Below are 277,606 nucleotides of genomic sequence, written 5' to 3'. Positions count from 1 at the left end.
CACAGAGGGGGCTAATGTTACCCCTAATTAACTGCTCTTCTAAGCCTCACGTCTCAACCTTGACTGTGCAGTAGAATCGCCTGGAGTGTTTAAAAACCACCAATGCCTCAGTCTCATTCCTACCCCGCTCCACCACTGTGAGTTTCTGATTTAATTGGACTGCAGTATGTCTTGGGCACCAGAATATTTAAAAGCTCTCCAAGTTGATTCCAACGTCCGACAGCATTTGAGAATCACTGTTTTAAGCCAAGAAATTCATTAAGTCTTTTCCAGTTGTGGTTGACAAGATCAGAACTTGGCTTTAGGGTAAATAATTTGGCAGCCTTATATAGGGTACATTGAAGCCCAAAGAAGTTTCAGGGAAAGGACAGATAGGCTAATGGAGCAGAATAAAGTCGGATAATGAGGACCTAAGGAGGAGACAGTGCAGCTGACAATGCAGATGTGTTAGCACAGGTTTGGAACTGGTTTCAAAGGAGCAAGTCTGATCATTGAAAGACCTTTTTGATCCAACAATATCGAAATGACCCGTACATCTAAATAAGAAGATGCTTTTTCAACTGATACACTGATGTGTATCTTTAAAGCAAACGTCTTACTACTGTTAATACCTGAGCGATTTGACACGTTATAATGCAATTTGTAGAATCTGCTTCTTGTTTACTATACCAGGATGGCATTGCTGAGTTCTCAACTTAAAGCTACAAATATTTCCATTTTGAGTGATATGAGTTGTGATGTAATAACTATAAATAATAAATTAGAATTAAGTTGACATAAATTAAAAACTATAATTTAATGGTATGCTAATTATAGCCATTGGTTTTTGTTGCTATAGAAATTTCATAATCATAAAAGTCAATTAAAATTATTTAACATTATTTAAAATTGAAAAATCATTAGGAGGGGGAAGTGGGCAGGGGGTGTTTAATGGGTATGAAGTTTCAGTTTGACAAGATGAAAAAGTTCTAGAGACCTGTTGCATGGCGATGTAAATATACTTAACACTTCTGATCTGTATGTACCTTGAAAAATGGTTAAGGTAATAAAGTTCATATGTATTTTTTACCACAATCAGACATTTTCAACTGAAAAAATACAACAAAATCTAAACTAAAATACTATTTATATTAATTACCCTTCAAAGTTGGAAAGAAAAAAAAATTAAGTGTTTATATACACATGTTATTCCTTGTAGAGGATTAGAAAATGGAAAATAGAAAGCCACTGGAAAAGGAGATGGAAAAATATTTTTTTTTATTACTGAATGAAATTTTGGAAAAAACTGTACAATTCAGACTGAGAAAAAACTGTAAAATTCAGCAGTTAGCCTCCAAAGATGGCTTCCAACAAACAACACCTCTTAGGGCTCTCTCCATTATGTCGTCTCCCTCTCACATTGGATCGGAGCTGGTCCTGTGACCTGTTTTGACAGAATGTGGCAGAAGTGACGCTATGTAAGTGACCTGCAACTTCTGCTTTCTCCTCTTGAAATGCCTCTTCTTGAAAACTAGCCACATACTAGCCACCACGTTTCAAGGAAGCTTAAGGAGCAAGGTAGAGAGAGGGTTACAAAGGGGAGAATAACCCCAGCTGATAACTCCAGCTAAACTCCCAACCAATGGCCAGCCCCAGCGGCCAGCCGTGAGAATGAGATAATTTCGAAACTTTCTCTCATCCCAGCTCTTCAGCTGACACCACATGAAGCAGAATAACCACCTAGTTATCCCAGCATGGTGAGAAATGATACATTGTTTTTGTTCTAAGCCATTAAACTTTGGGATTGAGTATTATACAGCAATAAATAATTGAAATAATTTGCTGCTTAACACACTACTCTAAAACCTAGTGACTTAAAACAGAAAAGTATTACTTCTCACAATTCTCTGGGTTGACTGATTCTTTCTGGGGGTCTTACTCGGGTTCTCTCATGTGGTTAAACTACACTGGAAGCCCACAAAGTTTTATACAAGGTTGGGATGTAGGGAATAAAGGCAGTTCAAAATAAAAAGACACATTTGGGCTCCCAACTTCATACAAGTAAGAAGCAGGCAAAGAGTTACTCAGCTGCAAACACAAGCCATCTCTTAAGAAACGGAAGAATAAATCAAAGGGTAGCCTCAAGAGTCAAGGGGAACTACTCCCCAGGAGCAGCACTTGACCCAATTCAAGACTGCCCCTAATTCAATTCTGTCGCTAGAGTTGGAGGAAGTGGCAACATGTGCCTGTCTGAATTTCGGAATTGCTATGGACCAGTAATTGCTAGGTGCCTCCCATCCCTCCTCATTTCTTGAATGGGTATATATATTGTAATTATCCTATCCCTTCCTCACCATGTAGGTTGTGTATTTAGTTCACAGGGCTCTGACCCAGAATCCTCATCTGAAGAGCTATGTCTAAAGGTCAGCACCTAAGGAGATCCTTGATTTAGATGAAGAGATCTAGAATTTAGGCTGATACCATAATGGGAAGAAATTTTGGGAAGAGGGGGTGAGTCTATTTCTACATAAATGTTGTACCAGAAGGCAGGTGTTGGTAGACTGTCTTTAAAGAGACCACCATCAACTCCTTCTGTCTCTACAGATGCATTCCCCCTCTACCCCCCATCACCAGATAGAATGTTTTATTACATTCATTGAATCTGTGCAAGCCCTATGTCTATTTTGACCAATAGAAGGTGATACAACAGACATTCTTGGACTCTCACGCCCAAGCCTTAAGAGGATCAGCAAATTCTTCTTCTTTCTTCTTGGAACATTCATTTGAAATGTAGTCACTACGTAGAGAGGAAGCCCAGGCAACCACGTAGAAAGGCTCGCATGGAAAGCAGTGAAGATCTCTCACTGATAGCCCAGCTAAGTCCCCAGCAAGAGCTAGAACCAACTGCCAGACCTGTGAATGAGTGCTTTTAGGGATTTTGGCCTGAAGCTATCAAGCTGCAACCACATGAGAGAATCCCAAACAGGCTCCACACTGTCAGCACGCAGCCTAATGGAAAGCTCGAACTCACAAACTGTGAGGTCATGATCTGAGCCAAAATCAAGAGTCAGATGCTTAACTGACTGAGTGTCCTGGTGTCCTGGCCCAATATCATTTCTGACACAGCCTATTGATTAAAGTCAGTCCTAGAATCAGCCCAAATTCATTGCGGAATCCACACAGAAGGGGAGCCTTGGAGATGAGATTCACTGCAGCCATATTTTGAGACGAGCAAAAACTGGAAAGAATAAAACTGCTCGTTTCAACAGCATGGGGTGCGCTGTGTAACTGATGGGCCATAATGTAAAGTTACTTTTATTCTCCTGTCAACTAGAAATGATTTTCAAAATATTTAAGAAAGCAAAACCTGAAGAACCCACTAAACCTAATACACTTTCCCCTGATCCAGGCATATACCCTTATAATTTGAACATTAAGCAGTAGAACACTATTACCGAAAATTAGCCCTGTCAATTAAGGAAATTTATTTTTTCAAATTGCATATATGATGTTTTAGAAACTTATTACACAGGGGCGCCTGGGTGGCTCAGTTGGAGCATCTGACTCTTCATTTTGGCTCAGATCATGATCTCATGGTTTAGGGGTTCCAGCCCCACAACGGGCTCCACACTGACAGTGAGGAGCCTGTTTAGGATTCTCTCTCTCCCTCTCTCTCTCTGTCTCTCCCTCATTCGCACATGCATGCTCTCTCTCTCTCTCCCTCTCTCAAAATTAATAAACTTAAAAAAAAAAAAGAAAACTCTTACACCTGAATCTTTTAAGTATCCAAAAACCTGCTACTCCCTGGTTTCTTTATTTTTACCTCAAGAGGTTTGGTATTTTGCTAAATTGCAAATTCCCTGAGGATGGAAAAAAATTAACTGGAAAATGAGAATGTATGAAAGATAGTCACCATTTATCATAACAAATCTGCTAACGTTATAGCAGAACACTTATACAGAATATAAACATAAACATCAAATATTGCTACCTATGATTTAAAAGATGAAATGCAAAACCAAGTGACTAGAGTTATAATAGACGTGATGAATAAAATAATTTTTATTTAATTTTTAAATGTTTCTTTTCGAGAGAGAGAGAAAGAGAGAGAGTGGGGGAGGGGCAGAGAGAGAGGGAGACACAGAATCCGAAGCAGGCTCCAAGCTGCGAGCTGTCCGCACAGAGCCCGATGCGGGGCTCGAACTCACAGAGTGTGCGGTCATGACCTGAGCCGAAGCCAGATGCTTAACTGACCGAGACACCCAGGAGCCCCAGTAATTGTGAATAAGGTAATACATGCTAAACACTGCTTAACTGTTTCAGATAAAATGCCTGATGTATGAAGGGTTTCATCCAGATAATTCTGTTTGGATTTGCGGATTCCTAAAGGGTAAAAATTTCTATATTTGAACCCTTAGGGAATTGTGTCTGGTAAATAATGGGATTCATAATATGATGTTTTGATATTATGAATCCCATCATTTGATTCACTAGAAAGACTGACAAGACTCAATAGCAGGTTGTACTTGTGGCTGCGATTTATTACGGCAATGAATACAAAGCAAAAGCAGCAGAGAAGACACACAGGTGAAATACAGTTATGCCAGGAAATCTTCTGAGTCTTTCCTTATCCGAGCCCACATAGGATGTGCTCTCTCTCTGGCGGAGAGCTCAGGGACATGAGTGGGGTGTCTATGCCCAGGAAAGCCCATTCAAGTCCCAGGGTCTGAGGCTCTCATGGGGTGCCCAACACATAGGCATATCCTACTATTCAACCAGCCATGGTAACTGAAACTCAGACCCCCAACAATGAAAATAGGTAAACCTTGACAATCTTGCTGTTTGTACAAATCAACCTGACAAGCTTGTACAACAGGATTCACTGCTCTAGATTTTAAAAAACAAAATCATCAATCACTAATATAAAGAACATTCCAAGGGCCACTTTCCCAGAGTTTGGCCAAGAATGCATCATGATTCCATATATATATATAATATATATATATATTATATATATATATGGAATACATATATATATATGCTGGAAATGTGAATGGAAAAAATATTTCAATAAAAGATCTTAAAAAATTATTAATGTAGGCTACAATGAAATAATATAGTGTATGAAAACACTTCTAACAAATGTATATTTAAAAACTTTACTGGGGTGCCTGGGTGGCTCAGTCAGTTAAGCATCTGACTTCGGCTCAGGTCATGATCTCACTGCTCATGGGTTCAAGCCCCTCATTGGGCTCTGTGCTGACAGCTATGAGCCTGGAGCCTGCTTCAGATTCTGTCTCTCTCTCTCTCTCTCTCTCTCTCTCTCTCTCTGCCTTTTCTCCCCTCACACTCTGTCTCTCTCTTTCTCAAAAATAATAAAAGCACTTTACTGAAACCACAATTGGGAAGTCAACACAAAAACTAAAATACTAGCAATATGCAACAATTTTTTAGAAGTTATTGATGCATTAATAAGTTCTAGAATGCAAGCAAAAAGTATACTTTATAAAAATAAATGTTATTAAATTTATTTAATCTTTATTAATTTGACATGATATTTTAAGTGAAATTAGTGTTATAGCAAAAGAGGGCAAGAAATAGAATTCAGGGTAACAAAGACTTTGAAATGATCAAAGGCACTGAGAAAGTCTTTGAAGGAAAATAAATTGTGTTTATGAAAAATTTATAATTGGTATTAAATAGACAACAGAATACATTGATATTTATGCCAACTTTTCTACATAGACAACACTACAAATATTAAGATTTATCTCAACTCTAAATCACAAGGTTTGTCCTAGCTATGAGCCAAAACTAAATTTCAAAATCAATTCTTTTCCTATATTGGATGCAAAAGCACTAATGTTAAAAGAAACGGTCACTTGGAGAGCCTGAGTGGTTCAGTTGGCTAAGCGTCTGACTTTGGTTCAGGTCATGATCTCACAGTTTGTTGGTTTGAGTCCCACGTTGGGCTCTGTGCTGGCAGCTCAGAGCCTGGAATCTCCCTCTCTCTCTCTGCCCCTCCCCTGCTCATGCTCTGTCTCTGTCCCTGTCTCTCTTTCTCTCAAAAATAAATAAACATTTAAAAAAAAAAAAAAGAAAATGTTGGGGCGCCTGGGTGGCTCAGTCGGTTGAGCTTCCGACTTCGGCTCAGGTCATGATCTCACAGTCTGTGAGTTCCAGCCCACATCGGGCTCTGTGCCGACAGCTCGGAGCCTGGAGCCTGTTTCGGATTCTGTGTCTCCCTCTCTCTCTGGCGCTCCCCCGTTCCTGCTCTGTCTCTCTCTGTCTCAAAAGAATAAACATTAAAAAAAAAATTTAAAAAGAAAACAAGAAAAGGTCTCTCTATATCAAAAGAACATGATGGCATTTTCAGCGTCAGATTACCAAAGTGATTTGCAGAATTACTGTACTGGTTGTAAACATTTCCAACTTAGATAGAATACTGATCATAGTAAGGGAGGTGATCCTGAAGGGCAGCAACATACAAGTCTTTTCCCAAAATGCATTTTAAGTCCTACTGTAATTCAGCAAAAATGATTTAGTTGAGTTATCTTTGGCATAAAACATTATATAAGTTTAAGGCATACAACATATTGATTTGATACATTTATATTGCCTAATACAGCAGAACTTTGAGAGGAAATTTCCTGGATGCATTTCTGAAAACTTTCTTTTACTATTACAGAATATATGTAACTTTGCCAAAATCTGTCACCAGTGGAGAATGTGGCTCCTCAAAATGAAAATTTATCAAAAATGACATCATGTCTACAACATCCCATGAATGTCCATCCAATCTAGTAACTATTTCTGGAGGAAAAAAAAAAATATCAGAGCAAGTCAATGTTGAAACTATCAAAAAAAATCCTTTCTATGAAAGGAATAAGTATAATAGTTTTATAACACGTTATTATATTCTAGTGTCACTGAGTCCCTCATTAATGCAAATAAAACCGGAAGGTTATGGTAACTGACTTTATTTGCTCGAGATATACAGAATAACTTCATTTTTTTTGTTGTTAATTATTGCCATCCCTTCCTCCACCCTGACAACCCCACCCGCTACGCCCATGTCGATGACAGCTCCAACTTAATTCTTTGATAGACTTAATCTCCCAAACAAAACAAATAGGGTTTTCTTCAGCAAAATTCTTAAAAAAATAAAGAAGTTCAAGAGTAGTTGTGTTTGTTGCGAGCTGGGGGGGGCAGTGGAGCAGAGCATATCCTCTAGAAATCAGAGCCTTGACTTTCTTCCAAAAAGTAGCAATGGGGGTGGAGAAGTAGCGTTTTCTCTTTCTATTCTCATAGACACAGCATTATAGATCCTCCCGCACAAAAATACTTAGCTCATCTCCCTACCAAAATGCCATCAAAACAATAGACAAGATACAACAATGTGGGAAATATAGAAGGGTACCATGAATGGAACAGAAATTTTGAAGAATTCCTACAAGATAGAAATCAGATGGGCTTATATTGATGTGAAGAGAAGCCAGGAACCACGATAGATGTAAGTAAGCCCTGAAAGAGGCCATTCACGGAGATTTGTGCAATTAAATGAAGACCAACCATATGAGAACAACCGAACAGTGCCCTGGGGGAACCCTCAGCCTCTATAAACAGGTTTAGGAACAGCCAAGGTCGTGAAAGAACCCGGTGCTGGTTAGTCTCTGAAACTCGCTCACCCGCTGCCTGGACAGACGGAGTACACAAACAACGGCCAGGTCACATTTAACAAGAGAACTCTGATCCACAACCTGTAACAACCTGCCCAGGAAACCACCCTCCTTATTTACAGTAGCCAGCCCAGGAAGCCAGCCTGCTAGAAGTCAGACTTGGAGGAAGTTGGACCGCTACGTGTAGTAACAATCCAGGAAGTGAAATAAGAAATTCCGTACCAATTGGCTCAAAATGGCTAGGACTGGAATCATAACTGACCACTTCCCTAATTTTTGGCCCCTGTGTCCAATCTAGGACCAAGTGGAGAAAGCCAAGCACGCACCCCCAGTCAATCCCATGGGATGCCCCACTTCTAGGTAGCCTGCTTACAGTTTCCCTAGTCCAACCACCCCCCTATGGGGGCACATCTGAAGCTTTCTCTCTCTTTTTGTTATATAGCTTTCCCACACTTCTGACGGCCTTCAGCCTCTGCCATAACACATGTGTTGGTGGCTGACTCCCTTGCAGCTCTGAATAAATAACCTTTGCTTTTCTCATATGGGTCTTCATTTAATTGCACAACCCAAAAACAGCTTTAGAAGAAAAATAGGGGCCTGCTTCAGAGAGCTCCCACATGGGGACCCAGAGATGTGGATAAAAGCCCAAGGGAACTTAACAATTCTACCACCGGCCGAGTGGGAATAAAGGTAAGGACAGCCGCACACAATATTGGATGCAGGGCAGTCTCCACTTCAGAGAAGTCTCTCTCTGACAACTGAGGACTTCATCCCACCTGCTCGCTATGCATGAAGGCACCATGAAGGAGCTTCCGGCTCTTTGCCCGGCCTGCCCACGCACCTGCACCGCGTTGGACCTGGCCGTCCCTCTAAGACTCTTCCATCGTTTGTAATTTCCCCTTCAATACTTCCTCTTGGAAAGTGAGAAACACGAAGACAGTACAAGCACTTGCGAATCGGTTACTTGACATCTGGAGTTTATTTCCTCTACTCAAGAATACACACCCCAGAAGTACTTACTTAGTGTTTGAAACACCCTAATCAGGACGCCTCACTTCAGAGGGTCTGCCGAAGGGTTCAACTATTTCTGTCTGCCCTATAAGGATTGTTCATCAGCACGAGAGCTGTTAGGATTAATTCTGTACTGTGAAAATGAATGGTGTTCCAGTGATGTGATTTGCTGAGAAATATTGCACAGGAACGTTTGCCCCCGCATACACCAGGGTACGAGAATCAGTTCAGCACAACTCCCTGTACCCTTTAAAACTCTAACTCTAGGGTTCCAAATAAGACCGGGTCAAACCACTTCACAAAATCAGCTAAATCCTGTTGCCAGAATCTTATCACCTCCCATGAATCTAGCATGCAAGGTAGTCACTGAGCTTTTGAAAACAGATTGCCTGGCTGTTCCCGTGTCAGCTTGCTAAAAAGGCTGTTGGCATAGCATGATTCAACCTGAATCTTGCTTTCCTGGTAAGGTACACTGAGCGTAAGGTTGTGTAGTGATCCTCTGATCTCATCTACCTCGTCACCAGAGGCTCCTGACATGTCCCGAAAAGAACCTGTCTTGAACGGACAGATTAGCCTACACCAGTTTAAATCAAGAGATCCTCTGATCTCTTCTACCTCATCACCAGAGGCTCCTGACATGTCCCAAAAAGAACCTGTCTCGAATGGACAGATTAGCCTACACCAGTTTAAATCAAGGGAAAAGAGTTGTTTTAGAACCGTAGCTGCACAATGTCTGAGAAAATCTATTCCATTTTTCAATTGATCAACTTCCTCCATTTATGAAAATTGGTAAAAACAATAAGCAAGGTTATCAGGCAGTTGAAAAAAAAAACACTTAGGTTTCTTTTAGCATTACTATGAGGGTTAAATCAAACAACTTGCATTAAGTGCTTAGTGTATGTAGTATCGGTCTGTTGGTAAGGTCTCCGAGCAGTAATTATTACTTTCAATAGTTAAGTGTAATGTCTGGGAAATAGTCAGCGGGGACACCGAGGCTTCGTTTACTCAATGATTTTCACCCAAACTGAACGAATTTTTAAAAGTTCCTCCGAGGCAGTAGGCACTGAGGCTATAGCAGTGAACAAGAGGAAAAGACCCTGCCTTGCAGAAGTAGACCTCTAAGGACAGAGACGTACTACCGACAAATAACTATATGATGCCAGGGAGAGGTCTGTGCTCCAGATTAACACAGGGCTGGTTCAGGGATGGAGAGCAGGGGGACAGGGACAAGGAAAGGGTGGTTGCTTTAAGGGGGATGTCTGGGGAGACCTACCTGCGGAAGTCACGCGTGAGCAGGGGTCTGACTGATGGCAGGGAGCACATTGCTGCAACATCTGGGGAAGAGCATGCCGAGTGGCTGAGACAGCAAACGCAAAGGCTCTGAGGTGAGAGTGTGTTGGAATGTTCAGGGAGAGCTACAAGGCAGGTGGGGCCCAGGAACAGCAGAAGAGGGAGTCTGGAAGGAAATGAGTAAGGTCACTGCTGGCCAATTTCTAGAGGGCAGGAGGCCGTGGTGAGGAGTTCTGATGGTGCCCTAGGTATTACAGAAGGACACTGAAGAGTTAGAACAAAGACGAGGCATGATCTGGTTTACATTCTTAAAAGATCCGTTCAGGGGCGCCCGGGTGGCTCTGTCGGTTAAGCATCTGACTCTTGGTTTCAGCTCAGCTCACGATCTCACGGCTTCGTAGGTTCTAGCCCCGCGTTGGGTTCTGTGCTGGCAGCATGGAGCCTGCTTGGGATTCTCTCTCTCCCTCCCTCTCGGCTCCTTCCCGCTCGTGCTGTCTCTGTCTCGCTCAAAATAAATAAATAAACTTAAAAATATATATGTATATATATCCGTTCAAAGACATTTTAGTAGTCCAGGGAAAGAAGACTGTGGTTTGGCCCAGTGTCAGCAGTGGAGGAGATTTTTAAAAGTCAGATGCACTTTCAAGGTGGAGCTGATGAGTTGTCTGGGGACTAAATTTGGGATGTGAGAAAAAAGAGAAATTAAACATGTCTCTAAGATTTGGGGCCTGAGCAATGAGATGAAAGGTGGTGTCATGCATGAAGATGAGTGGTAACAAAGTAAATCTGCTGTGGGTCGGACGGGGGACGGGAGGTGGCCGGGGGTGGTAATCCAAATACCAGATCTGGATGGGTCGCCAGAGTTCTCGGCAACTAGTGTTCGAGTCTTGGTACAAAAAAGGTTGACCATTCAGATTTCACAAGAGTCCGAAAAGAAGACAATCTGGAAGTCAAATGACCGGCGCACTGGATCCTAACGGGACTAAAGTAGAAACATCTGGTAGCAGTTTGACCAGGCGTCTGATGAGGAGGGACACTGGTTACTATTTAAACTGCCCTGCGTGTTAATTGTGGTTTATAAAATATGGATATGCCTGGGTCACAGAAATTAGAACGGAACCATCCCTCGTGCTCTTTTCCGTGACCTTCTGAGGAGAACTCCGCAGGGGTCTGCTGTCCTCTTGGGCCTTTTTGATATCGATCGGGGTAATCGATGAGGAGAGGATTTGGCAGGAGCTGAGAAAAGAGAAGCAAATTTACATTGGAAAGGGCATGAGCCTGCAGAACAAGTCCTAAAGGGAAAAAAGGGGACAAGATATCTGATGGCAGAACAGAAGCAGTGTGAAAATGCCACAGTGGCCCTGGGTGAATTTCCGTGAATTTCTGGCCCCAGTGATGAGCAGCTTGCCTTCTGTAAGAATATTCGTATTCTACAAACTATTTTTAGTGACTACGTGCCACATGCCCAAAAGCATGCCTCATTTTTTATTTGTTCATAGGTATCTTTTCAGGCGTTGTCACCATAATCAATTGAGTTTATAGAAAAATGGGAAAATTCAAAATAAAACTACTGCTTCTAAAAAAGAGGTCATGACCTGAAATGACTCTCAATTAAGTATGTGCTAAGAGCTTGAATAATTTCAAGACATAGAAATAACAGCGTCAGTAGAATTGTAGACTCTCTATTATGTTCTGCTATTGAAACACAAACAAACGAGAAGTAGCTTGGAAATCAGTAATGTTCCTAGAAAATAATCAAGAGGCTTTCATTCGGGTTTGCCTTAAGAAGAAAACAGTGATAATAGCTAATGTTCACTGAGCACATAGTAAGTGCCCGCCACTATGTGAAGTATGTCCACTTTATGGATGAGAAAGAGCCCAGAGTTCACACAGGTGGGAAATAATGCATCCTTAGTCACAACACCAAATTGTGAAATTCTTTCAGAAAGAAAAAGATTCCTTCTGCTTCCATACCGACTTGAATAAAATTCAAAAAACAAACCAAAGCAAATGCAAAAACAAAGCCTTCACCATTTATCAGCCCAAATTACATTTTGTAAACTAGGGCAGTAACTTTACCGATAGATGGCAACAGTGGCGTGGAAAAGTCTCACCAGCCCACGACAAATGACCCTTACAGAAAATTCTGGAGCTGAAGCAACAAGCAGCTCTTTATGGCTTTTTCAAAGAGGACTTTTGCTCTTGTTTACTTAGTGACACTGTTGCTTTATTATTTTATGATTTAAACTCCAAACATTAAATTTAGACTTGGAGCAAAGGAAAATTCTAGAAACTTTAAATTTACAAGATTTCTGAAGTAACATTTTGGTTGGACTCACTTTATCAGAGAGAAACTGAAAATAAAAATTAAAAAAAAGAAAAAAAGAAGTTTGTTTATATATCATTTCAAAAACTTAAAATATTTCTTTTTATCTCATTCACTTAAAAATTTTTAATTTTTTTTTTTTTTTTTTTTTTTTTTTTGAGAGAGGAAGAGAGAGACAGAGCATGAGAGAGGGAGACACATGTTCTGAAATAGGATCCAGGCTCCAAGCTGTCTGAGCCCAACGTGGGGCTCGAACCCACAGGGCACAAGGTTGTGACCTGAGCCAGAGTTGAATGCTTAACCGACTGAGCCACCCAGGCACCCCTCTCTCATTTACTTTTAAAAGAGAAGTGAAGGGGCACCTGGGTGGCTCAGTCGGTTAAGTGTCCGACTTCGGCTCAGGTCATGATCTCACGGTCCGTGGGTTTGAGCCCCGCATCGGGCTCTGTGCTCACAGCTCAGAGCCTGAAGCCTGCTTCAGATTCTGTGTCTCCCTCTCTCTCTGACCCTCCCCCATTCATGCTCTGTCTCTGTCTCAAAAATAAATAAACATTAAAAAAAATTAAAAAATAAATAAAAGAGAAGTGAAATACATTTTTCCCCAGAATTGAACAACTATAAAATCATAGAATTTAAAGGCTAGAAGGTAATTAAATTTTAAATCCTTCATTGTATTGAAGATTTACTGAGGCAAAGCACAATAAAATAAGATTAATAAAATCATTTAATAAAAAATGCCTTAAATCATTGGTCTTATGTAAATATTGCTTGTTAAGAATCTACCTGCCTGATTGTCCTAACGTACTTGATTTTATTGCCAACCTTTATTTTCCATTAACTGTGTTTAAAAATACTTTGTAATGAACACACATCAACATTGCCATAAATGTGGAATATTTCAGAGTCCCTGCACCAAAATTAAAGAAAACTTCTCTAAGCAGCTTTATTTCAGGGCTCAAGTACTAATTTAAATGGAATTATCTGCTGTTAATACCTGTCACGATTTTGTAAATCATGAACAAGTTTAGGCAGAGAATATCTCCTTTGACTTAGGAGTAATTTCTTTTTAGCAGACTGTACCTATTTTGAGCTTACTCATCCTGCCGTTTTCATTACCTGCGTTGGTGCCACCAAATGATAAAGTTGTATAGCGGCTGGTCAGTTTCATACAGATAATAGTAACCAGTGATTAATCTTCCAAAGTAGATGGCAAGGAACTTAAGGCAGGGTGTGACTTAATTTCTTCACTCACCAGTTCATTTATTCACCCACTCACTCGTTCATTCGGTAAATGTATACCAAGCACCTCGATGCTAGGGCTTACAGGGTTGAATAAAACTGTTGAAGTCTTACCATCAAGAAACTTACATTCTGAGTGACTTATGATAAAAGCTAATATTTAAGTCAAGGGTAAGACATACTTGCTGTTATAGTGGGATTATACCGACAGCTTTAAGCAATATTCTAATCTTCACAATAAACTTACAAAGTTGGTCCTAATTGACATCAAGTGAATTGTGAATTGGCTTGATGATCTGAACGACTTGATCTTTTGACCTTGGAAAAAGGGTATGAAATTATTTCTCGGTTGCCCCAAAATGCCGACTGGATCATGAAGGACTGTCTGTGGTTTAGATCACACTGATTTTACCCATCAAAGAAAATGTATTGAACTATGGGCTGATACTATCCTATAAATTAGTTAAGAGGTGTAAATCAGTCTCTGCCCATGAGAAACATGTACTCTGGTCATATCACCTGTATTCATTTGTATTCCCTAATTCAAAATGACATTTACTAAAAAGCTTCCCACCCGTCTTCTTTCGGCTTATTGAAATTCTTATGAAAATAGAAATATATGGGGAAAAAAAAGAAATATATGAAAGCTTACAACACTAAATATTAAGATTAAGAGAAATTTAGCTTAATTCCACTGGATAATCTGGGTTGAAATGCCTTGCTCGTACTGTGACACAGAAAATGGAACAACCTAATACCTTCCAGACCATCAGCCCCTGGGCCAGAAATGCAAGGCCTGCCTAAAAAGAAAACCAGACATCTCTCCCTCTCTTTTGTGGCTGTTGATTTTGTAGACTCCCAAATTGCCATTCCCACCTCTATCCAACATTTCCATGCTCCTTTTAGTGCCTCGCTTTTTATATTTATTTAGGGACTATGACTTGAGGAAGACAATTGGACAAGGAGGGAATGCATCGAATCTAGGGATGTGTATTATTATTTTTCATAACATTTAGCATAATATCTTCACGTGGCATTCTCCCCTGTGTGCATGTCTGTGTCCAAACTCCCCCTTCCTGCAAGGACGCTGATCACATCGGATTAGGGCCTCACCCCGACTTCCCCATGATCCCATTCAACTTACTTCCATGTGCAACAACCCCCTCTCCCAACAAGATCACATTCTGAGGTGCTGGGAGCTGCAACGTCGGTATATGAAGGGGTGACACAATTCCATCCATAAGAGGTACCTTACTGAATCTTAACCTTGAAAGAGAGACTAGAACAGAGCTGAGGCCATACCTGGTAAAGAAGCAGCAGTCATGTTTACTGGTCTCGCTGGGAGGATGTTTGGTCATTTATGTGGTTTGGAGAATGTTCGGTTTTCTCGGTGCTCAGGCATGATTACAGAGGAAATTTGGTTTCCTCCTGATCCATCATGGTCCCAGATGGCCTTGCCTGGTGCTGATGTTCTGTAAAACTATTTTTGTTCGACAGCAAGGGATAAAACTTAGCTGAGAGTACCAGCCCTGAGTGCTAGCAAAACCCAGACCTAATGTGTAATACCAGGCCAGCTCCCGGATACAAGGCGGCTACTCTCTTCATCCCCACTCTACCATTTTGAACAAGAGTAGATGGCATGAGGTCACAGGACACTAACTTAACGATTTCCAGATCTTCGCTGTGGCCAAGATTTGCTGATGAGGGGGTTTTCCAGAGAACGTAGTGCCCGTTTCCCTATTTGAACTATTTGAACTTCAGACTTAGCTCTTATATAACTCTCCTTTGAAAAGTCTGGAGTTTTGTGTTTTTTTTCATTCCTTCCCCAAAAGCCAACTTTACCCTAGTTGAGAAATCGCCAGTGGAAAGACAAACTAGCAAACATACTTTCAGAATATATGAAATAGTCAATCCCTGTGTTTCATATATAAAGACAGATTCCGTTCCATGGAAAGTCGGGGGCAGAGGGCTGTGCTTACATCCTTGGATATGTGGAGCTTTCAAAACTCCATATATGTTTGCTTCATTGAAGAAGTTCTGAATTACTGTGACAGTGAGAATTTTTTCTTTCTAGAGTTTCAGCAAGGGTGAAGGGATAGATGCTAGGCTTGGTCATTGTTGAGAAACTTCTAAATCAAAGCTGTACAAAGCTCCAGATTTGTCAGTTGCCAAAGGCTATATAAATCTATTCCAGATGGAATTGGGAGAATGAGTTTTATTTTATTACTAAGTGCTGAACCAGCTGCCTCATCATGTTTCAGCTATAGATTGGACAAAAAAATATCATTTCTGACAAAAGTCTCTGGTTTGATCATGAGATTTATCAACATGGAACATTCTAGGAACAATGGCCAAGTGTAGGATTAAAGAGCATATAATCAAGGCAAGGTATCTGGAGTAAATTTCATTGTACGTTGAGTTGTGCTTAATACCCCTTTATGTGCAGGCATATACATGTATAGTGAATTTCATGAGGCACTAAAAATCAGTTCCCAGGCTTGTTCATTTATGTTGTATTCCTTTCCCATTATTGCTAATTAAGGAATTAAGGACCAGTACCAACTTTAGTAAGATGTAAAAATCTTACATCTGTGAGTTTAGAGAAGCCAAAATTGCTTATTTTAATCTTCTCAAATGTACTTCTGCGGCTAATGAATTTAAATTCCAGAAATTAAAGCAAGATTCTGCAAAGTCCTAACCCCCTTCCCTTCTGGGCTAAACTTTAACTTATTTTTTAATTAATTACTTTTAAACTGGAGATGTAACTGATGTATAACATTATGTGACTTTCGAGTCAGCTTGAAAAATTATTCCCTCCTTTTCCTCTTCCTGCTTTTTTCTTTCTCTCCCCTCTTACCATAAGGTAACTGCCTTGTGCTACATTTCTTGGAAGTCAGTCTAGACACAGGAATTAATTTAAAAAACAAATTTAGGGTGGAAAACAGCTAAGGGTGTTAGCACTCCTTTAAAGTTTTTTTTCTCTCTATCTACTTACTGGCTCAAATAATATGTTGCGTAGGTTGGTGTAATTCAAAATGTCCAAGGTGGGATAGGATTGGTTTGATTTGTAAGCTCAAAGTTGTTATGAAGAAGTCAGCCATCTCTCCTTTTATTATTCTCACCGCATAAACCTGGCTCTGTTTTGTGTTGGCAAGATCATGGCACAAGATATCTGGGTGACCTGTTTCTTCATCCATGTCCGGGGAGAAAACCTGTCCGCACTGTATTTATAGTTCTATTTTGATGCTTCCCTTCCCGAGAGTATATCTGTTTTGAACATCATATCGACTCAGGCTTTTCTTTCAGCAGACAGCTGCCTGTGCCACCAGAAGGCCCACTTGGAAGGGAACGTTCAGAATTGACTGTTTTGTAACTGGCCAGAGTCCCATCCTTCCACAAAAGGTTTCTTTCTGTCAATATACGATTCCTGGGCTCTGGAGCTAAATCTCCAGTGGCACGTGAAGGGAAGGAAGAGTTCAACTTTGCTATCTTCCATCTCCCTTATCAGTGCTGAATTTTAAACCAATGTACCAAAAAATGCCCATTATTTACGTAGCAAATGCAATTTTTCAAAGGTGAGAAGAATAAATTCTTAGAACACGTAGTTGCGTTTTGTTCTTTTTTTTAATTTTTTATTTATTTTATTTTATTTTATTTTATTTTATTTTATTTTATTTTTCAGAGGGAGAGTGTGTGGGCAGGGGAGAGCAAGAGAGAAAAAGAATCTTAAACAGGATCCATGGTCAGCATGGAGCCTGACACTGGGTTCGATCCTATGACCCTGGGATCATGACCTGGGCTGAAACCAAAAGTCTGATGCTCAACTAACTGAGCCACCCAGGTGCCTCAGCATTTTATTCTTAATCCACAGGAAAACTGAAGGATCAGATTATGTGCCCCCCTTTCTCATCCTAAGAAACTAGATTCTGACTACACGTTCCATGGCTTAGGGGATATTTTTATTGCAGAACAGAAGGTAGAAGGCTCTCAGAATTAGACCTTTCCTGGCCCACCAACCCTTTGGTTCTGAGCAAATGGCCCATTGAGGAAGGCCCATTGAAGGAGGACCATCGAGGGAGGGAGGAGAGCCAGGACCTGCCAGATGAGGATGCCGATTCTTTCCAGACCCTGAGGAGGAGCAAGTGGCTTGGGGTTCATGATGGGTGGGCACTGTGCCCCAAGGGGACATAAGACCTCCCTTACAAGGTGGTTCATAACTGCCAGAGGGACCGAATACTGGTGTCAAGGGGTGTGCTCTTATTCTTTTTCCTGATGTTTCCTTTGCGGAGAGAACTCAGCAGAAGTCGAACGCCTGCTCTCTCTCCCCCTTGCCTCCCAGTCCTCCCAGGGGAGAAGAAGCAAATGCTCTGATGAGTGAAATGGGAGGAAAATGGGCCTGCACATTCCAGCTCTTCCCCATGGCTTTCTGCTCTGCCCCCAATGGAGGGGGACGGCAGTGGCCGGGAGCAACCTTGGCTGGGTGAGTGAACCAGCATTCCTAGGTGGGTGAACCAGTTGAGCTCTGGAGTTCCAGACCATTCTCCCTGACGTAGCTTTATCTGTATCTAAAGTAGTATTTTGATCTCCTGCTGCACATTCCTGCATCTCCCAGTTGGTCCTGAACTCAAGTGGGGAGAGAGGGAGGTGCTATGTATCGACCCTTTCAGATATGAACAATTAAGAATCATGGCCGTGGGCACTGTGGTTACAGAGCCTCCTGGCCATTTGGAACAGGCATTCAACCAACCATTCATTCATTTATTTAGCAAACAACCATTCATTCATTTATTTAGCAAACTTTCACTGATATGCTAGGTACAGTTGTCAGCAGGGGAAATATGGCAGACGGGTATCTCAACCATGGCAATGATGTTGTGAAAACTAGAAACCTTTTCGGTGTTTGAGGACACCATGGCAGTCTTCAGATCTTTAATGTGACCCCCAAAACATGACTGATGTATTTAATTTAGAATACATAATGTAACGTTTCTCACATGTAAGGACTATAGATCACGTTCATAACTGCCACTAATAATTTAAATTTATTTTTGAAAGGATAGCCGTCATTGAGATATTTGGAGGGTAGGACGGGAAGGGAAAAGATAGGGCCTTCTCTCAAGCTATATGGCAGTTATACGGCCAGTGTAAAAGTTGATCGTTGTTTTCAACAAAGCTACTCTATTGCTTGGGGAAAAAATCCTAAACCTCAAGTAAATTAGTTTCAAACAGAAAAAGGTTGAACATTAAAAACAATAATAATAAAATAAAATAAAATAAAATAAAATAAAATAAAAGGCTAAACGTAGTTCTCTGTTATATCCATACCAAAAAAAAAAATGTTTAAGTTGTTGTACAGAGAAATATATCCAAATATGTTAATTCAATGGTTTCTGATTTAATGTAATCTGTAAATAACTGGGGGACCAAAACATCATATTTCTGAGGAGGGAATATTATTTAATGTGACACGATAACAATAGAAAAAAACTATCATCCTCAAGACCTTTGAAAAAATCATCATAGTCCTTGTAGCTTGCTCATTTCTGTCTCCAAGGAAAAAGATTTGAAGGCTGAAATGCTAACAATTATTATTATTCTCACTTCTAGTTCTTGTCTTTGACGAGGGCTAAATGCCTCAAGCTTTTAAAATTTTTCCATTTTCTCCTTGTTCATCGTGTTTGCCAAATCCAAAAGTGGTGTGTGAGAAATAGCTTTAGCTTTTTTAAGGTTGTTTTTTTTTTAATATGTGGGGAAAAAAAAGACATATCACTGTGCCAATTCCCACCATTCTCTAATCACAGAAAGTTGGGTTTAATTTTCATAATGGCTATCGCAAAACTTGTTCCTTGGCAAGGAGCTCTGGCTCTCAGCAAAGTCATGAAGTGGGAAAACACCCTTTTGGTGAATCCAACTCAACCCTTCCATTGTCTGGGCCCCACTCTACTACGTATTCCGTCGTGGCCTCCCTATTTCCCTGCTAGAAAATTCCAAATTTAGGATTAGTGGCTCTCCCCTGGTATACTTTTAATTTTAAGAATATGCAGGTAAGAAATGCAAATGAGCAGAATGAGATAGGAAGAGGCTTCCATATAATTATACGTCTACGTCTGTAGTATGATGTCCCACCGTGCCACGATTTGTCTGCATGTCTGGCTCTCCCACCAGATTAAGAAATGTGTGGGCTCGCTCTGACACATTTGTAACCCACATGCCCAGCTCAGGTCATGGCGCACAATTTATTTTTAATGAATTAATAATGAATGAAATGTTTTCACTTTTTGATGTTTTGACCGTGCACGAGCTGTTTCCTTTCACCTAAACTGCTACCTCTGATTCCAATTTCATTTTTCCTGAAAAGATACATTTGAAAGTTGGATCTGAGTGAGCAGAATGGAAATGTAATTTTCATGGGGTGCCAGCAGAAAAAACAAACTTTATTCTTTCTCTTGATTGCCCTTACCAACCTGTCCTATAAGACTATTTCTTCTCTGCCTGTTGGATAAAATCTAAGGCAAGTCACAAGAATCTTATTTGGATAAAATCTAAGGCAAGTCACAAGAATCTTATAATAACTCAAAAAAAAAAAAAAAAAAAAAACCTCCAGTGGGTGCCTGGGTGGCTCAGTCGGTTAAACACCTGACTTCAACTCAGGCTATGATTTCGTGGTTTGTGAGTTTGAGCCCCGCTTTCTCTCTCTCTCTCATTCTCTGTCTCTCCCCTCTTATGGGATTCTCTCTCTCTCTCCCTCTGTCTCTCTCTGCCCTCGCTCCCTCGTGCCCCCTCTCTCTAACAAAAAATAAATAATAAAATAAAAAAAAACCTCCAGTTACTTCTGGTCACAGTAACAGCTTTATTTCAATCATCAATATATCTAGTCCCATGTGTTGTAAAAACTCCAAACTTTATTGAGTAAAGGCTTCCTTCTCACCCAGCCCAGGCTGCCTTCCAGCTGGACACCTGCAATGAGAAGAGAGACCTGGTCAGTTTCCTTTCTATTTCCTTGAGCTACTTTCTCCCTTCTGCTGGCTGATCTGGGGCTCTAACTCAAGATGGGCTATGGACATTCCAAGTTGACATTTTTGTTTTAGTGCTCCAATGGGGTCTCCAGAGGCCTTTTATGAGACGCCACATTTCATAGCCCCTGACATGAGTGACGCACTCCCTAACTGATCTGTGGTGACAACCCCTACCCTTAGCACCAGAGCCAGTGTGTTCCCTTGAGCTGATACTGATGGGATTACCTCACTTGGCGGCTCTTCTGTGTAGGGCTCCTTCCGGATGCATCTAGGATCAGTTTCCACTCTCCACTTGGTCCATGGTATGCCCATGTATCCTTGAATGTACCACCTGCCCAGCACAGCCCGTTGTCTTTTCCTGTCTCCACAGGTGGCTTCAGCTTAGCCCTTTAGCTTTGGCGTCATAAGTATGGCTCAAATCAATTCCTAAACTCTGAAACACCCATCAAGCTTTCCAAGTATGCCTTTGAAACCCTTGTCACCAGCTTGAGTAAAGAAGAGGCAGTCCTTTCCCTTCTCCAAGGAGAAGAGAGCCTGCTTGGGAGAGGGAAGGAGCCTCAGCTTACCCACATCTTTTCAAAGAAACTCTCTCTTCAACCTCCATTTCGAATACCCTTTAATGAATGTTAGGATGGGAGGGTCATGGAAACAGCTTTTGATCTGCAACTTTGCTAGCCCTGCATCGGAGGTGCAGTATGTCACTTAGGAAGGTGGGAACATTTGCCACCTATTATTCGCTACTCAACTTTTTGAACCTATAGCCAAAATTGAGGGCAAAAGCGTCCTATTTTAACATCCTATGCAAACACAAAAGGCAGGCTTCATAGTAGCCTGTCAATTCATACCCAGATTCTTTAAAATAAAGCGTTTAGGTTTCTGGATGAATAGGGGCGCCTGGGTGGTTCAGCCGGTTAAACATCTGACTCTTGATTTTGGCCCGGGTCATGATCTCACAGTTCATGAATTTGAGCTCCACATCAGACTCTGTGTTGACAGTGGGGAGCCTGCTTTGGGATTCTCTGCCTCCCTCTCTCTCTCTCTCTCCCCCTCCCCTGCTCATGCTCTCTTCCTCTCTCTCTCTCTCTTTCTCTCTCAAAAATTAATAAACATTTAAAAAAAGTTTGTATGAATAAATGTGTTACACGTAAGAAACACAGGGAAAACAACCACAACAGGCAATGAGTGGACTGGTGATTCTGACTGATTTCTGGAAAATGGAAAGAAGATCGGGGGTACTTTCTAAGCATCCCTGGGAGAAGGCTTCAGTAGAGGTGACAGCTGTTCTTTGCAAGCTCCAAGGTGGTGCCAAGCTTAGCATCACCAGGTTCCAAGCAGGGGTAAAAGACCTGTGTTTATTGGAAGGCTTTCTCCAGAACAGTAGAGCTGGTGGCTGTCTTCCCATCTATCATCCTTCACCTCACACTTGACAAGCAACTGGCTGCTGTCTTTAGCCCGAGGGGAAAAAAGTCACAGAGATGTGGTAGCTAAAGAGAGTGATCTGTGACGCCGAGTTTAGGGCTCCAAGAGTGGACGCCGGCAAGTTGAAGTAAAGCCTTAGCTTTTTTGTTGACAGAATTAGCCCATGTATTCCGTGTAGGGCTTCCGCCCGGAAGTAAACCCCCTCATTCAGTGCGTGCACAGACGCCGCGCACTCCTCCCCCCATGACAGGATGCTGGTTTGAGAAAGATTCTCATTGGGAGAACAGAACTACGCAATAGCTTTGGAAACCATGCCAAGCTCCTCCATTAATCAGTCTAGCCCTTTATGCAAAAATAGGAAAGGACAACCAAGGATCACCAGACCATCCCCACAGAGATCTGGGCAAACACCAGAGGCTATTAATGGTGGACGCTGAGAGGACCCTGGCTTCTGGCACCCTACGAGAGGCATGCTTGACCTTGAAGCAGCTGAACACATGGCGGGGCTGGTCTCGACCACGAACACCGTGATTCCTGTCACTCTTGCTCTCATCCAAGAGCGTGACACTGATCTTGGAGGAGAAAAAGAAAGATTCTGGCCCAGCATACGAAAAAGTCTGAGCTTAGGTGCCAGTTATTTAGGAACCTTCTGCGAAATGCCACTTGGCCACATCTGGAGAACTTGAGGGTGCCCACTACTGTGAAATTTGGGTACCAGTCCTCCCAGGGAAGGCACTTGATTACAGAGGAAATTTCAGGCTCTGCCCCTGAGAGGCGTGAACCACCATTTTTACCAGCTTGTTGCCAGGCGACCAAGAGTGATTTCCCACATTAGTCATCAGGAGAAGGACCAAGAGGAATAAACAGAATGACTAATTCTGGAGAAATCAAAGTTTACCCAGGAAACCCAAAAGAAAAAAAAAAAAAGTCAGAAAAGATATTGTGCCCACCACACGCCCACAGGAGCATCTGCCTACCTACCTGCCTTCAGAGGAGAAGGGCTGAATTGTCAAAGCAAACTCACTTGAATAATAGATCTCACCCAGCACCAAACTTTGCTGATAATTGGAAGACGATGGGCAAGAACTAGAAATAGATGTGGCATGTCTTTCAGGAGGAGCCCCAATCTGTCAGACTCAGCTTTAAAAAAAAAAAGTCTCTTTCTCCATCATTAGAATGCATTCTGTTTTCAGATCAACAACTGGTTTCTGAACAATGTGGAAAAGGATATTGTCTGCGCCCCCAGACCATCAGGCTGCCTAAGTCCATAAGTTCCAGGCTTATTTACAATAAGCAGTATGGACCTGATGCTTGCTTGCTGTCTTGAATTCACTGTAAGTTTTGCTGAAGTATTGCGTCAATGTTCTTTTTTCAGAAGGGTGAATGGTAAAAAATCTGAGACACGCATGTGTGAAAATGCCTTCATGTTGAAGGAGTAGTGTGGGTTGCTACACAACCCTAGCTTGTCTTAATTGACTACTTTGACACCTGGCAGCTCTCTTTCTGTGTGTGTAGGTGCATGTGTGTGTCTCCATCTAACAGTAAACATCATTAACATATTTATAAGGAGGTCTGGTCAAGGTCAACCATCCAGTTGCCACGTCCCCTCAGGAGGAGGTCACATTTCTATTAACCTTTCCCTTGCCGGGGGGAGGGGGGGGGAATTCTTCCTTTTACAACAATAAACTGTCTACACTGCTCTCAAGGGCCAATCTGTCCACTTGTGCAAAGGATCCCGTTGTCCTTTATCTATTAAAAAGTATTGTTCTAGCTATTGTTCCCTTTCTCTCCTGTATCCCTTCCTCCGCCCCTCCCCGTTCTCCTAGATTATTGCCATCGGCATATAAACACGTAATAACTTCTTACATGTTAAATACTCTCTCTCAATCCTGCATCCTTATCCAACTCCTGCCCCATTTTCTCAGTTTCTCTTAACAGAGAAATTCCTCCAGTATATCAATTATTTTGCAATAGAGTTGGGGAGAAACTTTAAAAACGAAAAACCCCACAAAACTCCTCCAAAGAGCTGCCTAGTTTCTACTCTAGTTCTTTGCCTCCCATTTTCTTTTGAACCCACTCCAAATGGCTTCCACCCTCATCATTCCACCAAAACCGCCAAGTCACAATGATCCCATGTGGCCAAATCCAATAGGGAAGTTATCAGTCCTCATCTTTCCCGACTCATTAGCAAATAAAACGTAATTTTAACATTGTGGACCACTCCCTCCTCTTTGACTCATATCTTTCACTAGCCATCCAGAACGTGACACTATTGTGTTTTTTTCCCCCTATTTCATGGGCCTCTTATTCTCGGGAAGAAGAGGCAAACAAAGGAGAGTAAATCTTCCAGAGCATAGATTAAAAAATGAAAAGCATTGGAAAATAAACATGGCAGAGGGAGGAAAAGGCAGGTGAGGGGTGATTAAAAGACATGGGATGCAGTGGACAGATGCGAGGATGGCTTCTTCATGATCTCCACCTCTTGGTGTTCACACTCTGGAATAGTTCTCTCCCCTTGAGTGTGGGCTGGACCTATGAATTTCTTTTAGTGAACTGACTATAGGCAAAAGTAATGAAATGTCACTGCTGTGGCTACATTACGTTATACAAGCTCCTTTCTTGCCAACAGACTAATGCCAGGGATTCTCTCTCCCCAGCTGGCTTTGAAAAAGAGAATAGCCATGTTGGGGGCTATGTGGCAAGTATTTGAGGTGGCCTTGGGGAGCTGAGGGAAGCCTCTATCCCAAAGCCCCCAATAAGCTGGGGCCCTCAGTCCTATCACTGTAAGGAAATAAATTCTGCCAAGCTTGGAAGGAGATTCTTCCCCAGTCAAGCCTCCAGATGAGCCTACAACCTAGTTGATGTCTTGATTGAGGTCTTTTGAGACCCAGAGCAGAGGACTCAGCTGGACTGTACTTAGACTCCTGACCCATAGAAACCACGAGATAGTAAATGTGTTTTGTTTTAAGCTACTGAGTTTGTAGCATGAGAAATCAACCCAAAGTCTGGTCAATGGGAGTTCTAGAAATAAAAAAAAATAGACAAAATAAAAAGAAGATGTAATAAATTATGTAATATGAGAATTTCTAAAATATAAAATAAATAAAATATTTAAGAAATTAAAACTCTGGGGGCACCTGGGTGGCTCAGTAGGTTAAGTCTCCGACTTGGGTTCAGGTCATGATCTCACAGTTCATGAGTTTGAGGCCCGCATCGGACTCTGTGCTGACAGCTCAGAGCCTGGAGCCTACTTCAGGTTCTGTGTCTCCCTCTCTCTCTGCCCCTCCCCTGCTCGCACTCTGTCTCTCTCTCTCAAAAATAAATAAACATTAAAAAAATAAAAAAATAAAATTAAAACTCTTATTGAAAACTACTCAGAGGAATTAATAGATGTGGAGGAAAAAAAAAAGATTCATACCAAGATATGAAATTTCAGAAATCCAGCTTAGGAGGTTTTGAGAGAGGGAGAAGTATACCACAGTTTCTCTAAATGGAGTGAAAATTAGGTGAGCAACCTATATGCTGGATGCCTTCAAAGTTCTGAGGAAGCATTATTTTAACCTAGAGTTATATACCAACCCACACCATTACTCCGACATAAAGACAAAACAAAGGTTTTTCCAGACATACATAGCACAAATGGTTTTCTACTATTTACCCTTTGGGGAAAAAAACTGAGAATTTACTTTAGGAAAACGTAAAGTGAATGCAAGAAAAAAAAAAAAAAAGTATGAGGTCAAGGGAGAGGAGACCAACTCATGATGAAGATTATGCAGCAGCCCTGAAAAGCAATCTGTTCAAATTAAAACAGGAAGTCGAAGAAGGTCAGTGAATTCACCTTGACGAACATCTTTAAGAAGCTAGACGACCTCAGGGAAAAATATATATGTTTCTTTTTGGAAAATACAAAGGCAATTAGAAATTAAAAGAAGAACAAACATCCACAGGAAAATCAAGGTTCAAACATGAAGCAATAAAAAAATGTGGTGTAATTTTATTTATTTATTTATTTTTTAATGTTTTTATTTATTTTTGAGACAGGGAGAGACAGAGCATGAACGGGGGAGGGTCAGAGAGAGAGGGAGACACAGAATCTGAAGCAGGCTCCAGGCTCTGAGCTGCCAGCACAGAGCCCGACACGGGGCTCGAACTCACGGACCGTGAGATCATGACCTGAGCCGAAGTCGGATGCTTAACCGACTGAGCCACCCAGGTACCCCAATGTGGTGTAATTTTAAAGAATTGACAGAGTGTAAGAAAGTAAATTATTTGGTTTTAACATTTGGACATATTTTTTTTTTCCTTTTAGCATTACAGCTTTTAATGACACATTGGTACATTTCTGTATTTATCCCACCACATTACTTCAATTAGTTCCATGGTAAATAATGTATCCCTAAGTATCCTGTTATAAATGTGGTTATGAGGAATACCAGTTATTAAAAACAATCTACAAAGCATGAATAAATTAATTACAGTTGGAGACACTATAAACATAATACTATAAATATTGAGAATGTAGAAATAAGTATAGTTTTAGAAGTTGGAAGATGCTGTAGTGACAATTGGAGGCATATGGAAAAATCCAATCGAAGAATTAAAAATAGTTACAATGAATTGGGAAAAGAGACTGGGACTGACAGGTTTGTCTAAGTGAAGGACCCAGTGAGAAATGAAATCCATTCTGCACTCTGTTCATCATCCTGTGTGTATGAGGACAACTTGGGGCCATCTCTAATTTCCAAGAGCCCTTGGTAGGGAGGGGCGGAGCCATCTCTTGGCGAACCTCTGAACTTCTGACGGCCCTGTTCTAAAATTCTCAAGACAGTGTGGATGTATTAGGACGGGGCAATGTTGCTTCTCTAGGTGTGGAAATCACAAAAGCCCCCATTTCCTTTCCAGTTCTGGAAGGGAGCTCTGGAAAAATAGTCCTCGCCTGCAGTTGCTTGAGTCTTTTCAATCCTGACTACTCACTTCTCTTGATTTCCCTTTTAGGCAGCATAATTTGCTTCCAGCAGCCCAGACCTAGGCAAAACAAAAGCGGGGGGGGGGGGGGGGGGGGGAGTCTTCTGGGGGGGGGGAGTCTTCTGGGTGCCTGGCAACCGCGACTTCCTGGAGTGCCACACAAAAGCACTCAGGCTGGCTGGGAACACAAAGGCCTGGCATCTTCTGGGATGGGGGAGTTAACACACTCTAGCAGCAAGACCAAAACACAAACTGATATTTTCAAAAAATGATCTTATATCATTTCTCTGCCTCCCATCTCCCCACATAATCTTGGAGTCCCTGAAAAAAAACATTTCCCTACCCTGTGGTTCCCCCAAGAAGACCAGATCTAGGTTTCCCAGGCTGTTAGCTCCCTGACCTGAAGCAGCTTATCAGTTGGTGAGGGATCTTTCCCATATCCATCTGGGTTCCCGGCAAGTGGACCAAGAAGCAGTTCCTCAACCCATTGTGTGCCTGAGGTCTAGAATTTTCTTAGGTTCTGAAATCCCTAGTAAACCTCATGTTTGGGGGAGTAATGTTTGGCTTATTGGCAACGAGAGACGAAGAGAGTCAATTTTTGACAAAACCAGATCTGGTCTCCTAACTGGGGGTTGTGCCCTCTTCTTCCTCACTATTCTTTTCCCCATTTTTAGGACCCCTGTAGTGCGGAGTAAAAGGGAAAACTAAAGAAGCCAGCCGAGCCTAATTTCGTATTGTTTGCAATGTCTCCACTTCCTGTTCCCTCCCAGATTCCCCACAGTTGCCATAAACATACCTAGTTTCCTTTTATCAGCTGCCCATTCATGCCTGAGTATAGTCCACTGTAAGAAAAGCAAACAAAAGCCCATTGGGCTTCCCTAAATCCTCAATGACTCGCTTGGATCTTCCCACCCTAAGGCTAAGGAGGGCTTCTTGTCTCCCCTGGAGCCACTGGGGCCTAGTCCATGTTTTAGTCGCATTACTTGGGTTCCAAGCCACTGTCTCAAGGACCAAGTAAGAGCCATATCTCTTTGATGGCATACTAGACCAGAGGGTACTCTCTGTAGGATGCCTCAGCACCCAGCTCCCTAATAGGGTGCCCACACCATGTTTCCCAAAGCCTGCCCAGGGAAGTCAGGGCTTTTGTTGCTCTGGCGAACTTCCATCTATCACAACAGGCAAGATATGGGCCACTAACGTCAACCTATCCATGCCTTGTTCCTACACTTATATAAGTGGGCAACGGCTTCCTCACTCCTCACCTCTCCCCTTTCCTTCACCTATTTCAGTGCATAGGAGAGCAGTTGGGGTGAGAGAGGGGGTATACAGGGTCTAGGGAGGCTGAGGCTGTATGCAGCAAGGTGAGGCACTGTGCTTTGTACATGCCCTGTTTTAAATGAGCAGATTCCAAGCAACAGATGTCTAAGCCTTCTGTACCAGAAACTCTAATCTCAGTGCACATACAGACCCCAGCCTTTCCAACAGCCTTCACGAGGGTGTTTAGGAAACTGACTCAGGTTGTCCTCTGGTTTTTAGTGGACACTAAATCCTCTTCCAAAATTCTTAGACATTTTGGGGTTTTTTTCCCCCTTTAAGTTTATTTATTTCTTTTTAGAGAGAAAGAGAGAGAGAGCAAGAGCTTGCGCACAACTGTCATGGGGCTCAAAATCATGAACCACGAGATCATAATCTGAGCCTAAATCAAGAGCCCCACGCTTAACTGACCGAGCCACCCAGGTGCCCCGACTTCTTAGACATTTTAATGCAACATCTGAAGAAAGAGTTCTCGGAGCAGAGTTTCTGTTGTGCTCCCCCTACCACAATTAATATATTGAAATCCTAACCCCCCAGGACCTCAGAAAGTGACCTTATTGGAAATAGTCTTCACAGATGTAGTTGGTTAAGAAGAAGCCACATTGGAGTAGGGTGGGTTCCTAATCCAATATGACTTCCGTCTTCTTTCCACAAGGAGATGGACGCACACAGGGAGACCACCACGTGAGGACCAGAATCATGTTACCACGTGCCAAGAAATGACCCAAAGCTGGCAGAGAGGTCTGAACAGAGATTTTCCTAGTACTTCGAAGAGAGTGTGGTCCTACTGATGCCTTCTTCTTAGACTTCTAGCCTCTTGAACTATGAGACAACAAATTTTCATTACCCTTCAGGGTATGATACTTTGTTACAGCAACCCTAGGAATCTAATGCTCCTGGGATATTTCATCAAGTGATATCATTTCTGGCCTTGGACACCCGTTACTGTCAGCCCATCTAGTTAATATCCCCACTTCTCTTAGACTGGTAGCTACAGCAACTTATTTTCTGACTGAAAACAAGGGGCTTCCCCACCCCCCCACCCCACCCTGCCCTAAATCCCAACAGCTTAGCCTGTAACTCATGTGGCATGGCCAGATCGGAATACACTGAGGTGTTCTTAGAATTCATGCAATATTTGAAAGTTGATGGGGGAATAATTTGCTCTTGGATGAATCTTTAGATTTGTAGTTTTCTATCTCCAGATATACTTGGATCCCACGTATCTGGTGTCATCACCCACTCATGAGGGCTCAAACTCAGAAATAAGCACCCAAAAATGGCATCAGCTACTCAAAAGAGAGATCACAAGTCCATGCACATTACTCACCAAGAGAGAGGTGGAGTCACGCCTTCCTTCCTCAGGCACAGAGGCTATTAAAGCATATAAATGTTTTTTTGGGGACCCGTTTTCCTTTAGCCTGGAGTTCCTTCCTAGGTTCTAAGTGGGGAGTGGAGGTGTAGAGAGGTGAGATACGGGAAAAGAGGGGGTGAAGAGCCACAGCCTGTTAGGTCTTCCAGAAACTAAGCAGGCTGCCCAGCAAGCAGAATTTATAAGGGAGGAGAAAAGACTGCTCCCGTCTCTCTGCCTCTGTCCTAAGTATGTGCACAGACAATTGCCTCAACTTCTGACAAAGCAGCTAAGACTGGCCACCATCTTTTGCCAAATCTGTAGACCATGTAGGCACAAAGACTAACAGCTCAGGGGCTCAAGGATGGCCTGATGTCAATTTTGCCGCCATACATGTGCTGCCTCCGGGTTCGGGAGCCAACACTCTCCCTGCTGGGCCTTCAGCGGGGGTTCCCCAGGCACATCCTTGCCTCTCATCCTGGACCCTTCTTCCTGAAAGCCCCAAAGAAAGAACTTTACCCTCCCTCCCAGCCCAATCTCATCCCAGACCCAGAATTCTCATTTTTGGTTTCTAGAGCTGCTCCTTCTCAGGGTGACTGTGGAAATTTCCACTTGCTTCCTGGAATTGCATCCCCAGTTCAGAGGGGTTGGCCATCTTTGACCCTGGCAAGACCACGGTATCCATGCATAGCCAACCAGTGTTGACACAGTTCTCCAGGCCAGAGTGATTTAGTCTGGTGTCACAGCACCTGCCAGACACCCAAGGACCAGTTCAGGCTGAGCTTGGTCAAATCTAGTCCACTTGCCTTTTTAAAAAGACTTTATCTACAAAAATTTTTTTAATGTTTATTTATTTTTGAGAGAGAGACAGAGCTTGAGCAAGGGAGGGGTAGAGAGAGAGGGAGACACAGAATCCGAAGCAGGATCCAGGCTCTGAGCCATCAGCACAGAGCCCGATGCGGGGCTCGAACTCACGAACTGTGAGATCATGAACTGAGCCGAAGTCAGACACTTAACCAACTGGGCCACCCAGATGCCCCTGAAGACTTTATTTTTTAGAGTCAGTTTAGGTTCACAGCAAAATTGAACAGAGAAATAAAGATTTCCTATATTCCCCCTGGCCTTACTATCAACATCCCCCACTAGAATGGTACATTTGTTACAACTGATAAATCTACAGTGACTCATTATTATCCCCCACAGTCCATAATGTACATTAGGATTCATTCTTTGTGTTATACACTCTATAGATTTTGACAAATGTATAACAACACGTATCGATCATTAGATTATCATACAGAGCCGTTTCACTGTCTTAAAATTCCTCTTTGCTCCACCTGTTCATCCCCTCTCCCCTCGGCCCCTGGCAACCACTGATCATTTTGACTGTCTCCACCACATTCCCTCTTCTAGAGTGTCCTATGGTTGAAATCATACAGAATGAAGCCTTTTTATATGGCTTTTTCCACTTAGTGATTTTAGGGTTCCTCCATGTCTTGTCATGACTTGACAACCCTTGCTGCTTTTTAACAACGTCTTCATTGGGAGATGGGTATTGGGCCTTCCTCTTCCTCCTGAAAACTTCAGGTCTCAAGTCCCAACTCGTGGCAAAGGTCTTTCTTTCTTTCCATCTATCATCAATCTATTTTAGAATAAAAATTCAGAAATGAGAAGGCCATCATAGGAAGATGCACATCAGTGTGGCTATTTGAACTTAAAAATGAGTTTCAATATTTCCTGGTGGAAAATAAGTATTATTTGACTGTATGGTTTGACACTCAGGCCTATCGTGAAGTGTGACAGATGTTAGCCACAGTTTGAATCTTTATAGTTCTTTGCTTTTAATTAATACATCCAAAGAATATATATATATATATATATATATATATATATATATGATGCAGTACCCTGGAAAATACAGACTTTGCATTTGCAACTATTTAAATTTATGGTAAAACATTCAGATGTCAGCTTAAAAATGCATGAAGAGGTACAGAATTTCTCAAGAGTTTTTCAAATACTTTCATGGCGTACTTGAGCAAAAATGTTTGAGGGCCCACAAGCCAGAAGCAATTGAGTGAAGGAGTTACGTTGGCTTTTTATTTCTCACATTAGTTACTCTTCAGGACATCATTGCATGACAACTTAATATAGTCATTACCCAGAATAATCCAGAAAATTTTCCATCTGGTTCCTACCCTATGGTAACTCAGGTAGGGAAGTAAGTAATGCATATTAGAGCGGTGACTAAAGTAACATCTCTCTCAGACTATTCATCAAAAACTTCACTCACCGTCTAATTCCCTAACCACTGAAAATTTGGCCATTCTTTAGATATCCGATTGCCCTCCATGGTGTTGAAATGTTTTGGCATGTAGAGAAGGAAAGAGAAAAAAAGCACCCGAGAGAATAAGGACAGAGAAAGTTCTATTTGCTAGGGCTTGGTGTTAATCTCTGTCCTGTTCCTCACCTGTCCCTTGACCTTGGGCAAGACTCTTTCCTTGTCAGTCCTTTCCCAGAGGTGAGACAAGGGAAGAGTTGTATCTGCAGGGCGCACGGCATAGCATCCCCACATCAGTCTCAGCAGCCAAGGTGATTTGGAGGTAACTAATGTTTTTTGATAGTTTTCAAGATCAAAGACGGCATGAAGTTAAAAATTCTACCATATAATAATTAACAGCTTCCTTTATAAGCTAAAAGGAGTAGGTTGCAACATGGTTAATTACTTAATTATTTAAGGCCTCAATTTCTCTACTTGCCAAAAGGGAACACTGAACTTGACAACCTGAGGTCGCTTTTAGTCTCTACATGGTGGGTGATGTCATTATAAAGCTGAAGAGAAGAAATGGTCAGGTCTCAGCGTAATTACTCAGTAATGATTGTGCATCAGAACAGATCTCTCCTGAGCCCGAGAAAAGTTAGACTGTGGGTAGAATCTTCTAGAAAAGGTGCCAATCTCTTTGTCTTCTAGAAATAAATCAATAAAGGCCTCTGCTTCTGAAAGGTACTCACTCTTTGAACTAACATATTTGCTAATTCAATTTTATCATGTTTCTTAGACACGTAGATCTTCAAACCTGAGTTTCTTTTCTTTCATTCTCAAATGTCTGCTTAAGTGGTAGGGGACCATTTGGAGAAGAGAAAAGTACAGTTTCCATGAGATCCAATTATTATCCAATAAAGACTTTGAGTAGGTTAGGTAGACTGTGGGGGTTGTGGAAGGATTCAAGATGAGTTGTGATAGGGTGGAGTTTTGGAGAGAATCCGATCTCTGGTTGCTGGTGATTTTGGTGCTGGGGACAGGATCTGGCATGGGCAGTCCCACTGCTGTCCTCCCCTCAAAATAGACACATCCTAGGTCTTCCACTTTTTTCCAAGGACAGATAAAGATGCTGCTTGCACCTGTCTGGCAAAAGTTTCTAGAACAATAAGATACAACTGTTTTCTTTCAGGCAATGAATGACATAAATACCATACAGTAATGAGACTGAAATGACAAAGTGTCTCAGAAGGTCTGGGCTACTCTGTGAGGCTCTGCAGTGAGGCAAAACTGGAGTTTGCCAGGAAGCTCTTCACTGTCACTTAGAAGTTTCTATGAGGATAGAGGTAGCCAGGAAAGAGATGGAAGGGCTGGAAACCACCTCATCAATGTTCCTTTATTTTTTCTTTCTGGAGATATTTTTTAATGTTCCATTTGTTGTGAGCCATGCTGAAAATGATGACACTTTTATACCTTAAGGACTCGATTCAGATTTCTTTCCAAAGTTAATACCCTTCCACACCCAGGGTAGCTTCAGGTAGACTCTGTGACCCAGGTCCTGCCTCAAATCTCAGCACAAAACAGAATAAAGTAAGAGTTGTGGAGGCAGCAAAAATGATAGGAGCCTAAGGTGGGCATTTATGACTAAACATCAAAATGTCCCTACTAAATAGTATCCAGGATCTGGAAAACTGAAAAGATGGCTGTTGTATTTGATAAGAAGAAAGAAGTCTCGATCGGCAGTTTCAGTCTTTGAGATTCACAGAAAGCAAGGAAGGATGTTAGAGTCCAAAGGAAGGCCAGGTCCAGGTGCAATGAATATAATCACACAGTTGGGAAAAGTCTCTGGTTCATCCACAGGAGCGCGTCGTTCATGGTTCTATCCCCATCGCTTTGCACTGGTTTATCACTGCTGTTTTAGTAAGCACACAAACATTTGTACGGATGGAGAAATGAGTTTTTGAATGATTGCCCGTATTGCCTTCAGTCCAGGGCCCAAGGACACCTGGGAAGGCATAGATGCAGCAGGAACAAACAGCTAATTGGACCCACAGAAACCACAAGGTTGACAAAGCACAACTTCCTAATTGGTGGGGTGCTCTCTCAATCTCCTCAGCCCTTGCAGCAGAAACCCACTCTTGCCTCTATCTATCAGTAGGGGGCAGCAGAGAGAAGCAAATTCAGGTTCCAGGCTTCTGCGAGCAAAGCCACCCCACTCCCACCAATATCTCAACGCAGATTTTCCAAGCTGTGTCCTCCTACAAGGTAATGTTTGTTTTGTTTTGTTTTGTTTTGTTTTGTGGCAAAATTAAATATCTAAAATTAAGGACGTTGGGAGAAATCTACATTAAAATGGTTTGGTGTCTACACTGAAAATATTTCTTAGAGCTTTGGTGTCCTAAGAGTAGCATACCATGCAGACAATTTCTCAAACTTTCTGGAAAATGAAAGGGCCCCCTCGTTTTTTTAATTTCTCAGAACATCTATTCGCATCTGAAGATGCGACGCCAAAACTCTGTAGAGGACGAATTAGGAAGCGCTGTCCTAGCAAATTCGTACTGTCTTGAGCAGAGGTTGATTCTCTCGGCTTTAAAGATAAGAGAACATTTATTGGGCGACAGGGAGGAAAGGACGACAATGTTGCCATTTCATAGAGTAAATTATCTCAAGAGGGAGCTTGAAAAATGTGGATACACCTTCAAACCTTTCTACTTGGCACTTTCCTGTCTCACCTTCTCTCCTGGGAAGTTAGGCCAGACCCCAGATTTTCATCTGAAAGTTAAAGATCTAACCAGGGGCCTCCAGTTGGGTACATGGCTCTGGGAAATGTTGAGTCAGGTCATGCCGTTGTAAAGGCTGGAGATACGTGGACTTTTCTGGCTTATCACCACTGTATCCATTGCCAGTCTACTGTCATATGCTGTTTCTGTCCTTTTTAGAAAGGGAGTGCATGATTTGGACGGATAAACAAACAGATTCTCTTTTACACTTACTGTTGCTATTGCATCGGCGAATAAATTATATTTATATGGCACCCGAACAGTTTTAAAAGTGCTTTCAAATACTTTATCTGATTTTATCGTAACTGAAATCCCTTCAAAGAGTTTATGTTAGGAATTTTGGACTCTGGACAGCATTAGCTAAAAATGAGTCTGTTGCTTGGTTTTGGGGTGGTTTATAAGAACGAAGGGAGAGAATACTGAGAACAAAGCCTTGGGAAGGATCAGGAAAGTTCTAGAGAAATGGGTAGTAGGAACTAATGGATGGTCTTTTTGGAGTTCTGCCATTGAGAATGACTGACTGCTCCATTCAGGTATAGTCCCTTGTGTCACCTTGGAAGACTTCCATTCCAAAGACAGAACATCTAATTGTCATGGCGGGCAGGTCCAAGCTTACCCCTTGGCTAAAGGTGGTGTGAACTAGTTGGCAGGTCCCAAAAGAAAATTTCAAGAATATTGCCAAAAGAAGTGAGCTTAGCTGCTTGGTAGAAAAAATTACCAGCTTTAGGCAAAGCAAGTATATGTGTCCCTGTCTTCAAGATAAGGAAACCGAGCCTAGAGGGATGATTCGAACTGGCCAAAGTCGTGTGCATAATAAACAAAAAATCCAACATTAGAATCTATATTATCTTACTCTTGAACCGACATTTTTTTCTATTATTGCCCTATATTTCTATGGAGTCCCTTGGATGCAAATAACAGCTATGACTTACTGAGGATCACTGAGGTCAGATACTGTTCTAAATACTTTCTGTATGTTAATTCATTTCATCCTTGTAGGAATCCTATGAGATGGGTACTATTATTATCCCATTTTAGAGATGAGAAAACTCAGTGTCGGTTCCCAGACTCTTGCAACCAGCTCTGGATGTCAGTTCTGTGCATCTGTATGGGGATAGGTATGATGCGGGGGGGGGGGGGGGGGGGTGCTATTTTCTCTGGCTCTTTGGGGAGTGTCTGCTGCCCTGTGAGTTCAGACAGATGTGACATTTTCCAGAGACAGCATTCCTGCATCGATAGCTTCCTGGAGAATGCAGTTATGGGGGCAGTTTTCATCTGAATTTAGGCAATACATTCTTGAACTCACGGCTTTGTTCTCTGGCCTTAGATACAGGAGCTCAGCTGATAAGTCAGCTCTGTATCATTCTGGGAGTCATTTATGAGTGCTTGGAATCTGATCTTTCAGGCCTTCTAATGATTTTATAAGCATTCATTTCCCTGTGTTAAATTCCTTCCTGCTTAAACTTCCTGCCCTGAACTCTGACTGATATGACCAGTCTCTAACTTAACTCAGAGAGAGAAGATGTGAAAGAGGGGATCCTGGCCCATCCTGTCTGTTCCCTGGGCAAAAAAAGAATTCTATTCCTGGTTTAGTTAGTTGTGCTGGGGCAGGATTAGAGCAACCACGGTGAGGAGTGAGACGAGGCCTTCTGAGAGGGGATCCAGTCAAGGAGGCACTGATTGGCTGGCCCACTGTAGAGTCTGAGATGGGAGGAGACTGCAAAGTTCAAGTTGAGCAGAGTTCAAGGGCCAGGAGACAGGTCTGGAGATCCCAGCTTGAGCCACACTGTGCAGGGCGTCTCAAGTCTCATTAAGAAACTTAGACCAATCCTAAGAACAGAGGAAGCTGGCGAAAGGTTTAAAATACCTGGAATCCATTTAAGGGTCTTGATGTTAGGAAAAAAATCTTCCTGGCTGCAGTTTGGAAATGGCCTCCAGGAGCAAGAACACAGTCAGGGGGGCTCGTTAGAGGCTGCTACAGCTGCCCACAGGGCCAGCGGTCAGGTGGCCTGGATTCAGGGAGCAGCAGTGGAGAAGGGGAGAAGGGAAGGGATCTGAGAGATGTTTAGTAAGCATGCTCATCTGGAGAGAACTCTATTTACCAAACATATTCATGCTTCTTGATCTAAGTTTTGTGGGGCCTGAAGGTTTTAAAAAGTTGAGGGCTCCTACTTTTAAGAAATAAGAATACAAAATGGGGCACCTGGGTGCCTCAGTCATTTAAGCGTCCAACTCTTGATTTTGGCGCAGGTCATGACCTCACTGTCCATGGGATCAAGCCCCACATCGGGCTCTGCTCTCACAGCTCAGAGACTGCTCGGGATTCTGTCTCTCCCTCTCTGTATCTTCCCCCCACTTGTGTTCTCTCTCTTTCTCTCTCTCTCTCTCTCTCTCTCTCTCACTCTCAAAATAAATAAACCTTAAAATAAATACATAAATAAAAATAAAATAAGAACTCAAAATTACATATGAATGTGAATATTTATTTAGCTAAATTCCAAATATAGTAAAACTTTGGTGTGTACACATAATTCATTCTAGAAACATGCTTATAATCCAAAGCACTTGTATATCAAAGCGAATTTCAGGAACCTTTGGCTCAGTTGTGATCATGTGACATTCAACATCACGTACTACTCATATCGCAAGACGTTGTTCATTTAGCAAGTTAAAATTTATCAGAAACGTTTGCTCGTCTTGTGGAACACTACTCACAGAACAAGTTACTCACTATCCCAGGTTTTACTGTACTGAAAAGCTGCCACTGTTACAAACATCACACAATCCAAGAATCGCCTGATACATCTGACAGTATTTTTTTCTCCCTCTCTTCTCCATACACATGTTTTTGGTGACGTTATTTCCTACAGAGAGAATCAAAAGAATCCAGTGTGTCCCCTAGCATGGCCATCCTCCACAGTCCACACACGTCTTGTGCTGAGAGCCATAGGACAGGTTCATGTTGAGAGGCAGTCTCCAGCTCTGTCCCTTCCATCGCGGTGCCCCATGAGTGACAACGTGGAATATGTGTGACATGGGAGACTTCCCGGAAGTCCTTCTTTTACAAAGAGAGCTAACAAGAGCTTAACTATATACACCAAAGCTCCTGGGAGCCATCTAACTGAAACTCAAACCAAATATTTTTCCAAATTAACTGCCCCTAAGCTGGATCCCAAATATTCGAGGGCCACCATGTCACCTGACGCAAAGAAAATGTGACAGAGAGGATGTCAGAGTCATGGTGCAAAGAGTTCGTTAGTCTTAACTCGTTGCAGGTAAATATTTTACTTTTAACCTACCTCTGCACAAATGAAAAAGGATCCATTGCAAGACCGTGTAAGAGTACTGAGGAAGATTTAAAAGTTAGAAATGATTTATTAGGAACAATAGCTGACGGAATGAAGAAAGGCGCTCATTTGTATAGCCAAGCGGGAAAAAAGCAGATGAAGGCCAGACAAATCAAAAAGGAAATTTAAAGGAAGACTATAATTTGAACAGCCTTCTTAGTTGCTCAGATACATCTTTGTGCAAATTAGAAAAAGCTGCCCCTTCTTCATGATATTTTTTTAAAGCGTATTTATTTATTTTGAGAGAGCACGAGCACGTGCATGGGAACGGCAGAGAGAGAGAGAGAGGGAGAGGGAAAGAGAGAATCCCAAGCAGGCTCCATGCTCTTAAGGCAGAGCCTGATGCAGGGCTCGATCATGACCTGATGGTGACCTGAGCCGATATCAAGAGTAAGACGCTCAACCAACTGAGTCGCCCAGACGCACCCCACCCCCCCATGACATTTTCAAGTATCATTTTCTGGAAAATTTGTTTTACGATTAAATAAAACCAACCTGTGCTGTGAATGGGAATGGTCCTCCTATTGTGCAATGTCTAAATTGCACAATAATATATAGTAGCCCTAAATCTGAAGAACGGTTCTTTAGATGTATACTTTATTATATATTATATATTGTATATTGTATATTATATATTATATATTATATATTATATATTATATATTGTATATATATTGTATATGTATATACATGTATATATATTATACAATGTTATCACAACATTAAGAAAACATTTCTTCCGAAAATACTTTTTACACATGATTTACACATGATTAGGACTGGTCTAAATTTCTTAACGTGGCCTAAGATTACCATTCCAACATTGTCAGTTACTTTCAATTTTTACAAGTTCCTTTCTAATCTCTACCGCTATGCACATGCGTGTTTAAAAATTATTATAATGGTAATCAGCATGCAATTTTCTACTCTGATTTTCTCATTCACAATAATAAAATAACAGTTTTTATTGCTATACTGTCCTTAATGATTTTATTGCTAAACTGTCTTAATGGTTTATCATTTTCTACCCAGAAAATATATTATAATAAATTCAACCGTGCTTCCTTATAATGTGAGGAACTTGAATCCATAGGTAATGATTGGTAAGATTCTACATATAAGAAAAAAGTTATACTGAAAACTTTTAGAGAAAGAAGTTATTTAGGTAGTATAAACAGGTAATATAATAACTATCTTTCCAAAAAATCGTACCAAGCTGAGTAGTTGATTGGACCAGGGCTAAGGAAGAGCTGACTTTGTATCTGGGTAATTTTTTTCTAAAGATCATATTTCCCCATTTGTGCTTACACTGTAATGAACCATTTTAGGATTAAAAACTCCAGAGGTACATCGCACATAAACACAGTGCCGTAGGATACACTGGGGAGAAGCAACGGGGTGTAGTGGAAAACATGTGGGTTTTGGAATCAAATGGACTTGGACCGCTGTGCTTTGAAATTTTATGTTCCACAAAAAGACCTGTACAAGAATGTTCATAACAGCTTTACTTATAACAGCTCAAACTGGAAACAGTCCAGGTACACATCAGTAGGAAAATGGATAAATAAACCGTGTCATCGTCACCCATGGAATCCTATTCAGCAATAACAGAATGAACATAATACACATAAAATGAACAGAATGAACAGAATACACATAAAAACATGGGTGAATCTCAAAATTCCGCTCAGTGAAACAAGCCTTCTACGAGAGTACATACTTTATGATTCCATGGTATGAAGAGTCAGAACCAGCAAAGGTAACCCATGTGAGAAAAACCCACAGCACTGGTTGTTTCCAGAGGCTGAAATGGGAATTTACTCAGAAGAGACAACAAAGAACTTTCTGGGATGATGGGCATGTTCTGTAATTTAACAGAGCTTTGGACTGTGCACATGAAATCATGTCATGGTACCCTTAGGATTTGTCCACTTTGTTGTATGTAAAATGTCTCAAAGGGGAAAAAAAAAGAACTAAAACAAATAAATATTGAACTCTAGGGAATGATACACATCCCAAAGTATTTCAACTTACTTTGAAATTCATAAATACTGAGGCGCCTGGGTGGCTTAGTCGGTTAAGCATCCGACTTGGGCTCAGGTCATGATCTTGAGATTCGCAAGTTTGAGCCCTACATCAGTCTCTCTGCTGTCAGCTCTGAACCTGCTTTGGATCCTCTGTTTCCCTCTCTCTCTCTCTCTCTGCCCCTCTCCTGCTTGTGCGAGCATACACAGGCTCGCTCCGTCTCAAAAACACACATTTAAAAAAAAGAAATTCATGAAAACTAGGATGGATCAATGGATGGATAGAAGGGTGGACATATAAGTCAAAGAGTAAGCATGTTGTAAAATGTTGACTATAGAATCTAGGTTTTCCTGTGTTATTGCAAATTTTCATGATAAAACATTGCAAAGTACTTTTTGATCTTGGGCATGCTCATAAACTTCTCAAGTTCAATTTCTGCAAATGGGGGTCATAGTATTTACTTCACAAAGTTGTGATGTTAAAAAAAAAAAAACAACTCGCCACAAAAATAGGCCTGGAATACAGTAGACATTCATGTGCCTGGCAATGCTTCTGGCCTTGTCTCTGGTCCCCTCTTACCTATCTGCCAATTTATCAGCCATGATATGTCTTTTAGGATTCCACAGCATGATCTACAAGCAGGGGGTCTAAAACGTTGTGTGGCATAATTATTGGGGTTATAAGGAACAAACTGTGTGCTGTCTGCTAAGATCTATTTCTTGGGGGTGGGGAACAGCTTTTAAGGATAGCGGTGGCTCAAACTCCATGCAAGAGGGACAGAAAGCCGATGGTGATACTTGCTCCAAAGATATTAACGGAAATGAGAGAGGAAGGCCAGAGTGTTACAGGCAATCATCAAATGGGTTTTGATACATAAAAACTAAACAGGTCTTCAGCTCACTAAAAGCTTCATTTGTGAGCACTCGCTTATTTCAGATATACGATATTCAGATATGATCAAGGATTTATACAGCATGGCTGGTATTGTGCCAGGACCTGGGGGGACAGAGATGGACGAGGGCACACCCAGACGTAGGTACGTGTTCTCTCGGACTTTGCATTCGAACAGTGCTAGCATTGGTTGCATTTACAGGGATCAGCCGGCTAGCCAGCAAATATTTACTGAATATTCACTTGGAATACCATAATGAACGAAACATGCTCCATACTCTCGTAGAGCTTGCTATCTAGCAGAAAAGGCAAAGTTGATCAATCTACACCAAGAAATACATTATAAATTATAAATGTGCAAACTATGATGAAGAAATACAGGTTACTTCAGGAAACTTAGGCAGAAGAATATTCCCCTGTAGCCCAGGTGAAAGGAACCTCCTCCCTTTGCTCGGAGTTAAGAGAGTAAGGCGAGCACAGGACAGACCGGGATAGCCACGGCTCACATCAGGGCAACAACGGAATGAGGAACAGAATTAGTTCTACCAGGAGGCGAGGTAGTCACATTGTTTGCTCATTCCTTTTGGTTTCTTGTTGGATTATGCCTTAGGAATTCCAGTAGAGTTCGACCATAGAAAGTAAAGTGAGAATTGCTTTTAACCAGACTTAAAGAATTCTAGAATTAAGTTTGTCTTCTCTCTGATCAAAGACTACAGCAAACACCCTGACACTTTCATGATGCCCACAAGCCGCTGGAGGAGACGCAGGGCCCGGGATCATTAAACAAGGCGATTACGCGATTGACCAAGTGCAAGAATATGTCCTCCCCTCCACCACTCCCCGCCAATTGAGGTCACTGGTTCTGAGCAGAAAAGGGAGAAGCAAGGGCACGCGGGTGGCGGCTCAGTCGGTTAAGTATCTGACTTTGGCTCAGGTCATGATCTCACAGCTGGTGAGTTTGAGCCCCGCCTCGGGCTCTGTGCTGACAGCTTGGAGCCTGGAGCTTGCTTCGGACTCTGTGTCTCCCTCGCTCTCTGCGACTCTCCCATTCATGCTGCGTCTCTCTCTCTTTCTCAAAAATAAATAAACATTAAAAAAAATTTTTTAAAGGTAGAAGCAAAGAGAATATGGAGAGCTGATGAGAGATGTATGTGTGTCGCAGATAAAAAGTACAGCTCTTACCATCATAACACCTTCTGGGAACAAATTAAAACTAAAGCATCATCGCACTACGCATTCTTCGGTGGGGACAAGCTGATCCGGAGGTATATTCACCTCTGAACCAGGAGGGGGCTGGGCGATATCTGGAGAGCTTCAGCAGGGTCAGCACACATATGACAGGTGCACGGTAAATACTAGTCGAGTTCCTACAGGTTTGTTTCCATTCGCTATGTGATTCCTGGACAGATAAGACAAATATAAAGCGATCTGGTGATGAGCGAAGCAAAGATACACATGATAAGTTACTTCACAGTTGTGTTATGATCCAGCCGAGGCGTCAAAAGTGAGTCCAGAGTGGTTCAGCTTCTGCCAACAGCACAGATCGGCCTCTCCGTCCAGGGAAGTGACTAGGTCAAAAGGGCATGTTTCACGGCCTCTTCCTAAAATCAAGAAAGGCTGATGAGGGAAGGAAGCCAAGAAAGTCAGAGAAGGAAAGGCTCGGAAATTCGGATGTAGGAGTACATTAGGCTGCCTGGCTTTGCAGTCTCAGCCCCGCCACTAAAGTAGCTGTGACACTTGAGGCAACTTTCTCAGCATCCATTGCCTCTTCTGTAACACAGGTACCTGCCTCACAAGTTGTTGTTGTTGCTGTTGTCGTTTCTCAAAAGAATCATCTCCAAAGAAAAGAATCATCTGAGTTAATACCCTCGGCACAATTGCTGGCACATAATAAGTGCTCCATAAATTTTCGTTTTCACGCCTAATGATTTTCTAAAACGATCCCAATTTCCTAAGATTTTTCGCGAAACACGACTTGCTGAAACATACAGCCGAAGGTAAAATATCACAACTCTGTAAGACCTTTTTATCTAAATCATATTCACCAATCGGGGGGCAAAATCTTCTTCTCACTCCCTGATTTTGTTTCCGAGTCTATGGCCACCGCACTCACACAATGGGTCATCGGTGTGACGTCTCTGAATTGGAAACACCCTCCTCCCACAAGCAGGCAATCACACAACCTGACGAAGATTGGGGTTGGGGTGGGGGGGGGGGGTTGGTTCCTCTCATAAAGACAACTATGCATAAATAAACTGGATTACTTTGCGATCATCCCAGGGTATAAAAAGTCGAAAGAATCTATGCAGTATGAGTTCATGCACGCTTGGTCTCGGGCCTGGATCTGTCTGACGGGCCTTGTGGAGGAAGAGTGCATACCACACTCGCCTAGAGCAAAATCAGGCCGAAACAGCAAAGCTGTCTTATGCTTTGTTTAAATGGTGAGTATCACGACTCTTGGAGTAACAGCCTTGCTGAAAAACTGCCACACTTTTCCTTCTGGTATGTCTTTGCATAAATTGTCCCCCTCTCTGCAAGATTAAGTGATACCATCTGTGAACATTCTGGGCCGTCCCTCTCAGCTTCCCTTTAAATCTGCAGGTTTCTCTTCTCTGCCTCTTTTCAAAGGTGCGGGGCATACAAGAGCTCCCCCCACCCCCCACCCCAGCTTGCGGCCAAACCCTGAGCGCCCCGGCCTTTTAACCCCTTGCTTCCAACTCCGCATCTGAAGGCAAAAACAATCCTCGGAGACACGGCCCTCCCACTGCCTCTGATAGGCTGCTTGCAAATAGCAACAGCCTGTGTCACCGAAAAGGGCAAAGCCTTCGGAAATAGAAACAAAGTTGGTTACAAATCACATTGGCTTTGCCCGAAGTTTTTTTTTTTTTTTTTTCCCACCCTTCTTTAAGCATGCTACCATGGGGACAGTGACCGCCGCTGTCACGGGGGGCAGCCGGGGTGGTTCGGGGCCGCGGGAGCGGCTGTAACTTCTCCGCGACCATGGTACCTGTTGAAAACAGAGAGGGCCCCGCTCTGCTGAACCCGAAGGGGAGAGCGGCCGAGACGGACGGCAGCGGCGCGGCCAGCGGCAGCCGGCATCCTCCCGGGGCCAGAGGTAAAGTGAGGCGCCGACCGGCTGGAGGAGCAAGCTGTGCTCGGGTCTCGCTCGCGCGCGCGCGCGTGTGTGTGTGTGTGTGTGTGCGCGCGCGCGTGTGTGTGTGTGTGTACACGTGAGCGTGCACGGTGCGTGGAGAGAAGGGAACGGGATCCGGTGGGAGGAAGAGAGGCAAGGAGCTGTAACGTGGAGATTGAAGTCCCACTGCTGGCACGATGGGTCCGTGGACTGTGTTGACACAATGTGTAACTCTTTTTCATTTGGGGAAGAGTGACTGGCAAAGGAGTCACATGTGTAAACACACACACACACACACACACACCCGCGCGCGCACACACACTTTTTCATTGATTGCCACAAATGGGCAATCTGTAACGAGGGAACATGGAGAACCACCATGTTTTAAGTCAGTATTTTAAGTAGGCTCTGGAAAATTGTTAGTTACGTAATCAATGAACACCAACTTTCTTTTTTAACTTCCCAGCGTCTAGTTGGTAATGCATTTGAGCATTTGAGCCTTAGGGAAGCCTCAAACCTGTGCTCCGTTTGCTCCTGCCTAACTGTCAAACTGGCCTTTCAAACTGAGGGTCCTTGAATCCTTTTTCCTTCTGGAGGCGAAACTGGAAAAAGTTTTAATTCATTCCAGTTATCTTTGCTACAGCAAATGCTTTCCTTCACTTCCACATTTACAGTTCCCACAAACGCACTGCAAGCTCTTGGCTAGCCTTTCCTACTCTGTTAGTTGGTTCCCAAAGGAATGGAAACTAATCGTAATAGGAAATTAAATCGAACACAGATAATTGTCTCTCTGAAGCTTTCCTCAGCTCTGTGCCCCTTCACCATGCCTACCATAGATTCCCAGGCCATTTATTGGAATGGCCAATGTGAAAATGGCCAATTTTCATGAACAATCCAGAACACTAACTGATTCAAAAGGCATGTGCCTCTCACCTTGCAGTGGATCTATCAAATCACGTTTGCCTCGTGGGTCTGTCTGATCTTGGACTTGAATCCACGACCCCTCTGACAGAGGCATGGATTGGCTCTTCCACAATGAGAGGCTATCATTCTTCCTTGCCCTTTCCCCCTTCAGCTTCCTCCTACTTCCCCACTTCTGGTCAAGAATGAGTACCTGAGGTCATTCTTCAGGACGGCCTCTCCCTCGCTTAAGCAGAACTACCCCTTTCTCCAAGGGTGCTCTCTGGCTCCTACGTCTCCAAGCAGGCCAGGGAAGCTTGTATTTGAGGGTAAAGGAAAGAGTTGCAATGTTCTCTCCGAGTTCCTGAAAGACTGAACCGCCGAGCTTGCTCAGGTGGCCATGTCAACAAAAGGGTTCGCTAAATAGCCCGTGGGAACGTCACAAAGAGGATGAAAAGAAACTTTGTCCTGAAGGGGCCTCCACGGCAAGAATTAAAAATATGGACTATTTAATTCTGATATGGCTTTGAAAGCACCATGTACTCTTAATAGGTTAAATTGCGCAAGGTCACGGTCATCCTGAAGGAAGGTCACAGGTGTTAGTGTTTGGAAAGGCACAAGATTCAACTGACAATGCAACCGTGTTCCAAAGAAATGATAAAATGAATAAACACGGTAAATTATTTTTTAACTTAATTGTAAATGAACCTTTATTACGTGGAAAAGAAAGGAAGCCTAAACGTCTCCCCCAAATCCTAAATGAATAAAGCTTTGATTTGTGCTAGAGTTTATATTTAGATGGATACAAACATTTTAGGATTTTTAGTACAAATTTTCATAAGTTGTCTCAGACGTGTCGTGGTATCCAAGGCAATTATGTGTATGGACTTGTACCTACGGAAGGCATAGTGCAGGCTCGCTGTACGATTTGGGATTATACTGTAGTCTGTTTTATGAAAATGCTGAGGTTTTAATGAAATGATGTGTGTCGAATCGTTCTTTTGACCACTTTGTACATTCCCATAGTTTCATCCAGGAAATCCAGAGTATTTACGTATGCTCAATAATTACCATCCTAGTCCTGCATTTGAAGATACAAGTTTTTCTGTATTCCTAGATGGGGAAATTAAAGCACAAAGACGAATGAGTCATACAACCCAGGACAAAGTAATTAGATCATGTGAGATACTGAGAAACAAATCCACACAAAAATTTCCAGACTCCATGTTAGCGCCTCCTAACGCTCTTACGCCCAATAAAAGTGTTGGCAGATCTCACCCGGGGAAACTCCTCTGAAACTGGAAAGAATTCTTTGTTCCAGTGACTACAAGCTAAAGAACTTAAGTCCATTTTCAATCAGTTACGACATAAAGCGTGTATGTTTTTAGTAATTTTTTTTTTGTATTCACGGGCATGTTATAACCGACCTTATAGGCAGCGTTAAGCTCAATTCGTAATCCTGGTGCCTATACCCGACCGCTGTGTGGGTGATATTAGAAAAGCACAATGCTACAACATCTCACACAAGTGAGAGAACATGTGTGGTTGGCCCAGGTTCTCGCAGGGCTGGTGCAAAACTCACCCTGAGGTCTCTGGCCTGGGGGGCTGGATGCCTGTTCCTCTGTCTCAGCAGATGGGTCTTCCAGACTCTTCCAATTTCATGTTTCTTTTTTTTTTTTTTTTTAATGTTTATTTGTTTTTGAAGGGGAGAGAGAGAGAGAGACAGAGCATGAGTGGGGAAGCAGAGAGAGAGGGAGACACAGAATCTGAAGCAGGTGCCAGGCTCCGATCTGTCAGCACAGAGCCCGATGCGGGACTCGAGCTCACAAGCTGTGAGATCATGACCTGAGCCGAAGTCTGACACTTAACCGACTGAGCCAGCCAGGCGCCCCTCCAATTTCATGTTTCAGATAAGACTAAGAGGAGTTTCTTTGAGGCCCTTTTTACCCCACCAGCACCTGCCCAAAGGATCAGAGACCAAGAACAATATTCACTGTATGAGTGCAAGTTCTCAAGCCCTGGAGCCCCGGCTGCCCGATGCACTGGAACCCAGATCAGTATAACTGGCTGGACTCACTGGCCCAGTTGAAGGGGCTGGGCTTCGTTCTCCCTGAGACCCTTCTAAATCCAAGATGCCGCAGGCTGAGATTTAAGAAATGTACACTTGGGCTAATCAGATGAGTATCCAAAGGCAATTGTTTTCAAACTTCTTTAAAGCTGTGAAACTCCTTTCGACAAAGGAAAAGCTGAATAGGTGGTCAGTATGTAAGAGAGGTAATCATGGCAACTCTTTAGTGGAAAGGGGGGTGAAGAAAAGGAAGAGCCTGAGGCAGGCTGCTCCCTGATCCCTTCCCATCTCCTGTAGTCCTAAGCTGGGTCCTGGGTGGGACCACATTAGCAAACCACAGGTCTGTCACTACTCTGGTTATGCAGGCGATGTTTTTGAGGGTGGGGGATTTTTACTATGCTTCTACTGAGTCTTGGGTTCCCAGGGTTAGCCTGAACCAGGCCCCCTTGAACTCAGTCAGGCCCAGCTCTCTCAGGCTTCCTTGGGCAGCCCGATGGAGAGTCTACCTGTAAGAGAGTTGAGCAGACTTTAGAAGGAACCTTGTCCCCAGGGAAGAGCAAGTCAGACCAATGAACTCGACCTCTTAACAGAACCTTGGTTGTGAAAAGGGCAAGTCTAACAACAAACCAGTCATTTTGGGAAGACCCAGGCCTTAGCCATTAGCATTTTCCCAGGCTTTCCCTACATTAAAAAGTGGCAAAACCTGTGACACAGATTATTGTGCTTTAAAAACACGGGCATTTAACAAATTGATGACTGATCACAGTCATCTATACAGCTTGATATTGCCAAGGAAATGGCAGGATTGATAGACATGTGAATCTCTGAGAGGCTGTCGACTCTTTTGTCTGGAAATAAGAACAGATTTAAAGATGATTATCTCCCTTTTCACTTCGGTCAGCTTATCTCTATGACTGTACATTTAACCTCACTTGGAAATCACATCAAAAGCCTCAGTTTGAGGCTCCTTGTGACTGTGAGGGCCAGGCAAATGGCTTCTCTGAGATCTAGGGAGAGAGAAGGCTCTGAACCAACATGGCGGAAGCTGTTTCACCACAGACTCCGGGTAGCGTTGGGCTCACACAGCCAGGGCTCTTGTTTCCCTTTGAAATGGCTGTGCCCTAGAGAGGGCAGAGAGGTTGCTGCTTCCACAGGCTACCCCCTGGCTGCCACCACAGCTGCGGACATGCACTGGAGGGAGCCTGCAGGAGGCAGGGCCTGTCAGACATGGATGAAGCCTTCAAGCGGTGTGACTGACCCGGAGGACTGAAATCAGTCAGCAGACACATTGTGCCTGAGCTGATTTCACAGCTAATGCCTCTTCTGATGGGTCAGTGCCCCATCCCCGTTGTGAAATATTTGTAATATCACCCATAGTCTGGTCACATTGCTCGCAGGAGCTGAGGCCTCTGAGATCCCAGGAACAGGCCTAGTGGTAGTCCTTAACTTCTACTGTTTGTGAATTTTCAAGGGGGTACTTTTTGGTGGGCTAAATCTTATGTTCGCAGGTAAAAAAAAAACAAACAGACAGACAAACAAAAACAAAACCAAAAACACCTCAAAATAAACCCACCCGGTAGCTGCCCGAGGAAAACTCCAATTTAAATGTGTAAATCCAAGGGGAGTCAGCCAATTTGAAAATGCAATGTTTAATTGCCGTAGATAGGTGGGACTGTCTTCTCGTTCAATAATAGTTGTTGAATCTGGCTTTGTAGGTAGCATTTTCTCAGTAGTAGGAACCAAGTAATAATTAGCCTCAGGGTTTAAAAAGTTCTGAGAGCTCCCAGTTGCCCCCCGCCCCCTGTTAGTATGCAATTAGTTTCTGCTTCTCAGCAAAACACCTACTGACTCAGACTGTGAGGCAGAACTCGTTGTAGAAGATTCTTAGATTGAGCGGAGTTGGGTTCCCTAGTTCAATGGTTTCCTCGGGCACAGTCTTCCCCAAGAAGATGAGTTATTGAATAAAATAGAGAATAAAAGCCATGTAAAAAGATACCAAGATACGGTGAGAAAGGGGGGGAAGGTTAGAATGGGCTTCATTTCAAGGGGCTGTTTGACCAAATACCAAATAAAGATAATTTCTCATCCCGTCTTCCCTCAGAAGGCACCTAATCTCCGTTAAAGGCGAAGGACTTGAAATCACCCCAGAGAGTTCCCAGCTGAAACTTCGAGTCAGCTATATAACCTTTACAGTAAATCATAAAATCATACATGTTTTTTAAAATTTAATTTTCTTTTCTTTTGGCTCATTGGTACCGTTTTACTTCCTATAGGAAGTACTGCTAATCCCATAGGATCCTAAAAATTAATTAATTAAAAATTAAAAAAATGAAAACAAACAAACAAAAAAAACCCCCACACACAACACAGCACACTCATTTATACATTTGCTAAATGGCTGTACTTCAATGATATACTAATTTTTCTATACAATTGAGGTATAGGAGTAATAATAAAACTAAAATAATTTATTGCATCCTTTTAATTTCAGTAGGTTTCATTCTTTTCGAACAATCCCTTACTTTATATTGTTCTGCCAAAATATCAGGGAGAAAAATGCAGTCCTTTGTTTGACTTACAGGAGTATTTTTTTTCCTTGAGTAAATCAAGTGTAATTCACCTTTAAGCTGTTAAATTGTGCTCCCCTTGGAAGTAATTGTTTCTCCGGAACACTCATGACTCAGGTCTGCCTGGCACAGTTAGGCAGACTCTGGGGCTGTTGGTTATGTCCATATAATTTTCTCCAAAATTCGTTCTACATGCACCTGCTTCCATACTTTGTGGAAGTTGGTGCTGGGAGCAATGTGCAATGTTAATTTAGAAACCAGCCCGAAATGGCATCTCAGCCTCAGCGGTGCAAGACTTTTTTTTTTTTTAATGTTTATTTATTTTTGAGACAGGTGGGGGAGGAGAAGAGAGAGGGAAACAAGATCCGAAGTGGTCCCCGTGCTGAAAGCAGACAGCAGACAGCCTGATGCGGGGCTCGAACTCACGAACTGCGAGATCATGACCCGAGCTGAAGTTAGAGGCTTAACTGACTGAGCCACCCAGGTGCCCCAGCAAGACTTTTAAGAACAGAGAAATAAATTGTGATTAAGATCAGTTTGTGGTGAGAGAGCATTCCCAAGCTAATAAAATGTTTCAATTCCATTGGGAAACAAGATTGTTGAAACCCCAGGCAAACTCACGGGAAGAATTTTTCATGGTGTAAACCCAATTATGTAGGTACTACCAAAAACAAAGCAATTCAAGAATTTATGAAAAGGCATAATTGTTATGCTGGAAACAAGGTATCATTTTTCTTCCTTTGCTATCAGTAAGAGAGACTGTTTCAAAGGTTTATTTCCGTGTCATGGAGATTTTACCCCACTGGTCCAGACGACACAGATTTTTGTTGAATGATTATTGTGGGTCAAATGTTTCTATTACTATTATTCCTTCTTATCTTTACAATAACGCAATGAGGTAATACTACCCCCAGTTCACAGTTAAGGAAACTGAGGCCAAGAGAACCACAGCGAACGTTTACCAAATGCTTACTACCATGCCCAACACATTCTTCTGCCTCATTAATTCTCATAACAACTTTATGAAGTAGGTAATATTATTATCTCTATGTTAGGAATGAGGACACAGAGGAACAGAAAGGTTAAGGGACATGTAGCCGGTAACTAATCAGGCACTCTGATTCCTGACTGTACCTTCACCTTAAGCCCGGGTACCTCCTAGAGAGAACCAAAGGGACTCACTCCAGGTAGCATGGATAATATCAGAGTGTCGGTATCCTATGATCCAATCCACGGTTTTACCCACTTGACCCGTAATACCATCCAGCACCAATGTCTCTACTCCCTGCTCTGTTCTGTTATCTGATCTTTGATTTGGGGTACCTGTTAAACTCGTTTCAGAACTTTATTGCATTCGATTTTAGCTACCTCCCTGATTTTCCATGCAACACGTCTTTTGCTATAAGGTTATAAGCTCCTGGATAAAATACACATTCTTGTACATTTGTCAGAGCTCTGAGAGGACTGCAAGCACTGTGGGCTTGGAAAATACTGTTCGTAAGAGGTAGGAGCTATGCCTTTTCCATCAGGGATCACGTGCATGTGGGACAAGTACCACCATCTTGAGCTACCAAATCCAGATGTAACCTGGGAAATCTCTCAACACAGTGCTCATAAAGGCCATCCTGCTGACTGCACTGTTCATCCAGATGAGCCTGTTACCATCTGTGCCCAACATGGTGCTGGCGCATAGTACATGCTGAGCTGTTAAATGAGCAAATGAATTAAGCATTTGTTCAGCTAAACTAAAGGACATGGGAATTCAGCAGTACATATTGAGCACTTACTCCATGCTGGATACTTCAGAGTGAAAAGCAATATGTAGGACATTATCCATGTCTGTAGATTTTACCAGAATCAAAATAATTATAAGATGATCGTTTAGCAAACGTGCTACAGCCGGGTCCAGGGTGAATAAGAGACATCCATGCAATGCCGATACATATTACCAACTGGTGGAGAGAGACACGCGTTCAGGAAACCCAAGATGGAGGAGGTGGCCGGGGATATAATGCCATACTAATGCCCATGGGGCAGCTTAGCCAGGTTTTGATGGATTCTGGAAGATAGTAGAGTAAAGTTGAGTCAAGAAGGTATAACTGAGGGCAGTGCATTTACGGAGAGCATTATAAGCAGAGAAAATAGCTTGCGTACAAATTTTGAGAAGACAAAATGGCACATTCAGGGACCTCCAGCTATTTCTGTGTGACGAGAGCACAGAGTTCAAAGAAGGGTGGAGGGCAGAGGACGACAAAGAAATCTGAAGATGTAAGCAGGGACCATATCACAAGACCTTTGTGTGCTAAGTACCATGAGAGGAAGCATTCTTAGGAAGAGACCATATCAGTTTAGAGAAACCAAGCAAGTTTCTGAAAATGATGGTAGTGGGGACAGACTTAGAGAGTTCTAGAAAACCTTATCTGCATGTCAAAATCCTCCAGCTTCATGGGGCCACCATTATTTTAATATTTAAATAAACACAGTTCCAGCCCCCATGAGGCTAAGTCCACATGTTTTCTTACTCGCCACCCTCGCTGTGCACACACAGAATACCTGAGGAGCCTTGCTGTTCTTCTGATCAACTTCCTGTCTCCACTGGATTCTTAACCTTCACTTCCCACAATTAGTCTTTTTCTCTTATCTTTGCTTTGATCCATGTGCAGATCATGGCCCTTTTTCCTTCACATTCTCAAATCCCATTCATATAAGCTCTTTGTGGATCATTACTACGATTTGCAGACAGCTATCATCCAAATAAATGTTTGGTGAGCCCATTTTGTAAATTATCCTGTCAAATCTACCATAGGGAATTTCTTGTAAACCAACTTTCCTAAAATCTGTAGGCCTGTGGCCCTTTTGTTCCCTTATCCCCGTCCTCTCCCCTACAACTTGATAACCTGTCTGGACCTTTTCTTCCATTTCTCCATTTTTCTTCCATTTCTTCCATTTCTGGGCATTCTTCGCCAGTCTTTCTTGAACTCTCTCTGTCATACACACACACACACACATCCACACACAGGTCAAAATTCTTCCCTTATGTTATATAAAACATCTCGGCCTTTTTTTTTTTCCTCTCTCTCTCTCTCTTTCCCATAGTCCACTTGTATATTATCAACTTGCCCCATGCACTTCTCCCTTAACATCCAGGTGGCCATGCAGGTATTTATTTTTAGTAAATAAAGTGCATTTCCTAAGAGCTTTACATCCACAGCCTTTACAATATTATTTGTTCTCTTCCCATTGTATTTTCCCAATTTAAAATGTTTAAATGCACTACAGATGATTCCCAGTCATTTTCAAGTATGTAGACCCCTTTAACAACTCCTTAAACAACTTTAGATCCTCACATAATAGTTTCTGCCATCTTAAATTTATTGATTAGAAAACGTAGACTGACGGGGGGCGCCTGGGTGGCTCAGTCGGTTAAGCTTCTAACTTCAGCTCAGGTCCTGATCTCACAGTCTGTGAGTTCGAGCCCCCTGTTGGGCTCTATGCTGACAGCCCAGAGCCTGGAGCCTGCTTCTGATTCTGTGTCTGCCCCTCCCCTGCTCATGCTCTGTCTCTCTCTGTCTCAAAAATAAATAAAAACATTTTAAAATTAAAAAAAAAAAGAAAATATAGACTGAAGGAATGCTACTGTGCCATCACCGGAACTTGAACTTTTTTATAACTTTTTCATCACATCTGCATACGTTTGAAATCTTCGAGTACAGATACACGTGTTACTATGTTTTCCAACGTTCACTAATTAAAGATTTTGTGAATTCTCACATGTCCATAGCTCACTCGCGCTCGCACACACTGAGAATCTCCGTGGCGGAGTCCTCAGACGTCTCCAGGTGACGTGGCTGCTGGTTTGTTCTCCAGATCACACCCCCTTAACTGTCTGTTGAAAATATCCATAAAAACATGGAAAGAGATGTAAAGTCACAAAAGCATAAAAGCCAGATATATTCATCAATGGGTTAGCATTTAACCCAAAGTTAGGTACAAACATGGGCCTGATGTATAAGAGGCAGTAACATTTTAGCTTTGCACAAACTCCCACTGCACATCCCTAATGGAGAGGATTTTCGGGAGCCAGATATAGGGAAGACATCACCACAGACCCCTGGGGCCACTCTGGCAGAGGGTTGAAGCTTTGCTGCACGGTCCGATCTTCCCAGGCATCCCGTTGCCGTTACTTCTCTTTCTCTCTCAGGGGCTACAGTTTCCAAGATTTCAGCAACTCTGGGCAGATAGGAAAGACAGCGGCTCACCGAGTTCTGGAACATGAGATCAGTGTTAAGAAGGGACAAAGCCTGGATGAGCCACTGGAATGGTGCCTTCCAGAAGTTGTAGCTTTGCCCGTACTGGTTTTCCAGACTGCTTTAAATCATGCAGGAATGGTATCTCTTCTTCCTAGTCAGGGGACCAAAACATGGAAGCAATACAAGTCCTTCCTCCGTCCAATGGCATCCCACCAGAAAAATTACTTCCAGGCATCAGAAATTTGGCCAGTCGCTCTGCACACCAAGTGCTCCCCCCGGTCTCGCTAAGAGGAGTTCTCGACGGCAGCCGGGTGGCTAGAATAAGGTATGTAAGACACTGAAAACCCAACAGCTGTTCCAACTCCCTTCTCATGTTCTGCCTTTCCTATCTGGGGAGCTAAAATATTCAGAGACTCGCATCTCAGGCTCCCTTGCAGCCAAGTCTGACCAGGGAACCTTCCTCTGCTTCTGGCCAATGAGACATGACGGGAAGTCTTCAGCTAGGTCTGAAAATCAAACCGACAAAGATTAAGAGGGAAAAAATATCCACGTGAATTTAATGCGCGTTCTACATGACACGGGAGCCCTCGGGAACTAAAGAGTAAGAAATGGTTAAATCTGAGTGTTGTTATGCTCTGTTTGATGAAGCGTGGACAGCCGCGGAGCATATGACAGGTCAAGGTGTGTGAGGTAAGTGTTGTGAACTGGGGAGACTGGGCAAGGCCTGTTTGTTCGGATCCTTCGTGGTCTCTCTCTGTCTTCAGAGATAAGATTGTTCCCTTCCTGTGGGTGTGGGGAGGGCACCTCCCATGTAAGGGTGTCACCTGCTTTAGGGGGAAAGGGCAGGGAGAAGGCCAGAGGGACCCTCCTGTTTCTGCCATTTTCTCAAACTCCTTCAGCTTAAAGCATTCAATAAGCCAAGGCACCACATTTCGGGGCTAGCGTATTCTGAAACCCATCCTCTTCCAGGGTGCTTCTGGAAAGTTTCCTCCATGAAAAAAAGAAAGAGGCCTTACCGCAAGCCTTCTTCCACCGTCACTTGCCTTTGAATTTGGTGGCGAGAGAATCTTAAGCCTGGGGCTGTGGCGGCCTCTTTGCACCTATGGTGACAAACCAGGGGCAAAAGCCAACCCTCTGAGGAGGCAGGAACAGAAGAATGGATAGAGTATGAATCCTTGGAGACACCAAACTCAACTCGGTCTTCTCACCAATTAAACAGCGAATGCCACAATGTTTTAAAGCCTTGTTTTTTAGGTTTTGGTTTCCTACGGTCAAAAATATCATAACTGATCTGGGGGCTGGATACAGAGAAAGCAACAAATCTGGCCACTGGCAAGTATGTTCTAAATACAAAGGCGAAGGATGCATTTTAAGATTTCTTTTTATAGGAAACATACATACATTTTTGGAAAGCATCTGTTTTCTGTTCTCTATACATTTTGTAAGAGTAGACTCTGAAAAAAGAGATTAGGACAACGCCCGACGACGAGAACAAATCTAGGTGAAGACAGAGCTGAGGACAGGTGCAGACAGGGCAGGCCTGTGTGAACCTGTCATGAGCGTGAGGACACTAACGCTGCCAGAGCAGAACTATATTCTGAGATCTGCGACGTGGGAGAGGCTATTCTAGGTGCACATAAGCAGGACAAGAAGACAGAGAGTGGGGACGCCTGGGTGGCTCAGTCTGTTAAGCATCCGACTTCGGCTCAGGTCATGATCTCATGGTTTGTAAGTTCGATCCCCACGAAGGGGTCTCTGCTCTCAGTGCTTTGGTTTCCCTCTCTGCCCTTCGCCGTTCCGTGCTCTCTTTCTGTCAAAAACAAATGAACATTAGAAAAAAAAAAAAGATACAGGCGGGAAATGAGATGAATATGTATAAGTAACACATAAATAATTATTACTAAACAAATAGGGGGAAACCCAAAATACTAGAGGAAATCTTTCCTGAGTAGAAGAACCCAAGTAGAAGCAGAAAAGTGTGGAAGAAACAAGTAGCCAGACTTATCCCGGCGAAAGTCTCACAGTGAAGGAGGGAAGGAAGGACGGAAAGGCAAAAAAGCGAAAAGGAAAGAAAGAAAAGAATGGAAGTCCTGTGAATAATCAGGCAGAAAAAGAGAGTTAATAGGGCAAGATGAAGGGAAGGGCTAATAAGCCAGTGTAAGCAGCGTCCCCTCTGGGTACCTCCCTAGCCCAGGGAATTTGGAGAAGCCTGGTTTCCGGAAAGTGTGGCTGTATACGTACTACTAAATCAAACCTGAGATTTGAAAAATGAAAAAGAAAGCAAAGTTCCCATCGGTTTTTGTTTTCGAAAGGCCAAACAACAGCAGGTAGAGAGGGAGGCCAAATTTTCGGTTGGGCTGAGTTTCATTGTATGCTAAGGGGGATTGGGAGGCAGGGAGGGGGACTAGATGCAGGCTAGTGCCCAGTATTTACCACCACCAGGGGCCCCACACATGGTCTAGGGCCCAGAGGCAGCATCCGGGACCTTTGGCAGCTGGTGGAAACAGCACACCTCAATTCTTCAGGGGCCATACCCTCTGGGCCTGGGGGAGCTCTCTGGGCCAGCGCCCTTCCCCCACATGACGACCAGGAGTCTGTACTGAGCTCTCCTGGCAGGCCCTGTGTGGGTCCCTTGATGAGTTTTGTCCCTTGATGGCAACAGTCCTACTCTCAAGGCGCTCCCAATCTAAGGCAGGAGACGGGCGCAACTAAATATGATCCAGGGTGCTGTAAGGTCATGGACAGAAAGGCAAGAGAGAGGAGAGAGATTAATGCTAACCAGAGGGCGTCTGGAAAGGTTTTGTAGAGAAGGCAATATTCAAACTGTATCTTCAGAGATGACTCAGGTTTCCCCTAGACTCTGAAGTTAAGGGAGAGACATACCCTGAGGGGGAACAGCTGGAAGAGAAGCACGAGTCTGGGAAAGTGCATGGCATTTTCCAGAAACAGCAAGTAGTCCGGATGGGCTGGGAGGAACCGGTGTCTGGAGACTGTTGTGGGGGCTGAAAACCCGAGTCCCTGACGGGTGCTGCTAAACAGTGAGTCTGAACAGCCAGAGAACATGGGGCTCACGTTTCATAAAGAATAAATATATGAGTGATAACGAAACGGTTTAAGGTGTCTCCGGTGGTGCTATATTCACAGGCTAAAAATAGTGCTGAGGGGCGCCTGGGTGGCGCAGTCGGTTGAGCGTCCGACTTCAGCCGGGTCACGATCTCGCGGTCCGTGAGTTCGAGCCCCGCGTCGGGCTCTGGGCTGATGGCTCGGAGCCCGGAGCCTGTTTCCGATTCTGTGTCTCCCTCTCTCTCTGCCCCTCCCCCGTTCATGCTCTGTCTCTCTCTGTCCCAAAAATAAATAAAAAACGTTGAAAAAAAAATTAAAAAAAAAAATAGTGCTGAAAGCTTTATAGAAATGCTAATGCTAGGCTGTTCAAATGCTAAGCATTTATGTAAATATAAGGTTGTAAATGCTAACCATTCCATAATACTGTGCCTTAATCTTAGTCTGCCGACAAAACCTTGGGGAGGTGAGGACCGAGGATCAGTCAGTGTTCTGGAGGGCTCTTATCCTTCGTTCATTTACTCCATCACTCAGCAAACATTTACTGAGTATTTACTTTGCGCCAGAGACCACAGATGAGAATACAGACATAAGGAAAGTAGAGTTCTTAGACGTTCGGTTCAACAGGTGGAGACAAATGGGTAAATAAGTGAGCACCTTGAACGATGACAGGTGCACTAGAAACACATTCTTTGGGCGGCAGGAGCCCAGGGGGGTGAGGGGTGAAGCTCGCAAAATAAGGCCGAGCAGGGTGGCCTTCCTGGGGGAGGTGGCGCTTGGGATGACTCTTGAAAGATGAGTTGGGATGGAAGATATTCAGGGAGGAGGAGTGGAGAAAGGGGAGACCACATCTGCAAGGCCATTTGGGGGCCACTGCAAGTTTTTCTCCCGAGCAAAACGTGAAGTAGGGGGGGGTCTTTGAAACCTCAGAGGCATTCGCACTGGGGCACGTCGTCCAATTCCCTGGCTGCCTGCCAGAGGAACCTGTGTGTGCACGTTTTGCCGTCTGTTGTAGGATTTAGTGAGCCGACAAGTGTTCATGGTGCGCCCATTATGTACCCAGGCTGGAACAGACATATGGGGTAAGAGAGGAAAGCAGAGAGCAGGCAGAAACGCAAATATTATGGAAAATTGTGTCGTGTGCGAGCCAGTGACAGCGTGGTTTCATGTGAGTCACCACAAGCGGCGGACAATGCAGCTATTGTGGCCTCGCCTCGCCTGGGGAGGCTCCTGCCCTTTGTGCCCTCCGTGTGGGTCTCAGTGCACGTACGTGAGGCCCCGTGGCTGTGATGGCATCTTCCGCAAATGCTTTTGCTTCCTTACCTTGTAGCACAGGCGTCGTGGCTTCAACAGGGACGCTGCTGGACTTCTAGCAAAGCAGCAAGACAGAGAAGTAGGCATGACCCAGCGGCACTGCGGGTCCCAGGTGTGACTCTGCACGTAGTTGCCATTTCTGTGATGTCCCCGAAAGGCTGGGAGTTCCCTGTGGCCCCTTTGGGGCCATTTCCTTGAATGTTAAGGAAAGGCCCCCATTGAGCAAGGCCGTGAGCAAATGGGATGGAAATGCTAAATGTCACCATGAACGTGAAGTGCAGGGTGTTTGACTTCAGGGCTGGGTGTTCTTTGAAAAGGCATTCATCAGAATTCCTCATCCTGCCCTCTCCTTCAGGACCGGCTGCTGCTTCTGGGTCCAGCGAGCTGCCCAAACTCTCTTATCTGTGTTTAGGCAGACCCCACCTGCCTGCGACGCACTCTTTCCTCCTGTTCATGGCCAGATTTCTTGAAAAAGTTATTTCTACCTTCTGGCATCCGTAGAATAATGTCTTGCTTTTATCATCATCATCGTCAAAAAAAAAAGTCCACTTTTTATGTCTCTTCACTGTTTTTTTTAATGGTAAATTAGCACCAGGAAAATGTCCTGTCGTGGAAGTCCTGAGGTGTCACAGGGCTACAATCTAGGGTGATTAGGGACTAACCTTCCACGGGCTCATTGGAATTCAAAATCCCAAATGGGTAGCTGGAGACTGTAAGGGAACTTCAGCAGTAACAAGGAGCAGCACCAAGATGAGTGAAATTTGTTTTGATCAGGATCCCTTAAAGCATATCTCAGGGAGGACAGGCCCCTCAAATGAAATACACACAGTTAAGCCCTTAGCTTAATTCTGTGATATATCACCCCTGTTGGTATGCCCCCTGTGTGGGAATAAGGTCATAGAATGTCCTCTGCACCCTTTAAGATTTTAAAGGCCAACTCCCTAGATAGACAGACAGAAAGATAGATATAGATAGATAGATAGATAGATAGATAATGTTGTGATATATAAAAAAATTTTTAAACTCAGGGCGCCTGGGTGGCCCAGTTGGTTGAGCGTCCAACTCCAGCTCAGGTCATGATCTCGTGGTTCACTAGTTCCAGCCCCATGTTGGGCTCTGTGCTGACAGCTCAGAGCCTGGGGCTTCCTTCAGATTCTGTGTCTCCCTCTCGCTCTACCCCTCCACTGCTCATGCTCTGTCTCTCTCTCAAATTAATTAATTAATTAATTAATTAATTTAAAAAAACTTTTACATTTGTAATTTTGTAAAAAGACTTTTTAGTAATTCGTATGGAAATAATGTTATTGTAACTCTGAGGAATTATACTCAGTGCTAGCTGCTGGGTATCTAGAGGGACCTTGACAAACTGGGATGGTTTCCAGACCCTTTGCACACATCCCAATTTGTCCGTGTCCCGTGAACGCTGACTAAAAGAATCAGCATATGAAGCTAAGTCCAGAAAGTGGACAAAGAAGCTGGATCTCTCTTCCGTCAGGAGCATTTCCCCCACTGTATAAGGAGCAGGCTTTGTGACTTGCCCACCTCAGACTCTGTCTGAAGTAACATGACAGAGCATCAAAGGAAGGGAATCTGGTATGTCAAGAAGTCTTTCTTTTGGTAGGAAAACACTATCTCCCAGCTAACAAAGGGGGGAAACAAGAGGGGAAGGAGAGGGCGAAGTGGCAAGGGCAATCTTCTGCCACTCAAGCAGTTGCAGCATCTATTCTGCCATGTCCCTGACTCAGTATCCCCTCATTGCTGCCCTGTGTCACTCTAAATCCACTCCTGGGGTGCCTCCCTCAATCTGCCTTACAAGTGTTTCATTCTTCAATGTCGTTTATTTTTTTAATATGAATAGCAGAGGCCAATTGCCAAAACATATAAAAGCTAATCAATATGTCAAAAGTAGATAAAATTGGGGGGCCTGGGTGGCTCAGTCAGTCAAGCATCTGACTCTTGATTTTGGCTTAAGTTGTGATCTCACAGTTGGTGGGTTCAAGCCCTACACTGGGCTTCATGCTGACAGTGTGGAACTTGCTGGAGATTCTCTCTCTGTGTGTGTCCCTCCCCCACCTCAAAAATAAATAAAATAAGAAACTTAAAAAATAATAGATAAAATGAACAGTGGGAGATAGAGATACGAAGTAATACAATATTCTTATCAAAATGTGAGAATTTGACCCGATTCTCCTTGTCATAGAGAAATATGATGCTGAGGATTTCAAGATCACATGGGGGGGAAATATGTGGAAATTTAGCACATGAATGATCTTACAAGAGAGTACCTTTTTTGTTGTTGTTGTTGTTGTCGATTTATTTATTTTGAGAGAAAGTGAAAAAGTGGGGCAGGAGCAGAGACAGAGGAGGAGGAGGAGGAGAGCCTGATGTGGGGCTGGAACTCACGAACCATGAGATCATGAACTAAGCTGAAATTGAGAGTCAGATGCTTAACCAACTGAGTCACCCAGGAGCCACTATGAGAGACTACTTTAAAGCCATTTTGCACGTAAAAACTAAAACACTGCATAATAAATAATAGATAACAGAGATATCACCAGAATTTTGGGTTTCTTGGGGGCAACTATATAACTACATCTGGTTGTCCTTATTTCTCTCTCTCTCTCTCTCTCTCTCTCTCTCTCTGTGTGTGTGTGTGTGTGTGTATGTACTTCCCACAACCTACAGAAATATCTTCCATGTACTGGTGCTAAATATTTGTTTTTTACTTAGCTGGATAAATTGCTAATTTAATTTCACTCTAATGGTTTATGTTCACTATGCTCATGAATTACTTTTATTTTATTGTGGGTTCTTGCCCTTTTATTTTCTCCTCCATCTAAATGTTCAATCCTTTTTAGATTTATTTTTTGAAGTCACCTATGTCCCAGGATCCTGGAGATGTAAAATACCTTGGGTATTTCTGGTGGGAAGAGACGCAGACCAACTTTATTTGACCTGCTTCACTTCCTAGAGTGAACATCATTTTTAACCGCTCCCGCCCCCGCCACAATGACAGGCTTAAATAGCCCTTGCTCAGCCTGTGATAATTGTGTGCCTATGCACATTTCTAGTCTATTCTGTACACATCTCAGTTCTGTTCCTTCTCCAACTCCTTTGCTGTTGTCTGTCTTCTAGATGTTGGCATTCCCCAGGTCCCAGGACTACTCCTCCTTCTTCAGCTCTTCTCTTCACCTCCCTACCTGATTTCATTCATTCCCCTGCTTTTAAATCCCAAATAAATGCCGCTGAATCCCACGTACATATTTGTCCACAGGGTATTGAACATTATAAAATCACTCAACCAACAGGTCAAACCAGGAAGCCATCTTGGGCTCTGGCCCACCTCTTCTCCTTCTAACTCCCAATTCACAAGCAAGTGTAGTTGGAAGTAATAACTTCCAAATTCACTCTTTTTTTTTAATTTTTAATTTTAGAGAGAGAGAGAGCACTTGTCAGCTGGGGAAGGGGCCAGAGAGGAAGAAAGAGAGAGAGAGAGAGAGAGAGAGAGAGAGAGAGAGAGAATCTTAAGCAGGCTCCACACTCAGTGCAGAGCCCAATGCAGGTCTCGATCCCATGACCCTGGGATCATGACCTGAGCCAAAATTACGAATTGGATGCTCAACCAACTGAACCACCCAGGCACTCTACCTCCAAATTAACTCTTGAATCTGTCTACGTGTCTCCAGGTCTACTCTGAACATCCAAGCTACTATCATCTCTTGTCAACTCTAAGGCAACACACTTTTCTCTGTTACCAGTCTTGCTTCTGGAAGAACTAGTCTGCACCCAGAAGCAAGAAACTTGGTGTCAGTCCCCCCATGCTATTCGGTGTGCATTGGCCCCATTATTCTTGGAAAACAATAGAAGGTGTCACTGTGGGACACCTGGGTGGCTCAGTCGGTTGAGCGTCCAACTTCGATTCAGGTCATGATCTTGCAGTTTGTGAGTTCGAGCCCCACATCAGGCTCGTTGCTGTCAGCCTGTCAGCACAGAGTCCATTTCAGATCCTCTGTCCCCTCTATCTGCCCCTCCCCTGCTTACGTTCTCCCCCCAAATAAGTATTTAAAACATAAATAAAAGGTGTCACAGTGGCTTGCAGGGCTCTGTTTGAAGTGTGCCCTCTGTGTCTACCCCGATTTACTGGATCCTATTTACTTCTCCAAGCTGGGGTTGCACCCCACATATGATGTACTAGCTGCCCAGCAGTTCCAGAATTTGCTTTCCTGTGTTATGCCTTTCAGTTGCAAACTACTGTTTCCTGTGCCTGCAGTGCTCTTCCCTGCGCTGCCCTCGGTTACTTTTTGTTTCGTTTTGTTCCCGTTTTGACAAACTACAGATATACGCATATAATAAACACCCTCCTACCTACTTCTGAAAATTAATGCCTGTTAACATTTTGCTATTTTTCCTCAGTTGTTAACATTACAATAACAAAACAAGAAGAAGTCCCTTTTGTCCTTCTTCCCCCAAGTCCTATTCCCCTTCCTCCGTACTCACAGCAAGTAATGGATATTGTTGGTTCCCTCCCCTGCATCCATTTCCTTCTTCCTTCTTTCTGATACAACCTTAACTTTGTTAAGGCATACGCGCGCGTGGGCGCGCGCGCACACACACACACAGACACACACACACACACTACCCTCATATTTCAGCAAGAGCCAACTGTGGCCAGATGTGACCAAGGAGAAATGAGGGCAGGTTTCCTGGAGGTTGTGGTTCATTTTTCCCCAGGTTACACAAGGGGAAGCCTTTAGCGCTTCTGGAGGTTTCTACCCTTTCTACTCTGCCTTGGAGGTTTGCCTTTAGAGAAAAGCCTGCCATGGGGCCCGAGGAACTGGGCTGGCTGAATTTCTGATCCAACACCAAAGCAGGAACCCAATGGGGTTGCTCTTGTTTGTTCAGTCTTTATCATCTATCATCTGCTTATCTTGCGTAGCTGTCTGCTGGTCACTGAAAAACAACAGTGGCACCACAAATAGAAGGAAATGACTTCCTAAATGTCCTCACCCCTCTCCTCCAAAAATGAAAGAAAAAGGATATTTCCATTTATATCTAATCATTTTTGTTAATATATTACTTTACTATATTAATGTGTGTGTGTGTGTGTATACTCAGTGCTCCGAAAAGCTTACGCACACAAGCTTGAGTCTCCATTCAGACATAAAATGTTTAAACTAATGGTGCAGAACTGACCTCTCTGTCTCTCCTCTCTGCCTGTAGGTTGCGGCATGTTTACTCTCCTGTCGTCCGTCACTGCTGCTGTCAGTGGCCTCCTGGTGGGTTATGAACTTGGGCTCATCTCTGGAGCCCTTCTGCAGATAAGAGCCTTATTAGCCCTAACCTGCCACGAGCAGGAGATGGTTGTGAGCTCCCTCCTCATGGGGGCCTTGCTCGCCTCTCTCACTGGAGGGGTCCTGATTGACAGATATGGACGAAGGGCTGCCATCATCTTGTCATCCTGCCTACTTGGACTCGGAAGCCTGGTGTTGATACTCAGTTCATCTTACACGGTCCTCATAGCGGGACGCGTTGCTCTAGGGGTTTCCATTTCACTCTCTTCAATTGCCACATGTGTTTACATCGCAGAGATTGCTCCCCAACACAGAAGAGGCCTGCTTGTGTCACTGAACGAGCTGATGATTGTCATCGGCATACTTTTTGCCTACATCTCAAATTATGCGTTTGCCAATGTCTCCCATGGCTGGAAGTACATGTTTGGCCTTGTCATTCCCTTGGGAATTTTGCAGGCAATTGCAATGTATTTTCTGCCTCCAAGTCCCCGGTTTCTGGTGATGAAAGGACACGAGGAAGCTGCTAGCAAGGTTCTCAGAAGGTTGAGAGCCGTCTCGGATACAACTGAGGAACTCACTGGGATCAAATCTTCCCTGAAAGATGAATATCAGTATAGTCTCTGGGATCTGTTTCGATCAAAGGACAACATGAGGACCCGGATAATGATAGGCCTAACATTGGTATTTTTTGTGCAAGTCACTGGTCAGCCAAACATATTATTCTATGCGTCAACTGTTTTGAAGTCCGTTGGCTTCCAAAGCAATGAGGCAGCGAGCCTCGCCTCCACTGGGGTTGGGGTCGTCAAGGTCATCAGCACCATCCCCGCCACTCTTCTTGTAGACCACGTTGGGAGCAAAACCTTCCTTTGTATCGGCTCCTCTGTGATGGCAGCTTCATTGATGACCATGGGCATCGTGAATCTCAACATCCCCATGAACTTCACCAATATCTGCAGAAGCCATAGCCCTGTCAACCAATCGTTGGATGAGTCTGTGTTCTATGGGCCTGGAAACCTGTCAGCCGGTGATGACACTCTTAGAGAGCTCTATAAGGAGCTCACTGCCCGCAGCCAAAGCTCCCTAATGCCCATGAGAAATGACGTGGATAAGAAAGGAGTGACACACTTGCCAAATACTGGACTGAGCCAAGCTCAATACCAGATGGTCACAGATCCCGCGGACGTCCCAGCTTTCTTGAAATGGCTTTCCTTAGCCAGCTTGCTTGTTTATGTTGCTGCTTTTTCCATTGGTCTAGGACCAAGTAAGTATCCCATTTTTTATTCCTTCCCTCTTTGCCCTTATGAATGCTAACTTGTTGCCTTTGGCCATCAGAACGTCTTAGGGCTATGGTACCTTGCACATGAACCTACTAGACGTAAGATGGGGATAATACTGGCCACCTGACATTTCTACTCATGTGGAAAGTATGCTTGGCTCATACCTCTCTTGTGAGATGTGCAGGGCTGGTATTCAACAGAAGGATTAGTTTTCCATTATCTGTCGCAGGAGGATAATTTAGCAGCAATTGATTGGGGATAAACCAGACCTCAAAAGATGAGTTTTGTGCAAGAAATGTGTGTTTTATGAAAGCAGTTTACTGGAATAACATTTTCTCCCATATCATTCCTGAGTGTCTTCGTGAATGGAAGAAAAAAATCAAGCTTTTAGATTTTCTCAAAGACACACTGGTGGATGCATTCAGTAATAATGAAGAACAGGGAACGATGAGTTGGGAAGGAGGGTGGATTATTCCTGTAAGTACTGTATGTTTTATCACCAGAGTAACCTCCCTGAGCACTTTACTCATTAAGCAGGAGAATGGGAGTCAAGTTACTCCCATTCAATACAATATAAACAATTTACAGGGAGATAGCTACACGGTTGTTTAATTTTATATAGCTGGTCTAGTCCAATGACAAAGTTCAAACACCTCTCTTGAGCAAACTCTCTACGGTTTTCTAGAACAGGTTGTTGGTAGCAGTTCCTTGTCTTTTAGCCTCACACACAAAATCCAGACCTCTCTTTAGGGAAGTATAAGTCAACTCCTACAGCTCTCCGTCTCCCCCATTCTTTCCCTCTTTCCCTCTTCCTTTCTTCCTTCCTCTCTCCCACAAAGTTTTGCTGTTGTTGTTTACAAGGATCAGGGACCAAGCAGAGTTGCTCAGATAAAAGGAAATATTGGGGCTTAAGAACATGAGAAGACATTGGTTATGTTGAAGGAGAGGGAATCTCATGGACAAATTTAGGTTTCTGGTTCCAGGACCTGACAATGTTCCTAGAAAGAAAGTCACTTTAGGGCTTTTGCTCTGGTGATCTACTGTTAGGTCATTAACTATTCATTCAGGTGATGTGTATCAAGTGACTAATTTTTTAATAGCAAACAACTATGCTAGATGTTGAGGAAATCGTAATGAACAAGACAGACACTGTCCCTGTCTTCAAGGAGATGATACTTGAATTAACTGAACCATATTCCCTGTGTCTGCTTCTTTCTGGTCAGCAACCAGCAGATTTGGCCTCCTTAATCTCAGTTAATTAATATCTGGATTTGCACATGACTTATATGGCCTCTACAGCTGCTCCCATTCCTTGCTTTGAAGCCTACTCCCACATCTAACCGAGATCAGTCTCTAGATATTGATTCTTTCAAATTCCAGAGAAAGAGAAGGAATCTGATGGACTCTGTCCTTTGCGACGCAGTCATAAGGACACCTCTAGGCCACATGGTCCAAACCATGGACGACCAGAGCTGGCCCTTCATCTGGCACTGTGAGTGGATGGATTTCCTTCTAAGGGGCTGTGCATGGGCAGATACGAGTCAATTCTACAACACCATCAGCCTCTGACCTCTCTGACTTGTTTCTGAACCCTGGCCCTCCTTGTTAAGACTTAGCAATGGCAAATATTATTAATGAACAGTTTCCTGAAAACAGGTTTCGACTATTATTTCAGGAATCAGGCGTCTTGGGTGTGTATCTGTGGGACACTTATCTTAGTTAGTTTGGGTTGCTATAACAAAAGACCAAAGACCGGATGGCTTAGACAACAAAAATTTATTTCTCATCGTCTGGCGGCTGGCAAGTCCAAGATCAAGGTGCTGGCAGACTTGGTTGTTGGTGAGAGCCCCCCTCCTGATTTGTGATTGGCCATTACCTTCGTAGTGTGTCCTCACATGGCAGAGGGACAGAGAGAGAGACAGAAACAGAGACAGACAAGCGAGAGCTAGCTAGCTTTCTCATGGCTCCACCCTGATGACCCAGTTACCTCCTAAAGTCCCTACCTGCAAATGCTATCCCATTGGGAATTAGGATTTCAACATATGAATTTTATGGGGAACACAAACGTGCGTGCGGTGCAGACAATACTTACGTGGTTACTCTGACGCATAAAGCTAATGAAATTCGAGAGAGCACCTTACGCTTTTATTCTCAGAAGCTCCTTGAAGTCCACCAGAAGGGCAACATGTAAGTGTTGTCTCGTACCAAGGAACAACTCAAGCTCCTTTGTGAACTTTTCCATATGAAGGAGTACAATAAGTTTTGCTCATGTGATAAACTTCAGGTGGTATTGTCTCGTTGATTTCCTTTGCCAGCATCTTTTTCTCCTATACGTTCATCATATAACTAAAAATCTTCTTTACATCAATTTTCTTGATCCAGTCTTTTACAATATCAAGAATCAACTAAGAATCTAAGGAAAGGTGAGCAAAAAGAAAAGGATGCTTTTCTTGCTTTAAGTCAAGAGAAACTTTCAGGTGAACAGAGGTGATGATATGGTACATATTATATCAGACATTGATCATAAACCTCCAGAACCCACATACTCATGGTATGAGCTCCTACTCCCTTTCTGTCTTTAGTTTTGGGGTAACTTTGAAAACACGCAGCAAATTCTCCGTCACTAGCTTCCCATTTGATACATTATTGTATTAGAGCAAGAATTCCCCTTTTCAGCAAACTCCGTTTGATTTTGGAAGAAATTATTGGGAGCTGTTTGTTATTTACCCTGTAGGATTCTTGAAATCGTGTTCTCTACTCATTCTTTCAAAATATAATTTAGGCTGTAGATCCAACTCCTACGTTTTGACACCTATTAGGTCAAATACTGTGCTAGGAAGGTTTTACATACTTTGAAGTATTTCGTTTTACCTTCAGGACAAGCCTGTGAAGAAAGAATGGCCACCAAATTTTACAAATGACGGTACTGGGTCTCACAGAGGCCAACGAAGTGACTTGCTCAAATAATTGAAAAGACTCGTCTTCTGAAATTCAGTGTTAATCCTCGTCCCAGGCAAGAATAAGCAGGCCTCTGTTGGTCTCGAAAATAAATGTTAATTACTTTTAGTTCCGTCCTCCATGAGGACGCTGTAGAGGCAAGAATGAATGGAAATCGTGTGTCATTGCCCATCACATGAGGCTGTTAAGTGCACCACTCTGCATTTTATGCAAGATAGAGACAGTCCCTCTTTTTCGGAAGCTCTGCTGGGTAAGTGAGCATGTACATTTATAAGGCTGAGCTGCAGGATAAGAGAGAGGGAGGGTAATGATAAGAACACAGAAGTTTCTGATGTGTACTTACTTGAATGACTGAAGTTGATGAAGATAATGTTTACTGGTTGTTTGGTTAGATTTCAAGCCCGGCCCTAACAAAGACTGAAATAACAGTGAATTCAATAAGATAGGAGTTTCTTTCTCTCTCGCTTAGTGACTGGGCAGTTCTGGGTGCTGTGGAGGCCTCCACGGTCAGGTACCAGAAGCCCCTAGATGGTGTCCCCCAAACCTCCTTGTAGCTAGTACTTCCTTCTTGGTTCTCTGTCCATCATGTTGACTCTTTAAAAATACAAAGATGCGTTTTAAAATTTCATCACCCTTTTCTGATGGCTAATGGGCCCTTGGGAATCAGTGGAAGACACAAAGTACAGTCAATTAGAGGGAGGCGGGGCATAGGAAGGCCTGGGTAAGGAGGATTGTGAGCAGCTCTGTCGGGGAAGCAGGACCACTGTAAGTGATAGGGGACAAGGAACTTGTCACAAGGGTTGCCCCTCACACAGGGCCCCAGGGAAGAAAGGATGGCCTCAAAGCCACGACAAACTGGAATCCGCGAGAAGAAACTGGAGCCCACGTCTGTCTCCCACCACATCGACTCTGGTGATGCTGGCCACCCGCAGAAAAGCGGGTGTCCTTCTCCGTAGAGCCCTGACAGCAGCAGGAGAGGCCAGAGGAGGAGACTGGGTGCCATTGGCTAGTCCTCACGACCAGCAGGGAAAGGCAGCCGGTCACAGCCCTAGTGACGTCTAGGACCCAGCAGAGGCTGGGTGTCACTTTGGCCTTCCAAGCCTCGTGCAAATTTCTCTTCTGGCCAACCCTCACCAGAACTACCCAGGGGAGGGAACTCTGGGAAACATAGTTCCAGCTCAGCTCAATGGACGCAGTACGAAACCGCCACAGTAATGAACTCCGGACTAAGAAAGAATAGATGTGAATGTGGCCAAAAACATTCCAGAAGGTCAAGGGCCCTGAATGCTGTCTTCAAATGCCATGATAGATATTTATTTCTGTTAGATATTGTTTCTCTTATTCCTGTGATAGATATTTATTAAGTTGTTAACATGTATGACTAGCTTCCATTCCATCTACTTCTAAAAAAGAGGTGAGATCATTAAATTAATGTCTCTTGGCTTTCGTTTCTTTAGCTATAAAACAAACAAAAAAGACTCTTTTGCTAATGCATTATAAAAGCCTCCACATCTATTTTCTCAGGAATGTTCATTATCTCCCGGCAGCTGATGACTCTCACTTATCTCTAGTTCTATCGTGTCACAGGACTTCGAGCTCCTTTTTTTCCTAATGAGTACGGGATTTTTCCACTTTGATGCTTCACTGTAAGCCCAATGCAAGAAGCTCAGCGCTGAATTCTTTTCTCCCTGAGACCGGGGGGAACGGCCCTTTCTTTTCCATGCTGTCTGTCATTCAGTCTGATGCTCTGATGCCTTTTCCCAATCCAGTCAATGACCAAACGCTCTCGCATTCCCGCTCACAAATGCCTCCTGTGTTGAGCTTTTCCTTCCCGTTTCTGCCATCGTAGTCGACCCCTTAGGAGCTCGCTCTTTGATTCCTGGCAGATGCTTCCCGTAATTCTCTTACATTGCAGATCCTTCCCATGCCCTCCCGTCCAACATAGGGGCCCCCTTAAATACCTTGTTCCTCGTATCACCACAGCTCACAAATCTCCCATGGTTTCCTGCTTTCTACCACATCGGAGAAGTCCAATGCCTTTCAAGATGAAACGAAGATTAGACATTCCCTAGTCCAACGTATTCCTTTTATAGAAAAGAAAGAAGTCCATGAGATTGAGAGCACACAGACGTGGGACCAGATCGCCAGGCATCTGGAGCCTCATCCATCCTCTTTCTAGTACTCCCTCACCCACCTCTGAGGGAAAGATGGTATGATTTCCAAGGCCCTCCATCATCTTCCCAGCTCCATTTTGTAGTCAGTGGCCTTGTGCTCCGGTGCCACCACTCATACAGAAGCACGTGTAGACTCCGAATGGACGGCAAAGGGAGGGGCAGCCCTGCCCCCGTGTAGTGAGGTCACGCTTTACCTCTCGGCGCTGCTGTGTCTCCACGGCTCCACACCCCGGTCGAGAGACACACGCCCTTGTTATGGTTCCTTTTCCTTCCCCCTCCCCTCTTCCCAGATCCCGCCTATCTTTAGAGCTCAGTATAAGTCTCGTCTCCTTTAGGAATTCACTCGGTTTCTTAGAGGTCTTTGTTTGTATGAACTACGAAGTATTTCTAGCGTAGAGCGGTCGGTCCGGGGCCACGGAAGAGCCTGAATGTAAAATCAGAAAAGCTGGGTTCTTCTGATTCCAGCTTTTCTACCTACTGGCCGTGGGATCTTAAAGCCGTGTATCTTCTCTGAAGCTGATTCTAATCTATGAATTGTGCATAATGACCCTTGCTCGATCTCACAGGGTAGAGTGAGTGCCAAGTGAGTTGAAGCACGTGCGACTGTTTGGGATGCTGTTGAGTCTGGTGTAAGTGGAAGTCACATGTGTGATAACACCACTGAGGCCTTAATGATGAAGTGTATTGCTTCGTTATGTTTGTTTTGGCTTATTAAGCAAACATCGTTATTAGAATAAGGCCTTTGGGGAAAGAAATGACATCTCATGTTGTTTTTTTCCTTCTCCTCCTTTAAGTGAGCACTACATAAGTCTGTTTGAAAACCATGAAGGAAGGCATGTGTGTTTCTAAGAGGAGGAGTTGGGGGAAAAGGAGTTTTAAAATGAGATATAAATATAAGAAAGATCTCGAAGTGTGGTTTTTACGTGTGTCAAGCCTTCCAGGGCAGGCGAGGCACCGTATGAGCTATCCCTGCTAGCCACCATCGCAAGGCTCTTTGCGGAACAATCCATCACTTGGGCATATTTCCAAAAATCTCTTTCTGGTTTGGCCCGTCAGATACGATATAGGGAAGTTAGGAGGCCTTGAAAAGAGGTAGTGGGAGGCACTTAAGGCTTTTCTTTGTCAAGTCGTGAAACATTATTGGGGAATTTCAGACTCAGAGTATCTAAAAGTCGCCCCAGTTTTTCTTGGACATCTCTACCTTTTGCTGCTAGAAAGAGAAGAGAGTTCTTTCTGCTAAGGAGGTAGAGAATCTCATGGTTGAAGGAGGTTTGGGTGTGGGAGAAGAAATGACCCTTTGTCTCATGGTTTCCCCAGCTTATAATTGCAGTTCCAAGGACTGAGCTGGGTGACATGTAGGTAACAAGATATGGGTTCAATTACTAAGAAAAGGAAAAGTGTGGATTTTGGAGTAGGGTGCTGCCTGGAGGTGAATCTCCACTCTGCTAGCTGTGCAACCTTGAGAAAGTTAGTTAACTTCTCTGTGCCTCATTTTTTATCACTTGTAAATATGGATATGATTAATAATTAAATCATAGCCTTGTTAAGATTAAATCGGCTCATAATAAAGTCCTTAAAGACTGGCACTCAGAGTGCCATATAAGTACATGTTGAGTAAAAGAAATAAATAAGCTTAGGGGTGCCTGGGTGGCTCAGTCGGACTTCGGCTCAGGTCATGATCTCGCGGTTCGTGAGTTCGAGCCCCGCGTTGGGCTCTGTGCTGACAGCTCAGAGCCTGGAGCCTGCTTTGGATTCTGTGTCTCCCTCTCTCTCTGCTCCTTCCCCACTCATGCTCTGTCTCTTTCTGTCTCTCAAAACTAAACATTATTTAAAAAAAGAAAGAAAGAAAGAAAGAAAGAAAGAAAGAAAGAAAGAAAGAAAGAAAGAAAGAAAGAAAGAAAGAAAGAAGGAAAGAAGCCTAAAGATTGGGTATTCACTCATGAATCTGTGGGGGCACGCAGTCTGAGGCAGAATCCCAAATCTTCCCCTCTGGTGAGAACCAATGGTTATTTCATACACGTGGTTTGGGTTATTGATTCTTCTAGAGTTTTCAGAAGGGATCTGGTAACTGTCCTTTTTTTTCTTGCCAAGAGTCAGTCATTTATGTCTGTATATTATGTTGTAGTTTTTTTCTTTTTAAAGAAAACGTAACCTAGGAATCCCAATTTGGTCACCAAAATTGTATTCTAGATCATTAGTATAAACCTTGCAAGCCAGTTGGAGTTTAAAGATTTTTATTAGGAGCAAGGTTTTCATACCAGATCTTGAATGCATAATAAAACTTACTAATCTGATGTGATTATTGCCCAGGTATTTCATTTAAAGAGTTTATTGCTTGTAATAGATGCAAATCCTTTGTGTATAAAGGGAGTTAGCTGCTTTTCTAAAGTAAAATTGAAAGCAAGATTAAACTGTTTTTATTAAGTCTTCTTAAATCTGGATTGGCTTAGAACAACATTCCTTAATTGTATTAGATCACAACATAGTTTCTTCAGCCAAAAAAAAAGTGTTTCTATTTTTAGGTTAAAGTACATGCCCTACATCATTTTATTTTCTGGTCCTCTGTTTCCCTCCGTGTAACATCATAAAGCTTGGCCTAGAATTTGAATTCAGAAGGGGGCATGAATTTGGTCGGTACCAAGTAATCTTATGTATTTTATTTTATGCGTCTAATATACTATTCAGGGAAGGAATCCATAGTCTTAATCTGCTTGCTGAAGGGCTCATGGCCTAAAGTCTCTGCCTTCCATTTTTCTGTTACTCATCCAAAAACTCTTCCATCAAAAGAAATCAGGATATAGACGCCACTGCTGCTATTAGAGACATTTATGTAACATTCTACTTTCCATACCTCGTTTTTCACTTTAAAATACGTTCAAAATCGGAATCTTACCCTCTCCTGTGCTTCTTGGGTGGTCCTGATCGTCACTTAGCTCCTTCTAATTACAGAATATTTGTCCATCATGGTTCCAACTTCAGGGTTGAACCAGAGGTTCCTTACACCGTGAGGACATAGACCCACAGGAAGATTTCTCTTTGACTCACGTTCAAAAGTAAAGCACAGATGAGCCCAAACCCGAGGCGTGGAATTATTAGCTCATGAGTTCGTTTGAGGTGACATTTGTGTAGAAACCCAGCCCTCCTTAAAGTGGCCACCGTAACACAGAAAAATGTGTGTGGCTGTTCTTTTCACAATAATTAGGGCTTTTTAAAATCCAAACCTTTCTATGTTCATAAATTAATGAATTAACCTCTTCCATCTCATGACTAGTCTCTATTCATGAAAGCAGATGGAAGGAATTTGTCCGACGTCACATGCTAAGTTCGGTAATGAGACTGTGGCTGTTATCTTTTAACTATCTTTGTATTCACCCATTCAAGCACAACCTTACACTGCAGGCTGAGTGACAGGTGCCACCAAAGCGCCTCCCAGAGCCCTTCTACTAAATAGGCAGAAGTTCCAGCAAGAAAGCGACCTGCAGGGACCCAGAGGAGGAGGGAGAGGGAGGAAGCAGCGATTGGGGGGCGGGGGGGGCGGTCATCAGTTCACTTGCTTATGCGGCATATGTGTATTGCTCACCCACGACATACGGGGCTCAGTGGTGTGGCGATTCGGGGTGGGTGAGCGAGGCCCACGATGTGCCCTTGTGAGCCCAGTGATGGGGACAGGCAATAAGCAAGAAAATGACTACATGCGTGATACAGTGTCAAGAGGAGGGAAATGCTCACATCTAGCTTTAGGTAAGAGTAGTAAAGAAATAATGGAAAGGATAAATGGAACAGCCTGTGTGGAGGAGGTCGAAAGGTCACAGAAAGCCTTTCTGGTGTGGTGACATTGGGCCAATGCTCGTATGAAGAAAGTGGTGTGAAAATCTGGGGGCAGGGAGTTTGAATCAGGGGTGATGGCAGGTCAAGGGGCCTTGAGGGGACATGAGTTTGACTGAAGATTTAGCAGAACAGCAAGAAAGCCTGTTGAGGCTGCACCACGGGGTATTTGAATTAGGACCAGGCTTTGACATCTGACTGCCTGGCCTCGAATCTCAGGTCCAGGGTATGGAACTCTGGGCAAGTCAGTTCATCTCTCGAGGTTTCAATTTCCTTATCTAGAAAATGGGACAATACTGTCTGCCTCACAGTGTAATCCGTGGGGTTAAGTGAGGCAATCTATATCAAGCATTCCTAGTTCAGTGCCTGATGTCCTGTGTGGACTCAATACAGCCAGTTATTATGCTAATAAATGTCAGACAAGACGTGAATAGTTCTGATAATGCCACCACTGGCCGCAGCAGGCGTTTTGTTCAAGCCATGTCAGGACACATGGGAAGTACCTCACGGCCCTGTGTTGAATTATGATGCCATGGTCCCCATCACCTCCCTTCTATACACTATTCCACTTGGGTCAAGACTAAAATGAATAGATTTGGGCCTTAAAATATCTTTTAATTCTGGATTACCTGCAGTCAAGAGAGCTTCCTAGGAAACCAGACATGGCTTAGAGAAGGTCCTGAAGCTTTGCTGAAAGGTGTGAGGTAGGCTGAGAAACACCCACCTGTCCACTCTTCTACGTTGGTGCAACTAATTCAGACTATGTGTCCTATGTGTACACAACCTCTATCTTGTTCATTGTTGTTTCCTCCAGCCTAACCTAGGGCCTGGCCCACAGCAGGGGTGCAATAAATATGTGTTGTAGGAGTCAAAAAAGTGTTTCTGGAACTCTCTCAGCTTCTGGGACTAAAGGGGAGCTCTCTGTCTAGTTTGGGGTTGATACATCCTGATCCCCTCTGGTATATGAGTCAGTGTATAGGGAATTAGAGATGCATGTATGGTGTATGGAACCTGTGTACCTTTCACCAAAAATTATACCTGAATACAGCTACTCAATTCAGGATGCAAGGCCATCTCCAATATTTGATGACCTAAGAAGTTTTACATTTTAAATTTTGTAAAATTAAGGCCATTAAAAAGTTATAGCGTTATACAAAATATTCATCTCCAGATTTCTATTGTTTTCCCCAAATACAAGACCCAGTCCTTCCTTTGAAAACAAAGATTAAGATTAGCAATGTCATGGAATAATGTTCCATACCTTGGTTTAGTAATTAGGTGTATTTACACTTGACTCTACAGAAAAGATTTGAGTCAATTCCTTCACAGTTTTCCTAAGAGAAATATGTGAAAATCTGAACCTGGCATTTGAGACTTGTTTTTGCTTTTTAATTAATATTAGAGTTTACAGAAATATTTCAATGGATTATCTCAGGCTTAACAATCCCATTGAATCCATCAGATGTAAATGGGCAGTCCACAGTTAGTAATAAAAGATCTTTGTAGAAAAATCATACCATTGCCACAAGTAATCAAACTCTCAAGAACTGTAAACTGGCTGATATTTTAGCCCACTTGCAAGCTAACAACAGAAAACAAGCTAACCACAAAGAGAACGAGATAATCCCTGCACATATTATGGGTTATTTTTGAGAAGAGGAGCCCCAAGCCTAGAGAACCCAAATCTTTTATAATAGACAGTAAGCCAGCCTGATTTCTTCCATGGAAGACATTATCTTTAATTTCTTGGATTGTAAACAATCCAGAGGAGGAGCTCCGGAGGAGACAGGAGACAGGAGACAGGAGCTCTCTGTCTTCCAAGGCTGTTTGTTATACAAAAATCCTTAGGAAGACAGCCCAGACCAAAGACAGTCAGCGCTTTTGCTCAGAAGATATGCAGAACTGCGAGAGAGCCACAGAGAATTGTCTCTCGAGTCAAGTAACCCCCAAAAGCTGATTTTATGTTTTCAATAGGAAACCAGAATTTTTTTAAGTTGCAAAAACTGTAGAGTCTAACTTTTTGTGTGGTTTAGTTTTACGGAGTCTAGCCAGCTTTTTGGAGGATGGGTTAGCAGTAGGAAGCAGAAGACTCCTCTGCCATAACATTCAAATTTAGATTTTATACCCAAATAACTCTAGTTCTTCAAAAAGCAATTGTTCATGTGATGTTCGCATAGCTAAAGATTTTGATAGTTCCGGGATGTGAAACAGCAGGTTCTAATTTGGAAGCTGCTTCACTCTAAGATATATTGGGTTTAGAACACAGAAGCATACAGACCAGAGTACACTGAATGTTTCAAAAAAGATTTCAGTATTCTTCATATTGCCTCCTAGGCTCTAGGGCTTTAATATTCAGAATCATGACTGTTCAAGGCAGTTTTAGTGATCATCTTTTTTCCCCTACAATTCTTATAGGATAGTTACATACCTTTAGAGAAAAAGCATACTGCATACATTATTATGCTTTATTTTATTTATTTAATTTTTTAATGTTTACATTTGAGAGGGGGGGGGAGGGGCAGAGAAAGAGGGAGACACAGAATCCGAAGCAGGTCCCAGGCTCTGAGCTGTCAGCACAGAGCCTGATGCAGGGCTCAAACTCTCAAACCGTGAGCTCATGACCTGAGCTGAAGTCAGATGCTTCACTGAGCCACGAGGTGTCCCCCAAATTATTATGCTACAAACGTGTGGATTTTATTATCAACTGTAGCCATTAAACAATCATAGTCACACATTAGTCTGTGTTAAGTGTAAGTGTTAAGTGCGTAAGTTTAAGATCTTTCCAAATTATTTTTCTTTTAGATCTTAGGCTTCAGTTATCACCAATATTCCCACCCGTACTCTTCCTTTTTACCAATTAATGAAGTTAAAGGCCATGTTGATTGATGAAAATGATGATTTATTTGGTGCTCTGATGTGAATCATTAAAATAATGCAAAGTAAATTAAACAATGGTATCTGAATAGTTTTATACTAAGTTTGCATCTGAGCGAAAGAGGAAAGGCTTAAAGAAATACATGCCCTTGGGGTGCCTGGGTGGCTCGGTGGGTTAAGCGTCTGACTTTGGCTCAGGTCACGACCTCACGGTCCGTGAGTTCGAGCCCCGCCTCCGGCTCTGTGCTGAAAGAAATATGTGCCCTTGCCCAGTGAAGTCCTATTTTCCTCTTTGGAGTTACATGAAGCAGGAAACCAGTACCTAACAGCAGCAGTGTAAAAATTGCATTTTTGTAGCGAGAGCACAACTCAACACTTAATGAAATGACACCATCAGTTCCGTTACCATGGGCAACTGTTCCCATAAAACAAGTGCTGAACTTCCCTCTCAGTCGGCACCACAGCGTAGTCCTGTGCCCTTGAAGCCTGTGAATATCACACAGTTAAGATGTTAAAGAAACAGACTAAGGTTTTAATACTGTCCTGATCAACCCAAGCATTCCTTTGCTACTTTATGTTTTCCGGAGCACGATGTTAAGAATTTCTCCGAGGAATATTTGCAACATTTAAAAACCAGAATACCTTTCTGATTAAGCCCAAAGCAATCATCAAAAAAGCGCCGCATAATGTATTAGCTCTGAAGCATGACATTCAAGTTATAGTTTAGACAAGAAAAGACTAATTTCTCGTAACTCCTGTTTTTATTTTTCGTTTTGAATCCTAGTTCAGTGGTCCGAAAATTGGGATAGTCGTACTCCTAGATGTTCATTTTCCAGAGTACTCCTTCAATGGTACATCAAAGAAAATAAATTTCTTGATTCTTTAGGGAAAATCTGTTCCCTAAATTTTCTTCTTCCTCATCTCCATTGTAATAACTGTTGTTAAAGCACACCCATTACCCATCAGGAAACCTTTTTATTATGACACATGTCCCAAATTATAAAAACCTCAGGAGCACTAATCAAAAAAATAATTGGAAATATTGCTGTATTGAGGAGGGCACCTTTTGGGATGAGCACTGGGTGTTGTATGAAAACCAATTTGACAATAAATTTCATATACTGAATTCAAAAAAAGGAAATATTGCTGTAGGTATGGTATGGAAAAATGAGAATGACTAGATAATCATCTTTTCATAAACCTAGATATTTCCAATAATTTACTTTCAACAAAATTAAAGAATGATCTAACCAAGTTATGAGCTGATATATCATTACAAATAACTTGTTTTGTTAATGCAAAGAACTGAGTGATATTGCTGCTATAAAATTTCTTCAACTCCCCATCTTTTCTCATTATTCTTGAGAACAATGAATTTCATCTAAAGAGTAGAAATGTACCGTATTGTTCTAGAAGTGACATTCACCCACACATACATGATAAAGAAAAAACTCCCCAGTCAATTAAGAGAGTTTTTTTTTCAATACATTTCACTTTTCATATCTGATAGTTATTTCTAAAGATTTGTAACGTATTTCTATAATTTTCATCCATTTTGTGTTAATTATTGTGTTAATACCTGAGGGAAAAAATACCAAAATCTCTTAGAGGAAATTTAAAAATCCCTAAAATTTCAATTTAAGGTAATTTTTTTTCAGAGAATTATGATGGAGTGATCAAAAGACTTTCAAGTTTAAAAATTCATTACAAAAGGATAAAATACCAAGTTCAAGGTGAAAAACTATATAAAATTGATGTTAAGTACCTCATTCCTGTATTTTTTAAATGGATGATGATGAATATCAGATAGGTATAGTATTTCATAGAATGATAAGTGTTCTATTTCATATTAGAGTGTATAATACCATAGAAGTTGCATTCTTTGCTATCAGTTAAATTTATGGTGAAAGGGAGTTTGATGCTGGCTTATAAAGAAAGAAAGTACTTAGTTTTTCAAATTATTTTAAAGGTTACACAAGAAGAAAGTTTGAAGACCACTGCCAATAGCTTTTTCTTATTTCCAACTGGTTCCTGCTCACAAAGGAGTTCCATGATCAATTCTGGCATTTTTTAAACGGAGGGTTATTCGATTTATTCCAATTTCCCCTACAATATTTTCAAAAAATCAGTTGGTGTTGACTAGAGATCATGAAGATAGAAAGATTAGGGAACACTGAGACTTTCTTTTGTTGCTTTTCTTGGTTTAAGTAATACAAAATAGTATTCTTGAATAAAATATTTGAGAAGAGGCCGGGCATGAGCAAAACTCAGAGAGACCGAGAGAAAGGAGAGTATAAGAATAAAAATAAAAATAAGCGAAAGCTATTGCGTCATCACTGATGTTGGAAATGGTGCTCTACAGTGCAGGGTACTTTTAAAGAGCACACTTTTCCTATTTAGGGAACTTCCGAAGCCAGGATTTGAACATCTGGTTGGGAGGAAATGGGCCTATTTCCCTCTCACATTCATATTTAAAGGACCTCTTGGCAGACAGAGAGCTAGATATGCCCTGCGCTGTGTGCATAGGCAATAAAAGTCATGGGATTTAGCTTTACTTCTGCCAAGTGTGGAACACTGATTTCTCAGCAAGTCAGGTTGTTGAAAATTCTGCACCCTGAGTGTAGAACTTCCTCCAAAGTTGCTAGGAATTCTCTGGTAAGAGTTTAAGACCTCCACGAACTTTTCAAACCTGGAGCTAGCATGCCAGGAGGTTCAGGAAAAGCTCGAGCCAAATGGAAGGTGTGCCTGGAGAGCCGCCGGGTTTGATAAGTGATAGCCTTCGTGGCTTATATGGAGGGGGTGGAGATAAGCAGGCAGTTTACCTTTGGGTGGACTGGGTCATCTCCACTGATGACCCCTACCAATGCAAGTCCTTGTCCTCCGTGGCACATGGGGATACGTCAACATATTTTTTGACACTGTGTCCAGCCGTCAACACTGTCTGCAGATCTCACCCGGATCAGCCGCGTTCTGACGGGCAGCTGTGGTGATTCAGTAGCATGTGAAATACAAGTTCCAATACTTGTGGACAAATTGTGTCCTGGCAAGTCCAAAATCTCCTCTATCCTCGCGGCCACAAAAGAAGGCCTTGAAGACCTGTGCAGAGGGTCACCTGGGTGGCTCAGTCAGTTAAGCATCCGACTTTGGCTCAGGTTGCGCACTTATGGTCCATGAGTTCGAGCCCTGCATTGGGCTCTGTACTGACAGCTCAGAGCCTGGAGCCTGCCTCACATTCTCTCTCTCTCTCTCTCTCTCTCTCTGCTTCTCCCCTGCTCATGCTCTGTCTCTCTCACTCTCTCTCAAAAATAAATAAACATTGGGGCACCTGGGTGGCTCAGTTGGTTAAGTGGCCGACTTCAGCTCAGGTCGTGATCTTGCAGCTCGTGGGTTCAAGCCCCGCGTCAAGCTCTGCGCTGACAGCTCAGAGCCTGGAGTCTGCTTCAGATTCTGTGTCTCCCTCTCTCTCTCTGCACCCACCCCTCCCCCATACACACACACTCACACTCTGTCTCTCTCTCTCTTTCAAAAATAAACATAAAAAAACTAAAAAAAATAAATATTAAAAAAAAAAAAGCATGTGCAGACTGACATTTATGGAGGCACGAATTGCCAAGGTAGTCCTGGAACGTCAGGGTTAAAGGTGGAATAACAGAAATCAAGGAGGACTGTTTCAGGGTCTGCTAAACTGTAGCGGTGGCACTCATTGTAGAAGAGTTCGCTATGCGGTGGGCACAAAGCATCCCCTCTGGCTCTGTCATCAGGGAAGGAGAGAACAAGGACTCCCAGAGAGAGCCAGCACTTCCTCGTGGTGCCATGTGACAATAGCTCAATTTTCCCTTGGAGAGTGATGAGGCCATCTCATGAGAACGCAACGTTGGTGACTTTCAGAAGACTTCTACTTGCCATTACCAATATCAACATAGTAAATCCCCATGTGACATTTTACATCTCCGCGCTCCTTCCTTGTGCACTGACACAGAGCTTCTCCATTCTTTCCGCTTTGGGTATTCGTGGCCCCTTCCCAGGGAACGTGGAGGCTTTTCATCATCTTGCTCCTGAGGCTGCCGTGGAAAGATTCTTATACTTTCAGGAAGTTTTCCCTTGCTGCAAGGACCATCTTCAGAACTTTATTTCACTTTCTGAATTTGGAAGTCTGTGATGTTAGGGTGCTAAACTCATTGTTAAAATAATGTTAACAACTTTAACAATAATTTTAACAATTAAAATCCTTATTTTTGACTTAACAGGCTTCTTATTGGGAGGTTGAACCATCCTTGTCAAAATGCTTGTCAACTGCCACAGCACCCAGTTTGTCAATATTAGATAAGCCAAGGTATCGATTCTTGAATTCTTTCTATTAGATCAAAAAAGAAGTGGAAGCTTTCCACAATGATGTGTTATTTTTGGAAACGTCAGGTGCAAGGTTTGCCTGACAAGCTCTTATCAGAGATGAAGGAAAGTCCCTCTCTCAACATTCAGTTCATTGCTCACTGACTGGTTCAACTGCCCGCGAAGCTGGCTCAGGTGCTGAATTGAATGCACACCTAGTACCCAGGCTTTCAGTGTAGACTGTGGGTCCTTTCAGGAAGCCTCTGACAGTTCAGATTGAGTGCTTGTAACTAGGGCTTTAGGAAACTGTCCCATCTTCTTGTTGGCAAGCTCTACCACTTTCTACGACAGAAAGATCAGTTCATTTTCATCCGATGCCAGCATGGGTCTGATGACCCCAGCAATGATTTTGCAAAATCCCACCAAATAACTCCAAGAGGAGGTCATGATGAAAGTGGGGAGGGTAAGAAGGGAGTTTCAGAGGTGACGAAGTGGGGATGAAAGTAGATCAAGAAAACCTGTGTGAGGGGCGCCTGGGTGGCGCAGCCGGTTAAGCGTCCGACTTCGGCTCAGATCATGATCTCACAGTTTTTAAGTTCGAGCCCGCGTGGGGCTCTGGGAGGAGAGCTCAGAGCCTGGAGCCTGTTTCGGATTCTGTGTCTCCCTTTCTCTGCCCCTCCCTCGCTCATGCTCTGTCTCTCCCTCTCAAAAAGGAAACATTTAAAAAGTTTTAAAAAAAATAAAGCAAACTTGTGCGAACTCCTCCAGAAAACAGAATGAAAGAGTGACCCATCCCCCACCTCCTCCTTAGGGCCGCTAGAGCAAAAGGTGATAAGAGATCTTCTGCTCTACCTTGACAAAAAACCATGGCAGAAAGGGGCAGAGGGGATTGGTCTGTGGCGTAGATTATTTAGCTCCAAAGAAATTGCATATACATAAATTCATCTTGCATTTGTCCAAGGGCAGGTCATTACAAAGACTTTGCTAGAATCACACAACTGTCAGAGCCAGATCCCCAGTGTTAACAAAGCCCCAGACGAGGTTACCCGAGCACTGCTTTGGTCTCATTAAGAGCAAAGTGATCTTACCTCGGGTCTAATCTGCAAGAACCCAATAAAGTTGGTTTTTTTTTTTTGCAGGTAGGAAGCGGAGGGGGGGGGGTACAAAATGTTGACTTTGAATTCCCTGTTAATTAAAACAATGATCATCGTGTTCCTTTTGTTAAAAGTATCTTCCATACCCTAAAGGAAACTCGATACGGATTCACGTGGAAAAGGTAATCAAGAAAAAAAATGTTTCTCCAGCTCTCTTCTATAATTCAATTTGTTTTTCTTACTTTGAAACAACAAATTTACTATGAGCAGATGTTTTCAGCCCAGAGCCTGCTCTTGTCATGAGAGCCAAGTTGTTAAATTAGAGGCACAGCTGACAGCTTGGTTCCCACATGATCCCTCCCAGTGGTTGCCCGCAGTGGGGCCCCTCCCTGGCTTCAAGCTTCTCCCCGCCCCCAACCCCCACCTCCACTGGGCTAGGACAGTGCATCTGGGCTGTATGTGACTGATGGCTTTCCAACACAAGGTGACTTAGCCAGCAGTGAGCCCGGGCTGGGGCAGCTCCTGCGTCCTTCTTTCTTCAGAATCAAAGGCTTAGATTCCACATTTACTTATTCATTAACAAATATTTATTGAGCCACCAGCAAGAGAGCACCGTGATTAAAAAGCATGAGTTTCACAGACTGACCGCCAGGACTCAGTGGCACTAGTGCCACTTGTGAGCGCCGTGACCTTGGCAAATTATTAACTCTTTCAGCCCGAGTTTCTTCTCTTGTGAAGAGGGATAGTATTAGTTCCTATCGTGTGAGATTTGAGGAGACTCGTTTGAAGTAAGTTTCGGGACATGCTTCGCCCCTTGTATGAACTCGTAGCTCCTTTATGAGGGCAGATTGGACTTGAAAGGCTGTAAGCAGAAGACAAGTGCGTTTGCTCCTCGGCCGCCCCTCCTCATCCCATCAGGAGGGTCCTATAATGCTCCCCGTCACTCCCAGAGAATCAAAAGTGCTCTGGTCAGTTTTTGTGCCGACCAGAGTCTCCTTTCAGACACTCAAACATTAAGTCAAGTATAATAATCAAATTTCGGAGCTCTGTTGAATTCAGACCTTCTGTCCACTCAGCTTACCCAGGTCAGGAAGACCAAGTGGGAGAAGGGGGAATAAGAGAGCCTCCTTCCTCCTGCCTTCGTGGCTCCATTTCCTACCCACTCATTAGCTATGATGTTGGATTTCTCCAAGGTCAGGGGCAAAGGAAATTATAGGGAAGGGCCCAGACATGGAGCAGGTAGAGTGCTGGTCTGGCCCTGAGGCTCTGTGCTTGGCAGAGGTCCCAAGCTGCCTCTCTGGTTGCTCCCTGGCAGGTGGCCCCAGCCACTGCCCCTCCCATTTGCATTTCTCAGGCCTGTGTCACATACCAGCACTTTCTGTCCTCCCGCCCCCCCACCCCTGCCCCACCCCTCCTCCAGGATTGCCAGACTCTGTTGGTGTTTCTCCCGAATCCTTTCTCACTTGGCTGGAGAGGAGCAGGAAGCCTGTCCTCTTCCCTCCTGCCAAGGAAAGACCCAACCATAAACCATAAACCACTCTCCAACCATAAACCACTCAGGGCCAGAGCCGAGGTTGGAGGTCAGGGGGCTGGCCCTCCGTTTCAATGGGTGTTTGATAATTTCGCTGCTCCCCACCCTCTCTTCCCTTTCTTCTAGTGCCCTGGCTACTACTGAGCGAGATTTTTCCTGCTGGAATTAGAGGACGAGCCATGGCTTTAACTTCTAGCATGAACTGGGGCATCAATCTCATCATCTCGCTGACATTTTTGACTGTGACCGGTAAGGACCTGCTGTTTGCCTCTAACACCTTTTGTGCTCATAGGACAAATGTTGGGGAAGCACACTCACCTAAAAGACATTTCACTGTGGACATTTTTAAAACATTCAAACATAAAGAGGATGTATCTGATGTACCGACCACCCAATTTAAAGTTATCATTCTGAATTCGTTTATAACCCCAGCTTCTCTCTCCCCGAATTGTTTTGGGTCATATCCCAGACAGGACGTCATTTTGTCTATAAAATTTCCACGTGGACCTCTATAAGATCAGGCGTTTAAAACCTATACCTGCAAGGTCATTATCAGAAATAAAAATATTCACAGTAATCCCTTAGTATCAAATATCAAGTCTGTATCCACATTCTTCCATGTCTTATAGTTATTTTTTATATTTTGTGTTATTTTTTATGTCTTTTATACACTTTTTATATTTTCTTATACTTTGTTTGAATCACGATCCAAATAACACAATCTGCCGTTGATTGACATGGCTCCTAATTTGTAGGTTTCATCTCCATTTCCTCCTTTTCCTGCCCATCTTTGGATTTGTAATGAAGAAACTGGGTCATTTGTTTCAAAGAGTTTTCCCCACGCTGGGTTTTGCTGATTATAGTCATGTCACGTGGCCTTCTGTCTTTTGGGTTTCCTGAGAACTGCTCTTTAGATCTCAAGGCTTGAGAGCAGATTTAGATTTTCTCATTTGTTTGTCTATAAACTCCTTCACAGATGATGGAGGGTGTCCTGCCACAAAGGCACACCCTGTGTGTCTGCTTGTCTGTCTGTGTCCCACTTTGTCATGCAGGCCCCTTCGAGGATCATCACCCAGATCCGTTATTTTTTCTAAGTGTTGTTTTTTAATATTTTATTCATTTTTTTTGAGAGAGAGAGAGAAAAAGACAGAACACGAACAGAGGAGGGACAGAGAGAGAGGGAGACACAGAATCTGAAGCAGGTTCCAGGCTCTGAGCCGTCAACCCAGAGCCCCACACAGGGGCTCGAACTCACAAACTGCGAGATCATGACCTGAGCTGAAATCGGATGCTTAACTGACTCAGCCACCCAGGCACCCCAGATCCGTTATTTTCATTGCATCGCTCCTTCTGTATTTTTGTCATCGATATTTCTCTAAGGAGGAATTTCTTCTCATTAGTTATTTGCCTGCCCTAAAGGATGAATTGTAGGAAAAAGGCAAGGTAAATGCTTGACGTTTTCTCTTGATTTTCTAGTTTTCAAAATAATGAGATAGTTCCCCAGCATCTTCCAAAATTACTAAGGAGCTGTTTTCTTCCTTTCCTTTTCCCATTATATGTGTATCTGATACACATATTAAAAAATACATATAAAATATGAATTTTGAAAAGTGGATGTGTACTCGAAAAGGTCTATATCTATATTTCTGAATACTTGTCAACCACTTTTTTTTGAGTACATCTACTTTTGGAAATTCAGTTTTGGAGTTATTAATTAACCATGGTTTGGGTTTTTACATAACATTTTCAAACGTCCCACGTTTTTTAGAAATAGCCTAAGATTAAAGGAAACAAAGAAACTGGTCATTAGCACCAACCACACGTGTCCTTCTCAGATCACATGCATAGCCCTGTACCTTTCACCTTCACACACACACACACACACACACACACACACACACCCCTTATCTGCCCCTTGATGTGGAGAAAGAGAAATATAAATGCAAAAATGGAGTGAGCATGGCATAATGTGTCAACTTGTCCAATCACTAACCTGATACCTGAAACCAGTGTAACATTGTGTGTCAACTATACTTAAAATTGAAATTAAAAAATAGAAGAAAGAATGGAAACGATCAGGGATGGGAAAAGATGACATAAATCTCTGGGAAGGCTAGCTAATGTGTAAGATGAGCTAAAGCACATTCAGAAGTTCTCCTGCATTTAGAACAAACGTTGGGAAAGCACATTCACTTAAAAATCCTGGAATGAACCTGTAGATGACATTTCACCGGGCTGCGTTTGAAATTCGATACACGTTTCTCCCGCTGTTCGAAAGTAGAGTGTGTCCACGAAACCACTCAGAAGCCACAATGGCCTGGAGCAAAGCAACTCGCACTTCCTAAGAGCGAAAATCCTCTCTGGATTTTTCTCAGTTAGCAAAAACAGATACCGAGGTAGGTCTCTCATAAAAGCAAAGTGGCAGGACACGAATTTGCCGAGAACAGGGAAGGCTGTGCTTACTTTCAAAAGTCAACTTCCCAAGGGGCGCCTGGGTGGCTCAGTCGGTTGAGCGTCCGACTTCGGCTCAGGTCACGATCTCAGAGTTCGTGGGTTCGAGCCCCGCGTCAGGCTCTGTACTGACAGCTCGGACCCTGGAGCCTGCTTCGGATTCTGTGTCTCCCTCTCTCTCTGCCCCTCCCCCCCCCAAAAAATAAACATTAAAAAAAATTTTTTAAATAAAAAAAGAGGGCTGCCGTGTGCCCAGCACGGGAGGGCACCTGGATGGGCATTGTGACCCGCGGTCTGTCCAGAAAAGTTGCAAAAGTCCTGGGTGTTTGGGGCGAGAAGATGCTCAGGGAAAGGATGGATGGGAGCTCGCCCGGGTGCCTGCGTGGCTGTCACGCTGTCATGACGAAGGGACTGGAGAGCTGACCCAGAGGGCAAAGCAGGACCAGAGCCAGAGCTCTTGAAAGGTAGTACTTGGACTTCAGAATGAGTGAGGAAGGCCTTTGTAACAGTTGGGCCAGCCCACTGTGCGGTGAGAATCTCTGAAGCCATCAACTCATCAACTCCATGTTACTGAAAGTGTTCAAACAGAACAGAGGACGAGTTCGATGAGGTGACCTTTTTTTTTCCCCTACTGTCTATATTCCGGTTTTATGTCCCAGAGAGGAAAGGACGACCGATTCTACAAGCACTTTATTAAGCCCTCACTGGGGCAAAAGCCTGTGCCAGCAGCAAGGAAAGCACAAGGGATCGGACTTTAATTAAAACTGTCCAAAGAACTGCAGCACTGTCCCTTCTTCCTGCTTCTCCTCACCTCACTGACTGGCAGGTGGTTTATATGCCCAGATCCTTCCACACTGCATTCGCCAAACCTCCCCACTGCACTTTTCCCTGACTGACCAGTCGGGATTCGTGGCTGCGGCTGTTAAGGGCTGTTTGCACTGTCTCTGGCTGAGGTCAGTCTGAGCCTGTGTTTGTTAAGAGCCAGTTTCTTTCCCACAAGTTCCCGCCAGGCTGGACTTCTTGCTGCTAAGCCTGGGGCAACGCAGTGCCCATGCCAGGCTCCGGTGCCCTGGGGGCCGCTTCTCGCCAGTTAACTTGCCTCGAACCTTGGTCAGTAACTACAAAAGGACTGTATCTTTGACCAGAAGTCAGAGGAAACACCAGGCTGGCAGGAGAGGATGCGGCTTCTTGTTGATGAATCTTAGCAAGCTAATGCCTTTCATTAGAACTGTTATCACTTCTGGGGCACCTGGGTGGCTGTCGGTTAAGTGTCCGACTTTGGCTCAGGTCATGATCTCTCGGTTTGTGAGTTCGAGCCCCACGTCGGGCTCTGTGCTGATGGCTCAGAGCCTGGAGCCTGCTTCGGATTCTGTGTCTGCCTCTCTCTCTGCCCCTCCCCTGCTCGCACCCTGTCTCTCAAAAATAGATAAACGTTAAAAAAAAAAAAAAAAAAAAAAAAGAACTGTTATCACTTTTTTCTCTGAATCCAGGAAGAGGCATCACAAAAATGCTGCCAGCTACTAAAATGAATATCGCCAACACGAGTGACGTATTTGAGTCAGGGTAAAGACGGGTGAGCTCATTTCAAGAAAAGTGCATCTGTATAAATGTCTTTTAAAATATCCACCAAATAGAAACCAAACTGCTACAGCCAGTACTCCCAGGAGGGGAACTGTGGGGTGAGGAGAGAGAGAGGGAGGAGATATTTTACCTTCTGCTTTCTCTGTTTCTGTGTTGTTTGAGGTCTTTTTTTCTTTTTTGCGATGAGCATATTCAGCAGGAAGATGGCATAATGGCATTGGATTTAAATGGTGGTAGTCACAAGGCTTCTATTTACTTTGACAGGGCAAGCTGGGGTAGTTGCTAAACATGACACTTACAGAGGTTGACTGTATTTTTAATTTGTAGTTGTTATTTCCCTGGATATATACCTTACCAGCGTGTTTGGAAATACACATGTTTTTTATATGCTCTAAGAAGCAGCTGTCCACAAAGTGGGTCAAAGCAACACAAAACACATTTTTAGGGATGCCTGGGTGGCTGAGTCAATTGAGTGTCCTACTCTTGATTTCGGCTCAGATCATGATCCCAAGGTCCTGGGATCGAGTCCTGTGTTGGGCTCCACACTGAGGGTGGAACTTGCTTAGGATTCTCTCTCTCTCTCTCTCTCTCTCTCCCTCTCTCTTTCTCTCCCTCTCCCCTGCTTTCCCTCTATCTCTCTCTCTCTCTCTCAAGTAAAAAACAAAAAGCAAAACCCACATTTTTAATCAGTCTCTTTTGTCCTTTGTAGATCTCATTGGCTTGCCATGGGTGTGCTTTATATACACGATCATGAGCCTCGCATCCCTGGTTTTTGTTGTTGTGTTTATACCTGAGACGAAGGGATGCTCTTTGGAACAGATATCAGCAGAGCTGGCCAAAGGGTAAGTATTCTATGCACTGCTCTCTGCACAACACTCTGGTCCAGAAAAATGCAGCTTTTATGTACAACTGAATAATGATAACGTCTGAAATTATTTCAGGATATTCCCTACGGTGTGAAGCCATATCTCAGAGCACAACTGCAGGTTTTAGGGCCACGTGTGGAATCTGGGTGACTAAGCGAAGGAGTTAGAATAACCAGTGCTTTCGAACAGGGGACCTTTTCAAAGCTCTTTTCAGAAATGCTCAAAGAACCTCTCTCGGCTCCCTCGGTCCCCCACCCAGGAGGGGTTAGTTCGTTTGTTTGGGGTTTCAGGTAAGTCTTAGAATGCCATGCCCATCCTGTGCCAGAACCACAGGCTTCTATTCCTATTACACTTGTAGGTCGTCTTTAAGCCCCAAACACCTGTCAAGGCTAAGATTATCAGGAACACTCGAGTTTCAGTGACTGCAGTCATTCCAAATGCGGCACAATCAAAACGAGTTTAAGAAGATAAAGAGTTTCTCGCAGGGATAGCATTCAGAAAACTGGTGGAACGCATCTCACATAGAAGGATTGTTTAGACCATTTAACTTAGGGGCTGTAGAAAACTCTTCGGTTTTGGTAACAGAGCTCACAGCTCTGACTGCTCAACTGAGGGCAAGGAGGTGATGCACCGGGGCCAGGAATGAAGGGGAACTCGTTCTTCCTCGGATTAAATCATCACACTTGAACATGGAGAGATTCTTGCTCTTGGGTTTCAATATACTGGGAGGGCACGACTTATTTACAGTCTGGGAATTTCTTCCAGAAAGTCTGTCAATGCGCTGGAGAAAAATGTATGATTGCTACAGGAAATGTGGGCATCGTGATGCTTCAGCTTTTGCCTGAAGGAAGAACATACCTGATAGGTGATTTGATGGTAGCCGGACGTGTACATATTCATGTAGAGTAGGGTTTGGAAAACTTTCGCTTTGTATTTTATACACTTTTAGATGGTTTGCATTTTTCCCCCATGTTTATTTATTTATTTTTGAGGGGGGGAGAAGAAAGAGAGAAAGACAGAGAGAAAGAAAGGGGGGGGAGGGGCAGAGAAAGAGGGAGAGAGCATCCCAAGCAAGCTCCATGCTGTCAGCATGGAGCCCAACCCGGGGCTCAATCTTACCAACTGTGAGATCATGACCTGCGCCGAAATCAAGAGTCGGACACTTAACGGACTGAGTCACCCAGGAGCCCCGAGAGTGGTTTGCCTTTTTAAAATATTTCACTGAAAGGGGCGCCTGGGTGGCTCAGTCGGTTAAGCATCCAACTTCGGCTCAGGTCATGATCTCGCGGTCCGTGAGTTCGAGCCCCGCGTCGGGCTGTGTCCTGACAGCTCAGAGCCTGGAGCCTGTTTCAGATTCTGTGTCTCCCTCTCTCTCTGACCCTCCCCCGCTCATGCCCTGTCTCTCTCTGTCTCAAAAATAAATATACGTTAAAAAATAAATAAATACATAAGTAAATATTTCACTTAAGTGAGCAGAAGGACTTTTCTCTTAATTTAAGCTGTAAGTTAAACATCAAATTGTAGGATTACTTTTTAATACAGATAAGGCCCCATTTTTAAGAAACACAATGAAAACGAAGGTTACTCATTTACGAAGATATGTAATTGTCAGGAAAGCCGGCTGTACCCTTGGCCTGATCAGCACATTGCCTGGCCCTATGCTAGTTGAAACCAACCCTCTGGATTTCTTGGAGAGCACAGAATCTCAACAAGACTGTCACAGATACCTGATTCCAATAACTAGTAGCCTCAGACCTTGGTAACTTTATGCATTCATCTGAATACTTGATTCAGATTCAAGGCCTTTTTCCGGGACTTAGATGCCAGGACGCTAAAGACTTCCAAATCTGTTGTTCATTCTTCACTTCTCATTCTTCCCTGTCACCTGTTTCACATCAGCTGTCTGTTCAGGTGGAACGCACCATCCCCAAATGTGGTGGCTTAAGATACACCATTTCCCATTTCCCAGGATTCTTTGGCTTGCTTGGGCGGTGCCTCTGCTCGGTTAGCCTGGCTGCACTCATGTGTCTCCATCAGCAGGAGGGAACGCCGTAGTAGACAGTGTAAGGGAGCCTCAGCCACAGGATGGCGGTGGGTGCTGACTCAGTGGGGAGCTCCCATTGCCCTTCACGTGGCCTCAGCCTCCAGGCTAACATGGCTTCCTCACGCGGCAGACTCTGGGCAGCATTCCACGGCGGTGAGAGCCGGAGCTCTAAGGCCCTGTGGGGTATACGTTCTGGAAGTCACACTGCATTACCTGCATTACTATCTAGCATCCTACAAGTCCCAAGGCCAGCCCAGAATCAAGGGCTGTAGACATTGACTTAATCTCTTGATGAGATGGACACACGCACACAAAAAACTGTTTTTAACCACATTGACTCTTCCACACCTACTCTTTTTGAAATTCTCTTTTAGCGCCTGTGAAACAGTTTTCTTTCCTGGCTTCCCTCCTGCCTCACTGATACTTATTTCTTTATCTCTCCTTCTCTTCCTACATTATAGTTATCATTGCCGATTTAACCGGTCATCCTTATGCCTTGAGAGACCATGCAAAGCCTCGTCTTAGAAGCCCTGCATAACCCCAGCCCTGGATAGCATTCCTCTCTCTTGGATTTTTCACATTTTCGAGTCCCATTTTCTTCTCTCCTGGCGTAGCTAGGACTCTAGGGGTTTCCCCTCCTTAACTAAGCGGTAAAGTCTTGGTTTCCAAGAGTGGCCTCTGCCCATTGTCTTTCTTCCGGAACCTCTGTGTGGCGCCTAGCATAATCTTGATTCCTAGAGGATGGTGGAAAAGTATCCGCTGTTCAATTTGATAACCTATGAACAAGGCCAATGCTGAATTCATTGTGTGGGGGGATTAGAGCTGGGATGACCGTGTGGAGCACAACAGGTGTTGATCTGTGGCTTGTAGGGTGTGGTTTCATCTACAGTTGAATGGAGCCTGTGCAATGGGAAGAGGCAGAGGTATGTGTTCAGATAAGTGAGCCTGACTGGCTATACCACACCACTGGCTATACCACACCACTCCCTTCCCCACGGTTTCATCTTACTCATTCAACTCTTTTTTGACCATCTGCTCTCCACCAGACACCGTTCTAGGAAAGAACTGAAGACGCAGGAGACAAAGAACCCATAGCTTCTTTAGAAGGCAGGCAAGAAAACAGACTATTACAAATATTTAGCGTTGTTGGCAGGCTCAAAGGAAGATCGCCTATATTGGAGGATCTCACCTATAAAATCTTCCTGAAAGAGATAATACTGAAGCAGAATCCTGAAGGAGTTGCCTGGGCAAAGAGGTGTATGTGCGAGACACAGGGGGATCACACACGGAGGCCAGTATACTCGCTGGTGTGGTCTGGAGAGGACAAGAGGATTGAGATGGGAGTGCCGAGCAGAAGGCAGAGAACAGTCAGGAAGGGGCTCGTCCTTCCTGGTAAAGAGTTTGGAGTTGGTGCTAAAGGCAGTGGGGCATGTTTAGGGGCACCTGGGCGGTTCAGTTGGTTGGGCACCCGACCGCGGCTCAGGTCACGATCTCACGGCTTGTGGGTTCGAGCCCCGCGTTGGGCTCTGTGCTGACAGCTCGGAGCCTGGAGCCTGCTTCAGAGTCTGTGTCTCCCCCTCTCTCTGCGCCTCCCATGCTCATGCTCTGTCTCTCAAAAATAAACATTAAAAATTCAAAAAATAAAAATGAAAAAATAAAGTAACCAAACAGGAGGGAAGAGTTACCGATTTTTGAAGGAGGACTCTGGCCAAATACAGAGAATGGAAGTGGAGGGGCAGCTGAGTGAGGGAGACCGATGGGAGTGTGTGGATGAAACCAGACAGAAAACTATGGGACTGGATGGCATGTAGGGATGGAACCAGACAACTTAGACCTCGATTGGAAAAGATGGTCAAGGGAAAGGAGCAAATCTCCCTCAAGCTTAGAGAACTAACCCCATACACAATGGCGACATGTGCCCTCGTAAGACCAGGAGGAGGAGGAGCAGGTTTGGGGGGCTGGAGCCTGGCGGGGCTCAGGGACAGCACTGAACTCAGTCTGTAGGGACTGACTGTGAGGTGCCTCTGGGACATGCAAATGGACCAGGGGAGCAGAGAGACCGGTGTCGGTCGCAAGACGGTCCTCAACACATCAGTGCATAGGGATGTAAGTGGGGGCTGATCCACATTTCGTGGAGCCTAAGCTTTTGAGGGGCCCTGTCGAAGGAAAAAAAAAATACAAATTATGAATGTGAAATTAGGTGTGACTATGTAGGTCTTGGAAGAGGCTGTGCAGGGAGGGACCCTGGGGCTTATGTGTCATTGGCTTCATGGTAAGTCCGTCCACCGTGTGCGTAAGCACTTTTTAACTACCCATTTATTAGCTGGGGGTGTGAAATTCCTTTAAAACATTAATGTTTGTTAAAATTCTCGTGAACAACACTACAGAATTGAGGCAGGGAGAAAGCAGTTAGGAATTAACTTTTTAAGTCTAACTTGGAAGTGGAAGGAACGCTCTGGATGAGCTAAGGTTAAGAAACTTTCAGGTCTATTTTTCACACGGGGCTGTCAGAATGTATCCAATTGCAAACCAAATAAAAATCTGAGGACAAACCCTCAGAAAAGCCAATCTTTCTATCTAATAGACCTCCAGAATAAGACATTCCCTAGCAGTATCTGATTTGGCTGTCTAAAATGCAACAAAACTTACTCATTCAGCATCAGGGTGGGGAAGGAATCCGCCTAAATCAGTAAAGCTCTGGATTATGAAAGGTTTTCGAAAGAATCACATTTCTGTTACTTTTGAGTCACGCAAGGTATTCACACTTAAATCCGAACCTCAAGTGATAAACGGCAAAGTAAGAGGAATCCAGAAGCCAAAGCACCGTGAACCCTAGACAAGACGACACGGGCACCAGGTGTTGGAGACCAAAAATGGATGCGAGCTCTGATGCGGAGAATTATAAAAGAGGAGGTGGCAAACCAATCCTGCACGTGAAATTCACAGCAGCAGTGAAGGCATCTCCTAGGGTGTATGGTGTGAGGAAACCCATTACGGAGGGCGGAAAGGAAAGAGTTGCTCTGGGAACCCTTGGCTAACTCCTGTTTATCTAGTAGTAGAGAGCCTGCGGTTCATCTGAGCTCGAAGAAGCAGGTTGGCAAAGGCTTTTCAAATGAAAATGTAAGCAGCCCGAATTGTGCAGACTGGCCAAAGTCTGTACATTAGACAAGGTTCCCTGGAGGGGTTAGAGTGGGAGAGAGCCAAAGCCTAAGAGACTCTTAAAAACTGAGGGTTGATGGGGGGTGGGAGGGAGGGGAGGGTGGGTGATGGGTATTGAGGAGGGCACCTTTTGGGATGAGCACTGGGTGTTGTATGGAAACCAATTTGACAATAAATTTCATATATTTAAAAAAAAAAAAAAAGGTTCCCTGGAGGGAAATGTCGGCGACAAAAATAAAAAGATAAAATACATAATGGCTCTCCAACCAGCTAAGTAAATGCGGGGCAGCAGAAAGCCCAGGGAGCTGGCTTGGACGCGGAAGCTTAAGGGAGCTTAGAGACTGCGGAAGGACGCTGCTACGTCAAGCAAGTCTTTGCAAATTCAGGAGTCTATGAAACAAGTGAATCATTTTTTGCCACCATGGAAAGAGATAGTCCTGACATGCATCTCCCAATGACTTCCTAAGGAGTAAGAAAGGAAGCGATTTATAATGTCAAATTAACTTCGAAGCTGAGCCTGCATACCGCTTAGCACTTTTCTTTCCTCATCTCCGGAGTTCGGTTCTTGTGCTTCCATCTCCGCGAGGCTGAGAAAACAAATATTCTCCCAAGGTTGTTAAGTTTCTTATAAAATAAGCAGGGACTCAGCTGAGAGGTCGGACAAGATTTCAGCAAGAATGTAATTTGAAAGGATTTTGTTTTGAACTTCTGCCCTGCCAGCCACAAACTCAAAATGGGATGTTTGCCATATTTGCTATTTCAGCTGTGACTTTGATGCTTTTTCTCAGGTTAAGCGGGAACAAATGGAGAAAATTAACAAGCTAACGTTTTGGAAATACTTTGGCTCTGAGACTTAGGTTATTTTCCGCTTCCAGCAGTTTATTGTATGTGGTCATTGCTTCATTCACCCACATTCACTGATTCGATAAATATTTCCTGAGCATCTAATACGTGCCAGGCACTGTTCTAGGTGCTACGGCAACATTACTCAGCAAGCAAAAAGGCCGTATTAAAACATGGCAATAAGAGAGCCTCCTAATCAGGGCCTAGGTTTTTTGTTTTTGGTTTTTTTTTAAGTTTATTTATTTTGAGAGAGAAGTGAGCGAGTGTGGGGGAGGGGCAGAGAGAGAGGGAGAGAGAGAATCCCAAGCAAGTCTCCCTGTTGTCAGTGTGGAGCCCAATACGCGGCTCGATCTCACGAACCTCAACATCATGACCTGAGCCAAAATCAAGAGTCAAGAGTCAGATGCTCAACCTACTGAGCCACCCAGGTGCCCCAGGGGGCTATTTTTGATCAGCTGATCCGAGAAGGTTATTCTGAGAGGCAACATTTAAGATAAAACCTATGTGATAATAAAGGAGCCAACCAAGGTAGGGCGAAGGAGAATTCGGGCAGAGAGAACAGCACAAAGGCTAATCTGAAATGCACTTGACCTGTTCCAGGAACAGCAGGAAGCCCAGGAAGCTGAAATCTGTGTGAGATTAGTCAGAAAGTCGGTAGAGACGAGCATACAGAACTCTGCAGGCCCAGCGAGTTTGGATTTCATTCTAAGTACAATAGGAAGCCACTAAAATATTTTAAGCAGGGAGTGACATGATCTGATTTACATTTTGAGGTGTGCCAAGTAAGCCTCTGCAGTCGCACAGCGGAACGTGGCTGAGAAAGCACACAAGCGCGGTGTTGGGTTTTTCTCATTTTGAATCACGATCATTGACCTCAAATGGCCCTCAGTGCTTGCTGCCTGGCGATCGCACGTGTCCCTGGTCCATTAACTGCTTGTCTCCTAGACAACTGCTCCATACTGCCTTCTCTGTCTGGAAACCTCCCTTCTTCCTTAGCCCTGTTCACTCCCACTGACGGCCTCGCCCCTCTGACTTTACTGAGAAAAATGGACACTTCCGTAACCTGGCACACCAACCCGCACGTGTTTGTATCCAAATACGCCACCATCCCTCTGGGTTTTCTCTGTTAGCCTCAGCATTCCTGTTTGAGGCCAATCACTTCATGTTCTCCCCCCATGCCTTTTCCAGGACATTCTCTGACAGTTCTCTCTGCTCACCCATGCATCATGCCCATTTTACCTCTCCCTTTATCTCAACTGCTCACCAGCAGGGAAACCCTGTGCAATTTTTCCCCATCTAAAAAAAAAAAAAAAAATGGCCTTGATTCCATTTTTCTCTTTGGCTTTTGCTGTTTTTCTGCTACCATTTACAGCAAATTCTAGCATATTCATTGTCAGTTCCTCTTTTCCCATTCTCTTATGAACCTGCTCCAGTAAGACTTTTATGGCCACCGTTCTACAGAAATTGCTGTTTTTAGCATCCCAGTTACCCCCTACAATGCTGAAGCCAGTGGTCAATTCTCCTTCCTCATCTTAATGGCTAGCGTGGTGACCATTCCCAGAATTGGACCGAGGTGAGCATGCCCTTCTTCCTGAAATAGTTGGCTTCACTGCCTTCGAGGACCCCCCCCCCCCCCACCCCGGTTGTCTCCTGTCAGCATCCTCTACTGGTTCCGTTGTATCTTCCCACTATTTTAAAATTTTTGTGCCCTAAGGTTTATTTCTTAGAGAACTTCTTTATCAGCCTCACTGGCTAATTGATCTCAGCTAAAGTTATTGAATGAATGAATGAATGAATGAATGAATGAATTGGATATAAGAGTAAGGCAATGAAGTAGTCAGGATGACACCTAAATGTTTAGCTTGAGAAACTACATGGATGGTAAGATAGGGTAGCCACAAGGGGGACTGGGTTTTGGGGATGGAGAGAGTCCAGAGTACTATTTTCAGTATATTCATTTTGAGATGACCATTAGGCATCGGGGAGATATATTATTAGCCAGCTGTGCGATATATAATAAGTCTGAAAGACACTCAGGGACAGGGTCAGATTGGGCTGGTATGTAGTTTGTAGGTGGCATTTAAGTTGTGGAACCGGATGAAATCTAGTCAAAGAGCCGAGAGAAGGGAAGGAAGTCCAGAACCAAGCCCCAGGTTAATCCGACATTTAGAGATCCAACAGAGGAGACAGAGTATCCAAAAAGACTGAAAAGGAGCTGATAGTGAGTTTGGGGGAAAGCCAGAAGACCATGGGATCACTGAAGCCAAAAGCTAGGAAGTGTTCTAGGAAGATGGGACCAGATGGTGCCAAAAGCTGCTGAGAGGTCAAGTACAAAGAGTAAGGTGACCGCAGGCTTGTCAGGCACAGTCTCAGTGGAGTGACAGGACGGAAGGTTTGAGGCTTGAGATGGGACAGAAGTTCACGAAGTGAGGGAATCAGCTACTGCCCTTCTGTCATTTTGCTCGGAAGGGGAGCAAACAGGATGGTCGTATCACGGACTGTCATTACCCCTCGCCCTGTGACCCCTCTGCGCCCCAGCTCACTTTCCCAAGTACCAGCACCGCAACAAATCCGCGCCACACCAGGGCCTGGAATCCACTGAGTAGCCATCGGCTTCCCCTGCTCAGACTGCATGGACCACCACCGCCTTTTCCCTGCCTTCGCTTCCTCCATCATTTCGGGAAAACCCAACTCTGATGAAACCATTTCTTATGTTATCCCTGCACCCAAGGGGCGCAGCGTGGCTGAAGAAAACACACAACCGTGTTGACAAGACTGATTTTAGATTTATGAACATAAATCTCAAGTAGGTCTTCGGGCGAGTCCTACAACCCACGTGGCCCAGAGAGTTGACTTCCCTCCTCTCCAAGAGGATTACCTTACACTCTATACTCTTTCCTCAAGCCTTGAGTACCCTTCCCACTTCCTCTCTGCCGACGATCTTGCCTTTTCAGTTCGCTGACAAAAGAGAAATAGAGACCAACTCATCCTCCATGCCATCCACTAAACTACCTACATCTATGCCCATATCCATCTATGCCAGCTCTTCCCTTTATGCGCTGTCATCAACTTCCCCCTTCTGTGAGGTTATCATCACACACACACACACACACACACAGAGCTGCAGTATTTACCGTCATAAACAGCATACCTCCTTCCTCCAGGAACCCACCCCTTCCCTGCCTACTTTTCAGTTCTCAAGTACAGTAAAACCTTATATGGCGAGTGACTTGTTCTGCGAGAGTTCTGCAAGACAAGCAAACATTTCTAATACATTTTAACTTGATATCCCAAGCGATGTCTTGCAATACGAGTAGTACGTGACACCGAATGTCACGTGATCACAACTGAGCCAATGGTTCTTGAAATTCGCACTGACATGCAAGTGCTTGGTATTACAAGCATGTTCTGGAACAAATTATGCTCGCCAACCAAGGTTTTACTGTACTCTGCATTGTCTTTGTGTCCTCACCTTCCATTCTTTCTTGAACTTACTCCACTCAGACTTGCTCATGTTCTTACTCCGAAGGCTACTTAGGACTTCCAAGTTATCGAACATGGGGACAGTTCTCAGTCCCCGTTACTCGACTTCCCAGAAGCACTTGCCCAGTTCCTCATGCTCCCTATCTGCAAACACTTGTTTTCACTTGTCTTCCAGAATACCACTCTTTGCTGATTTTCCTCCTACCTCATTAGTCACTTCGTGGTCTCCTTTGCTTCCTCCCTCTCCCCTTCCTCCTGTATACCTTTAAAAACAGTAGTGCCCAAGGGGCACCCGGGTGGCTCAGTCGGTTGAGCGTCCAACTTCGGGCTCAGGTCATGAACTCACGAACTGTGAGGTTGAGCCCCACATCAGGCTCTGTGCTGACAGCTCAGAGCCCGGAGCCTGCTTCAGACTCTGTGTCTCCCTCTCTCTCAAAAATAAAGATTAGAAAAAATAAAAAATAAAAAACCCAGTAGCGCCCAGGATTCAGTCCTTAGATCTATACCTACGTCTACTTCTTAGACCTATCCCTAAGGCATTATAAGCCATCCAAAAAGTGAGGACTCCCAAATGTCTACGATCTCCAGGTTTTGACCTTTTACCTGACTTTCAAATTTCCAAATCTAACTGCTTACTTAACATCTTTGGTTGGAATGTCTCATAGGCGTCTCTAGCTTGACATGACCTACACAGAACTCTTGGTTCTCAGACGCACACACCCTCCTCCATAAGCCTTCTGCCTGGGGGTAGTCGGGAGGGGCTCCTCAGGCCAGACGCTGAGGATTCATCCACGATCATCACTATGCTCCACAACCATACTGTCACTGATTCTCGTTAAATCTGTCAGCATGACATACATGAATCTGACACTTTGAGCCAGTACCATTCGGAGTTCCTGGACTACACTAACCTCCACACTGGTCTTCCAGCCCTGGCCCTCTACAGTCTGCCCTCCACAGGGCAGTCAGCTTGATCTTTTACAAATGTCATTCCTCAGCTCAAAATGCCATGGTGCAAATTACATTGCAGATAAAATGCAAACTTCTTACTGTGGCTGCCACCTACCTCCCGTCTTGTCGTTCGTGTACTCACCATGCTTTGATCTTTCTGAAAACACAGTGCTTCTAATGCTTCACATGGTTACCTTCTCGTTACAGTTTCTGATCACATGTCACCTCTTGGGAGCGATGCCAGCGGGATACAGTCGCCTCTCTCCCAACTAGTTTCCTTCTTTTTTTTCTTTCCGTTTACTTTTCTCATTAGCACTTTCACTACTTGAAATCAGGTGCTTATGTGCCTGTCTCCTTTATTAAAATGTAAGCTCCTTGAAAGCAGGACTCTATATCCACGCTATCCTCAGTATCTAGCGTAGTACTAGGTGCATAGTAGCCACTTAAGTAACTGGCTAAATTACAGGAAAAGATCTTTGAAAGAGGAGGTTCAAAGGTGGCTTTATTTTTTTTTTATTATTATTATTTTTTAATGTAGATTTTGGAGAGAGAGAAGGGGGAGGAGGGGCAGAGACAGAGGATCTAAAGCAGGCTCTGCGCTGACAGGAGAGAGCCTGATGCAGGGCTTGAACTCACGACCCGTGAGGTGGCGACCTGAGCCGAAGTCGGATGCTCAATCGACTGAGCCACCCAGGCATCCCTTTGTTTCACTTTTAAATGAGCGTAAAATACTAGGGCGTATTTTTATGGGAAATAATCCCATAATGGGAATAATCCTGTAGGAAAAAAAATGATTACTGCAGGAGCAAGGGGATAATGCAGAAGGCAGACAATGTAGATATACAAACAGGCATGTTAATTGGGTTCGAGAAATGGAGACAAAATAGGATCTGGGACGTTATCTCCATTAGTTCTGTGTAATACTGTCCTTGAACTCTGCTGGTAGGAATGCCTTGATTGTGTTCGGAGAAGTCACCCTCCCCATTTTACCCTTTGCATGAAATCGACACAAGTTCTGTGGGGTACTGAATGTCAGGATACGTCAGGGCTTTCCAATGAAAATGTCTTTTTTGCTTAGCTAAAACACGAGAGGCCCAGGGTGGTTTAAAAAAAAAAAAAAAAAAAAAAGCCTGCACCCTTCCCCCCACCCCCCCACCCCAGGACTATAAATTAAGAACGACATTTTCATTAGTGCCTCTTTCTCTTTCAGGAACTTTGTGAAAAACAACATTTGTTTTATGAGTCATCATCAAGAGGAATTAGTGCCAAAACAGCTTCAAAAAAGAAAACCCCCAAGAGCAGCTCTTGGAGTGTAAAAAGCTGTGTGGTAGGGGACGAGCAAGGTGGCTTTCTCCAGAGATCTAATGGCCTCAAACCTTACAAGTGTTGACAAATTAGAAGGGTGTCTTTGTACCAACACCTATTGGCCACTCCCATGTTTTCTTAGGGTCACGGAGCTAGTTTTAGAGGGACGCCCTGAAATGATAAGGACAACCTTTCATGTCCACCTCTCGAAGTGTAAATGGGGTGCAAGATCCCAAGTGATCTCTTACTCTGAGTAGGATACTAGGTGAAAAATACTGGCTGGTTCAATACTTCCCACCCTTTTCACATAGCAGCCTTTGAAAAACTATGAACTAGTAATGCGATCAACTTCTGCCTTAAGGTATGTACGTACGGAGGCCAGTCACAGCTTTATTATCCGGACACGTAAGTGGCCTGAACACGAGCTTACAGGGTTTTTTTTTTTTTTGCCCACTATGACAGTACTTACACTGGGTCTTCTGTAAAAAAGAATCAGGACACAATGTGGACAGTTGCACCTAGGTTTTAGATTAGGATAGGATCCTGGCTAGGATTTCAGTGATAATTCCTAATTATATTTCAACAAGTACAAAGATTATGCAGCTTATTCTATGAATTATGAACAGTGTAATGCAAAATACCTTTATAAATTTTATGTATTATCACATATTAAAAGAAACAATTCTGCCATAGTTAAGAAAAACAAACACTTTTCCATCCATTTAAAAAAAAATATATGAATAGAAAAGGCAATTTCCAAATCCTGGGACCATATATACTTAGTAGTAGCTGTTAGTAAAACATGAGAAAAGGAGTCAGGCCGTTAGGTTATTTATCCAAATCTCTATAATCAATTAGGTTTGGGTTATGCAGTCAAGCTTATAAAACTCTCTCCTTGTAAGGCTTTCGTGACTTAATAGCGATCCATAGTTTCCTGCAATTCTTTGCACTCCTCAGGAATATCACTACCTCAGGTCATGGCATACTGGCTATAATTGATGCTGACTTTCAGATGACTGCAGACATAGGACATCAGGACAACTCCTTCACTATGTTCTTCTCTATGATGAAACAGAGGTCACCAGCTATACCAGAAGCTTGAGTTTTTACAACAATGAATTGCTTTCCTCTGCATTTCTCCAGTTGAATATTAGGACTTGGTGGGGAATTTTACCAATTTGGATATGACGACAGAGAATCTACAATAAAGAATCTTGACCCACTTGAGGAGTAACCCATTAAGTTACTATTATAAGCTATGGGAGGCACACAAAGACTTAAGGCACGAATAACCTAACTTGAAAAAGAGTAACCAATTATGTTTGGCCTGAAGAAAAGAGCATCCTAAGAGCCAAAACCCTTTGTTGTTTAGGTTGGGATTTTCCTACTGGCCCCAAACAAACTGCCCCAGTTTGACAGAAGGGTATATGACCTAGTCATTTCCCTATAACAAAATGGAAAGACTACAAATCTGTATAATTAATAGGGAAACTGTACTAGCAGAGACTCAGGAGAATGACTAAAAGTCCTGATTCTGAAACGAATTACATAATGAAAATTGGCAGGGAAAGTTATGAGGAAGCGAGACTTGAGATCTTCCTTCTACCACAGCATATTTCCTATGCAAGTTAGAGCATGTGTTGGGTGGTTTTTTTTGTTTTTTTTTTTTTTTTTTTTGGGAAAAAGGAAAAGTATGTTCTAGAGGATCAATTTAAGAAATTTATTATGAATCTTCAGTGGAATTAGATGCTGAGATTTTTTTTTTTTTAATCAAGACAGGGAATTGATACGAATTTGTTTTCTTTGCCAAGCGTCCCAGATTGTGAGATATTTAACAAAACTGTTACATGTTCCCTTCAAAGTCTGAGCACTATGTATACATTAGCAATTTGTTTTAGCCACTCATCATACATGGGTAGGAAATTGTTCATAAACTTAGGTGGTTTATCACTGGTGATTTCAACTTCGGTACCTTCAACACTCTTACACGTTTCTTTTATTACCCTGAGTCCGTGACTAAATAATTCTGTCTTCGAACCAACTTTTACCCAACATGCCCCCAATCAGAGCTTTTTTGGTTTTCAAAAATAAAAAAGGGGGAATACTTACAATGTGTATATATATAGTCACAGTTTTTATTTATCAAAAAATTTACAGCACTTGTGAAGAGCCAGCAGAAGACCTCAGACATGCTCATTCTTCCCAGCTTTAAGTTTAGTGGGTCAGCCAGGACATTTTGCCAGGTGACGCTCACACAGCAGCCCTGAAACCTAAACTGGTTAGATTGTCTTTCTTCCTCTTTTCTGAGAAAGCGTTTTGACACGCTACTGATCTACCCACTTTTCAAGTCACTCGAATGCTGAAATATTACAACAGCTGGATCCGCACATTGGCCATATAATCATGTCCCCTCCCCCCCCCCCTTCCTACATTTCTTTTTTGGGGGAACGTTACAAAACAGGTCACTTGTTACTGTTAATTAAAGCTAAGTGGAAAATCTCAATTTTTAAAATAGTCTGCCCGGAACCTGTAACTTCTTCACGGAATGGTATCCTCTGTTTTATGAGGTCTACCTATCCTATTGGCTCTTAACGTGAAGCAAATAAACACAATGTAAAAAAAAAAGAGAGAGAGAGAGAGAGAGGGCGCACGGAAGTTTGAAAATCACAAGTCTTTCACAAGAAAGAAAATATAAAAGTTAGCCTTCCAGCCCCCCCCCCCCCCCCGCCATCAAGAGTGAGAGGCACAGTAGGGAAAGGCATCGAGAGGAAAGAAGATAAAAATAAATATAAAATAACATGTGTTGTTCAGGGCAGGATGTAAGTGAGGTTTGGGAGACTTTATGAGATGGTGAGGAAAATGGACTCGAATATGGAGGTTAGGACGCGGCCATTTCTCACGAAGCTTTCAAAACGTTTTGGAAATTCAGGTTTTAGTGGAGGATTGTGTTGGAATACTGTCTCTAGTAAGTTTCTACTGAGAAGCTAATTGCACTCTCCACTCAACTTCACTTCCAGTTGAAATTATTGTTGGTTCTACTGAATTCCTCACCCCAGGGGTGGAGCGCAACCGCAGCCTGATTCGCACGCCACCATCCCAGGGCTCACGCGGGTGAGCCAGAGAGCCAATGTTTCACACATGCACATTTATTGTCATTTTAAGAGGAGCAATCCCAAATACTGGATAGGCAGTCACTCTTCGGCTCCATTGAATAAGACACAGCAAGGGGAAAGACATGTCTTGCAAAATGGCTTTCAAGTTCAAGTTGAACTATATTATAATTATACTGTGGCACAGAGGCAGCTTGTGGGCACTTCTTGTTAAAACAGCACAACGTATCAACTTCTGACAAGACTCTTAGTATAGCCTCGAACGCCAACCTCAGATTACTACTTTCCTACAACTAGAGTTGAGTCTTACCAGAATCACAGAAGTACATACGAGGTACAACCCATCACAGCTTCTTTCTCACATCCATCTCATAGGTAAGAGGTTTTGCTTTTTAAAACTACAATTCCGTAACTTTTAAAAGATATTTAACATTCTCTATCATATTAAATTAGCAACATAAAACATTATGCTTAATCTATAAAGTTCTACTCCGGTTCATTCCCTAGAATTTATACACATATTTTCGTTTCTAATCTGCAAGAAAAAAATTGCCTATTTGATATTTGGTAACAGAGCATTAAAAGATACTATACACACGTGGCATATATATATTTACAAAATACACTTCAAAAAGAAGCCAACACACTTTTAGCAAAAGTCTAAGCTTGCATAGATCAAAAAGAAAAAAGAATTGTGAATACAATTTTTGTTAAAATAGAAAATGGGGAATAAAAGTTACAGAATGGATATGAAGAGAGATCTTTTCCAAACTTTTATTTGTGCACATTCAATTGAAAAAGATAACTTTTACAGGTTCTTTGGTGCCCATATTCAGCATACAAAAATGTAAAAGACTATTCACAAATAAAACACATTAGCTCAAACTGGAAAAAACTAATGACAACAACAGAACAATTTAAGGTAGTGCACACTGTGACAGCTCTGCTTACGGGGACATGAGAATTACTGCGAAAATAAATAGAATGTCCTTTTGTAAAAGCAGCAATGTCATGTCTTGTAAACTTCCTTTTTATATTACAGCAAGGTCTGAAATAAAATCCAAAGGGCCTGGAGCTTACACTGTAGCCGTGAATGAATAAAAGAGTCTATTTCCTCAATTACTGTTGGTCCAGTTTTCCTTTTGTTTTGAGTCCAATGTGCAGCAGGTTTTAAAAGGTGCTCAGTTAGGGATTCTAACCAATTAAGCGATGAATTATAAAATTTCTTTCCTGCTTTCAAACACAAACGGGTAAATCTGTTCCACAGCGGTAGCAACAGCCTTTACGTTGGGCCCTGTACCAAACACAACAGAGAGAGGAAGGGGTGAGAAGAGCGCCAGGAACGCGGATTTCCCAGAACTGAAAATATACGGGGTTGTTTTTAAAAAGATCTACACTTTACATAGTCAGACAGTCACAGCAAAAACCAAGAGAATAAAATTCTCTCTGAACAATTAAAGGCAATCTGAAACACAAATGATGTGATTCGTCTTGTTTTCGGGCCCCAGGGTGAAGACAGTGTACATAAAAACCCACACACAGACTGCCGTGAAGGAGAATAAGAAGCGATGTGAGATACTGATTAAAGGAAGGAATGATAAACGGGAGTAGACATTTTGGGCACTATCCTTTTGGTCGCTGTAGTCTGGCTTTGGTTAGGCCGCCTCTGAGGCTCACAGGAGTGCTGAGGAACCCAGTAAAGTACAACAAGCCTGCTTCCAAAGTTCTGGGAAATCAGAGGGCTGTGACTAGCTAACTGGTCTAAAACGCCCCGCAGATTAGTACTCACTACCCACCCCCACTTTATTACTAACCTGGCCATTCATCCTCACAGTTCACTCAGTAAATAGGGACGCGTGCACGCGCGCGCGCGCGCGCGCGCGCGCACACACACACGGGAATGAGGTGACGCTACATATGAATTAATCCATATAATGCTAGGAATAACTAGTTTTTAAAAAATTTAATATTCCACTTGAATAGATAAAAGGAAACATAAAAAAAGACCAAATATTTTCATAAAAATTTTAATAAAAATGGTTTCACCAACGTACGAACTCTTTTGAAAGATCTTAAAAACACACATATTGTACCCACTGTGAACTCTCTGAAGGTACTGACCACGTGTTATCAGGGTCTGCTCTTTCCTGATTCCTCTCCCTTCCCCCACATAGGATAGTGCTTTGCCTATGGGAACCACTCAGTATCTGTTCACTGAATTGTTAACATTTCATAGGATGTTCCAGATGTAAATATATAACGTATACTAATCAACCTGTCTTCAGTTTGTGATGTTGTTTAGTTACCTATTAACTCAAATGTAGATTTTACCTATGCATCATAAACTCTACACTTAATGGGGACTTCTCAACAGATTTTGGGGCTCTGGAGAGGCCTAGGCTCCAAAATGTAGGAAGAGGCAGTTGAAAGAAGGGAACAAATGGATTTGTTCCCCCACACTCCATTTTAAGATTTCGGCATGACCCTGGCAGTAGGTTTTAAAAGTCTCCAAGGAAGATGTGAAAACCCATAGAATGAGTCAAAACTAAGACTTACTTGTTCAGAGTCTAAAGGTGTTGGTAACGTGTATTTTCTCTTAAGGACTAAAGGAATAAAAAGAAAAATTCAAGGACACCAAAGAAATTTTCCTGAATCCAATTTAGTCAAAGGTTGGGCCTAACGCTCAAGTGATGTCTCCATACAATTTATATGCACAGTACTTTTAAAAAAAATCCTGTGTGCTAATGTGATCCTTTGACATCTATGCCTGGTCTTTGAAACCACCCCTTCCAAATACTTAGGACTCAGAAGATACATAACAAAATACACATAAGACGTGATAAATAGGCACCAGTGATATATGAGTATTTTGCTTATGTAAAACCTCTATGAAGTTTATGAAGTGGATTTCTCTTAGGGTGCCTGTGTGGCTCAGTGGGTTAAGCGTCTGACTCTTGATTTTGGCTTAGGTCATGAATCTACAACTACATGGAATAATACGAATGAATCTCACTAGATAATAATGAATGAAAGAACACTGACCCCAAATAGTATGTGTAAGACTTAAAACTAGTAGAAAAAGCAGGGAAAACGAAACTACAGTTTCAAAAGTCAGGAGACTGGTTCCCTTTGAAGGGCAGAAGTGACTGAAGGGGGACAATGAGACAATATTTGTATTTGGATATAAGCACTTCATTCAAACCATAATTGGCCATACGCTTGCTTTCAGTATCATAAAATACCTGTTACTGTGATACTTCCCGTTGAAAAAATCTGTAATGTAGCTCTTAGAGATTTTATCCGATAGCACACAGCAGGATGAAGTTCAGGTTCATAACTGTACAAAAAAAAAAAAAACACAATTAATATAAATATTTATAGGCTGACAAACAATTACAAATTTGGTAAGTTGCCCCGATTCTTCGAAGACCTACCTGGCATGAGGTCTATTGTTCTTTGTGAATTCTGGCAAACGGATTTCAAATGGCATATTACACACCGCCAAAACGTTAACGACCTTAAAATCTGTAAATATTACCTTCAGGAGAGAAGTACAACTCAATGAATTATTTTGCAACAAAAAAATTGCTCAGCAGAAAATAGAAATTGTTCATCAGGGAAACTATAAATAACTGTTTCAATCCTTAAAAGTAAGAACAAACTAGAAAGAAAAACAACACCTGACGAACTGATTTAGTTTTCGGTGACTTCTTACTACCATACAGGTGACCCTTGAACAATGCAGGGATTAGTGCCCCTGCCAGTCAAAATTCCACGCATAACTTCTGACTCCTCAAACTCAACTACTAATAGCCTACGACTGACTGGAAGCCTTACCCATAACATAAACAGTCGATGAACACATATTTTGTATACATATTATATACTGTATTCTTACAATAAAGCTAGAGAAAAGAAAACATTATTAAGAAAGTCATAAGGAAGAGAGAATACATATATGGCACTGTAATATATTTATCAAAAAACATCTGTACATAAGTGGATCCGCACAGTTCAAACCTGTGTTGTTCAAGGGCCCACTGTAATTAAAGAAAAAGGTCAAAAACTTCATCAAAAAATTAAATAGAACTTGAGAGATTTGCAAGATTAAAACATCTGGGCCTTTTGAATCTCATGTTGTATTTTTTTAAACTTTAAGTGGGATATTTAATCTGCTGGGACAGGAGAAAGAATAGTGATTATAAAAATTAAAGCAGAGTTATCCTTCTCAAGAGTCAAAATGGAAGCTGCCACTTAAATAAGTAAATACTGAGTACACGCCGAGTCAATACTGAGTACTGCGTGTACACTGAGCTCTGAAAGGTCAGACTTTTGCTTATAGGAGTAAGGTAAAATGACCTTTCTGTGAGTTTAGTTAGACGTTTTCTTTCGGGAGGGTAGAGTGAGAAAATGGTGTTTTTAACTGGGATTTTTCTCAACACGTCTAATGCTATAGTAAGACAAGGTCCAAGGCTGAAAAGTAACTTCAGCCACTCTTACCAATAACTTGAATGGAGCAGTTTATTATCTTTTGAAACGTTCCCAGCAAAACCACAATGCTGGGTTGACTATCTTCCATCTGAGTACCTGCACAAGGCAGCTGATGAAAGTCACTACGCTGTCCAAAGTGGCCCCACCATCAGTCACGACTCTCAATACTGCCACTTTTCTTAAGCACCAACCCTCCCCCTCTCCCACCATCAGTACCCCGGCACCTTTCTAGTATCTTCCACCTCAGGGAAGACTGAGGAAGACACAGAGAAACTCAACTTCCCACAACTGCTCATTTGAATTCCACACAGCCTGGGCCCATCTCTTCAGGGACCAGAGCACATCTTTATTTTTCTTTCGTTTACTCATCATTTGCAAGTGACATAACAAGTCCATACTACATGGCAATTTTACCAAATGTATGCCTCCATAAAATGGTATCTGATAAAGTTAACCTCCCAGTGATGGTCACTTTACAAGTAAGAGCCCACCAACCAGTATGTACTTTCTGTGGACTAAACTGTGGATTTAACACAGCAGGCCAATCTCACAATGTCCGTTTTCAAACACTGTGCCTTTTGTTTTGGATTTATGCTATTTTTTTTTAAATGTTTATTTTTGAGAGCGCGCAAGTCGGGGAGGGGCAGGAGACAGAGGATCTGAAGCGGGCTCTACACTGACAGCAGAGAGCACGATGTGGGGCTCAAACCCATCAACCATGAGCTGAGCCGAAGTCAAGAGCCGGACGCTTAACCGACTGAGCCACCCAGGTGCCCCAGGATTCATGTCATTTTTAATACAGCTGATTGATTTTACAAAATGCAGCCTCTTCTGAGTTCTTATACACAGGTGTATACTTAGTACTAGTTATTCACGTGAATCCTTTTCAACTTACACCAGCAAGTGCTGTTATTTCTCAAGCACAGATTCAGTCAGTTCTGCGTATTTTTAAATAATCACAATTTCCTGTTATAATGGTAATGCTGTCACTAGCCATAAAATGTAGGAACACTGTTCACTCTTAGCCATAAAATGTATAGATCTAGGCAAGTTCCATTCTAGTATCTTTTTTCTTCTTTATAATTTACGTGATAGCTATCTATAAATAAAAACAAATGCGCTTCAACTTTTTGAACGTAGGGCCCTACTCCCTACTCATCATCCTGACAAACTACTCTTGAGGTCATCAAAAACATGACTTGGTGTGTGTGTGTGAGGAGTGAACAACCTGAAGAGCTAAAAAGGCAGGTCACATGTAAGGTAACAAGCCTCTCTGAGAAAGGGGGCAGTGAAAAAGCCAGGATCCTTGCAAGGACTCACGTGGGTAAGTTCACTGTGTAATTTTTGTACTGAAGGACGGTAAGAAAAAGGCCAATCGTGAGGAAGTTTTTGTGTGATCTCTTCAGTCTATTAAATTAAAAAGTTTACCTTTACAAACTAAATCCTTTCATATTTGCAGTTTGGATGTTTTTTTGAAAACATTACCTGAAAACCTAGTTTCTGCAGACTGCGGGCTAAACGTCTGGCACCAAATTTTGCTTCTTCTTCACTACGGTTTTAAGGAGACGAAAAGATTATCAGTCACACAGGAAATAAACTTTATACTGACAAACATGACAAACTTCACACATGATTTCAAGTCCAGGAAAACGTCCTCCCCTTGTACAAAGGAAACATTGAAAGTCCAAGGAAAGTTTACCTTGTTGCTCCAGTGCAAATAATTTTTCCTGAGGACCAAATTGTAGCTGTGATTCTAGGTTTTCTAAGCTTCATTAATACTTTCTGCAAAAAACAACACACACACACACACACAAGACCCAAAACCTGATTACACATTAAATATTAATTTTCACTTACGGTGCTGCTCTATGTGGCCATTTTAATACGAGTTGACTACTCGACGCTTACCCAAGTCTGAAATAAATAACTGTTCTCCAAATCATCCACTCGGAAATCGAGCTCCATACCGAACACAAAGAACATATTAATCCAAAAGGACATTCAATTAATCAAAAATACAAGGTCTGCATAAACCTCTTACTATATACTTGAAATCAATACGCCACAAGTCTGTACACTTTCCAACTCTCATTCCCCGCTGGCTACATAACTGGAATTTGCAATTCGCAATCCACATAAATGGATCCTTAAACATGCCAAACCTGTTCACACCTCAGGGGTTTTGCAGTGTTTGTTACTGTCACCCTGAATGTTCTTCCCTCAATAGTCTCACTTCATTCAGGTCTCTCACCAGATGTCAGAGAGGCCTTGCCTGACCACTCCAGCAATGCACCCATCCCTTTGTCGTTCCCCACCTCCCACCTTGCTTTATTCTGCTTCATGGGACTCAACGCTACTTTCTGTACCTTACAGTTGAGATGCCTACTACATGTTCAAGTTCAATACACAAATCTTGAATGCAGGGGAAACGGTGGAGCTGGAGATGTAATTTTAGATTCCTTAGATATGAGAGCCATTTATTTAAAGCTGTGGGTTTGAATGAAATTATCTACAGAATGAGCGTAAGTCGGTCAAGGACTAAGGTCCAAGAGAACAACAAATTTAAATTTTCATTGTAGTTTTTCATTTATGGAAATATTAATTATATGCCCACTGTGCATAAGAGAAATAAATGTATACTGATTACGATAGCATATGAATTAGACGTTTCTCCTTCAAACTTCCATTGGCATTTTGAGTTTTGCCCTTTCTCTGTCATATGCCGTATTACCCACCTATTATCGAAGCTATTAAATCTGGAAGGATAAAGTTTCCCAAAGAGTCAAAATAAAATCTGAACCAAAAGATAGTATAAAATTTCACACACAAGTGGCTGGGAAACACTAAACTGAGTTTATTCTGCATTTAAGTGCCTTTCACCACCTGCTTACCATCAACTCAGCCTTTTCAGTTCATCTTCCTAGGAAAAATGACTTCCCTGTCCCATGGCACACACAAGATCCAAAGCAGTACGAGGCCTTTTACTTGCTAACCTTCTTCAGCGGACATATTCCTTCCTTTATTTAGGTGACGATGGCATTGCTGATGAACTTGAAAATCTTTAATTGTGTCACTATTAAGTTTTAAATGAATTCAATTCCCCTTAACTTAGTTTGTAGTACTAAGAACTAATGATAATTTACTGAGGTATACTGGCACCTAATTTTTAGAGCTTGGAGCCTTCATATACATTCATAATTTTCATAATAAATGTATAAGATACACATCTCAACATCACGTGGTTTACAAAATCCAATGAGCACGTATTGTCACTTCTAACGTTAATCTTCAATAAGGTTAAAGGCAAGTTATCAATGCTTTTATTTTAAATAGTAGAGGTCTAACAAAAACTAAAATTGAAAGTATCCAGGTTAGGATATGAATCATATTATTTTCAGCCATGTGTTACTAAGAATTCCAACTATTTTATTTCAGCTAAATAAAGAGGGGTATGACAACATACTACAAAAATCACAACATACGTATTAGGACCTCATTCATGTCATGCATCATTCATGCAACTAACAAATTATATTTGAATTAAGTATACACCACTGTACAGATGTCCCGTTCTTCAGTTAAAAGAAATTAAGAGAAAAAAATGTCTAGTAGCCTGTGAATTCTCTGCTAAGACTTAGAGATATGTATATGCAAAAGTTGGCACTTCATGGGAGCAGGGGGACGCTTCTACAGGGCTCCATATTGTACTGAGTACAGCCGGCACATGGTAAGGTGCTCTTAAACTATCGGTAAGTGAATGTATTTTAGTATATCACTTACAGCGCTACAAAACCAGTCTATGTGGCCCACACGCCAAAATTTAGATACTTACTCCAACATCACGCTTATAAATTACATTTGCTCCCTCCAAAGCAATCTTCCTTAAGTTCAAATGGCATCTTGTTCTAAAAACACAGACTACATTTGTAATTAGAATGTCCAATGCAACATCACTGTCTGCATCCATTGGGGTAGTTTAAAAACTGAGCTTCCCACCACGAAGATCACATCCTGAGAAAGAAAACAAAATAAAGTAATTACACTTAAATATCCTGTTAATTTATTTTTCATAAATAGTCTTGAAAATTAAAATATAAGAAATGAATTACACTATTTAGTTTTCAAATGTGTCTCAAACCAAATCATGTCCCTTCTTTTCCTCACTAAAAATGTCATTTTTAAAAAGATAACAAACATGTCGTACAGAATCTTTCAAAATCCGGACCTTTTATTCCTTACAATTAATAAGTAACATTTACGTGCCAGGAGCCTACCAGACTTCTCTCCTGCTACTTCCCTTTACAACCACTATGTGTCAGGTGTATCATAATTATGGCAATTCTCCAAACACACCAAGTTTAAGGGTGGGACTTTGTGGTCCCAATGTCCAATCATTGGTGCTACCGTAACCCGCCTCATACAACTTGCCAGGGCGAAAAGAAGGATGACCTGTCTTTCCTCTATTTTAGGTAACTGACTTACCTGTTTAAAGAAGCAGAAATATTAATTATAATATTAATAGATTTTTCTCATTTACTAGTCAGCCATTCATTATTCACTTACTGAATACCTTCTATGCACTGAGGACACCAGGAAAAAAATGAATAAGGCAAAATCTTTTGTCATCAAGGAGCTCACAAGTCTATGAGTGTAGGAAGAAGCTCTCACAAATAGCACACCATTTTCGTCAGTATCACAGTCTTTCAAAGTCTGTATCCTTTTAAAACTATGATATGAGCATTTCTATAAATGAACCAACAAAAAAGAGCCCCAGTTTTTACCAGTAAGCATATGACCCATTTCCAGTTAAAAAATTCTGACTAGGTTTCCACATGTTAAAAAACAAGTAATGGTAATTTAGTTCACCTAACCCACAAAGAGAATACCGGAAAACAGTAACAATACCATTGTAATGATCTTGGGGATCCCTTGCAGCTACAATATGATAAACTAGTATTCTTTATAAGGATTCAAATTATTGTATGACTAAAACAACGAAGATGCCAAGAGTCCCGATAAAGAAAATTCAAGCTTGTTTTCCTGCCGTTTGGGATCTGACAGAACACAAGTCAGACCAGACCTGTGGCACCTCTCTAGGATGATGGAGCCTTCAGTTCTGTGCACCACCTGTATCTCCGCTTCACCAATTTCTGACTTTTATGTTCCCTTCAATCTGCTTATCTCCTTGTTTTGTTGTTTTCTGTGTATCTCTAAGTCAACTCAAATAATTGTTACGTACAAGGGATGGGGCAGGAGTAGCAGTGCATATACAAGTAGACGGATTACGAAAGAGGATGGAGGCAGTTATCAACACTGATCTTAAACAGCAGGATCAATATCCTGACTCACCACACACCAGGTACGAGAACCTGAAAAACGTATGCAATCTATGTGTGCCTCGGTTTTCTCATTTGTGGCATGGAATCTAGTGTCCTGCTAGAACGTGTTGTGGGGATTATACAGAGTGTATAAAAAGTACTTAGCATACATATTTGGCAATAATAACACAAAAATGACAGTTAATATAGATAAAATAATCAATAAGCAGAGATGTCTTACTACCATTTCCCATGATTATATTATAGCCCAGATGCTGAGCCATACAGACCTCACCAGGTTTTCTATTTTCCTGTAAAAACTATGAAATAAGTGAGGTAAAGAGGCTCTTAGCCGCATACCCCAACATCCGTTCCACCCTTCCTGCACAGTGAACAGAACCCAGGTGTTTGGGAGAAATAAAATACTATCCATACTTTCAAGGCTCCCTGGGAACAGGTAGAGCCAAGGGGCCACACGATCCTGTCACGATTAACGAAATGTAAAATGAAATGGTTTTGTATCTTTTGCGAAGAAAAGATTGCTTAGAGTGACCAAACTAAGCCAGCCAAGACCCCCTTTGCCTTCCTACCCTTCTTCACTTTTATTGCCTGGACTTGAGATGTAAGAATTGGGAGCTCAAGTAGCCATCTGATCATGAGACTATGAGATAAGGGCAGTGGAACAGTAAGACAGAGCAAGCCCGAGTCCCTAATCCAATGAAATTCCTTATTACCCCTGTACTTCCTAATTCCAGGCTTGATGAAGGTGGGAGAAAAATCAATTTCCATCTCAAGGCCCTCACCTGCTGAATTTCTGTCATATGCAGCCAAGCCTAATCCTAACGGATGCACATCCCAAGAGACAGGCTACAGAAAGCACTACTTAAAAAGAAACTCGTATGAAGAAACTGTCAAATTTACTGTTTCACACAGATGTTGTTTTTTACATTAAAACAAGTTAAAACAAGGGGTGCCTCGGTGGCGCAGTCGGTTAAGCGTCCGACTTCAGCCAGGTCACGATCTTGCGGTCCGTGAGTTCGAGCCCCGCATCGGGCTCTGGGCTGATGGCTCGGAGCCTGGAGCCTGTTTCCGATTCTGTGTCTCCCTCTCTCTTTGCCCCTCCCCCGTTCATGCTCTGTCTCTCTCTGTCCCAAAAATAAAAATTAAAAACGTTGAAAAAAAAAAAACAAAAACAAACAAACAAAAAAAACAAGTTAAAACAAATTAAGGCGAGAATACCAGGACAATATGTAGGGTAAAAATAAGTCAAGAAAGTAGGTATAAAGCAAATCTCGGTGACTGCAAAGAAGACTTGAAATTAATACAATTGTGCCTGTACTTTAGTAACTTAAACTCTAAAAATGAGATCACAGGCGTAGTTAATTCGAAGTTACTCAATGTTCATATTTTAGATGAATATAACCTGGCAAGCAGCCTCAGAAAACACTATTGCTTTAATACGTTTTAAATCAAGGACAGAATATGGAGTCAGTACTTAAAAAAGAATCAGGCGGGGTGCCTGGGTGGCTCAGCCGGTTAAGCGGCCCACTTCGGCTCAGGTCATGATCTCTCGGTCCGTTAGTTCGAGCCCCGAGTCGGGCTCTGTGCTGACAGCTCAGAGCCTGGAGCCTGTTTCAGATTCTGTGTCTCCCTCTCTCTGCCCCTCCCCCGTTCATGCTCTGTCTCTCTCTGTCTCAAAAATAAATAAACGTTAAAAAATAAAAAATAAAAAAAAAAAGAGTCAGGTATCCTACACGAAAGACTCCACATTTCTGAAGCATTACAAACAAACAAAAAACCCACTTGCAGTCAATTTAGCTATCTTGTAAAACAAGAGAGCAGTGCTGGATATTAACAAAGATTCACCCCACAGCTAACATCATACTCAATGGTGAAAAGCTGAAAGCTTTTCCTCGGAGATCCGGAACAAGTCAAGGATGCTCACTCTCACCACTTGCATTCAACACAATATTGGAAATCCTAGCCAGAGCAGTTAGGCAAGAAAAAGACAATGCATCCAAATTGGAAAGGGAAAAAGGAAAATTGTCACTTTTTGTGGATGGCATGATTTTATATATAGAAAACCCTAAAGACTCCACCAAAAACACTTTTATAACTAATAAATGAATTCAGGAAAAGCTGCCAAGTACAAAATCAAGATATAAAATCTGTTCTGTTTCTATATACTAACAACAAACTATCAGAAAGAGAAATTTTAAAAACTCAATTTATAATTGCATCAAAAAGAACAAAATACCTAGGAATAAATTTAAACAAGGGGATGAAAAACCTGTACACTGAAAACTGTAAAACACTGATGAAAGAAAATGAAAAACAAGTAAATGTATATTACATGCTCATCGACTGAAAGAATTAATAGTTAAAATGTCCACACCACTCAAAGCAATCTAGAGATTCAATGCGATCCCTATCAAGATCCCAATGGTATTTTTCACAGAAATAGAACAAACAATCCAAAAATTTGTATGGAACCACACAAGCAATCTTGAGAAAGAACAAAGCTGGACTCCGATTTCAAACTATATTACAAAGCTATAGTAATAGAGATAGAGCTCAAAATAAACCCATGCACGTTCAGTCAACCGATGTATGAATAAGGAGGCAAGCATACACAATGGTGAACAATGGTCTCTTCAAGAAGTGGTGCTGAGAAACCCGGGCAGCCACATTCAAAAGAATAAAACTACACTCCTATCTTACACCACACGTAAAAATAACACAAAATGGATTAAAGACTTGAATGTAAAACCTGGAACTATAAAACTAGAAGAAAACGGGTGGTAAGCTCCATGATACCACCAGTCTTCGCACAGAATTTCTGGATCTAACTTTAAAAGCAAAGGCAACAAAAGCAAAAACAAGCGAGCGATACATCAAACTAAAAAGCTTCTGCACAGCAAACAACATGAAAAGGCAGCCTACTGAATGCGAGAAAATTGCTGCAAATCATATACTCAGTAAGATGTAAATATCCAGAAAATAAAAAGAACTCTTATAACTCAATAGCAAAAACAACAAACAATCTGATTAAAAAATGGGTAGAGGAACTGAAGAGACATTTTTCCAAAGAAGGCATACAGATAGCCAACAGGCACATGAAAAGATACTCAATCGACATCACTAATCATCAGGGAAAAGCAACTCAAAACCACAATGAGAGATCACTGCGCATGTGTTAGAATGGTTGTTAACAAAAAGACACACAATAACAGGCACTGGTGAGGATGTGGAGAGAAGGGAATGGCTTGTTCACTGTTGGTGGGAATGTAAACTGGTGTAGCTACTGTGGAAAACAGTATGGAGCTTCCTCAAAAAATTAAAAATGATCCAACAATTCCACTCTTGGACAGTCATCTGAAGAAAGGGGAAACATTAATTTGAAAAGATATATCCACCCCTACATTCATCACAGTATTATTTACAATAGCCAAGCTATGGAAGTAACCTAAATGTCCACTGATGGGTGAATGGATAAAAAAAGATGTGGTATATATACAAAATGGAATACTTCTCGGCCATAAAAAAGAAAACAAATATAAACGACTTAAGCATTCGATCCAAGAAATCAAGTATAGGACAAATATAAATGACTTAAGCATTCGATCCAAGAAATCAAGTAAATGACAACCACAAAATAGAAGGAAGAAAATGGTAAATGAAAGTAGAAATAATATAACTAAAAAAGCAAACATGGTAGAAATAAAAGAAAAATTCAACTCCAAGTTTTGAAATGTAAAAGATTCCAATAGTTTTTTCATATAGGAATATTAAAAAGTTAACTTCTTCAATTTTTTGTCTAGTATAGAAAAACAACATAAATATTAGAATCTTTGTACAGTATAGAAAAATAACATATATATTAGAGAAAAACAACGTATATATGAAAAGCACAGTTAACTCTATTTTGATTTAAATAGAATTATCAATGACTTTCTCACTGCACAGGGCCTAACATTAAGGCATGGGTTAATCAGGTGGTTCGTCCTGTGCTCCAAGTATGCCTACTATGAGTTGTCAAATATTTCCTCCTAATAAAAAGCAGAATTCAAAACTGCCCCTGCCCTAACTTCAGGAACTATCATATTTCTAGCTTCTTATTAAGTCCATTACAGTTGTGGCCAAAAGCACAAACTTCCAGTTATAAAACCAGTAAGTCCTGGAGATATAATGTACAGCTTGGCAACTAGAATTAGTACTACCATATGGTATATTTGAAAGCTAAGAGAGTAGATCTCACCCCAAGAAAATAAATGTGTAACTATGTGGGGTGACGGATGCTAATGACATAGTGTGGTGGTTATTTTGCAATTCATATACATATATATATATATACACACATATATACATATACACACCTATATACATATATATATATATTTCTTAAGTCATTAAGTTGTATACCTGAAACATATTACATGTCAATTGTATCTCAATAAAAATTTTTAAATAGTCTTAGAAAAAATTCCTCATAGAGGCTGAAGCAGCTTCTTCCTCACTCAATGATTTTATGGGTAAGAACACATTGTGTGTTTTAGGTTCTCTGACTTTTTCAGTGGTATTCAAAAACATTACTTCAGTAACCCTCACAAACTGCAACCTTAAAGCATTACTTGGAAAACACCGCCACCTCCTGGCTTTTAAGACAAATTGCATCAAAGACTACAGGTGATAGCGTGGGTTTGGTTCCAGACCACCATGATGAAGCGGGTAACTCAATAAAGCAAGTCAAATAAACGTTCTGGTTTCTCAGTGCATATAAGTTATGTTTACACCATACTATAGTCTATTAATTATATAACAGCATTATGTCTAAAATCATCAATGTATAAACCTTATTTTAAAAGTACTTTATTGCTAAAAAATGTTAACCATCTGAGCTTTCAGCAAGTCAGCGGAAAGGAAAAGGAGAACATGGAAGGTTCTGCCTCCATGTTGATGGCTGCTGACTGATCAGAGTGAAGCAGTTGGGGTGAAGATTGGGGTGATTGCGGCAATTTCTTTAAGACAATAAAGTTTGCCACATGGATCGGATCTTCCTTTCATGAACGATTTCCCTACAGTAGGTGATGCATTCCCTATAGTAGGTAGCCACTGTCGAACTTCTTTGCAAATTGAAGTCAGTCCTCTCAATGCATTAAACCTACTGCATTATCAGCTAAATTCATGTAATATTCTAAATCCTCTGTTGGTCACTTCAACAATCTTCACGGCATCTCCACCAAGAGTAGACTCCATCTCAGGAAACCACCTTCTTGGCTCTTCCCTAAGAAGCGACTCGTCAGCCATTCAAGATTGACCATGAGATTGCAGCAATTCAGTCCCATCTTCAGGCTCCACTTCTTTTTAATTTGTTTTTTAACGTTTATTTATTTTTGAGACAGAGAGAGACAGAGCATGAATGGGGGGAGGGTCAGAGAGAGAGGGAGACACAGAATCGGAAGCAGGCTCCAGGCTCTGAGCTGTCAGCACAGAGCCCGATGCGGGGCTTGAACTCGTGAACCACGAGATCATGACCTGAGCCAAAGTCGGACACTTAACCGACTGAGCCACCCAGGCGCCCCCAGGCTCCACTTCTAATTCTAGTTCTCCTGCTGTTCCCACCACACCTGCAGTTACTTCCTCCACTTTAGTACTGAGCCCCTTAAAGTCATCCATGAGGATTGAAACCAACTTCTTCCAAACTCCTCTTAATGTTGATATTGTGACCTCTTCCCATGAATCGTGAATGTTCTTAATGGCATCTAGAATGGTGAATCCTTTACAGAAGGTTTTCAATGTACTTTTTCCAGATCCATCAGAGCAATCACTATCTGGGGCAGTTCTATAGCCTTATGGAAATGTATTTCTTAAACAATAAGACTTGCAAGTTGAACCGACTCCTTGATCCATGGGCTACAGAACGGATGTTGTGGTAGCAGGCATAAAACGACATTAATCTCATTGCGCATCTCCACCAGAGCTTTTGGGTAACCAGGCGCACTGTCAATGAGCAGTAATATTTTGAAAAGAATCTTTTTTTCTGAGCAGTAGGTCTCAACATTCATAAACCATGTTGCAAATAGATGTGCTTTCACCCAAACTTTATTGTTCCATTTATAGAGCACAGGCAGAGTAGATTCTCTTAAAGGTCCTAGGATTTTTGGGATAGTACATGAGCATTGGCTTCAACTGAAAGTCACCAGCTATATCAGCCCCCAACAGGAGAGTCAGTCTATCCTTTGAAGCTACCATTGACTTCTCTCTAGCCATGAAATCCTTAAATAGCATTTCATTGCAATCAAAAGCTATTTTGTGTATACTTAAAATCTGTTGTTTAATGTAACCACCTTCCTTATCTTAGCTAGATCTTCTGGATAACTTGCTTCAGCTTCTACATCACCGCTTGCTGCTTCACCCTGCTTTTAGGTCATGGAAATGGCTTCTTTCCTTAAATGCACCAACCTCTGTGAGCTTCAAACTTTCTTCTCCAGCTTCCTCATCTTTCTCAGCCTACACAGAATTGAAGAGAGTTGGGGCCTTGCTCTGGATTACACTTCGGCTTAAGGGAATGTCGGGGCTGGTATGACCTTCTATCCAGACCACTACAATTTTCTCTGTATCAGCAATACAGTTGTTTTACTTTCGTACCATTAGTGTGTTTACTGGAGTAGCAGTCTTAATTTCCTTCAAGAACGTTTCCTTTGCGGTCACAACTTGACTAACTGGCACAAGAGACCTAGCTTTTGGCCTACTGCAGCTTTTGACACTCACGACGCGTAATCATATCTGGCTTTGATTTCAAGGGAGTGTAATTCTTCCTTTCACTTGAACACTTAGAGGTCATCAGAGGGCTACAAACTGACCTAATTTCAATATTGTTGTGTTTCAGGGCACCGGGGGGGGGGGGCGCAAGGAGACAGACAGGGGAACGACGAGCTGGTGGAGCAGACACACCCGATACGTCTCAAGTCTGCCACCTTAAACAGGAGCATGTCTCGGGGCCCCAAAACAACTACAGAGTAACAGCGAAGATCACTGATCACCATAACAAACACAGTAATAATGAGTAAGTCTGAAACACCGAGGGAATCATCTAACTGTTGGAAAGATGGTGCCAACAGATTTGCTTGGTGCAAGGTTGTCACAAACCTCCTGTCTAGTACATTTTATACTTTCCACACCAGGAAAGATATTGAAACTGAAAGGCCACAAAAAACACTCTTCATAAAAACAAGGCAAAAATACCCCCAAAACCTAATAAAAGGCCAGAAGAACAAAACGAAATAAACAGAGCACAGAAGAATAACATCTTAGCTACTCTGAGAATATTCAAGTTGCATCTGAGGACACCGGGAGAGCGGCCTCCAACGCTTTAACCACAAGATCACCCTCCATGATTTGAGAAATGGCAAAAGTAGGGGAAGGCTGGATTTAGACCCATTTGCAAACAACATGAACCCTCACGGTCTCCTGGAGATTGCTCTTTTCTACAGGTGAGGCATGCCGTCCAAAGTAACCTCATATTCTTCATAAAGCTCTCAAAATAGCACATCAGGACACAGGCGTTGTGTCCTGACTCCAACAGACGACTTGACAGTCCCTCAGCACACGCCTGTAACCCAACTAACGTTGTGCCTTTGAAAAAGCCAACGTTCTTTCACATCTGTTTCATGGGACAGGAGAAACCTTACTTCTTCCCTTTCTCGTCTGGAAACTGGCGGTATGACCGCAACCCCCCACCAAGGTGCCGTGAAGGATTAAGTACGGTTATCTATGTCCATACAGCACACAGCATGCATTAATTAAATGACAGCTATTACTGCTTGATGGATTCACAGGTAGTTGAATTTTATAACCAAATAGTATTATTTCATGAACCGATGCAAACCTTGAGAAGCCATATTAACAGAGAGAAAAAAATGGAGATCGCCGCAGATTAGGCAGGGGTCAGCAAATCATACAATGGGCCAGTGGCCATTTTGTAAAAAAAGTTTTATTGGAACATGCCATGCTCAAGTGTTACCTAATGACCACGTGGCACAACTGAGCAGTTATGACAAAAACCAGATGACCCACAAGTCTAAAATAGTTACCATCCGGTCTTTAAGGAAAAAAAAAAAGTCTGTTAATTCCTGGGCTGGCCCAATTAGGCTGTATCAATAAAATAAAATGCAACACTGATAAATTTTAAAGCCTAATTTTTTTTTTTTTTTTTTTGAGACAGAAAGAGACAGAACATGAACGGAGGAGGGTCAGAGAGAGGGAGACACAGAATCTGAAGCAGGCTTCAGGCTCCAAGCTGTCAGCACAGAGCCCGACGCGGGGCCTGAACTCACAGACTGTGAGATCATGACCTGAGCTGAAGTCGGATGCTTAACCGACTGAGCCACCCAGGCGCCCCACCTACATTTTTATTAAAATACATAAAATATGTTTGTCATGGTCCTTGATTGAACACTGGTTTGAACAAACCAGTTGTAGGCAATATTTGAAGGACATCAGTATGGATCTGAGTGATACATATATTGGGGAGTTACTGTTCATTTCGTTATGTGCAATGACAGACTAGTTACATAGACAAATATGCTTATTTTTTAGAGACACTACCAAAATATTCAGGGAGGCATGTCGTGTTTATAATTTACATTAAAATGCAAGTGTTTTTCATTATCTGAACTCAGTAACAAATAGATTTGGATAAAGTTTCAGATGATTCCCTAGATGCTGGAATCCTGCTACAGGAACCAAACAAATTTGGACAATCTATTCTGGGATACAGAATAGATATGGACAGTAAATATAATTGTATTTTAGGACCAAAAAAATGTCACGTTACTGTTGCATGTCTTAACAATTGTTAAATGTACGTGATAGACATACAGATGGGTATTCATTATACTATTCTCCCTTTAATTCTCTCTGAAAATTTCCATAATAATTTTTTTAATGTTTATTTGTCTTTGAGAGAGAGAGAGGCAGAGTACGAGCATGGGAGGGACAGAGAGAGAGGGACACACAGAATCCGAAGGAGGCTCCAGGCTGTCAGCACGGAGCCTGACGTGGGACTCGAACCCAGGTCAGATCATGAGCTGAGCCAAAGTTGGATGCTTAACCGACTGAGCCAGCCAGGTGCCTCTCCACAATAATTGTAAAAAGTGTTTAAGAAAAGACTTTACTTCACACTAGGCCATACTAAGACAACATGAAGTTGTGATTATATTACTTAAAAAACAAACAGAACCTAGGTTAGATAGGAGCACCTACAGCAAAGGAGTGCCTATAGCCTTTTTTGCTACCAAAATATCTCACTATCCAAACATTGTCATTTAAAGAGGGCAATGATAACCAGATATCCAGAGGGAAGCAGGATGGTATGAGATATAAAAATAGTGTGTGAGGGAAGTCTCAGGACATTTAGCGCAGGAAAGAAAAGATAGCAGTTGTTCTCAAATATCTGAATAAAAAGGAAACTGACAGAACCAGTTAAAGTCACATGGAAGCAGATCTCATGAAGCCACACTGATAAACAAATACCACTGCAAAGCAGGGGACTCCACAGAAGAGAAGTGTCACAAAAGGAGGCGGGGGGGGGGGGGGAGGTGTGGCTAGAGAATTAACCAACAGTTAAGAATGTTATAGAATGAGTCTTCGATTGAGTATAAGATGAGACTAGATGGTTTCTAAGGTCCCACCTAATTCTCAAATCCCAGATTCTAACATCTTAGATGAAGACAGGCTACTGACAAACTAGGCATCATACACTAAATTTTTATTTCAGTTCTAGAGCTACTGTGTCAGTTTAGTTAAATTAACATCCCAATTCTCAACTTCCCGCTTTGCCTTCAACATGCGTGTATGTTCAAAGGGGCAGGTGGAGGGAGACGACTGGCAGCACTACAGGGCAACAGCACAGGCACATGGACGAAGCTGCAAACCTTGAACCCGTGTGGCAGGGTGACATTCTATCATTCTGTCACCTGGTGCACTTCCGGGACCCATCCTTAGGGCTGGCATTTTTGCATTCTAGCCACAGAAAGAAAATTTTACTAACAGGACGCCTGGCCTAAAAAAAACCCTTGTACTTTCCAAAGGAAAAGCTTATATATTATGCCATCCATATTACATAAAACATTCAACAAGTAAGTATTTAAGTATAAAGCAAAAAGTACTGATATACAAACCATGATTACATTGAGTTAAACAGAAAGTTAAAGTATCTGCATTACTTTTGCCTCCACCTACTATGACTCAGTCTAAATAACAATTCTGAAGACCAGCAAGCTGGCTGGTAGCATTCATGTAAATACCTTGCATCAAAATGAACTGTTACGATTTTTTAAATCTGTATTAAGAAAACTACAAAAATACTGTTTTTATGGAAATTAATTAACAACAAATGTGGGTTGCCAGCAACTATCTATTTAAAAAAAATAGTAAGGAAAATTTTTATGTTTCAGTCAGTAAAAATATTTGTAATGGTGCCTAAAAAATAATGGAGGAAAATTTAATTTAATTTAACTTGATGATTTTCTGAATGTGTGCTTAATGAAAGGCAAATCAATGGTTTACACTCAAAGTTCCAGTTAAAACAAAACAAAGTATTTTTGCAATTTAAGAATAATCTAATATCTACCTCATATTAATGTTTAAATAGTAGCCCACTTAAGAATTTCACTATTTCATCATGTACTAAAATCTATCTATAAAATAAGAGAACTTGGGGGTGCCTGGGTGGTTCCGTTGGTTAAGTGTCTGACTCTTGATTTCAGCTCAGGTCACGATCTAAGGTTTTGACATCAAGCCCCGGGTTGGGCTCCACGTTGAGCATGGAGCTTGCTTAAGATTCTCTTTCTCCCTCTGACCCTCTCCAGTCCTTGAGCAGAGGCTCTCTTTCTCTCTCTCAGAAATAAAGTAAGAGAACTTGGATCCTCGTGGAAGCTTTGTGAAAGTGGGCTGGCTCTGAACGTTCCTACACTTATTTGCAAAATGCATACACCATTTACTCATCACATGATTCGTTTTGAGAAATTAATGAACACCTCCCAAATCATAATGTGCCCAATTAATGCCATATTAGTCAATGCTAACATCAACTAATGTATTACTGTGGATAACAAGAAAATAAGTATATTTTACTGAATATAACTTGAAATTTGCGGATTCAAACTCAAAAGATGAGAAATTGAGTGTACCAATTCCTTATGAAGAACAAAATTTACTTTGGATAGCTTTCTTAGTATTTCAAATAAATGGCCTTAATGCAGGATTTTAAGGAAGATACCACGTCATTTTCCAATCACATACAAAATACTCAAAGAAAAACAAGTCCTACCACAGTTATAATTACTAAGGTCCCCCCTCCCCCATGCTCAAAAAGGCACATGTTTTGAGGCTGCTGAATCCTTACATTTATCTGCATATTAAACAAGACTGAGATCACATGTATATTCTGTCATAGCTCGCCAACAAAGTATTCTGAAAAGGTCTTTGACAATCTGAGATACAAGAAAAACCAATAGTGAATTAACTGGTGAGGGTGAAATTCCTTGAATACTGATAAGAGTGCACTTTTAAAATACTACCACTTGTATTTACTCTGTTAACTGTCTCCGATTCTGTGTTCATTTTCCTTCTGAGATTTCTTACTGCTTTATACAAGCTCTTATATGTTAAAGAATATTAATCTTTTGCCGGCTTATGCTATTCCTTCGCTAAAATTCTTCACCTGTCTCACTCCTATTTGTTCTATAGCTCAGCATCCCCTTCATTCAATCAATTCTGTAGAAATGAATTGGAAATCTAAGCATTAGGCCTCATGCTGGGGGCGGGGGGGGGGGGGGGGGGTTGGGGATCCAGCCCTGAGCAAGACCTGGTAGAGGGAATGCAGGTGTTCTCAGCTCCAAGGTGAAGAGTACAAACTATTCCGACCTGAAGAAGGGCCAGCACAGCTCAAGTGGAAAGAGTGGCGCAAGACCAGGCTGGAGATGCACAGAGGGGTCATGCCTTCCAGACTACGTTAAGGATTTTCACATTCATCCCAAGAGCAATGAACTAAAAGAGAAGCAAGAAATGACATGAAGTATTTGCTTTTTAAAAATATATCCCCGGCACTTCTGTACTGGAAGAATGGACTGGATGATAAGAACGGGCAGGAAACTCAGTCAGGGTCCAGTGCAGCAGTCCTGGTGAGAGAGGGAAGCAGTGGAGACAGGGTGGATGAAGATGCAAAGAAGTAGACAGAAGAGTGACATTTCAAGGAGATGACTGAACACAGCTTTGTGGCTGATACAGAAAGGAAAAGGGGGTGGAGGATGACTCCAGGTTTGTTGCCTAACATACTATTTACAGAAACACTGGAAGGAGAGCAAGCTGCAGGGCAGACAGGACAAGGAGCGATGGTGAGGATTCTGTTTGGGGAATGCTGAGGTGAAGGAACTTAGAAGACATCCATAGGGAGGTACAGAGCAGACAATTAGGTAAGAGTCCATCACTCAGGACAGGTCCGGATTAGAGGTAAAAATCTGAAAACCTGAGTAGAGAAGGTAATTAAAACCACGACGGATAAAATAAGAAATCAAAGGAACTGAGACATCCGATCCCTAAGACTGAGCCAGGATGTCCCTATTCTGAGTCCCAGTACCATGTTGCTATGCAAACCACTATCACAGGATTTCCCCACACTATAGTAAAATTTCGTATTTATTTATGTCTCCCTGGTAGACAATAAACTCCTCAAGTACATAATCAAATCTTACTTATTTTTACACCCAAACCTTAGCATAGTTCCCAAGACACTAAACACATTCAATAAAATGTCTGGAAGAGCTTAACTGTTAGCTTGAGATTAAAAAGCAGTACACACACACACACACACACACACACACACACACACACACAGGTTTCAGAGCTCAGACTCTGGAATAGATCACTTGGGTTAAACCAAGACCCTACCATTTATCAGCTGTGTGACCCTAGGTAAGTTATTTAATGCCTTTGTGCCTAAATGTCCTCATCTAGTAAATAAGGCAGGTAATAGGACCTATCCTAGAGTGTTGCAAAAATTGAAATTTCATGCAAAACACAGTGCAGTACTAACAGTTGGTAAGCATTCAAACTTAGCAATTCTCATTGTTATTATTATCTCCTTTCTTTATCTTCCATGAATAGAGAAGTGTTCAAAACTGGAAAGGATTTCCAGTTATCTGCTGTGGTCCTCAAGCTTTGGAAAACAAAAACAAAAACAAATCATGTTCTTTCAAGTCTAAAAGCAAGGGGTAGAGGGGCACCGGGGTGGTTCAGTGAGTTGAGAGTCAAGCTCCTGATTTCAGCTCAGGTCATGAGCTCAGGGTCATGGAATTGAGCCCCATGTCAGGCTCCTCTGCCCCTCTCCTCTGCTTTCTCTCTCTTTAAAAAAAAAAAAAAAAAGTGGGGTTGGGGGTGCTTGGGTGGCTCAATCGGTTAAGTGTCTGACTCTTAATTTCAGCCTAGATCATGATCCTGTGGTTTGTGAGCTGGAGCCTCAAGTCAGGCTCTGCACTGACAGTGCAGAGCCTGCTTGGGATCCTCTCTCTCTCCCCCCCTTTCTCTGCCCCTCCCCCACTCTGGATCTCTCTCTCTCTCTCTCTCTCTCTCTGTCTCTCTCTCAAAATAAATAAACTCTAAAAAGGACAAAGAATAAAAGGAAAAAGAAAAAAAGAAAAAAGCAAGTGGAAATTTTGATGTGTCTGTTTAGTATTATAAAAAAATAGATTTAACAGTGATTTTTAAAAAAATCCTCAATAATAAAACCATTTCAAACCAAGTGCTTATTATGCAGAGGTTTTTTTTTTTTTTGGGGGGGGGTTGGGGTTAGGGGAGAAGGGGAACAAGGAGAGAGAGGGAAAAAGAATCTGACCAAGTCTATTACATATTGCAAAATATATATTTTGCTTTTACTTAGCTAGGTACCTGCAAACACAGGAAAATTAGAGGTACAACAGATTTGGAAATTAAACTGCAACAAAACTGTGTATCATGTTCATTTCGCTTAAAGTGTAAATCTACTGTGTTCATTTCAAGTGTATGGCATAGGTTTTCTCCCCAGTCTTATATGTCGTATTCTCCCATATTGTGAGCCATCATTTCAAAAACTAGTTACGTCTGTCACTTTATAGAGAATCTTGATATTTGTCCTAACTTACTCATAAGTAACCACACTTTGTGAAACTAATTAAGCCACTAATAAGCTAATAAAACCACATAATTTTAAAAAGATTATAATTTTCTTGGTAGTATAAATATTAACTCTCTAGGTGGCTAGTAAGCTGAACAACCCCTCTTTCACCTTCTGGTTGGTGTCAGGGTTGACACCCATAAAGTTCAAAGTTCTCCGTATTCTGTATTCTGATTTTTATGTCAGGGATGTGAATGCAGGGTTCAAACTTGAATGCCGACAGCTCACCAAGAATTTAATCAAGAGAAAGCACCCCAAGGTAGAATACAACATGAGAAATTTTCTATTTTGATGGTTTCCTTTCAACTGCTTTTACAGGCTTACCCTTCATATAAAATGTGTGCTCTAGTGTAGACAACCTGTTTAAGGTCTATGTCATGTATGAGTGCCATTTTAAGAAAAGGAAGGTAGAATTATGAAATAAATCAGCTAGCTGGAATATAGTAATACAGAGTTCAAACTTTTCTAGGTAAAAAGCAGTTTTTACTATTTAGTAAAAAAAGTAACATACTTAAATAAAAGCAAACAGGGTTACAGAATGAGTATCTTTCCACATGTAAGCACCATTAAGAACGTCTTAATTTACTCAGAACTGTCAGATCTTTAATTGACTGAGGGCTGAGTCACGTTTTTTAAACTGGAAATTAAGGTCTGCGAGAAAGACAAAATATTTTAAAACAGCACAACAGTAAACTGAGTAATTAGATAACATACAAGTAAAAGAAAGTATTCTTACATAGAACATAAATCAGGAATGATAATGAAGTTTTCTGACTGCAACACTAGCTCTTAAGTACTAAGTAAAAGATAAAACAAAATAACAACTACAAAAATCTCAACCCCCAGAGATATTGATTAACTAACCTTCATGGGGGCCCTAATTTTTAAAAACATTGCCAAGTTGTTTCTAGTGGGCAGCCAGCTGAGAACCACTGGGCTGCAACACCACAACAGGTCATCAAAATAATGGAATTTCCCTTTCGGCAGGTCCTTAAAATGGACTCTATTCTCATATTAGGCCTGTTTATCATTAGAGAACATCAAGACTTCTGTAGTCTGTTTACCATGCGTTGTTTCCTTAACTTGATTCATGCATGAAACTGTCACACTCTGCCCTGTGCCTCTGCATGGTATGAAATGTTTAGGAACGAGCGGCTCACTGCTGAATCTGATGTCGCAGTTGAAACTCCCTCCTGATGGACCTCTCCAGAGCACAAAGCACGGGGCACTCCTGACTCTCAAAATTCTCCCTCACCACCCCTAGTTTTGGCTTCTGAGGCACCTTTCCCTAGGTTCTCCTCCCATCTCCAATACTTTTCTGTTCCGCAAATTGGAAGTTCCTCACTGAATCCCAGGACAGTTCCTGAAAAGCTCAACAATAGGTTCCAGAGGTGAGGAACCCCTGAAATTGTGCACACACAAATTTGGAAGTGTACCTGAGGAGGCCATTTGTTTTTCATATTCTCGATGAATTTAAGAGCCCTGAAGGTTATAAACCTTTTCTTCTATAAGCTTTCCAAGCTTCAACTGTTATCTCTGAGTTTATGACTCCTACATCAATCCTAACCTATCAGAGATCTGAATCCATTTTCTTCACTGGCTGTGCGGTATGTTCATTAACTTAAACCAACATATCCAAAATCAATTAATCCCCTCAGAAATACTTGTGGTCTCTTAATTCTTAATTTCAGTTGATGAAGCCACCCTCCAACACTCAACACCTGAATCAGAAATTTCAGAATCAATCATCCTTCAGCTCTTCTCTTTCTCTTATACCCAGTTAACTTTTCACTTTGCTTCTTTTCTGCATCCGAAGCATCGACATTTTATTTTAGGCTTTCACATGTCCTTATGACCACGGCCTTCTAATGGAACTTTGCTTGCAGTATCCGCAATCTAGTCCATCCAACAAATAAGCTCTCTTCCTAACTGTGCCACACCCCTGCTTAAAGAAAAGTCTGGCTCTCTTGCACGGACACATGGAATCTAACTTGCTTGGCTTGGAATGCAGTGAGCTTCGAGCCTCCAATTCACCTTTTGTGACCTAATCTTCTTCCACTTCCAACACACCTTAACAATCTCAGCTATTCATTATTTCTCCTCCAGCAGACCTTTTCTTAATTTTAAATTTGCCTAGGATGCCCTTTCCTCATTGCTTCACTAACAGACTCTTACTTGTGGTTAGACTCATTGAATACACAACTGATACGAACCAAGCACTGTAGCTGGACACGGGGAATACAGCTCAGAACAACGGTCAGGGAAGGAAACTTCACGGCAGCTGTATTCCGGCGGAAGAATCTGACAATGAACAGATAAGCAATTAAAATAATTAAGAAAATGTGATCTATGTTGTGAAGGGAATAAGAGGACACAACAGAAACTCTAGAAGGAATGATGCAGGCAGGCCTCTTAAGTTCCTCAGAGACGAAAAATCATTCTTAACGTGCGATCTTGTAGGATAAGAAGGAACCGGTCACGAAACACTAAGAGGAGCTCTCCGAGCAGAGGGTACGGCAGAGGTACCGTCTGCATGATGACCGTGTGCTATAGGCACCACACGCCTTGAAGAGAGCTGTTTAATATAAATGTGTAACCTTTAGAATTTGGCTTAGCTGGCACTTGGTTATCAACTCAACAAATAGTTGCTAAATTAGATGAATACTTCAAGAACAAGTGAAAAACCGAATTGTGGGGTTGGGGAGTAAGTAGGAAGGGCAGACATTTTTCACTGTAACAGGTAAGAATCTTAGTAGCCCCAAACCACTCAAGTTCTCTAACAGCATCTATTATGTCCCTTATTTAACTTACTGGTATGTTCTGCTTAGTGTTCACACACCTAACAAGTTATTATTGGTTTCAGTTTAGACCCCCAAATCCTGAAGGGCAACTGTGTTTCAGGAGCTTTTACAAATACAGAAGTATGTTTCTGATGTAAAGAAAGAATTATTTTAATTAAAACACCCATACGGATCCTTAATGTTTTTGATGTATATATTCCCTTTCCTTTCTCCTAAGGGTTACGTTCTCCATTTTAACCCCAGGAGTCCTGTGAGCCCTAAACCATCCATACCCAACGTTCATTCCATGGTAGCTGGTCACAGACCAGCCAACAGGTCAGCTGCCTCCAGCCTACCAGTCGTGCAATTAAATGAATATGATAATGAAGCCATCATTCCACTCTTTACAAAGTAAGAGTGAGGATGTAACACAAGACGAATTAAGAATGTAGCTTCAGACATTTGAAACTCTTCCAATTTAATCGGCCCCAAACAAAAAGCCTAGAAAGAGTAAATTAAAAGGCACACATTCTTAATAGACACACATTCTTAATAGACACACAAATTAAACAATTATCCAAGTGGTACTGTACTATGCACTGAAGGAGAATTTTCAAGATCACTGGCCAGCCAAAGGTTTTCTCAGCTTTACTAACCTAAGGATTCACATGAGCAGTATGCTGCTGAGATGATAAAAGAGTTATTCGCGTGGCTTTTCGTCAATCATAAACTGTTCAGCTGTGTCACATACCTTAACTGCCACCATCACCAAAAAAGGAGGAAAGAACTGGGTTAAGAAATCTAGTGTACCTTTGAGATTAGCATACCAACGTTGTGCTGAGGCAGGTCTCATGAACTGGTGACTATGCCTTCAGGAAGGTTGTACTCCACATCTACCCTAACCTGCCCCCAGCAGAGATTCTGGGATATATATGGTCAAGCCGTGCAATTAAAGGATGCTCATCACAACTTCACCGGGTTACACATGCATACGAACAACTGGAGACAGCCAAGAAGCTCACTGTAGCCATCAGCTGGTAAGGAAAAGAAAAGGCTCTGCGCCTTGAAAGAGGCTCTGCAGCAATTTACAAGGACTGGGGTGGTTCTTATTCCACAGAAGGTTCAGGTTTACCAGGAATGTTAGCTGAGGTTCAAACAACGATGGGTTCTATAAATGGTGCCCATAGTCAAAAACCAAATTCCCATCTTCGTATTTGTGCTTTTAGACTACACATCAGCTTTATTATCTTTATATCTCAAGGTCAGCAACACCGGTCCCTGAAAAAGTGTGGTGGAAAGAACACTAGGGAACATTTAACAATGTGTCAGTCAGACCTTTATTTCAAAACGGGCTTTTATTCTGGACAATATTAACACCTTGGAGACCTGTTTTCGTAAAAATCTCCCACTATAGTCCTTAGAATATCTAAAAGGATATATGGAGGTGTGTATGTATAAACTATATATCTATATCTCTATAGATATATCTATGGATAAATATCTATGGATATAGATATCTACAGAGATATATATAGATACATATGGATATAGGTATCAGTGAAATAGCCATGATCATTTCTTTGCTTATCTCAATATTTTTCAGATCCAGAATCCATGATGGCTATAGGAATAATGTTAACAATATTATATCAATACTATATCAATCTAGTCAACGAAATGACTACTCAACTAAATCAAGAACATCAACTAAACTTCCCTCTCTTTAAACAGGAAAACAAAAGCCACATCTCTACATACAAGCATATACGCCAATCTTCTTAGGGGAGAAATAGTATAAAAAGCAACTAAAACAAAACAGCACAATATGGAAGGGTTATAAAACTCGACCCCTGTACGTTTAAAGCAAAACATATTTTTAATAGCACGTTTCATATAAACTTCTGTAATATACCTTTCATGAAAACATTATTTCAACTAAAAACCAAGACCTGGATGTCAGCCAAAACAGAAAAGAACAGTTTGCAATTCACTGTATTTAAGCAGAAACATTTATTTTCTAGTCAGCAGTTTCAAATGTCCTTCTAACTAAACTAAAACATTTGTACTTCACTTTAAAAAGTTAACCATTTTAATAACAGCCTAAACAAAACTACAATTATCAAGCTATTCCCCTGCTTAGGTAAGCCTCGGTATCTGGTGTTAGCCTTACCATAAACAAATAATTTTCCAGTTCTATGCGGTCATCCTTGAGTCACTTGAATTACTGGAGCAGAGCAGCAGTCTCAGCTACTTCTAAAATTACAAGAAAGCTACAATGTAGGACATTTATAGTGATAACAGAAAACACAAGTTAAATGGCCTGACAAAGACACCAACAAGTTTCAAGTTTATCACCATTTAAGGTTATACAAGCAAAAATAGTGTCCTCTAAAGAAAGAGGAATTCTGCTAAATAAAACCATCAGGGTCTATTGCTTTTATTCAGAAGCACCATACAGCAAAACAAGCGGTCAAGTCCACAGGGTAATAGCATTTCAATAGCTGCAACGTGGTGCCAGATCAGGCTTTGTTGGCCTTCCTTTCCCAAGAAACAGAGATGTCTCTTTTTACTTAGTCCATCTGCCATAAGTGCTAACCAGATGCCTGTGTGATAATTCAAAATTAAAACAAAAGTGCTTCCCTCCCCCCGGAACCTAACAGCAGGGATGAGTCTAAGTCGGTAATCACACATCAAGAATTCCAGTGCTTTAACAGAAAGCCTCCATATGAAGGACACAAACTATATAGCTGGTTCACCTTTCATGTGCTGCCTAGTACCAATGCTGTTAGCATCAGGGAATATTTTTTCACCTAATTATGCTGAGCATTGTTCCAAATGCTTTTCACTTAATTCTCACAGCAATCCTACAGGGTCGTACTGGGATTAGTCCCATACTGTAGTGGAAACAACTGGGGAATCAAGGCAGTGAAATAAATTACTCAGGCCATATCATCAAAAAGCAGCACGGCCACTGTACTGAACACAGACAGCCTGTATCCTGATTCCATACTGTTAAGTGCTATATTAAGACTAATCCTAAGAAAACAGTATAACTGATTTTGACTAAAATTGTTCTGCCTCACAATGAAAATACCTGTAATTTATCAACAAAAGAAGGCTCGCACCTGATTCTTTGGAACTATTTAATTAACAAAAACAAATTTTTACTTCTTTTAAAATTTTATGCATTCTCATCGAGGGAGTTAAAAACCAAAAACAGGGGCACCTGGGTGCCTCAGCCAGTTAAGCGTCCAACTTCAGCTCAGGTCATGATCTCATAGTCTGTGGGTTCAAGTCATGCATCAGGCTCTGTGCTGACAGCTCAGAGCCCGGAGCCTGCTTCCGATTCCGTTTCTCCCTCTCTCTCTTTCTGCCCCTTCCCTGCTCAAGCTCTGCTCTGTCTCTGTCGCTCGCTCAAAAATAAACAGACATAAAACAAAACAAAACAAAAAAACATACCACGGACCAATGTTTATAAGCAGATCTCTATGGTGCTAAATACAATTAAAACAGTAAGAGTCCTCATCCACACATGTCCTGACAAAAGCGTCCTCAGTACACAATCTGATTTTCAGTACTCTTGCTTGATGAATGAATACTGCATGCCTGAAGTTGCCAGCCAAACTTTTGTGCTACGCTTTTTTTTTTTCGTGAAATTTTAAACAGTTTCATTATTGATTCCTGCACGAAGGCCCATCCGAACTGTCCCAGAACTCACTTTAGTGTGTTTAACATTTAATGGGATCCCTAGCAGCAGGTGTCCCATCCAAAACAAGACATCGAAGCCAAATTTTATCACCAATCACACGATAAGACCAGATGAATATAACTTCTGATACAAACTGATTCTTTTTCACTACTGACCTATTTCTAGAATCTTGGTTTTTCCACAACTACACAGACACACACACTCCGTATCTTTCGTCTTAATAAAAGGTTGTATCACAAAAGTCAAATTTGTATACGTAGCCTGGCAAGACCTCAAACACACATATACTCTTTCACCCTTTCGAAATTTCCCAAGGTGGTATTCATGCGAGCAAATACTGGAGCTACTCAAGGCAGTAAATCATTATTTTTACTGTTTGAACTGGTTTAAAGAAAAGAATCCCCAATCATGTTAGAGAAGTTTTTGCTTATAATTTGCAGCCAGTAAAACAAAAAAACAAAACAACTGAAATTGTAGGCATCAAGAATTAGACTACTAATTAGATAATTAAAGGTTCCCCTCATCTACCAGATTACCCTCCGAAGTCAAAGAAAATAAATATACCCTTTTATTAACATGTTAATCTTCAAAATATGTACACACACCTGCATGACATTAGCATACAATAGGATGGCAACTCATAGTCCTGATCCTCCAGAAAGTCCTAATTTTATCAGGCATGATGAAATCTGTACATCAATAGCACCAGGCAGTGTGTAACAAGGGATTTAAAATACAAATTTGTGTGTCGTGTTTCGGTATTCATGGTATGTCCATTTCTCTGCTATCTACAAGTGCACAAAAAGCACCTGAAGAGAAACACCTTTCATCCAGCTTTACGTACTCGATGCGGCATTAGGCATATAAAAGGTGTAACAAATCTGAGTGTACGTTTCAGGAAATCCTTATTTTTTAATTCAAATGTCACAACACAGCTAAATTTTCAAAGCACTACAGGTCTTCAGTTAAACACACGGGGGAAACATTCTACTATAAATTCTTCTAAAATCAATTTAAATTTTATTTTTCAAAGCAATAATAATTTCATCACATGGTCAATGATGCAACGGAAGGAAATCCGTTCAATCACCAGATTCTTACCAGCTCCCTTCGCCTAAAAACAATGCTGACACCCATTCAACTAGATTATACAATATTTATTATAAGTGATGTGCCACATCCATGATAAATAACATTCTCCAATAACATTCGGTTGCATATTTCATATGTATTTGCTCTACTTTAGAGCAAATTCTGCACATTCTATACACGTATATAGTAGTTCCCCTCATTTATAGAGTATATGTTCCAAGACCCCTAGTGGATGCCTGAAACTGCAGGTAATACTAAACCCTATATACACTATGTTTTTCTCTGTACATACATACCTATGTTAAAGCGTAATTTCTAAATAAGGCACAGTAAGAGATTAACAAGAGTAGTAAAACAGAACAATTATAACAATGTACTATAAGAAAAGTTATGTGAATGTGGTCTTTCTCAAAATATCTTATTGTACTCTACTCCCCCTTCTTTTTGTGATGTGAGATGATAAAATGCATATATGTTGAGATGAAATGAGGTGAATGATGTAGGCCCTATGACCTAATAACCTAATATTAAGCTACTACTGACATTCCGACCATACATCAGAAGGAAGATTGTCTGCTTCCAGCCCCTGGCTGACCAGGGGGAACTGAACCCACAGGAAGCAAAACCACAGATAAAGAGGGGACTACTGTATATCCACAAAAGTTTTGATATAAAAATTATCCACATAAAGAAAAATTTGTGGGAATCACTTAAATTGTTCCCTCAAACTTGGCAAAATGTAATTTCAGTTAAATATTCAGATGCAAAATGATCAGAAAAGACTGATACTAAGAAGGTTTTCAGAATAAAAATTATGAAAATCTGAGGCTCAATTAAAAACACACAGTGAGCTCTACAATACTTTTAACGTTTAAAAAAGTGACTGTGCCTATAATTATAGTACTACCACTTGAACTTGTAAAACACCTTTTAATTCTGAAAAGTGACAATATTTTTTACATGCTTTATTTCCCAGCATGAGGCTCTTAACCTGCTGTTCTGCACAAACAGAATGAATACAGAACATCTGACATGACCACTTCAATTCTACAAATAAAGGGGAGGCATACAGAAGAAGGAAAATACAACAAAATAACATTAATGAAAAGGATATATAGCCCAAGGATGTATACCGAAAACTCCGTAAGAAACAAACAATACAAATAGCCCAAAAAAATCATTTGGACTGTTACATGATTAAATAAGGATAGGAACTAAAACAACACCAAACACTGGGAATGTTACAGTAGAGAGCAGGGAACACAGAATTTGGACTGCTACTAAAGGTGGAAGCTAGGGCCTGACCCCCACTCAAACACGGAACAGACAGGGAACCACAAACAGGTCTAGGTGAAGTATGTGATGGCAACCCTGTGATTGAGGGAATTCACTTAAGTCTCATGTGCACTATGGAAATCTTGGGACTCAACATCCAACAGCTTCAAGTGTGGTCCTCCCCCAGGATATCCTTCATAGAAGAAGAGCTTTATGAAAAGATTAAACAATCCTTGATTCATTAACCTAAAGGTGACAATCTTGGGTTTTTCCTCTTAGAATCTTAAAACGCAACTCTAAGTCTCCCAATGTTTATACTTTCCATTAAAGGTAACTGCACATCCATGAAAGTCCTTTAACAAGAGATACTGAACCCCAACTCCATGAAAATGCCTGTGTTAAAAACGCTATTCTGGCTATAGTGAACCAATCAAGAGCACTTATTAGCAGACCATTAGTTTCTGATCTTGAAGGCAAAGAGTATGAAAAGAGGGGGCTGAGAATAAGGATGACACATTTTGCTTAAGACAAGCCAGCTTAGCCAAAAAAAAAAAAAAAAAAAAAAAAAAGCTTGAGACAAACAGAAGCTGCGGTTGACATAATTGCTTCTGTGATTTATCAGTTTTATTTTCATTGTTAATCCTCAACTTTATATAAAGAGCTTTATTCTCACTGGACATGAAGATGATATTCTCTTGAAGGTATATGTGGCCATTTCAGTATGCCATTAGGGAAACCTCATTGACTGACCTGGAATGATTTGGGAAAGTATAAAACCACTAAATAGTGATGTAAAGCACAGAGATCATATAAGCTGACAAATATTTACCTGGAGGTACCAAACTGCAAATAATTCTTTAAACCAGATAGCGATAAAAGTCCCTTCTCCATTTGAATGCCCTGCCATTTTCTCAAACTTTAAAAGAGACAGCAGATAACGCTCCGACTGCTAAATCTTTTCCTTGTATTTCTATTTTTCAATTTTCTCAGGGATTCTGTAATTGGTTCTTCACACAAAAATCACACCAGGCTTGTTTCTCTTTTTTACCCACAGCCAATTTTAAGGCACGGTTCTTAACCCTAAATACAGAAGCCCACGCTGGTTAACTGCCAGTGTCGCTTTGCAACTGCAGGTGACAGACGCAGAGAGCTCACAGATGTGAACTGGCTGGCTGCAGTCTGAGTCTTATTGCAATGAGCACACTGACAGAGCCCGCAGATGCACACCGCGGCTGAAGGAGTCTTAAAAACCGTCATTCTCAATTAAATTACTTTTAGGGCTCTTACGGGCTATCATTAAGCGCTTATCCCAATTCTGATCCTCGTTTAGCTCTGCCCACAATTCATTTTATCTTCCTCAGTTCCGGATCCTTCATCAAACCTAATTTGGGTAGTAATAATAATAATAATAATAAAGCGGGGCTGTTGGCATTGCCGGCACCAGTAACGGGGGAAGATGCTATTTGGTAGCATTCCCGCCGCGGCAGAGGCCGCTGGAAGTTTTCTGGGAAGCAATGGACCCCTAGCATCTTTGCACGATTCTTCTTCTCCAGGGTGAGGGCTTCACAGAAACGGATGGGGAATCTCCCTTCTGTCTTTCCCAGGGGTGGCTAACAGGAAAAATAAAACACTTCTTTTCTTCTGCTACACCCCGCTCGGTTAAGCTCGCAGGCAGGGACGCCCCGCCCCCCACGCCGTTATCCCTGATGAGCTCCCCAAATATCACCCGGTCCTCCTAAGAAGTAGACCCTCCCTCGGCCCCCGGACCAATTCCTCCCACCTTAGTTCCTCTCCTCGGGTCGTCCGCCCCCGCACACCCCACCAACCGTACGGCCCGGCTCGCACACGCCAACCCCGGCGCCCAGATGCCCGGCACCCGGCGCTCAGGCCGCCCGGTCGCCCGCGCTCCCCCCGCCCAGGGTCGCCTACGGGGTTACCGTGGGAAGAGGGGGCGGCGGCAGAGAACGCGGCGGCAGCGCTGCTGCCGGTTACGTCGGACGCGGAGGATAAGCTGGAGGACAAGGATGATGATGAGGCGGGCGCGCTCCCCAGTCTCCATGGAACTCCCGCCCCGACCCGTTGCTAGGAGCCCCCGAGGCTCGGGCTCCGTCTTTCGTGCTTTGTTGTTCCGGGTACTGGGCGGCCGCTTCTTCCCCGCGACAATAAATAGACCAGACGCAGGGGGAACATAGAGACAGTGCGCGGGGGCTAGAGCGCCGCCGGACAGGGCGCCCCTGGGCTCCTCGCTAGCCACTCATTTCCGGCTCTCACTGCTCCCGTCACTTTCCCCCGCCCCTTTCCCCACTTTCCCTTCCTCCTTCCTGGTCCCGCAAGGTAGGCCCCTCCCGCTCTTGGGCTTGGCGACGTCCGGGTGTTGGGGGCAGGGAGTGCCACTGGGCTAGACTTCTTTTGCTGGAGGACCGCCTAAAAAGGTTTTGAAAAAACTGCGTGGTCTTTGTACCTTTCCAGCTCATCTCTAAACATGAGTACGTTGTTCCTGGCATACAGTATAGTATAAATGGACTTTAATTTTTTTGTCAAAACCTTAGAACTTTCTCGTTAGCTCGTTCAACTTCAAGGTCCACCATTTAACGCAATTAGCAAAACTAGTTCTCAACAAGTAAATTTATTTTCTAAGACATTTTCTGTCTGAAAAAGTCCTATTTTCGCTTTTTCAGTTAAACGCGTTAATTTACGACGTCATGATAAACCTCTCATTAAGGAATTCTAATTCTAGTCCTAAAATACAGCGGCAGGAGATGATAGCAGAAGGATGGATGGACAGATCGATAGAAGGGTGGGTGGATGGGTGGGTGGATGGATGGATAGATAGATAGATAGCTAGATAGACAGACAGATAGAGGCAGGGAGCTTAGGTCACACTTCTGTCGTCTCTCCCTTCCCTATTCCTTACTCAACTTGGGTTTGCGGTCAGGACTCCTCCTGGGAGCCCGAGCACTTCAGAGGCTTATACGCGGCGCAGTCAGATCCTGGAAAGATGGACCGGGGCGAGGGCGGCTGCAGGCTAGGGCTGGGGAGCCCAGCTGGAGAAACGGTGGCTCAGGCCGACGGGCGTAAGAGGGCGGTCACTCGAAAGCTGGGCGCCTGGGGACTGAGACTCTTTCACGGCTCTGCGCCCAAGTAGCCCTGGAATCCGGGAACCCTGAGAGGCGCACACTCGCCAGTTTGAACGGCCGCGCTGCGGTCCGATGAGCTCTCGGGGGTGGCTTGAGAGGCGCTGCCCGCGCGAGCGAGACTCGGGTAACGGCCTGGGGAGCGCCAGGCAGCGCAGAACCCCGCGGCGCCCCCGGAGTCCCACTCTTCAGGCTGGCACGGGCCTCTGCTCCCGAGCTCAGCTGCAGCCAGAAGCCTCTGGCCACAGAAAAGGCCGATGGGCAGCTCTGATTTAATAAAAGGCCACAAGGCGGGGTCAAGGGTATCTGGTCTCTGATTGGTGTGAATCGTGGGTGAAAAATGATAATGCCACTATCCGTTTGAAAATGAAGGCAAGGGCTGACTTCAGGGGATTTGGGAGTATGCAACCATTTGGGTATTTTATTATCTATTGGGTCTCTAAGGATGGCTCTTGATCTTTTGCTTCCTACTCTAAGTATTCAAAAAATATCTGAGCATTTAAAAAGCTCTGTAGATGAATGGAATTTCCATTTTGCTGCAGTATTTGTACTAACTTATTTTCGAATAATATTAAATAATTGTAGCTTGGTTAGGTATAAGTGAAGAAAATAAACGAGGCTTGACTGGAAAGTAATGTCTGTGTCATACTGGGGTGATGACTCTTAGGAGGTAACATTTCATCTGTTAACTGAAAGCTATGGGAGTGGAAGGGATGTTCAGAGAGTGTTCCGGACAGAGGGAACAAGATATGCTAAGAGTTTGCTATGCCGAAGCATTAGCGTGGATGGAGCATCCTGATCAAATCAAGGGAAAGAGTGACATCAGATGAAATTGGAGAGAAAGTCAGGCCTTAAACCTTCAGTGCCTCGTAGACACAGAAGGGAGTTTGGATTTTCTTCCAAGTGCTAGAGGAAGTGATGGGTTTTAAGCTGTAGTGTAACATGGTCTGATTTGCCAAGGAAATGGCAAGGGAAAGGCTGTAATCCCCTGATTAGTGCCAAGGCTGAAAAGTCAATTTCACATCAATGGTGACCAATTTTAAGATCATCATGAGGCAGCTTTCTTTCAGGGGACCAGCAAGATACCTAGTATGAAGCCAGTCAATTACTTCAGACTCCCTTTTGTCATAGATTAGTCGACAATTTGTCGCACTACAAGTGCCTCATCCAGGAAATGGATGTATGTTGCTGCAAGCAAGCCCCATTCTCCGTAGACCTATCACATTAGCCCATACACCCTTCCTCTGACAAAGGAATTCACTTCACCACAGAAGACGTAAAACAATGAGATAGAGTCAGTGGGCTTCACTGGTCTTAGAATGTGCTCCATTATTTAGGTGCCAGGTAAGATTATAATATTACTCATTATTCAGGTGGTAGGTAAGGTTAGAATATACAGTATATGTTCTGAACCAAGACTCTCCATTAATACAGAAATTGATACCTAGGCTGGGAACCTAGTGAGATTTATCTGTTAGATAAGTGCTCCTCAAAATGTGATGTATGGACCAAAGCCAGTCTATAAACTGTACTGATCAGCAATGAAATAGGTATAGAAATTGAGAGGAGCATTTTGAAACATTTAGTAATTTGACATTAATGTGGCCCCTAAGCATGCAGTTTTCTACTTATGAAAGCATTTGTCTGTGTTGATAACTAAAAACAAACAAGCAAAAAGTGATCCTTCACAACAGATATCTGTGTCCACTAAGGCTTCTAGCTTTATGAAAACTCGTTTTTGTTTTTTTTTAATCAAGCTATTGGAATATATTGGCTACTTCTTACTCCCTTGGTGCTCTGAGAGAGACAGACTGGTTCAGCAGGGCCACTCAGAAGGAGATGGGCAATAATAAAGTGGTACTTATATAGCTGGTAAGAGGAGTCCTTTCTGCCAGTGGGTTAGTTATCTTGCGTTGATAGTGATCAGATAATATCTACTCTGCCAATTGAAACAGTTAGATTTTCTGCCCCCCCCCCTCCCCGCTTCATCCCTCATAAGGTTAAAACACTAAACAGGATTGCAGAGACCCAGCAGGACAATGGAGTCAGGGATGTCTCATTCCTCGGGGCTCTTCTCAAATATCTTCTGCTGTGCCCCCTTACCAACTGAAAGATAATTTCTCCCATTGTGCCAGTTGAGTGGGGCACAACTTAGGGGACAGTCTGAAGCTGTAACCTGGCTTTACAATCCCAGCCTGCTTCCCTCCCTGCCCTCAGATAAAGTCTGTGGCAAAGACAGTGAACTAAGATCTAGGGTGATTGACAGAGTAGAGTTGCTAGGCCAGTTTCCAAGAGATGGAAACAAGAAGGGCAAAGTCCCTATTTAAAGCTTGCTGTCTAAATGAGATTTCTGATAACAAGCTAATGGATTTCCCCTAAATGACATTGACTGACAGCCAAGTAAATTTTAAGGGATTGCCAGAAAGCCTTTAGCCTTGCAAAAGGCCTCTACTGCTGTGCTGTCTCAAAGACAACATCTGGGATCTGCAGAAAGATGAATTCAGTTGCCAGGGAAGTCCCAGGAAATTCCTTTTCACTACTTCTCTAAAGGACAGCCTTTGAGGATAATAGATAAAGGAAATCTTGGCACTTTGAGTGACTGACAAGAGATCTCAGTTTGCTCCTGGAGAAGAGAAGTCCTTCTTACACTTATTCTACATTATACAGTATATGCTCAACCATGGCACAGTGAGTCTCCTTTTTGCCCTTTCTTATTAGGTTTTGTTATCCTGTTCCCCACCCCCCTCTATTATATATTTGTGCATTGGGGAAAAAATCCATTATCATTATCATTTAGCTAGATCTGGACCTTATCAAGATTGGCTACACTCAAAGATCCTGAATTTGGGCTGCAGGTGACATTGAGTTTTCCTCTAGCATTGGGTAGGGATTGAGTACATTGTCAATTGCATAAGGGATAGTTGCTTTATGTTAAGAGAAACTACAGCTATGTGAAAACCAGTGTGTGTGTGTGTGTGTGTGTGTGTGTGTGTGTGTGTGTGTGCGCGCGCATGCACTGAACAGCCAAAGGGTAACATGTAGGGAACATTTATTGGTTTGTCAGCCAAGAACACCTCTCTTCTTTTGGGAAAAGTACTTACACCTCTTATTTGGAGAACTATGTTTGCTCTTTACCTACCTCCAATCTAATGTGGCTCCAAGTGGGAGTTGTGATTGCTAGTGGTTTCTTCTAGATGTACAGGGACTTGGAAAGGAATAAGATTGGAAGTTTGGTGACGAGGTAGTGTGGGGAAGAGGTATATAGATAAGTTTCTTTTCATGAGCACAAACTGTGAAGATCCGTGTGTACCATTTGGATACACGCTACAGGTACCCATTGCAGAGGAGACTTTAATAATCAGGTGGGTGAAATGGCACTGTCTCTGGATGTCAGGCAGCCTCTTTGCTTAGCCACCCAGGGCTTGCTCAGTGGGCCCTTGAACAAAGTGGCCATGGTGGTGGGGATGCAGGCTATGTATACGCTCAACAATCTGAATGTCTCCTTACTGAGGCTCCCCTTGCTGACACTGCTGTCAAGAGAGAGAGCAGAAAACAACACCGAGTCCTTGATCTGGCCCCCTTTCCCTGGGCTACTAAAAACAGCTGTCTGACGGCAGATTGATCGTACCGGACCTCTTCCACCTTTGAGGGGGCAAAGATTCATCCTTATTGGAGTACTCCTGTACCCTGAAAATGGATAGTCTTTGCTGCTCATAATGTTTCTGCCTGCAGCACCTAGTGTTTGTGAACTCACAAAATGGTGTGCCATCTACCAGCAGTGCATTCCACACGGCACCGCATCCGATCGGGGAACTCATTTCATGGCAAAGGAAGTGCAGCCATGCGTCCATGCATAGGAAATTAACGGGCCTTACCACATTCCCCTTCGATTGAAAGCAGCCGGCTGAACTGAACAGTGAAATGACTTACTGAAGCCTCAGCCATAGCCCAGCTGAGAGGCAACACCCTGGAAAGAAATGAAAGCCTGTCTTACAGGATACGTTTTGCATCAGAGACCATCACATGGTACCCTCGCTTCCATAGCCAGAACACATCAGAATCAAGGTATGGGAGTGGGAGCGGCTCTTCTCACAACCTCACTTTATAATCCCCTCAGAAATTTTCCCTCCCTTACCTGGAAACTTTGCTGCCGGAGTAGAGACCTTAGTCCCCAAAGGGAGAATGCTTCTTTCATGAGATATATCAATGGTTTCACTGAATTGGAAGACGAGACTACCATCTGGCCATTTGGGGTTCCTTATACCACTGCCACAAAAAGCAAAAACAAGAGGTAATTTACTGGCTGGAGTAATATGTATGTATGTATGTATGTATGTACATAGAGATATGTATGTATGTACATATACACTAATTGTGTGTGTGTGTGTGTGTATATATATATATATGTATATACACATATGTATCACTGTGTGTGTATATATATATATATATATATATATATATATGACTTCTGCCAAACGTTTACTGCATGAATAACATATAAATATATAAAGAAACTATTATGACATTTATTTATATAAATAAAGTATACAGAAAAGGCACACACAAACTAATTAGAGGCATTTTGAACTCCCTCTTATATTTACTAAATTAGCAACAACAAGTAAAATCCCTACCCAAAGCTGTAAACTGTTCGTGAGATGATATTCTTAAATGGTGACACTGTTTGGGACACTAGGTTACTTACACACAGTGGAGGCAAGAAAGACAGTCTAGAACCCAGAAGAGTCTCCGGAATCCTCTTTGTACTTCTATGTCTAATATTAAAGTTAGTGAAAATTCATAGCAACCAAAAATAAATGGTAGGGTGTTAGAAGACTGAGATCCTTTGGAAATGAAGGTTTGGGCCACTCCACCAAGCAAAGAATCCCAACTGACTGAGGTCCCAGCTGACAGTAGGGAAATGCAGAATGGGTAGTGAAGTGAAAGCTATAGGTCACTAACTGTGACCTTGTGAACAATTACAGAAATGCAGTATCGTTGCATGTTTTCTCTTGGCTTATTATATCTTACGCGTTCATTTGTGTTTACTGATCATTTTATCCCTTTATCTCCTTCCTATTTTTACTTGACATTCAAGTTATTGGAAGCCGTGTTGGTTTCCTAGTTCTGTTGTGATAAAGTACCACAAATCTGATGGATTAAAACAACAGAAATTTGTTCTCTTACAGTTCTGGAAGTCAGAATTCCAAAATCAAGGTGTGGGCAGTGTTGGTTTCTTTTGGAGGCTCTGAGAGAGAATGTGTTCCATGTCTTTCTCTTAGCTTCTGGTGGCAGCCTGGTAATCGTTAGCATCCTTCGGCCTATGAATGCGTCACTCCAATCTCTGCCTCCATTTTCATATTGTCTTCTCTGTGTGTGTCTGTAGCTCAAATCTGCCCCTGCCCCTGCCTTTTTTTCTCTCATAAGGACACCAGTCCTTGGATTTAGGGCCCACTGTAAATCCAGGATGACCTCATCTCAAGATCCCTAATTGAATGATGTCTTCAAAGACCCTGTTTCCAAAAAAGGACTAGAACGTAGACCTATCTCCTGAGGCCACAATGCAACTCGCTACATAAGTTAACCTTACAATTAGTCTTTAAGTAACAATATTCAGTGGAATGGTGACTGAACCTGAGGACTAAGTAATATAGCTAGCAATGGATGTGATGAATCTGAGGACCCTGTGTCTCCTTTTCTGGGAAAAGGGTGAGCATTTTACTGGTAAGGAGGATAGCAGTGTCTTCTTCCATAGAAATACAGCATCGTTCTGTTGTAGAGATGCTTATGGAGCCCAGCGGTCAGGCAGGTTTCTGTAGTTCATGGGGCTCCTACAGCGTCAGCAGCTTCTCCAGTGTCTGCCTCCTACAGCATAGGTAGCCGCCACCCCTGCTCCCTATCGTGAGGTGTCTGCCTCCTACAGCATAGGTAGCCACCACCCCTGCTCCCTATCGTGAGGTTTTGTAGGAGAGCCTCCCCGCCGTGAGACATCTCCTGTGAACTGCTTTCCGCAGCAGTTAGAAGGTGGATTTCTTATGACTTCTCTCTGGAAAGCACCCTACCAAATTTCAGTGAGCCATGGCTGTGCCCTTTCCAATTAGGCCTGGAACTCAGCTGTATTGGGGGCGAGGGGAGAGTGCGCAAGTCTGTTCCTTGAATCTCCAACCCAGCCCCTGGAATAGTGCTTGCCCCTCAAATGTGCGGTTTCTATATTCTTTTGTGTTTTCTTTGTTTCTTGCTGGCCAGCCCGTTAATACTCCCAGTTTCCTGTAATAGTTAAAAATTCTTTATGTTATACTGTTTTTGCTCAAATTCCTGTGCAGTTTACCTCTCCTGATTGGACTCACGACTCCACTTTCCTGGCTCCTGTGATTGGTGAGGAAGAGGGTAAGTGACCAAGCCAGGCCAAAGAGTGTCCTACTCCAGGACTTACTGAGGCACAGCTGGGAAAAAGAACAGTCCTCTTTTCTGGCAGTAAAATTGGGTAAGGTGTGAACTGACACAACGAGCTGATATATCCTGTAAGGAAGAGAATAATGTTCACTAGCGGATAACAAAGTGACATAGGAAGAGAAGTGGAGACAGAAGATGGAGAAAAAAGACAAGCAAATGTAAAACTGCGTGGGTGGAAAGGCTCAGTGGTATAAAGAAGTCGATCTTCCTCAAATGTGTCTACATATTTAATGTTATTCCAATTGATAGCTAATGATAATTTTTAAGAAAATTAATCAAATTCTAAATTTCACCTGAAAAATAAAATGCAGGAGCATGACATAGTGTTGCAAAAGAAAAAATCATATGTTTAACTGCCAGAGCTAAAAACACATTAAAAAGCAACAATAATGAGAGGGCCTGGGTGGCTCAGTCAGTTAAGCATCTGACTTTAGATCAGGTCAAGATCTCATGGTTCATGAGTTCAAGCCCCACGTTGGGTTCTGTGCTGACAGCTCAGAGCCTGGAGCCTGTTTCGGATTCTGTGTCTCCCTCTCTCTCTGCCCCTCCCTTGCTCACACTCTGTCTGTCTGTCTGTCTGTCTGTCTGTCTCAAAAATAAACACTAAAAAAATTTTTTTAAAGCAACAATAATTAATATAGTATAGAATTGGGGCAGGGACGGACAGAATATGAGTGGAAAAGAATAGAAAACAGGGGCACCTGGGTGGCTCAGTCAGTTGAGTGTCCAACTTCAGGTCATGATCTCACAGTCTATGAGTTCGAGCCCCAAGTCAGGCTCTGTGCTGACAGCTCAGAGCCTGGAGCCTACTTCAGATTCTGTGTCTCCCTCCCTCCCTGCCCCTCCACCACTCACACTCTCTTGCTCTCAAAAATAAATATACATTAAAAAAAAATAAAAATAGAAAACATATCTATGTATTTAAAGGAATCTATTAAATGATAAAGGTGCATTTCAACTCTGTTGGAAAAGGGTAATTAACCAGTAAATGGTATTGAGACAGTTGACTATCCACTGGAAAAAATATATATGCAGTCAGATCTTTATTTCATAACAAAAATACATTCCATGTGAATTAAAGACTTCCGCTGTCTCTGATGTTAGCCCCCTTTTGGAGGAGTTCTTACGACATTGGTCAAATGTACAAGCTTCAGAGATCCTCAGCTCTGTTAGGTTTTTATCATCAAATCTCTATCCATATAGTTTATTTATAAATGACTATGGAATAACCTTTTTTTCCTACACAAATGATGCACGAGTACGTTTTCTTTGTAGAAAGTCAGACGACACAAATGTACATACACAAAATGGAGCCTCCTGTGTCCCCCTCCTGCCATCCCACCCCCCCCCATCTCAGATTTAATGCTCTAGTGTGGCTCCTGCTTTACATGATTCAGAAACTCTCCACTGTTCTGTGATTCTGGTGGCACCTCAGACTCATTTCTTGTGCTGCTCTGAATTAATTTTTATGTTTATATTTCTTCCGTTAATTTAATTGAATCTTAAAATACTAGAGTATATGCATCTTTAGGCCACATTCTTGAAACAAAAGTTTGTTTGGTCGTTTGATAGATCATTCAATTTGCAACTAATATAAATACGGTTAAAACCTTGGATGGCGAGTAACCTGTTCTGTGAGTGTTCCGCAAGACAAGCAAACATTTCTAATACATTTTAACTTGATAAACAAGCGATGTCTCATAATATGGGTAGTACGTGATGCCGAATATCACATGACTGCAATTGAGCCAATGGTTCTTCTCTCTCTCGCTCGCTGCAGGATTGTGGGTGATCATCTTCAATGTTCAGATGCTCCGTCTCAGCCCATGGTGTTTGGCAGAAACCAGTGGTTTTTCAGAACATTGGAAGCTGCCCACAACTGGCACTAGTGGATTTTTTGTCACTTCAAAGCACCTATGGACAGTCCTTTGCTTTTCCATACAAGAGTAAGCTTAGGAATGCTTTGCCTCATTCTAGGTCAGGCTGCCTGCAGATATAGACCCTTTCCTCTGCTGCCTTATTGCCAGTTACATTAAATACAATATGTAAAAAGATTTTATTAATACTGTACTGTAGTCAACACCCATGAGAGTGTATACAATGGCCCCCATGCAGAAAAGGGTTGAAAAGAAAGGCAGTTACGAGAAGGAAATGATCACAGTGGAAGTTAAGAAGGAAATCATCGAGAGGTACAAACGAGGTCTGCAAGTGGCCAAAACTGCAAAATTTTGTAAGAAATCTACGTCTGTATCTCGTCTGTAGAGGAGGAGGAGAAAAAGGTGGAGGAATCCCTCACTTCAGATGAGATTAGGGAGATGTATAAAACGTGGGGAAGAGTACACAATTTTGTAGGAAAGGACTACGCAAAAAAGGCTGAGCAGTGTGAGCAATGAATCTGTTTAATAACAATGCAATGTCACATTTTCACGAAATCCTCAAAAGGAAGCAAAAGCCGTGTGTCATTGGACAGGTTCCTTGTTAAAGTTGCATGAAAAGAAAAAAGATTCCATTGAGCCAATAGACAGCAGTGATTCCGTTAGTGAGACTGAAAGTGTGAAAACTGTCCTACACAATAACCCTCCTCTCTCTTGTCTCCCTCACACCGGCCATGAAGCTTTTCAAAGGTAAGTGTAGGTTGATTTGTTTATTTTTCTTTATATTTTGTATTTTCCTTATTATTTTGTATTATATTACAGCATTGTAATCATCTTTATATGAATATTTTTGGGTTGTGGAACGAATCATCTGAGTTGCCGTTATTTCTGATGGGGAAATTCACTTTGATATACAAGTGCTTTGGATTACAAGCATGTTTTGAGAATGAATTATGATCACAAACCAGGGTTTTACTATAACATTATTTTGAAGTGTGTAAAACAAGTCATTTTGAAAAATGCATTTCGCCCTCTAGTGGTATTAAAATTAACTTTTTAATTTTTACTCTGGAAATTTTACCCTGTACATTTACCAACTCCTTAACTTGGGGTAGCAGGGTGGAGGTTGGTACAGGAAAAGTATCCTTAGATTTGTATTGCTTGAAAGAAGTTACAGTATGATGGGTTTTAGATCTTGTTGAGTTGTTAAATAAGATTACTAAAAGACTACTACTACTATATAGAGAATAAAAAATAGTGTATATATTCCCATGTGATAGAAGGCAAAAATTAAATAATAAAACAAACAACTAAACAAAAATAAAGTCAAGAGAGAAAAAAGACATAGAAAAAGTGGAACAAAGAGATGATGTAAAGTAAGAGTGGAAAAAAGTTGTAAATTTCTACTAAACAAATTAAACTCACATGCAAAAAACAAAAAAAACATAATAGATTACAAGTAATTCAACTATATTCTGTGTAAATATGTTGAGTTTGCCAGCTTAAAAACAGAGATTGTTTTGGTGGATTAAAAAAATAAGCAAATGGGAGCACCTGGCCAGCTCAGTCAGAAGAACATGTGACATGGGGTGCCTGGGTGGCTCAGTAAAGCGTCCGACTCTTGATTTCAGCTCAAGTCATGGTCTCACAGTTTGTGGGACTGAGTCCCAAGTCAGTCTCTGCACTGACAATGCACAGCATGCTTGGGATTCTCTCTCTCCCTCTCTCTCTGCCCCTCCCCTGCTCCTGTGTGCTCTCTCTCTCTCTCTCTCTCTCTCTTTCTCTGACTCTCAAAATAAATAAATAAATAAAATAACAAGTAGAGCATGTGACTCTTGATCTAGGGGTTGTGAGCTCGAGGCCCATCTTGTGTGTAGAGATTACTTAAATAAATAAGACTTAAAAAAATAAAAATAAACAAATGAAAAGGAAATAGAAGATCTCTAAAGATTTATTATATATGAATAGCAGAAATTATGAAAGTTAAATATTAAAAAGATTCCAGAAAAATGCTAATCATAAAAATGTAGCAGCCACATTAATATCAGCAAAATAAAAGCAAAAATTAAAAGATACAAAGTTAAAATTTGACAAATTTATATCAGAGTAGCTATGCCAATAAATCTCTCCGAACTATTTTTTTTTTTTTAAACGTTTTTTTTTTTTTTTTTTTTTTTTTTTATTTATTTTTGGGACAGAGAGAGACAGAGCATGAACGGGGGAGGGGCAGAGAGAGAGGGAGACACAGAATCGGAAACAGGCTCCAGGCTCCGAGCCATCAGCCCAGAGCCTGACGCGGGGCTCGAACTCACGGACCGCGAGATCGTGACCTGGCTGAAGTCGGACGCTTAACCGACTGCGCCACCCAGGCGCCCCCTCTCCGAACTATTAATAGATAACACAGATAAAAATTAGTAGAGATTAATTAATACAATTAAAAACCTTTTGATTTGTGTTAAAGAAAAAAGCCTGAAAATTCATGAGCTAAGTATCCAACTTAAGAAGTTGGAGAAAGAGGGGTACCTGGGTGGCTCAGTCAGTTAAGCGTCCGACTTCCGCCCAGGTCATGATCTCACGGTTCATGAGTTCAAGCCCCGTGTCAGGCTCTGTGCTGACAGCTCAGAGCCTGAAGCCTGCTTCAGATTCTGTGTTTCCCTCACTCTCTGCCCCTCCCCGCACTAGCACTCTGTCTCTCTCCCTCTTAAAAATAAATAAACAATAAAAAAAAATAAAAAGAAAAGGAAATTAAAGAATAAAAAGCTGAAGAAACTCCAAGAAAATAGAAAAAAAATGATAAAAACAGAAATTAATGAAATAGAAAACACAAAGAAAATACCGAGGATTCTACTTATTTTTAAAAAAAACAATAATAAAGTAGACAACAGTTGTATGAGTCTGACCAAGAAAAATAAGAGATAAAGCTTAAATAAAAATAATTAGAAATGAAAAAGGGAGTCTTAACCTCAGACATGCCAAAGACTAAAAAGATAAAAAGAGAACACTAGACCAACTTTCTACCAATAAATTTAAACATTTTGAAGAAATGAGAAATTTCCTAAAGTATGAACAGTAAAAATGACTCAGGAAGAAAGGAATGGACTTCAGGATTCTGGTAACTGACTAATTCTTTTGCAGAAAACTACTAAAAATCCTGGGTGAAAAATCCAGAAGCCTTTCTTGGAAGCACATACTGAAAAGAGAATAAGAGACTCTGAGACCAAAATTAAGAAAAAGGAAGAACCTGGAAAGGTCAATAGTCATCAGAAGGTGTTTTTGCTCGGTGAGTATTGGCCAGTCCTGAGACCTGAAACTTTAATGTTGACGTCCTCCATAAGTGAAGGGCACAGCAATAGCCCAGTGATAGCACTAATTGGGAAGTTGAATAGGAGATCTTCCTGACATCAAAGTGAGACACCAAAGGGCTATATCCTGAGGGTAAGAATGTACCTGAAGTAAACAAGTCCGGTAGTAGTTGTTTCCAGACACTGATTTCAGACTGATAGTGTCCCTGGGTGCCCAGTGGAAACACAGATCACTCTGTAAGAAGGTAGATTTCTATTAGGTTTCAAATTATTCCTATAAATAGGTTTCCAAGTGCTATTCCCAGTGCATATATAGTTAGACTTATATAGGCACGTAAAGAAGACCACATGAGCAAGAACCGAAAGAAACGAAAACAGAAATAGAGTCAAAAATATTCAGTATTTAGATTTAGAAAGTTATCAAATAGGTAATAAAACAATTATGCTTACTATTTAATAAAATAAAAGATACATTTGAAATACCTGTAGGAAAAAAAATTACCTAAGCAGGTTTGAAAAAGGTCGAGATGAAATTTCCAGAACCAAAACAATATAATAGCTGAAATTAAAAACTTGATTAGTGGTTTTAATAGCAGACCAAACACAGCTGGAAGGGGAATTGGTGAACTAGAAGATAAATTAGAAACAATATTTTAAAATGAAACAGAGACAAAAAGAAAATACAGAAGAAAAGGTATTGGCATAAATGACAGGAAAGAAATGGTTAACATACATTTGATCAGAATCCAGGAAGTAGAGGAGAGAGAAAAGAGGCAAAGGTAACATCCAAAGAGCTAATGGCTGATATATATGTGATTAATAAAACTTACAAATATTTGTTTAGTTGAGATTAGTTAAGAAAGAGAGAAAGTACAAACAGTTACTATCAGGAATACAAAAAGGGATCATTATTTTAAATGCTGTAGACATTAAAAAATGATTAGAGGATATCATAAACATTCATATATACAGCAAAGGATTTGGCAATACAGAAGAAAGGACACATTCCTAGGAAAACATATTCTGCCAAACCTAAGAACTTAATAGCCAGAATTTTCCCACAAAGAAAATTTCAGGCCCAGATGGCTTTTGAGGATACCAAACACTCTGGTAACAAACATTCAAAGAAGATAAATGGTTCCAAGCTTATATAAAATGTTCTAAAGAGTGGAAAAATAGGAAACACTCCTAGTTTCATAGAATGACTTGTTATCAAACATTACAAAGAGGGTGTGAGATATGAAAATACTGGCCAGTTTTAATCATTAGGCAAAATTCTTGAACAAAACAATTCAGAAATGATGATCTTCTCAGTAAATGGTGCTAGAATAATTTGGTGGCCAAATGGAAAAAAAAAGAAAAAAGAACTTCAATCCATATCTTGAAGCATATATAAAAATTAATTCAAAATGGATCCTATACTTAAAGGTGTAGCCTAAGCCATGAAACTTCTGGAAGAAAACACAGGGCAAACTTTATGTCCTCAAATTAGGCAAATATTTCTTATATAGGACATCAAAAGAATACCTATTAAAGAACGAATACACTGGATTTCATCAGAATTAAAAACTTATGTTCTTCGAAAGAAACGTGAAGAGAACGAAAAAGTAAGCCATGGACTTGGAGAGAGTATTAGCAAGTCATATGCCTTATAAAAACTCTAAAAATATTGTAAGAAAACAGTTATGACAAAACAACTCAATAAAACACAGAGCAAAAGACTTTAACAGACACCTCACTACAGAATATATACAGGTGGTTGGGAATGCAAGCTGGTGCAGCCACTCTGGAAAACAGTACGGAGGTTCCTCAAAAAACTCAAAATAGAACTACCCTACGACCCAGCAATGGCACTACTAGGCATTTATCCACGGGATCCAGGTGTGCTGTTGCGAAGGGACACATGCACCCCCATGCTCATAGCAGCACTATCGACAATAGCCAAAGTATGCAAAGAGCCCACATGTCCATCGCTGGATGAATGGATAAAGAAGATGTGGTATATATATATATATATATATATATATATATATATATATACATACAATGGAGTATTACTCGGCAATCAAAAAGAGTGAAATCTCACCATTTGCAACTATGTGGATGGAAGTGGAGGGTATTATGCTAAGTGACATCAGTCAGTCAGAGAAAGACAAAAATCATATGCCTTCACTCATATGAGGATTTTCAGAGACAAAACAGATGAGCATAATGGAAGGGAAACAAAAATAATATAAAAACAGGGAGGAGGACAAAACAGAAGAGACCCATAAACATGGAGAACAAACTGAGGGTTACTGGAGGGGGTGTGGGAGGGGGGATGGGCTAAATGGGTACTAAGGGGGCACTAAGGAATCTACTCCTGAAATCATTGTTACACTAGATGCTAACTAATTTGGATTTAAGTTAAAAAAAAAAAAAAGAATATATACAGGTGGCAAATAACCACATGTAAAGATGTTCAACATTATTAGTTATTAAAGCAATGCAGAGACACTGCAATGAGATATCATGGCATGGCTATTGAAATAGCTTAAAATTAAAAAAAAAAAAATACTGGAAGCACCTGGGTGGCTCAGTCAGTTAAGTGCCTGACTCTTGATTTCGACTCAGGCCACGATCTCATGGTTTGTGAGATCGAGCCCCCAGGTTGGGTTCTGCACTGACAGAGAGGAGCCTGCTTGGGATTCTCTCTTTGTCCCTTTCTCTCTCTTTTTCAAAAATAAAGAAAGAAACATTGCAAAAAAAAAAGTGCTTAAGCTACTAGCCGATACATAAAAAGGAAAAATACACCATGACCAAGTGAGTTTATCCCAGGATTGCAAGGTTGCTTTCATATGAGAAAGTAAATATATATAATCTACTAAATGAATAGATTATAGGATCAGAGGCCCTTTGGTGGCTCAGTCGGTAAGCATCTGACTCTTGGTTTTGACTCTGGGCATGATTTCACAGTTCATGGGTTCAAGCCCTGAATCTAACCCAAGCAGAGCCTCCTGGGGATTCTCTCTTCCTCTCTCTCTGCCCCTCCCCTGTTCTCTCTCTCCCTCTTTCTCTCTCCTCCCTGTCTCTCAAAATAAATAAATAAACTTTTTAAAAAAAGACTAGAAAAGTAGATGAATATTTCAATAGGTCCAAAAAAAGCATTTGATGTATTTCAATATACATTTATTTTTTTTTTTAATTTTTTTTTTCAACGTTTTTTATTTAGTTTTTGGGACAGAGAGAGACAGAGCATGAATGGGGGAGGGGCAGAGAGAGGGAGACACAGAATCGGAAACAGACTCCAGGCTCCGAGCCATCAGCCCAGAGCCTGACGCGGGGCTCGAACTCACGGACCGCGAGATCGTGACCTGGCTGAAGTCGGACACTTAACCGACTGCGCCACCCAGGCGCCCCTCAATATACATTTATGATTTAAAATATAACTTTTATAAAGCCAGGAATAAAACCACATTTCCTTAAACCGATAAAAAGTATCTACAAATAACAACAATATCTTTACTGCAGATATCATACCCAATGGTGAAATACCAAACACTTCTCCTTTAAGAATGAGACTCAAACAAGGACAATTGCTGTTAAACTTTTACTTTGTTTCAACCAGCTCTCTACTGGAGTCTTAGCCAGGTGAGTATGGCAAGAAAAATATACCAAAGATAGAAAGATTTTTATTTTTTCCCCCTTTTTAAAAAAAAATGTTTATTTTTGAGAGCGAGAGAGAGAGAGCGTGTGTGCACAGAGAGTGGGGGAGTATCCCAAATGGATCGTTGAGGGGATCCCAAGTGGGTTCTGTGCTGCCCGCAGAGAGCCTGCTGTGGGACTGGAACTCACAAACCCTGCGATCATGACCTGAACAGAAAAGAAGAGTCAGACACCTAACCCACTGAGCCACCCAGGTACCCCAAAGATACAATGATTTTTAAAAACATAATGGTTATGTCTAGCAGATGAAATATTTATATGAAAATAAAATTCAAAAGAATTTATTAGTTACTAGAATAAGAAAAGGAGTTCAGCAAGGTTGTGAAATGCAAAATAAAATATAAAAATTAGTTGCGTTTCTATAAATCAGCTAACAACTGGGAACTAAAGCCACTCCAAGTACTTTAAACAGAAGTTTAACAGAGGAAATTAGAGGAATATGAAATCATTGGAAGTTTTGGGCTTCCAAATATGACGCTCAGAACGACACAGAATGATCCTCCAAAGACCACAATAAACAAGTTAGAGAATCAGGTCACCGCATTCAGTAACACACCGCCAGTGCTGCGATTCAGGAATGTGAAATCGGAAAGCCACTTCCCAACTGCCTCTCAACTCAATGCCTGTGAAATGTGACTGGATTCTAGAACACTGCCGCAGACGAGCTCCACATCTCAATGACCGTGCTTACTTACTAGCAAAAAACGGATGAAGTGTCAGAAAGATGACCTCTGCCTTACTTTCATCTTCCAAATTTCCTGTAAATTTACATGATTGGTGGAAACTAATTCACAAAGATAAAACTAGCTTCGGAAGAGTCTGCAAAATGTAGATTTTAGCCTTCCAGACTCTGCTGGAAGTGGCAGTGACAATACAACAGTGATACTAGGAAAGAGTAGGAATGAAAACTGAGCGTCAACCATATCCACTTCATCCAGCAACAAAAATTGAACGAATGTAATAAAAAATGTAAGATATATAGAATCCACAAAATGAAGCATTTAGGAATGCTCCTAATAAGATATGCAAGACCTTTATATAAAAATTATGTTATTCAATTAAATTGAAGAACACTTACATAAATGCAGAGATATATCATTTTCGTAGGTAGGAAAACTCAATATCTGAAAGAAGTAATTTCTTCCTAAACTGAGCTGTAGATTCCATAGAATTCCAATCTAGATACCCACGAGATTTTTTAGAGGAACTTTGACAAACAATCCTGAAGAACAGGCAGAATTTATTAAACAGCTCTATAGTTAAACGATGGACTATTGGTGTAGGGTTAGATCAATTGACTTGTGAAACAGAATAAGGAGCCAAAGTCAGACTCGTATAAGGAAACCTGATACACGTCAGAGGTCATGTTGCGATTTCAGTGGGGAAAGAATGAGCTAATCACTTATCAGTGCTAGGAAAATGGGTTATAAAATAGGACCCCTACTTCACACCATACAGGAATATCAATTCCCGCCTGAGGAAGGACTTAAATGTGACGGGTAAAGTTTCAAGACTTTAAAAGGAAAATATGAAAGCAGATGAAATGGTTATATTGGATTTATGATCTCAGGGCTGGGAAGTGTTTCTTAAACAAGATACGAAAGCAATAATCATAAAGCAGCTCAAGTTTAGAACATTAAAATGAATCTCCTGGGCGCCTGTGTGGAGTGTAGTTGGTTAAGCGTCCAGTGCTTGGTTTTGGCTCAACCCATGATCTCACAGTTCGTGAGTTTGAGCCCTACATCAGGCTCTGCACTGACAGTGTGGAGCCTGCTTGAGATTCTCTGATTCATTCTCTCTCTCTCTCTCTCTCTCTCTCTCTCTCTCTCTCTCTCTCTCCCCCCATCTCTTTCTCTCTCTCTCAAAATAAATAAACAAATTTTTTTATGAACAAAATAAAATGAATGTCTTTACTGCATGAAAAAACATGGAGAAGTAGTGAACTTCTGTAAATCGGTAAGGAAAAGTCAGACAACCCAGTTGAAAAATGGGCAAAAGACATAAAGAGCATTTCATAGAAGAAACATGATGATACGAATAAAAATATGAGTCAAACATAGGGAAAGATGCTCAATCTCATCTTGTTAGCAGTGATAGAGTAACTCTTGCTTTGGGGTACATACACAAAAATATTCAAGGCCACACTGCTAGTAGCTAAACTTGTAAACAAATACAAAGTTTTCTTAAAAAATAGAAGCGACAAGTTGCGGTGTGTTTATACGAGGGAATATTATATGGCAGCAAAAATGAATAAATTGACGTTAGAAGCAATCACGGGGATTAATCAATTCAATATTGAGTGCTGTGAACAAGTTGCAAAGGCTGCATAGAGTATGAACCCAGCTCAAAGACAGGCAAAATGAAACAAACTTAAAAATCGCTTGTGAAGGAAGGGTAAAAAAAAAAAAAAAAAGAAGTAACGAGAACAATTTTTATAAGTAAGGATACTATAAGCAAAAAAATCCAGGCTAGCAATTACCTTATTGGGAGGAAGGTTGGGCTCGCTGAAAAGTCAGACTTTGAACATGTTCAGTGTGTTTCATATTTATATTATTTGTCAAGCCTAGACTAGCAGCATGGTCATTAAAATAAAACTAAGACAAGGATGCCTCTTATCACCATTATGTTCTCCCCTTTGTTCTAGAAGTTCTAGCCCAGGAAGTGAGATGAGAAAACGAAAGAATTGTAATAAAGGCAGAGTAAAATTTTTATTTGCGCATGGTGGGAGGACAATTTGAACTTGCAAGGGCTGATTCCAAAGCTTGTGCTCTGAAACACTTTGCTCTATTGTCTCCAAATAAATACTGAAAATAAAATCATTTCTCTGTAACAAAAATAACCAGTGATCAGGACATTTGTTCAATGGCAAGCATTCTCAAACTAGGCTAGTAAATGTCTTACTTAAAAGTACATATGCCTCAGGGGCTCCTGGGTGGCTCAGCTGGTTGGGCAACTGACTTCAGCTCAGGTCATGATCTCACAGTTGGTGAGTTCGAGCCCCGTGTCGGGCTCTGTGCTGACAGCTCAGAGCCTGGAGCCTGCTTCGGATTCTGTGTCTCCCCCTCTCTGCCCCTACCCTGCTCATGCTCTGTGTCTCTCTGTCTCTCAATAATAAACGTTAAAAAAATCTCTTTAAAAAGTACATATGCCTCAGATGGACCAAATCTATATATGCAATGTGATCAAGACTGTCTCTCCCGCACAGTGCTGCAGAAACATCTTAAATTCTTCCGTTTCCCCCTTTTTAGACAGCATGCAGATTGCTATCTTTCTATTAATTTGGTTTTTCTTGAGAGGAGTTACAATAATATTATTGATCAGGTATTGATTATCCCCCCTGAAACTATGCCTTGATTGGCTTGGGGTGGTTTTGCAGCTCCCCTCTAGAGTTACTTCCATTAGGAATTGATTCTTTCTAACTTCCCCCTGAGATGGTAATTTTACACATTAGGATTGATCTTAGGACGTTTTCTAGGGTCTGGAAATTCAACACTTGTAACTAGTGTTTTCTAGCTCATTTATAACTTCCATCCGAATCTTCATTAATTCCTTTTGTCCTGGGGACTCTCAACCGTTCAAAGAGGTTTGCGGAGCCTGTTGCTTTTCCTTCTGGAAAATGCTGGGAACACTCTCACTCGTGCCCTCCCTCACTACGTCCCTCATGTGGCGCAGGTTTGTTGGGCTTGCTCCTGCAGGGGCTCTGTGCCACCTTCCTCTCCTCACAATCTTGGATTTCAATCCAGTCTCCAGTCAGCTTTGGAATTAAGTTAGAGCTAGAAGGGACTTTGGAGATCAGTTTGGTTTTATAAGCAAGCAAACAAAGGCCCACGCTATGTTTCCTGCTGGCTTCCTCCAGGACATTGTCCTGCATCAGCTCCTTGCTCCCGAAAACCGATACCGATTCAGTAACAAGGAGGATCCCTGCTGTGAAAATACAGACCTGGAAACGAGAAACAAGGCTGCCACCGTGTGGCACGAACTTGAACAGCAAGGAGCGATTTATACAGAGAATTGTGAGAATTGAGGCAATTATGCTCCGTGAATTTTCATTAATTAGAACAGTAATGACCCACTTTTGTAATTGTTATTGTGATTCACTTAGTGAGATTTACAAGAACGTGAGATCCTTTTTAGACTGCATCCGGAAGTCTTTAGACCAGGAGTTGTCTTCAGTCCCGGGAAGATGTTACAATTGACTGATCAATGTTTGCAACTGAGAGGTCTACGGAAGGAATATATACATTTTTATCTTAAAAGTAGGTCTAGATATGCCCTATTTTATTTTGTAGAACTATTAAGTAAAATAATATTTATAGGGTATTAAATTCTTAAAATTCCCTTTGTTCCTACCTTTTATCACAAATACTTTTGGCATGATAGTCATGTTGTATAAATGAGATAATTAAGCAGAATTTAATGAAGCCTAAGTGAGGCAATTACTTAAACATTATGCATTTTGATGAATTTGCTCTCGGTGGTTATATAAGTGTTGCTCTAGTGTGAGTGTCACGGAAATGTGCACTGAGATCTATTTTGGGCCACACCTAAAGTGGAGACCAAGGGCGACTCACCAGCTGAGTTGCCCAGAGGTCGCTTCCGTGGATGTGATGCTTTCAGCAAGCAGACACAGGGTGAGAGACAAGGCCATGAAACATGAATTTGCCCAGAGTATTTGCTGTATCAGCAGCTATCCTCATCCTAGACTATTGCAAATTGCTTGTGTCAAGTACCCACGGGTCTGCCTTACCTCACCTGGAATTAATGAGAATGGACAAGGGGTACCGGATCCAGAACTCCGAGAAATGGACCGCTCACCGTAAGACAGCTTAACATTCTTCCGGGAGCCTAATAACCTCAGAGTCGCAATTTCCTTTCTGAACTCAATGAAGCTGAAAAATACATTGACCCTATTCTATATCTTTAAAACTTCAATATCAGTCATATTCGAAATAAAGGGTTCAACAGAAGGCCCTGACCTCATGGCATGGTCAAGAACTTGAGCTCTGGAGTCAGACCTGCTTGAGTTCAAATCCTACTTCCTCTACTTGGGTGATAACTTTGGTCCAGTTATTTAACCTCTCCAGCCTTTAGTTTCTCGTCTGGAAAATGGGGCGAGTAATACCTACCCACTGGATTGTAGCAAGGATTCGTCAGGAAAAGGCAGGCATAGCACTTAGCTCAAAGCCTAGCGCTCAGTGCTCCATAAACATTAGGCTGCTAGAATCACCCAGCAGTGGAGATGTGGGTACAAAAAGGAACAACTGATTTCCAGCGGGTTTTCTCAAAGACAAGGCCTTAGTCGAGGCACTGCATTTTCAGCCTGGCACCCGGAGTTCTTAGCACACCAAAAAAAAAAATAGTCCCTTGGTGAGAAATTCAGGCTGTTAGTGAAAAGAGTACTGATTTTCTAATCCGATGGTCCCAGGTTCATATTCTTAGATCCATCATTTACTGACTAGGTGTTCTTGGACTTTAGTTTCCCATAGGTTCAAATAGAAAGATTAATATCATGTACTTACATACTGCTTATTGTTTAATATGGTTGTTATTATAGTTTGCTACTTCGGGAGATAATGTATGTAAGCATCGATTCTAGAGCAAGTCTCCACAAATGTTTTTGTCCCCTTGGGATTCTTTGATGATAGCGATGGTAATGGCCAGGAAAAATCCTGAGATTTAAGTACCTGGGAAGTTGATTAACAAATCCATTTTGTCTGATGAATAGAAAAATAAAGCACAGGAAGAGAATGGCTTGGGCAGTCTTCCAGTTATCAGCGTACTACCTCTCGGTCTCCAATCCACTCTTTCGCCGCTGGATTTTATAAGCATCTCTCCTTTGCAGCTCGCACGTTAAACTTTGTCAGTAGAGGGCGCTGGAGGGACACTGCAGGAGGAAGGGGCTCTTTTTTTTTCAAATTCATTTACTATGTTCCCTCCCAGCAGGGTCCTTTGATGGGCCAGCTTCTGCAGGCCAGGCTCCTCCAGCTCAAGTGGCAGCCAGCAGGGGCCAGTGGCCAGTGGCCAGCAGAATACAGCACCTCCCTGTGGGGACCTTCACCCAGTAGCTCTTCTGGTGGCTTTACAATGACTTTGGAGGTGTGGCACCTCTCGTGGATGGCTTTCCCCTGCACACTTCCCAGAGGGCAAATTTCCAGCGAATCCGAGCCATGGTTCCCAGTTTACCAGCCTCTGCCTGCCTCCCACCAGAAGAATGTTCCCTGCATCCTAGTCCCATGCCAGCCTGTGCTCCAATCAACTACGGGCCATTTCTGGCCCAGAATAATCCAGGGATATTTTTTCTGTCCAGTGGACTTCTCTAATAAGGCCTGAGGCCTAGACTTGGGAGGGGGGGCCTCTTTTCCAAGTTTGTTCCCTCTGTGGGTATACTTTCTCAGCCCCATGGTTCTCTATTTCTAGTTAATCTTTTGCTCTAGTTAATTTTTGATTTTCCTTATTTTTCCTTTTTTTGTAGTTACCTTTTTAAATTACACTTTCTTGTTCAGATTACTATATGATTTCTGGTTGCACACCGACGATAAAAGTGGGTCCTTCACCCAACCTCTGTGAAAACCCAGTTAACTCTATTCCACCATAGAAGTAACTGTTTTGTGACAAAACTTCCTCTGTCTCTCATATCTTCCTGGAAAGTTCTGAATATAGAACGCAGACTTTTGTTTCTTGATGTCAGTCACGTCCCTTTTGTCAATTCATCCTTGACTCAGATGTATAAATTTCGTTAAAAGGGCAAGTCGATATTGGTGGGAACCTTCAAAGGTTATGCTTCTTCCTGTTCTTATTTGATTTCATTATAATTAGGCAGGTGTGTACTTTTCTGGAATCTACCGTACTCACACTGCAACTAAGCTTTCCAACTGAGGCAGCTGGGAAAGGCTTCATGAGATGGGCGGCATTTGAGTCCGACTTTAAAGGAAGGATAGGATTTCACAAAACTGAAATGTATCCGCAATCACGAGGCTATTTCAAGCGTAAGTAAAAGATCCAGGGCATACCTGTTGACCTGGAATAAACACATTGGATAGGGAAGAAGTAGGCCTAGAGTTGAGAAGAAGGTAAAGTCAGATCATGGAAGGCCTTGAATGCTAGGCAAAGAAGCATAGAGAGATACTATATTTTCATGAAGATTTGGCTTCAGTGTAGACTGAGTTGAATTGGAAAGGGATTCTAAGACCTAATCAAAGACACTAATGAGAAAGCTATCATAGTAACCAAGATATCAGGCAGTCTGGACCCTAATAATGGAACAATGGAGAGTAGGGAAAATGGAAAGGAAGGAAGGAATGGAAGTATAAAAACTATATAAAGGAAGAATACATTAGAGACTGAATGGGCAGATACAAGAGAGGAAATCTTGATGATTCTAGGTCTCCGGTTTATGTGTTACAGAAACAGGGGACCATAGGAAGACAGAGTTAGTGCTGATTTTCTAACCTAGGTGGGATATACTGTGAGGAATGGAAAGTCCGTATAATAAATATAACTGGTAGACTGATGTAATTCAGATACTTTATTTACTTCCTTATTCATCCATTCTGCTACTGCCTCTTTTAAAAAGTGTTCAGTGGGGGGGAATTTGTTCTTATTTCCTTAAATGAAAGTTTGGCCTCTCACTTTTCTGCTCATTCTCAGAAGACAGTGCTAAGTGTCATGGAGTTTCAATTCAGTAGGTAGAATATCCAGCCCAAGATATGAAGAGAAGTTCTGGGCTATCTTATGTGTTAAGGCTCAACTCCCCAGCACAGGCCAACCTAGGGCCGCAAGTGGCAAAGGGCCATAGAGTTGAACCCGTCTCCATCTCTCCTCCCTTTTTGTTCCTTCCTCTTACCCTCAACCCTGCCAGGGTTTCTCATCTTGTAAAGTTGAAACAGGAAGGAGTTGTCCCAGAGACTCTTAAGGGGAAGGGAAAGATGTCATAAGAACAGGGTATCATTATAATCTGACTTCATGGGGTCTGGACCTGGCACATGTTTAGAGCCAGCTTTCTCTTGAGGGCATTGTCCTTTGTCCCAGACAGATGCATCTCCGCTCTTGGAGGCCACCTGAGGCTCCACGTGTGGATTTTAACCCTTGGGTCCCTCTGCCCCTCCAGGTGGTCTGCTTAGACTAGGCCCATTGTGACCCCAAGCCTATTCCCTCTCTCCTGTGGGGACAGGCCCTGGGTGTATAGATCCTTGCCCAGTATCCCACTCCTTGTTTCGCCTTAGAAAAAGCCAACCCTCCTGCATCCCTTCCCAGAACAGAAATAAAAATAAAACACTGAGCTTATCTGAGTAGCCCTGGGGAACGCCCTCCACCCCACGAGATAGCTGGCTCCTCCTTTCCCTCTTGGAATTGGGGTGGGTTTGGGCTCATAGCTTAGCCCCATGCCGCCATATTGTCTTCCAACTCTCCCTACACTTTCCTGCCCCTTTTGTATTCTTGATGTGGTTGAGAGATTCAAGGGTAATGAAACCAATTTTCCTAGACAGTTTTCTTCATAAATTCTTCGTAGTGGGATCCTGTCATGAATGTCAACATTGATTTCATTATAGTGTCTCAGTAGAAACTTTAATTTGAGCAGTCTTTCACATAATACTAATCCCAATGGTAATTTTTTTTCTGAATTTCTTTTACAAAGGATAAATTAAGTCAACGCTATAATTGTTGTGTCCACACTTATATCAACACATTCACATATATATTTAGAGATTTGGTATATTAGTTTCCAATCGCTGCCGTAACAAATCACAAATCCAGTGGCTTGAAGCAACACTAACTTGTTATCTTACAGTTCGGGAGGTCAGCAGTTTGAAATTGGTTTCACTGGGCTAAAATCAAGGTGTCAGCAAGGCTGTGTGTCTTCCGGCAGCTCTAGGGAAGGCTCCATTCTCTTGTCTTTGCCAGCTTCTAAAGGCTGCCAGCATTTTGGCTCGTGGCCCCCATCTTCAAAGCCAGCAACAGCAGTTGGTTCTTTCTCCCTTTGCGTCACTGTGCCCCTGATGCTTCTGTCTCCTCTTCCACACTTAACTCCCCCGTGATTGCATCAGGTTCACCCAATTCATGCAGAATCATCCCCCTCACTTACAGTCAGCTTCAGCTGATCGGCAACCTTAACTCCCTCTGCAGCCTTAATTCTCTTTTGGCATGCCTACCAGGGAAGGTTCAGTCAGAGAAGCAGAACCAGTAGGAGGTATGTATTAAGAGATTTATTGCAAGGAGTTGGTTTCTGGGAACTGTGGGTGCTGGCGAGGCAAGTCAGGAAGGCAGCCGGGCATCTTGGGCTTGGGCCGAAATTGCTGTCCACAGGTGGAGTTTCTTTTTTTCTTCCAGGAAGCCTCAACCCTGCTTTTACGGCCTTTCAAATGATTGAATGAGTCTCCTATAAATTATGCAAGACCCTCACTCTTACTTAAAGTCAACTTTAACTGATTGTGGACTTTTGGTTTCATAACTGGGACTATAACCTTGGCAAGCTGACATGTCAAAAAAAAGCCATTACAGTTCACTCTTTGTCAGCGTGGCAGCTATGCACACCTCTATAAATGATACTTACGCTCCAAATAAAGGCGACAACAAAGTCCTACTTCCACCTGACGTCACACATCCTGCGTGCAACAAAACATACCCAGCCTTTCTCCACAAGAGGATGCAGAGTGCTTGGGTGATATTCACTCTTCTCTTTGACAGACTGTACCTTAAATGGTATGATACAAAGTTAACTTTGTTCATACATCTTAGGGGCGCCTGGGTGGCTCAGTGGGTTGAGTGTCTGACTTCGGCTCAGGTCACGATCCCACGGTCCGTGAGTTCGAGCCCCGCGTCGGGCTCTGTGCTGACACCCCAGAGCCTGGAGCCTGCTTCGGATTCCGTGTCTCTCTCTCTCTCTCTTTCTGACCCTCCCCCGTTCATGCTCTGTCTCTCTCTGTCTCAAAAATAAATAAACATCAAAAAAATTTAAAAAAAATAATACATCTTATGTTGTATGATAAGGGGATAAGAGAGGGGAAAAACAAAAATAATTCGTTAAAATAATATGCATACAGACACATTCATGACAAAACAAGGAAGAAACACACCTAGTGCAGCCCCAATTTCTGCAGCTGGTTACATGTCTTAGTTGGTATTTGTAGGCATCTTCTCCCACTACCCCTTCCCTATTCCCTTTGCCCTCAGCAAGCACCTCATTAATTTTGGTTCTTTACATGGTAGGGTGACCCAAACTTTCGTTTGTAAAGTTCTGGGTTGTTAGTAACCCTGGCTGAATTGGATTGTTGCAGTTTTCCATTTGCTTTACTACAGGGTGTGATGCTTAATTTTGGGGTCAACTTGAGTGGGCCATAGGGTGCCCAGATAGTTGGCTAAACAGTATTTCTGGGTGTGCCTGTGAGGGTGTTTCCAAATGAGAGTAGCATTTGAACTGGTATACTGAGTGAAGCAGATCACCCTCTTAAGTGTGGATGGGTACCATCCAATCCATTGAGGGCGCTGGGTTAGAAGAAAATGGCAGAAGAAGGGAAATTGACTCGCTCTGTCTAACTGCTTGAACTGAGATGGTCTTCTCCTGTCCTCAAATTTTGACTTACACCATTAAATCTCCTGTTCCCAGGCCTTTGGGCTTGGGCTGGAACTTACACATTGGCTACTCTGGGTTTTAGGACTTTGGATTCAGATTGGAATATCACTGGCTTTCCTAGGTCTCCAGCTTGCAGATGGCAGACTGTGAAACATCTTAGCTTCTATAATTAAATAAGCCAGTTCCTTACAGCAGCATCTATCTGTCTATCTATCTATCTATCTATCTATCTATCTATCTATCTATTGTATTAGTCTATTTTTCTAAAGAGGTCTGACTAATACGGAGGGCAAGATAGGACAGTCAACCCTCATTTTTCAAAGATTCCATATTTGCAAATACACCTATTTAAAATTTATTTATAATCCCCAAAGCAATACTTTCTGGCTTTTATGTTCATTCTTGAAACGCACAGAGAAAAATTTGAATGCCCACTGGGCTTATTTCTAGGTGAGGTTACAAACAAGATGATGCTCTCTCTGCCTTCTCATTTCAGCGCCTATACAGAGATGACCAGAGAATGAAGCCAGTCAGGTATAGCGCAGTGTCGTGCAAGAAACTCCAACTCTGGGGCCATTTGGGCGGGGTTTGAATCCCAAATCTGGCGTCTGCTAGTGGAGCAGATTCAGGCAAGTCGCTTAACACTTCTGAACCTCATTTTCGTTAAAAAAAAATTAAACATTTTACCTTGAGATGGCTGGAGCATTTTCACTTTTGTAAAACAAAGAAAATAGAATCTACCAAGATGAGTTGTTCTAGGATTTAAAATTGCACTTTATGTTAGAAATGTGTGTATATATATGAAATATATACATATTTCCCATAGGAGCTATGGTTCAGTATTTCCTAACTCTATTTGCAGTGGCTTTGTAGAACATAACCGCCACAAAGAAGGAGAACTGATTGTACTAACAGGTGCCCTAGGATACCTCCTGTATATTCCTACCTTTCATCGTGTAGTCATAACCCAATTTCTTTGTTAATCAAGTCAAATCATTCCAGCCAAGATAGTAACCACTTTTTTTTTTTTTTTTGCCTGTTGTTTCAGAGTCATGGGGACCCCAAAGTGGAAGGATGGCAGTTTCAGTTTCCACTTCAGTGGAATAGTTTTTGTGTCTCCCGGTGGAACAATTCTTCCCCTTCGGGACTAAGACTTCTAGACCAGCAGAGTGTAAGGTCATGTAGACAAGTAACAAAAATTTCAGTAGTGAATCACAAGGGTTAATGGTGAGTGGAATATTCCCATTTCCACCCTTTGGTTCTTGGACCTGGGAATCCTGGCTATGGGAGGCACAGCGTGTATTGGGTGCTGAGTTAGAGCATGTGCAACCTCTTGGAGGACATTGTGCCAGCTCAGCCAGAGTTAGTGCTAACTTAGCGAGTGCTGCAACTGTCTTCAAAAGGCCATTCTACCATCCTGTGAAGTTAGCTGCTTTAAGATAGTAGGGTACGTGGTAAGACCAGTGATTTCCATGAATATGGGCCCTTATTGCCATACTTATTTGCTGTGAAGTGAGTTCATTGATCAGAAGCAATGCTGTTTGGAATCCCAACAGTGGATAAAGGCTTTATTCTTATAAGTGTACTCTGGGGCACAGACTGAATCTTCTGTCCGCAGATGGAATTTCTTCATCATCAGGAAAACCTCCACTCTGATTTTTAAGGGCTTTCAACTGATTGACTCAGGCCCACCCAGATTATCCAGACAATCTCTCATACTTCGAGTTAACTGATTATGGATAAAAATGAAAAATAAGTGAGAGAGGAGAATATGACAAAGGGACAATGAGAGTGAAGAAAACAAACACGATTCCTTTGGTGGAGTCAGTGCATCAAATTGGCTACATGTCCCTGAATATTTGCTATGATTTTGCTACCAAGGATTTGTCTGTGATCCTTTAAGCATCTGTGCAAAGCATCTGTACATATTACCTCAGTCACAGTATTAAGAAGAGAAACAAACCAATTGACAGGAGAAGTATAGCCATGCCTGGCATTCTGGAACATTAGTGAAATCGGTGAGCATAGCATTTTAGGTTCTCAAGAACACCCTTAAAATGAAAACAGTAGCAAATGATAGAACCCCATTTTATATAATAGTTTATATTATATGTGTTTTATAGAATATGTTATGTTTTATATAATGTTTTATATAATATGTTTTATATATTATATGTGCTATGTAAGCAGCACAGTTGAGTAAATGGAGTCGTACCCACAGATCATTTAAAGTGGCTCACAACCAGCTCTCTACTGCTTCATAGTACAACTGGGGGCAAGTTTTAAGGTATTTGACAGTTGGAATGGATTATATATGCTTCTGGCTATTCTCTATATTTGTAGTTTATAGTAACTGAAGTTTACAGAGTATACTACTTTGGGTTGTCCTTTAAGTTAAAAAAAAAATGGGGGCGCCTGGGTGGCGCAGTCGGTTAAGCGTCCGACTTCAGCCAGGTCACGATCTCGCGGTCCGTGAGTTCGAGCCCCGTGTCAGGCTCTGGGCCGATGGCTCGGAGCCTGGAGCCTGTTTCCAATTCTGTGTCTCCCTCTCTCTCTGCCCCTCCCCCGTTCATGCTCTGTCTCTCTCTGTCCCAAAAATAAATAAAAAACGTTGAAAAAAAATTTAAAAAAAAAAAAATGTGTATGTGATAAAGTTGACATTTCAAATTAGTTGGCAGTGAATGAATTATTTAATAAATTATTTGGGGACAAATGACTATTCACTTGGAAAAAAGTAAGTTAAATCACTTCTTTATATAATATGCAGAAATTAATTCCAAGCTTAACTAAGATTTTAGAAAATTTTAATAATAATCCGAGTAAGGAAAGCCTTCTTAAGAACCCGTTGAAGTTCTATATCCTTTATTAATTTCTGTATAGTTGTTTTACCAAATGTTGAGTGAAGGGTGTTGAATTCTCTAACAATAATTGCGGATTTGTCTCTCTTTCTCCTTTCAGTTCCATTAATTTCCACTTCACATATTTTTCACCTATGTTTATTGGTGCATACACATTTGAGATTGTTGTTTTTCTGGTGGACAGACCATTTTATAATTATATTAATGTCCCTCTTTGTCACTAGTAATTTCCTTTGCTCTGAAATCTATTTTTTATGGTATGTATATAATTGCTCCTTTTTTTTTTTTATTGTTTGCATGATACATCTTTTCCCCATCCTTTTACCTTCAATTTACCTATATTGTTATACTTTAAGAGAATTCATGTAGACAACATATAGTTTGGTCATTTTTTTAATCCACTCTGGCAATCTCTATATTTAATTTATATATTTATATCATTCACATTCAATGTAATTATTGATATGTTGGGCTTATGTCTGCCATTTTATTTTTATTTCTGTTTTTGTTTCTGTTTTTTTCCTCCTGTGTTACTATGAGTTATTTGAATACTTTTAGAATTCCATTTTGTGGAAAACCTATGTATAGTGCTTTTCAGTGCATTTCTTTGTATAGTTTTATTAGCGGTTTCTCTAAGCATTACCTTGTATATATATAATGTATTACACAGTCTACCAGTGTCATTATTTAATCAGTTCAAATGAAGTATAGAAATCTTATATCTCTTTATGTTCATTTACCCTCTCCCATCTGTAATTCATTGTCAGACTTAAATATTTCCTCTACATATGTTTAGAACCACATCTGACAGTGTTATATAGTAATTTTTGCTTCAGCTGTCAATCATAATTTGTGGGTTTTTTTGTTTTTGTTTTTTATTTTTGAGAGAGAGAGAGAGAGCACATGAGTTGGGGAGGGGCAGGGAGAGAGGGAGACACAGAATCCGAAGCAGGCTCCAGGCTCCAGGCTGTCAGCACAGAGCCGGACTCGGGGCTCAAACCCACGAACTGTGAGATCATGACCTGAGCTCAAGTGGGACGCTCAACCAACTGAGCCACCCAGGTGCCCCAACTATCAATCATATTTTAGAAAACTCAAGAAGAGACTGAAAATCTATTGTGTTTTACCCATATTTTTCCCTGCCTTGCCCTTTCTTACTCCTTTATGTTCCAGCGTTTCTTCTTAGATGATTTTCTTTCTATTTAGGAATTTCCATTAGCCATTTTATAGGGGTAGTCTATTGATGACAGATTCCCCTAGTTTTCTTTCATCTGAGATTGTCTTGATTTTCTCTTCATTCCTGAAAAATGTTTTATGAGTATAGGATTCTGCCTTGACAATTCTTGCTTTAAGCACCTAAAAAATATTGCTTCACTTCTTACTGTTCTCCATTGTTTCTGGATGAGAAATCCGCTGTCATTTTAATTGTGTTACCCATGTAGCTAAGGTATGGTTTTTCTCTGATTGCTCTCAAGATTTTTTTTTTTGTCTGTAGATTTCAGAAGTTTAATTGTGTTGTATTTTAGCCTGGATTTCTTTGGATTTATTCTGTTTGGGGTTCACTCACCTTGACTCTGTAAGTTTATGTCTTTGCCAAATTTAGGATGTTTTCAGATTATATCTTTGACTGCTTTTTCAGTCCTGCTCTCTTTTCCTCTCCTTCCTGGATTCTGATGATACAAATGTCAATTATATATATTATATATATTATATATAATATATATAATATATATAATATATATAATTATATATAATTATATATTTATATATATAATTTATATAAATAAATAAATATATATATATAATTTATATAAATAAATAAATATATATATATATATATAAAATCTAACAGGACCCTGAAGACCTAACAAATTTTCTTTCAGCATATTCTTTCTCTTTTGTTCAGACTGAGTAATTTCCTCCAGCTCACCGATTCTTTCCTCTGTGATCTCCATTCTGCCATTGGGCTCATCCACTGAGTTTTTTATTTTTGTTATTGTCTTTTTCAGTTCTACAGCCTTCATTTAGTTCTTTTTTATATCTTCTTTCTCCACCTTCTCCTTCTCCTCTTTCCTTTTTCCTCTTCCTCTTCCTCATCCTTCTCTTTGGCTAAGACTTCCTATTTCTTTGCTAAAGCTTTGTATCTTGTCATTCGCGTCAACATGTTTGTAATTACTCATTGAAGCATTTTTATCATGGCTGCTTTAAAATATTTGTTGGAGGGGGTGCCTGGGTGGCTCTGTTGGGTAGGTGTCATGACTCAGGTCATGATTCCATGGTTCGTGGGTTCAAGCCCCGCATCAGGCTTTGTACTGACAGTGCAGAGCCTGCTTGGGATTCTCTCTCTCTCTCCCTCTGTCTCTGCCCCTCCCCCCACTCCTGGTCTCTCTTCTATCTCTCTCTCTCTCTCCAAATAAATAAATAAACATTAAAAATATATTTACAATCAAATAAAATAAAATATTCTTGGATAACTCTAACATCTTTGTCATCTCAGTGTCGGCATCTATTGATTGTTGTCTTTTAAAAAAAGATTTTTTTTTTAAGAACAATTTTAGGCCCACAGCAAAATTGAGAGGAAGGTACAGAGATGACCCGTATACCCTCTTCCCCCACACATGCATAACCTCCCCCATTATCAACATCCCACACAAGAGTGGTATATTTGTTACAATTGATGAACCTATATTGACACATCATTATCATTCAAAGTCCGTAGTTTACAATAGGGCTCACGCTTGATGTTGCACATCATGTGGGTTTGGACAAACGTATAATGACATATGTGACCAGTATAGTGTCAGAGACAGTATTTTCACTGCCCTAAAAATCCTCTGTGCTCTGCCTTTTCATTCCTCCACCTCTCACACCAACTCCTGGCAACCACTGATCTTTTTGCTATCTCCGTGATTTTGCCTTTTCCAAAAAAGTCTTGACCTTCCACTAGACCTCTTCTAGTATCACCCCAGCAGGGAGGGGGAGGGCCATTTCCTTACTGACACGTGGGGATAGAAGTCCAGTGTCTTCACACAGTCTACACTGACACTGCTGGGGTGGGGCTTGTTCCATGTTGTTCCTTGGTCTGATGTTCACTTTGTATAAAAACATTAAGTTTTTAGGGGCGCCTGGGTGGCGCAGTCGGTTAAGCGTCCGACTTCAGCCAGGTCACGATCTCGCGCGGTCTGTGAGTTTGAGCCCCGCGTCGGGCTCTGGGCCGATGGCTCGGAGCCTGGAGCCTGTTTCCGATTCTGTGTCTCCCTCTCTCTCTCTCTGCCCCTCCCCTGTTCATGCTCTGTCTCTCTCTGTCCCAAAAATAAATTAAAAAAACGTTGAAAAAAAAAATTTAAAAACATCAAGTTTTTAATTGTACTTCGCCATCAGAATAGAGAAAAGTATATCTGCTTCAGCTTCCTGGAAGCAGAAGTCCTCAGCAAAATTTTTAAAAATTTGATAACATTGAATATTATCACGGGTGTGAGGCAATTGGTACTGGGAGTATGAACTTGTAAAAACTGTGGCGAGAGTAATTTGATAATAGCTACCCAGAAATTTTAACAAGATCAGCAGTCCTACTTGTAAGAATCTATTCTATGCAACTGCTAACATGAGTACATAACTAATAAAGATGCTTCTCTTAGCATTGTTTGTCATAGTGAAAATAATTAGAAACAATTTATCAACAAATAGAGAAATGCTTAAAAATACTGTGGTATCCAAACGGTGACATTATATGCAGCCATGACTTTTTATAAAGTAAGCTGCAAAAAAAAAAAAAAAATGGATAGCACATTCTCATTTCTCATACAAAAATTGTTGAGTAGCCTTTTCCTTTGCTTAGAATTAATGACTAAGTTAATTATCCTAGAGCATCACCCGTTCCCTTCCTACCACCTCATTCAACACCCCAGTGCTTCTTTCAGTCCCATAAACAAAAGACCTGGGGGTAGTGATAGAATAGGGAAAAGCCTTTGCAGTCAGGTATTGCTGGCTTAGGTGGGAACTCTATTTTCCATTGGCTTCCCATGGAAAAAGGAAGGGGCGGTGCTCATCCCCCCTCCACAAGTCAGGCAAAAGAGGGGGAATCATGGTAATTGCTTACAGACCTTAAGAGTACCTTAAGAGTATGAGACTGACATTTTGTTCTCCAAACGAGTTTTTGGGATTTCAGCTTAAGCAGCTGATTCATCAATCCGCTGTATAATTACGTGAATAGGGGAAAACAGAACTGGAGACAGATGGCAGACAGTTGAGAGCTGATCACAGGGCAAGGGGACCCCAGTGGCAAGAAGGCAGGGGCTGAAGGCATTGAGAAAGCTAGACAGGAAGATACGGAGACAAACTTCACCTCAGAGAACTATGCAGAAGGGAGGCCCCCTGGCACTCTCTCCTCCCAATGCGCTCCCCTCCAGAAAAGAGACTGAAGAAGAATTTACTGTCAGGCTCCTGTGAGAGGGCTCATTTAGCCCCTTGCTTCCTAGAGGGCGGCCAGGGCAAGCGAGAGGCAATTCACAAAGGACCACCACAGTGGGCAGTCAATAAAGAAGCACCCCCTCTCATAGTCTCTGTCAACACCTACTACGACAGAAACAAGTTCTTGAATAAGGTGGGGGAAGAGATGAGCCAGGCTTCTTTGCCTTCACTCCAACCGGAGTCAGTGACCACAATGGAGGGGTCAAAGAGGACACCCATGCAGGCCCCTGGCCAGCCGTGGCTAGTAGAGGAGGTGAGAGGTACATCAGATAGGATATCTGAGTTTTAAACTGGACGATACCAAATGTGTCTTTTAATAACGAAGTGTTGGAAATGCTGTTGTAGCTGCCCCAAATATCATTAGGGATCTGCTCCCCACTAGGAAAAGGAGATTCAACATGGCACAGTAATGCTGGGAAAATAAAACTGGCTTATGTTCCTATCCCTGGGCAGTTAAAACTGTCCAGGGGCGCCTGGGTGGCTTGGTCGGTTAAGCGTCCGACTTCGGCTCAGGTCATGATCTCACGGTCCGTGAGTTCGAGCCCCGCGTCGGGCTCTGTGCTGACCGCTCAGAGCCTGGAGCCTGCTTCCGATTCTGTGTCTCCCTCTCTCTCTGACCCTCCCCCATTCATGCTCTGTCTCTCTCTGTCTCAAAAATAAATAAACGTTAAAAAAAAAAATTAATAAAACTGTCCATTGACACGGGACATGTGCATGTATGTATGATGTATGTATGGTGGGTCTATATACCTATATATCTATATATCTATATATGTATATATAGATATATAGATATGGAAAGATCCGTACCCCATTAGTAACAATCACACACTGGCATATATAAAGATGGAATTTATAATAACCAATAGGTTTTTAACTTGAGAAATAAAAAGGCTTTCTTTATTGACAACAGACGAACACATTAAGCCCCAGCCAGGTGAGAACATGCCCATAAGTTTCATAAAGATATAAAAGGCTTCACCAGTTGATAAATAAATCTTTCATATTTGTACCCCACACGCGCCAATGCTCTGAGCTGCCTCATCGGGATTAGCAAGCTGTGGTGTTTTGCTTCAGGAATTCCTCGGAGTATGACCCTGTATGGGTCATTTGTGATGTTGGCATCTCTGGAAGACTAGTTGGGGGTGTGGGAGCTGGGTTGGAGTGGCAGCACGAGGGTTGTCTCAAGGTGATCAGGGTGGGGTCCTCTGGCTCCCTGGGGCCAGTGTTAGCTTCTCGCGCCTTCCTGCTCAGCGACAGCTGAGTCTCTTCTGCTGGAACCAACATCAGCTGCTTTGGGACCGCTGACCCTCAATTCCCCCGGGTTTCTGCCTCTCCTCTGCTAAGCCCTGGGCGGTTTCCTGGTGTTCCTTTCACACTAACGATAGGAAATCTCCTATTTCTGATGTCCCACTCTTAAGAAGGGGGCTGTCACAGCCCAGTAACTTGCTTTCCTGGGATACTGTTCTTTCAGCCCTCAGTGATTGATCAGTTTGGAGGATAGTTGGGCTCAGTTTCTTACTCTCTTTGGAACAAGAGCCCTGTTCCATATCCACACCTTGCTGTACCGTTAGGCTCACTCCACTCCCCTCCTTCTCACTCAATGTGATACCTTTCATTCAGTCTTCACCGTTCTCCCTTTAGTCCAGATTACTTTGGAGACCTACAGGTTATCAGGGTTGTACATCTTTCATTCCAATTATAAACAGAGCTAAAGTTATTTCTCACAGGACTTCTGAGCTCCGTGCAAAACGAGGGATATGACCTGGCATCTATTCTATGTGTCCCTCAATATTTCATAACAGTAAAGTTAAACATGAAACGAATGTAACCAGACCATAGAGGGGACCTCTGGGGTGGGGGTGGGGGGTGCCTAATTCCAAACGACCACATAAATCAGCAACTACCCCAAGCCAAGTGCTACCAAGGAAATAACTTGCTTTTCAGAGCAATGAGTGAACAATTCTGGGGACAGAAACTCCTTTCTCTCTCTGTTCTTCCCCCTCTCTCCCTCTATCCTTCCCCTGCCTTCTGTAACAGCCCTATGAGTAAATTAATAAAGTTACCCAGACCTGGTCTGAGAGCAGACTGGAGAAAAACAATGAGATGTTTTTGACAAAGATATAGAAAATGATATTCAGGGCTCATAAGGGCTCATTATAAGGTACTTTCTTACACACTGCTGGTGAGATTTTGAATGAGTATAGACTTTCTGCAAAGCAAGTTTATACTATTTATTTAAAAAATCACTTCTATTATTCTCAGGAATAATCTGAGAAGTAAAGATGTAAGGATGTGTAAGAATGGTCAATGCAGTATTATTTATCATGAGAGAAATTGGAAACAACCTAAATGTAGGAAAACAAGTTATGCTTTATGCATTAAATGAAATATTGCCCTCTCTTTAAAAATCATGTTTCCAAAACATATTTGTATGATGTGGCAAAAGCTCAGTTTATAATATTGAGGCAAAAAGTAGAATAAAAACTGTATATGCAATACCTAATTTTGTTATGTTTATCGATCTCTTTGGAAGTAAATCTTTTCTTTCTGAATGATTTGAAATTATCATAGATTATTTTTATTGTCAGAAAAAAAAATTAACATATCTGTTTTCATTTGGCAGCAATCTGTTTTTGGGGCTTCTAGTTTGGGGGTAAATGCCTTTTTCCTGTGAGGCATACAAGATATAATTTGGAGGAAATGTTCTTAGGGAAGGAATGGAAAGACAAGAATTTGGAAACCAGTTTATGCTTTCCCTCAACAGCTGCACAGTTTCAGTGTTTTTATTTTTTCATGCTCTCTTTCGGCCTGCCCAAGAACAAATACTATTATTTTTTAAGTTGTACATCGACCCAAAGGGGGTAATGGTGTGAATTAGTGGAGGAGAGAGAAACTCACTAATCCCAACCCATCGCTCTTTTTATCTGCTCAGGGGCCTGACTTCCCTACATGGGCAAGAGGAAAAAAACGTTAACTTTAAAATTCAGTCCAAGCAGCCAACTAGAAATTGCTGATCTGGCATAAAATACGAAGCATTTTGGCAATGTGTATGAAGAGCCTAAAATGGGTCATACTCCTTGGCTCATAACTCTACTTCTGGAAAATGCAGACCAGGATTCAAGATGGGCATGAAGGCCTAGAGTGAAAGAGTAGAAAGTCAGTCATCATCTAACTATCTGAAAATCATGGAATGGTTAGCTTCACTGTGGATGAGATAAGCAAAATATGAAAAAAAAAAAAATTAAAGCTTCTGTAGGCTTAGTACTTCAGAGAGTACCATACCTTTGGACCGTCTTTGTCTTTTTAGCCCCATTTTGCTTATCCAGCCATTGGTAGAGATGAGACTCAGACCAGGGTCAGAATGATAACTACATAGATGTGAACATATAACTTGGTTTGGAATGTTCTCTAACCAGTATGTAACTTGTGGGAAAGAAAATCATTCTAATGAGAGAGATGCGTAGAAGAAATCTCATGCCCTTTTCGGTTCTGATGGGACCAGCAGAGGCTTCAAAACGAGTCATGTGCCAACAATTTCTGGGATTTTCTATAACATACAGTTGAGACTGGGTGGATCTTTATCTGGCAAAATACCCGCATTCTGGCTCAAAAATCACAGGAAATTTTTCCTCTAGAGTCATGACTTCCTCTTTTTTTAATGCTGGAAGGAACTTTAGAAATCTTACCACTGGTGAAGAAACCAAGGCACAGAGTGATTACACAATTATCTTGGGGTCAGAGCAACTTAGTAGCAGAGCCCGCAAAGTTCAGGCCCATTTATGAAGTTTTGAAAATAACCACTTTGGTTTTTAAAAAAAAAAAATTTAACATTTATTCATTTTTGAGGCAGAGAGAGACAGAGCATGAATGGGGGATGGTCAGAGAGAGGAAGACACAGAATCTGAAACAGGCTCCAGGCTCTGAGCTGTCAGGACACAGCCCGACGCGGGGCTCGAACTCACGGACCGCGAGATCATGACCTGAGCCAAAGTCAGACACCCAACCAACTGAGCCACCCAGGCTCCCTGAAAATAACCACTTTGTAAAACCTTTATACTAATAAGTTAGAATATACCTGATATAAATATTGAGAGAGACAGTGGAATTCAGTATCACATAATGTGTGAGTTGATTTATAAGATTCAAAAGAAAAAGGAAAAGGAAAGGACAGACAAAAAAAATGGGGGTTTGTAAATTGTTTGAGGAGAAGGCCCCCTAGATGATGTAGAAGGCTTTGCAGGTGGGGAATAAAAAGTTAAGTTCAGCTATCACGGGTCATGGCTGACTCTGAAGATATACCCTTCATAGTTTGGGTGTTGATTTGCCAGCAATAAAGATAAATTTCTTGGAGTGCACTCATCATATTCTGATATTTTTTTTTTTTGGCTTTGAATCAAGAGTATTTTTTTTAATTTTTTTTAACATTTATTTATTTTTTGAGAGACAGAGCGTGAGCAGGGGAGGGGCAGAGAGAGAGGGAGACACAGAATCCAAAGCAGGTGCTTCAGGCTCCGAGCTGTCAGCACAGAGCCCCACGTGGGGCTCGAACTCACAGACCACAAGATCATGACCTGAGCTGAAGTCGGACACTTAACCGACTGAGCCACCCAGGCACCCCAAATCAAGAGTATTTATTTGCAAAATGGCCTCCTCTATCAGTGTAGTAACAATGATGGCCCATCCTACTAGCCCATCTCCAGATGGCCTGAGATCCAATTTTAGCGTTAGGAAAATAAAAGCCTCTAGGACACCACCTTGGATTCGGAAAGGGAACCCTCGAAATCACTTCCCCAGATATTCACCCACTACTGGGAGAATGATGTTAGTCCAGAGTAGCAGCAGTTTAGAAGCAGTCCACGTTGAGCTGGCTTCATGAATGACAGGCTGAGCCGCCTGGAGCCTCGTGGTTCCAGTGGGTCAGGGGAGGCCAGCATGTACTGGTAGGAGACCCTTCCGGAAACTGGCACAGTTGGCTCTTTTGAGTACGAGACTTCCTTGCTCTTCCAGGTCCTTGAGGAGAGGAGATTGTGCAACTACTGAAGAGGAAGACCCAGGCTGGAGATCAGGAAGGGGACATCTGTTTCCAGTGTGTAACACAAGATCCTCGACACTTAGTGATGGTGCATGGAATGCAATGAGCTACTGCGGACCATCGTTCTAAAATACGTTATTTTTCACAGTTTTACATTTCTAAAATCGGGATGCATCTTAACATTTATCTCTTCGGGGCGCCTGGGTGGCTCAGTCGGTTAAGCATCTGACTTGGGCTCAGATCATGATCTCACAGTTCACGGTTCAAGTCCCACGTCAGGCTCTGTGCTGACAGCTCGGAGCCGGGAGCCTATTTTGGATTCTGTGTCTCCGTCACTATCTGCCCTTCCCCCGCCCAAAAAAAAACCATTAAAAAAATTAAAAACATTTTTTCTTTGTTTGAATTTTCTATGTTGTTGGTATCATCCCTGCTGAGTTTAATTACCATTAAAAATGCCTTAAAAAGATTAAAGTCTGGTTCAGCATCAGAAAAAAAATGTTGTTTTGTTATAAATAATAAGTATTATTTTGTTACACACTGGAAAGCATGAAAATAGAAAAGGAACAGGTAAGAACAAAGGCATTTGTCATTGGAGAAATGCCCACATTCTGTATTTTCTACAAAGCAACATCCAAGTGACTTACAGAACTTAAGGAAGGAGGTAAACCATGAGCAGATGACCCTGTTCCATTTTGTTACTAAGATATGTGCAAGGGATTGCCTATCACATCCTGTATTCATTTGTTGTGACTGCTGTAACAATGACCACAAACTTAGTGGCTTAGCACAACAGAAACTTACTCCTTCTTAGTGGGTGGTCAGAAGCTCAACATCAGTTTTACTGGGTCAAAATCAAGGTGTGGGTATGGCCCTGCTCCCTCTGGAGGCTGTGGGAGAGAATCCACTCCTTGCTTCTTCCAAGCCTCTGGTGGCTACATCACTCTAATCTCTACCTCTGTCTTCACATCACCTTTTCTTCTTCTGTGTATCAAATCTCTCCCTCCAATTCTCTTAAAAGGACACTAGTAATGGCATTTAGGGCCCACATAAATAATCAAGGATAATCTCTCAATCTCAACATTCTTAATACATCTGCAAAGACCCCTTTTCCAAATAAGGTAACATTTACCGTTTTCAAGGATTAGGATCTGAGATCTTTGGGACCACCATTCAGCCCACTACGCATACCAAAGAATGTGACTAGAGTCAGAAGAACCCCCAAATTTCTAAGAATAAGGAAAAGAAAGGTTGACGTGACTCATTTATGATGACATTTTCTTTGTTTTCTTCTGACAAAATCAGAAAAGAGTGAGCATTGAAACTTGCAGAACTGGTGTATCAGTGGCTGGGAAGAGAATCTCATTAGTGACAACAGAGAATTCTTCTAAGAAATGTTCTTAATAGCTCAGAGAACAAAACTGGGTGGTAAATCACTAGATATTGGCAATGCAAAAAAATTTTTAATGTTTATTCATTTTTGAGAGATAGAGAGAGACAGAGCATGAGCGGGAAGGGGCAGAGAGAGAGGGAGACTCAGAACCCGAAGCAGGCTCCAGGCTCCAAGCTGTCAGCACAGAGCCCGACGCGGGGCTCGAACTCACGAGCTGCGAGATCATGATCTGAGCCGAAGTCAGACGCTCAACTGACTGAGCCACCTAGGTGCCCCTAGATATTGGCAATTCAAAGTGCGAAGCGATTCAGAAGGACTAGACTCTGAAAATGAAGACGTTTTAGGAAAACTTCAATATGACAGATTGATTATAAAAATAGTTCCAAATCTCCACCCTTTGCTGACCCATGCTCTAGGCAATGTGACTTTGCAGCTTCTCCCGTCGAGAGATGGTAATTCTATCAAGAGATAGAATCTATTTCCCCATCCTGTGAATCCAAGATGCCCTGTGACTGGCATTTGCCAATAAAACACAGCTGAAGTGATGCTATCTAGGTCCAAGAGGCATTGCTTCTGTTCCTTCCCAAGTCACCATGACAGCAAGTACAGACTGGCCTACTGGGTGATGAGAAACATGTGACTCAGTTGCTCTTATCACTCCAGCCAATGAAATAGCCAGCCAGCTACCAGACATGTGAGTGAGGCCATCCTGGACCAGCTAGCTCTCAGACAAACTGCTATCCAACCACAGATAAATGAGCCAGTTGAGAACAGCGGGGCCCTGCTCAGACCAGCAGAACTGCCCAAGTGACCTGCAGATTCTGAGTGATAATAAATGCTTACTGTGTTAAGCCATTAGGATCTGGCATGGTTTATTATATGACATAATACATCATGTAATGGCATGGTTTATTATATGACAAAGACTAAATAACACATAATGGTAGAAAGTCATCAGATTTTAATGGCAGTGTGAATAAATATTTTAGAATAAATCAGACTTCGAATGCAAAACATATCTTTTGGAGTATTTTAATGAACTTATTTTGCTTACAATTCCCTTTTTTGTAGTAGTGACATAGGATAGAAATATACTTACTAAGAAGTCTAAAACAGATCTTTAAATAAGTGTGAGACAAAAGTTTGAATTGAAAACAAAAGCATCGTGTAATGATTTCATTGGAGGTACTTCTTTTTCGGGGCTACAGCCAGCCATCCTTAATTTCTTTTGGAGCTTCTCCTATGCTCAAGGCAGAAGCACATTTCAGTTTAAATACAATAATTCTATGCTAACCTTTCTGCTGCTTATCCACGATATAACTTCTGGCGATTTACCGCCCTTCTCTGAGTTTCAGGTGTCCTACGTGAAAAGGGAGAATAATACCTCCTGGTTAGGGTTGTTTTGAAGATAAAATACGATAGTGCATATGAATGTGCTCTGTGTAAATGCAAATGGATGAAAAATATTAAGAAGGCTGAATTTATGCTGAATAGCATATTTCTAAATATGCTCAATAATAGCATTTTATTGGCTCAAGAGTGGTGTTGATTTTTTCAATAAGATTTTTCTATTCCATGAAGCAGATCACGTGGGTTCTATGAATATATGTTTTATTGCTGTCGTTATCCCCACTCATTCCCACAACGTAGACACAATAAGACCTGTGAACCTGACCTTTTCCCCATCACATGCTGCTCACCGTTGGTATAGCAGAATAAAACCAGGTGGCCCATATGCAGACACCCCAGCCCTAATTGCCTTAGGTTACATTTACAGCAAGCAGATTTGGGATTCTTGTCTCACCTAAAGCCTCCATTTCATAAAATCTGCCTTGGTCAGTAACCAACCTGTCCATCCATCTCCAGCCAACCAAAGTTGACAGGGCAAGAGGCATACAACTGATTTGGAGAGTTTATTCAGAGCTTCTTAGAACAAGTCCCTATCTTGAGAATTCAAATTAAGACATGTGGAGGTTGAAATTTTGGAAAGTGGAGCTGTAACTGTATGTGTGGAACTGGGGCCATGGTCAGCAACCTAACCCACCAACCACATATAAAATAGCAAGTTCAGGAGAGGCGCCTGGGTGGCTCAGTCAGTTGAGCCTCCAACTCTTGATTTTGGCTCAGGTCACGATCCCAGGGTTATGGGATTGAACCCCATATCCGACCGAGCATGGAGGCTGCTTTAGATTCTGTCTCTCTCTGCCCCTCTGCCCCTCTCCCCTGCTTGTCTGTTCTCTCTCTCTCTAAAATTTAAAAAAGAAAAAGAAAAAAAAGTTCAGGAAGAGTAGGAAGTGACTCATCACAAAAAATCAGAGGAGAAAATGCAGAGGACTGGTGGAAAAAGCAGAGTTAAGGTCTCAGAGAGAGAGAGAGAGGGTGTTTCACTCCAAACTTTCAGTTTCCCAGTAGATTTTCCCTACTGTTTATTCTCTGCCTGGAGATGTCAGCCAAATTCCTCGGACTATCTTTACAATGCCTCATTCCCCCTTTTTAATTGAGCGAGTTTGAAGGGATTTTTATTCCTTGTAACCAAATGACCCCTGCTGGTTTGAAAAAGTCCCCTGGGTTTAGAGATGTCTTGGGTTTCTTTTTAGTCCTTGGTGGGGAGAAAAAGAAAGCTTGTTAAGGAAAAAAAAAAAAATGGTGGAGGAAGGAGCTATTGAGTGGGTGACAGATGCCTGAAAGTAAGAGGTTAGGGGGCAGCAGAAGGTGGTGGTATTCACATAAAATGCAGAAGAAAAAGGAATTCTAATGAAATTGATTAGTCAAAGACCCCAGGAACCAAGCAGAACAATGTAGAGGTGACCACTCCCCAGTGATGGTAAGGATGTTGAAGGGAGACCCACAATGTTCTGAAAGACACAATACTTAATATAGACCTTTCCTGGGTTTCAGTGCTAAATAAATAAATAAATAAATAAATATAAAAAATTAAAAAAAAAAAAGAATTCTAATATGATGAGGACCAATGTGTCAGGGTAATTCCCTTTTGATGGAATTGGTGATGACTTTTTAAATTATTACAGAGTAAGTGTTCATCATCAGATTCTAAAATTAAGATTAGACAATATATGTCAACCGTATATTGGTTACATATATTACAGTGGTTACAGCAATGCAACATGAACTTACCACACAGAGACATCTCTAAGAAACTTACTAAGCTTTTTGCATTCATTCTTCTTCAAGCACTTGCCATGTGCCTGTCCCTGTGCTAGGTACTGGGAAAACCAAGGCGAACGAGCCTGACATCGCCCTTGTTCTCATAGAGCTAGAGAAGATACACAGAACTTGATACGTAAACAGAGAAATGAAACAAAATAAGAATTACCTGCTATTGATAAAGTGATAAAGGCTGAAAAATACAGAATTTCGAGTAGCTTCCACTGCACCTAAGGTGGTGAGGTCTCACTGAAGAAAGACAACACTTGAATGTAACCTGTCTTAATGACATTCAAGATAACCCGAGGTGATTAGATCATCACAAGAATTGAATATTGTTTACCACTGGCTAGATAACCGTTTAGGGTAAATGCGTATCATTCGTTGAGGCACTTTTATAACTTAAGGTCCAGAAGAAGGGGAGAAAAAAGGAGAACAATAAATATTAATTAGTGTCTAACATGCACTAGACATTATGTTATCAAAGGAGTCATTATTATACTCCTTTTGTAGATGGAAAAACCAAGGTCTAAATGGTCAAGTCTCCTGTTCAAGGACTTAATCAAAAGCTCTTTCCACTATACCATTCACTAGATGAAGATCTAACTGCATCCTTAAGAGGCAACCAACTACTTCCTTATCACCAACTGGATAACTGGATTAATTCAACTGGATTAATTCAACTGGATTAATATCACCAACTGGATTAATTTTAAAATAAGGTCCTGCGATCATTTTATTCTTACAAGGTGTCTCATATTATTTTGCTCCTCAAAGCTCCTTTTAAGCTAATAATTCTGTCCCAAGGGCCAAATAAATTCAAAACCAATATTGTCACCTTCTACTGGGAAGGGAAAAAAAGAACAGATTTCATCTGAGCGTCGGGGGGGGGGGGGGGGGTGACGCCACCTAGTCCCATCATGTCTGCTTGTCTATGCTTCTATCAAATCTGTACCGAGACTTCATGGTAAGAGTTCAGTTTCAATTCGAGCACAGCAACAGCCCTGCTGTCAGTTTCTTTGCCCCAGCTTCCTTCACCATAGCCTCGGACAGTCAATGATTCCCTCTTGATTCCACATTTCTGGAGGAGTCGGGCACCGCCCCGCTGGGTGCTGGGGGACAAGGATGAAGTTGTTCCTCGGAGAAGTCGGCTCTCTACTGTGTTCTAAACGGCAGTTCTCTCCACCTTTTCACTCCTTTCTCCTCCCTCTGCCCTGGGGAGGGGATTTTAAGCCCTGTCCCGGGGGTGGGTAATCCTTCCGTGACCATGACCGGGGAGGAGGGGGGCCCCCGCGGAGCCCGCCCGGATCTGAAGATCAAAGGCGCGTGCAGCCCAGCCGGACCAGAGGAGCTCTCGATGCAGCTGCCAGCTCGCGAGCTTGCAGGGGCACAGCCAGCATCTGGAGGGAAGGATGCAGAGCCAGGAAAGGAAGCTCGGCTCGCCAACGGCGTGGGGCGGGCGCCTCCCCTCGGTGGCTGTGCCGGGTCCTAACCCGAGAATCCTCCCCGGGTGGCGCCTCCGCGCGGGGAGGTCCGAACACGTACCCCGCTGTTGCGGAGGCGGCGCCCGGAAAAGGCCGTGTAGGCTGCAGCTCGGCGCTCGGAGCGCCCTTCCTTCTCCTCCTGCCTTCTTCCATCAGCTCGGGGGGAGGGGGGTGGGGAGGAGGGTAGAAAAGCCGCGGAGGAAAACCCGCCTTTCCCCACTCGTCCTCTGGGATCGGGGCCCCGCCCAGCCTGCGAGCCACACCCGGCGCTCACCACCCCTCCGGCGCCCCTGCGTCCCAACTCCGGCGGACTTCCCACGAGCCCGCCCGACGCCCAGGGCCCCATCCCGGAGCCAATCCTCCTCCTACCACCGGAGTGAAAGGGAAATCTTCGCTGGACCTTCTGCGCAACCGGGGAGTCGCAGGGGGCGTGGATGCCGGGTGCCCATATTTCTCTCCCCCTTAGGGGTCGCAAAGGAGCCAACAGCAGCAGGACCTTAATCCATCCAGGTCTGTAACTCGTAGACTGACGACCGAAATCTGTCTGGAGAGCACAAGAGGCGCGCACAAACGTCGATACAGGGGGGCCAGCCACACATCTCTTGGGACGAGAGGGTTGATTTCCCCGCTGGCATTTAAGCATTAGGCAGACACTGCATGCCCCGTGGAGGGAGTAGAAAAGGACACGAAGCCGGTCCCCAGAACGTGCAACCTCTTGAGAAAAAATTTCCCAAATATTTTCTTTGTCTCTGCATTCGCTTCTTTGGTTTCCTTGCGACAGATCCCCAAACAGTGATTCTCAACGTGCGGTTCCTGGGCCAGCAGCATCAACGACCCCTGGGAAATTGTGAGAAATAGAAACGCTTGGGACCCCATCCCAGGGCTTTTGAATCCAGAACTGGGGTGTGTGTGTTGTAACCCGACAATCTACTTCCGCCAGCCATCCAGGTAATTCTGGATGGCACACCCTGAAACAACCACCGGCTTAGAAGTCTCCTTGGGCAGTATTTCCCACTAACCAGCGGTATAACCAGCGTTCCCAGGTCTTGTTTACCACTTCTCTTTTTAGAAAGAAGTCTCTGATTTCACAGTAGAGAAACACCTGAGAGAAGCACAGTGAGTTGCTTGTAAAAAGTCATAAAGCAATCAGAATGAAGGAGAGAGAGTTAGAGACAGAGAGAGAGAGAGAGAGAGAGAGAGAGAAGGGGGACTTCCCCAGCTACAGTCCAGTGTTAATATCTGTCTCCTCCTGAGCACGCGAAGACACGTTTATCTTCCAGGTTTCTACAACCTGTTTTGGTTGTTCTTCTGAAACACCTTCTCATGAAAACACCTTCTAAGATAGTTTTCATAACTAAGAGGTCACAGACAGGACACTCTCCACCCCTCACGCCCCTCTGGCAAGCAGCAAAGGAGGTCCCCCATTCCTTCTCCGGTGCCACTTGCCTCCTTTTCAAATCAAGGCACACCAGGTACCTAGACTGGACACAGGTAGGCTGACTGTTACCAGGAGGACAGCAGATGCTGGAAAGTTGGGCGTGGTGGGTGTGAGAGTGCGGGGGTCTGGCTGGCTGGCCGAAGAGAAGGGCCAATGGGGAGGAATCATTTAGACTGTGGATGTGTATATGAAGATGTTTGGGGCGGTCACATTGCCATGTTCCTGGGGCAAGCGGGAGCCATAACCCAGTCATCCCCACAGTGTTGCCTGCTCCCTTCGGTGCACAACCATGGGATCCCAAGTACAACCCTGCCTCCTGGCTGAGGCCCTTGTGGGCAGATCTTCCTGTAGCTTTCCTATGTGCTGATCTCAGCCCTGTCTTTGATCTTCGAAATCTGGGTTCTAGAATTTTAGGAAATAGTCACATCGGTAGAAAACTGTTGACAAATTTGGAGAACATTGGGGAAGGGTAAAGGTACATGGGGGGCAGAAAGAAAAATTGTAACCTTCAGCGTTGCATCAAAGGAGGAAGGAGTTTTGTTCCAGCAATAAAAAGAGCATCACTTATGTGTTATAAACACATACCCTTCGGGCTTCCTGGCTGAGACACTTTCAGGTCGGGTCAGGCATGGACAGCTCATTCCTGGCCACTTAGTGAAAATCACTGATATTTGCACAGATCTTTTCCTTTATAAAGCAATTACACAATTACACAAATTATAATCTCCTCTGGGTCTTATTAAGGCTGTGCAAGGCAAAAGAGGAAAAGTATGAGTATGATTATGTTAACATTTATCCCCATTTTCAGAGATGAGAAAACTGAGGATCTGAGTGCTTTCAGTGAAAAGCTAGAGGCAGAACTAGGGCTTAACTCATATGTTCCCTATTCATAGCCTCGTCCTCAAGCTGAAAGCAAAGGCTTCAAATCATAGGAAGGAGGCATCGGACTTAAAAAAAAAAATCCTCTTGCAGTTTGGGGTCCACAGAATGAGCAAGCAGAAGTTTCTTCTCTATGGACCACCTGACTCAAGGGCTCAGAACTGTGAACAAGTTTGGAAATTTTGCTGAACGTGAAATGCAAACAGTTGGGACTCATCATCTCTGACTTGGATTCAGAATCATGGAGGGGAGGGCACTGGCTCTCTAGTAGAAGTGACCCGACGGAACAGAACGCGGGAGTTTGGGGAAGGTGGAGGTGGCCAGAGCTTGAAATGCGCTCCTAAAGGTCAAGTGGGGGCTGGGGGAGTGGTAGAAAAGCCAGACGTCCAGAGACGTCCTCCGACGTGCAAATGACAGGGACAGGAACGCAGATTAGAAGTCAGCGACGTTCCCGGCCCTTGGAGAATGGAGAATTGCGCTTGGTAATGCCATCACTGGCCCAGAACCACCCGGCACAGCGGTTCACCTGTCGGGCGAGCTTCGCCGGCTTCTTCCCAAAAGGCCAGGCTGAGGGTGCCACCGACCAAGCAGCCCTGAGGTTGGTCGGAGGTGCAGGAGGCGGAACGGGAGCTCTTACTCCAGGTACCAAACAGAGCCGAGAAAAAGAGGGGAAAGAAATCGAAAAGAAAGAGCAAATGAAGCGGAAGTTTCAAGGCCCTCTGCGAGGAATAACAGTATAAATAACCGAAGACGTCTTGTAAACATTGCGGTCATAACCCCGAACATTAAACAGCCCGGGGGCATCTGGCTCATCGGCCGCTGCGGGCTGCGCTGGGGCAGCGAGTGAACCCGGTTCCAGGCTCCTCGGCCTCGCCTCTCTGTTTATCTCTACTTAATCTTCCCCGACGAGCTGTTCCGTAGCCTGGACGATGTTTAAATTAAAACCCAGTCTTCCGGAAGTCGTGGCGGGGAGCTGAAGGCGCGGACTACCCGTAACAGTAACCGAGAGGCAGGCACGATTGGTGTTGGAAGTAACTCATTAATTACTAAGAAGAAATCGATAATGTATGTTGCAGCACTCTCTAGATGTTAACACACATCCTCAAGGTTACGGAATTTACACTTCTCGTGACTCGCATTTCTTCCTCCCATTCTGGCGCTGTGGGTTGTTCGGGCTCCTGTCTGCGGCTACACAGTTGAAAAACGTGAAATTTACCTGAGTGCCCGTGTCATGAATTACACTGCGAATACACGAAAAGCGGATTTTCCTTTTCTGGTGTGCTTTTCCCTCGAATCGTGTCACTGTTGGTAACTTCAACACTGCCCGTTTGGGTTCACGATTACATTATTTATAATTGTCTTCAAAGTAACCTGCAAACCTGAGACCAGAGTTTCTTTTGGACGTTTCAGTGCAAAATGAGATCTGCACCTTGACAGTGGAAACTGAATCTTTTCCCCTCTCTAGAACTTTGGCTTGAGGTTCAAAAGAACCGCCTTTATTGACAAGCTTCCCCATAGTCCCCAGCTCTTCTGTTACAAATAATTTTTTTTTTCCAAAGAAATCACACTAATGTCAGGGCTTTTTAGCAATATAAAGAAAGATTTATTTTTGAAAGTAGCAAAACCTGTTTGAAAAAAATATATATCTTTACGTGAATTACTTTATAAATGTGACTGTCAAAGTCAGCTATTCTATGATCTACAATTTACAACATATTGTACAAAAGATACACGTCGATATGCTCTTATTATCTATTTATATATTTATAATTACGTATGGCACTTGGACCAGCAAGGCTCGCAGAGTCATTCACGGTAGAAGTTAATAAAGTTAAATAGATGGGAATCTTTGTAAGTACAATTGATCTCCTCTGGTTTGGAAACGAATCTCCTCGTCGCTGTAAAGTGTTCTCGAGGTGGGGGGGAGGGGGCAGGGAGAGGAGCGTCGCGAGGGGGAAGCAGAGACAGAGAGCAGGGAGGGCAGGGGTCGCCTTCCCGGGGCCCGCTCCCCCCACCCCGCCCCGGGAGCGCGCCTTTCCCAGACTCGGGCCCGCTCCCCCCGGGAGCGCGCCTTTCCCAGACTCGCACCTCCAAGGTCAGGATGCTGTGGTTCCACATAAGCGGCTCGCGGTCACCACTTCTTTCAGGTCACTCTCGGGTTTCCCGGCCACCATAAAGGGCCACGTCTGCAGGAAAGAAGAGGGCGTTGGAGGTAAGTGGCAACGGAGAGGGGGGGATGGGGTGAACTCAGAGCCTGCGACCAGAGGAGAGGGCGAGATGGGGGCACGCGGTGAGTTGTAAAAACCCGTTATCTCTGCAATTTACTCGGGGTTCTAGTGCGACCGGTGGCTGGATAAAGAAAAAAGCAGTGTTGGCGCCAAGTCGCTGCTCGGGGTGTTGGAGCAAAGAGGTTCATCCTAGGTTGTAAGGGAACCCCAAGAGAGGGGGCTCTTGGAAAGCCCAAAGTGGCTGGGGCCGTGGCCCAGCCCGGAGGCCGAGGCCACGGTCAGCCTGAGCTGGGCAGCCAAGAAGGACCTCGTGGCAAGTGGATACCTGGTTCGAGGCGAAGCGGCTTTCGGAGGCCTCTTCCGAGGCCGTGGTCAGGTTTCCCGGCCCTCTGGCTTTCACCCCCATCTATTTTTCTCCTGCCAACTTTCATTTCCTCCCTCACACACGAGGGCTTTGACCACAGTTTCTAAACGAACCACTGGTTCTCAAGGGAACAATGCTAATAAATGCTAATAATAATGCTAATAAAAGAATATACGCGCCTATTTTATTTAACATCATCTTCCTACTGGGCTGAGCGAGCCCTGCCTTTTCTCTTCTCCCAGGCGTTCTATAACACAGCTCACTCAAGCTTCCTGTTCAGAGATGAACGCAGCAGCAACTGTAAATGAGGTAAGTACTTTCATTTTGGTTCCAGATTTTAAGAAAGCTATCTACTCACCTTATTCGAAAAAAGTAAAATAAAACTGTGGTCAGAGGGGAAAAATATTTACCAGGGTAAAGTGTGCCTCCGCATCCCCTCCCCCCAATTCCTGAAACCAATTCAGTGAGAAGAGGATTCAAAGCTTCAAACCTCTCCCGCTAGTGCTGGCCGATAAGGCGACTTTCAAGAGGAAAAACCTCTCCTTCTTATCATATATAAACAAAGGTGCTAGTAAGTTGCGGTTGTTTTTCTTTAGAGCCTGCAAGTTTTAAAATGAAGTCAAATCAAAAAGGAGTTAAACCGTGCTTCTTGCATGGCAACATGCATTTGAGAAAAATTTAGCCTCAATGAGCATTCCTTTTTTTTTTTTAAGACAGACTGAAAGGTCATTACTTTTTAAGATAAAATGTAACACGTTTTTAAATCTTGGGCAAGAGTGACCTATTCGAATATTATTTATGACACTGATATTTGTGAGAATCTGCGGATTATGCTGATGTTTACTAGAATTCCTGGGATTTAAAAATGTTAACGTGCTTATAAGAGAAGCGCAGAATATTTAAGCAGTTGGGGGTTAGAAGACAATTATGGGGGCACGAGTTTGTCTATATCTAATGGTCCTAAATATACTTGGGAGGGAAGAGGAGCTGGGTGTTTTTATGTACAAAAATTAGAGGGGAAAATCAAGGTCTCGTCGGCTAAAAGAAGAAGAGAGAGATGAATAAAATGCCTTTGTGGGCGCGCAGCATCTCGTCGGGGTTCCCTGTCCCACATCAGCCCTGATGGCGCGGGCGCGGGGGGATCCCTCCTCGCTGCCAGCTCAGGACACTTGCAAAAATCTTAACTGGGCTGCCACGTTAAGCACTTGCATAAATCATCCCCGCTCCAGCGGCTCTCAGCGCGGATCGCCCGCCAAGGTCCCCCGAGGCGCGCGGGGCTCGTGGTGGCCGGGGCGCGCGCGCGCTCACCGCGCCGCGGGCGCGCTGGGCGGGGACGCCCGGCCCGCGTCGCGGGCCCCCGCGGACTTACCAGGTTGACCGGGTGAATGTAACCGTTCTCGTACTTGTCGTTCGCCAGGATCTGCCTCAAATGCGCGATGTAGCTGGACGCCAGCCTGAGCGTGTCCAGCTTGGAGAGCTTGGTGTCCGGGGGCACCCAGGGCAAGGTGGTCTTGAGCCTGGAGAAGGCCTTGCTCAGCACCCGCATCCGGGCCCTCTCGCGCGCGTTGGCCGCGTTGCGCTGGACCTGCTTCCCCTCCTGGCTGACGCCGCCCAAGGGGCTCTTCTTGGTGGGCGCCTTCCTCCTCTTGCCCAGGCCTCCGCGGCCCTTCTGGGGCGACCCCGCCTCGCAGTTGGAGCTCTCCTCGGTGCTCTCGTTGGAAGTCACAAACTCCTTGCCCGAGTCCATTTTCAGCCCGTCGCAGTCCAGCATCTCCACCTCTTGGAGGTCCTCCACATCGCTGAGGGAGCCGGTGGACATGTTTGGGGGAGAGGATCAGAGAGAGAGAGAGAGAGAGAGGGAAGGAGAGGGACAGAGAGCGAGCGAGCGCGAGCCCCAAACCAGTGGGCCCCCGGGGGTGGAGGGCGGAGCGGCGACCTCGTGCTGGGAGCGGGAGTCGGGGGGCTGGTTGAGTCTTACACTCCTTTTCCCCTTCGCAGAGCTGTGAGAAGGAACCGAGAGGGCTTCTGCGGGGAGGAACCCGGCTCTGTGTCCCCACCCCCGGAGTCCTGGCCGCAGAGGAGTGTGAGAGAGCGCTGAGGAATTTGGTGGACACTAGGAATTTATCTGGGGAATAGAGAGGCGGGTCCTTGTAGCCCAGGGGAGGGGCCTGCTAGGCCCCGGCGGACTCTTCGACCCCTTTCACCACCGGAGGGAAACTCCTGCGCACGGATCCCCGTTTCCAACTCGCAGTGTGGATCGACACAAGGGCCACACGCTAATGCGGGTCACCTTCTTCCGCTAGAGCCGAGGAGGAGCGTGCCCCACCCACAGCCCCTCTCCTGGGCCATCTCCTCCGGCCTGCTTTCCTCCTTCAGAGGTCCTAGCCGGTTGTTACCCAGGACTTCGGGGAAATGATCAGCTCCTTTTGCCCTTTCTAGGCCTTCCGACCGACCTGCAAATCTCACAAGCATCCCCCTGTCGTCCCCCCTTCCCTCCCCCAATTAAAACACCAATTAAAATCCGGGCAGGGGTCGACTCCCTCCCGCCAGCACCCCAGAATGCCCTTGTAGCTTTACCGAGCTATCGTCCCACCTTCACCGGGGTAAATGAAGGAAACAAGTGCTTCACAGAATCTTTAGGATGGTGCAGAGAAAGCACCAAAGCATCTGTCCGCACCGGCCACTTTAAAGAGATCAAGGAGCTGCCTGTGTGTACCCAAACATACTAGACCATCGCACGCCCATGTGCAACACACACAGCTTCGTGGGCATGAGATAGAGTAACAGTGTGTGGAAAGTATTTTGCTAATTGATCATCTTTTCTTGACGGAATTAAAACTGTCCCGTACATTTCTTTCTAGAGATACATTTAATAATGTCTTAAGACTCTCTCAGCTGCTCTCAGATATTACCTGGCCTGGGACTTGCCCTCGCCCTCCCAATCCTGCTGCCTTTGCGTCTTCCTTACCTCTGTCTTCTTTGCTATCGGGGTTCCCCATATGAAGCTGATATGGCAAAACACTAAGCAGTATTATCCCTTTGGGAAAGGTGTTTTTTGTTTGTTTGTTTGTTTGTTTTCCTATGACTAACCCCAGCATGGATCATCTTTCCTGGAGAATAAGAAAATCTGAAGAGTAAGTAGAAAAAAGCAAAGGGAACCCGAAAGCCAAGAGGTGGAATACAATCCACAAAATCGGAGAGATGGAGTGCACGGATCTCTCTTACTGACTCTTCTCCAGGTTTTCTTTTTCCTTGCAGTTAGGCAGCGAAGACAGAGGCTGGAGCAGAGTGTATAAGAGCAGCTTCTGAGGTTTTGGCTGGGAGTCTGCACCCCTCTCCTACATTAAGATATCATATCTCTAATCCGGGGCTCAGCTGGGAATTCACTAACCTCTAACGTTTTGTTTTGTTAGCAGGGTCTTGTTTGCTTTCCCCCATGCTGTAAACTAAACAGATTGTCAGCAAATCAGTCTTTATTAATGAATTAGTGAGAACCCCTCCCCATAATATCTTTGCCCAGGGTCCAAAATTTGTTAATCACCAGCGTAGAGATTTATGAGCTCTCTTATTTTCTGTTGTTTGTGCAGGTGGAGCTTTAAATGACCATATCCACCACCAAGATTTATTGTGAGAGTGATTGATGTTATAAACCAGGAACAGGACTCTTCCCACAGCAGGGATGACAGAAATATCAAGTTGAAGTTGCCTTTGTCCTCCTGCACAACTGACCCGGTACTACAACACAGAAGAAGTATAATAATTTAATCCGAGATCTACGACAGCGTTAAGAGAACACCCCGCAGGCCCGCTAAACATTTCCCCAGCTGATTCTTGGGTTTTCCCTCCCATTTCTTGGTCTTAGTAAGGCGTGAGAGTCATGAAAGCGGGCTTTGGCCAGCACTTTGTGCAACGTGTTATGTGTTTTTGTAGCTACTGAGGTATCTGCAAAATAACCACAATTTATTTATTTATTTATTCACTGGGACTCTGGAGTGGGATAAAAATTAAGAATCAGAACTATGGCCTTACCACATGCCAAGCTATTAAGCTATAAAGCTTTTGGTTCCTGGAGCACTCATGTTTGAGGGGAGGGGGAAGGGTCTGGTTTTCTGCCACATCTCAGTTGTTAGGCTGCTCAGGCTATTTGGGGGATAGCAACCATCATAGAAGTAAGTACCAGATTTCTGCTGTCTATGTTTTCAAGGTCTGAAACTTGGAAATAGAAATTTCTGGAAGAGAGCGAGACTAGCTTCATGCCACACATTGATTTATGTGCCTAGCAGTTATTATTATTACCTTTTTTTTTTTTTAGATAAGCAAGAATTAAGTCCACTTATCCTACCGGTGATACAGTTAGGCTGAGAAGGGCTAGTAGGTTGATAATGAACTTTGGGGTGTTTGCGAAAACTCGCCAAGGGATGGTTACCAGTTTGGGATGTGAAGATGTGGAAAAGGCTATTATTTAGGAGTCCTGATGTGATGTCTTGAAGAAAGTAGATTAATATGAATACTGCATCTTTTCTCTTGACATTTTGTGCCTATCCCTGCTCATAAACACTTAGGGAAAAATGGGTGGGAGAAATTCCTTATTGCTGGATTCTACTAAGAAAATCAGTTAGGCTGTAACTTAAGCTGTGCCAAATTCTCCCCAAATATAAACTATACTCTGTGAGAAGAGAAAGAAAAGAAGCGCTTTTGAGAAGCTGTATTAACTCTTTTGATAACAAGGGAAATACTTTGAACGTTACTGTTTCAAAACGCTAACTAGAAAGCTCATGGTTTGAAGGCGCGAGGTAGTTACTAAAAGTTCTTGCCTCACTTTTAAAGACAGAGTTTATGCCCCAGAGACATCTGGCCAATTTGCAACACACTTCTAACAATTTGTTTTGAAAGACAGACTATCTTCGAAAGATTTCAGTGCTAAGGAAAAATCTATCTCTAAAGGTTGTAAAATGAAGATTAGGTGTGGAATGTATCCTTGAACTTAAATCCTGGTTTATCAACTGATAACTTTTCAGGAAGTTCCAATTTGATCCAGTTGCGCTTGGATGAAATAATTTGCTTCCTTTTATATGAGAAGGAAAACTTCACAGGCTTCTTCAGAACTGACTTCATACGCCATCACATTTTCTTTCCCAGGGGTGGGGGGAGTTATGTCTTCAAATTAAAATTTGAATTATTTTCTCGAACTCTCCATTACCGGGCCAGGAAGCACACGGGCTGGCACATTGCCAAAACTGCCAATTCTCTTTGTTTCCCGGTCACTTCTAATGAACACCTCTAGATGTGTTATTCTCTTTACTTAATGGTAACCACCTTTTCAACAATGTCTGGGCCTTCCATGCAAATCAGTGCCTTTTTCTCTGTTTAACCTAATCTGTACCCTTTGTTGTTGATCCTTTTCCATCTCCTGCTTATAAGCCTATTGAAATCTGATTCTTTTTTCTTTTTTACCTTTTTAACTTAATTTACAAAATGGGCATTATCTCCCCTTACTTGTTCCAAATCGTAATGGGGCTGGCCTGTTTTATTCTGGCAGCCAACTTGAGTAGAACACCAGTGAGTGAGGTTAGTGGCTATCTAAGGAGGTCAATCTAGTGATGCAGGGTGTTACTGTTACCTTTACCCGACATCAATTGTGATCATCAGCAACCAGAGGTCCTCTCAGTATTCACCAACCCCTTCTCCCTTTCCACGTTTAATTCAACTAATTGTACCTCCAAAGCCACAACACTAAGATTTACAGCTGGCAAAAAAAACAACACAAAAATCCAAAGAAAGTCCAAATTCACCATGGCTCTTAGATCCAAGAAGCAACCTTGCTCCACAATGTGACTTTGAAAGCAGCCAAGCCCGTGTACATGAAGGACAGAGTTTACCTTAAGAAGCAAGTGGGTTGAAGGAAACTCCGGAACATAGTGAGAGGTAGAAACTCTACACACTCAGTTTCATGTCTTCCCAAGTCTTCAATACGAGAAAAATTGTATCAGACCTACTCGCTATCAGGAAAAAAGAGGAAAACTTGAACAACTCTGCAATCGGGTACTGAGTGAGGATCTTTGCCTCACTTCTTCCATCTTCTGTAGAATCTCTCCTTTAGGTTTCACTGTTAAAGAGCTGTTATGTGAAATGAAAATTTTTTTTTTTAATTTTGTTTTTCAACCTTTTTTATTTTTATTTTTGGGACAGAGAGAGACATAGCATGAACGGGGGAGGGCCAGAGAGAGAGGGAGACACAGAATCGGAAACAGGCTCCAGGCTCTGAGCCATCAGCCCAGAGCCTGACGCGGGGCTCGAACTCACGGACCGCGAGATCGTGTCCTGGCTGAAGTCGGACGCTTAACCGACTGTGCCACCCAGGCGCCCTGAAATGAAAATTTTAATAGAACGTGTGCCAGAAACTTTCCACCCGTAACAATGAAGTTTTAGAAAAACTTGCTCGAGTGATGACTTACCTGTATCTTAATGTCAAGGCTGAGAGCAAATCCTCTCAAATTTTCCTAAAAAAAAAAATCTTGTGGATTACATGAAAGATAACCTGTGAAGCACATCTACGTAAAATATGTTCATTGATGACTATAAAACAGGCCAACTGGCTGTCAGCCTTCTTCCTGTCGGGTTAGGAGAAGATGCGCATTAAAATTGAAGCCTATTTCTGGGGATCAGCTCCTTGTGATTACGTCCTTATGGCAGGTGCTTTTAGGCTTGAGGAGCGAAGAGTCATGGCATGTAGATTGCAGGACCAGAAGCAAAGTACTGAGAATGCGACTGCTAACCTCAGGAACATGAAATATTTCCAAGTAGGGTAGTATTTTGAAATTGAACCCTAAAGTAATAGATGATCAGAATTGGAAGGGCTGAGAACCTAGGAAAGCCTGTATTGCAGGTTCACCTGAGTCATCAATGACAGTATGACCGCTTGAACCTGTGTCCATTTGCCTTGTAATGCTCCTTCCATGAAGCCAGAGTACTTTGAATGGTTTTTGCTAGTTGAATAACAGTAAGATGCATGAGAAAAACTTTTACTCTGTTATTTCTGGTTTAGTACCGAGAATCCGTAACACCTGAACCTTGAATTATATAAAACAAGATAGATTCGGCCGTCCCTGGTTGTAAGTTTACAACTTTGCTTAAGGGGTTCAAGTAGTGTCAGTTCCAGAACAACCTTGTTAAAACCTCTTCTCTGCTAAGAGAGCCCCATGGGGCAGGCCAGGGGCCATGCATTCAGTGAGCACGTTCTCAAATCTGCCTTCTTTTCTCCATCTCCTCAGCTAAATTCTGGTTCAAGTCATCAAAACCTTTTCTGCAGATGACTTTAAAAGTCTCTAAGAGATGGGGGCTCCTGGGTGGCTCAGTCGGTTGGGCATCCGACTTCGGCTCAGGTCATGATCTCACAGTTTGTGAGTTCGAGCCCCGCTGTCGGGCCCTGTGCTGACAGCTCGGAGCCTGGAGCCTGCTTCAGATTCTGTGTCTCCTTCTCTCTCTGTTCCTCCCCTGATCTCTCTCTCTCTCTCAAAAATAAATAAAGATTAAAAAAAATTTTTTTAAAGTCTCTAAGAAGATTCTTTTGTTTCTACTCCTGCCCTTTTAAAATCCATTTCCAACAGAGTGGTCCAAGTTATTCCATTGCTTCAAATCCCTTCAAGCTTCCCATTGTATTTGATATAAAATCCAAATTCCTTATCACGGCTGGCATGATTCTACTTTGCTTACCACCTTCCAACCACACTGGCCCATGTCCGTGTCCCTCAATGACACTGTATCCCTGCTTACCTTAGGACCTTTGTCCTGGTTCTTTCTGTTTAGATGCTTCTCTTTAGCTCTCTGCATGATTGGGTCCTTACTTTTCAGGCCTGAGCTCAAATGTTACCTTCTATGTTAGAACTTCCTTGAGCATCCACACTTAGGAATATTTTTGTCCATCATCCCACTTTATTTATTAGCAATAGTGATAGTAGCTACCATTTACTAAATGTTTATCACAAACCAGACACTGTTGTAAGCACTTTCCAGATTAATCCATTTAGTTCTAATAACAATTTTGTGACATAGGAAGCTTACAGATGAAAAAGCCAATGCATAGAGAGATTAGGAAGTGTGTTTCACTCAGAAAGTGACTGTTCCAGTTGTCCATTGCTGTGTAACAACACAAATTAGCGATGTAAGTTATTTCTCTTATTTCTGTGGGTTGACTGGGTTCAGCTAGGTGACACCCAGTGTCTCAGCAGGGATGGCTAGAACAGGCAGGGACTGGTCAGGCGTCTCTCTCTATATAGCCTCTCCACATGGCTTCCCCCGCATGGCAGTCTCAGGTGGTTGAACTTCTTACATGGTGGCTGGCTTCTTTCTGTGTGAACATTCCACGGGACCCAGAAGGAAACTGAAAGTCTTCTTATGATCTATCTTTGGAAGACAGACAACATCACTTCTGCTTCATTCTGTTTGTCAAAATCAAGTCATGGGGCCTGCCCAGAGTCAAGGGAAGGGACCTATACAAGAATATGAATCCCAGGAGGTATAGTTCAATGTCAGGGGTAGCAATGGTGGTTATCATCCTTGGAGACTGGTGAATAAATGGCAGAGTCAAGGTTTAAACACAATCTGACTCTAGAGCCTTTACTTTAAATAGTTAACATGTTGTGAAATTATTTCATTTCATTTCATGTTTATGATTGTCTGTTGACTCCCCTTCCTCCCTCCTCTCTATAATGAAAGCTTTAGGAGTGCAGGGACTTTGTGTGCCTTGCTCAGTTTTGGGCTCTGAGCCTAGAGCAGGGCTGCAAAATAATACGCACTTAATAAATAGTTGGCAAATGAATGAATGGATGTTCTAGACCATAGCATATGGAAAGTACACTGTAAACTGTAAGATATTTATTTAGAGAACTAACACAACGCCAAAAATAAGGTGGCTCAGACAAACCACAAACTTACTTCTCTCTCTCTTATCCATGCAGACCTAGGCAGTGGTCCAGGATGGATGAGTAACTGCCCCACAAAGACACACTAAGACTGGGGTTCCATCTGTCTTGTGCTGTCGCCCTTGAGTGGAGGTGTCTTCCCATACAGAGACGAAGTCTGCTTACCCTTAACAGTTCTCAGGAAGGGGACAGAAAAATGGTGAAGGGTAAGTGGGTTCCTTATAGGAAGATCTGGAAGTTATACATATCACTTCTGCTCCCATCATATCAGCCTCTTTAGCCGGAAAAGGAAAAGTTTGGAAGTACAGTCTCTAAATATGCTCAGCCTAAATTCAGAGTTGGGGGGATCCGTTTATAAAAAGAAGGGAAGCCAATTCCGTCTCTGCCAGTACATTTGTAGCACAAAGGATTAAGTTGACATGTGTGGAGTAGTAGAATAGTTTGACTCTGATAGAAAATGCAGATCACAAGTTCTATGAAGTTTATGATTAGTTCAAATCAAGCATCCGTGGGCTTCAGTCCTTATTTGGAGCTCGGAAAATATTTAACAACCTACCTCCGACTTCGTATGTGAGAGCGCTCATCCATGTGGACCATTCCAAGCACAGCGGTCACTAATTTCTACTCAGTAAATGGCTTTATAGAGTTGCTGTTTTTGAAGATCAACCAGTGAAAAAATGTGCAGGTTGTTAAAGCTATTACTAACAACCATTGGGCCTCACTAAAGGCCCCTAAGTTGCTTATTTAATTGGGGAGAGAGGACACAAGTCAGCCCATACCACTTCTCTTTAGAAACTGTAACTGGAAAAATGTGTTTTTTAATTCATTATTATTTCCAATTTTCAAACTACTCGGGATTAAGATATCCCTAAGGCTCTTGTGTCATTTGAGGGTTTACCATATACCAATGTCATTATACCGATGTCAATGACAACCATAAGAATAACAAACTCCCAGCATTGTTTGTCTTAGTTTTTATTCTTTGAGGGATCATTAGGAGGAAGAGCTTTAAATCCAGATTCATGGTCTATGACGAGGAGGGTCATCTGATACTCATTCCTAAAATTTGCAAAGGGCAATCCTCCTAAAGAAAGGAGGACCATTCTTTAGTCAGAAGCTCTAAATCAATTCTAAAGAAGCCATTAGTAGAAGAATCTAGGAATTCTTTATCCAGTGCCTTTGAGTATACCACACAGCTCCCACACAGAAATAGACATGGGTTAGATCAATTCGGTAATAAAATTTGCCAAACGTTTTTGGGGGATTACTTATAGACAAAACAAACAGTGGACTGACTGCACTGGGGTCTTTTTAACTGGTCACTCTGACATATTTTAGATAAAGCCAGTATTCTTTTCTTTTTTTTCTTTAATTTTTAAAAATATTTTTATTTATTTCTGATAGAGAGAGACAGAGCACAAGCGGGGGAGGGGCAGAGAGAGAAGGAGACACAGAATCCGCAGCAGGCTCCAGACTCCGAGCTGTCGGCACAGAGCCCAATGCGGGGCTCGAACCCACGGACCGCGAGATCGTGACCTGAGCTGAAGTCGGACGCTCAAACGACTGAGCCACCCCAGTGCTCCAAGCCAGTATTATTTTCAGCTAGAATGCTGGGCAGACCCTAAACTTCCCCTTACGTGAATAAGTGAGTTCTTGGGCAGAAATAGTTACATGACTAACTAGTTGTGTGAGCTTAGATAAGTCTCTTAGTTATGCTGGATTTCACTGTCCTATTTAATATGGTGCAAGCAGGGATGGGGTGCATTAGCTTAGAGGATATATGTAAATGATTTAGTTTAGTGATTAACATGCAGTGAATACTTATAAATATTGATGGCTGTTCTGATGCTGGATGTTATAATTGTCTCTAAGGCCCTGTTTTAAAAAAAAATTTTTAACATGTATTCATTTTTGAGAGAGAGAGAGAGAGACAGAGTGAAAGTGGGGTTGGGGCAGAGTGAGAGAGGGACACAGAATCCAAAGCGGGCTCCAGGCTCCAAGCTGTCAGCACAGAGCCCGACGCGGGGCTCGAACTCACGAACCGTGAGATCATGACCTGAGCCGAAGTTGGATGCTTAACCCACTAAGCCATCCAGGTGCCCATCTAGGGCCCTTTTGACAGTAGCATTCTGTTGTTTGTTGCTGTTGTTGTTGAATAAGAGCAACAACAAACAACAAACAAAGAAGATACACCTTGTCTAAAACCTAAACCTTAAAAAGTGTGTGTGGTCAAAGGAGAGGAGTAATTCCAATAAAATCTAGATTTCTGTTATTTTGGTTGAAAAGCAGCTATGGTCTCAGTCATAAAATTAAAATTATCTTCAGCATTAAGTTATAGCTACTCTAGTCTTTCCTCTCACCTTCTGGTGATTTGAAGGATTGTTTCGTTAGCGATCATTTTTTTTCTTCCACATTAAATTTATTTAGTCCAGATCATGGTAGAATAAATAGATAGGATGTTTTGTAAGGGCCTCATAATAAGCAATTTATACCACTGATATATATTGTTTATACTTATATTTATATCACCCTTTTATTAGGGGATAAAATATTATTTTATTTTATTATTTTATTTTAAAACTTTTTAAAATATTTACTCATTTTTGAGAGAGAGAGAGTGTGAGCCAGAGGGAGGCAGAGAGGGAGGGGGACAGAGGACCTGAAGCAGGCTCTGTGCTGCCAGCCGTGAGTCTGATGCGGGGCTCAAACTCATAGACCGTGAGATCATGATCTGAGCTGAAGTCGGACGCTCAAGCGACTGAGCCACCCAGGCGCCCCAGGGATGATTATTTTAAAATTGTTACTGGGTTAGCATCCCTTTTGAATACTTTGTGATTTTTATGAAGGATTGAAATTCTATTAACAAATGATTTTCCCTTTTGCCTGGGTATGGGTACATTCTAAATAATTGCTTGAGTTTCTTACAAAAGGAAATTAAACTATTCACAGTGAGACTGATCTGTTTCTGTGTTTGGGTTTGTATTACTGACTTTTAAAATTAGATCTCACTGAAACAAAATAAAACCACAAAGCAAACAAGCTTGCTGTCACCGACGGCTAAAATGATCACATCCTAGGATCTTGCCTCCAAGTTCATTGTCACCAAGAAAGACCAATACCTTGAATAGCCCTTGTCTGTTCATGACTGGCAAATGAATTCAGAGATCTTATTTTATTTTATTTTATTTTTATTTATTATTTTATTTATTATTCTTTTAAATATTTATTTTGAGAGAGAGAGAGAGAGAGAGAGAAAGAGAGTGTGTGAGTGGGGGAGGAGCAGAGAGAGAGGGAGAGAGAGAATCCCAAGCAGACTCCGTGCTGTCAGGGCAGAGCCCAACGTGGGGCTCGATCTCACAACCGTGAGATCGTGACCTGACCTGAAATCAAGAGTCATATACTTAACCAGCCGAGTCACCCAGGTGCCCTGAATTCAGAGATTTTAAAGCTTGTATTCATTTCCCAGGGTTACTATAATCAATTACCACAAACTGAGTGACTTACAACAACAGAAATTTTTTTTTTCAACATTTTTTATTTATTTTTGGGACAGAGAGAGACAGAGCATGAACGGGGGAGAGGCAGAGAGAGAGGGAGACACAGAATCAGAAACAGGCTCCAGGCTCCGAGCCGTCAGCCCAGAGCCTGACGCGGGGCTCGAACTCATGGACCGCGAGATCGTGACCTGGCTGAAGTCGGACGCTTAACCAACTGCGCCACCCAGGCGCCCCTACAACAACAGAAATTTGTTCTTTCACAGTTCTGGAGTCCAGAAGTTGAAAATCGAGGTGTTCATGAGGCCACACTCTCTCTCTGAAGGTTCTAGGGAAGTACCCTCCCTTGCCCTTTTCCCTTCTGGTGGTCCCCGTGTTCCTTTGCTTGTGGCCACATTACGTGGCTTACCGTCTTCATCATCAGAGGGGCTTCTCTTGGGGTGTTTTTGTATCCTTTCTTGTCTTTTATAATCCTACTCGCATTAAGTTTAGGGCACATTCTAGTCTACTAGGATCTCATTTTGATTCTTACCTTTATTATATCTGCAAAGATCCTATGTCTGGTTAAGAGTCACATTCTGAGGTTTTGGGTGGATGTGAATTTTGGAGAGAGACTTCAAACCACATAAGTCTCCATTTTTGTGATTTACACTACATATGACCATGAGCCAGGGTCTAAGCTGGGTCTTCACAGACTGAAAGAATTAGAGTGGGTAAAAAATATATAATTAGTCATTTATTTGCATCATGAAGAAATTTAAACTTATATTGGATCTTTATATGCATGGCAAATGGCCAAACTTCACTTCTAGTGATGGGGGGAACCCCCAACCAATAAACCAAATTCACTCTTTAAAATGACATTCTTCAATAAAAGTTTTAAGCTTACAGAACAGAAGGAAAAATAATCATACTTTTCTAATAATATATTTACATCTATTTAATGATGTCCCATTAAATGGAGACAGGTAATAGAATCATGAAGCCTCGATTTTTTTAATGTTTATTTATTCTTGAGAGAGAGAGAGACCCAGAGCACGAGCAAGGCAGATAGAGAAGGAGACACAGAATCCGAAGCAGGCTCCAGGCTCTGAGCTGTCAGCACAGAGCCTGACGTGGGGCTCAAACTCACGAACTGCGAGATCATGACCTGAGCCGAAGTCGGATGCTCAACCCACCGAGTCACCCAGGCATCCCTGTGAAGTCTCTGTTTTAATGTTACCCAAATACATATATCTATTTTAATTTTTACATATGTATTTATATTCACATACATTTCAAGTCTTATGAAAGATCAAGTCTTAAAAAAATTATCTAAGAACTGAACCAATGATTGCATGTATTGTTCATTATTTTGCCTTTAAAGAGAAATTTCAGGGGCGCCTGGGTGGCTCAGTCGGTTAAGTGGCCGACTTCGGCTCAGGTCACGATCTCGCGGTCCGTGAGTTCGAGCCCTGCGTCGGGCTCTGTGCTGACAGCTCAGAGCCTGGAGCCTGTTTCAGATTCTGTGTCTCCCTCTCTCTGACCCTCCCCCGTTCATGCTCTGTCTCTCTCTGTCTCAAAAATAAATAAACGTTTAAAAAAAAATTTAAAGAGAAATTTCAAAAATTAATCTATAGTTATGTTAAAAGCATGAAAGGCTTAAGTGTCTCACCTTTGAATATTTAATCTCTACTAAGTAACTACCCAGTTCCAATTATTTTGTATTCTTAGCTCCCCCTTACATTGCCTTTCTTTAAAAACTGTTCAAAGTCAATATCTAATGCTGGATAATCTTACAATAAATATGGTGGCCTTCCCCATTCCTTGTGGACTTTTATCCATTACATCAGAAGCCTCATAAACTTCCCAAACAATAGATAGCCTTAGAAACATTATGTGGATTATGCAAATTTGATGGCATTTCTTTTGTTTTCTTATTTATGGTACTTTTTTTCCATTGTGGAAGAAGCCTTGTGAAACAGACTTTCTTTCTTTCTTTCTTTCTTTCTTTCTTTCTTTCTTTCTTTCTTTCTTTCTTAAATGTTTATTTCTTTATTTTGAGAGAGAGAGTGTGTGAGCATGAGTACGGGAGGGATAGAAAAAGAGGGAGAGAGAGAATCCCAAGCAGACTCCACGCTTAGCACAGAGCCCGATCTCACAACTGTGAGATCACGACCTGAACCTAAATCAAGAGTTAGACACTTAACCAACTGAGTCACTCAGGCACCCCAAACAGATCTCTCCCCCCCCCCCCCCCCCCCCCCCCGCTTTGGGTTCTTTCAATTGTGTTATTACTTCACTGAAAGGTCAGGATATACTTTCTTTTTTTGATTAAAGAAATCTTAATTTAAAAGATGACATGAATGCAGGGCAACAATGAAAATTTATTATGGATGCAAGGAATGGTCAGTGCTGTTTGGCCATTTGGTGGAAGTTGGGGCCAGTAAGGACCTGGGTCCACTCCAGCCAGCTGCTCTGCCCAACGCAAGTGCTGTCCTGTCCCCATCTCTGTTCACACAACCAGTTCACCAATAAACAGGGACAGCTAACTGAATTTCTCTTCTTTGTCATGATATAACAAATCTTTGGAGTACACAACATTTTCTTCTCAACATTGGCAAATACAAATGAAGAAAAGAATGAATAACTGTTCTTCATAAAGAGCCATTAACTGTAAACTTGCAAATAAGTAAATCAAATACTCGCAAACACAGTTACAAATGAGAGAAGGTGTATTTGGAGTAAGGATTCCATTGCTAAAATACAAGTTTGCAAAACATTAATTTAAAGGCCCTCGGAAAGTAAGAGACCATATATGTGTTCTGGCATTTACCTTTAATTATGGCATTTGTGATATTTGGTTAAGACTGTTATTTAATACAACGATTTTGATCCCATTCTAGCCTCAGTGAGCTTTGGGAGTGATTTCAACTTTAGCATGGAAGTAAAAACATACTTCTATTCTTTCCCTGCAGGACATTGTCAAGACAAAGGTCCTTTGTTTGCACTGTAGGTTTGTAAAGATTACGGAATGCCTTAAACGGTCAAGACGGAACATGGGACATCATACAATGAGCTGTCTGGTTTCTAGGAATTTGTATTTTAATGCTTTGCACTGTACTGGGAAACGTAATTTCAGCACATGACCTTGATGGGTTGAAGACAGGGTAGAGATGGCAAGCAAACCCTCTTCGTCCATGGTTTTCTTTCTATTGGGGTTTTTGGTGAGATAGGAGAACTGACTTGGGTCTTGAACAGCAACTAATACTAACAGAAGTCCACTCAATGGGTGGAAGAAATACATGGCTTTCCTGAGACATTCTCTAGGTGTGCTGTCATCACTAAATTATTTAGTGATGCTTGGTTCGGATGTGTTCTTTTTTTTTTTTCTTAAACAAAATATTGACATATGAAAACAACTCATGTTGTATCAGACATTTATCTTTGGTGCTCGAGGTGTTATTGACATATATCATGTGAAACCAGTTGAAAGAGTAAGTATCTTAAACTTCTACAGATGTGTGTGTGTGTGTGTGTGTGTGTGTGTTATCTTTCTCACATCCCAGAACACTCATGAATTTTTAAATCAAGTGATGTTTATTTTTTTTAAAAAAATTCCAAGGACTATTGAAACTCAGACCTCTTAAGAAATCAAATACCTTGGGGGCGCCTGGGTGGCGCAGTCGGTTAAGCGTCCGACTTCAGCCAGGTCACGATCTCGCGGTCCGTGAGTTCGAGCCCCGCGTCAGGCTCTGGGCTGATGGCTCGGAGACTGGAGCTTGTTTCCGATTCTGTGTCTCCCTCTCTCTCTGCCCCTCCCCCGTTCATGCTCTGTCTCTCTCTGTCCCAAAAATAAATTAAAAACGTTGAAAAAAAAATTTAAAAAAAAAAAAAAGAAATCAAATACCTTGGACCAATATTCTTTTTTTATGACATAAAAAAGAAATGCCACGTGGACAAGGCTAATGGCTTGTTGTAAGTTAGCAGCACACTCCTACATCTTACAATTTTCTCTACGGGGAAAATATTGGGAGTGATGACGCCTTCTTTCGACTGCTTATTTCTGGAATGCTAGACCCTACACTCACACACCTGACTTGCATTGTCTCCATATGTACAAAACCATTAGGGGGTATTTTCATTGTTAGGACAATCCAGTGCCATTTTCTCCCCCTTGAAATATGAAGATAACTGAGATAGAACTGATATTTTGGGAAAGAGCTTAAATTATCTAAACAACTGCCTTCCTTCCCTGTTCAATAAATAGAATTGTAAATTAAAAAATATTTTGTCAATTTTAGCTTTCTTTTCTTATTTTAGTTTTAGGTCTGGTCCCTATTCAGGTAAAAATGTTCTGTTTTATTTAAAACTATATCCAGGGGCGGCTGGGTGGCTTGGTCGGTTGAGCGTCTGACTTCAGCTCAGGTCATGATCTCACACTCCGTGAGTTCGAGACCCGCGTCAGGCTCTGTGCTGACCGCTCAGAGTCTGGAGCCTGTTTCAGATTCTGTGTCTCCCTCTCTCTCTGCCCCTCCCCTGTTCATGCCCTGTCTCTCTCCATCTCAAAAGTAAATAAACGTTAAAAAAAAAAATTAAAAAAAAACTATATCCAAAAGAGCGAGATGAATTATCCTTTTATTTTTGGCTTTTTATCATTAGTTTCCTTTGAAGACACGGATGGTGCATGATGTTCTCTTGCGATTAACAACTACCGCATCATAAACCAAGCTCAGCTCAGAGCTGCAAACTAGTGGAAACAAAAAAACTTAAATGCCTCTGACAAAGGAAGAGAGGGTTTTAAATAGAGTTGGGAAGGCATAAGTTATGATGAGGGCTGTGGGTAACTCTATAGGGTAAGGAGCTCTTGACCTGTCCACCAAGTTACTGAAACCTCTCCCGGAGCTCCAGGAAGGAAAATAAAGTGTTAGTAGAAGTTTCCTGTTATCCTTCCTCATCGTGACATAGGATCCCTTGGGAAATCTGCTGCTGTTTCAGGGTCTGTCTACGTCTATGCGGAGCCGTGCTATCTTCCCAATGTCATGTTCTAAGCCCCTGAGCAACTTATCCAACTAACTCTTACTCACTCACATGCCATCTTCATGGGCAGATTTTTCCAAGATGCCTATCTCTCATGTTTGAGTTTGACTTTAAAAAATATTTTTTTTAGTGTTTATTTATTTTTTGAGAGAGAGAGAGAGCAGGAGAGGTGCAGAGAGAGAGGGAGACACAGAATCTGAAGCAGGATTCAAACTCCGAGCTGTCAGCACAGAGCCTGCCGTGGGGTTCAAACCCACAAGCCGTGAGATCATGACCTGAGCCGTAGTCAGTCGCTTAACCGACTGAGCCACACAGGCGTCCCGAGTTTTACTTTTAAATGGGCTCGTTAAATGTCCATGTTAATGTTAAAATTTAGCAGACTGAAGCCATTTCTTCAAAAGCCCGATCAACTTAGAGATTGCATTAGGTGAAATAAAAAACACAGACAATAAAACAATGAGATTTAGCATTTTAGAGACATTATGACAGCACTTTAATTTTTGGCAGCTATATTGAAGTATAATTTACATAATATTCAATTTACCCTTACAATTCAATGCTTTTAGTAAGTGTACAGAGTTGTGCCGCTCTCACTATAATTCAATTTGAGATCATTTCTATTACTCCAGAAAGTTCTCTCTTGCCCATTAGCAGTTAATTCTCACTCCTGTCCCAGCCCTAGGCAATCATTGAACTTCTTTCTGTGCCTATAAATTTGCCTTTTCTAGACACATTAGATAAATGATAAATCATATAAATCATAGAATATATGATCTTTTGCATTTTCCTTCTTTCACTTAGCATCATGTTTTGTTTTGTTTTGTTTGCTTTGTTTTTGGAGAGAGAGCAAGAGCATGAGCAGTGAGGGGGCAGAGAAAGAGAGAGAGAGAGACAGAGAGAGACAGAGAATCTTAAGCAGTGTCCATGCTCATCACAGAACCTGACATGGGGCTTGATCCCATGATCCTGGGATCCTGACCTGAGCTGAAATCAAGAGTTGGAAGCTCAACCGACTGAGCCACCCAGGCACCCCTAGAATAATGCTGATCCATATTATAGCATATAGTAGTATTTTGTTCTTTTTAGTTGGTGAATGATAGTCCTGCATTTTGATTTTTTAACCAGGGGTTTGGCATACTGTGGAAACACGGAACCAACTAAAGGACAGAACCTGACTTTACTGTTAACAACTGTATGCCAAGTGTTGTAGAGAGAAACAATGAGATAAGTACTTTCCCTTCACTTTTGAGAACTGGAGTGGAACACGATGACCAGTTTCTCATCATTTCTACTTAGACCTCTTATGGAAATAACACTGCAGTTTGTTCTGGGGAGGTTGTAATAGAGTTAGCAGCTTTTTAAATATAGATCAGTTACTCCTGAGAGAGAAGCTATGTTCCTACCGTGACCTCTTTATACAGACACTGGCTGGGACATAATCTCTCACCTCTAGTCTCCCAGGTTACATTAGATATGAAGAAAGAGGCAACAAATCAGTAACAATGTAAAATAGAAGACAAAGGCTTAAAATCATATAGCAGGGAAAATGATATGAGCTACAGTTACACTCAACATTATGGATTAATGGCAGGAACAAAATATTGAATGACAATTTCAAAGCCACGGAGATTCACTGTCACCATTTATATATATAATTAATACAAATAATATACATAATATTATATAATAATTAAATTATTATATATTATAAATAATATAAGTAATAAATACTTATATATAAATTATATAAAGAAATAGTTATAATTCTATATAAATAATTATTTAATTATAAAATTATATATAAATTATATATAATTGTATCTCATGAAACTATTTGGAAACACAAAACTCAGAGGAGTGATTTTATCTAAGGGTAGTAGAAGAGGGAGGCACAAAAGTGGATTCACTTGTGCATTAAATGGATTTTGGGTGTTTGTCTTCATGTGTCTGGTGAGGATCTGCTTCCTGGTTATGTCTTTTCCCTGTGTCCTCCCCTGGCTAAAAGGGCTAAAGGTCATTATTATAAGTGCAACTACTCCCATGCATGAGGGTTCTGCCCTCATGACCTAGTCTTCACCCAAAAACCTCACCTCTAATACCATGACTTTGGGGTTTAGCTTTCAACAGATGAATCCGGGGAGGGGGAACAAGTGTTAGGTCTATAATAATGGCTTTTATTGCTGTGTTTCAGAACTTACATATGGATTGCATATATCTCTTTTGTGTGGATTAAATATTATATAATTATATCACTGTGGGATATCAACCATGAAACAAGCTTGATACAATCCATATGTTGTATAAAGTCATTAACCTATCATGTCTTCTCAGATGATGTGGAAATGTTTTTATTTCTAATAAAGCCATTCTTTGATAGTATTAAATATTTCAAATGTTGACATTCAAAAGAAAATCTGCTATCCACTCTCCAGGAGTATGTCAGGGCGGACTACCTGTTGAAAGTGGTAACTTTGGTGAGGCCAAACAATTTTTTACAGACTGAGTATCTTTGGGGTTCATTGCCCTTGGGATTGATTATCCAGTTCTCTTTCTCATTCACCTTGTGGGACTTTTCACTACTCATTAAACACCTCCATTAGAGAGGAGGGAAAGGAAAGGAGAGGGGGTGAAATTCAAAACGCCCTATGTTATTTCAGTGTTGGTTAGCAAGCTGTGCTGGTAAGAGCTATAGGACAGGCACTGAAATTAATGGCTATGCTCAATATTGTTGGTTATCTGTGAAATTCACTTTAAGGTGTCCTTTCTTACATTTTTAAGATAGAGTTCCAATCAAAAATGGGCCTTTTGGATGGGTTCTGCATCACGTGACAGAAAGCCCATCGTGATATAAGCAAAGGGAAATTTATTGGCTCTTGCGGGTGAAAAGTCCAAGGATGTGGTTGGGTCCGTACATCTAGGTTTGGCACTTAAATCCATCACTAGAACACGGCCCACATTTCTCCCCTGCCTTCTGCTGGGTTGACTTCTTTATCAGGCTCCAAATGGAATCAGCATCACTGCCTGAGAGTTTGAACATCCTTGCTCCCATGTGTAACCTTAGTGGAAAAGGGGAGAATGCTCTTTTCCCACAACTTGGGTAAAGGCTCACGGTGACTCAATGGCTCTGACAGGCTCACTGAACACCACACAGACTTATCGCTGAAAAAGTCCGTGGTTACCTGCTCTTTTTAGTTTTCCCTCAGGCACAGATAAAAATCTGTGATCATATCTGTGATCTTGACTTTCACTTCTTATCCTCGTAATCAGGATTTTTTCTTTACCAATATTCTGAACTTGCTCTTTTAAGGCCACTGTCAATTCTGATGATAAAAACAATCGTCTCTTCCTGGTTTTCATCCTCTTTGGTTTTTTCATATAGCGTTGGTTGCTGGATTGTTATTGGTTTATTATAAAAATTATAGTACGCAAGTAATGCATAGGTATGGTTCAAATAAAGCAGAAGTATCTTAATCAAAAAACAAAAGTCACACATTATACTTCTTCCAGTGCCCTCTTTTCCAATGTGGTGGTCACCAAGTACTGAAAATTTACCAATTACTGTATTATCTATCTATCTATCTATCTATCTATCATCTATCATCTTTTCATCAATAGAAATACAGGCATACTTTGCTTTATTGCACTTTGAAGATACTGGGTTTTTTATTTTTTGTTGTTTGTTGTTTGTTTTTTACAAATTGAGTTTGTGTCAACCTCGCAGCAAGCAAGTCAATCAGCACCATTTTTCCAATTACATTTGCTCACTTTCTGTCTCTGAGTCACATTTTGGCAATTCTAATATTTCAAACTCTTCATGTTGATCTGTGATCAGTGATCTTTGATGTTGCAATGATCTTTGATCTCTTGTAATTGAGTTGGGGGTGCCCTGAACCACACCCATACAAAGGAGTGAACTTGAGAAATGTGTGTGCTCTGCCTGCTCTACTGACCATCTATTCCCCTGTCTGTCTGTCTCTCTTCCTCTTTTTCTCTCTCTCCTGTCCAGTTTCCCTATTCCTTGAGATGCAACAATATTGAAATTGGGCCAGTTAATAACCCTTCCATAGCTTTTAAGTGTTTAAGCAAAGAGTCACAGGTCTCTCACTTTAAATCAAAAGCTAGAAATGATTACGCTTAGTAAGGAAAGAACATGGAAAGCTGAGATAGGCCAAAAGGTAGGCTTCTTGCACTAAACACTCAAATTGTGACTACAAAGGGAAAGTTCTTGAAGGAAATTACAAGTGCTACTCCAGTGAACACACTAATGATAAGAAAGTGTAATAGCTTATTGCTGATAAAGAGAAACTTTTGGTGGTCTGCATAGAAGATCAAACCAGCCACAGCATCCATTCAGCCAAAGGCTAATCCAGAGCAAGACCCTAACTCTCTTCACTTCTGTGACGGCTGAGAGAGGTGAGGAAGCTGGAGAAGAAAAGTGCGAGGGACACCTGGACGACTCAGCCAGCTAAGCATCAGGCTCTTGATTTCGGCTCAGGTCACGATCTCAAGGTTCAATGGGATCGAGGTCTGCATCTGGCTCTGTGCTAGAGGTTGCTTGGAGTTTGCCCTCTCCCCCTCTCTCTCTGCCCCTCCCCAGTTCACACACCCTCTCTCTCTCTCTCAATGTAAATCAATAAACATTGTTTGGTTCATGAGGTTTATGGAAAAAAGCCATCTCCAGAGCATAAAAGTGCAGGGCGAAGCAGCAGGTAGTGATGTAGAAGCTGCATCAAGTTATCCAGAAGATCTGCTAAGACAATTAGTGAAGGTAGCTACACTAAACAGATTTTTAAAAAAATTATGTCTCTTTATTTTTGAGAGAGACAGAGACAGAATGCGAGTGGGTTAGGGGCAGAGGGAGAGAAAGAGGGAGACACAGAATCCAAAGCGGGCTCCAGGCTCTGAGCTGTCATCAGAGAGCCCGATGCAGGGCTCGAACTCATGAGCTGTGAGATCGTGACCTGAGCCGAAGTCGGACGAGCAACCGATTCAGCCACCCAGGCGCCCCCCTAAACAGATTTTTAATATAGGCAAACGGCCTTCTAGTGAAAGCAGATGCCATCTAAGACTTTCATAGCTAGAGAGGAGAAGTCAATAACTTGTCTTTGCCTGGCTTCAAACCTCAAAAGACAAGCTGGCTTTCTTGTTAGAGGTGAAGGCAGTTGGTGGCTTTCAGTCCAAGCCAATGTTCATTTATCGTTCGAAAATTTCCAGCGCCCTTAATAATTATGCTAAATCTGCTCTGCCTATATTTTATAAATGGAACAATAGGGTCTGGATGATAGCACATCTGTCTGCAATACAATTTACTGAATATTTTAAGCCCACTGTTGAGCTCAGAAGAAAAAAAAAAGATTCCTTTCAAAATATTACTGCTCATTAACAGTACTCTGGGTCATCCAAGAAGTCTGATGGAGATGTACAATGAGATTAATGTTTAATGTCTGCTACTACATCTTTTTTGCAGCCCATGGATCAAGGAGTCATTTTGACTTTCAAGTCTTATCATATGAGAAATACACTTTGTAAGGCCTTAGACAGTGATTCCTCTGATGGATCTGGGAAAAGTACATTAAAAACCCTCTGGAAAGAATTCACCATTCTAGGTGCCATTAAGACCATTTGTGATTTATGGAAAGGGTCACAATATCCACATTAAGAGGAGTTTAGGAGAAGTTGATTCCAACCTTTATGGATGACTTTAAGGGGTCAAGACTTCAGTGGAGGAAGTAACTGCAGATATGGTGGAAACAGCAGGAGAACTAGAATTAGAAGTGGAACCAAAAGATGGGACTGAATTGCTGTAATCTCATGATCAAACTTGAATGGATGAGGAGTTGCTTCTTATGGATGAGCAAAGAAAGCGGTTTCTTGAGGTGGAATCTACTCCCGGTGAAGATGCCGGGAAGACCATTGAAATGACAACAAAGGCTTTAGGATACTACCTACGCTTAGTTGATAAAACAGCAAAGGTCGGGCTTGAGAGGATTGACTCCAATTTTGAAAGAAGTTCTACTGTGGGTAAAATCAAACAGCATCGCATGCTACAGAGAAAATGTCCATGAAAGGAAGAGTCAATCAATACAGCAAACTTCACTGTTGTCTCGTAACAAACTGCCACAGCCACCTCAGCCTTCAGCAACCACCACCCTGATCTGTCAGCAGCCATCAACATCGAGGCAAGACCCTCCACCAGCAGAAAGACTGACCTGCTGAAAGCTCAAATGATGGTCAGCATTTTTCAGCAATGAAATATTTTTAATTAAGTTAAATATATAATTGTAAATAATTTTATTTATTTATGTATTATTATTTTTTTAATGTTTATTTTTTTTTGAGAGAGAGACAGAGCACAAGCAGGGGAGGGGCAGAGAGAGAGAGAGGGAGACACAGAATCCAAAGCAGGCTCCAGGCTCTGAGCCGTCAGCACAGAGCCCGACACAGGGCTTGAACTCACAAACCGTGAGATCACGACCTGAGGCGAAGTCGGACGCTCCACTGACTGAGCCACCCAGTCACCCCTTAATTTTGAATAATTTTAATAAGATATTTTAATTGTTTCTTTAGACCTTATGCTATTGCACACTTAATAGACTATATTTTAGTGTAAATATCCCTTTTATATGCACTGGGAAACCAAAAAATAAATTTGACTCACTTTATTGTAACACGCACTTCATTGCAGCGGTCTGGAACCAAACCTTCAATATCTCCGAGGTATGCATGTATATAGATATGCACATGAATATATATAATGAATATATGAATATACATTATGTTATGCTTATTTTCTTCTTATATATTTGGGATAATATGTATATATATATATATATAATTTTTTTTGATGTTTATTTATTTTTGACAGAGAGAGAGAGACAGAGCATGAGCGGGGGAGGGGCAGAGAGAGAGAGGGAGACAGAGAATCGGAAGCAGGCTCCAGGCTCTGAGCACAGAGCCCGATGCGGGGCTCGAACTCACAGACTGCGAGATCATGGCCTGAGCTGACTGATGTCGGATGCTCAACCGACTGAGCCACCCAGGTGCCCCTAATATATATACATATATGTATATATGTGTGTATTCTCTTTCTCTTTCTTTCTCTATAGATAGATATATATACAGTATCTCTCAATCCATCTATCTCTGGAATTTACTTGTAAATTTAATGGTATGAATTAGAAATCTTTCCATGATGACAAGCATAGATAGATCTACTTCATTCCAATGGTTGTGTAATGTTCTCTATAGTATTAATGAACCATAATTTAATCATTGCTGATTGATGGGCATTTACCCTATTGACCTTTTGTTGGTGTTATTTCAAACAACACCACATCATTCTCTCTCTCTCTCTCTCTCTATATATATATATATATATATATATTTAAATTTTTCTCTTGGCTTGGATACTGTGTGCCTACACACTCTATATTGTCTTCACGATATCTTTGATCACCTCTTTTATTTTCGTTGTGTCTTCTTACACAAATCACCTAAATGTGGGCTCTCCCTAAGATTCTGTGGTTGCTTGTCTCATTTCTTCCTGTACATTTAATGATCATATCCATTTTCAAGTCTTTAATTAGCATTTCCATACATATAGTTCTCCAATTAGGTCTTGTGCTCCATTTAATTCTTAAAGGACTAGCTATGAATTTTCATATGCCCCTGGTCATTTCCATATGAATATGTCTCACAGGCAGCACGTCAGTAACTAGATTCTTTACATTCTCCCTTAAACTAATTTCTCTGCCAACATTGATTATGATTGGTTATTGATGAGAAGGAAGAAATGGTGTTACAATGAAGCAAAATTTCCAGAGGCTCCCAGCCAGATTAAACCAGCCCGGGCCTAAGTCATGCAGAAGAATGAAAATAAATTTGGTTTTATAATGATGATAAGGCAAAACCATAAAAATAACTCTTAAAAACAAGCATCAAAGTGAGAAAATAGCCAGTGTTGTGAGGTATCACAAATTATCTGTCAAAGACTTGCATTCTTTAAAAACTTATGGTGATTGGGATGCCCCTGGGTGGCTCAGTCGGTTAAGCGTCCTAATTTGGCTCAGGTCATGATCTCGCGGTTCGAGCCCCGCATCAGGCTCTGTGCTGACAGCTCAGAGCCTGGAGCCTGCTTCAGATTCTGTGTCTCCCTCTCTCTGTCCTTCCCCTGCTCTTACTCTGTCTCTCTTTCTCTCAAAAATGAATAAACATTAAAAAAAAAAGAATATTAAGAAATTATGGTGATCAGAATCCAACCATCAAAAGGCACCCAATTAGATCATCTTTGGTTAGGGTTCAAATCATCTTAAATGGTAGGAACAGGCACTGTGTTCCATACAGCTGGTCAATAATCCAGATTCAGCTTAGTTTGTCTAACAACATAGTCTTTCTTCTCTGAGTTTTGTAATAATGTAAGAAGGGCTGATACTCATCTGTTACGAACAGCAGTGATTACACCAAAGGTTAAAATCGACATACTTCCATTCAGGTGGGTAAATGTTCCAACTTTGTGATGTACCTCCTCAAGCCTCCTTTGCTCTTCTGCTGATCTCTCCTGACTTAGCTACTGAGCGGTTTATGCCTGGGGTAACAGGAGGGGTAGGAAGAAGGGGGAGTTTAGGAGCTTGCTCGAGTAATACAAGCATCCAGTTTTGATTTACGAATGACATTAGTTGCCAAAAAGTTTGAATATTGTCTGTCTAGAACCTGGAAAATTATCTTGAAAACGAGAATAGGGGCGCCTGGGTGGCTCAGTGGGTTAAACATCTGACTTCATGATCTTGTGGTTCACAGGTTCAAGCCCCATGTCGGGCTCTGTGCTGACAGCTCAGAGCCTGGAGCCTGCTTTGGATTCTGTCTCCCTCTCTCTCTGCCCCTCCCCTGCTTGTACTCTCTCTCTCTCTCAAAAATAAATAAAACATTAAAAGAAAAAAAAGAAAACAAGAATAAAGATAGAGATAATGAAGAAACAAATTTAAATTCAAGGTATGAGTACTTTTTAATCCATTTAAGTAGGAAGTTGTAATAATTATTGTGATCATTTGTGTGAACTGTTTGAAGCATTTAAATATATCCAATGTATTATTTGGGATTTCGATTCAATGTGAGAATTTTGATTAAGTTAATTGAAATCATTACTGAAATGCTTGAAAATTTTTTTGTTACATCATTGGCTTTCATTGGTTGTATAATAATGTTTGTCTTAATAAAAGAATGTAATTAATAAACTCAGGAAACTGACTAATATGCAAAGTACAAACAACAGGGATTGTTCCTGTCCAAGCAGGACTCTCCTTAAATATAAAAAATAATGCTATAAATGTGCACAACGACCCATGCCTGCTGTCCATCTGCAGGTTCCTTTTTCCATTTAGCAAATGTTGATTTCCACGTGTCAAGTAACAGACAATGGCCTGTCGACTTTATCACTCACCTGCCTCTTGTGCATTTTCATCTCCCTCTGACTCATCGGGTTGGAATTCTAGATGCTTAGTTAGCCACAGCACAGGGTTTGGGACAGTGGACTGCGCTTGCAGATTGCAAATCGGCGGGTGCCAAGGTTAGATGGCCTTTTTTTTCCTCCTTTCATGTCACACAGGTTTTGCACACATTTTATTTTATTTTATTTCTTTCAATATAAAAAGCTTCACGAATTTGCGTGTCACATTTGCACTGGGGCCATGCTAATCTTCTCTGTGCCGTGCCAATTTTAATATATGTGCTGCTGAAGTGAGCGCAGTTTTTTTTATGTGTACTTATTTTTGAGAGAGAGAGACAGAATGTGAGTGGGGGAAGGGCAGAGAGAGAGGGACACACAGAATCCAAAGCAGTCTCCAGGCTCTGAGCTGTCACCACAGAGCCTGATGCGGGACTTGAACTCACAGACTGTGAGATCATGACCTGAGCTGAAGTTGGACACTTAACCAACTGAGCCACCCAGATGCCCCAGCACTATTTTATTATTATTATTATTTTTTTTTACTAAGCTCTATGCCCAATGTGGGGCTTGAACTCATGACACGATCAAGAGTCATGTGCTCTACTGAGTCAGCTAGGCACTCCTCTGTTTGAATTCAGACATTTCTCTGACAAACTATTTTATAGATTTAAACGTGTGCTTCAAGGGGAGCCTGGGTGGCTCAATCGGTTGAGCATCCGGCTTCGGCTCAGGTCATGATCTCGTGGTTTGTGAGTTCGAGCCCCACGATGGGTTTTGTGCTGACAGCTCGGAGCCTGGAGCCTGTTTCAGATTCTGTGTCTCCCTCTCTCTCTGCCCCTCCCATGCTCACACTCTAGCTCTCTCTGTCTCTCGAAAATAAATAAACATTAAAAAAAGTTTTTTTAAACATGAGTGCTTCAAATAAAAAAATGAGTTTGTTTGACGGCAAAATGGGTTTTAAGCAAAAAGGATCTTTAGTTTCTCATGGCCCTTCTTTTCTTTCAGTGAACTGAATCCTGGAGAGAAATGGGTACCTGTGAGGGGCAGACAAGCACAGTCAAGTTTGGAGTCAGAAGGACAGGTCGTTCCACTTCTGCTTCTCTCTGGCTCTATGAGCTTGGGCGATTCATCTCTTTTAGCTTCATAGGACTGTTATGAAGAGAACGTGATATCACACACACACACACACACACACACACTAGCACAACCTAAGTGCTCAATAAGTATTAACTCTTACTTTACATACTTTACTTTGTGTTTCTTTTTTTAATGTTTATTTATTTTTGAGAGAGAGACAGAGAGAGGAGAGTCTGAGAGAGAGGGAGAGAGAGACAATCCCAAGCAGACTCTGCACTGTTAGCACAGAGGCCAATGTGGGGCTGGAACCCTTGAACCACACAGCGAGATCATGGACCTGCCTGAGCTGAAATCAAGAGTTGGCCACCTAACAGACTAAGCCAGCCAGGTACCACATCTGTTTTGTGTTTCTTGAATGCTCCAGGTTAAGGTTCTTTCTCTTCCATTCCTTCTAGGTAAAACATATTATTTCTCTGATTATTTAGATATGTTCTTGACCTAATGTAAAGTTTCTAAAGAAATTAATCATTATAGTGTGTGAGATGTGAACTTTTAGTGAATTGTAAGTGATCAGTCTCAATCCTACTTGTTTGAACAAACCCACTTACCGTGAAAATCTCTATATGACAAAATAATTATAAAGCCCATGGTATTAATTTATGTATTTTAACAAACAATGACTAAAACACCAACTCAAGATGACTAAAATATTTCAGCCGTTCTTAAGATTTGTATTGTAACTACTATAATTAGTTACATATATATATATAATTATATCTGTATCATTGTTATACTTTTGAGGAAACTGCTAGGCTTTGTTTTACAGATATAAGACTGCCTTTTTGCCATATAACATTCAAAGAAGTTAGAAGCAAAGGAATTAATACATTTGAAAAATCTGTGTCCTGTGCCTTTTTAAATGCCAAATTTCACTGTGACAAAATTATATTTTACATTTCTTCAATGTATTTGGTAATTTCATAGAAATCATATACTATATATATATATATATATATATATATATACAGGTTTATATACTCCTTTGTTATAACTTTTTTGTATTGGATATGAAGAAATTATGATTACAAACTCATTTCATCAACATTAGCCTCCAAAAATATTATTTTTATTTAAAAGACAGTAAATAATTCGCACCAAGGTGTGAAGAACTGGCTGGTTTGCTTTCAGGGGTTACTTGTTTATTGAAAGCAAATGTGGTCATTTGGAAAATCTCTGATTCCCAAGGAAATCTTTATACCAGGTAGGTTGAGCCCTTGACCTATGTCATCACATTTAATCCCTCTAGGAATGTTTCTAGGTAGCTATTATTGCCTCTTTTTACAGATATAAAACTAATACAGTGATTATCTGGCTAAGTTCATTCAAGAAGCAGGGAGAAGCTGATGGAAGCCATCTTTTTCTGACTGATATTTCTCTACTGCCTCACACTGTTGTCTAATGACCCATTTCTAATAAAAATATTTCTCGGTGCAGGCACTTCTGAATGGCTTTCATTGTTGGAGGAAATGGTGTTTTCTCTGAGATGGATTCTTGAGGACTCACCTGTTCATAGTTGCTCAAACTATTTTAGGGACAGAATTTGGTGTTTTTGCAACATGTGTATATACCTATACTGATCGCATAGATCTGTGTATTACTTATTATGTTCATACTTTCACGAGTGTCAAAATTGAGAGACTCCTGTTCTCGGGGCACCTTTATTTCCGAGCCAAGGACTCAGAGCAAGCCAGCCTCATTCTCCTTGGAACCGGCAACAACTGCAGAAGCCAGGAACCCAGGGCTGATTCTTGACACCTCTTTCCCTCTTACCTTCCATGTGGAAGAATCCAGCATCACGTGTTATCAGTTTTATCTCCTAAAAATCAGTGGGATCCATTCACTTCTTCCACCTTCCAGTCAACATCAGGGTTCAAGCTACCACCACCACTCACCTTGATAACCATAACTGGATTTGTTCCAAGTGGTTTGCTCACACCCTTTCTTACCTCCCTGTATCTATTTTCATGACGCAGCCAGAGCGATCTTTGAAAACACATATCTAATCAATTCATTTCTTTGTTTAAAACCCTTGCCTTTTCGGTGCTTTAAATTTACTTTTTCCTTTTATTTATTTTAGAAAGAGAACTGGGGACAGGGGGAGAGGGAGAGAGAGAGAACTCCATGCTCAGCGCATGCGGGACTCTATTCCAGGACCCCGGGATCACGACCTGAGCCAAAATCGAGAATTGGAGGCTCGGTGACTGAGTCACCCAGGAGCCAGTCATTGCTTCTGTTTTTATTTACTTGTAAACAAATTTATTTATTTTTGAGAGAGTGCAAGAAGGGGAGGGGCAGAGGATCCAAAGCAGGCTCTGCGGTTTCAGCAGCGAGATCATGATCTGAGCGCGGACGTTGGACGTTCAACCAACTGGGCCACCCAGGTGCCCCCTCATTGCTTTTATAATAAAGGCCGATACTAGTGTTTGGTGGGAGGTAGATCCGAGAGTGGTACATAGACTGATGTGGTGTTTCAAGTACGCACAGAAGCAGTAGCATCTTTCATGCCTTTTCTCGTGGCTTGCTATTACGAGAACTTACTGTGACCTCCGATGGAAACAAAAATGGTCTTTCTAGAGAATTTTCTGCACCGCGACATTAGTAATGGTGTGTTGTAAGTTCCCTTGGCAGGGCTAATGTGGTATAGCTGGGAAGGTGCTGTGGTAGAAGGCTTAACGGGATGAGCTTTGGAGTCAGACTGCCAATGTTGGAGACATGCCTCTCTGCTCCTTGTTACTGGAAAACTTACTTGATTCCTCTGGGCTTCAATTTCTCCATCTGGAAAGTCGAAGGAAGAGTCTGTTGTGAGGATTAAAAGGGATAATACATGTGAAATCTGCTTTGCAGAGCACGGCACATAAAAAGAATTCAGCAACTCATGGCTGTTTGCATTAGGTTCTTTTGCATTTGGTTCTTTTTTTTTTTTCTCCCTAAACTGCCACTAGAGCCATAAATGAGAGCGAAACAACATAAATGTAAGTATTTTTCTTCCATGTTGAGGTAGGTTTTAAGTGAGAAAGGGAAAATGGCCACAAATAACCAGAGAATCAAAATAATTTAAACAGATCACTGTGCTCACCTGTAGAAAAAACACTGATGACTTTGTAGAAAATAGAGTAAAACTCAAACCAGAAGAAACAAAAATCTAAAAGTTCTTAGAAGAACTTGAAAAATTGTCAAGACTTGCCAACACACTCCCTACCACAAAGGGAACAAGGCTAGATGGGTTTTTTTTTTTTTTTTATCATGGAATTCTATAATCTCTAACGAACACATAGCTCCATTGTTACCTGAACAGTTTCAGAAGCTAGAGAGAAAAGAAAGTTTCAAAATGATTTTTATGAATCAAATTTAATATTGATATCAAATTTTAAAAATTATGGTGTACTTGAACGTGCAACAACCATTCACTATATCCGAAAACTTAAGTCCATTTTTATGCAAATCTTTGCTCACACCCAGCCAAAATATGAATAAAAAGAACTAAGCAGGATATGAACAGACAAATATGATATATGTAAGTGTACTCATACACTTTTCTATGTATGAATACAATGATGCTTAATATTAGGAAATCTATTATATATTCATTCATATTTTATAATATATTCATTTTGTTAGTAGATCACAGAAAAAACCACATAGGCGTATCTGTACATGCTAAAGGTATTCGAAAAAATTTAACAACCACTCATTTAAAAAACCTTATTATTGGGGCACCTGGGTGGCTCGGTCAGTTAAGCGTCCGACTTCGGCTCAGGTCATGATCTCACCGTCTGTGAGTTTGAGCCCCGCGTCGGGCTCTGTGCTGACCACTCAGAGCCTGGAGCCTGTTTCAGATTCTGTGTCTCCCTCTCTCTGACCCTCCCCCGTTCATGCTCTGTCTCTCTCTGTCTCAAAAATAAATAAACGTTAAAAAAATTTTTTAAAAAAAAATAAAAAAAAAAACCTTATTATTATATAATTAAATAGAAATATCTATAATGTGACAAAAACATATGGTGAAACACTGGACACATTCTCATTGAAGTCAGGGCAAAAACACTTCTATTATTTCTATTATTATTTATTATGGTTCTAGAAGTCTTAGCCAAGACAATTAAACAACAGAAAGAAATGAGTTAGTTAAACTGCATAGGAGAAGAACTATTTATAATTGTTTTCAGATGATAAAATTATATACCTGGATATTTGAAGAGAACCACTTGAAAAGCTATAGCAAAAATAAAGGAACTAATAAAGATGGAAGTTTGTAAATTGATAACAATAACAATCTAAAATAACAATCTTCTTAATACACGTAACAACCAACTCGAAAATAAAAAGGATGAAACGTTCCTTGTACAATAATAACAACAAAGGATTAAATACTTAGGAAAAAAATAGGGGTGCCTGGGTGGCTCAGTCAGTTACACCTCAGACCTCAGCTCAGGTCAAGATCTCATAGTTCATGGGTTCAAGCCCCCCATCAGGCTCTGTGCTGACAACTCGGAGCCTGGAGTCTGCTTCAGATTCTGTCTCCCTCTCTCTCTGCCCCTCCCCCACTCATTCTCTTTCTCTCTCTCTCAAAAATAAACAAAGATTTTAAAAAATGAAAAAAATAAGTACTTAGGAAAAAATTTAAAAAGCTTTGTTTAATACTTAGTGATAGGAATTATCTGTTGAGCATTTATGATTGCCAGATGGTGTTTTCAGCGCTCTGAAAGGAGCTTTTCATTTAATTCGTATTTCAACTCTTTGAGGCAAGTGCTATTACTATTTGTGTTTTACATGTGAGAAAATGCAGGCACAGAGTGTTTGTGTTACTCAAGATCTGAAAACTTGAGAGCCTATACTCCTAACCAGGAGAATATAATTCCTCCTGAGCAGTATAAAACTCTCCGAGAAACATTTTTAAGAAGTGGGGAAAAAATCCACTGTAAAAACATACATTGTTTTCAGTGTGAATACTTGGTATTTTGAAGACATCAACTTTCCCTATTTAATTAACAATTTAAGGTAACATCAATACGAATACACAGAAGATTTTTCAAAATTAGATAAGCTAGATCTTATATTGCCAAAAAGGATTAGTAATAAAGTAATAAAGGAGCAACGGTGTCCTATATTAAAATATCATAAATTTATGTTAATTTAAATAATTGTGCATTGACACCTAAGTAAACATACACATTACTGGAATGATATAAAGTGCCCAGAAATCCAAATATAACTGAAAATTTAAATTCTGAAAAGAATGGTATTCAGATCAATAGAAAAATATATTTCTTAATACAAATGAGCTGTATCCTTATTTCACTGTTTGAACCCAAATACATTCTAAAATTGTCTAAAGACTTAAAAGTGAAAAAATTAAAGCTATAAAACTACTAGAAGAAAAGTGAAGAATTTTTAAAACTATTTAACTTTAGTGTGTATTCGTATGTGTGTGTGTGGGGGGGGAGGGGTCTTTCCAAGCAAACATAAAACCTGAAAGCTATAAAAGGAAAGATTTGATAAATGTGCTTATATACATATTTTAAATATAAACAAAATGCAAAGATAGATTTCAAATAGAAAAAAATATTTGGAAATATATGATGGACCGAGGGCTCATGTGGTTAATCTATTAAGAATTTTGCAAACCAACAACTTACATATCAACATGGATAGAAGACATAAAATACTTACTTTCCATCATATAAAACTTTTAAACAAAAAGTCAGATACCACTATCCTGTGATAAACTGCCTTCATATTTATATCTTCCTAAATATTTTCTATGAATACATTTTTTAGAAAAATGGAATTAGATTTTATAATAATCCCTTTTGACATCTTGCACATTATAAATACCTTTGGATATCATTAAATGTTCTTCTGCGACATAATTGAATGGCAAACTCATTTTTCATGTCATATATATTTGTTTCCAGTTTTTTGTTTTTGTGAATATTCCTTAAGCAAAATCTTTGTGCCCATCCCTAATTTATTCTGGTGAATAAATTCTCAGAAATAGAATTGCTAGGTGAAAGGGCATATGCATTTTAAAGTTTTTAAAATAATAACTTTGGACATTCTTAGATAGTTCTAATTTGTGCATTCTCAAGCAGTATTTAGAAGCAGATTTCTCACCGGATTCTTGTTAAAATTGGGTATTACTATGTTAAGAAATATTAACTAATTAGACCATTGGAAAAGGTATCTCATTATTGTTCTAATATTATATAAATGATTACTATTGAGATTGGATTTTATTATACATGGCTACTGAATTTTTTTGTGTGAGTTTAGGCATTCATTAAAAGAAATGACTGTTGAGTTTCTTTGGCTAAAATAACTATCTGGATTAGAAAAAAATGATCCGATCATTTTTATTTCCATAGTTCCCAGAGTAGAGTACGTATTCTTGCAATCAGTTTAGGAATAGTGTCACAAATAGTTTCTTAACTGATGAACTCCTAAGTAGCTGCAATTAGGGAAACTACATATGCAAATTAACCAAGCCCTGGGGAAAGAAGAAAAACCTGATGAGTCATCACAGACTTTAGCCGGTTCTCCGGTATTCTTGCTGGTGGTAAAGTTTTATCTATTTGCTTCCTGTACTTTCTCCTTAGGATTTCTTTACCTAATAAACCTGATAACTTAGAACTCTCTTTCACAGGAATTGGTTTCATTTCCAACAGTCTAGAGAAGACCTAAACAGCTCGGTGTTACATTGTCAGTTAAACCAAGGTGGAAGAGGGGGAGGGTAGAGTAGTGATAAATGAGCAGTCATTTCAATGTTTTCTTTCCAGCAGAAATCAGAGCCAGATTACACTTTATCTCGCCCTGACTTTTGGCAAGATAGATAGCTACGCAAAATTTTCGGGTTCAAATAGTCTCCATCAAAAGAGCTAAAACCCTCATCTTCTGGATGCACTGAACTTTCATCTTTTTAACTGAAGGGATCCGATTTCTTTTACTGAATAAGAAAGAATTTATTCAAATTATTCTCCCAGTCTTAGGTCTTTAACCAACATAAAGGCATACAATGAAGGAAATTAACATCACTGCTTGATGCAGATTTTTTTTTTTTAAGAGATTGTCCAAGAAGTGTTATTTCAGATCCTGAAAGCAAAGTGATTAGGTTTACTTGTAACCAATAGTCCCCGTTTCCGTTCAGAGTTGCCTATTTTAGGTGTTTAGCCTTCGATCTTTGCACTACCTGATAATGTAGCATTGTCCTTAAAGCTGATGCAACAACAAAAAAATCACCTTAAAAGCATATGCTGTTGAGAAACGCTTCCTTTTAATTGAATTTCACGTTAGAAATTTATCTATCTTTGTTGGTCGATATTTAGCACAGACGTCTTTGTTTTTTCAAGGACTTTAATGTAGAACGTCACGTATTAACGACAGAAGTAAATACATTAAGTTCTGAAATGTAGGAAGACGGAATTGGACTGTGGCTTGTTCTTTTATCGTTAGGTGTAGTTGTAAAAGCAAGAGTTGTGGGTGGAATTGGTGACGCCAGGATCGAAGTTATCTTCAATTAAGAACTACAATTACATGGTCCTATTCCATATTAAGCGGAATTGAATTTCAGTTTCAAATCATTTGTCAGTGCTCTGAAAGAAAGAAAGAAAGAAAGAAAGAAAAAAAAACCCTAAAGACTTCTAAACGACCTCACTGATATATGACCCGGATGCTGCCAGACCAAACGATTTTTACCAGGATGGACCCTCCAGTGTGGGCTCGGGACTGGGTCACCTGCAGGGCAACCTCACCAGATCTCAGATTTGGTGACCTTCTCCGAACCTGGGGGGAAGGTGCGGCTGGAGAGTGAGTGGAAATCTACCCCCCACCCCACCCCCACCCCCCGCCCCTCGACTGGCCTGGAGGCGGCAGCTGGAACCTAGGAGCCCGGAGAGGGCACCTGAGCTGCCAAGGGGCCCCGCAGCGCGTCTGCAGGTGGAGATGCGCCTCTCCGCGGCCGCGCGCACCCTTCGGGTCGGGAGCAGGTGGGAGGATCCTGCTTTCCGCCCCAGCACGGCCCGGGGTCAGGGGGACTGTCCTCTGTTGCACTGCCCAGTCAATTTGTCAAGGTCCCGCATCGGATAAATAGCTGTCTCCCTAGACCTTTATAGTGACTAATGCAAATAAATCGCAGTCACTTTTACTGAGCGCGTCAGCGGGCAGCCGGGCTTTAATGGCTGAGCCTCCCAGACCTCCGGGGAGGGCTGTGCCCAGCCTCTGGGCGCACGGCCTCGCCCAGGCCCGATCCCGCAACCTCAGCCTGCGACTCCGGCCACTGCGAGCGGTCGAAGCCCAGCCCCAGAACGCTGGCATGGTCCGCCCGCTGGAGTCGTCGTCGGGGGTCCCTAGGGCAAAAAGCGAGGGAAAAGCCTCTCATCTTTTTTGTGGGTTTGTCTGGAATTTTTACCTCCTTGCCTTGGTGGGAACATCTCCCCTCTGGGATTTTGTTTACTCCCTACCTCCCCACCCCCTCGCCCTGCAGCTGTAAGCGGCAGAAATTCGAAATACCTTCCGCGTCCCTCTTGAAGACTTTGGGGCAATCCATCGGATCCTACCGATTTCCTCTGGGACCTTTAAAGCTTTGATCCCCAAACGTAGAGTTCCATCTCCCCCATTTCCATCCTTCCCCTCTGGGACCCCTCTGGATGCCTGCTCAAAATACCTGCTGGCGCCAGAGGAAATTCACTTGTAACAGATACCCAGCGGGTGTAAAACCAACACTCCGCTTCCAGGGTCATTTTCCTCCCAGCTTCTGCCCCATCAACTTGTCGCTTAGCGAGCGCTAACGCCGGGAATTATTGTGAATCCTGAGTGCTGAGCTGGACGATCTGGAACCACTTTAATAGACTCGATGATTGCTATTTTACACGTTGCTTCCGCGCCTCTGTCCTCTGCTCCGTGCACAGGCCTCTGTGAGACAATTAACCAGAGGCCAAGATTGGTCGGTCGACAGGTAGCTTTTGTGAAAGGACCTAGCAGGTCTTCAAGCAAACCTCAAAATATCTAAAGTAAAACCGGATTGTTCTGTTTGCTTCCAAAGCAGCTATTGAAGTAAAAAACAAACACAAACAACAGCAAAACCTCAGGAAAGCAGCATAGTTTTGTTTGGGCGGACTAAATAAACTAGAAAGGTTTAGCAGGTAACAATTTTGTGATGGACTTATTTGCAGATATCATGTACATTTCATAAGTAAGATGAATCCCTCATAAAGAATCCATATGATATGAATGTAGATGGCCAGGATATTGAGACAAATGATAAATATAAGGGGAGATGAACTTCTCTTCCTAAGCATTTGCAAGAAGGTTGAGTGGGTTTTATTCGCACGAATAAACGTTATTACACTATTTCTTTTCACAACAGCAAAACCAGTTGGTCCAATAATAAAATATTTTTGACTGTTGAAGAATTTTCTTATGCAATTTTAAGTATCCCATCCTCTTTGAATGTTACTCTTTACAAATTATCTGGCATGCTTATGATTAGTGTGTAAAACTCTTAAGCATTACAAAATGCTGAAAAGAAAGTACATGCTGTATTTAAATTTCTAAACATAGAAGTTTGTTGGAGAGATAGTGGATACTTTCAGATTCTTGTATTTGAAAAGTCACCTGAAAATTGTCTTTCCAAGAGAAGGCATAGATCGCTCTGGAGTTTTCTGCTTGGCCCTGCCTTTGTGCTGCTGACCAGAGTTTCAAATGCTCACAGAACTCAGTTTGGCTGATCCAAGAGAGGGAAGTCTATGCAAAGGTCTTTACTCCAAATTTCCTGTCACCTAGGACATCTTGAGATGAGCTCAGCTGACAGGAGGTGCGAGTTTTCAGCCAAGATCCATGATGCTTCATGTTTTTCTACTATGGTATCACTTTTACGGTCAAGGACTTGTGGAACAAGTTGAGCATAGAGTTTCCCCATTTTGTAAATCACTTCTGGAGAGCTTGCCTGCTTTGTAGGTCAGAGATGGAGTTTAAATGGTGGTTAAAGATCAGGTACAGATATATGCTAGGAGTTAGTAAGATCTTCCTGTGGGTAAAAATTACCATTTTTCAGATTTGGAGCTCTTAGTGGAGCCAAGGGTGACATATAATTTTTGTTACTTGAGCGATTTCTTGTTTATAAGGTTTTCCAGTTTGTTCCTCTGCCAAAAAGAAATGGCAGAAAATATCCGCATATGAAAATTGTAACTTAAAACAGTACCTTCTAGGTTCTAGTAAAGCTAGGATGATTTTAAGGAGAATACCAAGGACAACATATGAAATACTCTACAAATTAAAGCTGAATGTCTACGTTATAATTGCTGTTTCGTGAACCTTTCAGAGAGCAGGAGGGAGGGACTGGGGCAGGAGGGAGTTTCTCAGGATTCCCAAATTAAATTTCCCCATGGCCCATTACGGGATTTATTTCACAATTAAATTGTGCAAACTCAGTTAACCAATCGAGTTTTCTGTTCTCACGCCAGAGTATTTTGCTGGGTGACAGAGCCTAACAGTGTTGTTTTTGGTATTATCAACCTGAAAATAAGTCATTTTTTGACAATGCCCAAGGAAAATGATTAGCTTCAGGTTAATGCTGACAAGCATGAAAACAAAGCTTTTTTGGGCAAATTGAATTATTGTAGTATTAGAACAGAAAAATGGCAACAACAAAGGAATGCAGAATAAAAGATTAAGATAAAAACAATAATGCCAGTTGTGATGACTGTATCAGTTTTGATTTTCTGCCTTTGATGGAACTTCTTATTTCTTTTTTTAATGCTTATTTATTTTTTAATTTTTAATTTTTTAACATTTATTTATTTTTGAGAGACAGAGAGAGACAAAGCATGAGAAGGGGAGGGGCAGAGAGAGAGGGAGACACAGAATCCGAAGCAGGTTCCGGGCTCTGAGCTGTCAGCACAGAGCCTGACATGGGGCTCGAACCCACAAACCATGAGATCATGACCTGAGGCAAAGTCGGACGCCCAATCAACTGAGCCACCCAGGCACCCCTAATGTTTATTTATTTTTGAGAGGGAGAGAGAGACAGAGTGTGAACCAGGGGAGGGAGAGAGAGAGAGGGAGACACAGAATCCGAAGCAGGCTCCAGGCTCTGAGCTGTCAGCACAGAGCCCAATGTGGGGCTCGAACCCATGAACCTGAGATCATGACCTGAGCCGAAGTCAGACACTTGACCTACTGAGCCACCCAGGTGCCCCTGATGGAACTTCTTAAAATGATGTTGTGCTTTGTAACTTTCTAAAATTCTTCTCAAAGAAGAGATTTAAAAAGGCCTTAAAAATAGTTTGAAACATAGGAATTACATTATCAAAAAAAGTAGCACTGACAAACAATTTTCTAGTGAACTTAATTTGTGTGCAAAAGTAAGTAAATAATTGTGCTTCCAGATAAATCTAAGTCCAGGTAATTCTTCAAACCTCGTTTCTGCTTTCTGAAAAACAGCCTTATTGAGATATAATTCACATACCATACAATTCAGTCATTTAGGGGCACCTTGTTGGCTCAGTCAGTTGAGTGCCAGACTCTTAATTTCAGCTCGGGTCATGATCCTAGTGTCATGGGATAGAGCCCTGAGTTGGGCTCCTAGCTGAGAATGGAGCCTGCTTGGGATTCTCTCTCTCTCTCTCTCTCTCTCTCTCTCTCTCTCTGTGCCCTCCCTCCTATCAAATAAATAAAAGATAAATAATTAACCCATTTAGAATATACGATTTAAGGTACTATAGTATATTCACAGGATTGTGCCAATATTACTACAATCTAACCTAAAATATTTTCATCCCCTCCCCCTACTACAGAGACACATCCCCATGCTCTCCCCTCCCCCTGCCCCCCATCTCTCCTTCCCACACCAGCTCTAGACAACCATGAACATGCTTTGTCTTTATATTTGCCTATTTGGGACATTTCACATAAATAGAATCATATACTATGTGATCTTTTGTGACTGGCTTCTTTTACTTAGATGACGTCTTTGAAACCCATGTTGTGTGGTATGTATCAGCAATTCATTCCTATTTGTAGCTGAATAATATACCATTTTATAGATGCACAGAATTTGTTTATCAATTTATAGTTGATGCACTTTTGGGTTGTTTCCCTTTTTTTAATTTTTATTTTTTTAATGTTTATTTATCTTTGAGAGAGAGAGAGAGAGAGAGAGTATGCAAGCAGGGGAGGGGCAGAGACAGAGGGAGGCATGGAATCCGAAGCAGGTTCCAGGCTCTGAGTTGTCAGCACAGAGCCCAATGTGGGGCTCGAACTCACAGACTGTGAAATCATGACCTGACCTGAAGTCAGACACTTTGAACCCACCGAGCTACCCAGGGCACCCCGCCTTTTTTTGATTATTATAAATAATACTGTTATGGACACTTGGATACAAGTATTTTATGCTCTACTCTGCTTTGCTTATATAGATAGGGCCAAGCCCTGCTGGACATGTATGTCCTTGTGATACTATGAAAATTTGCTCTTCACCTTGAAGAAAATAAAATTCTCACCCAAGCTTTTCTCCCCATTTGCCACGCTGTGAACTATGTCCCCTGACATGTGCATACAGCTCATCTCTAAGAAGCACTATAGGAGTAAAGATTTCTTTAATTTGTCTGTTCATTTGAGCCAATTAGAAGAAAGGGTCCTGGAAAACAAAGGGGTGTTCTGTTTGCAGAGAGGCAAACTCATACAGTTAGCCAATGTCACCTATTTTCAAGTGCAGTATTGGGAACCAGCTGTATTTGCCTATGGACTTTCCACGTGGTGCCATTTGGATGCTGTTTTTTTCTTCTTTCGTCGATTCTGCTAGCCCTAATATCTTGGCAGCTTGCTTGCTGTTGTAATGCCTACGTTCCCCGGGATATTCATTTTACGTGCAACAAAGTGTTCTCTTCCGTGTGGTCCGCAGAACTTCTTTAGTCTTGTTGTGTTTGGTTCCCTCACTAGGCATTTGATTTCTATAACGTCAGGCTCATTTGCATTTTTTTTTTAATTTTTTTTTTTTTTTTCAACATTTTTTATTTATTTTGGGGACAGAGAGAGACAGAGCATGAACGGGGGAGGGGCAGAGAGAGAGGGAGACGCAGAATCGGAAACGGGCTCCAGGCTCCGAGCCGTCGGCCCAGAGCCCGACGCGGGGCTCGAACTCACGGACCGCGAGATCGTGACCTGAGCTGAAGTCGGACGCCTAACCGACTGCGCCACCCAGGCGCCCCTCATTTGCATTTTTTAAGGCACAGGGAGAACACTTGTGGTGTTCTGTCGTGCAGGTGTGACGAGCCTGGCTCCAACTGTATTCTACCACATGTATCGCTTGCAAAGTAGAACGCCCAGGAGAACAGACGGCATGATATGAGGCAGAATGGACAGCTGTTAGCACTTGTAAATGTTCTCTGCAAAAACGGGTCATACATTCGCTCCACACATATTAACTGATTGCCTGTCAGCATAGTGCTGATATTTTGACGTTGGCGAGTTTCTTCTATTCCTTTTTTTTTTTTTTTTTTTTTTTTTTTTCATGTAGCTAAGGATTTACCTTCTTTCCAGGAAAATAGATAAACTATTGCTCAAGACCGGGCCTTTTTGAATTGTGGCATCGTTTGTGAGAGATCGAACCTGTCTAACGTACTTAAATAGGACTCCCAGACACAAATATTAAAGTCTCTTAACTTTAAGATATTAGCTATTACCAGATTTAGTATGCAGATTCGCCTAGCACCTCCTAAAATACCTGAGACTTTGGAGCTCACAGGTGGCATGGAACATCCTCCGTAGCACACAGACAACGATTTACTATCTTTGAAATGCAGTCGATTCTGTTGAGAAACCATACAACTGAGCTTCATGCCGACTGATTAAGGTTTACATTGTACAGAGTGGATGACAGACCTGGTGGCTGTTACCACATAGTTAATAGTTGTAGAAAATTCCAAAAAAGAAAGGCCACTTTGCCAGTATCAGCAACACCTTTGTAAAAATCTCAAGGTACGTGTTTCAAAGGAAATAAAGTAGAGCTCCTTCAATTTGCAAGAGGAAATTTTCAAAGAGATAGATTCCAGTTATTCAGGCTCAGCTATGGCAGTAGAGTTAGAATCATGAGCCCGAAAAATTTGTAGAGGCAAGAAGTGGCTTGGGAATTGGGTGAGCGTTCGTGATCTGAGAACGTGGTTTTAGACACGGCAGCATGAACTCCTGAGGTATGGAGTTCAGATGAAGACACTCCACTCAGTTGACATCTCATCCGCCAGAGCTTTGGACTCCCTTTTCCTGCTCTAGCATTTCATTTTTTTAAATTTTTATTTATTTTTTTAATGTTTATTTATTTTTGAGGCAGAGAGAGACACAGCATGAGCAGGGAAGGGGCAGAGAGTGAGGGAGACACAGAATGTGAAGCAGGCTCCAGGCTCTGAGCCGTCAGCACAGAGCCCGACGCGGGGCTCGAACTCACGAACTGTGAGATCGTGACCTGAGCCGAAGTCTGACGCTTAACCGCTTAACCGACTGAGCCACCCAGGCGCCCCTGCTCTAGCATTTCAAAAGAGATCCGGCCAAGCAAACATTCCCCTGAAGTTTGGAAAGTTGCATTTCATCCGTGTTCCTGACTAGAACAAAAAATATTTGGTTGCTAAATACTGTAGGAAGGTGCTTCAGTGCAATGGAGAATTGTTTAAACTATTTGATGTGTCCTAGGCATAGGGTTCTTTACTGCAGAAAGATTTTCTGAAATTTTTCTTAAAAAAAATTTTTTTATGTTTATTTATTTTTGAGAGAGAGAGAAACCTAGCGCAAGTGGAGGAGGGGCAGAGAGAGAGGGAGACACAGAATCCGAAGCAGGCTCCTGGCTCCGAGCTGTCAGCACAGAGCCTGACGCGGGGCTGGAACTCAGGGACCGCAAGATCATGACCTGAGCTGAAGTCGGATGCTTTACGGACTGAGCCACCCAGGGGCCCCTGAAAATTTTCTTAAGTAAGTGAATAAAGGAGAGAGTAAGTGATACAATAAATGCATTGTAAAGTCAAGACATCTGTTAGGTCTATGTAAGAGGTAAGGAGAAATTTAGCATGGTGTTTGGCAATCTAGTTATGTGATTTGCATTTCACTCCAAGGGTACTTACCACCTTCTCTTGTCTTCTCGCACTATAAGAATGCTAGTTACTATTAAAATCCGGACAATTAAACATCTTGGGCTACTTTGCTGTATAGGTTGTCAAGGCTCATGTTCTGGAGAATAGGTAATGAGTGGAAAATAGACATGTATTTCCCACTGGGAATTTCAAAGTGCTTTTTTAAGTCATTTGGAGACTCTCTATTGATGGATGGAGGCAGATTTTGAAGAAAATACAGAGAAAATGCAAAACAACAGGGGTAAATACTAATCTTCCCACCGTAGGAACCTGGGCTCTGAGTGTTTAAAACTGTAAAAAGTATCCCACATGTAACTGTATGAGCTGAAGTATCGTAGGTAAAGTGTCATCGCCTAACTAACACCCTGACTGTCCAGTAAGTGTCAAAGATTGCATGACTCTGCTTGGGGTGTGTGTGTGTGTGTGTGTGTGTGTGTGTGTGTGTCAGAGAGAGAGAGAGAGAGAGAGACACACACACACACACAACGGGGAAGGGCGTATAAAAGACGTTAAACTTGCTACTCTCTAGTAACTAAAGATACTTGGTATGCAAGTGCTCAAAAGGGTTCTTGTTTAAGAATTGTTAGTATTAAATAAAAAGAGAAAATTATTAAAAGGTTAATTTCGTAATGGGAGACCGAATAAATTCAGGTTTCACTATAAATACAGCGTTCTTTTAGCAGCAATTATTATAAAATAGCAACTAAATGCCAATTAAAATTTTTTTCCTCTGAAGAGAGGGAGATCTCAGACTTTTTGTTTTCATTAATGTCTCTGTATGTTGCAGAGCTGGGCCAGAAATTGATGGTATTTCAGCAGCCACAAGTCCTTGGGACTTTGGAAACCATGATTCAAATTTTCTTCTTTTTTTTTATTAGGTCCATTTCACTCATTTCGGGAAAAATTTTGAATGTAGAAAGTACAAAGAAAAGAATAATTACAGCCACGATTCAATTCTCAATAAATTTCATAACAAGGTTATCTTTGTTAACATTGATCGTTCAGTGTTTGGTTGAGCACTTATCGCTTCCTGTATATTGTACATACAATGGGAAGATTCATCTCTCGTTGGGCAGAACAGGGATGCAAATGAATGCGTCTTAAATCTTCTGTTACTTTGCACGGATAGGGTTGGCATTATAACAAACAGAACAAACATTTGCTTCTTGTATTTTCCAGTTTCAAAGCTGAGGGGAATGTGTCCAGTCAGTGGTAAGAAATACACATTGTTTTATTTTAGAGGAAATGAACCTTTAAAGAACTGTCTTTGTTCCTTTTGGTTGTAAAAATTTTGAAATATAAACTAAAACAAGAAACACTAAATTATTGTCGCTTAGGGTTCTTTCTTATTAGTGCAGACAACAGTGAAACGCTGAGGAATTATTTATTTGGTCTAACCGAATCTTTCTTGTGAAATAAAAAATGCTGCCCTGGAAAGTTATGATTTCTTTTTTTCCCAAATAATCCAGACCGTCCAGGGTAAACCTGATCTGCGTTATCACCTAAAGCTTAGGGGAAGAAACATGCGCCATGATTTCTAGCTTAAAATAAATATTCCCCATTATGTATACTTTTATAAATTATTCAAGTCAGAATTTAAAAAATCTAAGTACCACTGAATAGTGACTGGGTATTTCAGGTTAGCATGATTCTTGTAGCTAATATTTGCAAAAACTTCTAATAATTATCAAGATGGCCTTTATTTGTTTTTTCTTGTCACTGACCCATAGGATATACTAAAAGAAAACAGATCAACCTCTTTCCCGATAAGGAAAGTAACCAAGAAGGCCATCTGCAAAACTAGATTGTGGGGCATTATTTTTTGAACATGCATCAGAATATGTTCATGTTCATTGCCTTGGGCTGATGAGATGTGCTATTTCTTTAAGTAAGTTTGAAAACGTTTATATGAAAACAGTGAACGTAGGCACTGTTACATTTTTTTTTTAAATCTTTTGAAAAGAAAGGAACTAACAAAAATTGAAATTCCAGCAATGTCTGTTTCTTAGATGAGATCCGTTTAAATTTTTTCCAGGGCATAACAAAACACTTACAAAAATCTTAAGCATTAAACTTAACATACCATGCTGTGCTCGCTTCGGCAGCACATATACTAAACTTAACATACCATGCTTTAGAAAACACATGAGAGCGACCTGGATTTAGGGGGTTTAGACCAACTCTTTGAAGTCTCTTAAATCTCCTTGAGACCTAAAAGTTTGTTTATAACTAACAGTTGCTCTGTAAAAACAATGTTGACGAGATGTTTTAAAATTTTCTTGTTAAATTTTATAAGAATATGTGGGTTGGGAAAAGGGAGCATCTGTAACACCAGATGATTTCATAAATGTGATTTATTGAATCGCAGAAATGGGGAACAGGATGCTTAGCAGGAAAGAGATTTATCAGTGGCTTGTATACAGGAAGCAAATGAAAATATGGGTAGCTGTATCAACTTCAGATGGGCCTAATAATTTCTGAATAGAAGTATAAGACAAGTGACACAGCATCTTTAATTTTTTTTTTTTTTCCTGTGGGTCTTTTGTGTTATAGTAATGGAACCCTGTATTGGTGCACATGACTGAGACTCTGTTGAAAATACTCTATCCACCGATAGATGTTTTTCCACGAGGTTTTGCTTTTAAAGCAACGTTTAAATTTTATTTAAAATGAATCTAAGAAGAGAACTAGCTTGGAAATAACGTCTGCATTACTATTTGGAGCTGCTGACAGAGAGAGAAAAACATTTCACCATCTTGCTGTACTGTGTATGTATTCTTCACACTTGCTTTGTAACTCATCCATTCCTGGGTATGTGTTTTTGTGACATAGTGAGTTTTTGGCCAAGAAAAGGCCCCGGAATGGAGAGAGTAACTCAACAAAGCTATAACCTTCCAAAATGTTGATTTCTTATTTCTCAGCTATCAGTTAGTCTGCTGATCATTTATGTCACTAATTAGCGTCTTCTAGAAAAACATAAACAGAAATGTGTAACACTGCTGGATCCTAAATTAATAAAAAAATATTACAATTAATTTTATATTAATTTCAATTAGGAAGAGACTCAGTAAAGAAGAGAGTTCAAAATAATACTTGGCATTTGACTTATTATATTATTAACATATACTGCATTATAGCAATACATAATGCATCAATACATTTATTATAGATTTACAGGAGCTTAATTTATTTTTTCTTGTTCCAGTCACATGAGCACTATAGAATTTTCCGCATTGGTTGGCAGTGAGCTCCCTGCCTTTCTTCCCCCATCGTTTCAGATTTATTTTTCAGACTAACAACTCGATATTTTCTGGCATCGTGTTCTTAGAGCTATATCATATCACTTCTGATATAATGAATGTGTTTTCATCTATTTTCATTTTAGATTTCTAAAGCTTTATTATTATGGGGTAATGATCCTAGATTTGTTAACAATTTTGAAAAAAAAAATCCATCATATAAAATCAATGAGTGGCTTGAGGAAAGCTGTTATTTTGGGGGGAGAATTGCTTTGCATTTTGTTTTGTTTTATTTTGGTCCTCAACACTATGCTCTTGACAAGTTGGGCATATTTGTGTTTATGTCGGAGAAAGGGAATTGAAATTCATCTCATCATCTCTTTTTAAAAGAATCAGTATTCTTAAGTATATGCAGTAAAAAAGAAGGCTACAAAAAAGTGCATTTGGTATGATGTCATTTTTCTGAAGAAGATGCACTTGTAGAAAGAGATTCAAAAGCTCTGTATCTGGGTACGTGTTATATGAATGCTTTAAGGAGTGTTCCCTTTGATTATGTGTATTTACTATTTTCTCTACAGTGAGTCTTAATTGACTTTATAATTCAAAGTGCAAAGTTGCCTTTTTATATTAAATTTAAAACCGTCAGCGTTGTATAATCCAATACAGAAGGCTACCACACTGGGTCTTGGTAGAGTAAGGTACACTCCATTCTTAATGCGGTGGTTACGTCAGGAGCCACACCCTTGTCTGCGAACTGATAATGAACGTGGGAGGGTGACTATTACTCAGAATCCGATGAATGCTCACCTTGAAAAGGACCCCAGTGCCCACTGCTGGGAAAGCCTTCCCATCCATCCTACAGATGAGGTCACTTGTCCAACTTCACGCGGGAGCATGCGACATTGCTTTCAAAAGGTCATTTTCCACCGGCGCAGACACGCCAAACATTAGCTGCCATGTCGGGCCTACAGGCCTGCGTAACAGTTAAGAAATTTGGAATTCGTGTCTACATTTAGCAATCAGGAGTGTTCACATAAAAATTCAGATCTGGGTTGTCTTGACAATAACTTTGAAAAGCCACAGTGTTCTTTTCATAAAGTGACAGGCGAATTGGAATAGTGATTGCCCGTTTTATGCGGGCCACACTCTGCTCTTCTCCACTAACCTCACTTGAACCACCTGGCCCAGCAGAACTTTGAGTGTGCAACTTCTGTATACTAGTCAGAAATAGTGAAACTACAAGGGAGTGATTCCTTCTTAATGATGGTGATCATCACCAAACATCAATTCTCAGAATGCCTCCATTTTCTTCCGTGTACTTTTATGTCATTTGGGAATCACCACTGAAGAATGGAAAAACTGGGGCTCCTGGGTGGCTCAGTCGGTTAAGCGTCCAACTTCGGCTCAGGTCACAATCTCATGGTTCCATGAGTTCGAGGCCACATCGGGCTTTCTGCTGTCAGCGTGGAGCCTGATTTAATTCTCTGCTCCCCCCCCACCCCTCCCCTGCTCTCACGTGCGCTCTCTCTCTCTCTCAAAAATAAATAAACATTAAAAAAAAAAAAAAAAAGAGCATGGAACAAGCAAAGGGGCCTAAACTGCAGCTTGAAGTACTTAGACAAAGTTAGAAAACACAGCTTGAGAATGTGGGTTTGTTGGTTCTATGACACACAGATGGTCGGGAAAGACAAAGCTTCGGAAGTGCTAACACTGTCCATTGGATTTTCCTGAGACCTATTTTAGACAGCAGGAGAGGGCGACACTGCCTTCTAAGTGTCTTTTTCCCTGGACTCGCAAATATTCCACTTTTATTCATTTGTACAGTTATTAATAAATTAACTACACCTCTACTGGAACCCCGAAACAAAGCACATCGCGTGAAAAATGCATCATTAAATCTTGACCTTCGGGTCCAAAGAGGATGTTTTGGTTGTGATGTCATTTCCAGACTATCTTCTTCTTCTTCTTTTTTTTTTTTTTTTTAATTTTTTTTTAGTGTTTATTTCTGAGAGAGAGAGAGGGAGAGGCAGAGAAAGACAGAGACACAGAATCCGAAGCAGGCTCCAGGCTCTGAGCTGTCAGCACAGAACCGGACGCGGGGCTCAAACTCACAAACCGTGAGATCATGACCTGAGCCGAAGTCGGACGCTTAACCAACTGGGTCACCCAGGTGCCCCCAGACTATCCTCTTCCGAAAGCAAACGCGTAAGATGTGTGTTAGAGGTATCTATTCACATGCATCTTACTAAACCTTTCCAAGAATGATGTGGATTCCAATACGAATGTTAGCATCATAATTAAGGGTGATTGTCAGGGCTTACTCAGAGAGAGGAGAGCCATGTGTATCTAAATGGACTATCAAATAAGGTACATGTTTTTTCCCATGATCTATAATGTTGACACGTAAACCTTGAAGACGCTGAAAATTTGGATTTCTTTTGAGGCTTCCTTATCCATTGTCACACTGGCCAAAACTTTTATATGTGCAGTCCTTAGATGCCAAAGTGTTTTTGCTCATTGAACATTTTCCCAGAGTAACTCTCATGTCTTGGCCCCGAATGACCAAATACCTTGCTTACTACAGATTCATCTCTGTAGCCACATTATGGGACCTGAACTAGATGATAACCAGCTTTATTTGCAGGAAAACATTCATCTGAACAGAAGCATTTAGAACATGTGTGTAGAATCATTTCTCCTGTTACACATCGATTTCATTATTTTTACTTCTCAGCATCTTACCAAGCCGCCTTGAGCACAATGTCTTGTTAATATAAATAGGAGTATCCTCTTCATTCCTGCATGACTGTTTACATAGGCTGTTGATCAATTACGTTGGGATTTTTTTCAGTTGTCACGGCTATCAGGTAGAAAGGCAACACTGAAAGCACATCACTCTAGATATATTTTCTTCCCGGTTTTATTCCTAATTTAATAACTGGGAAATGCTGGTTCCTAAACAGTTTTTGGCTCAAAAACGTACAGTGTTTTTTTTTTTAACACAATGCTTAGCTGTGGCTTTTGGCCAACATTTATGCCGTGCATAAAGCATTGTGAATGCTTTCAAAAAAAAATGTGCAGACTTGCGTTTATTTTTTGGCCTCATAGACAGCATAAAAGCTGTTTCCATGCTTATTCTAAGCCAGTTCTGTAAAGAGATGTAACGCTACTTAAATTATAAACAAATCAAGAGTCCCGAGCAGGGCTGTGTTATGTGATCACATCTGGTCATTCTTTGCACTAAGAGGATTATTTTCAATGTTTTGCAATGTTCACTGCTTGGACATCCAAAACGTCACTAACAGACTAAGACCCTAACAGGTCACTAGAGAGAAGAGAATATGGGGAGTAAAGAATAACATTGAAATGCACTTTAATCTCTAAAATTGGTTTTTAAAGTTATGGGTTCACGGATTTCTCCAAGAATTGAAGGAAAGCAGTAGAGAGAGATGCACATATATTTACAAAATTTGAATGTTCAGTGAGGTTCATTATGCCCCCAGGCTCGTAGATCACATGTTCAAAACTCCTATGACAAATTTACATGTTTATATTTTATATATGATCTAGAATATGTAGGTATGCACTTATATGCTATTGAACATACATACATACATATATTTTTAAGCTTCCTTTAAAATCGCCCCAGTTAGGCTGACACATGAAAAAATGCTCAACATCACTCATCACCAGGGAAATACAAATCAAAACCACAATGAGATATCACCTCACACCTGTTAGAATGGCTAACAAGAACAACTCAGGCAACAACAGATATTGGCGAGGATGCGGAGAAAGAGGATCTCTTTTGCATTGCTGGTGGGAGTGCAAGCTGGTGCAGCCACTCTGGAAAACAGTATGGAGGTTCTTCAAAAAACTAAAAATAGAACTACCCTATGACCCAGCAATTGCACTACTAGGCATTTATCCCCTGGATACAGGTGTGCTGTTTCAAAGGGACACATGCACCCCCATGTTTATAGCAGCACTATCAACAATAGCCAAAGTATGGAAAGAGCCCAAATGTCCATCGCTGGATGAATGGATAAAGAAGATGTGGTATATATATTCAATGGAGTATTACTCGGCAATCAAAAAGAATGAAATCTTGCCATTTGCAACTACATGGATGGAACTGGAGGGTATTAGGCTAAGTGGCATCAGTCAGTCAGAGAAAGACAAAAATCATACGACTTCACTCATATGAGGACTTCAAGAGACAAAACAGATGACCATAAGGGAAGGGAAACAAAAATAATATAAAAACAGGGAGGGGGACAAAACATAAGACTCTTAAATATGGAGAATAAACAGGGTTACGGGAGGGGGTGTGGGAGGGGGGATGGGCTAAATGGGTAAGGGGCATTAAGGAATCTACTCCTGAAATCATTGTTGCACTATATGCTAACTAACTTGGATGTAAATTTAAAAAAATAAAATTAATAAAAATAAATAAAATAAAACAGCATAAATAAAATAAAATAAAATAAAATAAAATAAAATAAAATCTCCCCAGTTAGCTAAAAGCATGGAAATCTTGCTTGTTTCTATCTACAGAGAAGTTTAATTCTACAGGATGCAGGTTGATGTGCTAACATTTAGGAATCAAATTTTAAGGAAATAATAGCATGTTAAAAAGAGGTAATTGATGTAAAGGTAGTTTATTTAACTACGGTTGTATAGACCATCTTATCTCATCCCTTTAATAGTTTTTGATTTCAAATGTTCATGAAATGCCAATTTTCTGGGTATGTTTGTAAAGAGAAAAAAGGACGTTAGATTCCTTATGTCTTCAGTAACATCCAGTTCAAAATGGTTCCTTGCAATTCTGACTTTGACATGGAAGAAATTTAGAAACCTGTTGTGTAATTCCAAAATTATTTAGACTGTGTCATTTAGAGTGTATTCATAGCTTCTAGGTATCTGGGGTTTTTCTAGGTCTTTTGTTGATTTCTACTTCCATTCCATTTTTATCACAAAACACACTCTGTATGATTTCAATCCTTTGTACTTGATTGTAATGTGATTTTTGTATGGCCCATTTTGGTGAATGTTTTAGGTGCACTTGAAAAGACTTTGCATTTTGCCATTGTTATTTATAGTGTTTTATATATGTCAATTAGGTCAAGTTGGTTGATACGTCGTTATTGATTTTTGTCTGCTCATTCTGTCATTTACTGAGACTGGAGTATCAAAATCCCCAAATATAATTGTTGTACTGGGTTGAATAGTGTCCCCCCTCTAAATCCATGTCTATCCAGAATCTGTGAATGTGACCTTATTTAAAAATAGGGTCTCTGCAGGTACAATCAAGATAAAATAAGGTAAGGGTGGGCCCTAATCCAATTACTGGTGTCCTTATAAAATAAGGGAGATTTGGACACAGACCCAAAGGGTGGCAATGTGAAAATGGAAGGAGAATTTGAAGTTACGAAGCCGCACAACAGGGAGTGCCAAGGGTTGCCACAAATCACCGGAAGCTTGAAGCAACAGGGAAGGATCCTCCATTGGTGCCTTCAGAGAAAGTATGGCCCTGACCATGCCTTGATTTCAGACTATTAGCCTTCAGAATGATAGGCAGTACATTTCTGATGTTTTAAGCCCCCCAAAATGGATGTTATAATGTTATAATTGTTTTGACAGATTTCTCTGGAATGTTTAAATTTTTCTAACAGCCAAAATATTCCATCATGTTGCTATTAATCCAAAACAGAGGCCGATGCTTTAGCTGGCAGAGTTGTACTAATATTTGTATGTATGAATGGGTTATACATAAAGATTTTCAACCAGATATTTGTCTGCTGCACTTTCAACTACAGGGTCAAAGCCAAACGAAAGAACACAAAGATGAAAATTCTCACCAAATCTCAACCTCGGTCAGTATTTCTCCGTCATCGATTGACTCTGTGTCAAAGTACTGGGCTGTGGGCTGTACCTTTTAAAGATCCAAAAACAATAGAAGCAACCTTCTTCTCAAGGTTACCCCTGGTGTGGCACAGGAGGAAGACCTGTAACCAGTGACGTTACAATCTAGGCGATCAGTACTCTACTCGTGCAAACATACGTGATGTTTTGGACATAGTTGCCAATAAATGGTTCCTTATTCGCTAGCTAAATTTTCTCTCCCGGCTCCTCACCCATCTTCATGGTTTAGAGACTAACCAAAGCTTCTCCGAAGGAGGTAATGGTCAGATTGGAGCAAAAGGGGAAAAGTTGGCCCCTTCCCTTTTTGGGAAGGTAATAGGAGGAGTGGAAAAACGGTGCAAGGGCATGGGACACTTGTGTCCAGGCTTAGGTCCTGGGGTAGAAATTCCAGGTCCGGAGACAGCTGATGGCAAGATGGCTGTGCAGGTTGTGGGTTCCTCCCAAAGGGAAGGGTGGCAGGTGCTCTGCCGGGGAGCCAGAGCATGGGGTCGGGGCACCCCACTGAGGCACGACTCCACAGGGGATGGACGAGTCAACCCCGGGTTGGGGGTGGGGGGCACGGACAACACAAAGGCGCCTGACACAGACACAGATGTGAGACAGCTCCTTCCCCGCCAAGAGCAAACCCCAGACCTAGGGGCTTTCATCCAGTCCCCTGTGGAGATGGCGCCCTCTGGAGGATAAGAGAAGAGGGGTAGAACCAGAAAAGACAGACCTTGGCTGGAAGAGACCAAACAAAACCCAGAACACCTGGATATTTATGGAAAAAAAGGCTACTTAAACTGGAAGGCAAGAAGCTGTGAATCTGCAAGTTAGAGCCACGACCCTAGCCACCACGTCACAGGTGGGAGTATATCCGGAAAAATGACCCTTACCTCTAATGGGAGGAGGCCACATTTTCTACTGGAGTGTTCTACAGTCAACTGGGAGAAAAAGGACAATTGAAGTGCTTGACTTCTGTGTTTTCATTTTTTCCCACTTGTCCCTGCAGGCAAAGGCTGAAACAAATAGGATATATCCAGGAGTAAAACGCCCCTGAGATGAATAGTTCTAACTGGGCCCTTTCTGAGGATGTGTTTAAAAAGAGCACACCCAATTTCTCGATGTTTTCTATTCTATTATTCTAATCACGCATCTTCGTCTCATAAAGGCCTACATGCCACCATGCCACGTCTCTCTGATGCTATTTACCTCTTTCGATGCTTTGGCAGCTCCCATTACAATAAAGCAAAAAACATATATAACTAATTTTTGGTATAATTGATCACTCCTAGAGGAAAAGTCAGCAAGGGGGCATGCTAGAACCCCAGCTTTCATTAGATGGATTTAGGGTTGGATTCCTCACCAGATAAAGGCGGGCTTTTCAGGGCCCCAGCTAAGTAGGGCACCAAAAGGAACAGGCTAAGAAGGAAGGAAACAGGTCATAGAGGATTGGAAATCTAGCAATAATTTCATCACGGTGCAACTTTTGTATCGCTTGGAAGATAAAAACCGTATTTAGAGTTTAACTTTATTTTTATTTAAAAGAGAACGTTCATTGATTTTTGAGAGATAGAGACAGAGCAGGAGCGGAGGAGGGGCACAGGGAGAAAGGGAGACACAGGATCCAAAGCAGGCCCCAGGCTCTGAGCTGTCAGCCCAGAGCCTGACACGAACTGCGAGATCATGACCGGAGCCGAAGTCAGTTGCTTAACTGACTGAGCCACCCAGGCGCCCCAAGAAATTATACATTTTTACAGATTTCTATGTGTAAGGGAGGGCAAGAGTCTATCATCTGTCATCTATCTGTTGATCCATCTGTCATCTTTATCTGTCTATCTCTATATCTGTTCCTTTTCACCAGAGTAAATTTGGCTTTCAGGGGCTAGTAAGGTGCTTTGCACAGAGTGGCGTTCAACTAATGCTCTATCAACCCTCTGATAACTTGAAAATTATCCATGAACTTTTGCTACTCTCTTTTTAAGGTTAATAGTATGAAAATTTAAATTTTTTTCTTTTTAATGTTTATTTATTTTTGACAGAGAGAGAGACAGAGCATGAGCGGGGGAGGGGCAGAGAGAGAGGAAGACACAGAATCCGAAGCAGGCTCCAGGCTCTGAGCTGTCAGCACAGAGCCCGACGTGGGCTCGAACTCACAAACCACGAGATCATGACCTGAGCCAAAGTCGGACGCTCAACCGACTGAGCCACCCAGGCGCCCCAATATCGTGCAAATTTAAAGCGTCCAAAGTAATTTCAGAACAGCCAATGGGTTAGTCATCGATAATGCTGAGATGACACATAGGTGCTCACGATACTGAAACGACATACCAAATACTCCACATGCATCACGTCCCCTGATCCTCAGGGGCCTGAGAATATTAGCAAATATCAGGCCTTTCCAGGCGGTAGGCTCTGTGCTAAGCACCTTAACAACATGTACTAATTAAAGTATTTTTCCTAACAACCTAAAAAATAGGAACCACTATCAATCCTACCTTAAACTGAGAAAATTGAGACTCAGAAAGGTTAAGTGATTGGCTTAAAGTCATACTGCTAGTCAGTGGTGGTACTGGGATTCAAGCCAGCACGGTATTTTTTTAAAATTTTTTTAATGTTTATTTATTTTTGAAAGACAGAGACAGAGCATGAGCAGGGGCGGGGCAGAGAAAGAGGGAGACACAGAATCCAAAGCAGGCTCCAGGCCCTGAGCTGTCAGCACAGACCCTGATGCCGGGCTCGAACTCACGAACTGCGAGATCATGACCTGAGCCAAAGTCGGAGGCTCAAACTCATGAACTGGGAGATCATGACCTGAGCTGAAGTCGGACGCTCAACCGACTGAGCCACCCAGGTGGCCCGCCAGCACGGTATTTTTAACCACGTGGTATTTCCCCCATTTTACAGAGGAATTTGTTGAGTTGTTTTAGAGGTAAGTCAAATCATGTCATTCTTCTAATCGACAGCCCCTAGTTGCTTACCATTTCAATCAAAGAAAAATCCATAGTCCCCATCATCACATAAAAAGTCTTCCATGTTCCACTTCTCCGTTACTCAGAGATCACCTCCTGCTACTGATTGGCTCTCCTGTCCTTCTGGCTAGTTAAGAATCACAGCAGATTATTCCTGATTATTCCATTCCAAGTTGCCACCTTACCCTCAATCCCAGCCCTCCCAATCATTGTTCCCTCACACTTTGTATCTCTTCTTGGATATCTATGTATGTTGTTAGGCTCATCTACTTATTAAATGGTCATCTCCCCTCTCTAACATACAAGCTTCACTGAGGGCAGGTTGTTTTAAATTTTGTTATTTTTTAACTGCAGCACCAGCACGTAGAATAGAACCTAGCACCGTCACGGGTGCTCAGCAAGGATTTGAACGAATGACCAGAGCTGAAGAAACTCACCCAAGGTCACACATTGAGTAACAAAGTAAAGCGTCATCACAAATGCAGTACTGAGCTCATCCGCACATCCGATGCATAAAGTTATATTCCCGGGCTCTTCTGCTGAGTCCCTTAGGTCTTTAATGATACGAGGTCGGGTGAACATGAGTAAACACAGCAAACAGGAAAAAGGCAGCATTTGTTACTGTCTCTTAAAGTGGGATACTTTAATGTGAGATCAAATCAGAGGCCAGGTCAGGGAAAGGGGACACTGGTCTTTAACAGAAAGGGAGTTGACAAGCGATGAAGTAAGGAATGTGCTGATGTTTCTGGGCTGCGTGGAGGGGCACAGTGTGGGAAGGTCCTGAGTGAAGCTGGTGTTGGGTTAATTAATTAGGGTGGGATGCCGGCACATGAAGGGGAGGAAGGAACCGAGGGGAGGGGACTGATGTGGAGTGGACTGGAGTCTCAAGTAGCAGTTACAAAGGGTCCTGGAGGCACAGGAAGGATGGGAGAAGTGCTGGGTACAGCTCAATTTGGCGAGTGGCCAAAGAAACATGTCAGATATTAGTGAAAACAGGCCACAGCTGCTGCGCTTTGCAAGCTACATGTCAGACCTTTCCTTAGCCACCCCCCACCCCACCCCGTCCTTCGTCCCGTGATAGCCGTGTTCTTCCTACGACCACCAGTCACAATTCAGTTCTCACTTGAGGGCATAAGCCCGGGCAAGAGGATGCTGGGGCTTATTTGCTAATGGAAAAGGGCTCACGGCATTAAGGAATACTCACTTTCCACCGAAACCGAGAGTATAAATGTTAGTGTACTGAGGTCCCAACGCGTTTGTTCCTAGGACAATTGCTTAAAACTTGTAGCTACTCTTCTTTAATCTCATGGTGTCTGGACTTGCCATTTCTGAGAGTTCTAGAATCCTTAAAACTATTTTTTTTTTAAGTTTTCTTTAACATTTATTTATTTTTGAGACAGAGAGAGAGCATGAACAGGGGAGGGTCAGAGAAAGAGGGAGACACAGAATCCGAAGCAGGCCCCAGGCTCTGAGCTGTCAGCCCAGAGCCTGACACGAACTGCGAGATCATGACCTGAGCCAAAGTTGGACGCTCAACCGACTGAGCCACCCAGGCGCCCCAAGAATCCTTAAAACTATTTTTTACTCTCCTCTACCTCAAAACCGTATTTGTACGTTTTGTATACTTCTGCATCCCGGGGAAAAGATTCTAGATAGTTCGAGGTAAGACATATAAACGTGTATACACATGTACATGTCCACTGGAGAGCTTAAACATGGGAAGAACAAAAGCATTTAAAGGTAATACGTAGTGTTACTGAATAACAATTCGGTTGAACTGCTTGGGAGCATTTTTCCCCACTCCCTCCTTCTTCCCCTTCATAACGTGGGTAGGGTTTGATTCCGGCCTCTGACACTTCCTGGCTGTGTAACCATGCCCAAATATTTGAGCCTTGAGACTCCTTAATTACTCTCCTCTGTAAAATGAGGCTAAAACTAATTCTTAACTAAACGGACTTCAGTCATATTTAATTGAGTAACTATATATCACATTTATAAGAATATTAAACATGAAATATTGTTATTATTTGCAGGCACTGTAAATACCCGAAATGATTCTTGTGGTCTCTTAACCTGTTATGTACAGCACTTAGAAAAGAGCCCATAGAGAGGTGTTTTTAAGTACTTCTTATCACGTTGAGGAAAAGAAAATATATTGTAATGATAGTTCCAGTCGATTGATGCTTCTTGTTCTTGATGAAATGTGTAAGTGTATATGGCATGATGGCAGCTCTTCTATTTAGGGAAATAAAAGTCAATATAAAGTAAGAGCAGGTTCAACCTTCAGAAGTGAGTTCTATTAGCTTTTCCTGTTAAAAATTCAGCTTTTCTTTGTGACACAGCTCAAATGCTGAGGGAAGTTGTTTCTTTGAATAGCACTTATCTGCATGCTGAGATGATATAAAAGGTTCCAGAAGGTTCCAGAAGGTTCATAATGTTCCAGAACTGGACACTCATTAGAAGGGAGAGCTGATGGTTTATCGAGCACGTCTGCTAAGAATGAAGGTTTTACTCCAATTCATTTTCTTCCGTGAGTTTCTTCTAATGTGAATTGATCCCTAGCTTATGAGAGTATTTTTACAATATAAAAATTTATTGGGGGTGCCTGGGTGGCTCAGTCGGTTAAGCGGCCGACTTCAGCTCAGGTCATGATCTCGCGGTCCGTGAGTTCGAGCCCCGCGTCGGGCTCTGTGCTGACAGCTCAGAGCCTGGAGCCTGTTTCAGATTCTGTGTCTCCCTCTCTCTGACCCTCCCCCGTTCATGCTCTGTCTCTCTCTGTCTCAAAAATAAATAAACGTTAAAAAAATTTTTTTAAAAATATATTGGAGATATATGGAGATATCTATCTATCTATCTATCTATAGATATAGGTATAGATATGGATAAAGATTACGGAAAATGCAGAAACCAATTGAAATCCTTTATAAATTATCTACAAACACATTTACCTCATTGCTAATATTGAACACTTTACTGTTGGACCTGTTGGGCACTAATCAGATGCTGGACACTGTTACAAGGGCTGGATGCAAAAGTTGAATGAGACAAGTTCTGTCCTCAATAGAGAGCCTTGTTTAATGGGGGAGATAGAAATTATCTTCATCAATTATAAGGCTCATGGAAACGCTATCTTCTCAATACCAGTCTATTTTTAGGAGGATGCCAAAAAGAGAAGAATTCTACTACAAGTATGGAGCATGGGTAACCTTGAAGGTGAATAGAAGTAACAAAGTCTGAACTCAAGGAACACCCAAACAGTACTTGGTGTTTCTAGTTAGTACAAATAGTCTAATGAGGCAAGAGCGTAAGTTGCAGGGTGGAGACTGTCATGATATGTGGCTGGAAAAGGAAGAAAGCCTTAACCGAGGCAACGACAATGAAGAGGGAGATGAGAGAGTTAGTTTGACAAATTTTTGAGGACTCATTGACAAGACTTGATGGCTAATGGCTACACGGGATTAGGGGACCAGGAATTGGAGTTAATGTGGCTTGATTGGACGTTCACGACATTCACTGAGACGATAGGGAACACAGCACAAATTTGTTTCTGTTTGGCGAGAATGTATGTATTGCGAATTCAGACTGAGATATTTTGATTTTGATTCTTTCGTCACCATGCAATCAAAAGTACCTTTGCCCTACAACTCCGGTATCAGATGGTCACAGTATCTCGACCTATAGTTGTCCTGTGCCATGCATCCCGTGGTTTCTCTGGCTCATTTTCCCTGTCCTATAGAATGTCTTCAGAGCTCTTGGTTTTTAACTCTAGTGACAAGCAATGGAACTCCCTAGTGCCAACCAGGATGAGACAAAAAACAGCTCTGTGATTCAAATCGGACACACATCAAGAAAATGCTATCCATTCCCCCCGGGAACAGTATTCCAGGTGACTATTTCGGGTCTTAAAAACTTCCAGATCCTTAACCAGGCATGAGAATTAGCAAAGAAAAGTAAACAGGCCATTTTAGCACACCAGGAAACTTCCCTCAAGTCACAGATACATTCTTGTTCCTGAGAATTAAACACAAGTCAATAAAGATTAACTGAACAGTTGGAAATACAACTAAGTAAAAACTGAGACTTTAACGAATATGCACATTTCTTTCTGCTCCATTTCTTAACACAGTTTTTTGAAAAACCGGCTCTGGCAGATGAGCGAAGATCCTCTGTGAATGGATACTTGAGGGCTTGGGCTGTGTTCACAGATTGCTTCTTAAACTCGAGGCCCCAGTTCACATTACGGATGGATGAGCTTTTTATTTTCTGGTTGAAAATCATTTTTGAAATTACAGACTAAAATGTAAGCATGCAAACGTCACATACATTAAACAAAAGCATATCTCAAGAGCCTTTGAAACAAATGGAGGCAAATCTTTTTTTGGTGTGTCAATTTGTATTTAGATGTCTGACGAAGTATTTTAAAGTATGTATAACAGTGACCAGTGCATAATTTTAGAGAATAGGTATCTCATTTGTAGACCCAAGAGACCAATGAAGTTTTAAAAAATTTCAGTTGACTTCTTCCTTTTGGTCCTGTTCTAATTTATTTGTGGTTTTTTGTTTTGTTTTGTTTTGTTTTGTTTTGTTTTGTTTTGTTTTCAGGATGAGGATAGAAAATGAAACTCAAACTAATCATTGCTGCTCCTTGAATGTAGCTTCACCATGCAGTGGAGAAGATTGAAATTATTCCACAAACTGGAACCAGGCTCCTGATGATGTACGCATTTAGATTTATTGATGCAAGTTTTCTTAATTACTATTTATAATTGAGAAATGGATTTAAATCATAGGATCCATGTATTATTTCCAGTGTTGGAATGTCTTTATTGGAGAAAAAGAAACATCGAATACTTGGATGATATGCTTTTTAAATATTTATTTATGGTTTAAATTATCTATCTAAAAACTCTCATTTTTGGTTTACCAAAAGAATCAGGCCAGTACTGCTGATCATTCTGCTCTTACAGTGACTGTTCCTCTCTGGCATAATCAATTTTTCTTGCTTATCTTCTTTTTTAACATTCAATCTGAGAATGTAACAATTGCCAGAAAAAAAGAAAATGAGAAAAAATGTTTAACCATAAGAGATTTAACATATTAAAAAAAAAAGTTTTAGTACCTGGGGAGTTCATTTAAAACTAGATTTCACAAGTATTTCAGACTTGACCAATACTCTTAGGCCCAAGTTCCTGTTAGTTTTTAATAATTCCATTTTCCATTATTTAAAATTTGAACCACATTAGCACAGAGCACAATAACAGTAAAATGAGTTATTTAATCTTGGTTGAAAATTGTCGTATTATTTTCAAGTGACTATTTCAGTTTTATTTTTTCCTCTGCGAATGTCACCATGCAGGACCAATTCTAAATAAGTCGTCAACAAATAGAATTTACCCTCAGAGGTTCAACCTCTGTTTCTCACCATGGCCAAAGATCTTGGGTAGTTGCTTAAATAAACAGAACTCTTCACTGCACAGTCTTCTTACCTTGTGGAGTTTTCTTACTTTCTCCCTGTTAAAACTTTTTTTTGTGTGTGGGGTCTTTCTCTTGGTTCTGAATTCTATTTCCAGACTATCATTAAAGCATTAGTGACCCAAATGGCTTAATAATAAGTTCTATTTTCCAGGCACATCCTTCTACAATGCCAAACCAAAGCAACGCTAGGGGGAAGAATCAGGCATACTTTTTCCAAGGGGAGCTTTTTCCGTGCTTTTATAAATTATACATGGAGAATCTCCTTGCCTATTTTGGTATTGTATTTCTATAATAATCTCACAATGCATTTTATAGGCCAGAGCTTGCACCCACATGGGACAGCTGACTTTATAGGCATTGTCATGCTATAGGGCAGTGATTTTCAACCAGGAGTGATATCCTTACCCCCTACCCACCCCCTCCTCAGGCATATTTGGCAATGTTTGGAGACAGTTTTCATTGTCACAACTGGGAGAGTGCTACTGGCATCTAGTGGGTAAGAACCAAGGATGCAACTCAACATCCCCTATTGCAAAGGGCAGCTTCCTACAGCAAAAAATTACTCAGCCACGAATGTGAATGGTGTCAAGGTTGAGAAACCCTGTTCTAGGGTAATGTCAGCCTATAGTTAATTGGGCTAAGGGGTGGACTCAGAGGTGAAATAAATTTTGATTTTCAACCCAAAGTGGTACAGCCATACTGAAAGTATACTACCTTTTTGCTTTGGTAGTGATAAAGGATTAAAATATATACACTGTCAAATTTGGATTTAAATTGAATGGTCTGTAATAAATCAAGTAGTAAACTTCACAATGTTGCCTTGACCATCAACATTACAGCTTGAGAAGCAATGTTTTAAGTGCCCTTTTTACGATTTTTTTCAGATTCTTTTTATTTTTTTCTAATTTGAGACAAATAACTCAGTAAGCATCTTGAGTCTGTGTGACTATGCAGTGTTTGTTAATGTTTACTGTATTTTTCTCCACACTTTTAAGTTACATATTTCTTATGTTTGAGTTCCTCAAATCTTTCAATGGCTTGTATCATTAATTAATTTATTCATTAGATAAATGTTTATTAAGTGCCAACTGGTCCAGACATTGTTCTCTATGTTATGGTCCTACAGTAATGAATAAAATAGACAAAAATCCATGCCATTAAGGAGTGTATTTCTAGTGGAGTGAGACAAGAAACAATGCACCAGAAAGTTACGTAGGTATGTGTTCTACAGACACAGGTAAAGGAAGAAAGGAGAGGAGAGCCATGGTGAGGGGCTGGGGATGAAATTTGAAGTGAGTTGGCCAGGTACAGACTTACTGAGAAGGTTACATTTGAGCAAACACCTGAAGAAGAGGAGGGAGTGAGCCATGTAGATATCTGGGAGAAGTGCGTTTCAGAAAGAGGAAACTGTAAGTGCAAAGGTCCGGAGGCTGGTACGTGCATGGCATATTTGAAGGTAGCAGAGTCCAAGTGGCTGGAAGAGAGTAAGACAGAGATGAGGAAGAGGGCAATGGAGTCAGAGAGGCGATGGATGGGAAGATCAAGTTTGGGGAAGATTTGAAAGGCTGTTCAAAAATTTTTGGGTTTTACTCTGAGTGAGATGGGAGTCGTTGGAGGGTTTTGAGCAGAAACATGACAGAATCTAACTGGTGTTTTAAAATGATCACTGTGAATACTGCATAGAGAATAGACCAGAAAGACAAGGGTAGAAGCAGGGAGACAGTAAGGGACCTAGTAATGGTGGTTTGGACCGGAATGCTAGCACTGATAAGTGGTTTATTGATTTATTAATTTATTGATGGATTCGATTTAGAAAAAAAGAGAAGGGCCAAAAGGTTTAGACGGGTTAACTAGGGGACTGGTATGGTAGATTGTTCTACTGTTTACCAAATATTTCAGTTTCCTTCAATGTAGAGTCCTTTCCTGTGGGAGAATACTGCACATCTATCTGAATGAAACTTAGAAGCCATGTGACTTGTTTGACCACCTATAAGTGAGCAGGAACTTTTGGAGCTAACGTTTGGCTTGCTGCATCACTGTTTCTTCAGCCACAAAGCCAGCAATATTCCCGCTAAAAGGCTGCTCTGTTGGTTTGGCTCCCGGAACAAAGCTGATGTGGATTATAACTGAAGAGATACACTGATGATATGTAGCAAGAAACAACCCAGGGTTGTTGGAAGCCAGTAAAATGTTCAGGTTGCAGCATATCCCAGCTTAGCCTGACTAATAGAAATGTAGTTGGCATTTGCTGAAATGAAGACGTCTCCTAGAAGCACAGGTTTTAGGTATGTATCCAGCGACCAGGAGTTCAGTTTTGGTGAGTGAGACTTCAGACGATTATTAGATAGCCAAGTGGAACTGTTGAGTATCCAATTGGATGTAAGGGGCTGAAGTTCAAGAAAGAAGTGCAGGCTAAGGATATACATTTGGGAGTCATCAGCCTAAGATTGAACAGAATTAGCAGCAATGAAAAATGAATAGGTAGGAAGTCCAGGAACTGAGCATTCCCACTACTAACAAATGAGACTGGTAAGTGCAGGTGGTAAGCCAGGAGAATGACCAGGATGTGAAGCATGCCGGAAGCAAAGTGAACATAGTATTGCCAGGATGATCACCTGTGTCCTAGGGTACTGATAAGTCAAGTGGGGGGGTCAGGACTAGGAATTGACCTGGGAATGAAGCAATGTGGAAATCATTGATGACCTTGCCAGGAGAAGCCTGTGTAGAGTGGTCTGGTAAAGCTTGCACAAGATGGGTTCTGGAGAAATTGGTAGAAGAGTGAGTCAGCAAGGGGAGAAGACTCTTTCAAGAAGCCCTCCTATAAAAGGGAGTGGAGACATGACAAAAAGTGAAATGGAGTCAAAAAAGTTTTGGTGTTTTGTTTTATTTTGTAACATACGTGAATATTGGTATGCTGGAGGGGATGATGCAGCATGGGGAGAAACCACTTTCGAGACGGAAGGGAGAGAGGAGAATAGCTGGGGAGATGCCATTTACTAGGTGAGAAGGGATTGAATGCAGTACACAAATGGGGATGTCCATTGTTGATAGGATCCCACACAGTTCATTTATAGGAACAGGATGGAAAAAAAGGCAGGTGGATACAGATGCAGACCCATGGTGGGTGGAGTGACAACTTGTGGTACTTTTGGTTGTTTCTGTTTCTCGTTAAAATTGAAAGCCAGGGCATCCACTGAGAGTGAGGAGGTTCAGTAAAGAGCCAGGGGAGATTTGACATAGTTGTGTATTTTTCTCCATCTGTGTTCAGCTGGTTGTGGGGTAAGGATAGAATGTTGGAAAGATTCATCTAGCCATGGTGTGAGGTTGTCCTACAAATCCAGAGGGGGGCAAAAGGTCTAAGAGTGTATGGAGGGGTGTAATTACAATGACTAGCCAGGGGATTCTAGAAGGGAAGCTGGGAGTGGGACAGTGAAGAGGTATTCCCATGCACGCATTGTTGAAGCTGGAGTACCAGAAGGAAAAAACCACAAAAATAGAAACCGTTGGTTGGAAAACGAGCTGCTTAAAATTTATATTATAGAGAGGCTGCAGTAATTAGTAACGACAGGGTCGAGGGTATGTCTACGGGACTGAGCAACTTAGTAGGGCATAGCACAAGATCTTGGAAGCTTTTGACTCTGACGTTGCCCTAGTTCGTCCAAACTCTTTTCTTAAACATTTCCTGTCTCTTAAATCCCTCAGTTAAACTCACTTGCCTTTTTCATGACTTCAGTCCATATAAATTTCAAATTGTAGAATAGATTTCACAATTTAGTTACATTAACACTTGCAGCATAATGAGGAATCACTTTAGTTCACTTTAGTTTTATATAGAATGAAAATGTATAGAGTCAAAATGAATTAGGAAAGAGTGTGTTGGGTATTATTTCAAACACTGAGATCGCTTCCTACCAAAGATGCCCTAATCATTTATTAAAATATTGACATATTAGACTGTTAAAAATTGGTTATTTATTCAATATTTGGCTTAATGTCACCTTCTATAAATTATTATCTTGGGATATCATCTCTCTCAGCATCCTCCATTGAAATACTGATATTCCTAAGACATTGGCAAATGTTGCAGTTACTATCATGATGTGGCAATCAGATAGAGAGACAAGAGGCACCTAAATATCAAAAAAACGTGAGTCTGTTGTTTATTTTAAACTCTGGAGAAAGTTTTGTTTTTTACCTGACAAAGCATGGAAATATAAGTTAACTTTGCAAAATCAGAACATCATGTAAATTTTGAATGTTTAGAAAGGTTGGTGGTAACCTTTTGACCACCTTCACCCATTTCCCTTACCCCCTACCTCCAGCAACCACCAGTCGGTTTTCTATTTCTATGAGTTCAATTCTTTTTGAGATTCCACGTATAAGTGAGATCATACTGTATTTGCCTTTCTCTGTCTGACTTATTTCACTTAGCATAATGCCTTCAAGGCCCACCCATCTTGTCACAAATGGCAGGACTCTCTCTCTTTTTTTTTTTTATTTTTTACATTTATTTATTTTTTAAGAAACAGAGTGAGACAAAGCGTGAGTGGGGGAGGAGCAGAGAGAGAAGGAGACACAGAATCTGAAGCAGGCTCCAGGCTCTGAGCAAGCAGTCAGCACAGAGTCCGATGCGGGGCTCAAACCCACGAACTGTGAGATCATGACCTGAGCTGAAGTCGGACGCTCAACAGACTGAGCCACCCAGGCGCCCCTTCAGGACTCTCTTTTTATTGATGAATCGTATTCCATTGTACACACACACACACACACACACACACACACACCACATCTTCTTTATTCATTCATCTGTCGATGGACACTTAGGTTTATTCCATGTCTTGGCTATTGTAGGTAATGTTGCATGAAAATGGGGTTTGGGTGTCTCTTCAAGAGAGTAATTTTGTTTTGTTCAAATATATACCTAGAGGGAGAATTGCTAGATCATACGGTCGTTTTATTGTTAATGTTTTGAGGAACCTCTATTTTTAATATGTGATGTTTTCCATGGTGGCTACACTGATTTACATTCCATGGGCCATTGTTTTCATTCACAAGATTTCTCGCCACTTGTTTTGATTTTCCATATCTATGACATTAGTTCAATCTTATGTTATTAAGTAACAGCTCAGTGGTTCTAAACGACGATGAGAGTGGGGGAGTTAGGGAATCAGCTTGGGGAGGTTTTCCAAGCTACACATTCCTGGCTCCATTATCTCTGTAGAGACGCTGATATTTTCCTACAAACTCCCATTGGAGAATCACTTATCTATAGCACATCCGCAAGTTTTTCTATGCTTCCAATTGGCAAAATCTAAGCCAATACTTAGAAACTAACAATTTTGCTAAGTGAAACTATATGCAGCATCAGAATGTAGTAGGAAGGAGGGCGAAAAATTTTTTTTAAAAATATTTTGGAACTTAAGAGTTTCACAACCATTTTCTTTAACAGTATTTTGAATGTTACTTCAATAATCTCAGTCATACGTCCACAAACAACGGTGTGTTTTTCTCTAGTAGGTTCTCCCTCAAATTACTCTGTCAAGCAACTGTCAAACGAATTGCATCTGTCAAACACCTACTTTTCTTGTTACTCTCACACTTTCAGTAACATTCGCTAAATACGGTACGTGCGTACGTGCGTTGCTGTGCTAGGCACCACTAGCATTTGCCAATGGCTCAACACAATTCCCGCCTGTTTCTATCACAAGCTCTTTCAGTTCTCTGTGGGGGGAACCAGTGTCTTCTTTTTCACGCTCTTGGTGGGTGGCCTGTTGATTTGGGCTGACACTGCTCATCAGGTACTCCTTTGGCTAAGCTGCAATGATACCAAGACTGGGGCATTTCGTGCTTTGTCTACAGGAAGACTTAATGATAGGGGAGACAAAGAGTTGATCACATGTACCTCAAGCCTTTGATGCAGAATAGGATGTTGGGGGCAGGGAAACTCTTTATGAATAATAAAAAAAAACCATCCAAACAGAAAACGACAAACACGAAAAGATCTGGGTTATACATAACAAGGAAACGACTGGTTCAGATGTCTCAGAATTTTAAACTGAAAAACTATATACTGCCTTGTATTATTAGCTCTCCAACTGGAGAGGACTCTGAGGTCAGGATGCAAATATGATGCTTGCTTGGGTCTGGAGCATGACAGAAGAAGGTACTCTGTGCAAAGTACATGTTCAGGCCATGTGCATTAATTAACTTACTGACGGATTAGTTTATCTTATTTATTTTTGTTATTTTTTTATCTTTTTAATGTTTCTTTATTTTTGAGAGCAGGGGGGAGACAGAGAATCTGAAGCAGGCTCCACACTGCCAGCGTAAAGCCCAAAGTGGGGCTCGAACTCACAAATGTGACATCATGACCTGAGCCAGAGTCCAAGGCTCAACCGACTGAGCCACCCAGGCACGCCCTGACTGATTAATTTAAGAAAATAAGTAGACAGTTTGTGTTTCGGCGGTATTGGAAGTTAATTTCAATTTAACACGGAGCGTGACTTTGATGTTTTAAACCTTATTTGTGAAACTTCACATTTAATTGTCGACAGCCTTGTATTCTTTGCTAGTTAATACCAGTTTTGAAAGTCAGGGATTTATTATCATGGTGTTTAGCAGATTAGGTGTTCAGTAGAGGATAGATGAGTCCAGCAAAATCTAAGGAAAAAGTGTAGCCATCGATTTGACTGTTTTTCCTCCACTGTTTAAGCCTTACATGTAAATAATGGATTTGAGGGAGGGACTATGGCAGCAGTAGTCAGCTATTTACCCAGGTCTCAGCCCTCCTCTGCTTAGTGAAAGGACAATAGACAGACAATGCCCGGACTTCACTTCCCATTCTCCCTTGCCTTTTGAGTGGAAGTAACTTGTGCCAGCCTGGTCTGGGATTTTCCAGAAATGCTTGTGTGGAGTCCTCCACATTCTCCTTCAGATTCTGCTGCTTGGATAGAGATGATGATGTATCTCTAGAGGGTGGAAGAGCCACACAATAAATAGATTGGGGAGAGAGCCCCACCAGCATGGATTCTACCCCTGGATGGTATGAGTGAGAAATACATTTCTATTGCTTTGAATTCACAGAAGTTTTCAGACCTATTTGTCATAGCAGTTTAGCTTATTCTAACCAGTGCAGTTTTTAAATTCAGTTACATATTCGATGATAAAAAAATGTAATGACTCAACCAACAGAATAATAATCAATGCTTAAAGTAGATGCAGATATATGTTAGGTACTATATAAGGATACAAGAATTAAAGGATATTATGAATACTTTTAAAGAAGGGAAACACTTTTTAAATGGTTATTTATTTTTGAGAGAGAGGGAGAGGGAGAGAGGAGAGGGCAGAGAGAGACAGAGAGAGAGAATCCCAGCCAGGCTCCACCCTGTCCGTGCAGGGCCCGTAATGGGGCTTGAACCCATGAACCGGGAGATCATGACCTAAGCCAAGACCAAGAGACGGACGCTTAACCCACTGAGCCACTCCGGTGCCCCAAGAAGGGAAACATTTTGAAAGCACAGGATTTGAAGGGCAAACATACGGAACAGAAACTGTATCTTACACAAAGATCTGGATTTCTGGCGCTCCAGACCGACCTGAATTCCAGTCTTGATTTTACTATTCTAGTAGCTGTGTGATCTCAGGACCCTGGGCTTTGGTTTCCACCTCATCTACGAAGAGGTATACACTATAGCTATTTCTAATTTAAAAAAAATTTTTTTAACGTTTTTATTTATTTTTGAGACAGAGAGAGACAGAGCATGAACAGGGGAGGGTCAGCGGGAGGGAGACACAGAATCTGAAACAGGCTCCAGGCTCTGAGCTGTCAGCACAGAGCCCGACGCGGGGCTTGAACTCATGGACCGCGAGATCGTGACCTGAGCCGAAGTCGGCCGCTTAACCGACTGAGCCACCCAGGTGCCCCGACACTGTAGCTACTTCTAAAGAAGCTAAATTTAGGGAAAAGACTCTGTTTTTAAAGTAAGAGTTGCTGCAGTTTCCGGCCGATGTGAGAATGTAATCAGTTTTCAGTTAGTTTTGCCCTACCGTAGTCAGCCTCTGCTGCTATATACAATAGTCATTCTTTGTGAATCGCAAGTAGAACTTTATTCGATTTCCTCAAAACCATTAGTTACTCGGTTTCTGCCAGGCTCTTGCTTCAGAATATTATTTTTTTCATTTACAAAGTTAGTACTACATGGAATAAGTTTATTTCTATCTATATTTACCAGTGTGATGAGTAAAGACATTTATTTGTATTCAATAGTATATTGAATACATTTAGCGATATTTAGCAGCATGTCGAATAAATCCATTTTCCCCACATCTAGGGTGTAGGTCAAAACGTCTTTCCTGTAAAATGAATTAGGTGGATCATTTACTCCCTAAGATTCTTTTCTAAAAGCTGTTATGTATTCTCACAGGAGGGAGTTGACCCACGTGCACTAATGGGAAGCACTGGGCAAAGAAGAGGGGGACAGTCTGGTCAGCCTCAAGGCTGCCATAGGCAGGGAGGATTTGTTTCCACTGGAGGATTCCTGTTTATCCAGTAGCAACACTTTTTGGATTTCATCTTCCCTGTCAGTGTTTTTTCTCTGCAACTGCCCTGTTCCACCGCACCATGCTGGCACTATCTTTCTAGGAAATACCTTAACTTTGTCTAAGTTCCTGGCAACTCTTTACTTCTGTCCGCGGGGAGGCATGGACAAGGTCCAAGAGGCTAAGTGTGTAATGCCTCACTTATCCAGTAGGGGCGCTGGCCACACTCTGTTTGGTTTAACTGACATTCCCTTTGGGTTTAGGGTTCAGATTGTGCAGGGTACTCTTTGCGCGTCATCACTCCTTAAACACATTTTTATTTTGTTTTAAATGCTTACTGTGTTTTATATAATACACTTACTTCATATACAACGCCCTTACAATAGTTAGCAGTTTTCATGTAAACAAAATAGTGCTTAGGGCTCTGAAGTTCTTAATTACCAAGCAAAACATTTGGTTCCAGATATAGACCCTTTTCAACAAGGCTCCTAATTCGTAAGAGCTACAGCCATCTTTGCCTAAGAATTTGTTGGTGCCCTATTTGGCCTGCGTCTCCCATTACCCATCCATCTTTGCCCAGTTTTTAAAGGGCATTTATATTTAACATGTTATGAATGAAGCATTTTCCTTTCTCCTGCAGCTTGTGGCAAGAGGGAAGTCCTAACATCACAATGATGTTACCCGTTATGCACATAGCATCTGGCAGCTCTTTCTGCCTCTCCTGCTGCCAACTCTCTTAATATGTATACAGTAGGATATCCAGGTATCCACGGCTCATTAAATACCCAGTAAGAAGTTGAGAAGGAGCAAAGGAACTCAAAGTCTACGTCAGTCCCTCCCAGAGAGGCTAAGAGGCAAAAAGGTCAAAGTTTCCCTGTGTGTGTTTAAAATGTTTTAAATGAAAGAAGACACCGTTTTCATGTTCTGTGTGTCCAAGTGTTAACAGGATGAGAAACGCTTTTTGTTCACATTCCCTTGTAACCTTGAACTGGGAATGTTGAAGTTCTTGCCTTTCTTTTTCATTGCATCCCACAGAAAGGTTATTCCAAATTCACTTGGCAATCTCCAGACAAGCTATTTCCTAATCCTCAAAATAGCTTTTTCTTTTGAGTGTTTCCCAAAAGTCTTAAAATATATTCATGAACTGTATATATACTTCATTTACTAAACTTTTGGATTGAAAATACTTAAAAGAAATTAAACTTGAAGAACAAAAACGTAAATACTGTAAATCTAAATGAATAGAAAATCACATTAAAATTATTTTTTTACTAATAAATACAAAGTAGCATAAATTCATACTCAGAAGAGAATGACACCAATACCAGAACGTTTAATTTTTGTTGTTCCTGCTGTGATTCATACTCTATTAACTTTTTTTTATTAGAAAAATTCGTAATGTTTATTTTTTTTTTAACGTTTATTTATTTTTGAGACAGAGACAGAGCATGAACGGGGGAGGGTCAGAGAGAGAGGGAGACACAGAATCTGAAACAGGCTCCAGGCTCTGAGCTGTCAGCACAGAGCCCAACGCGGGGCTCGAACTCACAGACTGTGAGATTGTGACCTGAGCCAAAGTCGGCCGCTTAACCGACTGAGCCACCCAGGTGCCCCTGTAATGTTTATTTTTGAGAGAGAGAGAGACAGAATGCGAGCAGGGGAGGAGCAGAGAGAGGGAGATACAGAATCCGAAGCAGGCTCCAGGCTCTGAGCTGTCAGCACAGAGCCTGATGTGGGGCTCGACCATGAGATCATGACCCGAGCTGAAGTCCGACGCTTAACCGACTGAGCCACCCAGGTGTCCCTTAACTTTTCAACCATAAAATATTTTCATTGAAAATAAACTTACTCACTGAGATGCCACCAAGAGCATTATTACGAAGTGATCCAAAATTGAAAGTCCTTTTCCAAGGAGTCTATGTGGTGTGGATTTTCTCCCAAGCAAACACATTCCATTTTCTGAAATGGTGAACTCATTTATTTCCTCACTCCATAAATACCTGTTGAGTGCCAACTGGTATTGGGCTAGGATCAGGATACAATAGTGGAGGAAATAGACATCAATCCAATAATCGCATACACACGTCTGTATAATCATAGACTGTAATCTGTATTATGAGGGAAGGGCATGAAGAACCCTGAAAAACCTGATTTAGGCTGAATAATAAGGAAGAACCTTGTGAAGAAGTAACCACTGAATTTTGATATGAAGAATAAATAGGATGCAAGTAAGTAAAAAGCAAGCCAGGTCCATGCATGTGATAGTTCTGAGGTAGGAAAGAGCATGGCATGTGTGAAAACATTAAAGAAGGCAATGTGTCTCGGGCACAGAAATTGAGGAAGGAAGTGTCCTTGGGATAGGCTGGCTGTTAGAGTCTGAAGTCTTGCTAAGGGATAAATAGACATTTGAGATATGAATTAGTCCACATGCGTAACTTGCCAAGCCTTATTTCTGAGTTGGGATAAGTGGTAAATTATATACTATTTTCTCCTGTTTACCAGTTGCATTTAAAATTAAATTTCCAGGGGCACCCGGGTGGCTCAGTCAGTTAAGCGTCCAACTTCAGCTCGGGTCATGATCTCGCGGTTCGTGGGTTCGAGCCCCGCATCAGGCTCTGTGCTGACCCCTCAGAGCCTGGAGTCTGCTTCAGATTCTATGTCTCCCTCTCTCTGCCCTTTCCCCCCTCTCTCTCTCTCTCTCTCTCTCTCTCTCTCTCAAAAATAAATAAACATTAAAAAAAATTAGATTTCGGGGCACCTGGGTGGCTCAGTCAGTTAAGCGTCCGACTTCGGCTCAGGTCATGATCTCGCGGTTGGTGAGTTCAAGCCCCGCGTCAGGCTCTGTGCTGACAGCTCAGAGCCTGGAGCCTGTTTCAGATTCTGTGTCTCCCTCTCTCTCTCTGACCCTCCCCCATTCATGCTCTATCTCTGTCTCAAAAATAAATAAACGTTAAAAAAATTAGATTTCCATTTAGGAAAACTGAAAGGACTGGGGTTTGTCTGGAAGGGGTCACATGGGAACACTCTGGGGTGATGGAAATGTTCTATATTTTGTTTGGGATGCTGGTTGTATGGGTGTGTATGTTTAACAACTCACTGAATTAAATTTCACCTCAATTAAGAAAAAAAAACAGATTGTGGGCTAATATGAAAAACATGTTCAGCCTCGTTAGTGGTCAGACAGATGAAAATACAAATAGAATTAAAAAAAATAAAATCTAGCTAAGGATCGTGACTTTTATGCTAAGCCTGAAGTAAGTTCTTACAATATTCTAAGCAAAGAGGTGACGAGACCACATGGACGTCTAAACAAATCACTCTTGCTTTGCTGTGAAGGATCAGTTAGAAGAGGAGAAAAGAATCGATGAGGGAAGACCAGCTCGGGGCCTCTTAAAATGGCTTGGGGGAGAATTGGAAGAAGTAGTGGTGGAGAGAGAGGGAAGTAGGGAGGGTCCAAGGGACTTCTAGAAGATATAATAGATAGGAAAGATCCTAGAGTTCTCATATACTGAACCTTGGAAGTATGGAGAAAAGCCTAACTTGATGAGGCGCCATTTTCCCCATCGTTGAAGGGCAGGTAGCATTTATGTGACATCAGCAAAGGTGGCTGCTGAAGAAGGTAGATGAGTAATAAGCCACCATGTGGTAAAAGTTTCACTCAGAAACAGGAAAGCCAAAGTCATGGCAAGATAGCAGCCAAACTAAGGTCGGCAGCAACAGCTGGGAGTTCTCTTGGGAAGGCTTGCTGAATGAAGCAACAAAGCTTGACATTCAATACTGGTTATATATGGAGTGGCTCGTGATTTTCCAGGCAGCTCTGCGCATGCCCCCCAGTAACCCAAGAAAGCGACATCTGCCCAGTCACCTGACTTACCTTTGGGGTAGTGCCATGTGTTCTTGATACATGTCTCTTTCTAGGGTGCGACACGAGAGTCAAGGCTCATCTTCCTTCCCCCACTAAATGGAAGCTGCTATTCTAGAAAGATTTTGGCACGGGGAGTCAGAAGACCTGGAGCTGAATGCCAGCTCTGAACTTTTCTAGTGGTGTGCACGTTAGCGGTGGTTTCCCTTATATTTAAAATGTGATTCATAAAATCTATGATCTTGCAGAGTTGTTTTGAAGGTTTGGTATGTAACAGATACCCCACAAATGGTAGCAACAGCACTAATAACAATCCGTTCATCAGTAGGTGGACATTTGGGCTCTTTCCATAGTTTGGCTGTTGTTGATATTGCTGCTGTGTCGATTTAAGAAACAAAACAGACGAACATATGGGAAGGGGGGAAAGAGAAGAGCAGGAAACAGACCACAAGAGGCTCTTAACGTTGCAGAACTGAAGGTTGATGGAGGGCGGTAGGTGGCAGATGGGGCAGATGGGGGATGGCTATTAAGGAGGGCACTTGTTGGGATGAGCACCGGGTGTTGTATGTAAGTGACGAGTCACTGAATTCTATTCCCGAAACCAATATTGCACCGTATGTTAGCTATCTAACACTTAAATGAAAATATAAAATAAAATTCAAGCCAGACACCCAGCGTAGAGCTGTGTCCACCTGGAGGGATGGGAGATTTTTCACAGTCTCCATAAATGTGGCAAAGGAAGTATTTCCCTTCCATTCTGCCACAAGTTCCTTGAGGGTGTCAGAACGCCCTGGGACAGACCCACTTGTAAAGCCTCTGATGCTTCATGCTGAGGCAATGGTGAGCGTCTACCAGTTTATAACATTCTCATCAGTCTCCCCAATGCCAGTCTATCTTTTGAGCCCTTGCTTTATTAATCTTCCAAAAGCATTGATGTTAAACCTTCCCCCTGAAGAAGTCCAGTGGCTACTCCTTGTCCATCAGAGTGAACTTGTATTCAAAGCTTACTGTGATCTAGAATCATCTCCTTTCTCCAACCTTCTCTTCTATTATTCTTTCCCGTGTTTTTCAATGCAAACAACAGTGGCCTTTGGGCAAAGAACCTTCTTTGTTATACTGTAATGTCCTAAGAATTACAGAATATTTAGCCACACTGAGCCCATCTACTCAATGCCAGGAGAGCCCTCCAGGCAACATGACAATGGATATGTCCATAAGTTTTGGAGATGAGAACAGAACTGCTCCTGGTTGAGAACCCTTTATATCTACACCACCAGCAAAAACAAAACAAAACAAAACAAAACAAAACAAAACAAAACACCGGTTTGTATTTATTGAATATTTGTACCACTCTGCTGGTCCCTTATTCAACCCAAATGACAGCTCTCTGAGGAGGTGTTAGTGTCCTAATTTTGTCAATGAAAAAAACTTTGGCTCCAGGAAGTGAAAAGATGGGACCAAGAGTACATAGCTATTGAGAGAAAGAGAGCTTGCTCAACATGTACACTTCATCCAAACAGAGCTACTTGGCATTCCCTAAAATGCTTTGCTCTACTTTGATTTTCTTCATTCTGTTGATTCTGCCTAGGAAACCCTCCAAATTTCTTTCTATAAATCCCTATATTTAAGTATGAGTCTGTACACTATCCTCTTCAGGATCTCTTCTCTGATCATGCCACACCAGGGATCATTTCTGGATCCCTGCGGTGCTTTCTCCTCTGGCCAGCCTGTTTCACAGTCTATCTTGGACTGTGCATGCAGTTTCTCTCCCCCGTTGGGTCATATGCTCCCTGAGGACAGGGTGCTATTTGTTTTATTGTTGCTTATAACTTCTAGCACATAGTTCCTTGCACGTACTAAGCATACATGGAAAAAAAAAGAAAAGAAAAGAGACCCAATGATATGATAGAGTGGAAGTATCATGGACTTTAGGGTTATTGTCATGTCCAGGCTATATCACTTGCAACTGTTGGCCTTGCACATGTAATAAAATCTCCCCAAGCTTCAGTTTCCTCATCCGCAAAATGATCGAAATCCAATGGGTTAAAACGAGTAGCTGAAAAGGTATAAAATATTAAGCACGTTATAGGACAATTAACAAGAGCTATTAGAAATAATAATAAAAACAATTAAATACTAGGCATTAAAAAAATCACAGTTTTCAAAGTGGACATAGACATTTTCCAAGAAGTCCAGGCCCGTAGTATCTCTTTGTGATCACACCTGGGGCTGGTGTTTATTAAATGGTTTTGGCTTGAATGCTCCTTTTTCTTACACTATTCGGGTTGGTCCTGAGCCTGGGAAAGCTTAGAGGTATGGGGGAAGCATTTCCCTAACGTTCCCTGTTAAGCTTCTGTAAAAACCTGGCTATCTAGACACAGGCGAGGTTGAGAGAAAGAAGGGGTGTGCTCATTCTGAACCTCACTCACGGGAATTTCACTAGGCCATTGCACATCTCATTGTAACTCTGAAAAATTGTGATACAAATCCATCCATCTAGGCAACTACCAGTTGACATTTTTAAGTTTCACCTGTGGTGTCTGCATCGTGCCAGGAACTGGAGATACAACGAGGAGGAGATAGTTCCTCATCTCATGAACATCATAGCCAGAAAGCCCAGAGAGCGACGTAACAAGTAAGATGAACGTAGTGACGAATTAAAGAAGCATGTATAAAATTCAAAAATTTCTTGGATCTTGATTCCTCTGATTGAGTGGGGGACTACTGATGGCCTTTAAAATAACTGACAGGAAAATAATTTGTTTTCTCTGAGAAAATTTAAGCGAAACAAGGCCCTTCGTTATGGAAGCTAGTCCACATGTGAAGTTAGAGGAAAGGCTCCACACCAGGCCACCCTTGTTTCTGACATCACTTGCAAGTTTAGGGGGTAGCCAAAACTGGCCTCAGGTTCGGTAATTTACCAGAAAGGTTCACAGAAGTCACTAAAAGCTGTTATGCTCACAGTTACGGCTTATTACAGGGAAAAGACACAGATTAAAATCAGCCAAAGAAAGAGACACATAGGGTAGAGGTCACAACTGAACCAAACATGGAGCTTCCAGTTGTCCTTTCCCTGTGGAGACAGGACAGCATTACTCCCCAGTATCAATGTGTGACAATCAGCATTACTGTCAAACAAGAAAACTCGCCTAATGTCGGTGTCCAGACATTTTTTTTTTTTTTTTATCAGGGCCCCATCATGTAAGTGTTGAGGACACTGAATTAAACAATCCTCAGATTTAAGAAATTTGTGAAATATGTTGAAATATTCCTAAATAACCATTGTGTTAAAGCAATCGTCATCTGGTTTGATGAGGATATTGTTCGATAAGTGTTGTTGTTCCCTAAGAAACACCCTCTTTAGGTGACAAAATTAATCTGTGCACCTAGATCTATAAACAATTCTGAGTTCAAAATAGTCAGTAGACTCATTAAATATTTGTTTTCTCAAATATACAAAACAGAAAATCTTTGGGCTGTTTCCAAAAGATAGTAATTAATGTGTGCTTAGCATTTTAGGAAGTGTTTTCACATACATGATCTCATTTGTTATTCATTACAACCTCATGAGTTGGGAATTTCCCTATTTGATAAATAAGTGAACAAAGGCTCCAAAGAGATAATTAACTTCAACGTCAGTAAGAGGCTAAGATGTGGTTCCTGTGTATCCAAATACCATGACTTTCTGACTATTCTGTACATAGCATTTATGTTAAATGACTATGAGCACCAAATCTACCCATAAGACAACGTCCTACCTCTTTCCCAGGGTTCTTCCTTCCAACGATAACTCTGAGATCCTCCCTGGAAGTTTTATCCTGTCCAATGGGCCTGCCCCACTCACTGTTGTCCCAGTGAGAGAACGGGAGAGAACAGCTTAGGCGTCCCTATGGACTGCCACTGAAAGATACATGTTTTGGTCTATCGAGTGCTATCCTCACTGTGTAGCGAAGAAAAAACTCCTTCAACGAAGATAGTCACCACTAGTCACTCAAGGTTTCTCCAGGTATGAGGGAAATCAAGGAAATCTGGTTCTCCTGTTCCACTGTCATCTGCCCTAGCTGCCTGCTCACACAGCCAGTATCTCTCAGACCTAGGAGGGGCCAAGAGCGCGGGTCTGAAGGACTCTCCAGCCTCGGTAACAAGCTGTCATTCCTTTCTGAAGCCTTCACATCCCAGCACTGGAATGTGTGATACTCAGCCTAGAGGAAAAACTCCATCTTGTCGGAGAGATGGAGAAGACATTTATTTCTTAGAGACAGTTTGGAGGACAAATATTTAGTATCATGTGGTATGGTTTAAAGCTAAAATAACTGTCCCATCTCATTTACACCTAACCAAACTTGTGCTATACCATTACTCTGTATTATTATTCGTATCCTTATGTTCTCCTTGCAACTGTGACCGCACAATACTGGGGACGGCTTGGTTATGTAAAGAAGATAACAACTTCGATGAAGAAACTCAGAAACGGAAAACTGACAAACAGAATAAACAAGTTTATCATATTTCCAAAGGGAGAGCATGAGGAGTTTGCCAAGTGGACTGTAAAATTTATTAACTTCAGGCTATGTGAGTGTATAAAATAGCTTCTAGGAATTTCGGTCATTTCCTCACATGACACTGCTAAGTTACAGAGGGATCAGACAAATAAACACAACATTTACAAAGGACTCAGAACATAGCCACCATCTTGGATTTCTCCTCACCTCAGGAGTTCTTTGTTTCCTAACAGAAGAATATCATGTCTGTTTATTATTTAAATCGGGCGCATTTCCCCCAAAGACTACATTTTCACTTGTCTTCATTGATACAATGAATAATGGCTTATTTCAAAGCTGCCAAAACAAAGCACAAGTAAAAAATTGTAGGAAAAAAAAGGTATTAATCATATTACTCTCTAGGTCTTTGACTTCTTTGGCTAAAGCGGTCTATGTGTAAAAATTTATTTTGCTTTTAATGAAATTTGATAGTCACTGATGCGTGACAAGTCTTTCCGTAGCCCAGGAAGACTGACAAAACAATACTGGGATTTTATTTGCCCTTTCTGGAGTTCTTTAAGTTGTTTCAAGTGTGTCTCCTTTTCAACATTAATGTCAGTAGCCGGGAATCAAGTTGTGGCCCGCCTCATTAGTGAAACTTCTGTAATAAGTATGACATTAGGGGAGCTTGGACGGCTCAGCCGATTAAGCATCCCACTCTTGATTTCGGCTCAGATCATAATCTCATGGTTCGTGGGTTTGAGCCCCACATGGGGCTCTGTGCTGACCGTGCGGAGACTGCTTTTGATTCTGTCTCCCCCTCTCTCTGCCCTTCCCTCACTTGCTCTCTCTCTCTCTCTCTCTCAAAATAAATAAATAAAAATTAAAAAAATAAGTATGAAATTACAAATATGAAAAATAATAATTTAATGCCCCAGTGTTCCAGTGTTTCATTTTCTTTACTTCGCATCTCTGGCCCATTCCACCCAGAAAGAGAATAGTCCCCCTGCAGATAGGGTATTTGTTTTGTCTCACCTCTGCCTCGGATGTACAGAATACGGTTCTTGCCTGAAAGGATTTCACACTCATTATTCATACTATCCATATACCACATTAAAAAAAATGTTTATTTATTTATTTTGAGAGAGAGCAAGCATATGCTTGTGTGAGTGAGGGAGGGTCAGAGAGAGAGGGAGAGAGAGAATCCCAAGCAGGCTCCATGCTCCTATGGAGCCCCACATGGGGCTAGATCCCATGGCCCCAAGATCACAACCTGAGCTGATATCAAGAGTCAGATGCTTAACCGACTGAGACACCCAGGTGCCCCTCCATGTATCTTTTAAGACAGGAAGAAATGAGTTTTCTATGCATATGGTACAAGTGAGTAAATTGAGGCCTACGGTTACATAAAGGTCATCTTACTTTCGATGAACAATTCAGTAGATTTTCTTTAGCCATCATGCTTTGGGGCAAGTGGGCAGTCCCTTCCAGGATCAGCCATGAGCAATGGAAGGAAGTAGGGAAAGTGAGCTTAATGAGGCCTCCTGCCTTTCCCTGATATATTTTCTGTCTTCAGCTCTGAGAAAGTGAATTTATATCGTCTCCTCTGTCATCAGATTTTCAACTCCACCTTCCTATTCTTCACTATCAGCTGGTGACCTCACTTATTATTTCACTGAGAAAATAGAAGCATTCAAAAAAGAGTGACCTCATCTTCCATCACTAAATTGACCAACCTTTACACATGCTTGCCTGTCAGCTTCTCCCCTGCTACAATGCTGAGCGCTGTGCTCCTGTAAGGTCCCTGTCCCGTCCCTTCCCCCATAACTGTCATCTCCTCTCCCCTGCATCATTATTTTATCTTTCTCTACTAGACAATTCCCTTGGGCTTCAAGTATAATGGCCCCTTTCTTAAATAAAAACAAACCCTCCCTTGACCGCACAACCAATTTCTTTGCTCTTCTTTAATAAAATCCTGGGATGACTTAGGTAGACTCAACATACCCTTAGTATTTTGAACCTACTTCAATCAGATTTTTACCACCACTAGTCCACAGAAACTGCCCTTGTCAATGGAACTACTGGCTTCCAACTGGCCAAGCCACTGGTCAGTTCTCTGTGCCATCCCCTATCCCAACCTTGGTTGTGTGCTCAGCAGTATTTGGCCCTGTTGATGGCTATCTCCTTCTTGGAACACTCTTCTCCTTCAGTACTTGTGACACCACTCGATATTTGTAATCTCATGGCTCCTTCCTCTCTATCAGCTCTGCTTCTCTAACTTGACCTCTAAACGTTGGCTCACCTTAAGCTTCAGGCCTTACCTCCTTGTTTCTTCTATCGACACGCTTTTCCTAATCAACCTTCTTCCATGTAATCATTTACAACACCTTCGACACGCTCAAGTTTACATTCTTCAGCTATAACCTCCCTCCTGAGATTCTGATGTGTATATGTAAACTGTTTTTTAAAGTTTCCACTTGGATGTCTAATAGGCATCTCCAACGGAAGATGTCCAAAGTAGAATTCTTTGTATTCCCACCCCAAAAAAAACACCCCAAGCTTCTCCAACTGAATAAGTGGCATTATATTTTGTGGAAGTCCTCAAACCAGGAATCATGATAGATTTCTCTCTTTTCTCCATCTTCCACACGCAATCAATTGGCAAGTACCATTGCATTTGCTTTCCTAATGTATCGTGAATTGGACCACTTCTCTTTGCTGTACCTGCTTCCACCTTTTCTGGAAAAATCGACTGTCACGGCATGTCTGGACTCCCATCATGGCCTCTTAACTGGGCTTTCTGCTTCCTCTGTACTGTCCTTACAATCAATTTTCCATTGGTTCCCATTCGGAATGAAATCTATTGTTCTACATTATCAGGCCCTTGCAAAACTGTCCTACCACGGTTCTCACTGACTCCTTCCGCTTGAGCCATACTTGCTTTCTTGACGTTATACAAACCATCAGTGCTCCTCCTTGCCTCTGAGCCTTTCCAGAGCTTTTTCCTCAGCGTGGAATGCTACTCTCTCTTTCCACGCAATTCAGGTCTCTGCTCAGACATGACCTCTTCAAAGAGAGCTTCCCTGATTGCATGATTAAAAACATCACCATCAAAAGAAAAAAAATCACCATCTTTCTCTCTTGCCATTCCCTTTCCCCACACTTGTTTTATTTTTTTTCAAAGCCCTTGTCACCACCATTTGACTTTGCTAATTATACAGTTTAGGTTGTTATTTTATTTGTCTCTGTCAATAAAATGTCCATTCATTATTATGTCTTCAGTACTCTCTTTTTCTTGAAACATATTCTTCTCTTGGTATCTAGAGCATCACTCTCTTGGTATTTCTTAGCTCTTCCCCAGCCTGATTTCAGACCTCCTGTTGTGTAATTCCAACAGAACAGTACTGGCCTAAGGAATGGGAAGATACTAGGCCGGAAGGATTGGAAGAATATTCAAGCTGCTCCGGGAAATCAAGTAGCTATCAGGAAACTCAAGGTATGGACGGCTAGGCTGGGGCCAACTTAAGGTCAGAGTTGCAGCTGGGAGTTCTCCTAGGAGAAACAAAAAATTGGACGTACAGTGCTGGTTTTAAAATGGAGTGACTCAAGCTTTCCTAGCTGTGTTCCAGAGCAATCCTTCCTCATTTTAAAGGCTACATGCTCTGGGGGTACATGAGGTTCTCACATGAGGCCAATTACTTTTATTTTCCTATCTCTTTTGTCATCTTCTCCCCTTCTGTTGTCTGTCTTCTCACTTTGTAAGGTTTAATTTTAGTAAATAGTAGCAGTAATACATCACTGAGTAGAATACGTATGACAGGCTTTTTATGCAAGAACCTGGGAACAACAATATGGTGAGTAAAAATAGACCTTCCTGGAGCTCACAGAATAGTGTGAGAGACACAATGTAATCTCATATGAGCACACACATACACATAATTATAAACCGGGATAAATTACAGAAAGAAAGAATGACTATGCAATAAAATAATTTGATAGCCTAGAGGTCAGGGGTAGTTTCCCTAGAGCTCACCCTGGAAGATTGAGTAAGAGCTAATTACTAATTTGGGTCACATTGCTCTCCATTTATAAGTTAGTACTCCTGTCTGTGCAGAACTGGAAGTTGAGGTATTTCCCCTCCAAATTATTTCTTAGTATTTACCAATAGAGTTGGCAACTGTGGGCTTAAGGTCAAATGTTGCAAAGTAGCAGAGGGAGGGCTACGAGGGGTGGGGTCTCTAGAGTTCGTAGGTTATCAATTGATAAAAATGGTGAAAAGGTTAAATTCCAACTTCCGTGGAGACAAAAATACCATATTAGAAGTCATACTTTGTGTCTTGTAGGTTTAGGCCAGTTCTTCCTATTCCCCCTGGTGACCCAGGATTGAAGTCTCACAAAACACCTTCCTGGCACCATGGCAGATCCACTAGTTATTTACAGTTTGGTGTCTTGCTGAACCACCCTGGCTCAGGATCCTTCTCAGGAATGTCTTCTGGGCATCCTCCTTCAATTGGTTGCAGTTGACATTAGAGATACATTCTATTTAGTAATGTGACTGTAGGTAGTGCATTTGTTGGTAGCAGTATTTATTATTAAATTCGGTGTCTGGTGCATTATGATCTGGGGAAGTTATGTTGTCCCAATCACCAGATCCCGAGACTCAGTGATAAAAAGGAGCTGTGACATCCTAGACAGTAACTTTAAAACTTAAAAACATCTCGTATCTTCTTTTCCTAAAAACAGTTTAAAAAGTGGTGTTGAGTCATAACTGTAACATATAAACCAGATAGCATAGGAATTAGTGGGCTTGCAGTTGGATATGGAGCCTCACCACTTGGTCGCTCCCTACGGAAAATCCTGAGTCATCCCATGGGGCACTAGCTTCTATGATAACACATTCCAAAAACCAGTCTCAGAGGATTGTCTTCCCATGGTTTTTGATCATAATTAAGAGCTCTGGAGCTCACTAATTATAAGCTCATGGGCACATGGGTGGCTCAGTTGGTTGAACGTCCTACTCAGTTTTGGCCCAGGTCATGATCATACAGTTTCATGAGTTCAAGCCCTGCATCATGCTCTGTGCTGTCAGGGTCGAGCCTGCTTGGGATATTGTCTCTCTGCTCCTCTCCCGCTCACTCTGTCTCTGACTCTCTTAAAATAAATAAATAAACCTAAAAAAATTAAGAAAAAAAAAAGATCCAAATTCAACTGTCAACCTTAGGCTAAGATCTTCTAAGATTGCAAGAATGGCTTTGGTCTGAAATGTCCTCATGTCTCACTTTTTGATCAATTAAGCCACTTGGACACAAATAAATCAAGACTAAGACTTAACAATTTGGATTGTGAACTCTCTTTAAAAATCTAATAAAATCTATTGAATTTCCTTTTAAAAACGCACACACACACACAGACACAGACACAGACACAGACACAGACACAGACATAGGCACGTTATTTGACATAATGTGTCAAATTTTAGAGCCTCGTGTAAGAAAGTCCTGACCTAAAGATAGAGTCTGGAAGATAGAGCTCACTGGGCATCTTCAGGTAAAGAAAGAGGAGTTTAGCTTGGATATAATCAGAAGTACAGTAAAACCCTGGTGTGCAAACATAATCTGTTCCGGAAACATGCTTGTAATCCAAAGCACTTGTATACCAAAGCGAATTTCAAGAACCATTGACTCAGTTGTGATCATGTGACACTTGGCATCACGTACTACTTGTGTTACGAGACATCGCTCGTTTATCGAGTTAAAATTTATTAGGAATGTTTGCTCATCTTGTGGAACACTACTCACAGAACAAGTTACTTGCAATCCCAGGTTTTACTAGAGTCCCTTAAGGAGAAAGTTGGAGATGAATGGCGTGTCTGGGAGACAGAGAACAGCCTCCCCAGACATGGAAGCATGGTAGCATATTGGTAAAGCCATTTTAGTAATGAAGTAAAGGCAAGGTGAAAAAAAAATAGCTGATGATTCTTGTTGGTAGGTAGGATGCCTCAGCACAGCTTGCATCAGTATCAGATTTTTTTTGTTCAACCACCTAGCTCAGCATTCCCAGACAGCTTCTTGGCTATCTGTGCGCCTGGTTTTAAATGGACCATTTCTTTGGGAATGCAAGCTGGTGCAGCCACTCCGGAAAACAGTATGGAGGTTCCTCAAAAAACGAAAAATAGAACTACCCTATGACCCAGCAACTGCACTACTAGGCATTTATCCACGGGACACAGGTGTGCTGTTTTGAAGGGACACATGCACCCCATATTTATAGCAGCATTATCAACAATAGCCAAAGTATGGAAAGAGCCCAAATGTCCATCGCTGGATGCATGGATAAAGAAGATGTGGTATAAAAAAAAAAAAAAAGATGTGGTATATATATACAATGGAGTATTACTCAGCAATCAAAAAGAACGAAATCTTGCCATTTGCAACTACGTGGATGGAACTGAAGGGTATTATGCTAAGTGACATTAGTCAGTCAGAGGAAGACAAAAATCATATGACTTCACTCATATGAGGATTTTAAGAGACAAAACAGACGAGCATAATGGAAGGGAAGCAAAAATAATATAAAGACAGGGAGGAGGACGAAACAGAAGAGACTCATAAATAGGGAGAACAAACTGAGGGTTACTGGAAGGGTTGTGGGAGGGGGGATGGGCTAAATGGGTAAGGGGCACGAAGGAATCTTCTCCTGAAATCATTGTTGCACTATATGCTAACTAACTTGGATGTAAATTTAAAAAAATAAAAAAATAAAACTAGTTAAAAAAAATAAATTCAAGTGGAAAATGGAAAAAAAAAATGGACCATTTCTTGGGGGACTCAAGGTTCTTCACTGACACTTCAGCACTTGAGACTTTTAAAAATGGACATAAATGGAAGATTGGAGCCCCCTAGAGAAGGAAAAACCCTGGGACATATACCTAAGTAGTTAAACATCAGAAGTGAGGGAACAAACTGGAAGTTATTGGAACTTCATCTAAAGCAAGCTTTAGGTAACGAAGGAAGAAAACAGAGGGGGAGAACATAAATTTGAAGTGAAAAGACCAGAGAATAAAAATATATAATACTAAGGATTAGCAAGGTGCTTACTTGCAATTCTTCAGATTGTGATTTGCAAGTTTCATTAAAAAAAAGTTAACCTTGGGGCGCCTGGGTGGCGCAGTCGGTTAAGCGTCCGACTTCAGCCAGGTCACGATCTCGCGGTCCGTGAGTTCGAGCCCCGCGTCAGGCTCTGGGCTGATGGCTCGGAGCCTGGAGCCTGTTTCCGATTCTGTGTCTCCCTCTCTCTCTGCCCCTCTCCCGTTCATGCTCTGCCTCTCTCTGTCCCAAAAATTAAAAAAAAAAAAAAAAAAAAAAAAAAAAAAAAAAAAAAAAAAGTTAACCTTTTTTTTTTTTCTAAATTTTTTTTTCAACGTTTTTTATTTATTTTTGGGACAGAGAGAGACAGAGCATGAACGGGGGGGGGGGGGGGGCAGAGAGAGGGAGACACAGAATCTGAAACAGGCTCCAGGCTCCGAGCCATCAGCCCAGAGCCTGACGTGGGGCTCCAACTCACGGACCGCGAGATCGTGACCTGGCTGAAGTCGGACGCTTAACTGACTGCGCCACCCAGGCGCCCCTAAAAGTTTACCTTTTTTTAAGCTTAGCTATTTAGTAAAATCATGTTTCCATCAAGAAAAGATAATTAGTGGAAAAGAGGTCTTGGTCTGTGTCAGTTATGGAAAATGTTATTTGTTTGGAGCAAAGCGCCCCGGAGGCACCATTATCTACCCTGTGGCAACTTGCCTGAATTTTATAGCAACCTGCCTTTAAGGAAGTAAACCTGGGAATGGTCTTTTCAACTTTCAAATAAGCATGCCCTCTTTGTTAAGGAGTGTTTCCTGACCTTGAGCTGGCTACATAATTTGTGTGCCCTACGGGCTGGAGGTGGGAGGGGGGCAATACAAAATGGAAAGACCAGGCCCCTTGTTCAAAAAGAAGGAAAAAATGTTCTCCTTTTTTTCTCCATGTGTCTCAACCTGTCTTGGCTTCTTTGTTATTTAATATCAACTTATGTGGGTAAATGTGGACCTTTACTGGTACCAAAGGAAATCCTGCCCCCTCCTAACTCATGCTTATCCCCTCACCTTAGGATGAGGCAGGCTATACTGAGTGGGCAGGATTGGGGGAAGGGGAAGGGTGAGACCTTAGGCAGCTAACAACCTCCCCTAGGGAGGAAGTAATAGGAGGCAGACAGCAGGATCACCCACAGGCAGAGGCTCCAAGGTTCTGGCTCATTCCCCATTGTCCTATAGGACTTCCTTTTCAAAACACAAATTCAAAGATAAAATTATTAAGTACTTGAAGATTGCAACTGCAGAGCCTTGGGCCTTAGTGCCAGAGACAGAGGGAGGTCCTTCTGAGTAGGCACTGTGGGATTCCATTAGTCCAAGGCTCACAGAGCTGTCCCTGTCCCCATGCCGCCTTAAATTCTGATATATTCTCCTAACCTGAAAATCACATTGCCATAAACCAGTGTAATGTGTTGTTAATGGGTCAGTCATCAAAACCGTATCTGGAACTCTTTACAAATAGAGATTTCTGGGTCACAGTGCAGAGATTTCTCCTGGGTTGTGCATTCATTCTTTCCTGTATTTATTCAATGCCTCCTAGGTTCTAGGCTTTGTGGTAGGTGTTATGAACAGGACGGAGAAGATAGCAGTCAACATCTCTGTCCTTGTGTGCCTCATTGTCCAAAGGGAGAGAATAAATTTAAAGAAGTAACAAACAAAAGTCTAACTACAGATTGTAGAAAGGGGGGAGAAGGAAACGAACTAAGCAGAACCCTGTGGAAGGTTCCTGGAAGGGAGGAGAGATGGTTCTACAAGGCTGGAGTGTTATTCATTCCAGAATATTTATTTCTAAAAACCTCCTCAGGCAATTTTGACTTTTAATCAACTTTGGGTCTAAAGAAAAGTCTGATTACTGCCTATCCTCATCATGCTAGAGGCACTTGGCAAATCCGTCTTCTATATGGAAGGCAACATGAAATCACAGAATAATATTATAATAATGAATATGCTTCTCCATATTACAAATTCTATCTTATCTCTTGGCTGTGAATCTGCAAATCTATGAATCTTCCAAATACAATGATGCTACGTTTCGTGGGGACCCAAAAAGTACATTACCAGCCTAGGCGAGGTTGTAGCCTGTGACAGAAACATTACCCTAAAAACCACAATCTCTTAATTCTCAGTCTGTAACAGACCTCAGATGTCACCACATGTTTCCAACACTTAATATTGAACAAGAAGCATCCTTGTTTCCTTCATTGAATCACTGAAATCTGTCACAACATAACTGATGGTGGCTGTGGCAATTCAGTCTTGTCGATAATAGTGATTTTTTTTTTAATACAAAAAAACTGTGGGGGACAGTGTAGTTTTTCAAAATGCAGAAGCAAACCTCAAATGCATGTCTCAACTGGTCCCTTCTTCTGTTCCATGACTTTTTTCATGATGGTTCTGCAACTACACTAGAACATGGGTAATCACACCCCAAAGCTTTCACTCATGAAAGCTTGAGATGACGGACTTGCCCTCCTATGGTAAGAAACTAGGATATTTCAGGATTACAACAGTGTTTCCCTTCTTCGGGATTTACCTTGTTTTTCTAGGTTGGCTAGGGAGGCACATGTAATCTCAAATCAAGTCTGTCTAACTGTATGGATTTAGAATTTGAAGGTGTTGTAACAAGTCAACTTGAGGTTCACCTTTCCTCTTAGAGTATGGCCCTAAGTAGTTCCATTGCCAAACCTCAAGGGTTTATCTGTGCTCTCCCTGTTTGGCAGCCCTAAAGGTTGATTTTTGTCTCACACTCTGAGTCTGTTAAGACCTCAGTTGTGCTTTTCAGACATCTGTGGTCTCACTTCAGAGTTGCCTGATCTTTCTAATATTCCTGACGTGACTTAAAGGCTGGGCCCCACTCTCTGAGTTTCCTTTTGGGATGTTGGAGAGAGTTAGTAAAACAGAAGATGGATCTGAAGAAATAATGCAGAATGCAATTAAGAGAAAAATACTCAAAAGAAATACAAAGGTAGGTTAAGATTCCTGCAGCATAGAAGAGATGTCTCATCAGAGTTTCAGAAATAATGGGTGGTGGAAAGGCAACATTCAAGCAGAACACGTGAAGAACTTCCCAAGCTAATAAAAGATTTGGATCATCAGACATCCTTGGTAGAACGCGTTCCAAAAACATCAATGTCTGGATTCCTTGTGTTGGAGCACTTCAGTAAAGAGACAACCCTTCATCAGACCCAAAGAAAGCAAGAAGAAGTACAAAAAAACTACTGAAAAATCAAGAGATAGGACAAAAAAAAAAAACAAAACAACCATGGAATTATAGAACGAAATTTCGAACTGGTAAGTGGTAGTATTTCCTGTAAACCCATTAGTTAAAAACCATTCATGGTCAAATGGGATGAAAGGTGTAGGGTGTTTCTACACCTAAAATATCAGAACACAGAAAGGTCAAAAGTGAAAAAAAAAAAAAAAGATTTACTGACTCAATATCCACCAAAATAATCAAAGAGTAGATCGACAGGTGTCATGCCAGTCAAATAGACTTTGAAGCAAAAGTTGCCAGTCCTAAAGAGGAATGCTACAGGATATAAAATTATAATTCATCAGATATAATCTGTATAGACTTTGTAGCCTAGCCTCGAAATGTATAAGGTCCTAAGGGAAAAAATTCATTATGAGAATATTCTTATTATAACTTCTCTCAGTAGCTGATGAATCAAGCAGCAAATATTTTTTTATAAGTATATGAAAAATTTGGGAAATGTTATGAAGCCTGACATGAAAGATAAATAACCCTAAATGAGAGATCACATCTCAGTTTCAATCACAGGGAGCAGTTGTCAAAACACCCCACCCGAAGACAGAGTTTCATAGAACTTTTATCATCTAGACCGTTTTCCCGTAAGTTAAACATCTATAACGGAGATGTAGAAAAAATTCATACCTTTGAAAATTAATTTTAAAGAGGCTTTCTAGATAACTTTTACTTAAAGATGTATAATAGCAAATATACATCCACATTGTGAGATTTAACTGAAGCATACTTTATAGTGAATTTATGGCTCCAAATGCTTATCCTAGAAAAGAAGAAAGCTGAAAATAAATGAGCTAAGCAGCTTAGAAGTTAGAAGAACAACAAAATAAACACAAAGAAAGTAGAAGGAAGGAAACTATAAAGATAAGAGTGAAAATTAATCAAATGGAAAACAAATATACAGTAGAGAGAATCAGCTAAGGCAAAAGGTCGTTTTTGGAAAAAAACCGAATAGACATTTTCAGGCTCCAAGAAAAGATGAAACAGTACAAATAAAAACCATTAGAAATGAAAAAGAAGACAACTATAGATACTAAGACTAAACAGATAAAATTATGAAATAGTCCT

At 41.8% G+C, this 277,606-nt stretch overlaps 3 protein-coding genes, 3 long non-coding RNA genes and 1 other non-coding gene across 17 annotated transcripts; 2 read left to right on the top strand and 5 right to left on the bottom strand.

Moving 5' to 3' along the window:
• Positions 1–39,464: 39,464 nt before the first annotated feature.
• On the bottom strand, positions 39,465–43,995 carry LOC131514878 (uncharacterized). Its single transcript, XR_009263308.1, has 2 exons — positions 43,900–43,995; positions 39,465–43,423 (listed from the first exon to the last, which is right to left on the bottom strand). It is a non-coding gene; the product is annotated as an uncharacterized LOC131514878 (long non-coding RNA).
• SLC2A12 (solute carrier family 2 member 12) lies at positions 43,675–102,331 on the top strand. 3 transcript variants are annotated; one of them, XM_058735337.1, is made up of 5 exons: positions 43,682–44,007; positions 63,405–64,736; positions 83,664–83,786; positions 88,279–88,411; positions 100,126–102,331. In XM_058735337.1, exons 1-5 carry the CDS (start codon positions 43,893–43,895, stop codon positions 100,229–100,231), a joined length of 1,809 nt encoding a protein of 602 aa, XP_058591320.1. In that variant the 5' UTR covers positions 43,682–43,892; the 3' UTR covers positions 100,232–102,331. The 3 variants fall into 3 exon arrangements, with proteins under 3 accessions (XP_058591322.1, XP_058591321.1, XP_058591320.1); XM_058735338.1 differs by lacking the exon at positions 83,664–83,786 and having other exon boundaries at positions 43,677–44,007; XM_058735339.1 differs by lacking the exons at positions 83,664–83,786; positions 88,279–88,411; positions 100,126–102,331 and adding an exon at positions 67,630–69,138 and having other exon boundaries at positions 43,675–44,007.
• LOC131514879 (uncharacterized) lies at positions 52,697–58,732 on the bottom strand. The gene is made up of 2 exons (XR_009263309.1): positions 58,194–58,732; positions 52,697–55,620 (listed from the first exon to the last, which is right to left on the bottom strand). It is a non-coding gene; the product is annotated as an uncharacterized LOC131514879 (long non-coding RNA).
• A 1,759-nt stretch (positions 102,332–104,090) lies between the features above and the next one.
• Positions 104,091–139,566, bottom strand: TBPL1 (TATA-box binding protein like 1). Of its 8 annotated transcripts, none has more exons than XM_058735345.1 (9): positions 139,127–139,566; positions 132,302–132,384; positions 129,565–129,652; positions 111,654–111,832; positions 109,521–109,603; positions 109,307–109,370; positions 106,765–106,868; positions 106,573–106,667; positions 104,091–104,624 (listed from the first exon to the last, which is right to left on the bottom strand). In XM_058735345.1, the coding sequence occupies exons 4-9, from the start codon at positions 111,786–111,788 to the stop codon at positions 104,545–104,547; spliced, it is 561 nt and encodes a 186-aa protein (XP_058591328.1). In that variant the 5' UTR covers positions 111,789–111,832; positions 129,565–129,652; positions 132,302–132,384; positions 139,127–139,566; the 3' UTR covers positions 104,091–104,544. The 8 variants fall into 8 exon arrangements, with proteins under 8 accessions (XP_058591328.1, XP_058591327.1, XP_058591326.1 ...); XM_058735344.1 differs by lacking the exon at positions 139,127–139,566 and adding an exon at positions 138,145–138,473; XM_058735343.1 differs by lacking the exon at positions 129,565–129,652 and having other exon boundaries at positions 139,127–139,565.
• A 1,748-nt stretch (positions 139,567–141,314) lies between these two features.
• LOC131514880 (uncharacterized) lies at positions 141,315–177,961 on the top strand. 2 transcript variants are annotated; one of them, XR_009263311.1, is made up of 4 exons: positions 141,315–143,406; positions 147,578–148,421; positions 150,807–150,951; positions 177,587–177,961. It is a non-coding gene; the product is annotated as an uncharacterized LOC131514880 (long non-coding RNA). The 2 variants fall into 2 exon arrangements; XR_009263310.1 differs by lacking the exon at positions 177,587–177,961 and adding an exon at positions 165,745–165,892.
• A 9,586-nt stretch (positions 177,962–187,547) lies between these two features.
• TCF21 (transcription factor 21) lies at positions 187,548–190,674 on the bottom strand. Its single transcript, XM_058735336.1, has 2 exons — positions 189,929–190,674; positions 187,548–188,153 (listed from the first exon to the last, which is right to left on the bottom strand). Exons 1-2 carry the CDS (start codon positions 190,376–190,378, stop codon positions 188,064–188,066), a joined length of 540 nt encoding a protein of 179 aa, XP_058591319.1. The 5' UTR covers positions 190,379–190,674; the 3' UTR covers positions 187,548–188,063.
• A 24,952-nt stretch (positions 190,675–215,626) lies between these two features.
• LOC131515575 (U6 spliceosomal RNA) lies at positions 215,627–215,733 on the bottom strand. The gene has a single exon (XR_009263641.1). It is a non-coding gene; the product is annotated as a U6 spliceosomal RNA (small nuclear RNA).
• Positions 215,734–277,606: the final 61,873 nt, after the last annotated feature.

The sequence above is a fragment of the Neofelis nebulosa genome, chromosome 6 (genome assembly GCF_028018385.1).
Source record: "Neofelis nebulosa isolate mNeoNeb1 chromosome 6, mNeoNeb1.pri, whole genome shotgun sequence".
Classification (NCBI taxonomy): domain Eukaryota; kingdom Metazoa; phylum Chordata; class Mammalia; order Carnivora; family Felidae; genus Neofelis; species Neofelis nebulosa.
The sequence above is the reverse complement of the archived record's forward strand: the minus strand, read 5'-3'. Positions and strand labels throughout refer to the sequence as shown.

Coding starts and splice junctions, on each gene's coding strand:
- SLC2A12 (XM_058735337.1), top strand. CDS start 43,893: ATGGTACCTGTTGAAAACAGAGAGGGCCCCGCTCTGCTGAACCCGAAG. Junction 64,737..83,663: donor TTCCATTGGTCTAGGACCAA/GTAAGTATCCCA, acceptor CCTTTCTTCTAG/TGCCCTGGCTACTACTGAGC. Junction 83,787..88,278: donor GACATTTTTGACTGTGACCG/GTAAGGACCTGC, acceptor TGTCCTTTGTAG/ATCTCATTGGCTTGCCATGG.
- TBPL1 (XM_058735348.1), bottom strand. CDS start 111,788: ATGGATGCAGACAGTGATGTTGCATTGGACATTCTAATTACAAATGTA. Junction 109,604..111,653: donor TTTATAAGCGTGATGTTGGA/GTAAGTATCTAA, acceptor TGTTTTTTGCAG/AAAGTATTAATGAAGCTTAG. Junction 109,371..109,520: donor ATTTGCACTGGAGCAACAAG/GTAAACTTTCCT, acceptor TTAAAACCGTAG/TGAAGAAGAAGCAAAATTTG.
- TCF21 (XM_058735336.1), bottom strand. CDS start 190,378: ATGTCCACCGGCTCCCTCAGCGATGTGGAGGACCTCCAAGAGGTGGAG. Junction 188,154..189,928: donor ACATTCACCCGGTCAACCTG/GTAAGTCCGCGG, acceptor TCTTTCCTGCAG/ACGTGGCCCTTTATGGTGGC.